Raw genomic sequence first — 279327 nt, 5'->3', positions numbered from 1 at the left:
GTCACACGCAGAACTGGAGAGTGAAATCATGGCTGTTTAAAGCCAAAGCCCATGCTGCTTTCTGCCACCCTGACCTTGCTGAGGTCATTCCCTCTTCTGCCTTTTACCTACCTCCTCTACCTATCCTTTCTAAAAGAGTATAAAATCCACCCCTCCAGAATAAAAGGGGCTCTCTCTAAACTCTTATGTGCTTATGACTCATGTGAGACAAAGGCGAATTTTCCTAATATGTAAAGAGTTTCTACAAATCAACAAGAATAGGACCACTCACACCAAGTTTAAAGTTGGCAAGGGGTATGGGCTGATGATTCCAGAGAGAACATAAACAGCTCCACATCTAAGAAAACCTGCCCCACCTCATTCACAGTAAAAGAAATGCAAATTAAAACCAAACAAGGAGCCGCTTTTTCACCTTACAAGACCGGCTAACTTCAATACACCGCTGCGGAAGTTATGCAAGAACAGGCACAGGCAACAGACCACTGATCAAGGACAAACCCAGTGGTAACTCCCCAGAGAGCAATCTGGCAGCATCCATCAACACTGCGTGTGCAAATGGCCTCCGATGGACCCAGCACTTTCCTCTTCAAAAACAGTGACATATGTACAGTCATCCTCCGCGGCTTCACTCATCACAGCTAAAAAGACTAGAAGGGACCTAACCATCTGAGAGCGGGAGTACCGTGCGGTCACACGGAAGGAGGAGGAAGGAAGTACCGTCTCCAAGATGAATCTTTCAATGATCAAAGGCACAGAGCTGCCTCGTATGTTACTGCATTTGTAACAACGGGAGGGAAAGAATCGGTGCCATTCACCTTGTCGTGTGTATGTGTGTGTGTGCGCGCACGTGCAAGAAACCTCCCTCGGGGAAAGCAAGCGGCTGTGGTTCAGGAGAACGGGCTTTTCAGCAAGACCTCTGGTGGCTTTGGAGATGGGAGCCCTCTGAATGTCCTGTTTACCCGGATATGAAAATGAGAATTCTAGCAAACACTTGCCTGCCGTGTGTCCCTCTGCCTAGAGTGTGGGCTCCCCTCAGTGTGGCCTGGGTCCTAGGAGTCCACGACTGTCAGAAGACTCTCGGGAACTATCGCGGGAGCGAAGGAGCACCCTTCCCAAGCCAGCAAGACAGAGAGGCAAGGCAGGGCAGCCAGAGCGGGGAGGAGTGAGCGGGAGGAGGGGTCGCAGGGGCGAGGCTCCGACTGAGCTGGGACAGAGGCTGCTGGGATTTGTCTACCTGGGGGGCCGGCGCTGGGGAAGCCTGGCTGTCGGGGGCCTGAGGGCCGAGGCCAGCTCCTTTGGCGATGGGGGTGCTCGGGGCTGGGTCTTGGGCGGGAGGCGGGGCGCTGACTATGACCGAGGCGGGCACGGAGAGGTGGGGGCCGTCTGCGGAGAGGGGCTGCTGGCTCCTCTCCTGAAACGGGGAGCCCGCACCAGGTCAGAAGGCCACCCTGTGGACCCGCGGCCTCCCCGAGACCCCAGCCTCCTCAAGGCTCCAGAGAGCAGGGTGGCGGGAACTGGGCCGAGAGGTACCGAGAGGCTGGGCACAGAGGGCAGGGCGGCCTAGCGCCCCAGCATCCAGGCACCAGGGAGGCCACAACCCCAGCTCCTTCGGCCCGGGGCCCCGCCCATCTTCCAGCCCGCAGCCACCTGCCCCATCTGTCTGTCTGTCCTTGTCTTGCCCGTTCTCTGTGATTCTCGTGCCCTCTAGCAGGAGGACGGATGGTCAGTCTGTGAGCCAGTCGGGCCCCCTCCTTGCCTGTGTCAGTCCCTGTCACCCTGTGGCTTCCCCCAAGGGGACGCACGCACTGGGCACAGGGGTGCCACCTCAGAGATGCTCTTCCGACCCCGCCAGACCCTCCCCAGTCGCTGCCTCCACCGCACATGGTTTCAGCTCCAGCTCCGGCCCCTCTCTGCAGCACACCCCCGTCCCCTGCCCGCCCCCCTCCCCACGTCCCTGCCAGCCCATCCCCAGTTACCTGGGGCAGGAACATCTGCAGGGAGTCCTGAGTGAGGATGGCCGTGGTGGCGGCAGAGGGCGGCTGTCCCAGGACGATCTTCTCTGGGCTGGACGCCAGGCCTGGGCTGGGCTGGGGGGTGGTGGCCTGAGGCGGGGCGGCGGCCTGAGGGGTAGGGGCCTGCGGGGGCGGCGGCGGCTGCTGCTGCTGCGCTGGTGGCTGCTGGAGGCCCAAAGGCAGCGGGGTGCTGACCGCCGGGGGCGCCTGGGGGGCTGTCTGCACCGCAAGAACAGGCGTGGCCTCCCCTGTGGCGGCAGGGGTGGCCGGCTGTACCAGCCCATCAGGGGTGTTGAGCATGGCCACGGCGCTGGGGGGCAGAGTGACGCCCTGGAGGACAGTCGTGGCGGCGGGGCCGGTGGGGGCCGGCTGGCTCTGCGTGGGCAGACTGCCCGCGGCCAGCGACACGGGCATCTGGAAGAGCGCCGGCTGGCCCACCTGGATGGGGGCGGCCGAGAGGATGTGGGCGGCACTGTGGGCCCCGGAGTGGGGGGCCAGCACAGGGCCCAGGCTCAGCGGCCCCGCCAGGTTCTGGTTGGTGAGAATGGGGTTTGCGATGAGCTGTCCGCCCGCGTGGGGGGCCGCGGCTGCCAGGATCTGCCCGCCAACGTTGGTGGGCAGGGCCGAGAGCGTCTGGGGGAGCTGGACGGCAGGCGCGCCCGGCAGCAGGAACTGGTTCTGGCCTGGCAGCATGTGCTGCGCGGGGATGACGATGCTGCTGCCTTGATTCAAGAGGTGGACGCTCATGGGCTTGCTCAGGGCCCCCGGAGGCTGGGGCGGGGCGGCCCCGGTCGTGGTGGCAGGAGGCTGCTTGAAGACGTTCGCCTGCAGCGCGGGTGCGGGGAAGCCCGACAGCACCACGTTCTGGCCGGCCTTGCCTGCCGCCATGAAAGTCAGGTTCTGGGGGGCCTTGGGCTGCTGCGGGAGGCCCCCCGCCTCGCCCTGGATGGTGAGCGTGGTGCCCGCCGGGGCGAAGGGCTTGGGCGTCAGCTGGTAGAGCTTGGGGGGCAGCACGCCGGCGGGCTTGGGCTGGATGGGCGTGGGCGTGCGATGCAGGATCACGTTGGGCGCTGGGACCAGCGGTGATGTGCCAAGGCCAGGGGCCACCGCCAGCGGTTGCCCCGAGGGCGCCCCGCCGGCTGCCGCCGTGGCTGCCCCTGCCCCTCCAAACACCGAGTTCCCGTTGAGCGTGGTGGCCACGGCTGTGGGGAGGTTCTTCTGGATGACCAGGCCAGCCCCCTGGGGCGAGACGCCGGCAGACGCCAAGGTCACGGGCTCTGAGGGGCCGGCTGCCGAGGCCAGATAGCCGCTGACAGGCACCTGCTTGGCGAGGAGCTGGGAGGTGGGCGGGTTGAGTGCCATGACGGGCTGGCCCACCACCTGGATGGGGGCCAGGCCAAGTGTGGCTGCCGTGGCGCCCCCGGGGCTGCCGTTGGGCAGGCCCTGGAGGCCTGGGATGGGCTGCAGGGTCACGTTGCCCAGGCCCACGGGCTGCAGGAAGGGCTGGACGCTCAAGGCCTTGTTGACCACGTCCTGGGGTGGCACCAGGGCCTGGTGGGTCAGCACGGTGGGCGGGGCCTGCAGCCCCAGCAGGTCAGGGCCGCCTGGAAACAGGGCCTGGGGCCCAGCGGCCACGGCAGCAGCTCCTCCGGCACCGGCCGGGCCGGCTCCACCATCTGCAGGCTGGAGGGTGGGCAGCTGGAAGGGACCCAGGTCCAGCTCGGCCTCAGCCTCAAGTGTCTGCTCAGTGATGTTGGCCTCTTGGAGGCTCTGCTGGAGGATGTCACAGGGCTGGTCGGCGCCACCACCGCCCCCGCCGCCGCCCCCCGCGGCCGGCGACCCCAGGATCGCATCCTCCAGGAAATCTAGGTCCACGCTGGGGGCCGGCTGCGTGGGCTCTGGGCTCAAGTGGTTGCCAGAAGCTTCTTGCACGTGGAGCTGGAGGCCGGGTAAGATGGGAAGGGAAGAGCGGAGGTTAGCGAGGGGCTGGCTCCGGGCACAGCTGAACCAACAGGACCTGCGCTGCCCGAGCAGTATGGGCAGAGAGAATATTCCATCTGGAAGGGGCTGGACCTAGGTTCAAATCCCAGCTCCGCTGAGCCGTACAACCTGGGCTCAGTCTGGCCTGTCGCCCTGTCTGTACACATCCGTAGGACAGAATAAAGCCCATCCTTTAAAAAGCCAGAAGGGCCCGTGATACTTAATCTGCAATTCCAGAGCAATTGGAGACTTGCAAATGTCAAATTTCAAAGCAATCTGAAAACTGCAAATGTCTTCCTAACTCTTCCAGAGTAAAACCTGACCAAAAGTGACGCAGCGCTCTTGGGGAAGGCCACGATTTGTCCCCATCATGGGACTCTTTTTGACCACGGGAAGGTGAGTGAGCGTGCTACATGACATTCTGCATCACCCTCCCGGCATCTGGAAAATTCTGAATTCTGAAACGCGCCTGGCCCCAAGGGTTTCAGGTAAGAGACCACGGCTGTGTTAATGGCAGCCGCAGCTACCACCGTGAACTTGGTTTTGTGCAGGCGGCGCTGAGTTGGACCCCCACGCTGTCCCAGATCGCGATCCAGGAGGAGCACAATCAATACACGTGTGACCATTTGAGCAAATACCGCATGAGCGATAATTATGCTTAGAGCACGGGACCCTCACTGTTATCCGACCAGAGAACAGATCAAAACTTGGCAGTTTAAAAGGACGGGAGGTCAATCACACAGAGGGCTGACTGCGGTACCTGACACCCGCAGAAACCCTCACCTAACATTACGATTATGCCTTCCGTATTGTCATTGTTGGTAACAAGCTCAGTGAGGCGGGCACTACCCCATCCTCCTTTCCCAGACGGAAGGAGGGGGTCCCTACTCGGTCCCCAACCCAGAACCAGGCGGTTCTGAGTTCTTCACCATGAAATGGCCACAACCAAACCCACCTCCCAGGATGGGTGTGACATTTGCTGACCTCACATCCGGGAGAACCTGACCAAGGACTTTACAGGTGTTTATACTACGAAAAACGAACTGTTCCGCATATATTTTTAGAGTTGTGGGCACTAAATAAAAAACACCGAAAGGGACTTGGTGGCACATAGTAAGTGTTCAGTGAATCCTAGTTATGGTGACCATGAGGGAGGGGGGAGAAGAGCTGGGGGGGGCGGGGAGGCGGGAGAAAGGAGGTGGGGGGAGAGAAGGGAGAAGCAGCAGAAGGGGAGGCAGAGGGGGAAGGACAAGAGGCACAGGCAGGCATACAGTAGGTGCTTAGTTAATGTCCACTGCTGTCCCCACTCTGGGCTCGGTCATCACCCCCACCCCCGGCCTTGGTTTTCCAGATGGAGACGGAGGTCTGCATTACTTGATCCCCTTCCCCTAGGTCACACTCCACCGTGGCTAAGCAGGGACAGGCCCCCAAGCCCCCACACCCTCTGCTCCCGAGAACAGTGTCCCCCAGTGAGCCCCAGAGCTGGCACCTGTCCAACTCTGAGGACCCTCACCTCTTCCCGTGGGCAGAGCCAGACCATCCCACTGTGGCTCCCCTCTTGCCCCACACCGCTGTCAGTGACTGACTCCCCCATAACCCAACCCTCCGCCTGGCAACATGCCCCAGGGGGACAATCATAGGCCCGTCCCTCTCACCATTAGGACCTCCCTCCCTCCCTCCCACCACCACCAGGGGCAACATGAGCCATGACCAAGAGCCTGGGGCCCTCCCAGAACCCCTGGGCCACTTACCCCAGGACCTTCATAGAAGGCACTTTGGGCTTCCCCGGGGTTATCCAGGAGGTCATCACCATCAAGCTGCAACAAGACCCGCCCCCACCCAAGGTCAACGGTCAGCCAGGCAGCCCGCAGGCCTTGCTCTAGAACAAAAACCAACTTAAAGTTACACTGGACCAAAGGACAAAGACGGGGTCGGGGTGGGGGACAAAGAGTACGGGACACTGCCCCTATAGAACAGGGGCCCCAAAGAATGGGGCTTGGCAGCGTGTTCAAAACCCAAGAATCTTGCCTTCATGCCTTTGCCCAAGCCATGCCCCATCTTCCCCCTTCACTTCTCCAGCAGCAGGTCCGTCAGGACCTGTCACTGTCACCGCCTCCTCCCAAAAGCTGCCTGTCCCCCTGACTAAGTCACTCCTTCCTCTGGGCAGCCCAAGTTGCCGGCATGCCCCACCGTCTGGGCACCCAGCATGCCACGCCACACCCATCTCCGGGAGGGCAGGGACCGGGCTGATTCCCGGGGACGTCTCTAGTGCCAGAATAGGGCCTGGCGTCCACACGGATGCCCGCTGAATGTCTGTCTGTAGCGGAGCCTCCCTGGTTTCTCTCTATGTGGATGTCTCCCCAGAACCCAAGCCGGGCACGGCCAACAGCCTTCCTTGGGGAGTCCGCCCCAAACTCCCCACCTCTGGGGACCCAACCCACTCTGCAGCTCAGGCCCAAATCCAGGGGCCATCCTGACACTCTCCTCCTTGACATCTCCACCACCAAAACATCTGACTCTGCCCCCGGAGAGACTCCAGAGCCAGCGCCTGCCACCCCCTCCATGGCCTGCCCTGACCAGCCTCAGCCCACCGCACTCGCCCCCACTCCACAAATCATCGACCGCTTCTCCTTCTAAGACTCCGTTCCCCTCCCGGGGAGTGTAGGCTGGCTTGGTGACCCACTTCTAGTGAGTACAAGGTGACAAAAGCGATGGTGTGTGACTTCAGAGACGAGATCATAAGAGGCACTGAGCTTCCTCCTGGCTCTCTCCTTTGGGTCCCTCACTCTGGAGGAAGCTGCCTATCCTGTGGAGAGGCCGCTGTGGTGAGGCCCCGAGGCCTTCAGCCCGCAGCCGAGGGAAAGGACCATTGGAAAGCAAGGCCTCCAGCCCCATACGAGCCTTCAGATGACGGTGGCCCCAGCCAACATCCTGACTGCAACTTCAGGACAGACCCCGAGCCAGAGGGACCCAGCTGAAGCACTCCCTGAGTCCCAACCCTCAAAACTGGGAGAGTGCCAACAAGTTGTTATAAGTCACTGAGTGCTGGGATAATTTGTTACGCGGCCCTAGATAACTGATACACGTCCTCATGGCTCTCATGGCTCAGCACTTCCACTCTGCCCCACTTTGTTCCAGGCCCTGCGTGTCCTGTGACTTCTGTTCATGACAGTCTCACCACTACTAGTTTTCCTTCTGTCCGGCCACACAAGTTTTCTTTCCGCTCCTCGAATACAGCAAATTTTCCTGCATTTCTACCTCTTCCTCCCCTTCCCAGAGCACCATGGGGGCCTCCATCTGATCCTTCAAGGTCGCCTTCAAGGTCACCTCCCTGCCCACGCTAGCTAAAGAAGCCACCACCCCAGTCCCCCATTCATTTTGTTTTAAACCATTTCCATTGTGCGGGGGACATTCTTATCTCTTATCCTGCACGGCAGGTTCTGTCCGGGATCCCCTTGCGCAGTTACTGCTCTGTTTACTAAGGAAACGTATAGGGCGTGAGGGCAGGGATTTATCATCTCTTCTGCTCTTCCCATAACCCAAGGGCCCAGCTCCCAGAAGACATGAGGCAGATGTCTACTGAATCAGGGCACAGGTCTCTTAGTCCCCCAATTCCACAGCCCCCTAGCCCGGGGAGGCCCCTGCCTACCCCCGCACTCACCTTCTCGGATCCATGTAGGAAGTCATTGAGGGCCTGAGGGTCACTGAAAGACAAAAGGGGAGAGACACTGAGGAAGTGAGGGGTGGGGAAGCGGGGAGACAGGGAGGGCAGAGGGAGTCCGTTACTCACCAAATCACGTCTAGTAAGCATCTCCCATCCTCATCATCCATCGCCACTGAACCGGGGGCGGGGAGGGGGGCAGGAAGGGGGCAAGGGAGACAAGGTTAGATGTAGGCAGCGTGTGCCAGGACCCTCCCTTCCAGGACGGCTCCCTGGGACCAAGGTCTCTGGAAGGTCAGACTTTCTGTTCCCTTGAGCCCATGGGTGTGGCTGGGGCTGGTGACCAGCCAGAGAGCACTGCCTTTCCCCTCTTTCCCCAAGTCTTCCTCAGCATGTGATGCCCACAGTGAGGACATCCACCAAGACAGAATGAGCCCTGATCACAAGCAGGCCCGTGCAGAGTGCTTCACACACCCATAAATGGGGCCCCAGAGCCTGTCATTCAGCTCCCAGCCAGCAGGGGGCAGAGCCAGGCCTTAAACCCTGAGTCTGGGCTGCCGGGCCTCCCTGGGACTGGGTCCGGCTCAGAGCCAGAGTGTGACAGGGGTCTGCCCTGCATACCAATGGTCCTAAATGGTTCAGGTCAACTCTGAACAGTACCTTGGAGAATCTGACAAAGGCAAAAGACCCTTCTACCAAAAATGTGCAGGTGGGCCAAAACTGTGACACACACTTTCCCAAGGGCCGTGGGACACACATGCACATCCCGGGGGCCTTGGGTCAACAAGCCCAGCCTAGAACAGGCCATGCAAAGCTGGCGGAAACACCCCCCTGAACACACACACCAGTGACTCTCCCTTCCAGAGCTGCCCATGGGGACCGTCCCTGGAGGTCCTTCCCAGGCTCTGGCTGCACTTGGCAGTGGTGACAATAGGCTCTCTCTGGCTCCATATCCCAGCCCCACCTATGCTTCCTTCTTCCCGAGTCACCACCAGGTCTGTGACCTACAAGCCCTTGCTTCCCGAACAGCCCAGGGCAGGGGTGGGGTGGGAGGGGAAGGCCCAGCCAGGGGACAGAGAGGCTAGACCTGCAAAGAATCCGGAAAAAATGGGAAAATGGGGAGAAGATCCCACCTGCAGTTGGTAGGGAGGCAGGGGAATGGTCCAGATGACCCCGGGGGGCCCGAGACGGGGGGGCGGGGAGAGGGAGAGAAGAGTGTTTCTAAGCCAGGCTCTGCCAAGAAGGAGTGTTCCTTCCTCCCCTGGGGGTCACGGTGGGCCCAGGGAGGTACAAGGAGGGGCAAGTGCCCCTCCGGGCATGAACTGGGACCCTTGGCCGGTTACCTGCGCTACAAACGAATCATGAAGGGAAGGAGGGGGTGTCCACTCCAGGTCTACGCGGGGCCCCCAGCTGGGGACTTGTGGAGTGTCCTTTTGGGGGCCAGCTGTGGAGAGAATAAGAGGCTGTAAGAAAGTCCATGACCAAAAAAAAAAAAAAAAAAAAGAAAGTCCATGACAAGAAGGATGGGGGTAAGGAGGGAGTGGGGAGCCCAGGACAGAGGCTGACCAGACCACGTGTGAGGAGGTAAGAAAAGAAGGGGTCAAACTCAAGTTTAAGAGGAGGTGAGACAACACTACATGTGATCCCATGTGTGACACCCACACGCAGAGCACGGGGTAGAGCACTACACAGTCGTGTGTGCTACGGCAATGTGGGACATCCCATGACGTAATTTACTGACACCTGGACCCCATAAAACAGTCAATTCTTGTTATCTGAGGCACTTGCATTCCGCACAGTTGCCATGAGCACGTGGCCGTGGATTCTGGGCCCCTGATCCCGGGAGGGGGACACAGGTGGCCTCCTGCGAGCCTTTGCTCACATGCACATCAACGCAGCGATACACAGCCTTAGTCTACTGTGTCTCCGTTTATGGACACCTCATGTAATATAAACTGTTGGTTCGTTAACTCCGAACCCACCGCCAACAGCTCTGTGACTCAGGCCTGAAGGATGCTCCTCAAACACACGCGCTCTCTCCAGAGGGTGCATCCCGGCCTTCCCGCACTTGGGGACACCAGGGAGCACTTCAGTCCTATGCCGGAAGCTGTTTTCAGCAGCAAATCCCCACAAAGAGCACAGACGTGGAAAAACCACGGCACTCGACAATACGGGAGCTGAACCAAGACGGCAAAGCATGGCCTTGTTCCACCCCGGCGGGCCTGTGCGCTCGGGGCCACTCAAATTTTTCACAAGTCCCCGGGGACCACGGAAATGCGTCTGTATTGATATGCAAGTTACATGTGTTCTCGAGCAGGCAACTTCGCAAATACAGAATCGCTGGTAACCACCACGATGATGGTGCCCGCCCGCCACTGTTTTTTGGTTTTTGTTTTTTTTAAGATTTCATTTGAGAGAGAGTGAGCGAGCACAGAGTGAGAGAGAGAGAGAGAGAGAGAGAGAACACAAGCAGGGCTGGGGCAGAAGGAGAAGCAGGCTCCCTACTGATCAGGGAGCCTGGCATGGGGCTCAATCCCAGGATTCTGGGATCATGACCTGGGCTGAAGGCAGACGCCCAGCCACTGAGCCACCCAGGCGCCCCTCCAGCACTGGCTTTAAGCGTTCTACCTGTAGGAACCCATTTCACCTTCTCTAGATCCCTGCGAGGCAGGCACTTTGATGAGCCCTGTTCTGCAGATGGGGAAACGGAGGCTCAGAACAGCGCCCAACACGCCCAAGAGCCCTCGACTGGCAAAGGGGCCAGGCTGGGGTTTGAGCCGAGGCAGGCTTGCTCAGAGTCCCTGCCCTTAACCACTGTGCTGCGCAGGATCCTCTCATCATGCTGCTTTTCTCCAAAATCTAAAGCAAATATGGCAAAAATGTCAAGATTAGATGAAGCCGGGTGGCAGCCTTTGTTATCATTGCAAGAATGCTTGGAATAGTTCAGGTTCGAAAAAGGGAGAGGAATGGGAGCACCCAGGGATCCCCCTCTTGCTTGGCAGGCCCCGGCCCTGGAAAGATCTAGAAAGGATCCGCCACAGGACCCAGGAACACGGGATCCTGTCCCAGTTAGATCCCAGGTGCACTGCCATGGCCTGGGGGTGTCCACGAGCTCGCGAAGTGGCTTTGCCTCAGCAGCCAGCTTTGTGTGGGGTCTTCCCTCCCCCATGCACTGAGTTGCAGGTGCGGCCAGGCTCTGCAAACCTTAGGCCAGCAGAATTAGAGCCGGGAGTGGGTGCTTCCTGACCAGGACACTCCACATGGAGCCTGTGGGTGAATGTCCACTGGGAGATTCCTGACGTCTCTGTGAGAATTTTTTTATTTGTGTGCGTATATGTGTGCGTGCGTGTGTGTGCACGCGTTTTAAAGATTTCTTTATTTATTTGAGGGAGGGGACACAGAGAGAGCGAGTCCTCAGACAGACTCCCCGCTGAGTGCGGGGCCCGCCGTGGGGCCCGATCTCACGGAGATCACACCGTGAGCTGAAAGCAGGAGTCGGCGCTCAGCCACGCCACCCAGGTGACCCCATTCGTGCATTTTCATTCCACCGGGGACCAGCAGAGAAATGAAGGGGGGGGCTTTTAGGCGAGAGGGAAACGCTCTGCCTCATGATGGGGTGCCCGTTCCGTGAGGGTTTAAAATGTCACAGCTCCGATCTGCACATTTAAGTTCAAAACATTTAAATCTGATCTTAAAAAGCTCTAAAAAAACCAAATTGTCACCATCAGGTGGTAGTGGGCAGGGGAGTGGGGAGGGCCGGGTGTGGCAGGAAGTTGATCAGGGTTAAGACTGGGTGAGGGGCACCTGGGGGCTTCATGGTACCATTCTTGCCAGTCTGTACATTCTGGAGAGTTTCCACAATAAAAAGAAAACAGTATGTCAACAATCAGCAGGTCTGGTACCTTGGCCTCCCGTGTCTCCCATCAGGTTGATGCCAAGAGGTCCAGCATGAGATGACAGGGGCTGGAGAGTAGGGTTCGGGTCCCCACCCCACCAGGCATGGGCTATGGGACCCTGGGCGAGTGACTTCACCTCTCTGGGCCTCCCTGTGTCCATTGGTCAAATGAGTGGAAGTTTAGTCCACACGGCAGCTGCTGGCATCGATACCAGCCTTGACCTTGCTGTTTTGGGAGTTGGCTAGTAAGAAAAGGTCAGGGGCAGAGTGGCCCCCAGCTTCCACCCTCTGCCTCCCTGACCCTTGTCTCATCCCCCCTGCAGTGGTCTTCACACTGATTCCCAGGACCTATCCTGGATCTCAGAGGTTGGAAATTGGGAGAGGGGCCAGCGTTGCTACATTTGGAATAAATGCTTCAGATTCCAGCACAGCCGGACGCCAGCGGCTCACGGTGGGTATCAGGTGCCCCCAGACTGATGAAGGTCCTTTGTGGGATGGCGGGGTGGTATCCCAGCCACCCCAGTGCCCACCCCTGCACGGCCACCTGCTAGCTGTGTGCCCTATGACCAGTTACTCAAACCTCCCCCACCTGCCTCAGTTTCCCCATCTGGAAAATGCAGATAAAGGTACATCCCCCCACCCCCCACCATGGGATTGTTCCACAGGAACGCCATTAATCCTCACACATGGTAAGTATTTTGTGCGTCAAATATCCCGCTGTAACAACTTCAACTGCCATTGTGAACATGATCTCATGGGGCGACCCTCAAAGCTTTCTGGCCCGAGCCCAGAAAAAAGTTGGGGAAACTCGGGGAAAAAAGTCCCCAAGCTTTGGCTTTGCCACCTGCTGCCAGGTGCCCCATTGTCACCCCGAGCACCTTTGGAAGGCTTTATATACCACCTGCTTCGGCCCTGGGTTGTGCACACGGTCCTACTTAAACCGCCAGAGACCACATCTCCTCGAATCCTTCCAAGCCCGTTCTTACCCCCATTTCTCAGATGAGATAAATGAGGCTAAAGAGAACGGTTATGGAGAAGCCACGGCCAAACAGAGCCGAGGAAACATGGCCACGTGGGGCTAAGCAGGGACCCTGCAGCCCTCAGTCCAGCAGGCAAAGGGAAGCTTGAAGGACACAAATGAAGCTGAAAGAGAGAATCTGAGCGCTGTCTGGATATTTGACAATATCAAGAAACTGTGATTAAGATTCAAAGCGGACAGGGCGCCTGGGTGGCTCAGTCGGTTAGGCGGCTGCCCTTGGCTCAAGTCATGATTCCAGGGTCCTGGGACCGAGCCCCTGTGTTGGGCTCCTTGCTCAGTGGGGTGTCTGCTGCTCCCTCTCCTCCCTGCTCATGCTCTCTGCTGCTATCTCTCTTGCTATCTCTGCCTTTCTCTCTCAAATAAACAAATATATAAAATCTTTTTAAAAAATGATTCAGGGGCACCTGGGTGGCTCCATGGGTTAAGCCTCTGCCTTCAGGTCAGGTCATGATCTCAGGGTCCTGGGATCGAGCCCCGCATCGGGCTCCCTGCTTAGCGGGGAGCCTGCTTCCTCCTCTCTCTCCGCCTGCCTCTCTGCCCGCTTGTGATGTCTCTGTGTCAAATAAATAAATAAAATCTTAAAAAAAAAAACGTGAAATATTTAGGAATGAAAAGGTAAAATGTCTGAGATTTTTCCCAAAAGAACCCAGCTGTGGTTGTTCGGGGCGGGGTGGGGGCGGGCACACAGACCCACGCGCTGACCAATACAGCTGATCCCAGCCACATGTGGCTATGTAAAAATTCAGGTTAATTCAATGGAACTGGGACAGAGGACTTCAATAAGACATTTCTCCAAAGAACACAGACAGACAGACAGCCACAGGCACGTGAGAAGATGCTCAAGATGGTTCATCGTTAGGGCAATGCAGCCGGGACCGCAGACGTCAGCTCACACCCATTCCGATGGCTACTATCAAACACATACAAAGTAAAACCACCCCAGAAAACAGGCATTGCTGAGGATGTGCGGACACTGGAGCCCTCGTGCCCTGCTGCTGGGAATGCAGACTGGTGCAGCCGCTATGGAAACCAGTCCGGCGGTTCCTCCAAACAGTCAAAATACCACTGCCTCATAATCCAGCAAGTCTGCTCCTGGGTATATACCCCTGCTGCCCTCCTCCCCCACAAGAACTGAAAAAGGAGGGTCTCGGGCAGATCTCAGGGCACCCCTTGTCACAGTAGCGTGCCCCACAATCGCCAAAAGGTGACAACAGCCCGTGCATCCGCAGACAGATGCACGGAGAAGCGAGACTGTGGTGCCGACTTACAATATTATCCAGGAAGGACACCCGGACACAGACCCAACACGGATGACCCGGGAGGACATCGCGCTGCCTGCAACGAGCCAGTAGACAAAGAGACCCACGCTACACGATCCGACGTGTACCGTGCACAGAGGCAGAAAGCGGAATGGTGGCCGCCAGGGGCCAGGGAGAAGGGGGCATGGGGAGTTACTGTTTAGTGGGTGCGGACTTTCAGTTCTGCAAGGCGAAGGGTCCTGGAGGTGGACAGGGGCCACGGCTGCACAACAGGGTGAGCGTCCCAATTCCACTGAACTGTACACTGCACGGTGGCTGTAAGGTCGGGGGGTGCCCAGCTGACCCAGTGTCATGAGTTCGAGCCCCACGATGGGGGAGAGGAGACTTAGATACAACTTAAAAAAAAATGGCTAAGGTGATCAATTTTACGTTATGTGTCTTTCACCATGATTTAAAAAATAAGAAAATTTTTCAAAAGGACAATGAGGAGTATCCGAGATTTTTTTAAATTCCCAAAAGAGAGTTCAAAATGACTTTAAGATGTATCCTCAATCCTGCTCACCGCGTTTCGAGTGGCTGGGGCAGCATGGATTGGGAACATTTCCATCGTGGCAGCAAGCTCTCTCACTGGACAGAGCCGATCTGTAAGAGGGGCAGCAACTGAAAAGGGATGGAGGTGGCTGACGGACCGGAGGGGGGTCCCTGTGCAGCCGTTCTCTCTATCTGGTGCACATCTGAAATTTTCCTCAATGAAAAATGCTTATTTTTTTAAAAGAAAAAGACAATTTTTAATACTAAGTAGCGAACGTCTGTCTGATCATTTATTGTCTGTTTTGTTCTCTGCGGGACGCCCGTGCCCACATGGGAGCGGCTCCGTAAATATTTGGGGAATGAAGAAATGAACATACAGACGCTCTCAGACCAATCCGTTCATTTGTTCACAGCCTGGTGGAAAGGGCAGTTATGAAGTACGCACGGTGTGTCCAGCCTGGGGATGCTCTAATGAGCAAAAGCACACTCAATCCTTGGCCCTGGGTGGGGAGGGGAGCACGACCCGTGGTTCTCGACCAGGGGTGGCATTACATGCCCCTCTCCTCCACACACACATACCCGAAAGCTATTAAAAATAAAGGTGACTGGGGGCCACGGTTAGCGTGCAAACTGTCCACATGGGAGTGGAGCGGAAGCTTTAAGAGCTGTCTCACGGCTCTGCCTGAGTGCCACAACAAAGGGGACAGACACATGGACAGAGCCACAGCCAACCCACGAGGGCGTGACACGAGCCTTTGCCACTGAAAGCCCCGGAGGAGTGGGGCTCCCTTGTTACCGCACAAACCCAGCCAGAGCCAACCGAGGCACCCCAAAGAGTCCGCACCGCCCCACTGCTTCCCGGGGATCGGCCCTCGTGCTGACGTCACACCCCTGACCCCTCCTGGTCACATGAGGTGGGAGGGACGCTGCCTTGAGCATTACAGCTCAAGCAAGATGCAGGGACTCAGAGGGGTCAGGACACTTGCCCCAAACCACACCAGTGGCCACAGTGGTGGCAGGGGGGGGGTGGGGATATTCAAGATTCGAACTCAGACCCTGTGATTCTGAAGACCTCATTCCTCACCACCGCGCTATAAAAAGGAGGACAAGCCGGGACCGAAAACCACACGCAGCTCGCGAGAACAGCCCTGACGCAACAATGACAAAGTGTCCTTCCAGAAGATCGCGTGAGTGCCTCCTGCGCTGGTGAGGCAGTGGAGTTCTGCATTGTCATCGGGAGCCAGGCACGAGCCAGATCGCCCAGCAGGACGCGGGAGTCAGAGTCTGGACTCCAGAAACAGGCTCCTTCGAACTGCCCAGCGAGGGTTTTCAAGGAACCCCTGTGGGGGATGGACAGACAACCAACACTCAAGTCCACAGCCGTCTCCTCCGCCAATGGGGACAGATAGGAAGAGAAACCCATGTGGCAAAGCCCAAGTGTTGTTTTCCAAGCCCCACTTCCCCAGCCCTCCCCTCCCTTACTCACAGAAGCCTGAAGCCGTGCAGGGTAACACTTGCCAATTCCGAGATGTAAACAAAGCCTGCTCTGAGTCAGTCTTTTTTTTTTTTTTTTTTTTTTCCAAAGGACGGGTCACGCCTTGGAGGGTTGTGAAATCAAATGAGCAGGTTGTGACCAGGAATTTTTTTTTTCCTCTTAATTAAATAGTATGGGGCAAAACGGAACGGGACTGCATAGAAAATATTAAAAGGCACCATCCGTGGTTAAGCGTTAAATATCAGTTTGTGAGATTGGTTTCAATTATGTATGTCTGTATGTGGACGTATTTCCTACTGTGGGTTGAGGTCCAAACGGCTTGAAAATAATTAGACTACACGAGGGGCACTCTTATCCCTTGTATCATGTGTTCATTTTCCTAAGCTTCCTTGTAGCCAGGGCAGCCACGATTCTGCAACTAGGAAGAGCCAAAGGGCACAGACCTGGGGAGAGTTTTTCTTCCAGTATATAAAGACAGAGCTCCTCTAGGGAGAAAATCCTCTGCTCTCCACTTCCAGCTTCTAGTACAGTTGAGAGGACTGGAGCGGTCGTGGCCATTTTGTAACAATGAGGCAATAAACCTAGGACAGATAAGCCCACCAGCAGAGGATAGCCATTGGGAGGACAGAAGAAGGCTGGGTTCTTAACAACTCCTCATGCACTGCCTGCCTCTGGACTTAATTCTTACAACGCAAACCACTATTAGGTTTTCCATTATTTGCAGCCAGACACGACCCGACCACTTAGCTTGCATTTCTAGGTTTCTCTGCAACCCACTGCAAGAACTTTCTCTAGCTTTCACAGGTCAAGGACAGTCCTCTGTGTGGGACTAACTGTGAGGGCTCAGCAACATGGAACATGGCTGGTGGAAAGGGGATCTGTAAAAGAGATCAGTCTGATTGCAAAAGCAGCCAGACAGTCTTCTCCCTGTCCCATACTCTTTGCAGCTCCTCCCTCTAAAGGATGGGCTCTGTCACCCACCCTTAGACATCGGGCTGGCATTCTGCCTCACTTTGGCTAACAGAATGTGGCAGAAGTGATGGTGTGTCTTTCTGAGGCTACACCTCAAGAGACCCACCAGACTTCTGTTCTCTGCCCAGGTGCCGTGTGATGAAGCCTGGGCTAGCTCACCGGGTGACAAAAGTCACATGCCCATCACCTCCCATCATCCCAGTAGACATCCAGTCAGGTTCCAGAAGCAGAGCTACCTCGCTCGCCTTCAACTGACCACAGACACCAAAGCAAGACTAGAAGTACGCAGCTGTACGCAGTCCAGATTCCGACCACTGGGAGCATGGCTTTAACAGTGAGACAAGCAGACTTCCTGCTAGGTGGGAAGGCAGATGCGGGGCTCAATCCCAAGACCCTGAGATCATGACCTGAGCCAAAGGCAGACGCTCAACTGACTGACGCACTCAGGCGTCCTGTGGCTAATCTGTTAAGCAGCGATAGTTTGGGGGCTGTTTGTTGCGTAGCAGCAGCTAACTGATACAGCCCTCTCCAGAAATGAAGGACCAACCTTGACCTCACACCTGACTCCATCTGAGTCTTATCCATTCACTCACCTCCCATACCTCCCCGAGCCCTCTCCTCCTCTCCATGGCCACTATTCCTACTCACATCGAGACCCCCATCATTTTTCTTTTATTTTTTTTTTAAAGATTTTATTTATTTATTTGACAGAGAGAGATCACAAGCAGGCAGAGAGGCAGGCAGAGAGAGAGGAGGAAGCAGGCTCCCTGCTGAGCAGAGAGCCCGATGCGGGACTCGATCCCAGGACCCTGAGATCATGACCCGAGCCGAAGGCAGCAGCTTAACCCACTGAGCCACCCAAGTGCCCCCCCATCATTTTTCTTTTCATCTATTTACCCACCCAGCCTGTGCTAACATCCCGCTTGCCCACAACTGACTGCACCTGTGGTTAAAATACTCAGACACGGGGAGCCTGGGTGGCTCAGTGGGTTGAGCCTCTGCCTTCGGCTCAGGTCATGATCTCAGGGTCCTGGGATCGAGCTCCGCATCGGGCTCTCTGCTTGGCAGGGAGCCTGCTTCCTCCTTTCTCTCTGCCTGCCTCTCCGCCTACTTATAATCTCTCTCTTTGTCAAATAAATAAATAAAATCTTAAAAAAAAATATTCAGACACCTCCATTCTGAAATACCTCTAGGACCCAGCAACTGCAGTGTGACACCTGGCCCGCATGGCCACCCTCTACACCACACCAGGCACCACCTAATCTGTGCTAATGGTCTACTGCTTGTTACGAATTTTAAATTTATTTTATTTTTATTTATTTTGAGAGAGAGAGAGTGAGTGGGGGTTTGGGGCGGAGGAAGAGAGAGAGACTCTGAAATAGGCTCCACACTCAGCACAGAGCCCTATGTGGGGCTTGATCCCACAACGCCGAGATCATAACCTGAGTCAAGATTAAGGGTCAGACACTCAACCGACTGAGCTACCCGGGTGCCTTGCTTGTTACGAATTTTAGATGTTACTATATTCATTCATTCATTCATTCAGCACCTCCTATATTTCTTTCGGGCACCGAGATACTGGAGTGGGCAATGACAGCTCAAGTCCATCAGTAAAAACATCAGTCAAACCACACACAAACTTCATCACCCTTCCTGCTCCATCACCCTCTTCATCACCAAAGCCGAGGTTTGCAGAGCACTTACGAAGTGGCCGGTGCTGATCTAAGCATTCCATCTTCCTACATTTCATTCTCACGACAACTCTTGTACTAGGTTCGTGTCCATTTCACAGCTGACAAAACCGAGGCAGACAAAGGGGTTAGGTAACTTGCCCAAGGTCACTCAGTTAGCAGAATGGTAGAGCCAGGATGTGAACCCAGGCCAAAGGGCTCCCAAGCTCGTGGGAACTATGCGAGAGTGCCAGGCTGACAAGCTGCTCCCACCCCAACCTTCAGGGGAACACTCCCTGCAGTGAACTTACAGCACCCCACCTCTTATGCCTTCTTCCCCTTACGCTGTCCTGAAGCGCCATAGAAAACTCAGTTCATATCCCACACAGCTGGGTCCAACACTGAGTGATGAGTTCCTGCAGTGGACCTGACCTACCACAATGCCCAGATGCTGCCCTCTTCTGATTTTTCCCACGGCCTCTGTAGCACATTGAATAGTAGTTCACCCAAATGATAGGTCTACGACCCCAGAGCTGTGAATATGGTCTTCCCCATTTGAAAAAAAGGGTCTAGATGTATCCTGGGTATACAATATATATACACAAACCACCATGTACAGTTGCACAGGTTGTTCACTATACAAAGGAATTAAGTCATGGGGACAAGTGTGGCCTCAAATGCAGCCAAGGCTCTGCCCACACCAGGGAGACCCAGAGAAGGGCAACATCCACCTGGAGAAAGGACTCCCTTCTAGTTCACACAAAGGAGATGAAGGGACTGTGCCCTCCCAGAGAAGGCACCTCTTTCAATTCCATTGGAAAGCCCAATAAGACTGAGCTTGGCCCAGGCTATGTAGCCACTGGCATGCTGTGTCTATTTCAAAGTAAAAAAAGGAAAACAGGGAAAAAATGTTGATTCCTCGCCCACTCCCACCCCTCTGGGGAAGAGAGAGAAAAAGCAATTTGAAGAGCAATTAAAATCTACACCATCTTTATTTTCAGTGACCTTTAGAGTTCTAAAATCATTGAATTAGTTTAACAACATAAAAGCGTGCCCTATAAAACTTGGATTGCTCATAAAGCGACTGGTGTCTAGTTCCTAAAAGCCTAGTTTAACCAGGTAGTTACACACTAGAATGTTCTGCGCCTCCCCCCGCCCCCCACTTTTTACCATCCACCGCTGTTCTAAATGCAGCTATAAAGCTGCGGGCTTGCCAAGAAAACCAGGTATCTCAAAAGGTTTTACATTTTCTCCTGAACACTGTTTTATAAAAGAACAGGAAACTCCCAAGAAGGAGGGAAACAGGCAGTGGGGTGGGGGAAGGGAACAAAAGGAATAATTACACTGACCGGACACGGGGCCTCCCGTGGCACTGGGCAACCGGGAAGGCTTCGCGGTCGGGACCAAGTGGAGCTCGGAGGAGCAAAAGGGAAACAAAAACTCCAACAACACTGTGCATGCTTTAGGCCACTGGGTCCTAAACTTGAACCTGCACCAGAATCACCCGAAGGGCTTTTAAAGTAAGGACTGGGTTTTGCACTCAGAAGGGCTGGGGCAGGGCCTGGGAATGTGCATTTTGAACAACTTCCCAGGTGATGCAGATGCTGCTGGCCCAGGGACCACACCCAGGAGAATCTGTTCTAGAAGCTTCTGTCTCTTCATTTTCCTCCCAGGGCTCTTGTTCTCATACTGAACACAAGCCACTGGTTCCTAGCCAGTGACAAGGTTACCTTTCAGGGCAAGAGGCCGAAAGAGGTGGCCCATTATCCAAAGCCACTTGCAGCCTGACTTCCTGGTCAACAGAACTTGCACTTGGTTTCATTCAGTAATGTACCCACTCACGAGGATGAGTCACTACAAGCGTAGGCCTTTGCCCTTTGGTCAGAAACATCCTTCCTCAGCCTCTTTGCAGTTAAGTTGTGGACATGGGAAAGATTTTTACATTTGGATAAAGAGAGCCCTACATTGGGAAGACTATTTGCCCCTGCTCCTTCTTCCTGCTTGAAAAACTGATGTGAAGCATGATGACAATGGCTGGTGCTGTGGCAACTATTCTGTACCCTAGAGGGAGGAGGTCAAAAGAGTCAGATCCCAGCAGCCTGGCAATCCTGAGCTGCCCCAAATCCCTAGAATGGCCTACTAGACACCTTGTTCCAGAAGAGAATGAAAAACCTGGCTTAATTTAAGTGAAACATACACCTACTCTATGACCTTAGTGAAAAGAATGTGTACAAAAGCATTTCTGCAAAAAATTTTCACACCAGCCATCTTCACGAAAGCCCCAGACTGGAAACAGCACAGATGTACACTGCCTGGTAAATGAAAAAACAAACCGTGTAACAGCCCACACGGTGGACAGTAAAAGGGACTACGCCACCATTACCATGCAGAAACACAGATGAATCCCAAATGCATCCTGATGGAGCAAAGGAGGCCAGATGAGGAAGACCACCCACAGTGTGGTCCCGTCACGTGAAGTTCCGAGTCAGTGACACCCGTGGGAAGAAATCAGAGCTGTGGTGGCCTCAAGGAGGCAGGCGGAGGGACAGAAGGAGGGGGACTCTTCCCCGATGGAAATGTGCTGGATCCGGATCTGGGTAATGAATGGTTACATGAGTAAGATCTGTCAAAATTCATCACGCTGTGTACTGAAGATGTGTGCATTTGGTTGCATGTAAATTATATCCCAATAAAGCACAGCCAGGATATAAAGGAGAAAAAAAAGGCCGTACAATCGATTCTTGTTATTCATGGTAGTTATGTTCTATAAAGTTACCACGATCGCTGAATTAGGGAATCCTGAACTATCGCTCCTGGGGGAAATCAAGGGTTAGGTCCCTGTGAGCCTCTGGTCACATTTCCATCAGGCGATCAATACGTAACCTTGTTTTATGTGTGTTTCCATTTAAATACACCTTATTTAATAGATATTACTGATTTGGTCCCAAGGAACTCATGGCCCACAGCACTAGAACTCACATCTGAAAGAAGTTTGCCCTGCACATGTGTTTTCTACATGAGGCACTTTCCAACTTTCTCACCCTAGGCGTGGGGGCATTTTTAAATGGGGAAATCACCACCACCCAGTGCACTGATGTGAAAAACAGGGCGCTAAAGGTTAGACCACGAAAAGGGCACTCGTTTGCAGCGTGGGAGCTGAAACAAGAAGGGAGAGTGTTTGCTTTTTCGATCTGCACTAGGAATGGGCACACAGGGAGACTCGAAGTTCTCCCCCCACCGCTCTGCGCATGTGTGCAGACAAGCGAGACAGTGCGGGGAGAACCGATGGCTGGTTTGCAAGGATGAATACAGAGCAAGGGGATGAATTCACAAATACGGCGTCTGTAAATAACGAGGCTCTCCAGATACTGATGCATGTATCCCTTACTCACAACTGCACTTACGTACCAATCTCACTTCCGTAACCTGCAGGTACAACGTGAGGTATGCAACCTTGTAAATGTCCCCAGCTGTTGTTTATAACAGCAAGATCCTAGAAACAATCCACTGGTCATCAGTAGAAAACAGGGTGAACAAAAAACTACGGTCTATCCAAACAGGGGAAGACATTCGTTAAAAAAAAGGTTTTTGTTGTTTTTTTTTTTTTTTTAAATAGGAATATTGTTTAAGCCAGCGCCGGTCAGGTAAACTGTTACTTGCAGCCAAATGCGTACAGACCAACAGCTACTCCATGGTAAAAGGAAGCGCTGGGATTTGAACCCAGATTTCATGGACACCGTGGCCTGGATGGCTTTCTGATGCCTGTCAAAACCCCGAATGCCTGAGGATCTGCTGGCAGCGAGCTACTGTCCTCCCCTCCACCCTCCTGCAGTGAAACGCTTTTCTTCCTGGATTCGAGCACAGCTTTCTAATTGCTCATCAGAGCGGAGCTGTATTCGGGAACCAGCTAAGCCCAGTGGCTCCGAGACACCACGCTTCCTCCTGTTTCTTAATAAATCCGCCACCCTTCCCTGGGTTTTGCAACCAGCACCGTCCGTGTAGAGATGCCCGTGAGTGCTGCCTGGAGTGCTGCGGGGGAGTCGCTCACTGCCTTCCTGCTTCCTCTCCGGTTCCTTCTAAACTCGGTTCCCCACTCAGTGGCCAAAAAAATGATTCCATTTTATTTAAGGTTGTCGTTCCCAGCAGCACTGGGGAGGCAGCAGCAAAGACAACAGACGTCCCTGCTCTCCTGGAGGGGACGCTCTGCTGGCAGGAGTCAGACCACAGAACATAAGACATACAGCAGAGTGGGCAGTGGCAAGGATAGAGGAGAAAGGTGGCGGGGGAAGGGGGTAGGGAAGGAGGGGGATGCACTCTTAGAAGCGGTCAGGATAGCTTCACAGATAAGAGGAATTTGAGCATATATGGAAGAGAACAGAAGAAACATGGACACACGGGGAAAGGCATCCGAGGCAGAGGGTACAGCAGATGCAAAGGCCCTGGGGTGGAAATGCGCTGGGGTGCTTAAACAATGGTAAGGAGATGAAGAGGGGTCAAAGAGGCAAGTTCAAAGGCCAAACGATGGGGGGCCCGGTGGGCCAAGGTGAGGACCTGGACTTTTATTCTGAAGGAGCCCAAGAGATAGGAAGGCTCTCAACAATGTGGGCCATGATCTGACTAAGGTTTTCACAGGATCCCTCTGGCTGCTGAGTGGAAAATGGATTTTAGAAAGTGAGGACAGGGCAGGCAGCCCAGAGGCGAGAGGCTGGTGGTAGGGGAAGAAGTGAAAACCGGCCAGATTCTGGATCTGATTGTAAAGCACCAGAGACTACAGATCCACGGCCCGGGGTGGGGCCGGGGGAGGTGGGGGTGCAGGGAGAGAGCAGAATCCAGGGCCCTGCAGAGTTTGAGAGGGATTGGAATAAACAGGGGATAATTGAGAGCAGCCATGTAGGACGTGCAAACACAGCCTTATACAAGCTGCCTTGTTTGATCTAGCACCTTCTTCAGTGAAGACATTTCTGTCTAAGGTATTCTGATGGTCCCAAAGCTACTAATTACCTGGGTTAACGCACCCTACCCAGGACAAGGGGTGTGTGTGTGTGTGAGTGAGAGAGAGAGAGAGAGAGAGAGCACGAGCGTGTGAGCTTGGAGCCTCAGAGACAGAGGGCTGCAGGGGACACACAGGCCAGAGCTGCGCAGGGCCCCAAGCCTTCCTCTCACAGAAAAGCCTTTTGTATCTTGTTTCAGGATCTGTCCTCCACCCCAAATCTAAAGAGTTTCTAAAGAGTTTTGAATCCGTGAACTATCTTGGGGTATACGATGTGAGGTAGGGATCCAAAATCATCTCTTTCCATACGGAGGACTACTTTGTTGGCGCCAGCTCCATGTACTGTGTCTCCCCCTTCCCCACTGGTCTGGCCAGAGCCCACCGTGTCTCATGATATGCTCACACATGCCTGCCTCTCGTCTTGGGCTCTCTGTTCCATTCCATTGGTAGAACGTCAATTTCTATTTATTCCCTAACCTCGGAGATAAAACGGATTCAGCTGGACAGGTAATCGATATATAGATTGACACTGGGCAAAGGTGACAAGTGGTCAAGAGAGTGAGGTGCTCAGGGAATGGCACAGGATCCCCAAAACAGATAGCATGATGCCCCTTAGCCTGAGCATACACTCCAGACTAAGTTGACTTATATATCTTACACCATGGACTTTAATCCTCATAATAGAGATGGAAGGCACAAAAAAGGGCTCAAAAAGAGACCAAAGATTAAAAATAAAGTATAGACACAAAAGCTCACATATCATGCAATTCCATTTAAATGAAATTAGATGGAGGTGATGGTCACATAACGTGTATATATGTACTTTGTAATAAACAGATGACGGCAAAGAGCCCGGACTTTGTAAACAGACCTCTTGGGTTCAAATCCCACTTCCGCCACTTAACTGATGTGTTACCTTGGGTGAGCTACTACAACCTCCTTGTGCCTCAGTTTGCTTCTCTGTAAAATCAGGTTCCAAGTTGCGCCCACCCCAAAGAGTTGCGAGCACAGAAATGAGTCGACACGTGCAAATATATCTACACTTAGTCGAACGCTTACCATCTTCACAGCCAGGAGCAGAAAATCAAAAGTACTGTGCCCTCAGTCACAGTGATCAAGGTCAGTATCACCTGTCATAAATCAAGCTGACAGTGTGTAGTACCTTTAATATAACGTGAGGAAAAGTGTACTTCACCACTGTGGTCTTCCTTTCCCAAACCCTAACTGCCAGTCTAATCATGAGAAAAACATCAGACAAACCCCCAAGTGAGGCACAGTCTCCAAGACGATCGACCGGTACTCCTCAAAACCAACAAGGTCATCAACAGTAAGGAAAGTCTGAGAAACTGTCACCGCCAACAGGAGCCTCAGGAAACATGATGATTAAACGCAGTGTGGTTTCCTGGACGGGATCCTGGAACAGGAGCATCAGGGGAAAACTAGGCAGATCTGAGTATGTTCTCCAGTCGTGTGATGGCAACGGACGGTGCTGGTTTCACGGTAACACCGTACGATGTGAACATTAGGGAAAACCAGGCACGGGCTACACGAAAGCTCTGCACCACTTCTGCAGCTTTTCTGATCTAAAACTATTTGAAAATTAAGACTTTATTACAGAAATAAAAAACCTCAACAGTCTTCAACGAACCTGAAAGTGTTGGGGGCGCAGCTCTGGCCAACTTCCTGAGGCCTGAGCTGCACCTCTGAGGGTCCACTTGAATGAAAGTTCAGACACGCTGGGATGTGCCGGCCCCGCACAGCTCTAGAGCAAGGCAAGGCAGCCCTCGGCCTTCCTGTGTGGCCTTATCAGCTTCTGTCCCCTCTGTCCCCCTAACCCTGCCCTCTCATCCCCACATGGCAGTTAAAGGGCTCGCATCAGAACCCCAGTCAGACTGCGCCCCTCCTCTGCTCAGAGCCCTCCCGGGGCTCCTGCCTTCCCCAGTAAATCTGCCCCCACTTCCTGTTGTTGTCTCTCATCCTCTGCCCCTCATCCACGCCCCTCTGACCACACCAGTGCCCTCGCTACACTCTACCACACCAGGTGCATGCCTCCCACAGGACCTTTGCACGAGCTGCTTCCTGTCTGGTAGGCATTTGCCCTTACCTCCTTTTCTCTACTGTCATCCCATCGAGACTCAATCCAATTCTGTATACAGCTACAATCCCTACCCGCCCCTTGGGCATTTCCACCTCCTCACTTTGCTCTCCTTCACAGCGCTGATTACTATCTGACATGCTGTAAATGTGATTTATCTTATCTGCTGTCTGTCTCCACCAGGAGGGGGTGAATGCTGGGCCTGTTTTGTTCACTTTGTGTAAACTCTGACGGAATGACTGAGGGGGACCGTTCTCAGTGACCACAGCAGACGCTGAAGAGTGTAGGCGCCTGATTCATCACTGACAGGGGCTGGGGGAGGGAGCGGGGTTGGGGGGAGACCCATGCCTAGGCTGGCCAGAGACCCATGGAGCTGGGCTCAGAATGGAGGACTGGCCACTAGGATGGGAGGGAGGCCCACGGGACCCAGAAGAAACCTGTCAGTGTGAGCTGGAGAGGAGGTGAGAGGTCTTGTGGGGGGATGTCACAGCTCGGGTGACAACTGTGGGCTCCTGTGGGCTCCAATGAGCCCGATCTGTGGGGGAGGGTGGTGAGTCTGGGCTTCAGCACAGAGAGCTGCTCAGAGGAGGGGAAGTGAGCAGAAGTAAGCTGGGGTGGAGGTGCGGGAAGGAAGGGCACTCTGGAGAGACAGAGGGCGAGCGAGAGGAAGAGAGGTGGGCACAGCTCCACACGTCAGTGCAGCACACTCCACAGGACCTGTTTGCCTCACCCACCCTGCGCACCAACCCAGGAGGCAGATTACTCCAGTCACAGTCTACACCCGTGGTTCTTGCCCACTCAATGCCAGGAGCCACCACAACAAGGAGGGTGACCAGAACTCTGGGCAAATGTGCAGAATGCCCCCTAGGGGGCAAGAGCACCCCCTGTGAACCAGGTCAAACCCAAACCCACGCAGTGCCTCCCCATCTACAATGACCGCACGGGTGTCCAGCATCCAGGTACCATGAAAGAGAACAACTGTTAAGTCTGTAGACTAAGTGTGAAAGAGCTAAAACCAGCAGCAAGGACCACAACCAAGGCTTTCAGTCCTCAACGAGGAAGGATTCTAGAACACATGATGTGGGACACGCAGGCGTCAAGAAGGGAGGGGAGCCTACAGGTAAGTTCTACCTGGTGTCACACAGAGCCTGGGGCTACTCTCCGTGTAATTCCGCCCTTATGAATAACGGCAGATGGGGACCAGAGGGCACGTTCTAGAATGTTCACAGCACCCCTGAAATGGAAACAACCTAGACGTCCCACCAATGGGAGGATGTGCAAATGCCCTGTGGTATGGCCACATAATGGAATACTACCCAGCAGTGAAAAGGGAAGGACCCGTGACTGATCTACTCACACGGAAGGATCTCAAAAACACGACACGGACTGAAAGAAAACACCACCATAGGATTTGATATGTCAGGTACAAACCCAGGCAACACATATCTGTGGAATTATAATGGGGACGGAGGCTCCCGGTGAGGTGGGGGTGCGGGATGCGGAGGTCAGGGAGCAAGGTCAGTCATGCTCTGTTTCTCATCTGGGAGCCGGTTCCATGAGTGTGTCCAACCTGTGAAAATTCACCCAGCTGCACACTTAGGATGTGTGCACCTTTCTGTACAATTCAACAAAAAGATCCCCCAGAAGAGAAGAAAACACTCTCACACCCTTGTCTACTCCTGATAGGATGCAAAATGGAGCAACTGTGTGCCGTGCTGGTTGTTCATGCATGTTAAATGTACAGCTACCCCATGGCCCAGCGATCTTACTCCCGACAGACGCCCAGGAGAAGTAAGAACACACAACCGCGGACAAACCAGCAAGCGGATTTTCAGAGCAGAATGCTTCCTAACAGCCCCAAAGGTGGTCACAAACCAAGTACTCATCAACGGATGAACAGAGAAACAAACTGCGGGTTCATCCGCACAGTGGAGTATTGGCTGGCAAGGAAACAGGAATGATGTCCTGACCCATGCTACATCACAGAGGAATGGAGAAACCGCCGTGCAAAGTGAATGAAGCCAGACACGGAAGACCACCTGTTCTATGACTCCGCCCACACACGATGTCCAGAATAGACACGTCCACAGGGACAGAAACTAGATCAGCGGTTGCCAGGCGTCGGGCAGACGGGAGGGATGAGAGGACAACCAAGGGGCTCAGGGCTTCTTTTTCAAGAGGAAAATGTTCTAAAATTGACATTAGGAATGGTTACACAACCCTGCAAATGTATGAAAAAACCATAGAACTGTATGATTTACATGGATGAGTTGTATGGCATGAAAGTTTTATCTCAACAAAGCTGTTGGGTTTTTTTTTTTAAGTATCTATGGGGGAGTGCGCCTGGGTGGCTCAGTCAGTTAAGTGTCTGCCTTTGGCTCAGGTCGTGATCCCATGGCCCTGAGATCAAGTCCCACATTGGGCTCCTGGCCTGCGTCTCCCTCTGCCTGCTGCTCCCTCTGCTGTGCTCTCTTGCTTGCATGTGCTTGCTCTCTCTCTCTCTCTCAAATAAATAAAATCTTTAAAGAAATTACAAAAATAAAAGAAGTATCTATGGGGTAAGGGTGGGCAAAATGGGTGAAGGGGGTCAAGAGGTACAAATTTCCAGTTCTAGAGTAATTCACAGGGATATAACACACAGCACAGTAACTACAGGTAATAATATACTAAATATTTGCAAGTCGCTAAGACAGTAAAATCTAAAAAGTTCTCATCACAAGAAAAAAAGTTATTTCTGTATGGTGATGAATGTCCACTAGACATACAGAGGTGCTCATTTCTCAGTACACAGAAATAACGAATCAATACCTTGCACATCTGAAACTAATATTTCATGTGTCAAATATGCCTCAATATAAAAAAAGAAAAAGTAGGGGCACCTGCATGGCTCAGTCAGCTACATGACTGGATTTCGACTCTCAGGGTCATGGGATCAACCCCTGCATCAGGCTCTGCCCTGGGCATGAAGCCTGCTTAAGATCCTCTCTTTCTCCCTCTGCTTCTCCTCCCCCTCCTCCATGCATTCAGGTCTCTTTCTCTCTCTCAAAAAATAAAAATTAAAAAAAAAAAAAAAAGAAAGACAAAAAAGAGGAAAAGAAAAGAACAGAAAAAGAAAAAATAACATGTATGATAGTATTCGTGGACCCTTTATTTCACAATTCAAAAAAGGCAAAGTAGCAAATACGTACTGACCACCTCAAGGCCCCTGTTTATCCTATGTTACACAGTGAAAACTGAGCATGCCCCTGGTCACAGAACGGGTCTGCTTGGAAGCTGGGCTCCCAGCTCTCTCGTGGCTGGTTCCTTCCAAGACCCCACTCTGTGCCCAGAGGGAAGCAAGGGGGAACCAGCATGGGGGGCGGTTGTGGTGCCTGGGACAGACCTTCCGAAACTCTCCTTTGAGCTTCTGCTACAGCAAATGCCTCCTTCCGCTTCGCTGAAAGCATCCGTTCATTCACTCAAAATTCACATTACGCCTGAATTTTTTGGATGTTCTTGCCACTGGTCTCTCTGTCCCCACCCCACCAGCATCTGGTTAGAACCTGAGTCCGCTAACGTGCCTCGTCGGCTGAGAACCCTTAGGTTCCTGTCTCACTCACAGCAAAAGCAAAGTCCTTTCTGTGGCCCACAAGGCCCCATTAGATGTGCCACGGTACCCTCTGTCCTCATAACCTGCTCTCTCCCCTTGGTTTGCCCTGCTCCCACCACATGGGCCTCCTCAATATTCTTCAAACACACCAGGCACCGACCTGTCTCAGGGCCTTTGCACTGGCTCTTCCCTCTCCCTGGACTGCTCTCCCCCCAAACCTTACACAGCCTATCCCCTAACCTCCCTCAGGTCTCTACACAAACGTCAACCTCAGTGACCTCACCTTTCCTGACCACTCTATTTAAAAGTGCAAGCCCAACCCCCTACACCATGAGCCCTCTTCTCCTGCTTTACCTTTGTTAAGAACACTTACTGACATCTGATATAGTAAATATTTTACTGGTTTATCTTGTTTACTGAAGATCTCTGAAGTAGACACTTGAGAAATATTTGCTAAATATTGGGTAACTGTGCACAGTTGTGCAGGTTGTACACTGCACAACCCCACCCCCCCCCCGCCCTTCCACTCCCACCCCTCAGGGAAGCAGTCCCATCTTAGGACACTGTAGATTTGTGTATACATATGACCACAATTTTCTGGCAGATGGCAGAAAAGGGTCATGAGAAAGGGGCATCTGTTTTTAGTTCCACAAAAGCACCACATGGGCTCATGGAGGCCTGAGTTAAATAAATAGGCAAACTGCTGCTTCAGATGCAGCCAGAAAGCACCACACACTCCCAGACTCCGTGGGCTGAGATCCCCCTCTGCTATTCAAGGATCTGTCTGACCTTGGGCGAGTTACTTCTCTCTGCACCTCTGTTCTACTTTGGGTCTACGGGAACTGTAACACCCCCACGATACGGGTGTGAGGCTTAAACAAATCAATATGTACAGAGTACACGACCTGCGGCTCAGAGGACGTGCTGGAGAAGCGTGCACTATTATCACAGCAGCTATTGTTCCCAAATCCCCAGGCTCAAGCTTCAAAAAAATGCAACCCCGGGTGGGGGGTGGGGACCAATCTTAGATGCAATGCGCTTCTGCCTGGTTTGTGCTGGACTGAGCCGCCCCAGGGCGTTGGGTTCGGAGCCACCTTGAGGTGCTCTGGGGATCCAGCCCTACTCTCCGAGGTTCTGATCTCCTCCCAGGGAAAGTGGGGGACACTGGTGTCCACATAGTGGGGTGGAAACCCCAGCTCCAGGGGCACAAGCTCTCAGCAGGCATCCCTGACCCGTGATGTGCCCGCCTGGCCAGTTCCCAAAATGCCCCTAGACTGAGCTCGACCTCCCGAATGTTCCTCCTGTCTTTAGCTCTCAACACATACGTCACTCTACTCAACTGTGTAAGAATGAGCACCCCGAGGGCAAGGGGGATAAAGCAGATCGATTGGGAGGAATTATGCCAAAACTTACACTAATGAGGCTACGCTACTCCAAGTGACAGAATTACGAGTCACTTTTGTGTTCTCAGCATTTCTAGAACTTGTATATTCCAAAGTCGGCGCCCCCCTCCTTTGTGCCTTCTAATGATATTGTACTGGCTTTTTTTTTCTGTTGAGAAACTGTGTTTTGCTTTCACTTTTTATCGAAACCGCATGCCCCCCCAAACACACGCGTTGTAAGTCCCACAGATCGTCCCTGAAACATGCCAGCTGCTGGGATGGGACCAAGATGAGCTCAGGCCGGCCAAGTGTCCCTTTGACAGGAAGAACCTCAGGGTGGTCAAGAGAGCAGGTTCCGACAATCCCAAGCAGGGATCTGTAACCTGAGTGTCTGAATCTCAGGAGGAGGAACCAGAAGGCAACGGAGGTGCCTCCTGCAAGACAACTGTTCTGGATCCTTCCAAAAGGCAATGTCGCAGAACACAAAGAAAAGCTGAAAAGAGCCTCCCAACTGAAGCGAAAGAGATAAGACAGCTAAAATGCACTGTGTGATTCCAAACAGCATCCTGTGGGTGGTTGGAGGCGGGGGGGCAGCTCTTCGGGGAGTTACTAGGACAACTGACAAAACCAGAATACAAAGACTTGTAGACCAGATAAGAGTGCTGGGTCAATGTTCAACCAGGAGCACCTGATCAGTATCCTGGGCTTACGTAGGAGAATATCCTCCGTCTTCTGAAACACACATCAAAGTGTCCAGGGCCAAAAAAGCACGCGGTCCTCTTCCTAATCTCCAACAGCTTAGGAAAAGAAAGAAGAGCGTATGTGTGCTGTGTGTGTATGTGTGCAGTTCTGGTCGGACTGGCCCATGTTTCAGATGAGAGCACTGAGACTCATGGGCAAAACAACTTTTGTGCCCCTGGCCTGCAGAGCAAAAGAAGAGGAGGGTGAGGAAGGAAACATGATATAATGCTACACGCTGGTGAATCTGGAGAAAAATTTCTCTGCGTTTGTTTTTTTTTTTTTTTAAGATTTTATTTATTTGACAGACAGCGATCACAAGTAGAGAGGCAGGCAGAGAGAGAGGGGGAAAGCAGGCTCCCTGCTGAGCAGAGAACCCCGTGTGGGGCTCAATCCCAGGACCCTGAGATCATGACCTGAGCCAAAGGCAGAGGCTTTAACCCACTGAGCCACCCAGGTGCCCCTGCGTTTGTTATTTTTAAAACCTGTCTAGAGATTTGAAATTTTCTTCAAAATAGGAAGTCCAGCCGGCTCTGGGGCCACACTGCTTGGATCTGCCCCTGGCTCTGTCTTTCTAGGCTGTGCAACCTCAAGTCAGTGACTCCCCCTCTCTGTGCCCCCTCTTCTGCGTCTATAAAATGGACTTCACAGGCCAGCAGTGTTCTGCGTGAACATGCATAGTGGTATTTTACTGCCAATCTACATTCTAACGGGGCTTAAAGGGTCTCACCATCATCCCTGTGTATCCTGTGTATGGACTGTTTTAGGATTTCATGAGTCCACACACCAAAGACATCAAATGCGCAACGTTGTTACCACCAGGAGTGAACCAAGGCCACAAAAATGGATGCCTCCTTTGCTTCTCCCTTATCTCTCTGTCCATGGACACCTACCGGGGGAGGGGGAGGCTGGCCCCTGTCTGGTGCGAGGGAGCTTGGCGACAGCACTGTGGACCATGAGACAGGGCCCTGGGTCCTCGGACATGGGTGCTCCTGCAAAGCCTGGACCGAACCCCATTCAACTGTGTCAGTCTGACAGCCACTCTGACAGGACACTCTGAGAAGCCCCAGATACAGATCTGGTTTACACAGAGTCCCTCTGTGGCCAAATTTTAGAAAGCCAGAGACATGTTCTGTAAGAGACACCCAGGTTTCCAGCTCTTCTTGAAAAACTGGAATATCAGCCCTGGAACGAGAAGCGAGTGGCGCCCGAATGACCCCTTCAGACAAAGGACAGGGGTGCAGCGACACAAAGAAACTGACCACCCGATAAAGAAGATGACAAACAACCCGATTTCAGAACGAAATAAGATCAACAAGGGGCACAGAAGCCAACAGAGAGGTTCAACCTCTGTAGTCAGCAGGCAGATTTAAACTGCGACCATAATGAGACAGCACTAGGTACCCAACAGAATGTCTAAAATGAAACGGATGGACGCCAGCATGCAGTGGCTAACAATGTGGATGGAGCCACTGGAACTCTTCAGCCTTGCTGGGGGTGACTCAAACCATCACAGCCTCTTTGAAAAACAGCAGGGGCAGTTTCAACTCCCATGAAATACATCCTTATCTGCCTCAGTCCTTCTACACTGAGGTATTTACCCAAAAGAAACGATAGCATGTGTCCACACAGAGGTCACCACATGAAAGTTCATGGCAGCCACCCTGGTCAGGGCCAAATGCTGGAAACAACCCAAAGGTCCACCAACAAGGTGAGCGGATAAACAAATCATGATCTCCCGGCATGATGGGAGTCTGCTCAGCCGCGAACGGGAGCCAACGACTGACAAAGCCATCACAGATGAAACTCAGAATCACTCTGCTGAGTGGCAGAAGCCAGAAGATGGAAGAAGAGTCCATGCTGTGTGAATCCATTTATATCAAATTCTAGGAAAAGCAAATCAAATCTGTTGTCACAGAAAGCAGATTTCACTGTCTGAGCTCAGGAGGCGGGGAGCACTGACTGAGAAAAGGCAGGAGGGACTCTTTGGGAAAGGCAAATGTTGTGTCCTGACTGTGACGGTGGTTTATAGGATGGTACCATTTGTCAAAATGCAGCCGATAGTACTCTCAAAATGGATGTATCACATTGTACATAAATTATATCTCCATAAAGTTCATAAAAAAAAAAACAAAAAACCCAGACTCCGACTGGTCTCTCCGGTTTCAATCCTGGCTCCATCGCTTACTTGCTGTGACCTGGGGCAAATGTCTTCAATTCTCTGTCTCAGGGCCTTTGCACTTGCTATTCTTGTTGCTGGGAACACCCTTCCTGAAGATCACAATAGCCCTGGCCCCCTGGCTTTCAGGTCTTTGCTCCAATGAGAGCTTTCCGGGGAGGGCTAGTTAAAATGGCCACTCACACCACCAGCCCTCTCCTCTCACTTTTCCTGTTTTGTTTTTTCCCCACAGCACTCAGCACCTTCTGAGGGGTCCTAGAGTGGGTCTCCCCACCCTCCCAAGAGGCCAGCTCCCCAAAGGCAGGGAGCTTCGTCTAGTTCATGGCAGTGCCCCCTCCTAGCACACTGCCTGGCACATCGGAGCCACTCTGTAAAAAACTGTAGAAGTAAACAAAGGGATACATATTACTCCCACGTGGGGATGTGAATTGTAAACAATGATAAAGGGGCAAAGTGCACCTCAAATGGACAATCAGAGAGGTGAAGACACTGACTCCAGGTCACTCAGCGAGTAAGGCAAGGCGTGGAGCTGGGGTCCTCCCAGCCGCCCCAGGGCAGTCTGATTCCATCAAGTGCCGTCACTGGATCCTGCAGTCTGCCCCAGGGGAGGGCGTAATCGAGGATCTCCAAGAGACCCAGATTTCATCCCCTGAATAACAGGCAAGAGGGATTGGGGATTTCTGTATCAGAAGACTAGATCCTCAAGACCAGGCACTGTGAGGCTGAGAGACCAGGGCCAGATTGGAAACTGATCAGAATTCATGACACACACGGGCCCCCCCCCATGAAAAGGCGCCCTACATTATCCGCCGTCAGGGCCTCGCAAATCAAAACCATAATGAGCCACCACTTCACACCCACTGGGATGATTATAATAAAAAAGATGAAAAAATTAGAGTTCTCGTGACTTGTTGATGGAAAAATGTAAAACGGTGCAGCCGCTGGAGAAAACATCTGGTGGGTGGGTGGTTGCTCAAGAAGTCAACAGAGACTCGGCGTATGACCCAGCAATTCCACTGGCAGGCATACACATCCACGCAAGAGGGAAAACACAGGTCCACACGTGCGCTGGTGTGCGAACATTCATAGTGGCACGACCCGCAACAGCCAGAAAGCAGAAACAGCACACGTGCTCCTTGACCACTGGATGAGGACGCCATAGGAGGCAAATCCAGTGGAATATTATTCAGCCGGGAAAAGGCAGGCAAGTCCTGATCCACCGCTACAGCGCGGGAGAACCCAGAAACACCACGCTGAGTGAGGAAGGCTGGGCTAGAAAGACGGCATGTTGCAGGAATCCACTTACATGAAATCCCCAGGACAGAGGCAAATCTACAGAAATGGAAAGCAGATTCGTGGCTGCCAGCAGCTCCCAGGGGAAAAGGCAGGATTTGGGGAAATGAGGGCATCATCCAAGAGCGTGGGTTTCTCTCTGGGGTGATGGAATACTCCAGAATTCGATGTGGTGATGGCCGCACGACCCTGTGACTATACTAAAAAAACCCCACTAAACTGTGTACCTCAAAAGGATGAATTTTATGGCATGTGAATTACATCTCCATTAACAAAGTGTAAAAAGCAAAACAAAACAGAAGAAAGCACATCCCTTGATGATACCAAACAATTTTAATTTTCTCAGATTTGGTAATGTCATGGTGGCCACGGAAGAAAATGCTTATTGTTCTTTAAACACATACTAAAGTCTGTAGCATTGAAATGACAGGAGACCTGGGATTTGCTTTAAAATCCTTCAACAACAACAAAACAGAGATCAATAAAGCCAGCATGGCCAAATCTGGATATATGTGGAACTCGGGGATATAAGTAACAGGAGTTCATTACGTTGCTGTCTCCACTTTCCGGTACATGTGGAAATTTTCATCATTTTGGTTTTTTTTAATTTGCTCCCAGTGATTCTAGCTCTGGGATTTTAACTTGACAGCTCTACTTGCCTTCACGCAAATCAATGCCGCACAGTTACTCACGGCCGCCTTGTTTGTAAGAGACTGTAGCTAACCTAAGTATCCAGCAAAAGGGCACTGGTTCAGTAAGTTAGGGTCCTCCAATGGGATACGATGCAGCTGTGACAGGCCCTGAAGTCAATAAGGTAGAACCTCCAGGATATATTATTTTTTTTTAAGATTTTATTTATTTATTTGACAGATAGAGATCACAAGTAGGCAGAAAGGCAGGCAGAGAGAGAGAAAGAGAGGAGGAAGCAGGCTCCCTGCTGAGCAGAGAGCCCGATGCAGGGCTTGATCCCAGGACCCTGAGACCATGACCATGAGCCAAAGGCAGAGGCTTAACCCACTGAGCCACCCAGGCACCCCCAGGATATGTTATTAAAAGAAAAGAGCAAAGCAGTGTTTGAATACCCTGTTATTAGTGCCTTAAAAAAAAGTGTGTGTGTGTGTGTCCACACACCTGTGTGTAATGCTCATACACGCTTGGAATATCTCTTGGGAAAGACTAAAAACTATAACCATTTTACCTCCAGGAAGAGGACAGCTAGGAGTCGGAGGGAGAGAGGAAGACTTTTCACTAGAAATCTTTAAGACCATTCAAGTGTTGTACTTGAGCATTATACCCACCACTCCCAAAAATACATAATAAACACATACATTTTTTAAAAGCCCTCAAGAAAAGCTGTTTCCTAAGTGTGGCTGTGTCCCCACACATCCCCCCTGGGGTTGGATTAGAAGGATCAGGTTGTCCCTTCTGCTCCCTCCCTTGGGGCGGGCAGCGGGCACAAGGCTGGGGCCGAGGCCTCCCTCCAGGGAGAGCAGAAACAACCCGTGGGCCCACCCAGGGCTCCCCAGGAACGATTTCCAGACTCATACTCCCTTGGCTGAGGCTGGGGAGAGGAAGATACAATACAAAAAGAACTGGAGAAAAAGAAAGGAGAAGAAGGAGGAGGAGGGCGAGGGAGGAGGGGGAGGAGGAGGAGGCCTGAGCGCCTGTGAGAACAAAGCAAGGACAGGCCTGGGCAGGAAGCCACGGGCAATACCAACCCCCACCTCGGCAGAAGAAATGGCCACCAAGAAGCTTTATTCATAAGCAACAACAAACTGGAAAACAATCCAAATGTCCATCGACTGATGAATGGAGAGACGCAGGGTGGTAGGTCCATACAACGGAATGTTATTCAGCCATAAACAGGAGAGAGGCCCTGACACACACTCATAACACGAGTGAACCTGAGCACATCATACCAAGGGAAAGCAGCCAGACACAAAAGGCCACATAGTGTAGGATCCCGTGTATAGGAAATGACCAGGGCAGGCAGATCTGCAGAGATGGAAAGTAGATTACTGGCTGCCCAGGGCTGAGGGGGGGGGGGGGGGGGGACAAAAAGTGGCCTGTGGGGTCGGGCGGGGGGGGGGGGGGGGGATGGGGGAAGAAATTAGGTACAGAGTTTCCTCCTGGGTGATGAAAATGTTCTAGTACTAGATTGTGGTCACAGTTGCACAACTCTGTGAATATACTAAAAACCACCTAGTTGTCCACTTGAGAAAAAAAAAAAAGGAGACATTTATGGCAAGCAGATAGCTCAACTGTGAAGAAGAAAATGAAAAGAGAAAAACAACAACAGTGGGAATGAACTAGGGATGAGAGGCAACCGTATGGACGGACCTTAAGAACGTTCCGTTGAGTGAAAGAAGCCAGGCGCACAAAAGGCCACAGAGCGTGGTGTTCCACGAAATGTAAGCTTTACGTGAAATCTCCAGAAAGGCAAATCCACAGAGACAGAAAGCAGATTAGGGGGGTGAATGGAGCTGGAGTGGGGACAAAGAGGGAGTCATGACTTCATGACTGTGGGATTTCCTTTTGGGGTGATGAGAACGTTCCAGAAACCGGAGAGTGGTGACTATCCTAGCCAGTGGATGGTACAACTTTAAGTGGATGAGTTTTATAGTATGTGAATTATGCCTCAATAAAGCTGTTTAAAATTTTAAGCAAGGGGAGAAAAAAAAGAGAGAGAGAGAAACTGATCACGTGAACCCCTCACCACCCCAATCCATTCACTCACTCGGGGGATCTCCCATCACCATGGCCCCCAACCTCCCAACAGGCTTGGTTAAGAATGGCAGAACCGGGACTCCCACCTCCAGTCCCAGTTGTATTCCCTGGGACCCCCGTACATGATGCAGAGCCCCCTGTCCCCCCACCCCTGGAGCCATCCTGGGTTGCTTTCATTCCATACCCACAGCTGGATGGAGGCGCCACGACGGTGGGCACCAAGTTTTGGCTTCATATTCTCCTCCCCCCACCAACCCGAGCCCAAAATGGGCAAGACGACATAGAAACCACAAAGGAATGAGAAATGTGCAGGGTTTGTAGAATTTCCGAAGTGCAAAATGCTGATTTCAGAAGCACAAACGCCTTTATACAGCAACAAAACAAAACACGGACACTTTCATACTTCGCTAGAAAGTAAACACACACACAGGAAACCAGCCTTGAGGGACAAGATCAGAGGGAACCCCCCTCTCCCCACTCCCCATCTACCACCACCTGCTCTTTCTGGGGCCTCAGGAGGTTAAGTTGGTAAGAGGTAAGGTTTAGGTCTGGTATCAAGCAGGGAGAAAGGAACAACCACATTGCTTGTAAGCAGTTCTTTTTTCCAGAGCTCCTGGGAAGGGTTTTCCCAGCTCCAGTTTCTCTCCTCCCCAACGGGACCCCCCACTTTGTCCTTCCAGCGCAATACTCGCGCTTTCCCACTTTGGGGAAAACACCTTTGACTCATTCCCTCCACAACACATACTTAGTGAGCACCCACTGTGCCCTGGGAGACCCGTCCAGTAAAGAGGAGCACCATACCTTCGTAAACAAACTGATCTATAACCTAATCTCCGCTGGCGGTGAATGGCTAGGAGGCGATCATAATACAGGAGGAGGGAATGATGGGGAAGGGGAGGTTTCTATTTTAAAATAGGGTCCTGGACAGAGGTGACATTGAAGCAGAGACTGGAATGAAGTAAGGAGAGAGCCATGCAAATACGTGGGGCAAAGCACCTCGGAGGGCTGAGGGAATGGTGCAAAGGCCCTGAGGCAGAACAGTGCCCAACAAGATCACTGTGTGGTGAGGACAGAGCATCAGTAATGATGTTAGAGAGGGAGCTGGGGAGGGGAAGAGGCATGGGAGGGCCTGTGGATTTTGTTCTAAATGCTCTCAAACTGGGGTTGGGACCCATGGGGCATCGAGGTGGTCCTCTCAGGAACCCAGAAGTTGCCCATGCAGTTCAAGTCAAACAGCTAATCCAGATGCCTCATCTGCTAGTACTGAGTCCTTCCCATCCAGTCCACTGGCTACGCTAGAATCAACAAAAACACACCCACTGGGTGAAGGCTGTTGCATGTTCCCCCAAAACCAGGTTTTCCTCCTAGGTACACTGTGGGACTACATTTCCCAGCACCCCTTGTAGCTGGCTGTGGTCACATGATTACACTCCGCCCACAGGAAAGCAGGCGGAAGCAACATGGGCGCTTTCCAGGTCTGGCACATGATCTATTCTGCCATACTTCCTTATCCACGGTGCACCCCAAAGACTCAGGAGAGGGCAGAACCACAAGAGGGAAGGTGTCTGATTCTTCAGTGCCTCACAAGAGGCTGGCCGACCAGAAACACCCTCGCTGGTCTTTAACGTGCAAGAAGAAAACCTTCATGCGAATAAGGGCTAGTTGTCACAGCAGCTAGCAGGACCCCCGCTGACTCACACACCCACCTAACAAAGGCTGGTCAACTTGGCAGCCTGCTCGAATAAGGAACCTCTTGCAGAAGTTCCAGAAAGAGAAGAAAGGAGGGGGGAAACTGAGTCTCTACGTGCCTTGGGGTCTAAGAGGTGTGCCCAACTCAGAAGAGACTAGAGCAAAAGTTCAGGGCCGCACCCAGGGCCCAAGAGTTTGTGTCCCCAAAATGCTCTCGGTCACGTCAAGTTCATATTTGGAAAAGAAATGCCAGCTCCACGGTCAAGGCTCAGCCTCCATCCCAGCCTGACACCACATCAAGGATGAGAGCCCCAATTTATAAATCACAAGGACCATTCCCAAGGTGCCAGGCCACCCCAACACCCTGCACAGTAGCTCCCTTTATCCCACAGATGAGGAAAGCTGACACCCACAGCCGCTAACCCAGCAACCGGAAGTGCAGGCCTCCAAGAGGTGGGAGCCTAGGATAGAAGCACCTCAGTGATGCCAAGGACAGTGCCTGGCACACAGGAGGTGTGTAGGGAATACCTGTTGAATAAATGAACAAACACTTCTTATTTTCCCTTTTTCCAGATGAGGCAACGAGGCTCAGAGAGGGCATGTCACTGACTTGAGGTCACCCAGCAAATGGGTGAGGGCACCAGGTTATGGGTCAAGATCCAACCCCAAGCACTCACCCTCCCTACTCTGCCAGCCTGCTCCTAATGCCCCTCGCCCCCAACCCAGAGCCTGAACCGGACCAGCTAAAAGCCTCAGGGCCTTTTCTCAACTGTTCTCAACTCCCCCACCACCCCCGCCCCTAGTACATTTTCCTCCAGCTCATTCACATCCTCCAAGTTCCTTGCTCACTAAGTATTCATCCATTCAGCAATTAAGGATGAAGACGCATGCGTGCCAGGCTCTGTTCTGGAAAACGTGGGGGGCGAGTGAAGGGGGAGGACAGCCATGAACAAAACAAAAATCCCTGTTTACCCAAAGCTTATGCTTTTGACCAGGGTTAGGGCAGAGACACAAAAGGACAATGTAACCTATCATACTACGTATTTACGAATTAAATTTCCACGTATTTCATTTCTATCTATTAAATAAAAATGTAGGGTGCCTCGGTGGCTCAGCGGGTTGAGGCCTCTGTTTCGGCTCGGGTCGTGAACCCAGCGTCCTGGCATCAAGCCCCGTGTAGGGCTCTCTGCTCAGCGGGGAGCCTGTTTCCCCGTCTCTTGTCTGCCTTTCTGCCTACTTGTGATCTCTGTCTGTCAAATAAATAAATAAAATCTTTTTTAAAAAAATGCAACATGCACTCTAAATTATATCTATAAATGTTAAAATAGAAATGCCATGTTATGTACGGAATTAGTTCTATTAAAACCGTTTACAAATATTGTCAAATATTGATATATATAAAAACAGTAAAATATCAAATAGATGGTAAGTCAGAAGTTGCTAAGTGCTATGGAGGAAAAGCAGAGAGACAGAAGGACCAGGGGTTTGGATAGTTTTAAATAGGGTGATGAAGGCAGGCAGGTGTGAGGAGGAGGGAACCAAAGAACAGGGGGACAAGCAAGTGCAAAGGCCCTGATGTGGACAAATCAGGACATACTGCCTGACTTGAAGAAGGAGGCCAGTGTCACTGAAGCAGAGTGAGCGAGGGTGAGTAGTTAGTGGAAGATGAGGTTAGATTGTAAGCCAGGGACCAGACTGCGTATAATAACAGCCAAACTTGCGTATGAAACAACCCCAGTGCCCATCCATAAAAGAATGGATGAACAAAACGTGCTTGATGGAATACTACTCAAGACTCAAAAAAGAATGGAATTCTGATCCGGGCTGCAAAGCTGATGAACCATGAAAACATGAGGCCAGGTGAAATAAGCCAGACACAGAAGGACAAACACTATAGGGTTCCACTTAAATGAGGTGCCTACAACAGGCAAATTCACGGAGACAGAAAGGAGATTAGAGGTTACCAGGGGCTGGTGGGAGGGGGAATGGGGAGTTCCTGAGTAATGGGTACAGAGTTTCTGTTTGGAATGATGAGAACATTCTGGAAATGGACAGGGATGATAATCGCACAACACCGTGAAGGTGCTTAGTGCCACTGGACTGTATACTTAAAAAAGGTGAAAATGGTTAAATTTTATGTTAGGCATAATTTACCGTAATCACAAAGCAGCTGACACTGTACTCACACTGGGTTGGCTATATTGGGCAATGCTCTAAAAGCTGTATGGATCTTAATTCATTTGCTACCCCAATGACTCTTTTAGAGAGGAACCTTCTAGACCAGGGCTGCCCGAGAGAAATATGATGCGAGTCACATACGTCATCGAACATTTTCTAGTGAAAAGAGCATGTGAGTTTCAATATGTTAATTTAATTTAATTTAACCAGGGGGAGGGGGCGAGGGAGGGAGAGAATCTTAAGCAGGCTCCATGCTGCCCGGCACGGGGCCTGACACAGGGCCTGATCTCACCATCCTGAGATCCAGACCTGAGCCGAAATCAAGAGTCAGAGGCTCAAATGACTGAGCTACCCAGACACCCCTGAATATGTTAATTTTAATAATATAGTTTATATACCTGAAATTTAAAACCATGATCATTCATATGTCATCAATATAAAAACATTAGTGAGGTCATTTATCCCCCTTCATGCTAAGACTTTGAAATCTAGGGTATATTTCACACTCGGCTCAGCTAGTGTTCAAGGGCACATGTGGCCCGTGGCCACTGCACCGGACAGAGAAACTCAGGGCCACTGTAAGGACTCTGGCTTCCCCTGGGAGTGACGGGAGCCACAGGAGCGACGTGAGCAGCCTCAGGTTATAGCAGGGTCCCTCTGGCCGTCTGCGGGGGGGTTGGGGTGGTGGGAACACCAGGAGGAAGAGAAGCAGTGGTGCAGGTGGGAGGTGACAGGGGCTGGACCAGGCTGGGGGCAGTGGAGGTGGGGGTAGACGAGGCCAGATGCTAGAGACATTCTGCAGGCAGAGTTCCCAGGCCAAGCTGTGGGACTGACCAGGGACAGAAGACAGAAGAAGAAACCACCAATTCGACAACGTGAATATACTTAACACTACTGAATGGTACAGTTCAAAAGGTTTAAGATGGTAAGTTTTATGTTATGTGTTGTTTCCTAGAATTTAAAAAAAAAATTCAATTTAGGGGTGCCAGGGGGGCTATGTTGGTTAAGTGTCTGCCTTCGGCTCAGGTCATGATCCCAGGGTCCTGGGATTGAGCCCCAGATCTGGCTCCCTGAGCAGCGGGGAGCCTGCTTCTCCCTCTCTCTCTGCTGCTTCCCCTGCTTGCATGCGTTCTCTCTCTCTCTCTCTCTCTCTCTCTCAAATAAATATATAAATAAAATCTTTTTAAAAATAGATTTAAATTTAAAAGAGAGAGAGAAGAGGTGTCAGAGATGCTGCGAAAGTACAGAGCTCGGGCCACTGGGAGCCTCGTGCTGCCACTGAGAGATGGGTGACAGCCGGGAGGGAACAGGCTTGGTTTCAGTTTTGGTTTTGGGATGGGTGGGAGGTGGGGAGCTTGGTGCTGAGGACATTATATCTGGGGTGCCTAGTAAACAAGCCGGGGGGGGAGTTCTGCAGAGGGGTACAGGATGGACACACAGTGCCAGAAACCGAGGGGACAGGGAGGAAGGTCCCCGCCCTGGCGTGCCCGCCCTTCATCCCCGCTCCCTGACATTTACGGGACTTGGCCTCTCTCGCCCAGTTCCCACAGATCTGGCCCCGCAGGGAGCATCGACCTCAAGGGCAGGCTCCCATCCTCTGGCCCATCACTCTATCTCCCACCCTGCCTTCCTCCCCCAACGCCAGCCGCAGCCCGACACAGACTCCAGGCTCGGCAGGCTTTCGGAGAACGGGTTTCCAGAAGCCTCACCACCCACTCGTGCCGCCCACCCTGCTTCCTCGCCTGCAGACCCCGTCAAGGCTTGACACGCCTGCTCATTAGATCGTCTAGCAACGAGCAGAGGAACGCAAGTAGTAAATATAATCCAGCAGACGGCCGGAAGACGCCGAGCTTTCCGTGCACTGTGTGACCCCCACACGTGGTTGGGTGGCTCCCGATCGCTCCTTCCAAACCCGTGGGGTGAGATGTGCCCTGAAATGCAGCTTTTTGGCCGCCTCTGCAGGTGAACAGCGCGCAAACGCATCTCTCCTCAAACACCCTCGGCTCCTCGGGGGCACCCTGGGATCAAACACTGATCCTTCTGCCGCCAAACGCGTGAGCAGTCCCAAGCGGCATGACAAAGACGACCAGGAACAGCCCGGCTTCAGGTCAGGTCCCGCTGCCCACCGGGTGCTGTGGGGGTGCCACCGTGGGCGTCGCTGAGCTTGGGGTTGGCGCGTGGATGGCACATGGATGGCTCACCAGCTGTCCTAAGTGGGGAGGCATCTTCGTGTGCCAACCGGGGAGGCTCCCCAAAGGCCCAGAAGGAGGCAGCCCATGGTTTCTGGGTCGGACAAACCCAATTTCAAATTCCCGCTCTGCCATGCTCTTGACCCCTGGCAAGCGGCCTCATTTCCTGGGGGTCTCGGTCCTGGGGGACAAGGAAGGATCTGGCTGGTGCCCTACAGGCCTTGAATGAATGCTGGCGACAGTGCCGATGAAAGCAAGAGTAAAAGGGGCTCAGCTTTACCAAGCCTGACTGTGGCCCTGGCATGAACCGTGCTCTGGGCTGATAGCATCTCAGTGTCGAGGACCCTCTCGTCACGCTCCTAGGAGGCAGGCAGCGTTTACTTCTAGCTTTTTTTTTTTTTTTTTTCTGAGAGAGAGAGAGAGAGAGCAAGTGGGGAGGGGCAGAGGGAGAGAGAGAATCCCCGGCAGTCTCCAAGTACAGCGCGGAGCCTGATGCGGGCCTAGATCTCAGAACTCCAACCAAGGTCACGACTTGAGCCAAAGTCAAGAGGGGGATGCCCAGCCAACTGGGCCACCCAGGCGCCCCTACTTTTATCCTCTTTTAACAGAGATCTGGAGTAACCTGCCCGAGGAAGGAGCAAGCTGGGACCCCAAGCCCAGGTTTATCTGACATGGGCCTTAAACATTGTCCAAAACTTGGGTCAAGCCCGTTGGGTCCACCTGTTCTGATGCTGATCTCTCCCCTACTCTGCTAACAAGCTAGTCAAACACCAACGCGTGTACTCTCTGCCCTCCCATGAAATCCTCCCAAACAAAGCTCCACAAGGGAGGTACTATTATTTTACCCGTCAAGAGCACCCCCAGTGAGGCCCCGCACTGTTGGGGAGCCCACACATGGAGTCCCCAGACCGCTACAGGACGTCTCCTGGTCCAGCTAGCTCGAAGGCCACCTGGGACGTGTCAGACCTCCTCCACCATCTAGACTATCTTCAGGCCTCTCCTCTCCTTTTTTGGTTCCTGTGAAAGCTTCTCCTTCCTTTGAGCTCAGAGGCAGTTCCAGAAGCTGGCCTGGGATTCAAGGACTGAGAATAATGTAAGCAACAGGACCCGGGCCGTTTCTCACCAGTGTCCCTAGGGCCCGGCATGGGCCCTGCATGGGCCTGGCACCAAGCAGCCACTCAATAAATCCCGGCTGCTGTTTGCAAGGGGTGCGAATGGTAAAGCCTTTCTGGAATGCAATTTGGCAGGACTCGCCCAAGTCTAAATGCATACTTCCCCCTGCCTTAGCAATTCCTCTTCCAGGAATCTGGCTGGTAGAAACACTCTAACACAAGTGACTGCAGAGGGAGATACAAAAATGTTCGGTCGGGTCACTCCCCAGCTCAAAAGCCTCCCATGGCTCCCACCTTAGTAAGAATTGAAGCCCACACGGTAGTCCAAGGCACAGAATGAACACTCTAGAGCAACAAAGAGGTAGCATGAATCAGCTAATAATGGAGAAAAGACGGGAGACTAAAACACTCATTTAATCTAACAGCAGCAGGGGATGAGAAGAAAAGGCACCAAAACACATAGGCAATAAACAGAAAACAAACGGCAGGACAGGATATTTAAATCCAGCCGCGTCAGTAAGGACAATAAACAGAAGTGGTCTGAAGGGGGCTGATCGCGCCGAGCAGGTTCCCGTGACGGCTGAGCACGTGACATGTACCTAGTCCAAACAGAGAGGCACCATGTGTAAAATACACACTGGAGGGGCGCCTGGGCGGCTCAGTCCGTACAGTACGCAACTCCTGACCGCAGGGTCATGAGTTCAAGCCCCACACTGGGTGTGGAGTCTACTTAAAAAAAAAAAAAAAAGAAAAAGAAATTGGAATCCTCGTGCATTGCTGGTGGGAACAAGAAATGGTGCAGCCACTGTGAAAACCAGCAGTACTTCCAAGTTCAACACAGAAATCCCACAGGATGCAGCGGTTCCACGCCCAGGTGTACGTCCAAAAGGACCCAAAGCAGGGACTCGGATGTACATCAACGTTCACAGCAGAGTACTCGCCACAGCCAACGGCTGGACACAACCCAAACGGCCACTGAAGCATGAACGGAGGAAAAATGGGGTGTATACAGACAACGGACTATTATTCAGCCTTAAAAGGGAAATAACACCGATCCAGGCTGTAGCACGGACAAGCCTTGAGGACATGACGCCGAGTGAGAGAAGCCAGACACAGAAGGATGACTACTGTATGATTACTCTTCTGTCAGGTGCCGAGGGAAGGCAAATTCATGGGGACAGAAAGGAGAACAGAGGTTCCGAGCAGGTGGGGGGAGAGGGCGTATTTAATGGGTAGAGAGCTTCTGTTTGGAACGAAGAACAAGTTCTGGAATGGACAGTGATGATAGTTTCACAACTCTACAGACAGACATGCCACTGAACTGCAGACTTAAAAAAACAGTTTTTTTTAACTGGGGGGGTTGTGTGTGGGTGGCTCAGCTGGTTAAGCATCTGCCTTCAGCTCAGGTCGTGATCCCAGGGTCCTGGGATCAATCCCCGAGAAGTACGCTCTCGCTCTCATAAATAAATAAAATCTTTAAAAATATACTTAAAATGGTAAATTGTATGTTCCATGTATTTTACCACAATAAAAAGACTATAAATATCTCAGTGACTTCTACATTGATCCCATGTCAGTATAAAAGTATTTGGGATATATTAGATTATATAAAATATACTCCCTTTAGTTTTCCGTCTCTTTCTACCATAGCTACTAGAAAATTTAAAATAACACGTAAGGGGCGCCTGGGTGGCTCAGTGGGTTAAGTCTCCAACTCCTAATTTCGGCTCAGGTCACCATATCAGGCTCATGAGATCAAGTGGGGGTGGAACCTGCTTAGGATTCTCTCTCTCTCTGTCCCGCCCCCCACCAAGCACCCTCTAAGTAAATAATTTAGTAATTAAAATACAAGAAAATAATGTGTAAGTGGCTAGCATTTCATTTCTACTGGACACCGTTGGTCTCAACATTGCAACCATCCAATGGACATTGTTAGACTGCAATGGTATCTCCAAGAGACACACTTTCAATGTAAAGATACCTATAGGCTCAGAGCAAAAACTGGAACTTAACTATAAAGGGCATCCTCAGAGCAGAGGTTAAATAATTTAGGGAAGGTTTCTCAGCTGCTGAAAGAATGAGATTCTAGACCACAGACACGGAACCAACTCTAAGACGTCTGTTCAATTTAGAAAGTAAGATGTAGGGGAATGGGGGGGCAGACGAAATAAAAATGATTATAATATGGTAACTACACTTCCTGTAGTGGTCCCTAATGCGCAGAACTGTCAAATTGCTACATTGTACTAATACAGGTTGAAACTCCTAGGATATTGCAGGCCGACCATACTCCAAGTGGAGAAAGAGGTTCAGATCAATGAACACATAAAAATAGGGTGTGGAGGAATCCACATAGTCTGTGCGATTAAAGGGACAAGAAACGTATACACGGAGAAGAGCAGCGGATGAACCCCAAATTCCTCGCAGAGTCTCCTGTGGAGGGGGAAGGAAGAAGGGGCGGGGACAAGACAATCCACTAAGCAGTGTTGTTACTTACATGCCTTTCTTCCTTGTGTAATAATTCATACACGGCCGCCCTCAAAACCCCAAAAGCTAAGAGTTAAGGAATCCCATTTTAGCCTTGGGGCCCCGCATGTCCCTCCCATTTGCAAGCGCCCTGGAAGCAAGTCAGATACGGTCCGGTCTGATATCTGCCAGGCACCATGCTGCTCAAGTGTGTGGTTCCCCCTGCCCCAAACCCGGGTCGTCCCCTCCTCACCACCAACCCCCCCGCCCCCCGGAGCAGCAGTGGCCTCAATAGGGAGCTTGTCAAAAACCAGTTCAGGTTTGAGAAACTGGATCTCTGGCATGTCCCAAGCTGCCTGCACCAGCAGGTCCAGACTAAAGGCTGGCTGGTGACAGTCACAGCCCAGAGCAGGGACAGCAACAGCCAGCAGAACTTACAACGGGCTTAGGAGGCACCTGACCGCACATGAGCTCAATCCGACTCCACAGAGGGTTCGCCCCCCCCAAGTTATTTCCCACCTCTGACCCCAGATCTCAGGTTCCAACCTTCAGAGGTCTCTGACAACCATCCTTCTCCTTTCTTCCTGACTCCCTTGGGGGTACCGCCAGGCGGCCGGGGGTGTTTCACGTTACCCGGTGTGGGCTCCCGTCTGAAATAGTCAGCATTTCCAAACACCCACCATGCCTACCCGGCACTGCCATGAACGTGGGGCTGCTGCCGACGGTGAGGTCACCGAGCCGGAGGGCTTGCTGACTGATGGGGAAACTGAGGCTCAGAGAACTGGTGGGGCCGGGGGCGGGGAGCTCTGGTTCCCCAACCCCATGGGTGGCTCCAGGCCAGCGCTGCCTGCAGTCCTGACCCTCCAGCCCTCCAGGGCCCGGCTGACTCACACCAGCTCACAAGCAAGCTCACACACACATCCCCCATCTGGAGGAAGCTGGGCGGCTGCCTCGCTTATGTTAATGAAGACACCACAGAGGGTAAAAAGGGAAAGAGGAGGGAGGGATGGAGCCCCGCTGAGCCCGGGCTCCCGAAGGCTCAGCTGAGGCCCAAGCTGGATCTCAGGGCAAACCCGGGGAAGGTTGAGGGTAGTGGTGGGGGGGGAAGGGCAGCTTCCGGGATTGTGGCTTACTCATGGGGGGGGGGAGGCTGTAACCAGGAAGTGGCAAGGTTCATGGCTAAAGACCTGGGCTGCAGTTGGGGGGGGGGTACAAACCACCGGTGGGGAGAATACCCACTCTGCCCGTTAGCAGCTGTGTGACTGGGCAAGTCACTTCACCACTCTAGGCCTTGGCTTTCTCATCTGTAAAATGGGGACACTCACTCACTTGCCTCTGCAGGTTCTCTTGTGCAGTGAGTCAGTCCTGGTAAGGGGCCTGGACTGGTGCCTGGCACAGTGCTGCTTGTTAGGCCTGTTGCTACACGGACAACCTGGGCAAAGCTCCTAACTGGGTCCACATCCCCCGAAATCTTTGGCCCGATGCTGCGATGTGATGTCAAGTGTGCGGTTCTCTGGGGAAAGGTCTGCGGTAAAAGGTGACTCTCCTGTAATGAGTGGCGAGCAGGAAGGCTTGCCCCCAGCCACCAGCTGGCAGTACTGTGGGGGCACCCCGCACCTGACCCCGGCCACCTCTGTTCCTGTCCCCAGGCAGCCCCACACTGCACGGACCCCCACCCCCAAACTCCTTCCCAACTGTACCACCTTTCTTCTGCCTTTACACCCTGCTCCTCACCTTCTGACCTTCAAGAAAAGGTCACTCCTGAGCCCCACCCAGTACCACCCCGCTCCTGCTCTTCTAGAATCTTCCTTGGCTCCTTTCCTTTCCTCTCCTGAGACTGAGCCTGCTCAGCTCCTAAAAAGAAGATCCAATGTGCTCGTCCCAAGACCCACAGGAAGGTCGCCTGACCCTCATTAGTTCAAGAAACCCTGATCACAGGCTTATTCTCAGTCAGGTGCTGGGGAGGAATCCTAACCCGGGAACGAGCTCAGTGAAGTGAAGGCAATGGGCCGGGGTTGACAAGGAAGGCTTCCTGGAGAAGGGGGGATGTAAGCAGAGGCCTGCTGGACCCAGGAAGGAGTTGGGGAGGTGGAGGGCACAGCAAGGGCAAAGCTGGGGAGGCAGGAACAAGCTGGGGCACGAAGAAGGCAAGGGGAAAAGGTCAGGGAAATTCAGGCCACCAGACCAGGTTTTTGTCAGAAGAGGGAAGGGGCAGACCTACCTGAGGGCACTAGGGAGCCAAAGAGTGCAGTAAGATTTTATTTTTTTAAAGGTCTGGCTGCTAGGAGCTCTCGTCTTCCTTCCATCCATCCATCCATCCATCCATCCATCCATCATCCATTCATCCATCCATGACACCATCCTTCCCCTTCCTCTGGCTCTCCACCCTATTCCTGTCTGGGTTCTGCCCCTACCTATTTCTCAGACCCAGGAAGCCCCCCTCAAGTCCATTTAAGCTAAGACCTTTCTGGAAGCTCTCCCTTTGCTCCTGAGACGGGATGGTGCCTGATCCCAGCCCTCCTCTTCTCATCCTCTGTTTTGGCCACAAAAGTTCCACCAATACACAGTGGAGCTGATTCTCCATTCACTCCTGTCCTCTCCCTGGGGAACTGTCCCCATCCCAGGGACTGATCACTCAACATCACTGTCTCTCACTCGTGACCCCAACAGCTCATCCATTCTGCATCTCTCTCCCCTCTGCATCCCTCCACCCTCCAAGAGGGTGTTAAAGCAGTTCTCCTGGGGTCTGGGAATAGCCTTGAGCCCAAAGCCTGCCCTCAGAAACCCCCTCCTCCAGGAAGCCTGGCCTGATGCCTCCTCCTGACCTTCCCAAGCTAAGGAGCATCCCTGAGAGGAATCTCACCTTGCAGGGAGGATGGATGAGTTTGTGGCTTCCCTGGAAATAATGCCCCCCTGCTTCGGAAAGGTCTAAATGAGACAGGACCATGGAAGGGAAATCACAAAGGGCTGGCCATGGTCCAAATGTGCCCCACGGGCTCCGACTCCTGCTGGAGAGCACACAGGGACCGCAGATAGGGCCGTGGGGAGGCAGCAATGGCAGGATAGACAATGTGCATGGAAAGGGCACCCGGGGTGGCTGGAAGACCCATGGCTCCCCGTCCCAGGGGGGGGGGACTGCAGGCTGAGCCCTGCGACTCTGAGAGGTGGACTTCCTGAGCAAACTGGGGCCCTGAGATGAGCATTTTTCATAAACACCTCTGGTGATTTGGAAGCAGGTGGGTCACTGCTGGAGAACCAGCATACGGATCCCAAACACAGGCTCTGACCTCCCCTTTCTCTACCCCTGTGATACGTCCACCATTCAGCCAGTCAGTCAACAAACATTGGGGCTCAAGTGCATGCCAGGACAGAACACAGAGCACACTGTTTTTCTCCTACTGCAGTTTAGAGTCTAGGGAAAAAGCCAGGCCTGACGAAGAGCTCACAGGAGACCTACTACATCCCAAGCGTGTTATAGCGCGGCGGTGGGGGGGGCTGGTCAGTGAACTAGGAGGGCGTCCCCAGACCAGCGTGCTGGGGGCCCAGGAAGGGTAGCCAGAGGAGGGGTGTTCGGAGGCTGAGACTTCCTGAGGGAAGGGGGGTAGGGTCTCTCTCTGCTGAGAGAAAGAAGGTGACAACCTTCCCGTGCATTCCTGCTCTGTGAGCAAAGGGAAGGCCCATGACACGGCTGAATCTGAAAGCCATGCCATCGGGCCAGAGACGCTTAGCGCAAAGGACCTCACACCACAGTGTGTAAAATTCGAGTAGAGGCCACATGGATCCATCTCGATGGACACAGGCCAGAGCCAACGAGCAGTTGTGGGCAGGGGAGGGCAGCAAGGGGACTCCTGGCCTATGCTGAAAACATTCTGGATCTTGACAGGCGTGTGGGTGACACAGGAGACCACGTATGCTGAGACGCACTTTGACTCCACATCTGATCACATGTAAATTATCCTTCAATGATGGGACGGGGCGGGGGACATCACTCATACATATGTACGCATCTTTCCCTAAACACAGGAGGGAGGTCACTGGGCACATTCTGGGGACAAGTGAGGGCCTTGTGGCAAGAGCTTGCCAGGGGAGGGTAAGGAGCTTAGAAGGCCCCTCACCCAGCCTGGGGGGTTGGGCACAGTGTTCGAAGGATGGGTAAGGTCCTACAAAGGACAGGAGGGAGGTGTCAGTGCAGCAAAATGTCACAACCCCTTTGTAAGGCAGGAGCTGGGGGCATCTGCCTGCCCAGCAGGGGACAAGAGGCAGCATCCATCCTCTGGAAAGGGGGCTCCTGGGAGCTACCACTGCAGGTGTCCTGGGGGGATGGGCAACCCTTTGCCTCCAGGTTGCAAAGCACTAGGGGCTCCCTCCAGGGCCACAGGGGTCATGAATGAGGATCTGGGAGCCACAGACAGACCTTTTCCTCTCTCTCTGCTTCCAAGCCGGCCTGGGGCCTAGGGGACCCAGGCTGGTAAGGAAGGAGGTCACCTGGAAGTCAGCAGCCCCCTCTAGCTCCTCCAAATATAAGAAGCACTCCAAAGGGGACGTACAGAGAGACGGAGGGGTCAAGAGGAGGGGACCAAGGCGGCTGAGCCTGGCCAGGGCTCCAAGGACACTTCCCCTGACTCTCTTTACCCTAGAAAGAGCATTTGGTTACCCACAGTCCAAGTACACACAGAATGACTAATGACAGTGACTGTGACAATGACCGCCACCAGCTGCTGAGCCCGTCCTCTGAGCAAGGGACTGGTAAAACGCTTTCCCATGCGCCATTCACAAAACGGATGCCAAGGCTCTCAGAAGAAGTTTCTCGTATTATTATGTGCTCCTGATGCTCCAACCTGGGTTTAGAGATAGGAAATAACTTGCCCCAAGTCACAAGGTTGGAAGGGGCAGCAAGAGGACTCAAACCGGGACAGCCGACCCAGTTACCCTCACCTCCGGGGTCACCCTGTCCATCACCCTGCCACTGGCCGAACTTCTCCGACTCGCCCGTTACAGGGACATTTCTGCGCGGAACGGTGGCCCACACTGGACATACTTGCGACAAATCCCAAACCCGAGTCATCGGAAACACCCCCAGGGTCCAAGCCCCAGGGCAGCCAAGACCAGGCCCTCACCAAGGTCCCAAAGAAGGGAAAGCAGAGAAAAGACAACCTGCCAAAGCCCATTCCCCGCCACCTCAGTGTTCCCAACCTGGGAAATGGGCTTCATGCCTCCTCCCTCACAGAACAGGACAGATCCTGGAGGTGCTGGAATAGATTCTGGACCCCAGAAACAGCAGTACCATCAGTAATATAATTGAAATGATATAAAGTCTGGAATTTGCTTAAAAGTATCTAGCAGAAGAGAACAACAAAAAAAAATGCACAGTAGGGGGTAGGGTAACAGACAAAAAGAAAGATCAGCAAAAATCTGCTGAAGCTGGTGATGGGCACAGAGGGGCCAATTATGCTCGCCACTTTTGATGGGTGCTTTAAAGGGGCGCCTGGGTGGCTCAGTTGGTAGGGCATCTGAGTCTTGATTTTGGCTCGGGTCATGATCTCAGGGTCATGGGATCGAGCCCTGCATGGGGAAAGGGGCGGCCCACGCTCAGCAGGGAATCTGCTAGAGATTCTCTCTCCTGCTGCCCCTTCTCCCTGCCTCGCTCTCTCTCTTTCAAATAAATAAATAAATCTTTAAAATGCCAATATCAATTACCTGCGGTTTAGGGGGGAAGCAGTATGAACCTGGGTATCAGATCTCATGGGAGACTTTCCTACTTCTCTTAGTCACCATCATCATCATATTTTTTTAAAGCAGGCTCCATGCCAGGTGTGGGACTTGACCTCACGACCCAGAGATCAAGAGTCACATACTCCCACCAGCTGAGCCAGCCAGGCCCCCCAGCGCTAACATTTTTTGAGCCCCTACCATGTGCCAGGCACTGTGTTCAGCACCGAACGTCCATGAGAAGCCAGAGGCAGGTCTCCTGTCATTCATAGTCTTTCCGTTGGGGAAACTGAGGCACAGAACAGGGAAACCCAATCCGTTCCTAGGGTCACGCTGCCACGCCTCATGCCGGAGCAGTGTGCTCTGTGCCCTCTGCTGCCATGCGGCTACTATGCCAACACTGTTCCCCATGTGCCTTCAGGGAAGACAAGGAAGACCTTTCAGAGCCCGGAAGTCAGCCCGGGTCCCGCAGCAGAACAGTCATCCCAGTGAATATAAAGGCAATGTTGGTTGCTGGTTTCTGAAGCCTATGCCTGCCCAGCTCGGGGGAGCACGGCCCCCATTCAGCCCTCATGGCAACCCTACAAGGGAGCCATCGTGGGCCCATTTTACAGAGATGGCAACCAAGACTCAGAAGAGGGATCATTTGGCCTGGGTCCCACTATAATTAAGTGGAAACGCAAGCCTTCCCTCCCCTGCCTGCCAGTTAGGGTTCACAGCCAAGAATCTGGCAGGTCCCCACCCCAGGAGAAAGAACTCCTGAACAAGGACAGTTAACACCACCGAGGACTGATAAGGCTACCTATGCACTCTATGCATGTTGTGTGTGTAACCCTCAGAACCTTCTGAAAGTTGGCACTGAGATGAACCCATTTAGTAGAGGGGAACATGGAGGCCCAGAACCAGCAAGCTCCTCGCCTGCAGCCATCTGACCAGCAAGAAGTAGGAGCGAGGATTCGAACCCACAGACGGCTGGCTTCCGGAGTTCATGCCCTTGACCTCCATACCAAGTGGCAAGCACACAACACCGGCCACGGGCGGAAAGGAAGACGCCAGGAGGTGACAAGAGGCCAAAACACCCAAGCAGGAGAGGAACGACTTTGTCCAAGCACAGCTGCAAAGGTTACCTCCAAGGAAAAACTAAATGACAAACCGCAGACTCTTAATCCAGGGACCCCCACCTCCAGGAGTACATCACACGGGAATACCCAACTCCCACGAAGACACGGGGATGCTTGCTTCCAGCCCTGTGCGCTGGAAAACGCTTCCGCATCCATGTTAAGGACACGAGGGTCCACCCACACCACAGAATACCGCGCAGCAAAGAAAAAGATGGACGAAATCCTCCCTCTGCTGTGCAGCCAGGGAAGTAAAGTGAGAAAAAGCAACGTACAGGGCAATGGGGAAAGCATGTGAAGGATATCTTTTTTTTTTTTTTTAAAGATTTTATTTATTTATTTAAGAGAAAGAGAGAGCATGAGCGGAGAGAGGGGCAGAGGGAGAGGGAGAAGCGGGCTCCCCGCTGATCATGGAGCCCAATGCGGGACTTGATCCCAGGACCCTGGGATTGTGAGCTGAGCTGAAGGCAGACACGCAACCAACTGAGCCACCCAGGCACCCCAAGGAATATTCTCGAAGACATACACACGATTATAAATGTGTGTGCACAGCACATCAGGACTGGGGAGCTGCCTCGGGGTGGGGAGGGAGAAGGGAAAGACTTACTATGTATTTTGAATGTCTCTCCTGTGCCACTTGATGGGCGGTGGAGGGGGGAGAGACAGAATGAAGCTGCTTCCTCCTTGGAGTCTTCGCAGACCACCCAGACAGAATTACTCAAATCCCATAGCCGTGAACCCAGCCCTGGAGACAACACTTGCCTCCAGCCTCCTCCTGGATGGGGTCCCTGGCACATAGTAGGCCCTCAGGAAGCTTAACTGGAAACCATTAAACGAACAAAAGCATTCTCCCCTGTCTCTCGTGCCCACAGATCCCACGCCACCATGAAGCCACAAACTTGGACACGAAACTAATTGTCACCAAACGAGAAATGTCTGAGAAAACTCTCTCCACTGGGGGACTCTTGCGTGTCACCGAGACACAAAGGCTTCAGCCGATGGGGACAAAACCATAATGCCTGGTACGCGAGGCAGGGGAGGATTCGGAAGGAACGAGTGAGGAGGGACTCCTTGGGGACAATTCAGCCAAACATCTCCCATGGGTCTCTGGGTGAAGCATCCTACTCTGGAAAGCCAACGCCAGCAGCCCCTTCGTGTTCCAACAGGGGAACAAAACTCAGATATGAAGAGGGAATTACTGGGGAGCAATTCATTCTGATGGTGGGGGAACCGTTTCCCTCCCGGACGTAGCTCAGGTCAGTTGTTTCCGTGGAGCAGGTGCCTGGCAGGGGAAGGACCCAAAAGAGACCAGAGCAAGATAACTATGCCCCCTACCCCTCTCCCGGCTGGGCGGGGCTGGGAAAAAGGCAGCCCCTCACTGCTTTCCAAGCCCAGGCCCGCTGGAAAGGAATGCCATGTCTTCCTGTTTCCAATTAACTTCCCCCCCCACCACCACCACCAGCGGCCCTGTGCATTCTTGAGACCAAGAGTCAAGACAGCCACAGGGGAGAGCTGGGAGTCCTGGCGGGAACTCCACTGGTGGCTGGGCCTAGGGCTAAAAGACAGCCCCCCAGAACCTGGGGAACCCCACCCCCATCCCAGAACCTTCCTACCAGGCCTCAGTGCTTGCCGCTGACCCCTTCCACAGCTCTTGGGGGTGGGAGGGGAAGACCCCAGATCCCGAGGGAAGGCTGGGGAAGGCCCCAGAGGCCTCTGGGAAGGAAGTGGGGGGGCGGAGCCCAGGCCTGTCCCTCTAGGGCCTTACTCATGCTCCTCCACTCAAAAAAAAAAAAAAAAAAAAAAAAAAAAAAAAATCAGTTCCTATTTTCAGGAAACACTCAGGCTCGAGGGACCAACCTGGATGTTTCCCACAGCCCCTCTCCTCCTGCCCCAAAGGAATTATTATGCCTCAGGAAGGAAGATATTTACACATCAAGGACGGGACAGTCAGATAAGGGACCAGGGCTCTCTCCAAGCATGGTCTCCCCGAGCTCTGCTGGCACATGGGGAACCCCTCTCCCACTCTCTTCTAGTCCCTGCAGTCTGGGTTGGGGTCCCCTCCCAGCCAAGGAACGTGCTTTCCCCGGGCTCAGTTTTCTCATCTGTAAAATGGTGAGATCATCCACGTTACCCTCTTCACTGGGCAAGGGGGGGGGGCCTCCCCAGCCCCTCTCTCTCAGCAACGTCCCCCCCCCCATGTTTATTCAGCCCCAGTCTGTCCTGAAGGGGAAGAGTCCTGTTCAGAGAGCTGGCAGGGGCAATGTCACTGATTTTCAGATGGCCCTCACCGCTCCCCCTCCCCACTCCACCCCCAGAGCCACAAAGACCTCCAGGCCTTTTGCTACTGTCCCAACATCCCTCCCCATCCCCTACAGGCACGCCTATCCTGTGCGCTGAATGACAAAAATAACACGTTTGGATAATTCCTTCACCCACCTCAAGGTCATCTAAGGGAACTGTAATTATCATCACCTGCAGATGAAGAAACTGAGGACGAGGGACTCAAGGGACCCGCCTAAGGCCACACAGTGGTACAGGGCGTGTGCCACCAGCCCCGGGGAGGATGAGAGAGAAGGTTCTCTGCCAGGGCGCCACGGAAGGTGGCAGCAGAATGACCACAAAGGTCCCCAACAGCAGCTCAGCTTGCCTGCTGGTGGGGCTAAGTCCCAGCTCAGCAGGTAGAGGAAGAGAAGGATGACGGTGGGGCCAGCTCCCAGGCGCCCCCCGGGGCCCCCCACCCAGCCAGGCCTGCGGCACCCCTTCCCAACCCACACACCCCCAAGTCTCAGTTCTTCCCAGTAAGCGCTCTGCTTCTAGCCACGTGTGAAATGATTCTGCTCTCAGCCCGACTGCCAGGTGTCTTTACCCCTTCCCAAAAACCAGCAAGGAGCGGAGGTGAGGGGGGAGACACCGCGCGAACAGACACACACACACAAACACACACACACACACACACACACACACACACACAGAGAGACAACAGTTCCTTCCAGGTTATTATTACATTTGAGACCCAAGTCAAGTGAAATCAACAGTACAAAGTCCCAAAGAGGGGTACAGGAGAACTTAACAGTCTTGAGCTCAGTTGGAGAAACCGGAAATGGTTGCAAATTGGCACTGTGTGACCCTGGGCAAGTCACTGAACCTCTCCGAGCCTCCATTAGCCTATGTGCAAAATGGGAATAATCATTGCCCCTATTTTCTTCGGGGGCTGTGGCCAGTGTGTAGCAGAAGCCAATCCATAAGGCTCCCTGAGGTAGAGAGATGTTATTTCCGGCTTCTAGGAGAGGGGGATCTACAGGGGAGGGCACGGTAGGTAAGTCCCACCAGACATATCAGCACAAGAGAAGGGGATCATTCCTGAACTGTCCAACTCCCCCTGTTCTCACACCACCCCACAGGTCTGAGTTGTCCGAGCCCCTTATGCCCACCCCAGGTGAAAGTGCACAGAGAGAGCGGCGAACTATGTCCCCGCCACAGGCGCCGGCAGAAAGGAGGTGCAAAGGAAACGCAAACACTCAGTCCATCCCCAGATGGTTATTATTCTATCCGAGGGCCGTGTGACAAAAGGGGCTGATTGTCCGGACTTGAGGCTGGGCTCGGACTGCAGCCTACAGCCTGGGAACACCAGAGAGCTGGGACCTGTCACCCCAGCTTCCCTGGGAGAGCTGACACGGCGGCCTCTGACCCCACCTCCCAGGAAGTTCAGCTGCTCAGAACCACAAAGCAAAACAAAGGGGCGCGGAGAGGAAGGAGCCACCGTACCTTCCGATCAACCGCTGGCCCCAGAGCCCCGAGCCCCAAGCACGGAGCCAGAGCCCGAGCAGGAGACCCAGCGCGGCTGCTCGCCCGGCTCTCCGCTGGCCGCAGACTAAGGCCCGGGCAGCCCGTGGTCCCTTGTCTCCCCGCGGCCGCCCGTGACAGGAGCCGGGGAAGCAGCCGAGGGGCAGCCAGGGATGGGAAAACCAGATGGCTCCATCCCTCCTCCCTCCTCCTCCATCCCTCCCTCCGGGTGCCCGCGGGCCTGGCCGCCCTCCGCAGGGGCCCGGGGAGGCCGCGGGCCCGGCTCGTCCGGGCTCACCCCAGGGAAAGGGTTGCCTTTGTCTAAAGGTCACCACCCGAGCGCGGTGCCCGGGCTGGGCCTGGTGCCTCCCATTCCCAGGCCGAGGGGGTGGAGATGGGGGGCCGCCCCAAATCTCGGGAGGTGACAGGGGTAAGGCTCCCCTCCCTCCCCTCCCCCTCCCCGTAACGGCCCCCTCCGGGACCAGCCAGCTAGCGGGGGAGGGGGTCAACTCCCTTCCTCGCTGGGGGTTGGGGGACCAAGTCAACTCCTTTCATTGTTTAGGGGCGGTGGGGAGGGGGAGACCCAACGGCCTCCTTCCGCATCCATCCCTCCCCAGCCTGCCGGAGGCCCCGTTTCTTCGCGGCACCCCCGGCAGGGATTTGGGGAGGGGGCGCAGAGGACGGCGAGAGGGGGAGATGAAGGCTCGCCACCTCCGGCCGGGAGAGCACCAACCGCTGCCCCATTGCCCTCTTCTTCTCCGAAAGGCGGGGAGCAGGGTAAGGGGAGGGGGCCCCTGGGCCGGGGGAGGGGGGTCTCCCCGCCCCTCCCCCCGTGGAACGTTAGGTCTCGTTTTTCCGCCGCTCCATTGTATCCCCGGCAGCCGGCGGGAGGGCCGGGGAGGCACCGGGCGCCGGGTTTGGCCAGGGGAGCCCGGGGTGTGGGGGGGGGGTCCCCGCAGGATCGGGGCGGCGGTGATGGTGGGAGAGACGCGGGGGGTGGGGGGACTGCCGGGGGTGGTGGGCGCCGAGCAGAAAAAGAGGCAGCGGGCGCTGCGCCCCGGTTGGGGGGCTGAGTGTGTGAGTGTCGGGGGGGGTGGGTTCGGCCCCGGCTCCGGCTCCCCCCACACACACCCTCGCCGCCAACCCCCACTCCCCCCTCGCTTTTGCGCCCTGTCACAGCCCCGACTCGCAGGTAGAGAGAGTTAAGAGATTTAAAGAGAAATTGCTACATTGTGAGAAACTCACCCTGATGTTTGAGCAGCCGTCGGCGCGGGGTCTCCGAGACGGCCCCGCACGGGCTGCAAAGGGAGGACCCAGAAGGGGCCGACCGGCCGGGCCGGTCAGCGCACTGCCTGATCGCATGGCGGCCGCCCGGCAGCCTCCTCCAGGGCCCTGCCGCCGCCCCGCGCCGCGGCCCGGGCGCCCCGGACCCGCGCGCGCTCCGGGGAGGACCCCTCGGGTTTGGGGGAAAAAAAAAAAAAAATTAATTAAATGCAAAAGAAAAAAAAAAACCTTGCAGGTTTTGTGTCCGCCCCCCCCTTCCTCCTCCTCCTCCTCCTCCTCCCTCCGCCCTCGCCGGGGGACGGGCTTGGGGGAGGCCCCGCCCCGCGCTCCGCACACCCGCCCCGGCTCGGGACGCCGAGCGGCGGGCCCGGGAGCGAATGGGAGGCCGAGGACGCCCCGGGGGGGGAGGGGGGGTGCCTTCCGCGCCAGCGCCGCCCCCTCCCCGGCCCCTGTCTCGGGGGTTTGGGGTCGCGCCTTCCCAGGCTCTGGTAGAGTCGGCCGACTGCGGCGCACGGCGCTCCGGGTTGGGGGAAACGGCTGAAGGGATTCGCGCTCCCAGACCCCGGGCGCCGAGCCCGCTGGGGAAAGGGGTGCCGTACTCCCGGGGCGCGCGCCGGACGCGGGGGACAGTCGCCGGGCGGGAGGACGCGCCCAGGGCGGGTGCCGAAGTTTCGAAAAGGTAGCGGGAGTAGAGGATAAAGAGGGGGCGCCTCGCCGGGAACCGGAGCGAAGAGGGTGGAAGGCGGCGGGCAAGGGGGGTGTTTGGGGTGACCGGCCGGGACCCCGGGCATGGCTTGATCATTCGCCTCAATCGGTCTTTGCTGACCTGCGACGGCCCCGGGGTGGGGGGCGCCAGGAACGCGGGGTCCAACTTCAGAGCTTCCTCGAGGCCTCCCGGCCCGCGCCGATGGGATTCCCAGAAGCCCCAGGACGTCTCGGTGGTGTTGGGTCCGTTTCCGCCCCACCAGCCCGTGAACGCCTTGCGGGCGGGACACTTAGATTCCCGCGTTCGTTCAGGGAATGCTCGATGGGCGCCTACTGTGTGTCCTGTGCGGTGCTGGGGGCCCAGCGGGGACCCAGATGGCCCGGACCGGCCTGCCCTTAAGGGGTGCACAGGCCTGGGAGACCTCTCTATAGGTCTTTTATTACCTTCGGTCTCCTCAGTGCCCTAAAAAGCTCCGTGCACACAGAAGCTGCTTAATAAATGTGTGTTGAATGAATTAATGATGGAGAACTGTGTTTTAAGTTTTAGTATTTATCCTAGTATCTTGGTGGTACCCTTCATATTTTTTAAGATACCACAGAGGTTAAGGGCCCTGACTCAAACCTGTGAAGCCCGCGGTTCCCGTTCTGCCTTTGCCGCGTCCTTGCTGTGTGTCCTTGGGCGAGTGACTTAACGTCTCTGTACCTCCATTACCTCATCTCAATCATAGGTCTCACTTCACAAGGTCGTTAGGACCAGATACGCCCTTGTGGAGATCTGCACTTGGTAGGAAGTGCCAGAAAGTAAACTTAATCAGCTTTGGGTTACCCCAAAGTGAATAATCCATAATAATAATAAGTTACGAAATAATCCATAACTTATATTGGGATCATACTGGAAGTATGAGACCCTTTGGAGAAGGGCCATATACACTTGGACTTGTGCAGCTTGCTCTTCTATTTGCTGCGATTGAGCTCTAGGGCCAAGCACAATGTTTTCAGACCTCAGTAGCGCCCACTAGGAAGAGACCTCTAGCCACCACCATCTAGAAACCTTGAATCCCAGTTTACAGCGTAGAGAAGTAAACTGGCTTTGAGAGGGGAAGTATTTCAGGCCAGTGTCACACAACAAGGAAGTAGGACCTGATTTGAGCCGGGTGGACCTTGGGTCTGTCAAAGCTGTCAGCCCCCACTGGGAGAGCTCAGCACTTGAAGACTGGTTAAAAGTTAGTAGACTGCAAAAAAAGACCTAACTTCACTTACCCCTGCATTGCACGGCAGGGGGACACTGGTATCTGCACACCCCCCCCCCCCCAAGAACACTGCCTGGTTCTTCATGCTCAAGAAAGTTCTTTGGAACAAAGAGAGAATACCCAACCTCCCACAGACACACCTGACCTCTTTGGAAGACAGTCTTGAGGCCATGCCACTTGGAATGGGCCTGGCTAGATGTGAAGGAAGCCAAGAAAAAGTCAACCCCAAACCTAGCCATGGCTGGCCAAGCCCTGGGGGGATCAAATGTCCAAGGCCAGTGTAGGGGTCATTATCGGCCCAAACGAGAAGTGACCTGCTGTCTTTTGGGGATGGTACCCATCATCCCTTTGAGAATCCCACACAAGTCAGGAGTTCTAGGTTAAGGGCTAAGTTGGTGGTGAGACCCAGATAGGTTCAGCTCCTTGTGGGGGCCAAGCCAGGATACCCTGGTGTTTGTTCTGTCACCAACTGGCTCTGAGTCATCAGATGAACTTGGGGTGAGTCACTTTTCTTCCAGCTCCTCCACTTTCTCCTCAGTCCAATGGGAGTGTTATAGTCAGACACCGAGAACCGCCCCCCACCCCAGCATTTTATCATGAAAATTTTCACACGTGGGAAAGTGGTGAACACCTAATTATCCGCCACTGAGATCGGACCGTCAGTGTGTCACTCCGCTGACTTTATCACACATCTGCATCTGTCCTTCCATCAAATCCGTCTTATTGGTCCATGTGTTACAGACATGTGTTACCTCCCCCTTAACTCAGTTAACCAGGTAATGCTAACTCCCCACTCTGATCAATGCTCTGATGAGCGGAGTAACCCTCTGGGCCACGTGCTGGCTCTCTTTTAAACCTCAATTCTATTCTCTATTTTTGTGAAGGAGAAACAGATTCAGAGAGGGTAAGACACCAGATCAAGGTCACAGAGCTCGGGATTCAAACCCAGCTCCGTGTCCCCTGGGTACGAACTTTGTATGAGGATCACAGAGAGGCTGAAACGAAACAAGGATCCCGAAGGTCATAGGGACAAAGCAGTGTACAGATGTGAAAGATGAGGACCAGACCTATCCTCAACCAGCAAATAGGCTACATCTCTGTGTTCTGCTGCCCTTCCCCACCCCTCTCCTCCCCTCTCCCCACCTCAGGATCCTTGCCTCCCAAGTTGGGACTTAATCCCATATGGGTCACAGTATCTCCTCTTTCCTAACATAAGGCTGAGCAGGTGACAGACACCTCATAAACGTTTGCTGAATGAATAAGGGGGTCCAAACAAGTTTTCTGTAAGGAAAATAGCCTCTGTAGGTGCTTGTGGCCCTCTCAACAATAAGCAAAGCCCTAGACATTGGACCCGAGCTTATTAAAACGCCACAGCCCCAACACAAACTTGGATTTCTGCCCTTCATCTCAACACTTAATGGGACTGTTTTCATTATAACCGAGCAGCTGAAAAGGAACAGCAGGAAACCCACTATTGGCTATGGAAGGGTCCAGTACATTGGAGGACTAAGCCGCCCTAACCCAGGGGTTTTTTTCCACTTCAAGCCCACTGGCTGCAAGTCCTCTTTGCGTTCCCAATCCTCCAGCCAGGACAGCTCTCCCCGCCCCCCAACGCCCTCTTGCCCAAGTATCACAGCATTTTCTGTCCCATCCAGTCCCACTGCTAGTCCTTCCTCGCCCCACCCTCAGCTCTGCCAACCGGATCGCAATCCCCTTTACCTCTAACTGAGGCCTGCCCCTCCTACCAGACCTGCAGTCCAGCTCCCACCTTGCAGGACCCTCACCAACGTCTGGCCTGATGGCCATCTCCCTACAGAGAAGGGGTGGGTTTTCTTGGGTTTGTCCCTCTGAAAGTCAAAACCCAGCCCGTTGCGGCCCGTTGCGGCCCTTCCCTCGCACGGGCCGCTGCAAAGTTGAAAACTTCGCCAACCCAAGTTCTGTTTATTGATCTGGGAGGTTGCTGGTGTTAATGGGTATTCTTGGTTTTCGTTTCAGCCTCACACTTAACGATTCGTGCACTTTTCTGTATGTATGGAACACTTCAGTAACAAGAGGGAACAAAACAAGAAGCCTTGCCCGATTCTAAAACACCCTGCGGTCCCTTCAGGTTTCGTTTCAATGGGGTTTGAGGAGAGAAAGTTTCCATCAAGGACCTCTCCAAGGACCCGGGTTTTAGCCGCGAGGCGAGGAAAGAAGGGGGAATCAGAGGGCACTAACTCCCACCTCTGCCCTCTGACCGCGCCCTTTAAATATGGCTCGTACAGGGGGAGTGCGCTGCCCCAGCTCCCGGCCCTACTGGTCCGCTCGGAAGGCAGACGCCGAGAGGGACAACGAAATCAGGCAGCTGCGAGCCCAACCTGGACTCGGGTCCTCAGCGCGGCAAGTGCGGGGGGCGGGGTCTGATCGCCCATTGGCCCACGCCTGGGGCGGGGCCACCTCTCTGTCCCACCCCCAACCATTACCGGGTTCATTGGGCTTCGCGCCGGCTCGGGGAATTATTCATCGAGGGGCGGGGCCTGGGTTTGTTTACACGCTGCCATTGGCTGGATTTGAATCGGCCCGACTGCGGGCCGGCCGCGGGGCGGGGCTTCGGAGGGCCGGGGCCCGCGCCTGACAGCTAGGACCTGCGCTGAACGCGCCGCGGGTGCAGTGGGGTTCGGGCTGTGGGGGTACCCTGGGCAGATGCGGGTAGTGGCGGTGGGCAAGTTGGAGCTTCCGCTCATTTCTCGACAAATGCTAATCAAGGATCGGGTTGGGGAGCATGGGTTTCGTTTTTATAAAAACGCCTGAGAGGTGGGAAAAAAAACACAGAACAACACACGAACCAGGAAACAACCTAACTGTCCATGGATGGGGGACTCGTTAAATAAACTGTGGCCTGACCCATAATGGGATACGAAGTAACCCTAAAATGAGGAAGTCATACCCGAATCGACACAGCACAAGCTATGTATCCGGTCAAGAAAAAAAAAAAAAAAAAAGCCAAAGAGGGGAGCAGAGTGTATAATGATTCAAAAATGGGGGCGTGGGTGAAGAGAAATACAAGCTTTTGCTTCTCAAAGGCACAGAATATCTTTGAAAGCGAAAACAAACTGGTAACAGCATTTGTCCCTGGAGAGGAAGACAGGGTGGGGGAGGGTAGATCTTTCTGTACTTTTGCACAAAATTTCGAACCTTGTATCATCCATTCAAAGAAATACGTACACTGTCAACAAAAATACTGAGTTCTGAGAACTCTCCCTTTGCACCCTCCCACCTTGCCCCTACTGCCCCTGGAGAAACTCTTGACTTGGCTATAGAGGCTGTGGGCCCCAGACCTGCACCCCCTGTACCCCTACAATGGCCTTGGGGGTTGGGGAGGGCCTGACTGAGAATGAATGTCTTCAATAACTCCTGTACCACCGCATAGCCAGACCCAACGAAGAGAGTGCCTTTGTTGCTTTAAGCAATTTAGTAATCACCCCAGGGATTTAACATCCTAAGGGGCTGCCTTAGCTGTGCTTGGGGGACCATGAGGAGAAACAAACCTAACCAAGCCCTTCTAGGAAAGAAGCATAAGACAAATCTAGGAGAGGCCCTTTAAGAAGGGTAGTCAGCCTCACTGATAAACCCCTTCTGAGGTTGTAGGGATCCACAGACTGAATGAGCAGAGGGTAGCCCTGTCCTTGGTTTTGACTTGCATGAAAACTCCCGTGTTCTGGGAGATCTGGAGAAGAGGATGAGAACAGCTTCCGGCAGCTAGTGAGTTTGGGACCGTTACGGTTCTTACTTGCGAAGATTTCCTCTGTATAAATGTCGATGATCTGGGGTTTGTGAAACATTTAGTTTGCCATGAAAGTCGCCCAAGCCTAGAGTGAAAATTTGCCCATCTACAAGATGTAGTTATGGCCAGTCCTGGTGTTTAAAGTCAGTGAATGCCTGATCAAGTCTTAGCAGATCGGACAGTCTAATATCATCCCTGGTGTACACACATGGAAACTGAGTCACAGAGAGGTTACAAAATTGCCAAGATCAGGCTGCGTGGGGACTCGAACCCAGGCAGCCCTGCTCCAAACCTCATACTTTTAACTGCTTTATTACACTTGCCCCTTAAAACTGTTCTGTCCTCATGGAGGTGAACTGTTTTGCATCTATCTTCTGTAGTAGAGAGTTTTTTTGTTTTTGTTTTTAAAGCTTTATTAATTTATTAGAGAGAGAGCATGGGGTGGGGCGGGGGGAGGGACAGAGCATCATCACCATCACGGGGGCCGGATCCCACCAGGACCATGAAATCATGACCTGAGCCAAAATCAAGAGTCGGATGCTTAACCTAATGATCCACCCAGGCACTCCTGTTTTGTTTTTAATAAAAGAATTCCAGGCGGTTCTTTCTAAAATTCTACTCTAGGGCAAAAAATTTTTAAGCACCGTTCACAGAGAAAATGTTTTGCCCTTGGCCCTTTTACCCATTAAACATTTATCTATTGCTTACTATGTGCCAGGCACAGTTCTGTGCCTTTCATACACATCAGCTCACTGAATCATTGCAACAGCCCAGAAGTCAAAAGTGTTACCACTCTCCTTTCATGGATGGAGAAACTGACACACAGAGAAGTGAAATAAACTGGCCCACGTCCCCACATCTCCCTGCAGAAAAGAGAAAAAGAAGAGCAAGGAGAATGGGCAGGACATGGCTGGAGAAAGAGGAAGGTGTCCAAAGTTGCTAAGAGAGAGGAAAAAGTGGGGGCTGACAGGTTGTGATGTCAGGGATCCTGGCATTGAAGCCCACATTGGGCTCCATGCTCAGTGGGGAGACTGCTTGAAGAGCCTCTCCCTCTGCCCCTCACCCCCTCAAATCAATAAATAAATCTTAAAAAAGAAAAAAAGAATGGGAGCTGAGATAAACCTTTGGATTGGCAAACGTGAAGAAAATGGCTTTTAGGGGAGGTGGAATGGGGCGGGGGACGGGAGCTGTGGGTAGTTTGCAAAAGGTGCCCAAAGTCAGCAGTCACCAGGGAGATGCAAATCAAAACCACAGTAAGACACTCTTCCACGCTCAGTAGAATGGCCATGATGAGAAAAGGGGACAAGAACAAGTGTTAGCAAGGATGCACTAAAATCAGAACTGCCATACACTGCTGCTCGGTAAAATGGTCTAGCCAAGAGTTTGGTGTTTCCCTCTGTAACCGGCACATAGAATCACCATAGACCCACTTCCAGTTATACACCCCCAAATAATTGAAACCACATGTTCAAACAATAATTTGGACAAGACTGTTCACAGTGGCACTACTCACAATAGCCAAAAGGTGAAAAACCCATGCATCCATCAGTAGATAAATGAATAAACAAAATGTGGTGAACCCATGCAATAGAGTAGTATATGGCCCCAAAAAGGAACCAAGGGCTGACACCCGATATAACGTGGATGCACGCCCGATGAAAGTATCAGGCTGGGCTCCTGGATGGCTCAGTCGGTTAAGCTTCTGCCTCCAGCTCGGGTCATGATCTTGGAGTCTGGGGATCGAGCCCCGCGTCCAGCTCCCTGCTCAGCAGGAAGCCTGCTTCTCCCTCTCCCACTCCCCCTACTGGTGTCCCCTCTGTCGCTGGGTCTCTCTCTGCCAAATAAACAAATAAAATCTTCGAAAAAAATTAAAAGGTTAAAAATTGTAAAATGCAGCTAAGAAGGAAAGCAGTGGTGTTGAGCACAGACGGCTTTAAAAGTAATTCACGTGGCCGTGTATTCAAGGAGAGGAGCCAGAAATAGCTAGAGAGGGGCCAGGTGGAGGGAAAGAAGGGGGACATCGGGGGAGGTGGAAGGGAAGTGGGGTCCAGTCAGTGCACCTGCTCTGGAGGGATTAGAGAGAGCCCAGGGCAGACTTCATAAAGCTCTCCCAGGTCTATGGAGGATACAGACCCATCCCCAGTGTCGTCAGGGCTGGTATGGGGGACGAAGGGGGATCTGGGAGCCCGGAGCAGCTGCCTGCCCCAGCCTGGGGTTCAGAAAATCTTCCTGGCAGAGGAGAATTGATAAAGAAGAGTTTGATAGGAAAACATAGTGCGGGGAGGAGTGTTGATTTTCTGGGCCCAGAGTGGAGAGAGAGCCCAGAGTTCCTAAAGCACAGATGAGACTTGACATTCCCAATGGAAACGGTGCTAGGGCTCCCTAGTGCCCTTGGCAGAAGGGCTCCACACCCTGAGGCAACTCAGCACTGTTCTTTCAACACAGGTTCCCGTGCCCCACCCTGTGCAGGCGATGCTGGGAATACCGGTGATGGTGACAGGCCCAGCCCTGCCCGACCCCCAGCAGGGGAGGGGTGGGAAGGGGGGAACAGACATAAAGCAAACTATTCCCCAAGTGATAGCTATTAATTAGCCTGGTGGCTGCTGTGGAAGGTCAGGCAGAGTTAAGCCGGCCCCTGGGGACTTCTCAACTTCTGGGATTCCCAAAGGACTATTTCACAATTTGTGCAGAATACCTCATTTACTGTTTATATTTTTAATTTGTTCTTTCAACCAGCTTGGTTTTTTTTCTTCCTCAAATGGGTTCCCATGGGGCTACCTTAGGCTCATCCTAAGCACCAATAGTCATGAAATCGCAGGTGTGTTGGACTGGTTCCTTCCTCCCCCCCACGGCCCCGCCTCCTGGGCATGCATTAAAATAAACGCATGATCATGAAAATAAGTCACCTGGAAATGATCTCAAATGCTACTTTGGGAGCCCAGGACCTGATCTCCAGGGATTAAGGGTGACCTTCCTGCAGGAAGTCAGTTGTAAGCTAAAACTCCAAGGTGACAGAGTTTGTCCAACGAGGGTGGAAGGGAAGAGCAGGTACAAAGGTCCAGAGGCAGCACTGGCAGGGTTAGAAGTCAGGTCAGGCTGCTGGAGTGTTGGAAGCTTAGCTGAGCGAGGCCAAAGGACTCTGTGTAGGTATACCATGGATTTGCGGTCTGATCCCAAAGACGATACACAGTCATTGAAAGGCTTGCTGTCAGCATCGTTACTTTTAGTCACTATGCAATTCACATGCCATCAAACTCAGTCGTTTTAAGTGTACAATTCACTTTTTTTGTGAATTCACATTCACAGGGGGCAACCATCTCCCCTACCTAGTTCCAGAACATTCCATCACCCAACAAGAAACCCTATACCCAGCAGCAGTCACTCCCCATTTCCCTTCTCCACCAACCTTAGGCAACCACCAATCTGCTTTCTGTCTCTAGGGATCTGTCTGTTATGGACATTACACATAAATAGAATCAATCATACAAAGGGGGCCTCGTGTGGCTGGCTTCTGTTACTTAGCATAATGTTTTCCAAGTTCACCCATGTAGCTGGGAGCAGTAGGTCATTCCTTTTTCTGGCTAAGTAATATTCTGCTGACTTGGTACACCACATCTGGTTCCCCCATTCAGGTAATGGTCATTGGGGCTGTTTCCACTTTTTGGGTATTGGGAATAACGCTGCTTGAAACATCTATGTACAAGTTTTTGTGACAACACAGGTTTTCACTTCTCTTGGGTATTGACCAAGGAGCGGAATGAATGTTTTTGTTCTTGTTTTTGTTTTTATTTATTTACTTATGTGTTTTTCTTATGGGTTTACTTATGGGTTTTTCGTTTAGATGTTATTTATTTATCTGAGAGAGGGACAGAGAGAGCATGAGCAGGGGAGAGGAGCAGAGGGACAAGCCGACCCTCCACTGAGTGCAGAGCCGGACATGGGGCTCAATCCCAGGACCTGAGATCATAACCTGAGCCAAAGGCAGACGCTTAACGGACTGAGCCACTCAGGCGTCCCCTGTGTGGTTTTGTTTTGTTTTGTTTTTTAAAATAGACTCTGCACTGTGCTCAGAGTTTGAACTCTTGCCCCTGAGATCAAGGCCTGAGCTGAGATCAAGAGTCCGACACTTAACCAGCTGAGCCACCCAGGCGCCCCCTGTTGTCTTATTTTTCACCTGAAATAAGATCGAACTATAGAAAACTAGCAGGAAGGGTAAAAACTCTTCCCTCGATTCATTAGTCAATCACATTTTGCCACATTTGCTTTATGTCACACCTTTCCGAACATTTGAGGCGACTGTGCACCCTGTGTCCCTCGATCCCCATAAACGCCTTGGCATGGAGCTACAGAACAAAAAGAGATTCTCTTCCGCAACCACAGGACCATTACTGAAATCAGGAAATGGAACCCTGCCACACTGTTTAATCCACAAATTCAAATCTTTCCATTCATGTCTGTAATGTCTCTTACAGCAGCGTGCTGCCTGGTCCAGGATCTCGCCCCAGACCCTGCACTGTTCAGGGTCACATCTCTGAAGGGTCTTAGGAAACGGGAGCCTTGATCAGCTTCCCCCCTTTGACTGTCATGAGGGGAGGAGATTGGAGCAGGGAGAGAAGAGGAAGCAGGAGGAGAGTGAGAAGGCGGTGCTCACAGTCAGAAAGAGAAATTGAGGAACCAGATGGATCTCGGTTCAAACCGTGACCCAGTGATTCAATGACGGTGGCCCTGGGCAAGTGACTGAACCTCAGTTGTCTCATCAGAAGAATGGGACCAACCCATAGGCTCGCTGTGAGAGCAGAGCCCTGGCACCTTGGAGCGAGCCAGCCCCCGGCGCTTCCTGTCATCCCCATTCTTTCCCTCAATTACCAGGACTCGGAACAATCCCAGGTGCCCCGGATCTTCAGCGTCCTCTTTGGCTCCTCACAAAAAACAACGGGCTAGAAGCAGGTATTACCATCATCCCCGCATTACAGAGGAGATGTGTTCGTTCTTTCCGGCCGCTCTAGCAGAACACCCCAGACTGGGTGACTTCCAACCAGCTGGAGTCTCTTCCTCACAGTTCTGAAGGCAGGTACGTCCAAGGTCAAGGCTCAGGCAGACTCGGCCTCCAGTGAGGACCCACTTCCTGCTTCATAGACAGTCAGCGTCTTCCTGTGTCCTCCCGTGGCAGAAATGGGTCTCCTGTATGGGGTCATTAACTTCATTCAATAGACCCTCATGACCCTACCACCTTTCCACCCCAAAGGCCCAGCCTGCAAATACCATCATTTTGGGGAGGTGGGGAGGTTTTACCCTATGGATTTGGGTGGGGGGGGGGGGACACAAACATTCGGTCTACAGCCGGAGGAAACTGAGGCACAGAGAGGCCACCCAACTAGTCAGCAGCAGAATCAGTATTAACAAGCAGACCCACACACACCCCACACCCATACGTGTGGTTGTTGCCAGTCTAGGCAAGAGAAGATGGCGGCCTGGCCCAGGATGGAGATGTGGGGATGGAAACAGAGGACTGACCCCCCGCCCAGGAAAAACAGTGACTGACTGGGGAGGGTCTGAGAAAGCAGAAGTCTAGGCCGAACCGCTCCCGAGCACTGGAGGAGAAATACCTTCTTGAGGGAGATGGAAGGAAACGAGAAAAGGTTGGGAAACCAGAGGAAGCCCAGTCCTGAAGTATGTCCTGGGGCCTTCAGCGTCCAGGGATGGGTGGAGGTGTGGTTGGGGGCTTGGGGAGTGAGGAATGAGACAGAGTCCAGAGGATATCCAAGGGACTCACAGGACAAATTAGAGAACAGAGTGAAGCCGGAAAGCAAGGAGTGTTGGGCAAAGGGTCTGTGGCAAATGGGACTCAGGCCTTAGCAAGCTCAGAGGAAAGAAACCAAGTCAGAAAAAGCAAATCTCTGTCTCCCCTACTCCCAGGCCACCCTTATGCACCCCTCCCCAGTGCAAGCCCTTTGCTACAGGACTTTGTGGCTCCTCCCACAAGAGGTGAGCTCTACCTCTCCATGCCCTGACCTGGAACCCGCAGCTCGCTCCAGCCAGCGGAATGCCCCAGAGCAACAGACATGGGTCCCAAGATGAGGCCCCAAGATGTCTGAGAGTTGCTCCTCTCTCTCTTGCTCCTTTGCCTTCGCTGCCAGAACGTGCCTGGGCTAGCCTGCTGGATGGATGTGAGGGGGATGTAGAGAAGAACTGAGTCATCCCCGCCAAAGTCATTCCAAACCAGCCAGCCTCTAGCTAACCTGCGGGAGGACGGCAGATGCAGGAGCGAGCCCCACCCAGCTCAGCCGAGCCTGGCCTGGATCAGCAGAATGGTCCACGTGAACCAGATATACGTGAGAAAAAAAAAAAAAAAACAGTCATTGTCTTAAGCCACTATGTTTTGAGATGGTTTGTTAGACAGCTGTAGCTGACTGATACAAGGGACAGACTAAGAGCTGAGATAAAGGTGTGGGCATCCCCAAGACCCAGTACTTTAGGCTTTATTGAATGACAAAGGAAATCCAAGATTCTCTCTTTCCTTCAAACTTCCCCTCCAAATTCTTATTCCAATATGCAGGTCTCCTCTTTCCTCTAATAATACAGTGTATGCCCCTTCTAGAGATGCTAGATTAACACTTTGAGAGACAACTGTCAGAGAATGATGGCTTTGGAGCTCATGCCATCTATGAACTGAGAGCTATCATGACCACTTAAGTAAAGGACCAGTGGGTCTTGCTGAATTTTGGGCAATGAGCTGATAGGTCCTGGTGGAAGGGAGGCCAGCACCAAACTCAGCCACCCGTGTCCCCCGTACGAAGATGGCCTTAACCCGTGTCTCCTTGGATGCGTCCTCTTTTCGGTGGGGAGTTTGCTTCTCCCTCTCCATCTCTCAAATAAATAAATAAAATCTTAAAAAAAAAAAGTTCATTCTGCAAGGCATCTGATGACATTGACTGTCATCAAACAAAACAGAAAACAGAGCAACCCCTCCTCACTTAAAGGATTGTAAGGGGAGGGAGCCGAAATGACCCACAACACGTCTCCTCCCACGTGCGCCCCCCCCCCATTAATCAAAGATATTCATGGAGGCTTCTTCTGACAACAGTCTAGTGTTGAAGAGGGCAGGCTCTGGAAGGAGGCCTCTGCCTTTGTTTCCCACCTCTGTCACCTACTGGCTGTGTGCCTAGGGTAAGTCACCCACCTCTCTGTGCCTCAGTCTCCCCATTTGTAACAACTGTCCTCTCAGGACGGAGTGGATGTGAAGGGCTTGGGGACAGTGCCTGGAGCTTTTGTGTCATTCCTAGTGATAAGCCCCGTCCGGTAGGGGACACAGGAACCAAGATAAGCCTGGGCCCTCTCCTCATGAAACAAGCAGAGGAGACACATTTAGTGTGTAGTTACATGGCGAGTGATTACAGTTAAAACCAGAATCTGAGCACCTTTCCCCATCACTGTCCCTACTGAGTCCAGGCCGCTGTTACTGCCTATATGGCTGGTTGCGATGGAATGTTGCTCCGGGCGAGGCTCACGCAGCGTGTGATGTTAAAATCACTGGAGAAACTTTGGTGGGGAGCTGGGTGTTCACAGTCTCGAGGCATCCCCTCTCAACTACGGGCTACAGAGGAGAGGCTCCTTGGAAGTTGAAATCCGTCTGTGATTTTCGGGTCCCCCTTCTGACCAGGGTGGAGACGTTCTCATCCGCCTTTTTTTTTTTTCTTTAAGATTTTATTTATTTATCTGACAGAGAGAAATCATAAGCAGGCAGACAGAGAGAGAGGAGGAAGCAGGCTCCCCACCGAGCAGAGAGCCTGACGCGGGGCCCAATCCCAGGTCCCCGAGACCATGACCTGAGCCGAAGGCAGAGGCCCAACCCACTGAGCCACCCAGGCACACCCCCCCATCGGCCTTTTAGAAAGGACCGCGCAGCAGGTGGAGGTGAGGCCGGACTGTCCTGGGAAGTGGAGGTGAGGGAGAAAGACAGGGAGACGATGGAGAAGCTGATGTCAAATAGGGAGAGAAGTGGAAGGAAAGGGAAGAAGAGAGGAGGGAAGGGAGAATGGGGATAACTTTGATCCAGAGGGGACAGAAGCCGGGGGTTGGGGGTTGAAAGGGAGGGGGGCACAGAAGGGGAAGAAGATGAGGGGCTTGTGCACTGAGGATGGGCAACAAGAGAATCCGGCCTCATGACTTTAGTTTGCCCGCAGGGAAGTGTGGGACAGGGTCATCAGCTGGAGGGCAGGTGGAGGAGTATGGGAGGACTGCAAGGACATCTTCCTCTTTTGAGCAAGCAGGCACCAGAGCCTATGGCGAGGATGCCCCGTGCCTGTGTGAGGTCTGTGATTTCTCCCGTTCAGGTCAAACCCGTTGGGCTGGCTGGGTGGTTTCTTCCCGCCGCGTTCAGCTGGCAGAGAAGACAGATGGCTGGTGTTTGGCCAGGTGTGTACTGCCGAAGAAGAGGGGGCGAGGAGTGTGGAGGTGCTTAAAGGAAGTGAGTCAAACATGAAGAAAGGGGAGGAGGGCTGAGTCAAGCAAAGATGTGAAGAAAGGGTGACGGAGAGGAGAAACCAGGGGTCAGGGTGGACCCCTCACTCCTTCTGGAAAGGCTCTTTTTCCTTGGCTTCACTGGGTTTCCTTCCACTTCTCTGCTTCTCCCCTGCAGTGTCCTCACTGACTGACCGCTCCAATGCCCTACACTTTTCCAAGTGCAAGTCAGCCACCTCGCCTCCCCTTTCCTGTGCCTTCCAAGGGTTCGGTGACCACAGATAACTTTGATCCCAGAGTGAGAAGCACTGTCCCAACCTGTTGGAAAGGTGGTCTGCAGGCAGGTGGGGGAGTGGTGGGAGGTGAAAGGACCATGGGGGCAAGCCTGTCCACCAATACCCCAGAGAGAGCACAGGGAGGGTCTGACTCCAGAGACGGGGAGGTTTCCTGTGGTCATTGCAGCGACTTCCAAACCTGGCTATACACCAGAGTTGCCCGGGCAGCTTAAAAACCAAAAAATGCTGGGGTGTCTGGGTGGCTCAGTCAGTTAAACGTCTGCCTTTGGCTTGGGTCATGATCTTGGGGTCCTGGGATCGAGTCCCGCATTGGGCTCCCTGCTCAGCGGGGAGTCTACTTCTCCCTCTGCCCCTCCCCCTGCTTGTGCTCTCTCTCTCTCAAATAAATAAATAAGAAATCTTAAAAAACAAAACAAAACAATGCCCAGGTCCACACCTGCTCAATTAATTCACTATCTCTGGGCCTGAGACTGGGCTGGCCCTCAGACAGTGCACTTGCCTCTTCTGCCATTCTGTTTGGGGTTGGTTGTGCAAAATTTGGTCACACCAGGGAAGAAGCTATTGGAAGGTGGTGATTTTCCCTCCCCTCCCAGATTCTCCTCTGCGATTATGTATAATCAACCTCGGGACAGCTCTTATTATCACCCAGCATATTATTAATATTAATATTTTAAAAAATATTTAATTTATTTATTTTAGAGAGGAGGGGAGGAGCTGAGGGAGAAGGAGAGAGAGAATTCCAAGCACACTCTGAAGTCCAACATGGGCTCAGTCCTAGGACCCGAGACCACGACCTGAGCCGAAATCAAGAGCCACACATCCAGTGGACTGAGCCAACTGGGCTCCCCTCAATATGAATATTTTTTTTAAAGATTTTATTTATTTGTCAGAGAGAGAGGGAGAGAGAGCAATCACAGGCAGACAGAATGGCAGGCAGAGGCAGAGGGAGAAGCAGGCTCCCCGCCGAGCAAGGAGCCCGATATGGGACTCGATCCCAGGACGCTGGGATCATGACCTGAGCCAAAGGCAGCTGCTTAAGCAACTGAGCCACCCAGGCGTCCCTCAATATGAATATTTTTAAGGTGAGATATTCAGAGGACAATTGAGGAAATCTGAATGTGGACAATATATTAGATAGAAATCACTGAATGAGTCTTAATATGCTCATTTATCTTCCGGTCAAGCCTGACCCAGAACCATACATGGAAGGAAAGTACGAGAAACGGGGCTCCAACAGAGCTAAGCTTCACGGTATGAAGCCACAGCAGACACAGAGGGGCATTTTTGTAAATGTCAATCAGATTGTGCCCCACCCCCCATGTGGCCCTTCCGTGGATGTGGTGTGAGCTATCCGAACCCCTTCCCAAGGCCCAGCAGGGGCCATCACCTGCCTCCCTAGACTCAGCCAGTACCCCTGACCTGTTTGCCCGAACCACCCCAGCAGGCTTGGAACTCCTCAGACCTCTTCCTGGTGTCATGACCTTTGGACCTTTGGACTTGACGTTCCCTTTGCCTGGACTTTGTGCTCTGCACGCTGCATGACTCTTTCAACCTCTGGGTCTCAATTCACATGCCACCTCCTCCGAGAAGCCTTCATGGGTCGCACTCCCTAAAGCAGCATCTCTCAGCCTTCAAGGTGAACATGAATCCCATGGGAATCTTTCTAAAATAAAATGCAAGGCCTCCTAAATCAGGGGGTCTGGGATGGGGCTAAACTTGTGCCTTTCTAGCAAGCAGCCGCTGCTGCTGGTGTGCACACCCTGGTTTGAGGAGTGAATGATCTAAAGCTGTGTGTTTCTTCCTTTTACAGCTCTCACTGTACCCTGGAGTTAACTTGTTTCTTTTCTTGCTGATTTACTCCTACGACACAAGAACCTGAACCCAGGAGGCCACAGAGAGGGTCTGCTTGTTCACAGCAGCGTCCTGGCACCAGGGACTCAAGGATACAAAGAGAGGGTCCCCGACCAGAGGATACTGAAGGGTAAACTCATACTTAGAGTGAGATAACGGAGGTGTGGCAGAGCACCGGGAAGGCTTACCAACAGGTCCTATTTCTTCTTAATTATTTTTTTAAGTAAATCTCTACATCCAACACGGGCCTCAGACTCAGGGCGCTGAGATCAAGGGTCACATGCTTCACCAACTGAGCCTGCCAGGCACCCTGAGGAGGGTTATTTTTAAAGAAGGCTAATCTTAACTTTGATACTTATTCTTTATTATTTTATCTCTCTCTCTCTCTCTCTCTCTCTCTCTCTTGTTTTTAAGATTTTATTTATTTATTTGAGAGAGAGACAGCGTGAGCAGAGGGGAGGGGTAGAAGGAGAGGGAGAAACAGTCTTCCCCGTTAAGCAGGGAGCCTGATGCAGGGCTCAAACCACCCTGAGACCATGAGCTAAGCCGAAGGCAGATGCCCAACTGACTGAGCCACCCAGGCGCCCCTCTATGTCTCTTTTTCTCTCTGAAGTCTCTCAGTCATAAAGTTGGAAAGGGTTGTCTTAGCTCATTTGGGCTACCAGAGCAAAAAATATCATAATCTGGGTAGCTTACAAACAATAAACATGTACTTCTCACAGTTCTGGAGGCTGGGAAGTCCAAGGTTACGGTGCTGGCAGAGTTGGTAGCTTTTCCACTATTATCTCCTGTGGCAGAAGGGGTGAAGGAGCTCTCTGGTGTCTCTTAAAGGGGCCCTAATCTCACCTGGTGTCTCTTAAAAGGGCCCTAATCTCATCAGTGAAGGCTCAGCCTCCTGCTCTAATCATGCCCCGGGTCCCACATCCTGATACCATCATACTGCCGGAGCAGGTTTCAGCAAAAGAATGGGGGGGTACAAACATTCAGCCCAGAGCAGGGTGGGTCCTTTTCTCTCATCTCCTATGAGGTTAGCACATTACTGGAGGCATAACTGGACACTTAGTAAATACGTGCTCGAATCATGTTTATTCATTAAGATGGCTGAAGGTCAAACTTGAAAAAAATTTAATAGCAAGTGATGGTTGAGCATTGTCAAAGGCAAATACCACATGATCCTCTTTTAGTGCAATATGGTTGGTTTCCCCTCTCCCCTGTCCTCAACCATCCAGTTCATACAAACTCCCAGATGCCCCCATGCACAAATCCTGGGGGAGAGGGAAAAGCCTTGGGTCCAGGAGTCAGAACAGATGCACCTGGCTCTGTTTCTACCGCGGACTTGCTGTGTGACTTGGGGCAAGTCGCTTGCCCTCTCTGGGCCTCTGTTTCCAGATCTGTGCACATTAAAAATGTTGGACCCAAATGGCCTCTCTGCTCCTTTCCAGTTCTATGTCCTATTCCATTTTCCTAAACTGAAGTAAGTTTTCTCTGGCAGTTTTAGGGGAATTCTGAGGCTGTGCCTGGGAGAAGAGGACATGTCCTCAGGGTGGGAAGGACCCTGGCCTGAGGAGCTGACCCCCCAGAGTCATGCTGCCAGCCAGCACTACGAGAGGAGATCAGTGACATACATTCAATACGATTCACTGAGGGCTTTCTACCAGTCTTCCCATTTCCTTGAGACCTCCTACTTGAATGGATCGCTGTCCTCAGTCTCTGGGGCAGAAACTGAGGTTTGCCTGAGGCCCATAGAGCCTGTGGGTCAGGGCCTGGGTTCAAATCCAGACCTTTGCAGCCCGACTCATCCATTTACTAAGTTCAACTTTCTGGGCCTCAGTTTATGCATCTGGAAAATGGGGATAATAATAGTTTCCGCTTCAGAGGGTGTGTATAAGGACTCAATGAGTTAATATATGTAAAGCATTTCAAAGATAGAGCACGGGTGATCCCAGATCTCACGCCCCTTCTACCAGGCATCCAGTCTCTGGTGGGAGGCTGTTCTTCCCCTACCCTCTAAGCCCGAGTTCAGTCCTACCGCCTCACTCACCCCTCTGATCACCCCCTGTGCACCAGGCACTACATTTGGTATCTTCACATACGTGTTGCAAGACTTCTCTTGATTACAAGGGGATCATAACCATGGACCACAATCACTGGAAAACATTACTTCCTTTAATGCTTTAAAATTTCATTTAACTTAGCTTTTTATTTTTATATTTACTCTATTTTAATTTAAATACTAATAAGGTTTAATCCAACGGCTGAATAGTAAGTTCACTTTCATGAGCACATTTTCATTTCATTTCAATCAATATTTCCAATTTAATTTTAATCAATGCACCTAAATTAATACACTTTAATTTAACTTGACAGTATGATTTGATGTAATTGTAATTAACAAGTTTTCATTTATTAATAGGTTTTTGCCTAATTATTAAGTGTTAATGTAACTTTAGTATGTTTTAATCATTATTCATATATGTTAGTGTAATTAATGCATTTTGGTTTCATTTAGTACATTTTATTTAAAATTTTAAAATTTTGTAGAAAATTGAAATCCTTACTGATTATGCTGACGTCCTCCTCCATCCATCTCCCATCCCAGTCCCCTCCTCGGAAGGAACCACCATCATTTCTCGGTCCTCTGACAGCCTTGTATGCATTCGCAAGCATCTAGCCCCCCCTCCACCATCCCCTCATACCCCTGCCAGAGCAAAAACAGTATCTTCAGTCATAGTGGTGACAGGTGCTGCTGGCTGCCCACCCCAGGGCCATCCCCGCCTCGTCTTTGCTTACAGAACTTCAGTTTTGTTTGGGGGCAGTAATCTCAGGACATTGATCCTGATTGGCCCAAGCCAATCAGCTCTGTCCCATTCCTCTTGCTTTCTCAGCCTCCATGCCCCTGTGTTTGGATATATGACCATTCTTCCACCACCCACCTCTACCTTCTCACTCCCCAACCACCTCCCTGCTCTGTCCAAGACCGCTTGGAGGATTTCCGAAAAATGCGAATCAGTTATCTACAGCCACTGTAATGCTGCGTGAAAAACCACCACCCAACCTCAGTGGAATGTAATATTAAGCATCGATTGCTCATGCCTCCGGAGTCGGCTGGGAATAAGCTAGGTGGTTCTGCTGATCACCGCAGGGCTCATGCGCATGTCTGGTGGCCAGTGGATGCTGAGCAGTGGACGCTGGATCAGGCGCCTAAGCAACTTGACTGTGCTCCACGTGCCTCTCCTTCTCATCTTCTAGCAAGCTAGCCTGGGCATGTTCTCCTGGTGATGGCAGACGTTCGACAATGCAATCTCACATGCCCAGTTCAAACTTCTGTTGGTGTCACATCTGCTAATATCCCATTGGCCAGGGCAAGTTCCATGGCGAAGGGCAGAGTGGGAGGGCACTACAAAGTCCACAGCAAGTGCACGGGGAGAGGAGGAGAATAGGGCAGTAGTTGTAATCTGCCCCAGCAAATCTTCCCGCCTAAAAATATTGAGTCTCTTAAGAAGACAACTGTTTGCTTTTGCTCTTTGTCCTTCCCACTTGGGACAACGGAGTGAATATGTGACGTGGAGAGCTACAGCAGCCACCTTGTGACCATGAGGCAACAACAAGGAGGATCAAAACCGCTGGTACTCTGAGAACAGCACACAGCAGAAGGATATGCAAATCTGTGAGGATACGCCCGAGCTGTGGAACCAGGTCACCTACATCCAGTAACTAGTAGTTGAATATTCTTTCTTCTTACAGATGAACTCATCCTAATGGAAATAGTTTGATTCCCGAGCTCTGAGCATGTCCCTTATCAAGAAACACCTACCTCTACCCCGCCTCTACCTCAACACTTGACATTCATATTTTCCAAATATAACCACAACACCATCTACCATCCTACACTCTTACAATCTCTGACAATGTGACTTTTGCTTGCTTCCTATTAACAGTCAGGTTTGTATGTTCCTCCCCTTTGGATCTGGGAAGGTTTAGGACTATAGCAGAAGTGATGTGTTATCCGTTGAATTATATCCCCTCCCAAATTTCTCCACTGAAGTCTCAACCCCCAGCATCTCAGAACAAAACTTTACTTAGAAATAGAGTTAGGGTGTGGTGATACTGGAGGAGGGGGGGGCCTCTAATCCAACATGACAGGTGTCCTTATGAAGAGGAAATATTTGGACACAGGCATGCACAAAGGGAGGCTACTATGTTAAGGTGAAGGCAGAGGTCAGGATGATGAATAAACAAGGAGCACCAGGGATGTCGGCAAACCCCCAGAAGCTGGGAGACACACAGGGACAGATCATCCCTTCCTCTTGAGGGTTACCCTACCAACACCTTGGTCTACCCTCTCAACATCTTGATCTTGGACTTCAAGCCTCTGGAATTTATAAGACAATGAGCACATTTTTGTGGCTTAAGCCACACTCTTTGTGGTCCTTCCTTACACCAGCCCTAGAAAACTAATACATGGATCCACGGGACTTTTGGGGAGTGGTCATAAAAAGGCAAATAATATTTGTTTAGCTCTCTTGGGATGTGGCCTTTGGAGCCCTGAGCTGCCATGTACGAGGTTCCAGTGTCCTGGGGCCGCCATGTTGGGAAGAAGCCAGACCACATGGAGAGGAAGTGTTGGTGTTCTGGGCCAACAGCCTCAGCGGGTCCTGGTCAATGCCAGCATCAAAGACCAGACAGCAGTGATTAAGCCTTGGAGACAACTCCCGCCCACCCACCATCTGACTGGAACTGCATGAGAGGCCCCGAGCCTGAATCCAGCCAACGCCCCCCACCAACAAGACTTGTGAACAAAATAAATGATTGTCATTATTTAAGCCACTGGTTTGGGCAGTTTTGTAATTCGGTAATAAATAATTAGAACATTGGCTAGCTCCTAGACTTCCTTTAAATGTCACTCAAATATCCCTGGCTAAGAAAACCTTTCTTGACCCTCCAGTCTTGACCAGATTCTCAAGGCACACCCTCTCCCTCTCATGGGCGCTCAGTTTCTCCTTTGTAGCACTTGTCACCATCGTGATCAGCTGCGTGATTATTTGTTTAATGTCTGTCTCCTCTGGGGGCTGTGTGGGCAGAGTCTGACAGACCTAGTTATTTACAACTCCAGGACCCAGCTCATTGGGTCCAAACATGTCCAAAACTGAGCTCATGGCTGTCCCCCACTCTGCCATCTGTTCCCCACCTCCCGCTAGCACTCCCCTCTCTGTGGCTGGCACTACTCCTCATTCACCCAATTGCTTGGCTCGAAAATTCTGGAATCAGCATTGACTCATCTCATTCTCTGTCCTCAGCAAATCCTCTACCTTCAAAAGCAGCCCTCCCCTAGAAGTTAGAAGCAGAACTTCCATGGGACCTGGCAGTTCCACTCCTGGGTGTATGCCCAAGAGAATGAGGACAGGTTTTCAAACAAACACTTGTACGTGAATGTTCATAGCTTTGCTCTTCCTAGTCAAAAAGGCAGAACCAACCCATTGTTTTGAAGGCTCATCCATGTTGTAGCACATATCAAGCCTTCGTTCCTTCCTATTACCAATTAATACCCCACTGTATGGTTCCATTGTGTTTGTTATTCACTTATCAGCTGATGGCCATTGGGTTGTTTCCACCATTTGGCCTGGTTGAAAAACGCTGCCATAAACATCTGTGTACAGATATCTGTATGGACATTACTAGGGGTTCTTAAATAGGCAGGAGTGACAACATCAGGCCATGTTCTTAGATGAGAGGAGATGATGGATCTCGAAAGAACTTTCAGTGGCAGGCGCCATAGCTAATCAACTTTGAAATTCCAGGTCCCAGCACCGCGGTGACTGGGGGTACTCTGTGTATGATGGCGGAGGGCACTGAAGTCCAGAGAGGGGTGCACGAGCCTATAAATGACTTCAGAACCATAGACTATTTGCATATCCGAACTCCTTCTGGGAGCCGAGCATCTCGCAGGCTACCCCTCCCCCCCAGTGGAAAAGTTGTGGGGGGCTGAGCTAATCTGACGTCACCATAGGTGTCGAGACTGGTGAACAAGGAAAGGATGTTTGTGTTGTTGCTGTGGGTTCAAATTGTACTTTGGACCTATTCACACAGGCATGGGGCTGGAGAGGAAGGAGCCTGGATTAGAAGACCAGAAAACAGGCTCCAAACCTTGCTCTGTTCTTGTATGGCATAGACTTAACTCGGTAGCCTGGGATATCGCACACTGTACAGGGCAAAGGGGGATTTAGCCCCTGTCCCTGGCTCCTAGGAGGTAAAACCTTTAAGCCCTTGGTCTGTCTGGCCTCAACCAGAGGGTTTTTGTTCACCCGCGGTCTTAGCTCACCTGGAGGTAGCTTGACCTCTGGAGGAGCTGGAGACTGAGGTCAGGCATCCAGGAACGCTGCACGCTGAGGCTCAGGGGAGCCTTCCTGGTTGGCAATAGCTCATGCCTGTTATCTCACGTCGTGCTTGGGAGAAGTAAGCCCTGTCTGCTCCATTGCGAGGGACAGCTGGGAGCTTGTGCCTGGTGTCGCTTGGACCCGAGCTCCTTTTACTTTTTGCCTCTCCCTTCTACTGTCCCATGGTAACCATGGGTACAACAGGCTTGCTGGGTTCTGCCATCCTTCCAGCCAACCGTTAAGCCTGAGGGTAGCCTTGGGGACCCCTGGAGTCCAGTCCAGTCCTTAACCTTCTGTGTCATCCCTTCCCATTCACGTCTGCCCATCCCACAGCCTCCCCATCCCCAAGGCCTGTGAGAAAGCTCGGAGTGATTTTTTCCCCCCCTCGGAGGACACTTGGCAAGGTCTGGAGGCAATATGCTTGTCACACTGTGGGGAGAAGGTGCTCCTGGCCTCTAGCAGGGAAAGTCCAGAGATGTGTTTCAAACATTCTACCATACACAAGACAGTCCCCAAAACGAAGAAGGACCTGACATCCCCCCCAAATGACAGCATCACTGAGGTTAAGCGCTCTGCTCAGGGAACTCCCCATGGCCTACGGAACATGGTCTGCAACTCCTCCACCCGTCGCTTTCCGTGCAAAGTCTCCCCTTCCATGAAACAAGGGGAGTCATGGTACTTACATCTCGGGCTTGGTGGGAGGATGAAGTGAGATTTGCATATTAGAACGTCGAGAGGAAGGCTTGGTCCATGACACGCACTGTTGAAATGTTTCTTGTTAGGATTGCTGCTGTGGTTACTATTTATTATTATTACTATCGTTGTTATTGTTATTATTATACCTTCAGTCTTGGAGCATCAGTTTGCTGCTACCAGATCTAAGTCTGGCCAGTCTTTGAATTTCCCAGCCTCATTTTCCCTTTCTTCCCCTTTGTCCAGGGAGATTTTCCCTTTTCCCCCAACCACACATCCTCCGCGGACATGTTTCAGCCAGCTGTCTGGTACATGGGAAGCAACTGATAGTTACTGGGCCCACTGATTCCATAATCCACTGGTCCTTTAAGATGCAGATTAGGTCTGGAACTTTTTTCCCATTGGCTTCAGTCCTCATAACATTGTCTTTCCTCCTACAGCCCGTGGAAGCTCAGCTCCTCTGTTAGCAGTTAAGCAAATGCCGCTGGTGTTCTTTCAATGTTCTGAGCGGCGCCCGATGTCACATTGGTTTACGACAGGCGGGCGTGCCCAGCCCTGCATGGTTACAGAGATACAAAGATGAATAAGAGTGTCTTCACTCTTCAACTAGATTTTATGGTCAAGTATGAAGGTGCTAAGGATTCTCGATTTATCCTCTCAGTTGACAAATACTAAACACCTGTGGTGGTAAAAAGGATGGTTTATTCCTGCGTCTGCCTCTTCCTAGCTGTGAAGACTCGAGCAAATTATTTAACCTCTCTGAGCCCATTTCCTCATCTGGAAAATAGGGATGATACTAATATTCCCATGTTGTGAGGGTTGAGTTAATACAAGCAGAGCTTGATAAATGCTTTCTATTTATATTATTCATTATAATTTGGGGGACCAATGGTCAAGCAATTTCCAGTTTGCTTGGAATTGAGGAGCTTCGGGAGGACATGGGGTTTTCAGGGCTAAAATCAGGAAAGTTCTGGGCACCTGGGGTTGAGTTGGTCATCCTGATAGAATCCTGTATTTTTGATAATAGTATTTATTATTATAGATGATAATGTCTAAAATAGCTTATCTTTATTATTACAGATGATAAATGTCTGCTGAGTGATGCCAGACCACACTTTCAAAGAGCATATAGTCTGGGAGGAGATGCAAAAGAATGACAAAAATAACACAAAATATTTAGTAACACGTGAAAAAGCTAGAAAGTTTACTCAAATAAAAATATCTACCCTAGGAGGCGCCCCAAAGAGTGTTTCCTCGAGCAGAGAGTCGAAAAGTATTTGTTGAATGACTTGCAAGATGGTCGAGCACAAATGGAGGGCTCCGTATTTATCGGGTCAAAGAAGCTGTTCTAGTCCCCTCCCCCCTTTTTCTAAAGCCAGAGGAATGGTGTTCTATTCCCATGGACTTGGATTTCCATGGCTAAATATTAAGAAGAGGATGTTTGCTTGCTTTTTTTTTCCCCCTCTCTTGGCATTAGGGTTGTTCAAGTCCTCATTTCAGTGAGAAACATCTCGCCAGTATCCCCAGGTACTGTGTTTCAGGGTAGGGGAAAGCCACTCATTTTGATCCTGCAACAGCCCTCCCGCTGATTCATTCTCTCCCCAAAGGTGAATGTGCATTGCGTTCAGAGAGCGGCCACCCTTCCCTTGAAAGTGTCTAACAGAGCACCCCACAGTGTTAGTAGATTCTTGGTACAAAAATAGTGATTCTCCAAGTGTGGCCTCCCACCCAGTAGCAGCCACATCACTGGAGAACTCATTAGAAATTCGCATTCTCAGGTCCCACATCAGACCTCCTGCGTCAGCCCTCCAGGCTCACTTTTGAGAAACACTGCGCCAGACAGAGGAAGCCAAAGGAAGTCTTCTGTAAAAGAGATGTAGGGGTGCTTTTTTACTCTCTAAAGCTTAAAATACTGAGAGGTTCAGTTTTTATTTAATGACTTTTTAAAAAAAGATTTTATTTATTGATTTATTTGACAGAGACAGGGAGAGAGGGAACACAAGCAGGGGAGTGGGAAAGGGAGAAGCAGGCTCCCCGTGGAGCAGGGAGCCCGATGTGGGGCTCGATCCCAGGATCATGACCTGAGGCGAAGGCAGAGGCTTAACCTACTGAGCCACCCAAGCACCCCAGTGTGTTCACCTGTTTTAATGTTAAACCTATTTCTTATGAACGAGTTAAGTTATAGGGTTAAGCACTTCACTCCTTGTATGGCTGGATCTTATTCCACTACTTGGATCTACCACGTTTAGCTTATCCGTTCATTGGTCGTTGGACATCTGGTTGTTTCCACCTTTTGGCTATCCTGATGAGTGCCCACAGGGGCTTTTTAAGGCATCTTTATCTGGGAGGGTCATCTTAACAGGAAATGCTCTTCCACACACAAACCATAAACATAAGTCTCCACTAGAAAATAGGGACAAAAGGCCATCCGTCCAGATGCCAGCCTCTCCCCCAGAGAGAAGACAGCCATTCTGAGACAGGCTCTAAAGACCTTACTCACTTTAAAAAAAAAAAAAAAAAAAAAAGATTTGATAGAGACACAGTGAGAGAGGGAACACAAGCAGAATGAGTGGGAGAGGGGGAAGCAGGCTCCCCGCCAAGCAGGGAGCCTGATGCAGGGCTCGATCCCAAGACCCTGAGATCATGACCTGAGACAAAGGTAGAGGCTTAACCCACTGAGCCACCCAGATACCTCACTTTAACTGTTTGTGAAAAAAATGAAACGTCTGTCCTAAATTGAAAGCAGGTGTTTAATTCCTGTCTTTGCATATGGATCCACATCTTCCTGCCTCAGGGCCTTTGCACTTGCTCTTCCCCCAAATATTTTTATAGATTCCTTTCCTCACTTCCTTCAGGTCTTTGCTCAGTGTAACTTCACCAGAGAGACCTTCACAGACCTGTATCAAATAGTACCCTCTGACGATCTCCATCCTCTTTCCTTATTTTTTCTTTCCACACTGCATTCTAAATGTATTTGCCTGTCCCCAGTTAGAGGTATGCTGTTTAGTACCAGAGCCACTAGCTACCTGTGGCCAACCTTGAAATGCAACGGGTCTGGAACGAAATGTCCAGGGTTTTAAAAAAAAGGGGGGGGGAGGCAACTTACTAAAAATTTTGCATTGGTTACATACTGAAATAACCTTTTGGGTTAAATTGTATTATTAAAGTTAATTTCACGTTTTTGTATTGTTTCATTAGGACAGCGCTACTCCAGAACATAAGCTAGAGCAGGGTTGTCTGTCTGACTCAGACGCAGCTCTAGCTCGGAAAGAAGCTCAATAAATATTTGCTGGACAAAGGACTCCAAAAGTAGAATGCCGGTCTTTTTCTTCTCCTCTCTGTTCTGTCTACCCCAGGGATCCATTTTCGAAATCAACTAAACTTTACTGAGGTATCATTTATGCAAACGTCACCCATTTTAAGTGCACCATCCAAGAATTTCTAGTACATCCACCCTGTTGCACAACCATCGCCGTAACTCACTTTTAGAATCTTCCCATCACCCCAGTCCGATCCCCTCGTGCTCAGGTACGGCGGATCCCCAGTCCCAAAACCCAGGCAACCGCAAAGCTATTTTGTGTCCTAGGATGTTCAGCGTTCACTTTCTAGGGTATGAATTCCCGTCTCCGCTATTCCAAGGTTCAAACTCCTGGACCCGTCAGCGCCCTCCAGACACTGCTCACCCCGTTTCCACCCCTCCCTCAACATGGCCCAGCACCGAGCCGGACTCACAGACGGCCGGGAGCCGCCACGTCGAAGCGGGGCAGCCCCGCATCGTCCCAGCCCACTGAAGGGCTGGTCTCCGTGTCTCCCGCTCGCGCAGCGGCTGCCTCGGGAACACAAGAGGCTGCCTCGCTGGGCTCCACAACCCGGCCAGGGCGGCCCCCGCCTCGGAGCTCCCACCGCCGGCCACCGCCGCTCGGAGCGGCCGCAGGGAGCCCGAGTACCCCGCCGCTGCGTTCTAAAGCCGCCCTCCAGGAACAATGGCCGGGGCTGCCGGCCTCCCGACCTCCCGGCCTCGGTGTGGGTGCGGGTGTTGGGGGGCCGGCCCCTCCCCCCGCCGCCCCTTCCCGGGCTCCGCCTTGACACTCTCCCGCCCTCAACGGCCCTCCTCGCAAAATGGCGACCAACCGCCTCCTTTCCCGCCCGCCGCTGGTCACCTGACCGCACCAAAGCCCCGCCCCGCGCGTGGCCCCGCCCCTCGGCGGAGGCCCAATAGCTGCGGAGACTTCGCCGCCGGGCGGCACGCGCCGGGAGCCCGGGCGGCGCGAGGGGCGCGCGAGGCCGCCCTGGGCGCCGTGAGGCGACCCGCAGCCACGCACGCGCGCCCGCGCCGCGGGTGAGCCGGCCGCTCCGGGGGGCCGGCCGGGGTGCGCGTGCGCGCCCGGCCGGCGGGCAGCGCGAGGGAGGCAGGGGGCCGCTGGGAGGCCCGCCAGGCGCGAGGCTCGAGGCCGGCGCGCGAGCCCCCGGGGGCGGGTAAAACCCGGTTGCTGCTGCCCTTGCCCCTTCCCTTTCCTCCCTACCCCCCCTTCCCGCCCCTCCTCACTTTTCAACCCCTCCCCCCCTTTTAAAATCTAATTCGTTTATATATTTGTTTTTTAGGGGGTCCATCTCCTTTTCGAGGAGCGCACCAGGCGCCGCGGGCGCCCCTCACCCCGCGTCACGCACGCACCTTCTGCACCCCAACAGCTCCGGGCCCCGCTGCACCCCCGCAGCCACTTCCCCCTTGGAGAAGACTCTCCTCCGGGGTCCCTGGTCCGCTGCATCCCCTTTCTTTCCTCCCCCGCCCCGCAGGCCCCAACTGCCCCCTCACAGCTCCCCAGCTCGCGCCTTGGGGCCCTACCGACCTCCGCACTTTCTGCACCGAGGCCTTGCATTCACCCTAGCTTCCAGGCCTTCTGCTAAAAATCCCCTTTTTTTCTGAATAGGGGACCAAGATTTGTTTATTTTTAGGATCTTCCAGCAAAAACAAAAATCTCTCCTCTCTTCTTTGATTATACCCCTCGCCCTCCTTTTAGGAACTTCCTCTAGCAAAAAAAAAAAAAAAAAAAAAAAAAAAAATATATATATATATATATATATACACACACACATATATGTATGTGTATATATATATATATATATATATACACACACACACACATACATATATATACATGTATTTTTCATTTCCAGATTCTTCCTCCATTAAGGATCACTTTTCAACAAAAATTGTTTCTTTCCACCAAGAGTCCCTCTTTTTGTAGTCTCTTTCCGCTGATAACAGACCAACTCGGTGCTTCCAATATCTCATGTGATATTTGTTTTTCCAACCCTTTTCAGCAAAAATCCTTTTTCATCACCAGTTCTACCCCAATTAGGCTTTTCCCAGCAAAACCCTCCAGGTCCCTTACCAAGGAAGAACAATAAGGAAAGGAAGAAAAAAATAGATTTCCCTTAACAACAAAGCCCCTGTACCATCTAGATTGCCCCGATTTAGTATTGCTTTCTTCCTTCTTCCAAATATTGCCCATCTTTCCCAATTTCACACCTGTGTGCTTGCTTCTTTGGGGACCCAAGTTCTGAATGCCTCTTCCTTTCCACCACCTGCTTTCAGGGCAAAAGAAGTTGGATGAGTGTCCTGAATTTACTACCCAGAATTCCAGGAGGAAATAGCCAGTGGTCTGCCGCTCACCTGAATCCCCTCTCTGAGGGGCTTAACCTGGGCCCTCCTGTTCCTTGGAGATTTGCTCGTTTGCTCTTCTCCTGGTGAGTTTTCTTCTTTTGTCCTTGTCCAAAGATTGTCAGATGGATTCCTTTCTTTCTCAGAAGGGTTTCTAATCGATCCAAGAGTCTCTGCAGGGATGGTGAAACAATTACAAGTTGCTGCTTTGGGAAGTCAGATAAGGAAAAGGTTTTTTGTAGTGCAAGCTGACTTCTCTGGAGGAATGTAGACATTTCTTAAACTGATGTATGTTTCATTGTTGATTGCAAAAATGCTACCCCCCACCCCACTGCCATGGCTCAGGGTAGCAAGTTAGATACCTCCAGGGACAGGCAGGTGAAGGCCTGCAGTGTGGTATGTCAGACTGTGTGCCCCATCTAAGGGATACCTACCAGTCAGTGGAAATGCCGGGACACTGTTGCCAGAACTTAATTTTGTTTTTTGTTGTGGTGGTGGTTTTTTGTTTTTGTTTTTGTTTTTTTTAAGACATCTATTTATTTATTTGACAGAGAAAGAGAGATCACAAGTAAGCAGAGAAGCAGGCAGAGAGAGAGGATGAAGCAGGCTCCCCGCCGAGCAGAGAGCTGATGTGGGGCTCAACCCCAGGACCCCGAGACCATGACCTGAGCCAAAGGCAGAGGCCCTAACCCACTGAGCCAGCCAGGCGCCCCTGATTTTTTGTTTTGAGACGAGACCAGAACATTTTCTTTATTTGAAGCCTTAAATGGTGATCATGAATTTCAAAGGCATTTAAAGAGCGTGAAGCCCTTACAAAACATGCCACTGGCCATCACTATGGAATATTTGCTTTAGGGTTTCTTTCTGTGTTCGCCACGTGTGCACATGCAGGACTTTTCCTTTTTAGAGCTGCAGTTCTCAAACTTTTTGGTCTTAGGAGCCCCTTATACTTAAAAATCATTGAAGACTCCAGAGAGGTTGTGCGTACAAACTATATATGCTGATATTTGGTGCATTGGAAGTTTAGTGAGTTTTTAAAATATTTATTCATTTAAAAATAACATTAATAAACTCATTGTATATTAACAAAGTTGATTATTTAAAAAAATTTTTTTTCAGAAGACTGTATTTTAGAACACGAAAAATCTGGTGAGAATAGTGGCATTGTTTTATGCTTTTAGAATCATCTGGAATCTCATATCTGCTTCTGCATTCACCCTTTTGAGGTATTCCCTGTAGCTTCTGGAAAGTTTCACTGAGAATGAAAAAGGCAGATAATGTCTGAATTTTATTATGAAAGTAGTTGTGACCTCGAAGACTCGCTGGAAGGCTCTTGAGGACCCCAGGGCTCCCCACCCCCTCCCACCTCCCTTTAAAAACTGCTCTTCTAGATGTTAATGCTTTTTTGCATTTTATGCTAAGATCAGCTTTTGGAATGAGAAGCTCTGAGGTCTCTTTTCCTCCCTTAGTTAATTCTCTGTAAAAAATTTTCCTGGAAAGCATAGTCTTTGCCTTCTGATTCCTCCATGTCTTCTTTCTCTCTCCTGATGTAAGGTGTAAATCTGCTCTTTTATTTTTATTCTAAGATTTTATTTATTTATTTGACAGAGATCACAACTAGGCAGAGAGAGAGGAGGAAGCAGGCTTCCCGCTGAGCAGAAGCCCGATGCGGGACTCAATCCTAGGACTCTGGGATCATGACCTGAGCTGAAGGCAGAGAGGCCTTAACCCACTGAGCCACCCAGGCGCCCCTAAATCTGCTCTTTTAATGAGCGATCAGAGGAGAAGAGTTAACCCTCTTGTCAGAATTATTTTGGTTCCATGGCCAGGGGGAGGGAGTGTCCTTTGGTTGTTCAGCTTAAGAAACTAGCTACAGAATGTAGGGCAGGAGTCCCAGGCTCAGGGACGGAATCCTCGCATACAAAGTGGTTACCTGGCAGGGCTTTGACGTCAGATTCCCCCAGGGAGTCAAAAACCTTGATTTTGAAAACAAAACAAACAAAACAAAAACAAAACCCCAAAACCTTGATTTTGGGCAAGTTACTTTACTTCTCTGCACTTTATTTTCCTCATCTGTAAAATAAGGTTAAAAAGAGAGGATGTGCCTGAAAGGGGCATTGTGGGGATCCGATGATCCATAAGTGATTCGAGGAGGGCCTGGCGCATGGCAAAGCCGGAGAAGTGTCTGCTGCTATTGCTGGGATTTATGATGATGATGATGATGACAGGGGCCAAGCAGGAAGAAAGTGAGGACTGTGGCAATGTTGTTAGGAGGAGGCAGTTGTCCCTCGCTTCTCTCCTACAGAGAACTCTCAGGAAATACAAAATCTAACAATTTTCAAGAGAAGCCAGACATTAATATATTTAGTTGAAATCTCCCCGTTAAGAAAAATGTTGGTGACGAACCCAATTGCAAAAAAGAAAACACCACATAGGCTGAGCACAACAGGCCTATAGTGGCGATAATGTTTGGGGTGGGAAAACAGGAAAAGAATTTGCACCCCCGGGGTAAAAGCTGCAAGTCGCCATTATTTCCCAGCTTCGGATGTGACCACTCTCTTCGTGGTAACACTGATGCAGAGAGGGAAAGGAGAAAATGGTGCTTGGGGGGGAAAAAAAGGAAGGAAGGAAGGAAGGAAGGAAGGCAGGCAGGCAGGCAGGCAGAATAGCAGGTTGGAGCTTTTCAAAAAGGAATGGGATCTTGTCACTCATCTGCGAAAGGAAAGCAGAAAGCTTTCTTTGACCAGAATTAGTTCCGTGCCAGGCAAGATGTTGTTGAAGGGTTTCATTTGGTAAAGCTACTCAGAGAGAGGTTGGTCCTAAGGAAATCAGGTCCTGAGGAAATCAGGGTCCTAAGGAAAGAGTTCTCCAGGGGCCTGGCAGGGCATAGAAATGAGTGAGGTGGGAGAGGGTGAGAGATTAGGTGTTGGTGGGGACCCCGGCAAACCGGACAGTGTCTGCTCTGTCCAGAGCAGCTGCCCTTCTCAGCTCCAGCTGTGGCTTCCTTGCAACGGCAAAGCTTCTCTTGAAAGTTATTGCAATGGACAGAGCCTCAGGGGTTTTTTTTGGTTTTGTTTTTTTGGGTTTTTTTTTTTTAGCATTAAGACTTATTCATTTATTTATAGTAAGCTCTATGCCCAACATGGGGCTTGAAACTCACAGCCAGGAAATCAAGAGTCACGGTCCCCAAACTGAGCCACCCAGGCGCCCCCCCTTCCAAGATTTTGAAATAGAAGTCGGAAAGCTTGCCTCCAATAAGAAATCTGCAGATCAGCCAGCGTCCAGGGTGGTAGCTGCCAGGGACTTGTAGCTGTATACACTAGCATTTAATGACACTTCAATAAAATACATAATGTAGCTGCTCGGTTGCAGCTCCTGCATTTCTAGGTGCCCATCAGCAGCTTGTGGCTGGCGGCTGTCCTCGCACAGCGCCAGTGTAGACAGTTTCCATCAGCACACAGAATTCTTTAGGACAGCGAGGCTCTGTCCAAAAGAAGTCTACAGATTTTTCGACTTGACAACAAATAGAAAAATATTCAGATTAATTCTGGGTGAAATAAAACCCCTTCATACAAGCGGTAAGTGTTTAGATCATTCCCTCCTTTCCATCCAAACGATGCCTCAGTAAATGTTCCTTACCAGAGTGTGTACCTGTTGCTGCAGGCTAGAACGTATGGCAGAGTAATTTCCCAAGAGGCTTTAGCTTTTCACAGGAGAATCCCTGTCTCCTCCCGCTCCCACCAGTCATAGAATGACAGGCCTTTTTTAAAAGAAAAACATTAAAATTGCTTCACATCCCTAGCGTTGGCTTAAGTTGTTTTTTTAAACTATTAAACAAGGCATAAATGATGATAAAACAAGGCATATGTTCCTAAAGCTTACAGTTCTTGTGGCACCATAAAGCCAGAATCAATTTGCAAATTAAATGTAAAACAAAGCAACCAAACCAATGTAATTCATATTACAAACATCAGTTTAGTGGGAGGGGTGCTATTTTGCTAAAACCGAAGAGCTTTCTTGAAACAAACATCTTGTGGAAGGCTGCACTGGGCCACTGTGGATTTAGCAGACCCCGTGATGTCTCAGGTCTCCTGTCCTTTTCCTCAGTTCAAACTGCCGCAAGACCTCCATTTGTACCCTGATGTCTGTTGGCTTTTAGGTGACCCCAAAGTCCTTGTTATGAGCTAAATCCACCTCTGTCCCCTTCTCATTAGCCTGTGGCAATGAAAATCATCCCCTTTGGCATTCGTGCATTTATAAACATACCCCGGGTGTGGGAATCACATGGTAGTACTGGGTTATAAGGTAGTAAACCAGTAATTCTCATAGACTGATTTTCTTTTCTTAGGTGGTTCTCTGAAGGAAAGCACTAAATTATAAAATTCTTGGAAAGAATTGGGAATGTGTGCGAGGTTCCAGGGGACCACAAACCCTGCCCCACAAGGATTAGCAGGGAGCCCTGTATCTAGAAGGTGCTAAAACTTGTTGGATTGAATTTATCTGTTGACAGAACAAGAACAAGTTCAATATTGGCTGAGGAGGGGTTTGCTTCACTAACTGGAAAAAGATGTAAATATCAAAACATGGCCTTTGGACTTTAGGCATGCCTGCCCCAAGTGGTAATGAGACCAGTTTGTCCTGTGGATGATGGGAGTATGCTGGAAAGCACATGACTCGGCCTGTGGGGAATTCTGCCCCTATCCAGAACCTTTTGTGCTTTCTCTATTAATTGGTGTAGCGCAGTGTAAATTTATTTATGGTGAATTAGTATTGTGTAGTGGGTAAGAACACAAGCTATAAAGTCAGAATATCTGGGTTTAAGGTTCGGCTCAACACCTCATTAGACATGTTACTTTGGACAAATTACTCAGCATCTCAGAGTCCACCAGGTCCTTTCCTTCTTTGTAAAATGGAAGTGATACAGCTCCAGCCTCCAGGTTGGAGAGAGAAGAGAGTGAACTCATGCATGGAAATCTCTGAGAAGGAGAAAAATGCTTCATGTTATTTTATTAAACATGGCTTCATGTTTATTTTAAACAACGTTTTCTGTTTTCTTTTATTAGCTTGTTTTTATTATTGGAACCTGAAAAGAAGAGATGGCTTCTTTCCTCTTTGCAGTGCTGAAGAAATTCGTTTTGCCTCAGAATATAAATTTCTATGGCCCACACTCCCTTCTCTGCAATTTAGAAACCAGAAAAATTCTGACAATGCCACAGGGTCGCAGACCTATTGGGTGGGCAAACCTGAACTCACAGGTTACCTTTTGTAGTATTTATTCCGCTCACTCGGAGTCCTCACAGATGTTGATGCGGAAATAGTGATTTGGTTACCAGGCGCTACCCCAGGCCCACTGAAGTTTACTTAAGATACAGTGTTTTTCATTGATTCACCCATATTCTGAATTCTAGAACTCACTTGGGTCTCAGAGTTGTACTCTTGTGGGCCTGTGTTCCCCTTTTGAGCTCCCCCAATAGGCTCCACACCCAGACATGCAAGTAGCTGCATGACATGAAATGCAGGTGCTCTGGGCACAGCTGTTCGACTGCATTTCAACCTGGAAAGTTTAAAAACAGTAGAAACCAACAGCCTAGGAGTCTAGACCCGAACTCCGGTTACTCTAGGATCCAACAGATTTGTTACCAGTGAGTCATCAAGGATTTACTGAATGTTTGGGCGAGGATGGAATTATTCATAATAGCCCAAAATGGAAACAGCCCAGATACGCATCAACAGATGAATGGATGAAGAAAATGTGCCATATGCAGACGATGGAAAATTGTCTGTCCGTAAAGTCATGAAGTAATAGTGCGCGCTGCAGTGTGATTTACCTTGAGAATGCTATTCTTCCCAAAAGCACCAGACGTAAAAGGCCGATACTGTTTGATTCCATCGTTTGTATGAAACAGTTGGCCCTCTCATTGAGCCATACTTTGTTTGCCCGCCTCGTAATTATTTTTGTTGAGAAAGTGGACATTTTTAATACTGTAATGTGGTGACTCTTGGAATCAGATTCTCCTTCCCCCTACCCCAAGGTTTGTTGCTGGCCACCGCTTATGAGTTATAATGTTTGGCTAGTGACTTTTGTAGACGCTCGCTGTAGACTGTATTCTTTGTCGTGCGTGGTCAGCAAAGTCTCTGTTCTGTTAGTCTGCGGTCAGCTGCGATTTGGCATAGATTCCCTTAAGTGCCTGGAGTCAAAACACATCTCCTGGTCATTGCAGTGGGGCTCTATGTTGAGTGTTGGGACACAACTTCTGCGCTCAGCAGGAGTTCACAGACCCAAAGTCAGCCAGAAGTGAGAGCTTAGTGCCTTCACAAGTGTTTTCTGACATGTGCCTGCCCTGGACACATGGCCTTCTTGATTCCTTGAAACATGTGGATGGTTTTTTTTTTGTTGTTTGGTTTTTGGTTTTTTTAAAGATTTTATTTATTTATTTATTTGACAGACGGAGAACACAAGTAGGCAGAGAAGCAGGCAGAGAGAGAGGGGGAAGCAGGTTCCCCGCTGAGCAGAGATCCTGATGTGGGACTCGATCCCAGGACCCTGAGATCATGACCTGAGCCGAAGGCAGAGGCTTTAACCCACTGAGCCACCCAGGCGCCCTGATGTGGATGGTTTTTATTTTTAAAGTTTATTTTATTCTTAGTTAACTAGAGTCCGTAGTTTACATGAGGATTCACTCTTTGTGTTGTGCAGTTCTGTGGGTTTTGGCTAATGTATAATGTCTTGTACCTACTATTACGTGAATCACACAGAGTAATTTCACTTCCCTCAAAGTCCCACCTGTGCTTTACCTATTCATCCCTCCGCCCTCCCCTCAAACCCTGGCAACCACCAGTCTCTGAGTATCTCTATAGTTTTGCCTTTTTCAAAATGCCATATGGTTGGAATCATATAATATGTAGTCTTTTCAGACCAGCTTTCTTCACTTAGCAACATGCATTTAAGTTTCCTTCATGTGTTTTTGTGGCTTGACAGCTCCTTGGCTTTTTTTTTTTTTAAGATTTTATTTATTGAGAGATAGTGTGAGCAAGCACAAGCTGGGGGGAGGGGGAGAAGGGCAGAGGGAGAAGGAGAAGTAGGCTACCCACCAAGCAGAGAGCCCAGTACATGGCTTAATCCCAGGACCTGAACTGAAGACAGATGCTTAACCGACTGAGCCACCCAGGTGCCCCTAGCTCCTTGGTTTTCATTGCCGAATTACATTCCATTGTACACAGGTGCCAGAGTTTGGTTATCCGTTCTCCTATTGGGAGATATCTTGGTTGCTTCTAGTTGTTTGCAGTTACAGATAAAGCTCCTATAAACATTTGAGTGCAGGTTTTGTGTTGACATAAGTTTCCAGCTCACAGGTAGATACGGAGGAGTGTGATGACTGGATTGTACAGTGAAACCATGTTTAGTTTTCTAAGAAACTGCCAGCATAGAAGCTTTTCAGAGCCCTGACTCTTCAAAGCCTCTCACTGTCCAGCTCTCCCTCCCTGACTTTCAGTGGCAAATTTGTTGTTGGCCCCAATTAATATCCTTTGCCCTGGGCTGCAGCATCTGCCGCATTGTTTTTATTTTTTATTTTCTGAGCATTTTTTTGTTGACGTATAATTAATATACACTTATATTAATTTTGAGTGTACAATGTGGCCTTTAATGTTTTCAACAAATGCCATCCTCATGGCTGTTCTCTGCCGAGAAATTCCAAGTTAGGCAAAATCAAGGCAAGACCTCCGTGTTAGACCTCCATCTGACAGGTCAAGACAGACAAGCTCAGATGTGAGAACAAGATCTTCTCTGCTGCCTTCTGCACTAGGAGCCCACACCAGAATGTGGCTTCTGTCTTCAAAACCACAGCTGGTAGGGGGAGGAAGAGGGAATGAGACAGGAGTAAGTTAAAATGCCACAGGACCATGTCTCATTCACCTTTGTCTTGCTAAGTGTTGGTTTGTTTGCAGTAAACCATTGGCTGTTTTCCAGAGTTCCAATAAAGCTGACTTTTTTCATTGTTTCTGCAGTGACATGGGTAGGAAGTTTTTAAGTTACTAACTTAATCTTTTTCCTTCTTACAGAGCTATGCAGATAGTCTCTTTCCTCTTGGGTCGTTTTGGTGATTTGTGTCTTTTTAGAATCTGTCCATTTTTCTCCAAGTTACCTTCTTTGTTGGCATGCAGTTGTTCATAGTAATCTTTTATAGTCTTTTCTGGTTTTGTTTCTGCTTTAATTGCAAATTTTAGTCATTTGAGTCTTTTTTCTCTTTTGGGGGGTGGGTTAAATTCTACCAGTTCAGATGTTATATAGTTTATTCCTTTTCTTTTGGTAGTTACACTTGGATTCTTTTAGCATGGGTAAAGTATAAAGTTAAACCTTGTCTTTTCTTTCCCAAATGGTTCAAAACCTGTATTAGCCTTTGAGCCAAGGTCTATGTGCAACCTCTTATGCCTTGTCTGAAAACGTCTTTGTTGCACACCCTTAATACTAGTTTCCCTGCGTGTTGAGTTCTGAGCTGGCTCTCACCCTGCCTTCATCCGCTGGCGGTGCTATTCCTGGTCTCCTAGCCTTTGCTCTTTTGAGATGTTTGCCAGCAGGCTAGCCATCATCCCTTTGTAAACTATCTGCCTCTCCTTTCTGGTCCTTTGTAGGGTTTTCTCTCTTTCTTTAGTGGTCGGCAGTTCTACTGTTGTGGGTTGAGGAGTGAATTCACTTTTACTTATCCTGCTTGGCTTTGCCCCACTTGGTATTAACCAGTCATCTTCAGGAATTATGAGCTTAATTCCGGTGTCCCTGCAATTCTGGAAACTTCTCCACCAGTATCTCTTTAAGATGTCATTTTTCCTGGCGTGCCTGGCTGGCTCAGTCAGTGGAGCCTGCCACTCTTCATCCTGGAGTTGTGAGTTCGAGCCCCACACTGGGTATAGAGATCACTTAAATATAAAATCTTTAAAAAAAAATATGTCATGTGTTCTGTGTTCTCTCCTCTTTGTGGGGGGGGGGACGCCTGTCAGACACTGTTAGTCTTTTGCATTTGTTTCTCTGTTTGTACTCTCTCAGCTTCCCATTCGTGTTTTCCATTTCTTTCTCTCTCTCTGCTGGATCCTGGGGGTACTTCCTCAGATTGCTCTTTCAATTCCTTATTTCTCTCTTCAGCCCTGTTTCTTCTGCTGCTTAGCCCTTCTAAGTGAGCTCTTGATTTAAATGTCTTCATGAATGTTTCACTTGTCTCTTTTTTAAAATGTTTGGTCTTGCCCTGTACTGACTTACTCTTTTCTCATGCTGGGTTTTATTGTCTCCCATTGCCCGTTTTCTTCCTGATTCTTGGGGGTACACTCTGGCTTGTGTGCAGAGTTTTTCTTCTTTTCTTTTATTTTTTTAAGATTTTATTTATTTATTTGAGAGGGAGAAGCACGCTGAGCAGAATGCCTGACATGGGACTCGATCCCAGGACTCTGGGATCATGGCCTAAGCCAAAAGCAAGATGCTTAACCAACTGAGCTACCCAGGTGCCCCATGTGCAGAGTTTTTCTTTTTCTTTTTTTTTTTTTTAAGATTTTATTTATTTATTTGACAGAGAGAGATCACAAGTAGGCAGAGAGGCAGGCAGAGAGAGGAGGAAGCAGGCTTCCCACTGAGCAGAGAGCCCGACACGGGGCTCAATCCCAGGACCCTGAGATCATGACCTGAGCCGAAGGCAGAGGCTTTAACCTACTAAGCCACCCAGGCGCCCCCAGAGTTTTTCCTTTTGATTGTGTAGTTTTCCCATGCATGGCTGGGCTCTTCCAAGGTCCCAGATCTCTACTTCCTGCAAGCTCAGGACCCTGTTTCCTTTTCACCTGTGTCAGTTATGGCCCTGGGTTCCAGCTTCCTGGATAATGCTCTTTAATAGGAATATAATATGAATCGTATATATAAAGTTTTTTTATTGAAAAACTAAATAGAGGAAGATGAGATTCATCTTAATAACATATCTCACCCGCTGTATCCAAGACATTATCATTTTAACATGTAGTAATATTAAAACATACTAAACTTATTTTTTTTTAATATTAAGTTTTGGGGTGCCTGGGTGGCTCAGTGGGTTGGGCCTCTGCCTTTGGCTCGGGTCATGGTCTCAGGGTCCTGGGATCGAGCCCTGCATCGGGCTCTCTGCTCAGCGGGGAGCCTGCTTCCCCCCTCTCTCTGCCTGCCTCTCTGCCTACTTGTGATCTCTGTCAAATGAATAAAATCCTTAAAAAAAAAATACTAAGTCTTCCAAATCCAGTGTGTGGGTTAGACTCATGGCATGTTTCAGTTTGGGCCAGTCCCATGTCATGTGCTTCACAGCCATGTATGACCAGTTGCTGCCATATTGGACAAGAGGCTCAGTATCAGAGTCTGACTTTGCCCTCTGGCTGACTTGAGCCTACACCTCTGAGTTTCCTTTGTATTTTCTCCTTGTTGCTGGCACATGGGGTTTTGCCTCTCTCTTGAGCTTGGCTACGTATTAAAATTTTTCTTTTGTCATATTTCTCTGTGTTTATAGCTGGAGAAAGAGGTCAGTTCTGTCCACCATGTTGCTGGAAATTCTTCTATTTATTCCCTACAACAACCTTATGATGGAGTTTCTCTTATGCCCAGTTTACAGATGAGGAAACTGGGGCTCGTGGAGCTTAAGTGAATTGCCCAAGTTCCCATGGCTGTTAAGTGGCAGAGAACAGACCCAAACACAGGTCTGTTTGAACTCCAAGTCCATGCTCCACCTGCCATGCTGCATTGCCATCTCATAATTTTGACTCCTCCTCATTCATTTTCAGGAATTAGACAGCACCAAGAGCTTTTCCTCCCTGACTCCTTACACGGCCTTGCTTGTCTGGAGAGTAGCTCTTGGCCAAGACCTGGCAGTGGAGAGCCATGGACCAGTACAGCCTCGGGGACGAGGGTGCCCTCCCTCCAGAGATGCATCTCCCTTCGTTTTCCGAGAGCCTCAATTGCAGCGACACCCTCAACCGGGATCTGGGTCCCAGCACACGAGACCTGCTCTATGCTGGCCTGAGTGGTTTGGACCTGGACCCCAGCCTCCCAACGCCCGACATGGCCAGTGAGGTGCTGGAGGACAACTTAGACACCCTGTCCCTGTACTCAGGGAAGGACAGTGACTCTGTGAAGCTGCTGGAGGAGTTCGCAGACCCGGAATCTCAGGCTTCCTTACAAGGTGAGGCTGTCCACCTGGGTCTGAGGGCCCCGAGGGCTGTGCAAAAGCTCCTGTGGCCGGCTCGGGGTTGCTTCTGCATGGACTGGATAGGAAAATTTGTGTCCTCCACAGATGACTAGGAAACAGGGGACAGTCACTTTCTTTTTTAACTTGGGAATTATTTCCAACTTCCTAGTCAAGGAAACTAAACACTGATCTGGAGGAATAATGTTGAGAAAATGGCCATTCGTGGATGTCCTGATCTTGTGTGTTGTGTGGGCAGACATTTGAGTTCACAGGAGATTTTCCTACTGATCACATCTCAAAGGCCCTTTTCATGATTACAGAGTGACCTGGGATCCCATCTGTCACTTGGTTGGCTAAGCTTCCCCAGCCTCAGTGTCTCATCCGTGAAGTGGGGGGATGATAGTGTCCACTCTGCTTCCCTGCAGAGTATCAGCAGTCAGAAGCAAGGGAAGAAAGGACTGGAAAAGCACTGCACAGGCTGTAGAGCACGAGACAGATAGCAGTCATTTCCATCAGTGTCAGTAGAGCTCATCTCAGACTCAGACAAGTCTTTCTCTCCAACAGCAGAGGAGCACAAGGAGAAAGGATGCAATAGTTAAATGGCTCGGTGCAATTTCTGTTGGGTTTTTTGGTTTGCTTTCAGTCTTCCCCAACAAGATAAATCCAATTTTTAAAACTTTTTTAAAAGATGTATTTGTTTCTTTGAGAGAGGGCATGTGTGGGGAGGGTCAGGGAGAGAGAGAATCTCAGGCGACTCCCCGCTGAGCACAAAGCCCACCTCGGAGACTCGATCTCACGACCCCGAGTTCAAGACCCGAGCCCAGACCAGGAGTCGGGTGCTCAAGTGAATGAGCCACCCAGGTGCCCCAAATTCAGTTTCTGCTAACTCTTTTCACAGGTTCATGGGTCAGTTGCTCAGATGGGTTGACTGAGCTAGAGCCTTTTGGTGGTTCCGTTCACACCACATGCATGGAAGGCCACGTCCATGATAGCTCTGCTGAGCAGGGGTTCAGTGAACGTCTGCTCCAGGAGCAGCTCTGGGAAGGTCCTGAAGACTTGCCAAAGTGAGAAAGTCCCAAAGCCCCTCTCCACACAAGACACAGTAGACAAGGGCTCAGCCTTGTCCCCTTGTTGGAACGATGGCCAAGGTAGACTCCTAGAATCATGGGACAGGTGCAGTGCTATAAGCACGGGGCCAGGCCTGGGGATGATGGAGGAATTAGGGTTCTCGACTCCGGCCACAGAAACCACCTAAAGAATGCTTGTAGTGTGAATATGTGTGCATTTTGCTGGGCAGAGAACTGGCAGCCTTCGCCAGGTTTTCACGGGGGGGTCCTCATCCCTCCCTGCAAAGTGTGTTACCAATCATTAACCTTGAAGACCAATCGAAAGAGCAGGAATTTCTCCCACAGTTGGTCCATCCACCAGATGACTGTGGAAGTGCCCGTGAGTGTGTCGGGAGGGAATTCTAGGCACTGGAGACGGCAGGAGCCCACAGTGTCCTTGCATCCATCACACCTGTGTTTCTGGTGATTTGAAATCTGCTTCTCTTCAGTCGGACACAACCAAACCTAATCTCTGTCCCTTGGAGCAGGACAGAAGCAGGCTCTTTCCTCCCCACATGCTGCCCCTTGAGATGCTGTCCCACCCCTCTCTCGCCTGAGCATTCCCTGTCCCTTCCTGGGTCCTCGGGTGAATGGTTTGTAAACATTTTACCCAAAGGGATACAGAAAACACAGAAATGTAGTCAGATACACGAGAAAAGGAAAACAGAAGTGGCCCAGAGTCCTCCCAGTCAATGCTGTTCTCTCAGCTTGTTTTCTGTTCAAATTGTTTTGTCTCTCTCTGTTCTATAATGGGCCGCTCTTCTCTCACTGAGTGGCATGGTATGAATATCCATTCATGTTGTCAGATATTTCCCCCCAGTTTTATCTTAAATGCTGTGTCCTAGACCATTGAGAGCGTCCTGCGGTCCCCTGCGTGCCCTTTCATCAGATGCTAGGAGGTTTCTTAACAGGAAAGGCAGTGCTCCGTTAACTGCTTTACCAGCTACGTTTTCGTACAAATCCATGTTTGTTTCTTTAACATCCCAGAAGTGGAATTGGCTGCCAGGAAGGATCTGTGCTTTGCTGAGGTCTTGGACTCTATTTTTCTGGCTTGGCCTTCTGAGAGCACCACGGATGCTCTAGCCATAAATCCTAGCCCAGGGTGGTCACCTTGTCCCAGAAGTGCTTCAGATATCGCCGCCACCATCCCTCCGAGTGCCATCCCGGGGGTCCCTTCTCCCCCCTTCCTTCTCTCTGTGCGCAAAGCTGCTGTAGTTGGACGACACAGACGTGGTCCCTCTGCCCCAGCAGGCTGCAGCCCCGAGACTCACTGAGAGCCTCAGCCGTGCCCTCTGACTTCCCCACACGTCTGTAACCTGCGCTCTCTCCCTTTGTTTAGACCTCGGGCTCGGCGCCCTCAAAGTGCCTAAGGAGGCTGATGAAGGAGGCAGGGCCACCTGTGGGAGCGCCAGGAAAGGCAAGCGGCAGCACGCTTCCCCCCAGAACCCGCTCCTGGACTGCAGCCTCTGCGGGAAGGTGTTCAGCAGCGCCAGCTCCCTGAGCAAGCACTACCTGACGCACAGCCAGGAGAGGAAGCACGTCTGCAAGATCTGCGGCAAGGCCTTCAAGCGCCAGGACCACCTGTATGTCGGAGTGTGGTCAGGGGGCTGGCGGGGAATGGGCGAGCTGCTCCTGGGTCTCCCTCACCCCATCCCAGGCCCCCCAGCCGGCCGTCCAGCTCCCCGGATGGCTGGGAGCTGTGCACGGACGCCCCTCTGTTCTTCTCACACTGCCCGCTGTGGAGCGCGGGGCTCACACAGCCCGGGACAGGTCCCTCCACCCAGCCGGCATGTTCCCACCAGGACGGAAACCGCTGCCTTGACTGCAGGCGGGACCCTTGTGGGTTTCAAGACACATACGGGTTCGCTCCAAGGCAATTTTGTCATGCAGGGAATTGGGCTAACTACATAGAGAAATGCTCAGAGTCCCCAGCAGGTGTCCAAGGAGGACAGATCTGCGTCTCGTGAGGCATGTGTGTGGGAATAATTCAGGGGCATGAGAGATTCCGAAATGCCTGTTTCTAGAATATGGCAACGGAGCATTGTTTTTTCTTACTCCTTAAAAAAAAAAAACAAAAAAAAAACCTCTTGATTTTAAAAAAAATAAAGCCCGTTGTAAGAGTTAGGAGCCAGAATTCCCTTTGTTCTAAGTATCTTGGAAATGATGAGCCTTTCTTGCTAGCAAGACAGGATAGACTTTTTTCAAACCCAGAGACTTGACCGTGGGAGATGGCAAGCCCTTGCATTTTTAGGAGGCTCCTAAACTCCTTCTCTTCAGGTTCCCTCAGAAGGGTTTCGGGGTGGGGGGCTTCTAGAGATAACCCCATGTGCCATGCAGTTACTGTCTAGGGTAGGGCTGTTGGGAACCTAGGGCAGGACTGACTGACTTACTTGTTTATGCTTGTGATATGCTAACATAGCCAGAAGTAGGATGCAAATGTACAGATTCATATTCATTCATAATTGCAGAAATTACAGGAGGCACATTTGGTTGTTTGCTAGAAAGTTTTTACCAATGGGGCATCTGTAATTTTTTCCCGCAGGGAGTAGGCTCCAGGTAAGGGTCTCCTTGGAGGAGTGCTAGGAGAAAGCAAAGACTCTTGGGCTAAAGGAAGGGTTGTGGGGAAGTAAGCATCTTCTTGAGCGTATCCTGCAGAACCTTAGTCCTCAGGGACACTACGAGGGGCTATTTGAATAAACACCTCTGTGGACAAATAAGTCCAAGAGACATGGGAGCTGAAAGAGGGGTTTGTCTCCCTACTGCGTGGCTTTTAAATTTGCTGCTCTGATCCTCCAAGGAGCAAATAGTGTTTGTTCAAAACTTGCTTGCCAGCTGAGCCCACCTCCTCAGGGAGCCACTCTGGAGGACTGGTGTTCCTTGGGAACTCACTTTGGGGAATGCCAGTCTGCCTTTCATTGATTTTTTTTTTTTTTTCCCTCCGACGAGGGGTTTGCTTAAAGGTGAGGGACAGGAGTGCACCTTGCATTTGGCCATCAGCAGCTGCTTGGGTCTCTCCTCATGGGGGGGAGGGGGCGGAGCATGTATAGCTTCTGATATGGCCGCACCACTGCCCCTTGGGGACACCCTTGGGGTCCCCCGAGGAGCGGCAGCTGAGGCAGCCGCTGACTCCCTCCCCCCGTGTGGCCACAGGACCGGGCACATGCTCACCCACCAGAAGACCAAGCCGTTCGTGTGCATGGAGCAGGGCTGCAGCAAGAGCTACTGCGACTACCGCTCCCTGCGCCGCCACTACGAGGTGCAGCACGGCCTGTGCATCCTGAAGGAGGCCCCCCCAGAAGAGGAGGCCTGCGGGGACTCCCCGCACGCCCACGCCCACGAGGCAGGCAGTCAGCCTGCGCCCACCGGCCTGCGCGCCCCGGCACCCCCGGAAGCCCGGTCCCCCGGCTCCCTCTTGCCCAGCCGAGACCTCCTGCGCCGCATCGTCAGCAGCATCGTCCACCAGATTCCCTCGCCCGTCCCGGCCGCCGCGGGGCCCGCAGATGGCGGAGAGGGCAGGACTGTGGCCTGTCTCTGTGCACCCTCTTCTGGACCCTCCTCCTGCACCTCAGCAGGCATCCCGGCAGCTCCTGGGAACCTGGGCACGGACGTTTCCGAGGAGCCTCGCCCCCTGCGGAAGGAGCCTGCCGCTGCCATGTTCACGGCCGTGCACTCGAGAGGCTCGGAGAATGGCGGCTCTGACTCCGCCGAGTCCGAACCGGTGCTCCCTCTGCCGCCCAGCCTGGAGGGCTGGCCCGAGGGCGGCCCCCTGCCTGCCTGCCTGCCTCTCTTTCGAGGCCAGACTGTCCCTGCCAGTTCCCAGCCAGCTGGCCACAACTTCCAGTGGCTCCGGAACCTGCCTGGCTGCGCCAAGAGCAAAGGGAACAACATGTTCATGGTCCACAAGACCCCGTCGATGCCGTCCCGGGAGGGTGGCGAGTCGGGCCCGGGGCCCAGCAGCATCTCCCCCACAGGGGAGCCCTCGCCCAGCCCAGGGACCGTCAATCTGGAGGACACGTTGCCCTTCCCTGCCACACTCTTGAAGGCGCCTGGGGAGGCCTCCGGTGACCCTAGATACGCCTGCGGGGAAGACGACGCCTGGGTTTCCAAGAAGAGCAAGTTTGACTGTGATTCCTTCTCGTGGCAAAACCCCGGGGAGCCAGGTCTTCAGGATGCCCAGAAGCCGAGCGGGCTCCCGTCGGACGGCACACCACTCTTCCGGCAGCTGTTCCTGAAGTCCCAGGAGTCTCTGGTGAGCCACGAGCAGATGCAGGTGTTCCAGATGATTGCCAAGTCCCAGCGGATCTTCTCCCAGCTCCCCGGGCCCGAGGGCAAGCAGGCCGCCCTGAAGCCCCTGCCGGGGCCCTGGCCACAGCAGCCAACGCCGCCGGCACCCCCCGTCGACTCTCTCCATGCTGGCCCTGGAAACCCGGAGCCAGAGGGGTCCCCAGCCCGCAGGAGGAAAATCACGCCTGTGTTCCCCAGGGAGGCCTCCCCGGCCAGCACCAGACGGGACTCAAAGGGAGGACCCAAAGGGGCCACCGCTCCACCGTCCCTCACGGCCTCATCGTTGGACACCACCAGCAATCCAGACATCTCCTCTCTGGCCAAGCAGCTGAGATCCACAAAAGGGACCTTGGACCTGGGGGACATCTTCTCCCCCGGGGGCACACGGCAGACCCAGTTAGGTGGGGAGGAGCCCCTCGGAGCCCCGCTCCCAGGGAAGCAGGCCCAGGCGGAGAACGGCACGGCATTGGGGGTCACAAAAGGGGAAAAGAGCCAGGCCTGCGCCCGGGGCGGAGGCTACAGGCTCTTCTCCGGCAACCCCAGGTCCCAGCGCTTCTCGGGCTTCCGGAAGGAGAAGGTGAAAATGGATATGTGCTGCACAGCCTCCCCGAGCCAGGTAGCCATGGCCTCCTTCTCATCGGCCGGGCCCCCAGCAGAGCCACCCCAGGACTCCAAGTCCAAGCTGACCATATTCAACAGAATCCAGGTACCTGGGCTCTCCCTCACGAGACCCAAAACCTGCCTGTGCTCCAGGCCGGAGTCTCATTCCTGAGTTGCTCCCGCATTTACTGGTTGGTCAGGCATCATGTTTCATCTCGGGGGTTCCTCTAGGGCAGGTTTAGAGAGGCAGAAAGGAAGGTTTGTGGAGACTGTGGTCCCTCCTGCCCCGCCCCCCAAAGAGCTGAGAACAAGGTCTTTCGAGTTGTCAGACGCTTTCTCCCCCAAAGCTTTTCCTGCTTGCTTGCTGTTTGCTTTTCACTTCCTTTTGGATTGGCCTCCTTCAGTTCTTCAGAGGATATAAAGGTAGAGATCCTGCCCCCGTAAATATTTCCGCGTGCAATACCGTCTCTCTCCTGGTGGGAGTCACGGTCACGACCCCAGCTGGCCCTGCCCAGCAGTAGTATCCCGGTTCTTGCCTGTCCTTGCAGATGGCATGGGTCTGGGCACGGAGAGGGGGGCCGCTCTGTCTTACCCCGGCCCGAGGTGCAGCACCCTTCCCGCCACCCCACAGCTGCCTTTTTTTTTTTTTTTAACAGCCTGTATCATTTACTCACCATTTTAAAGTGTACCCTCCAGTGGCGTTCAGTATTTTCACGAGGTTGGGTGTCTGTTACCGCTCTTCACCAGAACGTTTTCGTCACCCCCAAAAGAGGCCCTGGACCCTTCGTTGTCCCGCCCAATCTCTCCATCCCTCCCGGCCCCTGGCAACCAGGAACCTACCTTCTGTGTCTGCGGATTTGCCCCTTCTGGGCCTTTCGTGTCGTTGGAGTAGTTGAAATCACACACTGCGTGGCCTTCTGTGCCTGCTTCTCACGCTTAGGGTGGTGTTTTCAAGGCTTGTCACGCTGTGGCTCCTCTTGGTGCTTTGCTCCTTTTCGCGGCTGAGTGAAGCTCCCCGTACGGCTGGGTCACGTTTTGTGAACGTGTCTGTCAGCTGTCGGGCGTTGTTCCCGCAGCTCAGACTGCTGTGAACGTTCGCGTACAAGGTCCGCGTGCACGTAGGTTTCCCTCTCTCGGGAAACACCGAAGCGGGGCATTGCTGGGTCATATGGCGACTCAGTCCGAGGGACTGTGGGACTTTTCCAGAGGGGCCACACCACTCAGCGTCCCCACCCACAGTACAGGAGGGCGCCAGCCTCACGGCCTCAGCAGCCCCGCTTGCGCTCCAGGCTTGCTTGCCCAGCTGTGCTCGCGGCTGTGACTCGGCACCTCGGTGCCACTTGCCCCGGCGACTGAAACTGCCCAGCACCTTTTCATGTGCTTAGTGGCCATTTGGAAAGCCTCTTGGGTTCCGTGTCTTCCAGATCCTTTGCTCATTTTCAAGTTGCGGTGTCGGGCTTTTCCTCGCTGAGCTATGTAGGAGTTCTTTATGTGTTATGAGCACAAGTCCCTTGTCAGGTCGTGACCTGCAGCGATTTGCTCCCATTCCGGGGCCGTCTTCTCCCTCTCTTGTTGGGTCCTTTGACGCACGGCAGTTCGGACTTTTGATGAAGTTGAATTGTCAGTTCTGTCTTTCCGGTTCAGTGCCCCCCGCCCCGGGGCACCGGGTCCTCCTCCGAGGTCACGGAGAATTACACCTGGGCTTTTGTCTCAGAGTCTGACCGTTGGAGGTCTCGTAGGCCTCCTTTCCAACATGGTGGCTCAGATGTGTTTTCATCTTCAGGGTGGAAATATCTACCGGCTCCCCCATCCGCTGAAGGAGGAGAACGTGGCAGGTGGATGGTAAGTTCAGAGGACACACCCCGCCCGGCCCGGGGGAGCTCAGACCCTCCGATTCCTCTGGTGGCTCTTGTGTGCTGGGCCTGAGTCACCAAGTTCTGGATGCTTGAGTCCTGAAGAGGTATGCGTCCGGCCATGAAGATCGGGGCGCCCTCTCTCCACTTCCCAGGGTTCATCAAGCGTTAGCAGGGGATCAGACTTAAATAAACAAAGAGAAATTAGTGATGGGGACCGAGTCTCTTTCTCCCATGCTTCCCTCCTGCCGTGTTTCCCCACAGTAACCAGCAAAATGGGGGCCCTGCAGACTGGGCAGAGCCAAGGAGCACTTATGTCTGCAAGAATTGCAGCCAGATGTTTTATACGGACAAAGGGCTGAGCAGCCACATGTGTTTCCACAGCGACCAGTGGCCGTCACCTCGAGGGAAGCAGGAGCAGCAGGTGAAGGGTTGCGCAGTCAGCTCTGTGCTGCCGGGGCTTCCGGGAGGTTTTCGGGGGGTAGGCGACCGGACGTCACTTATCTCAGGTTGGAGGCGTGCCCCTTGGGGGAGCCTGGGCGGGGGGCCAGGAGTCAGGGCTGGGCTGCTCCGGAGCGGCCTGGCCGGAGCCGCTCTTCTGTCCTGCCCACCGGTGAAGCTTACAGAGCCGTCGATTCTCTGCACTCAGGTGTTTGGCACGGAGTTTTGCAAGCCACTGCGACAGGTGCCGCGGCCAGAGGGGGACGGGCAGTGTCCTCTAGGAGCTAAGAAGTCCTTGGACAGCCCGGCCGCGGCCCCTCCGGGGATCCCTGTGCCCGTAGCTCCAGGGAACCGACCCGCCGGGAGCACCGCCAAGGTGGGTGCTGGTGAGGCCGCTCTCTTCCTGCTGCTTCCCCGCCTGCTGGCCAAGGTGGTCGAGGGGAAAGCCCGGCCAAATGTCCAAAAACGCTCCGAGTCTCGGAGCGAGCTCGTTCAGTCACTAACATCCTCTGCTCCGCGGTGTCCGCCTATGGGAGCAGCGCTGCGGACTCTGGTGACTGCGCCCCCCCGGGCCTGTCGGTCCAGTAGTCAGCAGACCTGTCCCCAGACCGGGGTGCCCCAGCGTGGGCCGGGCTGTGAGGGGGACCGGAGGGAGCGGAGAGCATCCCGAGGGGGTACCAGGGACTCAACCTAAGGAGGTTGGGGGGTCTTCCCATACGAGGTGTGGGAGCAGAGACCTGGAGGAGAGGAGGCGTGACACTGGCAGAGAGGAGCGGAGATGGCATGGAGGTGACAGAGAGCATTGCAAGTTCACGTGCCCGGTCTCTTCAGCCCATACTGGAGGATCCCGCCGGACAAGCCCGGGGGGCACAGGGACGGGTCGCATGGATGTCTTTGCTCGTCTTGCAGGACCTGTTGCTGTTTTTCATTTGCTCAAGCTGTGGCCCTTTCTGCCCCCCACTCTCTAAGGGCCAGGCATTTTGACAACTGATACTGGCCTCACCTATTTTCAGATTCCCCTGAGTCAAGGCCTCTCCTTGAGGGCATGGGTGCGTGGAGGAATCCAGTGGCTTAGTTAGGGTCTGGGGTCTGGCTCAGGTGCAGAGGCCCTGCTCTGCTCCCTATTCTGAGGGCCCCAGGCATGGACATGCTGGGTTGCAGGTCGTGTGTCCCTCTGTCTCGGGAGTCCGTCCTCTTTTCCCTCTTGCCCGCTATCCTGAAGACGTCTGTGTGGCGGGGTGCCTCAGGAGATCCCCTGAGTTCTGAACTCTCTTCTTCCGCAGGGACCAGAGAAAGATGGGGAAGAGAGAGACAGCAAGGATGGCAGCCAACACCGGAAGCGGAAGAAGCGCCCCCAGTCCAAGGCATTGTTCATCCCTCCTCCACCCTCGTCCTTTGGGGAGCCGGGCCTGGCGGGATGCCACCAGAGCTGTCTGCGGTCTCCGGTGTTCCTGGTGGACCGCCTCCTCAAGGGACTGTTCCAGTGCTCCCCTTACACACCGCCCCCCATGCTCAGCCCCATCCGGGAGGGCTCAGGGCTATACTTCAACACCCTCTGTTCCACCTCTGCTCACGGCGGTCCCGACAAACTCATCAGCAACATGCGTGGTGAGTGACGCCGGGCACGACTGTGGTCTCTGCTCCGGGTGGGGAGGGCCTGCGGGGGGCTGGGTCCCCTTCCTCCCACAGCGCCAGGCCTGCTATGTGAGCCCCACGGCTGTTCGGGAGAAGCCCAGCAACCTCTGGGACTGGCAGCCTTCTAGGTGCGAGAATTTTACAGCCAGAGAGAAAACGCAGGGAATGTTGACCCTGGCCACTGTCCTGCCCGCCCTTTGAGTAATTTTACCAGTTTGGGCCAGAACAGAATTCACACACCATACAAATCACCCATTGGAAGCAGACAGTGTTTCTTTAGTATTCTCACAGCCGTCTAATTCTAGGGCAGTTTTGTCACCCCCAGAAGAAGACCCAGATCCACGCAGTCACACGCACCCTGCCCCCCCCCGCCCTGAGCAACCACTCCTCTTTCTCTCTCCAGAGCTGCCCGTTCTGGACATTGTGTATAACTGGGCTCATACCGTGGGGGACGTTTTGTCTAGCTTCCTCCCTCAGCCTCCACGGCGTCCATGTGACAGTGCACGCCACGGCCGCACGCCTATTTAAGGCCCAATGACATCCCGTGGTCTGGACATGGCATGTTCTGCGTACCCGTCCCTCACTTGATGGCCATTTGGGGCATTTCTGTCCTCCGGCTGCTGGGAGTTATGTGCTCCTGAACACCGTGTGCAGGGTTTGTGGGACATGTTTCCTTTTCTCCCGCGTATGTTCCAAGGAGTTCCTATGCTGGGTCATAGGGTAGCTCTGAGTTTAACCACTTCCGTCGCTACCAGACCGTTTTCCAAAATGACGGACACGTTTTAAATTCCCGCCAGCGTCATATGAAAGTTCCAGCTTCTCCACATCCTTGTCAGCCGTCATGATCTTTCTTCTCATGTGACCATCCTGCTGTGTGTAAGGTGGTTTCGAGCTGCATTTACCTGATGGTTCCTGAGACTGAGGGTCATTCTGTGTGCTCACTGTCCGTCTGTAATCTTTTCAGATCCTTTGCCCAGATTTTGAATTGCGTTGTTATCTTTTTATTATTCAATTGTAAAAGCTTCTTCTCTATTCTGGAAGGAAGGCCTTTATCAGGTACATGGGTTTGCAGACTCTCTCCCATTTGGGGCATTGCCTTTTCATTTTATTTGTGGTCTTGTTTGTAGGACTAAAGTTTTTAATTTTGATGAAGTCCAATTTATTTTTTGTCACTTGTACTTTCCTCGTTGTATCTAAAGTTTTGCCTGAGCAAAGATTGCAAAGATTTGCCTCTCCGTCTTCTTGTAAGAGTTGTACCATTTTAAGTCTTAAATTTATGTCTGATCTATTTTGACTTTTAGGTATTGTGTAAGGTGGGAGTCCCAACTCGTACTTTTGCATGTGGCTGTACATTGTTCCAGTGCCACTTACTGACAATGCTGCTCCCGGGGCGCCTGGGTGGCTCAGTGGGTTAAGCCTCTGCCTTCAGCTCAGGTCATGATCTCAGGGTCCTGGGATCAAGTCCTACATCGGGCTCTCTGCTCAGCGGGGAACCTGCTTCCCTCTCTCTCTCTCTGCCTGCCTGTCTGCCTACATGTGATCTCTCTCTCTGTCAAATAAGTAAGTAAAATGTTAAAAAGAAAAGAAAAGAAAAGAAAAAGAAAAAAAGAGAATGCTGTTTGTTTCCTCTTGAATTGGCTCGGCACCTTGTGGAAAGCCGATTGACCATAAATGACTTGAGATTCTTTTTCTGTTTTTTTTTTTTAATATTTTATTTATTTATTTGACAGACAGAGATCACAGGTAGGCAGAGAGCAGAGAGGCAGCCAGAGAGAGAGGAAGGGAAGCAGGCTCCCTGCTGAGCAGAGAGCCTGATGCGGGGCTCAATCCCAGGACCTGGGAACATGACCTGAGCCGAAGGCAGATGCTTTAACCCACTGAGCCACCAGGCGCCCCTCTTTTTCTGTTTTAATGCAGACATTTACAGCTATGAATTTCTCTCACAGCACTGCTTTAGCTGCATTTCACAAGTTTCAGCATGTTGTATTCTTATTTTCATGTATCTCAAAGCATGTTCTGATTTCTTTTATGTCTTTTTAAAAAATTTTATTTGAGAGAGAGCATGAGTGGGGGTGGGGTGCGGCAGAGAGAAAGGGGGAAGCAGACTCCCTGCTGAGCAGGGAGCCTGATGAGGGGCTCCATCCCAGGACCCCGGAATCATGACCTAAGCCAAAGACAGACACTTAACTGACTGAGCCACCCAGGCGCCCCTGGTTTCGTTTTTGATACAGTGATTATTAAGGAGTGTGTTGTTTAATTTCTGCCTCTTTGTGAATTTTCCAAGTTGCCTTTTTTTTTTAAAGATTTTACTTATTTATTTCTTAGAGTGAGCACAGGCAGACAGAGTGGCAGGCAGAGGCAGAGGGAGAAGCAGGCTCCCCGCTGAACAAGGAGCCCGATGCGGGACTCGATCCCAGGATGCTGGGATCATGACCTGAGCCGAAGGCAGCCGCTTAACCAACTGAGCCACCCAGGTGTCCCCCAAGTTGCCTTTTTAAAATTGATTTTTAATTCTGTTGTGGTCAGAGAATATACTTTGTATTAGTTCAGTGCTTTTACTTTTTTCAAGGCACTTTTATGGGCTAGAATACATTCTGTCATGGAGAATGTTCCGTGTGTACTGGAGAAGAATGTATTCTCCCGATGATGGGCTGAAAACACTGTAGATGTCCGTTATGTGCCGTTAGTCCAAGTATTCTACTTCCTGTTGGCCTTCTGCCTGGTTGTCCTGTGCATTATTTAAAGTATTTAAGTATTTAAGCTATTTTTTTTAAGATTTATTTATTTGAGAGAGAGAGAAAGCACATGTGCATGCATGGCGGGAAGGGGCAGAAGGAGTGGGACAGAGAGTCCCAAGCACACTCCGCATCAGGCACAGAGGCTGACTTGGGGCTCGATTCCACAACCTCGAGATCACTCCCCGAGCCGAAACCAAGAATCATCCAGTCAACCGACTGCACCACCCAAGCACCCCTCCAACTATTATCTTTGAATTGTTCATTTTATTCTTCAATTCTATCAATTGTTGCTTTATGTATTTATGAAATCTGTTTTAGGTGCATTATTTTTATATAATTGCCATATTTTCCTGATGGCTTGACCTTTTATCATTATGATAGGATATCACTTATCATTATTACAAGAATTTTGTCATTTTCTTGAGTAATATTTTTTGTTTTAAAGTCCCAGTTTGCAGGGGCACCTGGGTGGCACAGTCAGTTAAGCATCCGACTCTGGATTTCGGCTGAGGTGGTGAACTCTGGGTGATAAGGTCACCCTGCGTTGGCTCCACACTCAGCAAGGAATCTGCCGGAAACTCTCCTCCTCCCCTCCCCCACCCTACTCCCTCACTCTTTCTCTGTCTTGCAAATAAATCTTAAAAAATAATAAAGTCTAATTTTCCTGACATTAGCCATTCCAGGGCTTTTAATGATTATTTTTCACTTGGTCTGATTTTACCTGTTCTTTTACCTTCACCCTGTGTCTTTGAGAATAACGCGTGTCTCCCACAGACAGCATCGGTTGGATCATATTTTTTTTTTATATCCAGTCTATCTAGGGATAGATTGATTGGTTTGTTTAAGCATTCTCTTTTGTGGGCCAGTGATGCAGTTAGATTTATATCTGCCATTTTGCCTTTTATTTTCTATAGGTCTCATGTCATTTTCTCCTTCTGTTCCCCCTTTTCTGCTTTCTTTTGCATTACATGAATATTTTCTTGTATGACACATCGGTTCCTTTAATTTTTCACTTTTTCTTAGTCATTTCCTGGGAGCTGCTGTAGGACTTAAAACATACATCTTAATTTATCAGAGTATGCTCAGTTGTGTATTAATTTAATAAAGTATAGAAACATTGCTATCTAATTCCATTTCTTCTAACCCTTCTGCTATTATTGTTGTATGGATATATATAATATTATATGTATATACACACATATATTAGAAACCCAGAAATATGTTGTTGTAATTATTACTTTATATAATACTGTGTTATAATAAAGAAGAAAATAAAGGGAAACAGGGATTATTTATAGAGTTTGTTTTATTGCCCTTCTCATTTACCATCACTGATAACTTCATTTATTCCTGTGGATTCAAGTCACTGTCTGGGGTATCCTTTCTTTACTGCAGTGCAACTCCTTTTTATTGCCACACACAGTGTATTTCTATATTTTATAGGCCCACAATACATACTGTTTTATGCAATTGCTTTTCAAGTCAATTAAAAAAAATATGTGATTATAATCTTAGAATTACCCATATCATTACCTTTATCAGCACCCTTTGTTTTTTTGTTTTGGTTCACTTACTATCTCGTGTCGTTTGCTTTAAGTCTAAGGAACTTTCTTAGGTGTCTATTATCAGTATGGAGATACAATTTACATAAAATTTATTCCTTTAAAGCATGTAATACGGTGGGTTTTATTACATTCACAGACCTGTGCAACCATTGCTACCATCAAGTTTCAGAGATAGTCAGCACTCCCAAAAGAAGCCCCACACTCCTTAGCAGCCACTCCTGTCCCTGCCCCCCACCCCCAGCTGTAGGTAACCTCTAGTTTACTCTCTGTCTCTGTAAATTTGGTGAATCGGGACATTCTATATACTTGGAATCTTGCAGTATGTGGTGTTCTGTGACTGTTTCCTAGCATAATGTTTTCAGGTTCCACCTGTGTTGCCGGGTGTGTCAGTATTCCATTCCCTTTTATGACTGAATGATATTCCACCTTTCTTTTTTTTTTTTTTTTTAGATTTATAGAGGGTGGGGGACAGGGCAAAGGGAGAGGGAGAGAGAGACTCTCAAGCAGACTCCCCATTGATCATGGAGCCCAACTACGGGGCTCAATCCCATGACCCTGAGATCATGACCTGAACTGAAACCAAGACTCAAGACACTGAACCGACGGGGCCCCCCCAGGCAGCCCTCCCCCTTTACTATTTCTTATAAGACAGATCTGATAGCAATAAATCTCAGTTTTTATTTATCTGAGAATGACTTTATTTCACAGTTATTTTTGAAAAGTAAGTTGATGGATATGATTCCTGGTTGATGGTTTTTTATTTTCAACGACTTGAATATGTTATCCTTCTGCCTTCGGACCTCCGTTGCTTCTGACAAGAAGTCAGCTGTTAACCCTACCGGGGTGCTCTTGCGTGAAGCAAGTTGTTTTTCTCCTTTTACTTTCAAGATCTCTTTCTTTGGCCTTCAGCATTTTGCCTGTGATGGATGTGTCCAGACATAGAGCCCTTTGTGTTTATTCTCCTTGGTGTTTATAGTTTCCTGGGTGTATATATTGGGTTTTTGTTTTTGTTGTTTACCAAATTTGGGCAGATTTCAGCTGTTGTATCAATGTCATGATACTTCTCATGTTTTGTCGTCCCTTCCTTGTCTTTCTCCGGTACTCTGATTACACGTATTTTGCGGCACTTAGTGATGACCCCCGTTTCTCTGAGGCTCACTCCATTTTTCTCCATTCTTTTTTCCCTTCTTCAGATTACATCATCTCCAGTGATCTAGCTTCGGATTTGCTGATGATTTCTCCTGACAGCTGAAACCTGCTGTTGAGCCTAATTTTGGTTATTGTGCTTCTTTTTTTCCTGAAGATTTCTTTCTTTTTGAGAGTTGGGGAAAGGGCAGAGGGAGAGAAGGAATCTCAAGCAGACTCCCCACTGAGCACAGAGCCCGATCTCATGACCTTGAGATCACGACCTGAGCCAAAATCAAGAGTCAGACACTTAAGTGACTGAGCCACTCAAGCACCCTTGTTATTGTACTTTTTTAATCCCCAAATTTCCACTTGGTTCTTTTAAAAATCTTCTGTCTCTTTATAGTATTCTCTCTTTGATAAGAAATCATCATACCTCCCTGTAATTCTTTACGCGTGGATGCTGCTGGGAGAAGAAGTCCCTCTCCTTGGGTGCACCTGCCTAGGGTGAGGCACTCCAGGTAGAGCTTCTGTTAATGGAGCTTGGCCTCTGGTGGGGAAGTGATAGGCAGATGCCACAGACTCTCACTGTTCTTACCAATATGTGGCTATTTTCTTAAATGAGTATTTCCTAAAATGCTGTATGCTTTTAGGACAGCTTCCAGAGACTTTAGCTTCCTGTTCTATAAAATAATTTTTAATCAGTTAATTTGTCATCTTGCTGAGTTCCTCTGCCTCTTCCATGCAATGTTTTTTTTTTTTTTAATTGTGTGTTATCAGGGCACCTGGGTGGCATGGTCGGTTGAGTCACCACCTCTTGGTTTCACTCAGGTCATGATCTCAGAGTTGTGAGATTGGGCCTCGTGTCAGGTCCGTGCTCAGCCCCGAGTCTGCTTAGGTTACTCTCTCCCTCTCCGTCTGCTCCTCTCCCCTGCCTCTCTCTCTGATGTAAATAAATCTTTCTTTAAAAATTGTGTTTTATGATGATAAGAAGTTAACATGAGTCTCCCTTAAGCGAATAAGTGCTCAGAACATCATTGTTGATTACAGGGACCACGCTGCACTGTGGACCTTACTCATCTGGCTTACCCAACACTTTATGCTCATTGATCAGTAAATACCCACTTCCCACTCCCCCAGCCCCTGGCAACCACCATCCCATTTTTGATTATATGAACTGGACTATTTTTTAAGGATTTTCTTATTTATTTAGAAAGAGCATGAGCTTGCATGCGGGTGGGGGGAGGGGCAGAGAGAGAAGGAGAGGGAGAGAATCTCTAGCAGGCCCCTTGCCGAGGGCAGAGCTTGATGTGGGGCTCGACCCCAGGACCCCAAGATCATGACCCAAGCCAAACCCCAGAGTTGGACACTCAGCCAACTGAGCCACCCAGGTGCCCCTGAATTGGATTATTCTGGATACTTACATAAGCAAAGTCATGCAGTATTTCCTTCTCTGTGCCTGGCATGATGTTCTCAAGGTTTATTCGTGTTGTTGCCTATTGGAGGTTCCTCTCAAAAAAAAGGTTGACTTGTATTCCATCGTATGTAAATACCACATTCGCTTCACCCACTCCTCTGCCAAAGGACATCAGATTGTTCCCAATTGGCTGTTGTGAATAGTGCTGAGTAAACGTGGAAGTGCAGTTATCACTGAGATACTGGTTCGAGTTCTTTTGGATAAATACCCAGGGTGGGGGTGGGGCGCCGCCTGGGTGGCTCAGTCAGTTAAGCATCTGCTTCTGGCTCAGGTCATGATCCCGGGGTCCTGGGATCGAGCCCCACATCGGGTGCCCTGCTCAGTGGGGAGTCAGCTTCTCCCTCTCCCTCTGCCATTCCCCCTGCTTGTGCTCTCTGGCTCCCTCTCTCTGTCAAATAAATAAATAAAATCTTGGAAAAAATACCCAGAAGTGGGATTGCTGGATCTTACAGTAGTTCTCCTTTTAATTTTTCAAAGACTCTCCCTACCACGCAGCTGTAAAGAGCCGGTTTTTAGCTGCGCCACGAAGGCAGGCAGAAGGGCCTTATGGTCAGTCTTCCTGAGGCTTTTGTTCTTGTTGCGTGTTTTCTAGATCAAGCGGACAGCTCTTTCGGCATTTGCATGGTAAAGGATGACACCAAGATCAGCATTGAACCGTAAGTTGGAACAGACTTAGCACCTGAGGGTGCGTCCTTCCAAGGTGCACTGCCCTCCGGGCCTGTGTCAGTTTTCCCGGGGCTCCTTCGTCACAGGAGATCAGGTCTCGCTACGGAGCCTCCCTAAGAGAGAAGTGGTGCGCTTCTGTGGGTATAGGTGGGAAGCTCCCCTAGTATTCTTTCTGTCTAGACATACCATAGCTGGGCCCCCGGGGACAGAATGCCCAGGACCCTGGGGTTCTAGGTGGAATTGGTGGTGGTTTGGTCCATACTTTTGAGTGTCCATGGAGTGTGGCTGGATAGTATGGCCGTGGGTGTAGAAGCACGAGAGCTATCAGCATGTACTCGCCTGTCCTGGACCCGCAGCAACACCTAAGGCCAGAGATATGGCAATAAGGAAAATGAAAGGAGGGAAGGAAGTACCCCTTTGAGGGGTTTCTGGAATGCCTGTACGTATCTGTCAGGGATGATGGACACTGAGCACGTCTGGCAGATGGCACAGGGTTTGCATCGGGCAAGGCTGTGGCCTGAGAGAAGGGAACACCGCCCGTATCTGTTTCATTTCCCGTCTTAGTCACGGGTGTCTTTCCCACGTGTCTGTGTGTGCGGCCTCGTTTCAGACACATCAACATAGGAAGCCGGTTTCAGGCTGAGATCCCAGAGCTCCAGGAGAGAGCGCTGGCTGCTGCTGACGAGCACGTCGCTTCTCTGGTCTGGAAGCCGTGGGGAGATGTGACGACCAACCCAGAAACGCAGGACAGAGGTGGCTGAATCTTTGGGGCCAAATTCCAGCGGGCCCTGCCCCTAGCCGCCCCCTCCATGTCTGAGGACATCTCCTCCCAGTTCTCCCCTCGGCCCAGAAGCAGTACCCGGGGTGAGGAGTCGGGAGGGCTCCCCTTGTGCTGCGAGGCTTCTCCGCAGCTGCAGTCTTCGGGGCAGGGTTTGTGCCTGTCCCTCTTGTCCCTCCCTTCCCTCCTCCTGCTTTCAGCTGAGACGTGAGGGGGCCGGTGACAAGGAGCCCGCCCCCTGTGCTGTCGGGGAAGTCTCCCTGGCACTTGCTGACTCCCCGTCTCCTCTCTCACACTCTGCTGGGATCGCTACAGTCACTGAGCTCTGCAACGTGGCCTGCTCCAGCGTGATGCCGGGAGGGGGCACCAACCTGGAGCTCGCTCTGCACTGCCTGCACGAGGCCCGGGGCAGTGTTCAGGTGAAGTGGAGGCAGGGTGAGGGGCAGCGGCCGGGGGTGCCTGGGGGAGCCGGAGCGGCAGGCACATGCCCTGTGCGGTCTGCTTGGGCAGGCCCACTGTCCTTCTTCCTGGTGGCTTTGGGATTGGTGTGGTCCTCATGAGCTGCAGGGGTGGGCTCTGTCTGGTGTGACAGCAGTGCCGGGCTCCGCCCCATCTCTGGGGTGCTGGGGAGCCGGTGCCCAGCAGACCCAACTCGGGGTCCTGTGCTCATCAGGTTTCTTACTGAGCTTTCTCTCTTCGATTAAAAACCCATGTATGAACACTTCTGGTGCATTAGAATTGCCTGTGTCTCCTCCGAGGACCCTCCTCAGTTTGCTGAGTAGTGGGAGGGGAAGAGGCCCATCACCAAGCCAGTGCCACAGTCCTGCTCTTTCTTGAGCTGAGAGGCAGCGGCTGGCACATAGTAGGTGCTCAACAGAGCAGGCAACCCACCTTTCTGGGGTTCCGCTGAGGGCTTGGTAATGTGATATGGGGGCCGGGGCCAGCTTGGGGACCCCAGTATTGGTTTCATGCTCATGTTGTCATCTTGAAATCCTTAGTAAGTTTTGAACAAGGGTTTTCATTTTGTGCTGGGTCCCACAGATGCCACGGCGGGCCTGATGGGTTACTCTGGGAAGCAGGACAAAGTCCCTTTCTTTATGGGCTTACATTTGAGAAGAGCCAAAACAGCAAATACGTTCTGGAAGGTGGCTGGATAGCAATTAGCGCCATGAAGGAAACAAAGGGGGCGGTGGGCAAGGGCAGGGCTGTTGCAAATGCTGGTCCCTGATGGCAAGGAACGTGCACCACAGGAGCAAACTCACACAGTCACTGTCTCCTGGTCGGGAGCACCTTCCCGGCAGAGTCCACGGCAGCTGCGCTTAGCGGTCACAGGTGTGGGCTGCTCCGAGGACCCACTGCACTGAGTATAGGGCTGGGGAGAGCCTTCGGGAGAGCCGGCGGTGGCTTCGGAAGGAAGGAACGGAGGCGAGACTCTTCCTCCCCTCTCTGTGTAAAGTAGCCTGCGGCCCCTCTTGTTCCAGGTCGCCCTGGAGACCCTCTTACTGCGCGGGCCCCAGAAGCCGCACACTCACCCACTGGCCGACTACCGCTACGCAGGTGACTGGGTGGGGCTGTGGGCATGGTTTCTGCCCGGCTGAGACCCTGTGAAAGCAGTCCTGACCGCATGCTTTGCCTGTGCCTTTTGGGAGTTCTCTTGGGGCCTTCACCTGCCTTTCCAGAAAGGCCTTCCCTCTCCCTGGGGTGGTTGGGGGTGGGGGGATGGGACTCCATGGGCATGATTTCTGCTAGTTGCATCCTACCTTCCCCTTTTTCTGTTGATTCCCTGGGGGGGCCGTGCCCAGCCAGGAAGGGGATGCCCCCGGGCTGGGGAGGGGAGGAGGCAGACTGAGCTTCAGGGGTGAGAGCGGATGCGCCAGCCCTGGAGTCAGGCAGTCTGGACCCTCACCCAGTGCAGGCCTCCATGGCTGCCTCGGTAAAGCACAGATCGTGAGGGCCCTACCTGCTGAGGTTTTGTGAGGTCTGTAGCTGATGAAGCAAGTAAGGGGCTTAGCAGAATGTTTGACACATGATCATGCTTAGTGATGGCAGCTTTGGGAAGGAGGGTGGTCTGCACGCCAGCCCCGTCCTGTCCCCATGCTTGGCTCTTTCTCTGATAGGTTCTGACATCTGGACCCCCATGGAGAAGAGGCTTTTTAAGAAGGCATTCTGTGCCCACAAGAAGGACTTCTACTTGATACACAAGACGGTAAGGTGAACGCGGGTGCGCTGGAGTAGACAGGGCCTCCCCTTGCACAGCTGAGCCCAGCTGGAGCAGAAGGCCCTGCCAAGGAGACCCTCTGCTGGTCTCAACCACAGTTCATCATTTTTAAAAGGACATTGTTGTGAACACCTCCAAAGAGTACAGAAATGTGTCAGTGCTCAAATAAACGAATGCTCCCATTCTCAGCTTGAGGAATGCTCTGGTAAAGGCCTCCGTGTCCTCCGCAGAGCCTCCTCCCGGCAGCTAACCTTGGCCTGTCTGCTCGTGAGCCTCAGGCTTGGTGCTGTCCGCATGGCTCTCTTGCTCGCCCATGCGCGTCCTTACGAAGGCCACGATCCTTCTACACCAGATGTCCTGTGGGGTTGTTCTTTCGTTAACCTGATGACCACTGATCGGCCCGTGATCCAAGTGTAACCTTGGATGTTTTCGTGGACTTACGCCCACACAAGACCATCACCACGGCCAAGATCACATCCGTTCCCGCCCCCCGACGTTTCCCACACCCCTTGGTCCTCTTTCATGCCACCCCTGTCCCTAGTCAACTCCTTGTCTCCTTTCTGTCCCTGTAAATCGGTTTGCATTTTCCAGAGTTTTCTTTGAGTGGAATCGTCGTATGACACGTGCTTCTGCTTTGGCTCCTCATGCTCAGCATCCCCAAGCTCCATCCGGGAGGCCGAGTAGCAGTTACTCACCCCCGTTCATTGCCGGGGACCGTGTCGCTGTGTGGGTGTACCACCGGCGATTCAGTCTGTCGCCTGTGGACGTCTGGGTGGTTTCCAAACACCGGCGCTTAGCGATGAAGCTGCCGTGAGCCCTGAGGTGTGCGGCAGGCTCTGTCAGCGCTGTTTCCCTGCGAGGTGAACGCCTAGCGGGGGGAGGAGAGCACCGTAGGGTGAGGGTCACGTTTCACTTTGAAGGAAGCTGCCAAACGGTCATCCAAAGCCATCGTGGCACTTCACATGCCCATGGGCGGCTCAGGAGACTTCTAGGGGCCCCACACCCTCCCCAGCGCGCCCCCCGGCCAGGCCTCCTCTCATCGCCGTTCTGAGCTCACGGCCTTCGCTCCCTGTGCTTCCGAGGGACGGACGATGCCGGGCATCTTTCAGCCGGCCTGCGTGCCACCCTGCGCCTCACGTGCGGAGCTGTGTGCTCCCAATCTTTTGCTTATGTTTTTTGGGGGGATGGGTGTTTGTGTTTTTATTAAACCGTGGGAGTTCTTCGTTCCGAGCCAAAGCTCTTCTTCCAGACACCTGCCCTGCACGTATTTGCTCCTGGTCTCTGACTTCTCAGTGTCTTTTCAGAAAAAGTTTCAGACGCTGAGTAAGCTCAGTTCATTAATTTTTCTCTTAGGGACCCTGGTTCTGGTGGCGTCTCTAAGGAAGTTTTGCCTACCCAAAGTCACCAAGATTTTCCCCTATGTTTTCTTTATAAGCTTTATGGTTTTCAGTTGTACGTTTAGATTTATGACCTGTTCTGGGTTGACCTGCCGTGCAAGGTACAGAATGGGGTTCATTTTCCGCACACGCACGTTTAATCCTTCTAGTACCTTTTGTTGAAAAGACTGCATTTTCTGCAGCCAACGGCCTTGGTACCTCGGTCAAACATCAGTTGGCCATATACATACGTGTTTGTTTCTGGGCTGACCATTTTGTTCAGTTGGCCTGTTAAGCTGTTACCATGCTCTTTATTGCTGTTGATTTATAATAAGTCATGAAAGCAGAAAACGTTTGTTCTTTAACCCTGTTATTCTTTTTCAAAGTGTTTTCTATCCTGGGTCCTTTGCATTTCCATGTGAATTTTAGAATTAGCTTGTCAATTTCTTTTTTTTTTTTTAAAGATTTTATTTATTTATTTGACAGACAGAGATCACAAGTAGGCAGAGAGTCAGGCAGAGAGAGAGAGGAGGAAGCAGGCTCCCTGCCAAGCAGAGAGCCCGATGCAGGACTCGATCCCAGGACTCTGGGATCATGACCTGAGCTGAAGGCAGGGGCTTTAACCCACTGAGCCACCCAGGCGCCCAGCTTGTCAATTTCTTTAAGAAAATTTTGAGAGGCTCTTGTCTGGTACGGCATTGACTCTCCAGGTCAATTGCAGACAATGGATATCTTAACAGTATTTAGTCTTCCGACCAGTGAACGAAGTGTATTTTTTTATTTAAGTTGTCAATCTCTCTCCATGGTGTTTTAAAGGTTTGGGTGTATAGGTGTTACATCCTATTTATTCCTAAGTATTTCTACTTTTTATGCTGTTATGGAAGGCTCTTTTTAATTCTGTTTTCCAATGGTTTCTTGCTAGTATATATAGAAATAAAATTGAAGTAATATTGATCTTGTGTTCTGCAGTCTTGCTAAACTCATTTATTCGTTTTTGTAGCTTTTTTGCAGATTCTGTTGGATTTTCTACATAGACAATCATATCATCTACAAATAAAAACACTTATTTCTTCCTTGCCTTTCATCTCTTCTTGCCTCACTGCACTGTGGAACCTCCAGTAACTTGTTGAGTAGAAATGGTGAGAGAGGACCTTCTAGACTTGTTCATGATCTTAGCGGGAAACCAGCCCCTCTTTTCCCTCCTAAGTATGACATTAGCTGTGGGGTCTTTCCAGATGTTGCTTATCAGGTTGAAGAAGTTCCTTTTATTCCCAGTTTGCTGAGAGTTTGTTTCGGTGAAGGATATGAGGTTGTATTGATAGTGCTTCCTTGGCGCCTGTGGAGATGCTCATATGGTTATTGTTTTTCATTTTAGCATGACCAGCTACACCGATTTGAGATCGTTAAATCAGCCTCACATTTCTGGGATGAGCTCCACTTGGTCCTGATGTCTTGTCCTTTGTATATATATTGTTGGATTCTATTTATTAAAACTTTGTGTAGAAGTTTTCGTCTGTGTTCAGGAGGGATATTGGTCTGTAGCCTTTTCTACTTGTAGCGTCTTTGGCTTTTGTATCAGGGCAACGTGGCCCTTACTGAACGAGTTGGGAAATATTCCCTCCTCTTCGGTTTTTTGGAAGAGCTTGTTTAGAATCAGCTTTATTTATTCCTTAAATATTTGGTGGTGAAGTCACCTCAGCCTGGAGTTTTCTTTGTGGGAAGGTTCTGAAATGCAAATTCAGGTGTTTCATACATGTAAAGTGATTCGCATTGTCACATCTTCCTGAGTGAACTTTCGTAGTTTTTCTTTTGAGAAATTCGTTCATTTCTTCTAAGCTGTCTGATATATTAGCAAAAATTGCTCATAATAGTCTCATATTGTCCTTTTTATATTCATTGACTATAGGGATGTCACCTCTCTCATTCCTGATACTGGTAATTTGTCTTTTTTTAAATTTTTTCCCTGACCAGTCTGGCTAGAGATCTATCAAATTTATTGATTTTATTGATTTTTCCTCAAAAAGGAGCTTTGGCTTGTTGATATTTTTTCTGTTTAATTGATTTCTGCTCTGCTGTTTATTATTTCATTTTTTCTGCCTGCTTTGAGTTTAATTTGTTCTTCTTTTTCTAGTTTCAGAAAGTGGAAAATGAGATCATTGTTATGAAACCTTTCTTCTTCCCTAATATAGGTATTTGGTGCTATAAGTTTTCTTCAGAGTACTGCTTTGATACATCTTGGTATGTTGGGTTTTCATTTTTACTCAGTTCAAAGCTTTCACTTCCCTTTTGATTTCTTTTTTTGAGTAAGTTATTTATTTATTTTAAATTTTATTTATTTATTTATTTATTTGGCACAGAGAGAGAGAGATCACAAGTAGGCAGAGAGGCAGGTAGGCGGGGGGGAAGCAGGCTCCCCGCCGAGCAGAGAGCCTGACAGAGGGCTCCATCCCAGGACCCTGAGATCATGACCTGAGCCGAAGGCAGAGGCTTAACCCACTGAGCCACCCAGGCACCCCTGACCTATGAGTTATTTAGAAGTGTGTTATTGAGTCTCCAGATATTTTAGGATTTTCCAGAGTTCTTCTGTTACTGACTTTTAATTTAATGTCACTGTGGTCAGAGAAATACTTTATGTGACTCAAATCCTTTTAAATTTTTTGATCCTTGTTTATTGCCCAGAATATGGTCTAATCTTAGTACGGGTCCCAAGTACTCTTGAAGAAGGTGCATTCTGCCGCTGTTGGCTGGAGCTCTAGAAATACCAGTTCAAGATGGTCGATAATGTGGTTTGGGTCTCCCATACCTTTACCATCTCCTTGTTCTAGCCATTATTGGGAAGGGGTTATTAAAATATTTGGCTGTAACTGTGGATCTATTTTTCACTGTAGTTCTCTCAAGTTTTTCTTTGTGTATTTGAGGCTCTGAGTTAAGTGCGTAAACATTTAGGATTCTTATGTCCTCTTGATCAGTTGTCCTTTCTATGCCTGGTATTATTCATTGCTCTGAAGCCTATTTTTCTGGTATTACATTATTATATATATTATATTATATAAGAAAGCCAACTATTCCAGCTTTCTTATAATGGGTGTTTGCCTGGTATATCTTTTTTCATCTTCTTACTCTTAACCTATTTGTGTTTTTATATGGAAAGTGTGTTCTTATAAGTAGCATGTGTTGGATGGTGCTTTTTAATTTGTTTTAATTGAAGTATAATTAATATACAGTGTTATATTGATTTCAGGTGGATGATATAGTAATTCAACACTTCTGTACATTGCTCAGAGCTCATCAAAATAAGTGTGCTCTTATCCCTGTCACCTATTTCCCCCATCCCCCCACTCACCCTCCATCTGAGAACCACCAGTTTGTTCTCTGTGTTTAAGAATCTGTCTTTGGGGTGCCTGGGTGTCTCAGTGGGTTAAAGCCTCTGCCTTCGGCTCAGTTCATGATCCCAGGGTCCTGGGATCAAGCCCCACATTGGGCTCTCTGCTCGGCAGGGAGCCTGCTTCCCTTCCTCTCTCTCTCTCTCTCTGCCTACTTGTGATCTCTGTCTGTCAAATAAATAAAATTTTAAAAGTCTTAAAAAAAAAAACCAATCTGTCTTAACTGTCTTTTTTCTTTTTTTGTTTGTTTTGGTTTCTTAAATTCCACACACGAGTAAACTCATATGGTGTTTGTCTTTCTCTGACTTATTTCGCTTGGCATTATACTCTCCAGACCCATCCATGTTGTCATAAATGGCCAGATTTCATTCCTTTTTAGAGTTGAGTAATATTCTGTTATACACTTTAAAAAAAAATATCCAGCTTTGGGGCGCCTGAGTGGCTCAGTTGGTTAACCTTCTGCCTTCTGCTCAGGTCGTGATCCCAGGGTTCTGGGATCGAGTCCCACATCAGGCTCCCTGCTCCATGGGGAGCCTGCTTCTCCCTCTCCCTCTGTGATCTCTCTCACTTTCACATTCTCTCAAATAAATACATCAAATCTTTAAAAAAAAAAATCCATTCTTTTAATGAGGGCGTTTAGACCATTCACATCTAACGTGATTACCGGGCTGGTGAGCTTTAAGTCCGTCGCCTTGCTGTGTGTTTGCTGTTTGACTCATCTGTTCTTTGTTTCTCCTTTCTGCAGTTTTTCTGCTGCCTCTTGGATTAATGTAGTAAAGTTTAGGATTCCATTTTATCTCCTTTGCTGGCTTATTGACTACAACTATTAGTTTGGTGGTTGCTTTAGGTTTTATACTGTGGGTTGTTAACTTATCAGGGTAGAACCTGCAAGTGATTTGATAGAACTCCATGTGCAGCGTGAGACCCACAGAGTAGCGGCTTCGTCTCTCCTCCTGACCTTTATACTCTTACTGCTATGCCTTCTCTATACGTTATTAACTGCGCAATACCTTGTTACTGTTTTTGTTTGAACAGCCAACTATGTTTAGAGAGATTTAAGATACAAAGCCTTATATTTTTACCCACATAGTTACCATTTTTACTGCCTTACATCACTGTGTATAGAGCAGAAACAACTTGATCCTTTTGGATATTGCTTTTAGGTTTTTAATGGCGGTACCAGAACAGCTTTTTTTTTTTTTAAAGATTTTTTATTTAACTCTTTGACAGAGAGAGAGAGAGAGATCACAAGTAGGCAGAGCAGCAGGCAGAGAAAGGGGGATGCAGGCTCCCGCTGAGCAGGGAGCCCGATGCAGGGCTCGATCCCAGGACCCCGAGATCATGACCTGAGCCGAAGGTAGAAGCCCAACCCACTGAGCCACCCAGGCACCCAGAACAGCTTTTCTTCTAGGGCTAATTATTTCTCATTTCTGAGGCAAAATCCTTCTCATTCCTCTACCAATGCCACACAAATTAGGAGGTTTTCCACCCCCAGCTGATGGGGGCAGGCACTGTTTCTGGCCCCTGAGAGCCACAGGCGGCTTTCCCTCCGATCCTTTATGATGGGTCTTTACCTAGCATTGGGTTCTCTTCACACACACGGCTCTGAATCCCTGAGGGGAACCCTGTCTAGATCTCTGGCGTTTTTCTCCATGCTGCTGTCTCCTCTACTGTCCTTTGTCCTGTGGACTCTTGCCACCTCGGTCTCCCCAGGCACTCAGCTCGCTCTCAGCTCAGGAGTCTGCTGGGCTCTGCCTGGGTCCCTCCCCCTTGGCCGTGGCCTGGAAACCATCCCAAGGTAGTGGTGTATTTTCTGCCTCTTTGGGAGCTGTTTTCAGACCGATGCCTGGTGTCTTACCAACCACTGTTTCCTGTGTCTTCTTGTTTCAGCTGGGAGGGAGACCCAGCTCCTCCTGTTATTCTGTCTTGTTTGGAAGCACAAGTTCAGCTTCTTGGCTTTTTTTTTTTTTTTTTAAACTTAGTGCCATTTCCTAGAAGGACAGGGGATGTGCTATTTTGACTCTTACTTTGTGAAGACCCCCCACAGCTCAAAAAAACTCAGAGAATGTTCTGAAGTGAGCTCCAGATACTAAATGGCCAGTTGCATTTACCTGAGAAACGTTGTCTCTGGGGCAATGAAACTTTTCCATCCTGTTTTGTTTTCACAGAAGGTAATGTGAACGGGATCACTTCTTAGTGGAGGGAGGAGCACATGGTGGGGGTCTGCACGGCCAGGATCCAGCCCTGCCTTCAGAGCCCCTTCCTTCTCTCGTGGGCCACTTCCTCTGGACCCCACGGCCCTGTGTCACTGTGTGGCCCCTATTGCCCAGGGCATTCTGCTGTCATTGGTCCCAGCTGGCAAGCGTGAGGCTCCTAGGCGTGATTTCGCTGTGAACACCCTAGTAGTATGCCTTCCAATGCACCTTCCCACAGGGGAGGATCCCTGGGATGGACTTGCCCCCTGGCGTGTGCAATGCTGACCCGTGCTGGTGGCGGTGGCTGCAGTCTGAGCCGCTCATCACCTGCGAGGACTTGTGATTCTCTGCTCCTTGCACCAAAGGGGCACGCCAGGCCATGCAGAGAGACATTTCAGGAAGGCTTTCCAAAAGTGGGGAAGGGATTTCCCCATGGGGGAATTCGGGGCGTCATGGCAACACTCGAGGCTGCTCATGGGGTGTTGTCCATAGCCACCTTCCATTTTCCCTTGCTAGATCCAGACAAAGACTGTAGCCCAGTGTGTTGAGTATTATTACATCTGGAAAAAAATGATCAAGTTTGATTGTGGTCGAGCCCCAGGACTGGAAAAGAGGGTCAAGAGAGAGCCAGATGAGGCAGACAGGACAGAAGCAAAGGTAGAAGGTCCGGGGGGAGGTGGGGCTGGAGTTCGGCCCAGATCGGGATGCCGCTGCCCGTCCAAGTCAGGGAAGGGGGAAGGGCGCCCCCTGGGAAGGGCTTCCCTGCCAGGCCACGCGGCTCCCTGAGAAGCGTGGAGGGTTGGCACCCTTCCATCGTCGTTTCTGCCCCTCTGCAGGTCACTTGCAGCCCTCGGGAGAGACCCAGCCACCGTCCTACTCCTGAGTTCAAGATAAAGACCAAGAGTTACAGGAGGGAGTCCATTCTCAACTCCAGCCCGAATGCCGGCCCCAAGCGGACCCCGGAGCCGCCGGGGAGCGTGGAGGGCCAGGGTGTCTTTCCCTGCAGAGAATGTGAGAGGTGCTAGCCCTGTCCCTGGATGCGCCCACACCACCTCCTTTCTCCCCCCGGCCCCACCCACCCCCGGCAGCTGCCCTTGGGCCACCCGCCCCCCACCCCCCACCCCGCTCTGACCGGTGTCTTTCTGGTGACTCCTCAGGGTGTTCGACAAAATCAAGAGTCGAAATGCCCACATGAAGCGCCACCGGCTTCAGGATCACGTGGAGCCCGTTGTCAGGGTGAAGTGGCCCGTGAAGCCCTTCCAGCTGAAGGAGGAAGAGGAGGAGGAAGAGGAGATAGGGGCTGACATCGGCCCCCTGCAGTGGTGATTGGGGCAGGGGCGGGGGGGCGAGGCCGCAAGCCTGGATGGGGGCCTCCAGCCTCGTCACCTATGCCCTCAGACCTCTCCAGGTTGGGGGCACCCCTCTGCCTCCCCCCATCCTTACTGTCCCTCCCTGGCCAGCCCGGCTTGGAAACATGGTGGGGATTTGGCTAGAAGTCGGCAAGAGGAGCTCCCAGTCGTCACACTACTGTCGGCTGGTGCCAGAGGCTCTGTTCTCTTTAGGTTTTAATTAGTCTCTCCCCTTCTTTCAGTTCCACTCCTTGGAGAGCAGGGAGGCTTGGGGAGGGAACGAGGTAGATCTGGGTAGCTCTTAAATCTTCGCCTCAGTTTTGGGGTTTGGTTACATTTGTTCGATAAGGCCAAGACGTAGAGAATCAGTGGGAAGATACTTTCAGATCTCCAACATGTGGGGCCTCCTCACCAGGGGAGTCTCTCTGCGTTCCAGATTCAGTCCATAGTCTTGCAATGACTTGTACATTGTTAGGTTTTTTTTGTACGTGTCGACTTGTAAATCTTATTAAATTGGGTTCTTGAGCAGCTGTCTTCTGGCTTCCCTGGCCTATTGATCCGACAAAGGCGTTTGAGCCCCTGCTACTTGCTGGAGCCACGGAGATGAGTCAGCAGAACCCCCATTCCGAAGGAGAAAAGCCAGGGGCCCCATGCGCTCAGCCAGCATTTAGCAAGCACCAACCATAGAGTGTAAGCCCCACGGAGCCTAATCTGTACAGTGGGGCTACAGGGACGCAGGAGGAACAGAGCCCCTCTCCTCGCAGAGCTTCCTTCGTCAGAGTGGGAGAGTCGCGGAGATAAAGGAATGGAAAGGGGATTTGGGATATGCAGGGACACGCAGGCTCTGGTGCAGGGATGCGTGGTGGTCCCCCTGGGGCTCAGCTGTGAGGTCAGGAGCACCCGTAGGGGGCCTGCCAAAGCCTCAGCAATCACCTCTTTCTACTCCAACACCCAGACCTCCGGAGGCTCTGGGGTAAGAGAGCACGGCCCTCCCTGTCCCTTCCTCCTATCCCTTCGGAAGAGCCAGGAGAGCTGTCCTGCTGGCTGACTGTAGCCCCTGCCCTTTCTCCACTGATCCCTGACAGCTGGAAGAAAGACAGCCACGGTTGTCCCGGACACTCCGGCTGTGTCTCCAGGAACCGGGGGGAACCCAGTGTTATCCTTCAAGTTTGTTGCCACCAGGTCAAAACTGGAATTTGGTTTGCCAGAAAAAGAAGGGGACGCAGAGAGGGCTACTGGGCAGGGAGACAGTGTGTCTACCACAAGGTGACATGAAGAAAATAAAGCGGGGGGCCAAGTCCTAGGCCGTGTCTGGAAAGTGGCAGACGGTGGCCAGCCAGGGAAGGCCACACCGAGGAGGCTGCTGAGGCCATGGTCTGGGTTCCAGGCTGTAGCACAGCTGAGCGCCCTGGCGCAGGGGCGAGTGGAGGATGGTCTAAGGGCCTCCTGCTGCTCTGTGGAGCTTGTAGGAGGCAAGAGGGCAAGCCTAGACAGTAGACACGGTGATGAGAAGGTGAGACGGTGGCCTGGGCTGAAGAGGGACAGAAACTTGGGGAGTAGGGAAGCATCTTGGGGGTAGACTCCTTGCTGGCGGGTCCCCTCCCAGGGAGAGGTGGTAAGGGAGAGGTCAGGGCCGGCGTGGCAGCTCTGGGGTTTGGTGCCTGAGTGGATGTCAGTAAGTCAGGGAAGAGCAGGGATTCCTCAGAAGACTGATCGCCTCGAGGTGCGATTGTGTCTGTCAGAGCGGGTACTGCATTCTGAGGGACTGAGGGATGGGGTGGGGGGCGGTGCGGGCCGAGGGCGGTGTCTGGAGCCATCCCAGGGGGCCACATTGTGGCTAAATAAATCTTGAAGCCAGGACAGGAGTGGGAGCAGAGGAGCAAGTTGAGTTTAAAGCACTGAGGACCCTTGTGGTTAAGGGACAGGGCTCAGGCTCAGGCGTCCTTGGAGCCGGAATTTACAGCCCGACTCTTCTTTCTTTGTGACCTTGAACAAGTCACTTTCCCTGTTTCAGCCTCCATGTTCTCAAGTCTGTACAATGGGATGGAAAGTACCTTCCCCCACGTCCTGGTTCAATGAGAAGAGGTAAACAATGCTTTCTGCAGGGTGCGCCACGGGAACTGGGCAGCGGCTGTTTAAAGCGCCCTCCTGCTCTCACTGTTTACATCCTGCCCAGGAGGACAAGCTCAGCTGCTGGAAATGAAAGACCCTGACCTGACGGGTGGGTGATGGTCTGTTAGTTCTCTGGTGCTGCATAACAAATCGCCCTGAAATTAACAGTGTTAAACAAACTGGAGCTTTTATAATAGCCCCGCTCAGACCGACAAGGAACCGAAAATGCCTGTGGCGATCCAGACACCCCCCCCCCACCATCCCCGCCTGATCTGCGGTCAGAATACAGCAGCCACCGCAAGAAGTTGTTCCAAGAGAGTCTCCGAATGTCAGAGCCAAGGTTTCTTGTGAACTACTCCCCCTCAGCTAAACCCCACCCTCACCCCCAAACAACAGCATTGTCTGAGTCATCTGGGAGCCCTGTAAGAAAATGCGTATTCCTGGATCTGCCACCGACTTTCACAATTGGAATTGCTCTGGATAGGGGGTAGGGCTCTGGAACTTGAATTTTTTTAAAGAAGATTTCATAGTAGAATCATTTTTAGATTCTCAGAAAGATTGTGAAAATGGTACTGAGAATTCTCATATACCCCACACCCAGGTCCCCCTATTTTATTTATTTATTTATTTATGACAGAGCGAGAGAGGAAACACAAGCACAGGGGAGCTGGAGAGGGAAAAGCAGGCTCCCCACCCAGCAGGGAACCCAATAGGGGGCTCAATCCCAGGACGCAGGGATCATGACCTGAGCTGAAGGCAGACGCTTAACGACTGAGCCACCCAGGTGCCCCTCCCCCCATTATTTTTTTAAAGATTTATTTATGTGAAAGAGAGTGAACTTGAGCAGGGGGAGGGGCAGAGGGAGAGGGAGAGAACTCTTCATGAAGACTCCTTGCTGAGTGCAGAGCCCAACTGGGGCTAGATCACAGGACCCTGAGATCATGACCTGAGCTGAAACCAAGAGTCAGACGCTTAACTGACTGAGCCACCCAGACGTCCCCTATTAATATTTTAGATGAGTATGGTACCTCTGTTACAATTACCGAACCAACATTGACATGTTATTAATAACTAAAGCCCATACTTTATTCACATTTCCTTAGTCTTTACCTAACATTCATCTTCGGTTTCAGGTTCCCACCCAGGACACCAGATTACATACAGTGGGCACGTCTCCATAGAATCTCCTTAGCGATGACAGTATCTCTGATTTTCCTTGTTTTTAAATGATTTGTCAGTGTTGAGACATCCTGGTGAAGTGTTTCAAAGAATGTGCCTCAGTTGGGGTTTGTCTGATGTTTGTGATTCAATGGGGAGAGGGCGGTGTCAGGAGCCATCCTTCACCGACGTGATGTGCCACTCATGTCACAGTATTGAGAGCACATTCTATCAGTGTGATTCACCACTGTCGATGGTAACCCCAGCCACTTGGCTGACCGGGTTTCTCAGGTTTCTGCACTGGAAACAGTCCCGCAATCCCCGTCCCATACCACACTCTGGATGAAGGTGCTGGGGGCCTCCACACGCAGGAGTGAGGAGCCAAGCTCCACGTTCTGGAGGGAGGAGTCTACACGAACTAGGCAGAGCTCTTCTGCATGAAATGTTTGTTAATTCTCCCCGTCTATTCCTTCCTTCGTTCATTTATACCGCGTGGGCTCAGGGACGTTTTATACAGTGGACGATAATCCCGGACTAGTTTAATGTGTTGCTGAAATTCTTCAAGCTTTGGCCATTGGGAGCTCTTCCAGTTGGCTCCTGTGTCTCTGACATATCCTACCACTTGTGTGTGTGTCTCTCTCACACACACAAGACACTTCCTTTTTGGCACTACAAGATGCTCCAGGCTCATCCTGTGTAATTTCCTGCCCAAGACTCAAAGCAGCCACTTATCAAGGAGTCCTGGTTCCTTTTATTGGGGAATGGTATTAAAGATCTGGGCTCTGAGTGTCCGAGTTTTTGACACGCTCTCTCCAGCCTTTTTTTTTTTTTTTTTTTTTTAAGAATGCAGAGAGCCCTCGCTCAGTTTTGTTTCCCCGTCTGGGTACTTTACTGGCCTTCCCAAACCAGTTCCAGTATCCGTCAGCAGAGGGCGCAAGAAAAGGCAGAGCGCTTTCCTGACCGCTGACGCCTCTCCTAGTGAAGAGCCGCGCGAGAAGAGGGGCGGAGGCGGGGACTGAGCGCGCGCTGGACACCTGTCAAACCCGAAGGAAGGCGGGGCGTATCTTCCGGCCGGGGCCGGGAGCTGTCACGTGAGGGTCAGTGGTCAGCTGACGGGGGCGCAAGTTCCGCGGGGAGGGACGGACCGACCCAGGAGATGCTGGTGATTGGTGGAGCAGGAGCTAGAAAAAAAGCACCTCAGACAGGGTCTTGGACGGTGGGGACTACGATTGGCTTAGACGAGTCACGTGGGATTTCGCGGCGCGCACCAGGAAGAGTGGGGAGTTTTACGCGGAAGTACGCGCAAGCGTTGAAGTATCGCGTCGCTCATTGGCGGCCTTGAGTCACGGGGAGGTGTGCGGCTGCGGGCGAGGGCGTGGCCGGCGGGGCTCGCGCCTCCCTAGCGGACCGCTGGTTGGCCGGCGCCCGTCACATGGTGCCGAGCTGCGGGCGGCGCGCACCGGTGCGACGTCAACGCAGCCGTCTAAGCTTCCCCGACCTGTCTACCGCGGCGGGGCCTCGGCTGAGTCCCCCGTGGGCCCGGGTCGGGCCTTTTGCTGAGTACCTTTGGGGCCGTCATGGACAACTCCGGGAAAGAGGCGGAGGCGATGGCGCTGCTGGCCGAGGCAGAGCGCAAAGTGAAGAACTCGCAGTCCTTCTTCTCGGGCCTCTTTGGGTGAGAACCGCGCGGAGGGGTCGGCTGGGACCTACGCTGAGAGGACGAAGGAGTCAGGGCCTGAAGCGGCGGGGTAGAGTCGCACGGCTCGAGCCTAGAGAGCGGAAGGCATTCCGGGGAGGAGGTAGTAACAGAGGCGACGCAGGCTAAGGACAGCTGACCCCGGCAGTGGCAACACGGTTGGAGGAGAGACGGTCTGTGGTGTTGGGAGGGCCCCGGGCGGAGGGCACCCAAACCGAGGCCACACCGTCTGGAGGCGGTAAGGGGACCCGGGCTGAAGATGGGCCAAGAGGCGGGAGGAGAACCTGCGCGGAGCCAACACGGTCTGAGGCCCTCAAGGGGACCGGCCTGGGAGTGCAGCCAGGTCAAGGAGTCTTTGGACTTCTAGGAGAACCTGTCTGAAGGCTCCCTGATGGGCACGGTGGGGCCCGGGACGGACACCTTCCCAAGGCGCATCGCAGTGGGTTTCAGTGAACTCTGGACGATGGGGGTCAGCGGGGTCAGGGCTAAGGGGATCCTGGGAGCGATGAGCCGAAGTCTGAGGTGTGTTAAGGCGCCTGAGAGAAAGCTGCATGAACTGGAGAAAGGGCGTGGACTCGAGGTGCTGGAGAACGTTGAGGATTTTAATGGGGGGTCGTCTTACTCTGGGCCTCTATGACAAAGTACCCTAGAACGGGTAATTTATCTCTGACAGAAATTTATTTCTGACAGTTTGGAGGCCGGAAGTCCAGGATCGGGGTGCTGGCAGATTTCGTGTCTGATGGGAGCCTGCTTTCTCATAGGGAACTTGTCCCTGCCCTCTCATTGTGGAAGGGGTGACGGAAGGGATGAACTGGCGTCCTGGAGTCTCCCATAAAGGCGTTCATCCCAGTCGGGAGGGCTTTGCCTCATGACCTAATCACTTCCCAAGGGCGCCCATCTCCTAACGCCGTCGTCTTGGAGGTTGGGTTCTTGACACATGAGTCTTGAGAGGACACATTCCGTCCAGAACAGGGCCACTCTGGGAGGGCTCTCATTGGCCTTTTAGAAAGGACTGCAGCAGCTGGTGTGGGGGAGAGCGAAGGCCGTGACGGTCATAATGCTCGATTAGATTTGTTAAGTTCTCTGATTCTGAGTCAGACCTGGGCCAGGCACTTCACCTGTGTCCTTGCGTTGCATCCTCACAACATCCCTGTGGAGGTGGACAGATTTACTTGCCTTGGTCCCCAGTGAGTGGGAGACCTGGGCCTGTCTGATCCCAGAGCTGTCTTGCGGCCACACACATTTCTCCCCGAGGCTTGTGCCCATTTCTGGACCCTACACTTAGGGAGGATGTTGACAGACTTTTCAGTGTCTGAGGGGGCTCTCACCCCGTAACTCTCCCTCCTTCCCGGCCTCCCATGGCAGTTTTCTCCAAACGTTCGAGAGAGCCGGTGTATTTTCCCAGTCCTTCCAGCGCCAGAAGTGGTTGAGATGGTGCTGAGAGGGGAGCGGGCAGGGCGGGAGCAGAGAGCAGAGGGACTGACCAGAGCCTGTCTGAGAGCGACAGGTCAGCCCAGACACTCCTCTCGGCCAGCAACCACTCTTGGCACCTCCTCCCCTCTGGAGCTGGGGTTTCGTGTGTTCAGCATTTCACAGCTGCCTTTTCTTGTGGCTTCGGGGACCACGGGAGGAGTGTTGGGGCTCAGCTCGTCCCTCGTGCTTTTCCTTCCCCTTTCAGAAACCTCAGTGGTACCATTCCAGACTGAGAAGCCTCTGGTCACATCAGAGGGCCAAGTGGGATAGTGCCCACCCGGGATTCAGGGCCAGCCCCGTATCCTTGGATGTCAGGGACTTCTTTGTTCTTCCTGTTTCTGGGCTCCTGGACACTAGAGGGCTTTGGGGCATCAGCAGCCCACGAGGGAGGAGGGAGGCGGTACCAGTTAGTTAGCAGATCCAGTTAGCAGATCGGAGCTCCTTGTGCCCCTTCCCTCTGGCTCCCTCCTCCCTCAGGCCCCCACCCAGAGCGCAGGCACCTGGGGCGCACCTGGGACGGGGAGCTGTGAGGAATGAGAAGGGGGCAACCCAGATGGCTCTCTGGAAGCAAAAAGATGGAGAGTTCCTGAGTAAAGCATGGTGAAACCGCCGGAAAGGGGTGGGGAGGCACGCTTTCTCCTCCTTCCCACTCCGAGGCTTCAGATGGGTCCAGAAACTTCCCCACGGTGCCCCCTCAGGAGTGCTACAAGCTCTAAATGTTGGTTGTGTTCCCTGGGGCTTGTCCTCATCCCTGACACCTCCACCCTCGTCCCCCATCTCCCACCGACTGAAATCCAAGACAAAAACTTCTTTTCCGTTGGGATACCAATGTTGATAGGAAGTTTCTCTGTCTGTGAATGGAAAATCATAGTAATACCTACTTCATGTGATGGTCCTAAACAGTAACTGGGAACATGCCCGCGACATGGTGAGCACACGACGCCTGGCCCTGGTGAGTGTTTAAGTACTCGCTGTTATTATTAATACTGTTACTGCAAGTTGGGCAGGAGGCGTCAGGGAAATAGGGATGGTAGCAGATTGGGTAGACCGAGAGCAGGTTCCTTAGAGTGAGGACCAGTCAGTTCCTGTTTAAACTGCCTGTAGGCACCAGCACGCCCCAGGAGCCCTGGAGGCTGGCTTGTGTAGAGGAGGAGTGGGTGCCCAGGTCAGGTGGGTGGGCCCTTAGCCCAGCCCAGTGTGGGAACCTCAGCTTCTGGCCACGCCTTGGACAGCTTTCTGCCTGTAGAGCCTGTCCACGTCCCGGCCTGCCTGTGTCCATCGGGCACTGTGGTGACAGAGCTCCCTGCCAGATGCTGGGCTCCACGGCCAAAAACCTGGGGGTCCCTCGCCCAGTCTCAGAGTGGAGTCCTTCCCGAGGGGATGCAGGGTCTGGGGTTCCCCGGCCGTCATTTTGCGGTAGTCCCAGGGTTCTGCCTGTCAAGACGGAGGGGACCTTGCCACCTGGCTGTACAGAACTTCAGTGCTCCTGTTTGGGACAGGACAGCTGAGAGGCCGAGGACTTTCGGAAACGTCTGTTAAGGCAAGGAAATACGTTCAGTTCCTGGGCCACGGTGAAGTCATCTTGTCGGGGTGCAGAGGCATCCGTAGCAGAGCTAGAGGAGTACCCATCCCGCTGTGCACGGGCTTGACCCCCGCCACCGAGCTTACGGTCAGGAAGGTGGTGGCCCAGAAACAAGCCTCGTCAGCAGGATGTAGGAAGGAGGGGTGGGGAGGTTGGAGGCCTCGGGGCTCTGTGGAAATCAGAGGCGGGTGCCCCTTTGCCAACCTGGGGGCAGAGGAGTTTAAGCTCACGCTGAGATTGGAAATAGGTAAACATTTCTAGAACACGCCCTCTCTGCCAGCGCCGATAAGAGCCAGGCTGAGCACCTGCCATGTGGCGGGCACTCTCCCAGGTACTGCCCGCGAGATTGCAAGAGCCTCCAGCAGCCCCATCAGGTACAGTGTCTCCCACCTCCACCCCCCCACCAGGGTCACAGAAGGTCCTGCGTTTGCGTCCAGGCCTTGCTGCAGTCCTTGATTTTTTCTACCACCCCCACGTGACTCTAGAATTCCCCTTGCCAGGTGGCTGGCAGCCCTCAGAGCGCGTTTCTCCTCCTTCACAGAATAGCAGCCGTTTGAGCACCTGCACTAGCTCTGCCCTTTGTGCCAGGCTGGGTGCTTCTGTTCTCTCTGATCTGCTTCTCAGATCGGGTTCCTTGCCTCCGTTCTACAGATGAAGCAACTGAGGCTCCGCTGTTGCTAACCCAAGGTCACGCCGTTATCACAGTGCCTGAAACTGGGCTCAGCCCAGGTCCCTCGGCCCCCAAGTCCATTCTGTTTCTGTTTGTTGCCCATTACAGACATGTCACAAGAGCAACCTGAGGTGGTTGCGGACTGCAGCGGTTAGCACGCAACAACTTTATCCTTTCGTTGTTGCCGGGGCCTGTGTGTGCACTCTGGGGGCCCAGGCCCTGCCCATGCGGTAGGCGGGGGGTACACACTGCAGAGCCTGGCAGGGGCGTTGGGAGTGGTGGCAGTGAAGGGCTTGCTTAGCCTCACAAAGGGGGGCGGGAGGAGATGCCCAGGGATCCCGCAGCTCTGCTCTGACAGCTCAGTGTCGTCAGCAGAGGAACAGGGCTGGTGGCTACCCACTCACTGTGCCAGGTGGTCCTTCATGTTCTCTGCTGTTCCTTCCACTTGCAGCCCTGATGGGGGCCCCTGTGGGGGGTGCTGGTTACCGCCTCCCTCCCTTGCCTAGAGGCAGCTCCGTGTGGCTCCAGCAGAGAGCAGCGTCTGCCCGTCGGGTGAGGGAGATTGGCCCAGTGTTGGCTGTTTACTCTGGAGCAGGTGGGGACCGTGGTCCCCTTCTCATTTTCCAGAAGACCCTTGGATGTGGGGAAGGAAGCCTCCAGATCACTGAGTAAGAAGCAAGGCAGGACTTGATCTCCAGGCCTGGGTCCTAGTTCTGGGCCTTGCCACTTTCTGGCAGTGTGAGTGTGAGCTGGCCCCCTAACTCCTCCAAGACCCAGCTTCCTCCTCAGTGGAGCAGAGGTGACAGCCAGGGCTTCGCTGTCAGGAACTCGGCACTCCTAGCAAGCAGTTCTGGTCACGTGATAGGGGTGTATAAACTGTGAGACACAGTAAGGGCGGGATGGGTCCTGCGGTCCCTTCTTCCCCACCCAGGACACTGCCCAGAGAAGCAGAGCCAACTGAGGACAAGGACAGGACCGAGGGGCAGTGGCTGTGGCCCTCTGGATGCACAGGAGGCCCAGGGCGGCCCGAGGACCTGCAGTGGGAGTTACTCCATCTGGCCTGCCCTTTGCAGCCCTTGGGAGAGTGCCGGTGGGCCGGGTGGCATGTTTCTGGGAGCCAGGAAGTGCCCAGGGGGTAGAGGAAGGAGTGAGGAAGGCTGCGGCTCTGCCCCGCAGACCCCCCTCCACCAGGCCTGGGGCCCACCGGACCGTCTGTGCATCACTGGCACCGCACGCGCCTCTCCATATGGCAGTCGCCGGAGGTTGGTGGCTGTGCCTGGGAGCCCTGAGGCTGCTTCCTCCGCCCGGGGAGGGGGCAGAAAGCAGAGCTGAGTGGGTAATTATAGACAGCCCTGCCGCAGGCCGGCCCAAACCAGTTCCCTCTATTCCCGGCGTGACTCGGAGCCCGAGCTGCGGGATGGGCAGAGCCAAGCAGAGGCAGCTCGGGGGAGGTCTGTGGGGGAGGGACTGTCAGCTGTCACTGGTGCGGCCACTGGGCTCTTCAGGAGGGGCAGGCCCAACTAGCTTTTCTGGATCTCCTGCAGGAGGCACTGGAGGAGGGCTGGTTTCTTCCCAGAAGGGAGTTTGCCACGCTTCATGGGTGCTCCGAGAGCTACCCTGACCTGGGGGAGAAGTCCTGTAGTCACCTGTAGCTTTATCCTGCAGGGCGACCCCTTGGTAGAGTGCTTGTGCTCGGACTTCTTCCTTCTGGTCACTCTCCTTGCCAGAAACCTCCTTGTCATGTCATATAATAGGGCCTCAGCCCTTCCCCCGGCCTCCTGTATGGGGGTTCCCCACCTGCCTCTCCGCCCTCCCTGCACCGTGGCCAGCCTGGCCCCGCTGCTGTTCCTGGAACTGGCTGCGCCTGTTTCTGTCCTAGGGCCTTTGCACATGCTGTGACCGCTCTCTGGAATGGTCTTCCCTCTTTCTGTTGGTAGCTCCTTAGTCATCTCTGGAGACTGAGCTTGATCTTCCCGTCCTCACAGCAGTGGCCATGATCTGCCCGTGCATGGAGGTCCCCTCCTCCCGCAGTCCCTCCAGGGCTTATTCAGTCTGAAATCGTCTTGCTGAAATCCTTGTGGGAAGGGCTTCTGTTTCAGGATCTGCCAGTGACCCGAGGCAAGTCATTTGTCCCCTCTGGGAATTCCACTTCCGTCTCTTAAAGAAGATGATGGAATCCCAGAGATTCCCCTGTCATCGCCTGGCATGGAAATGGCCAGGACCCAAGTCCTGAGAGGAGGGAGGAGGCAGGCCTGAGCACACGTTAATCCCTCTGGTCTTCCCCCTCCTCGGTTAGTTAGAATCATTGACCTGGTGCAGGGCTGGCCCGTGGCCACAGAAATCTCAGCCTGGCGGCTGCCTGCCTTTACACACTGCTGTTCTCTCTGCCCCGCTGAGCTGAGACACACCAGCTGGGGCTGACCCTGTCCGTCGTTGGTCACCCCTCTTTGGGCCCCTCAGTGGGTCGAGCCATTTCTGCTCATGGAGCCTGAGTGTTTTTCAGAGACTGGCTGAATCTGGATAGGGCTTCATTGTTCTCACAAAGAAGGGAAGGAGGAGCTCGGCACGGGGAGACCCGATTTCGGTCTGTGAGCGCATCCATCTCCTTTAAGTCAGAGAACGTTCTAGAGAAGGTCCCCCAGAGGATTTTGTAGCCAGGCCCCAAAGGTCCCGTACTGCCGGTGCAAGTTCCTCTTCTCTCCAAGGCCAGTAGTGGGTTCTACAGAAGTCACTCCAAGCAGGAGCCCCGAGCCCAAGGTGTGTCGGCCCAGCTGGGGTGAAGCTGGCTGGGGAAGACCGTGGGACCCAGCAGAGTGAGCACAGGCATGCATTACCCCGCGGGGCTGCTTCCTGTGGAACAGCAGAGGCTAGGGGAGACGGCATCAACATAGCCCTGGAAGGTAGACATTTTTCATCCAAAGAAGAACTTTACCTTCTGGGATATAGATCCTGGAGGCCGGGATTCCAGTCCTCGCCAGCCAGCTAGCCTGCCCTGGGAGGGGGGGGCATATTACCAACGGAAACAGCCTGACTCCCAGAGAGAAGAGTGAGCCATGGGTGTAGATCAGCTTTTTCCTCCCGAACTCACCTGAGCTCTCCGAATCCCCTGGGCCCATTGTGTAAAAAAGCCTGACTCCAGGCCCCACCCAGACCTACTGAGTGAAATCTTCCCAGAAGGTGGCTAGGGGGGCCTGGTGTGATCGTGGTAACCAGCCGCTCCTGTGATGCAAAGGAAGGGACGGAAGGAAGGAGCCCTGTGAACACAACTTCCAGAATTACCCCGGAGGCCCTCCATAACCATAGCGGGGGGCTGGCTGGTTTCCAGGGCCAGTGAACACGGGTGTTGAGGGGAGGACAGGAAGGCTGATTTGTGTGACTTTCTGTTAGAAAATACCTCTCTTTTCTCTTCATTTAACACAAAACGTTGATGTCAGCGAAGAGAATCTGAAATCCATTTGGTGGAACTCGGCATGTGGGGTGTTTTCTACTGGTGGATTTGGGCATGGGAATTTGGACAGTTGCAGAGACCACAAACCTCATGAGCCAAGGCGGGGTTGCATTCTTGGAGGTGGACAGAAACATGGCGGGGACTCACAGGGTACACATGAAGGGCGCCCCCAGTTCCGGACAAACTTCCGACGCACGGCTTGGAGATCAGGAGGGCGGTTACTCCGCTGCCCCAGCGGAGTGCTCTTCGTTTGATTTTTTTTTTTCAAATGTACCTCTGTATATCTCTTAGACCCCTGCTCTGGCACGAGAAGGTCTTCGAAGGTGGTTTTGTCATTTTAAATAATTCTGCACTGAACATCCTTGCACCTTCTCTGATTAGTTTTTGGGGTAGAGTGCTAGAAATGTAACTCATTGCTGGACCACAGAACCAAATGTAAATCCTGATATTTAAAACGATTTATATATATCTTTTCTATGTTCTATATAAATACGTTTTAGCAGATAAAATAGGCAGAAGATAAGAAAATTCAAGCAGTACAAAGGAGGAGCGTGTGAAATCTTGTCTCTTGCACCTGGCCCCCCCAGTTCTGTAGACCCCACCTTAGAGAGGAAAGGCAGTGACTGGTTTTCTGTGTGTTATCTACTCCTACCTGAAATAGTAACGGCACACGCGTAGGGTTGGGAGGTCTTCCAGAACACCTGCGGCGAGCAACGCATGGGCTTGAGGCATTGGGGGATGGACAAGGTGTCCAGAGCTGGGCTCCTCCCCCAGAATGCTTTGCGATGTGTTGGTGGGGTGGGGGGCATAGTTTGCGTAGAGCCTGGGAACCAGCGTTCACTGAACAGAAGTGGAAGAGGCCATCAGAGGCTGGGCTCATAGGAAGGCTGGGAAGTCTTCCCCCTCCCCAGCCTACCCCTGCCGTGTGGGGATGACCTCGGCTCCCCTGGCTGCCCACGCACCTGCAGTGAGTGTGCCTTTGTACAGGGGGAGTGGGGACCACAGGCTCGGTCTCCCCTAAGCCCTCAGTAGAGGCCTGGGCTGCAGAGGGCTTCACAGGGGCCTTATGGGGGTAGGGAGTGCAGGTACCCACCGTCCCCAGGACAGAATGTGGGCTGCTGCTCACTGCCCGACTCGTGCGTCTCATCTCCTTTTCCTTCTTTCCCTAGAGGCTCATCCAAAATAGAGGAAGCATGCGAGATCTACACCAGAGCAGCGAACATGTTCAAAATGGCCAAAAACTGGAGTGGTATGTGATCTCTGCAGAACCCTTCATGCTCCTTTCTCCTCCTTTCCCTCAGCTTCCAGTCCTGAGGGCCTGGCTCCAGAGCTCAACCCTCACCGCCCCCCCCCATCTCTCTCTGCCATCTGTGGCACCAGGAATCCATCGGCCTACCTTCGGGTCACTTTGAGCCCCCGGGTTCTTTTACTTGGGCCACGGGGCCTTGGTAAGAGGACTGTAGGGACAAATACATTATTGAATCCGGGTAGCTCTTGGAGGGCTTTCTCCTTAAACCCAGAATGTCCATTTTGCCCCAGAACCTCCTCCCTAGTGTTTTCATCAAGTCTGAGTTCTAGGCCTGAGGGAACATTCTAGTGGTTCCAGTAGTCACCTTAACCATCGGCCGTTTATCGAGGGCGCCCCTAGGTGTCGAGCGTGCGCATTGAATGGAACTGGCAGGGCAGCTCTGTGAGGGGTGCTGCTGCTAACATCCCCGTGGTGGGAAACCAAGGCTTGACTCAGCCCCAGGGCCTCAGGCGCCGCCCCTAGTGAGGGACTGAGAGCCAGAATTCAGAAGGCAGAGCTCCGATTCTGGAGTGCGGTGCTCGGCCTGCCTCTGTGTGGCTTCAGGACCTCCGCAGCTGGAGGGACTGAGGTTTGTGGCACAGCTGGAGCCGGCCGTGTGACCCAGGGCAGCATCTGTCGAGGCTGCGAGCACTGCCCCCGCCCCGCCTTGGGGTGGAAGCTGAAGTGCTCACAGGACTCTGGTCCTCAGATTAGCAAACTTCCGGAGCGTCCGCGAGGTGCCCTGCACAGCCTCCCGTGTGCTCTTGCTCCTACTGGGGGAGGACACACGGTGACAGTGTCGCACACTGCTGCAAGGGCCTCCATCCTTGGGGGGAGGGTGTCCCAGCTCCCGCACCTCTGGGGATGCTCACGACCTGTGTTGGCAGGCGGAGCAAGCCCAGAGTTACGACTCCTCTGACTTGGCTGCGGGGCTGTGGTCCGGCTCCGGCAGGGCTGGCTCTTGGCGGGTTCCGCAGAGCCGAGGTGGGGCGGGCAGGCAGGCAGGGGCTCCTAGAGGTGGGAGAGACTGGGAAAGATGGCCAGGAGCCGCCTGAGGGCCTGGAGGAGAGCTTGGAGAATCTGGCATGGCGTGGAGCTCATCGGGCCAGTTCCGGGATGCGGCCTCCAGCCCCAGCAAGACTGAATCCAGGAAATTGGGCAAAGGCAGGTTTGGGACCCTGGGAGGAACTTTCTGACCAGAAGGAGACACAGCCTGGCATGGGACCCTGGAGGCAGAATGTGGAGGCCTGGGGTGAGACGGAGTCGCCTCATTTCCTGAGCACACCTTTGGATTCCTGGAAACGAGAAGGGTTTTTCCTGAGCTTTCACCAGATGTATTGTGCACAGAGCCCCCCGCCCTGTATAGTTTCATGCGCCCAAGCTAACGAGGTGCCATCAGAGAAGGAATATTTACTTCTCGATCGCATAGGTGTCGCTTTGCCCCTAAAACGTGTTGCTTCTTCCCCACCCCCAACTAGTCAAACAAAAATCCTGGGCTCTGTTTCATTTTTCTCCCTATGATACTGCTTTTCTGGAAATTTTGCACTCATGTTTGAGCCTTTAAAGATAATACGTCCTACGTGATGGGAACTGGGCCACTTTTGTCTTTCCTGCTGCTCTGATGTCCCAGGATGGGTCAGGCCCTCCGGTCCCCTTCCCGCTCTGGAAGTCTGTGATTCCGATGTGGCCAGAGGAAGACAGCAGTGGGCATTGGAGCTTCCCGTCAGGACACTCCCACCCCCCACCCCTGCCCTCCAGCCCCATAGGAGAAGCGATGCCATTGTTTCCGGCAGGCAGCTTAGGAGACACGGGTGACTGCAGCGGCTTGGGAGCAGCGCAGGAAGACCGCATGCAGCCAGGGACAAGACAGACTGGGCCTCCGATGGGGTCTGCACCGCCCTCTGCCCCGGGAGCACTTGTCCCCTGCACCTGATTTCCCACTGTCCCCTGGGGCCACTGCTGGGGTCAGCTGGGGATAGTTTTTGTATCCTGCGTAGCTCTCAGCCCCATTGGCCTTCTCCTCAGATCTTTAGAACCAGGTGGCCCTGGAAATACTGCCAGAGGCTGGGATTCAGGCTGTGGGATCATAGCCGGCCCCCATCTGGCTCTCTCTCTGTATACACAGGGCTCAGGGGCCGCCCCTAGGGGGCCGCTTCCTCCTCCCTCCATGTCCACGTCAGGGCCTTCAGGAGCCTCAGCCCCGGCCGGGGTCAGGAAGCCTGAGGTCAAGGCCTTCACCTCCACTCCCCCGGGGCAAGTCTGGAGCCCCCCTCCTCCCAGGGGGATAGGGTTTTGGGGGGCATCGTCAGGGCGGCTTCTGATGGGCAGAGCCCCACTCAGGCTGCACCCGCTCTTTCCCGTTCCAGCTGCCGGAAATGCTTTCTGCCAGGCAGCCCAGCTGCACCTGCAGCTCCAGAGCAAACACGACGCGGCCACCTGCTTCGTGGATGCCGGCAACGCGTTCAAGAAGGCCGACCCCCAAGGTGAGCCTCCGCAGGTCCCTCGGGCCCAGCGAAGTCCTCTCCCAAGAAGTCCTCAGGTGTCCGGCCCTGGGCCAGCAGGGAGATACTTGCGCTTGAACTTCACGATTGGCTCCCTTCCGGCTGGCATTTGCATCCCGCTCCAAGCCTCCGCCTCCCCCTGCTGCTTTGTGCACGCAGCTGATGCTTCCCTCCCGGAGCCTGGAGCATTTGGGAGTGGGAGTTACACCACAGACCCACCGCATGCCAAGGAGAGAGGAAAATCTGTTCTGGTGTCAGAATTAACATGCAGAAGGGGGGTGGGAGGGGGCTCTGAGACCAGCCAGGTAGGAGTTGCTGCCGAAAAAGGAGCGGAAATTATCCTAACCTGGCTTCCCTACCCCCTGGCGGGGAAATCAGAGCAGAGCCCAAGATGGGAGTTGCCAGAGAACAAGTTACTTAAAACGAGGGCGTGCTGGGGAGAGAAGCCCGCTTTGGGACTGACTCACGGCAAGAAAACCACTTGTCCCACTGGGTTCGTCCCGACGCAGGAGCACAGCCCAGTGGGGACCAGAATTTTGGGTCTCGGGAAGCTGGAATTTTAATTTCTGTTTTTCATCTCAGTGCCAGACACAGGTTGCTAACTTTTTAATTTTAGCGAGCCAAGATGCTTTTTTTGGGTGACCATCTATTGCTACTGTTCTCTCAGAAGAGAATAGGGAATACGTGAATGTTTTAAGGGAAGGAAAAAAAAAGATGCCTCTTCTTGGAACAAAGACCAGCCCTTCCCAGGAGAGAGCAGTTTGCAGCCAGGCATCGAGGTGCCTGTGAGGCTCAGTGAGCGCTGGTTCCTGCCCCTGTGCGGGGGACTTGCTGGCTGATCCACTACTGCCACCAGGGACCTGTCGGTTCCAGGTGGGGATCGGGTGTCTCGGTAGACCAAGTAGGGTCTCTGTGTCCCCAGACTTGACCAGTCCCTGCTGTGTGGCTGGGGGTCTCCCAGAGGTTGGCCTGAGGGGTCACACGGTGGACCCAGGCTCGGCAAGGACCGGAGGGAAGGCCTTGTGGCGGGGTTGAGCCAGGGCAGGCCGTGTGGGTGATGTGAGGAGGACCCAGGACAGCCTTGAATCACCCAGGGACGTCTGTCCCATTCCCTGCCCCGCCCCTCGCCATCACTGTCAGCCTTCCCTCTGCTCCCTGAGGAACTGGTCTTCCTGGAGCTGCCACCCTAGCCTCTGTGATGTTCAGCTGCTGCTCCAGAGTGACCGGAAGGACGGGTCTCTGGGGCAGGAGTCAAGTGCAAACAAACACCAGCGCTTCCCTGGGACGGGCCCCCACCCGGTTCCGCAGTGTTGCGTCTGTGATGTTGCGTCTTTGGGCCTCAGGTGGCTTTTGATCTGAGCTTTTCCAGCCAGAGGCAGCACTCTGCAAAGGGTGGGCTGGGTGCTGGGGCCCAGGCCAGGGTTAGCGCTCCACCTCAGGAGCTGTGCTGCAAGAGTGGGAGGGCAGCAGTTGTTGCGTGTGCTGATGTGGCCATCGTGGGGCCCAGAGGCCGACTTGGTTTCTCCAGGGATCAGCAAGTACAGTTTGCTGCCTGGGAGCTGAGTGCGGTGGTGAGGCAGAGGTGGGTTTGGGGTGGGAAGAACCTTTCAGGCAGCAAGAGGAGCAGTGACGAAGAGGGGAGCCTCATCTGGGCACGGCCCGGAGCGGGTGCCTTGGCCAGAGCGCCAGGTTCTTGGTGCTGAGCAGGGAGGGTCCGCGGAGTAGTGACCCTGCACCGCAGCCTCGCTGACTCCTCGTCCAAGTAATGGCTCATGCGACGTGGGGCTCGGCGTGCTCCCGAGTCTGGACCCAGCCCCTTTCCCTGTGACCTCAGGCAGGCAGTCACCTCATCTTTTGGGCCTCCGTTTCCTTGTCTGGCAAGGCAGAGGCCACGTGTGAGAAGCACAGGCTCAGCCAGCCCAGCACCTGGCGTGTGACAGATGTCTGGTGAGGGGTGGCCCTTGGCTCCCATCAGAGGCCCGGCCTCCCCCGGCCTCTTCCCCGTGGCCACGTGGCTTGTAAAACAGAGCCAGAGGGCCTGCTCAGATCCCCACTGGGCTGCCCCAAGCAGGTGGCCAGCTCCCTGGGGCCTTGCTGGTCCCCTTGGCCACCCTGAAGGCTTCTGTCCTGTGTCAGCACCTCCTCCAGGAGTCCTGGAGGCCCACTCCCACCGCCCCCGCGAGAGGCCGCTGGCACCTGGCCCGCACAGAAGGCCTGCCAGAGCTGGCCGGGATGGAGGGAGCGGACTTGGCGGCTGACAGCACGCGCTGTCTCTGCCAGTCTGCCTGGAATGGTAGACCCGGGCTGCCTGCTGCCCCCTGGGTGGCCAGGGGTGAGGCCGCGATGCCCCTGGCTGTGGGTGCTTCCCGGGGGTCCCAGCCTCTGCCCACTACGCTGGAGGGACTCAGGCCAGGGAGGTCTCTAACCCCAGCCACCCGAGAGCCAGGCCTGGGGCTGCGTGTGCACACTACTGGGTGCCTCCTGCGAACCAGACATGGCCACAGCTCACTTTAACCCAGGCCACTTCCTTGGGGGCCTTTGCCATCTGCCCCCATTGTACCCAGGAGGGCTGAGTCCCAGGCTTGATGTGGGAACCAGCAGCCAGACCCAGAGGCTGCTGGAGCCCAGCGGGTAGGGCAACCCCCCCACCCTGGGCTGGATCTCATCCAGGGGTGCTCTAGCCGCTCCTCGGGGGCCTGGTACCTGGAGATAAGCCGGTTATGTTCCGGGTGCCAGCGCTCCCCGGGGTGTTCGCTGGCAGCTTGCCGCTTGTCCCCGAGCCGAGCCGGGAGCAGGAGTGAGGGGGCCTTAACCCCATGAATCCATGTTGCTGCTGGGGGTGGGGGGGGTTGATTTTCTGCCCCCGGCTGCTGCTCCAAGGGCCGTGCCTTGCTGACAGCCCTGTAGCACCAGAACAGCCACTGAGAGAGCCTGTCCTCCGGAGGAACTCGCAGCCTCTCCCTGTCCCCGAACTCCTTGTAGCAGGACCAGGCACAGGTGTGGGGTGGGCCTCCCCCCACCACGCTGTTCCAGAAGGGGGAGCTGGTGAGAGGCGCCCCCCTGTAGCCCAACCAGCCAGCTCTTCCGCGGCCTCAGCACCGGGTTGCAAGCAGCCCCTTGCTGGTCACCCGGCTCAGAAATGCTGTTGCAAAACAGGTGTGTGTGTTCAAGCGAGACCGTTTCTGGCTGTAACTTGGGTCCTGTGTTCTCTCTCCCTGCCTTCTCTTTATCTCATTTTCTTTTTCTCTGGTGCCCCGAGCTTCCAGTGGTCAGCCTCAGAACCCCAACCGAATGCTGTACGTTCTCTGAATGTTTCTGGCATCTCGGGAGATCTCTGGCATCCAATTTCAGAATTGGACCAAACCTACAGGCCCTCCCTCCCCCAGAGCAGTGCTCACAGACACCCACCTTTTGCATGTAAATTTAGGGGGCTTGTGGACTCCCTGAAGGCCCAGCCACAGGTCTGAGGCAGAGAACCTCTCTTCACATACCCCCCCACCCCGCCCCACCCAGGTAGTGAGACCTTGGGCCTTGTGAGAACAGGTACCAGCTTCGGCCCTTCTCCGTGGCCTCTCCACCCAGCAGACCTGGCTGACTTGGGGTGGGGGGATAGGGTAGCCCTGGAGGCAGACCAGGAGCCTGCAGGGTGCCTGGGACGTCAGGATGAACTTCCAGCCCCAGCCCAGCTTAGAGCCTGTGTCCTCGGTCTGTCCAGGCTCTCTGTCCTTCCCCCCCCACCTCCCCCAACACCTTTTCCTTGGAGATGCGTTTTAAAAGAAAAGCCACCCCGAGAGCTCATCTCTGTCTGCTAGAAAATGCCTCCCACTCATGCTGCTCGCTCTCCTCCAAATAACGTGTCAAAAAAAAAACAAAAAAAAACCCATACCCGAATTTCAGGTCTTGGAAGAGGTAGTACCACAAAGGTAGCCGATTTCTTTCCTCGTGGGCCTTTCTGGTGTTTGCTGCGTGGTTTCAGGAGTGGGCGGGTGGCAGGGGGAGGGACGAGAGTGGAGGGCTCTGCTGAATGCCGACACGTGTGCATGAGACGGTGACAGAGGTCACAGCCCCAGGGGCCTGGGTGTGCTGACGTCCGGCTCCCCTCATGTTATTGACAGAGGCTGGACAAGTGCAGGGGATGTGGGGCAGTGTAAAGGTTCCAGGGCCCTGGTGGAACCTGGGGGTCCCTCATATGTCAGGCCTGGCTGCCTCTCGTCCCCCTTGCCAGCCCCTCTTGTCACGGCAGGTGGGGCCCTTGCTGGCCTGGCTCCAAACCCCCGTGGGAGGCTGGCTGTCGGCCTGTGTTCCGTGCCTGGGGTTGCCGAGATGACAGCCCTCAGCAGGTCACGGTCTGCACCATCCATGGCTCTGAGCACATTCCCTGGGGCTCGGGGATCCCTTCAGCCCCCCGGACCAGCCACAGGAACGCAGCCCTGGCAGCTGCACGAGCCCAGTGTTCTCCACAGGCCACTGAGCGCCTGCGCGGCCTCCCGCTACTCTCCTGGCTTCTGCCTAGATGACTTATTTTTCTCATTTCTGTTCCTCACTTCCCTTCTTCTCTCCCCAGAGGCCATTAACTGTTTGATGAGAGCCATCGAGATCTACACAGACATGGTAAGGGTCGCTGCCCGTCCTATCTCTTCTTGTCCCACCCTATTGCTCCAGCCTGCTGTCCCCAACCCCAGCACCAAGAGCAGGTGCGAGGGGCAGTGGGAGTGAGGGGAGTGTGGTCGTCTGGGCCAGCCATTGCCCCTGCCCCAGGGAGCCACCCCCATGATAGGTGAGGCCCAGAGGTGGCTCCGCCAGGGACCTGGAACCCAGGACCTAGACATGCTATGTGTGTCTTTGGGGGAAGATGGGCATTGGCCTCCGTGGCCACACTGGGGGCCCAGGGAGGCCAAGAGGGGCTGTCCTGTCCGCAGTGGGAATGGTCAGAGCAGCAGCCTGGTTTCTCCAGAGCTCTCACCAGGCAGTTCTAGGCTGGTCCTTCCACCTCTGTGGGCCATCTGTCAAACATTTCCCCGGGCCAGGCCCTCTACCGGGTACCCATGCCACCATTACCTCTGGCATCGCCTTGTCTGCCCATGTCCCTGTGGACAGGATGGACACGGAGGCTAAATGTAGAGGGACATGCACAGGGCACCCCGTCGGGGCAGCACCCAGACCCACGCCTCGGCGAAGCCTCCTCTTGAAGGCCTGTGCCCTTCTGGCTCAGTGCTGTGGCTGAGGGGCAGGGACTCACCATCTTTAGGGACCTGGAAGGGTGAGGAGGGGCTGAGGTGAGGCGCTGGGGCCATCACTCGTCACAGAGAGCTCCTTCCCGTGTCCTGCCCAGGGCCGATTCACGATCGCGGCCAAGCACCACATCTCCATTGCCGAGATCTACGAGACGGAGCTGGTGGACATCGAGAAGGTGAGGGGCGGTCAGCGGCCATGCCTGGCCAGTGGTGGGGGAGGACCGCGGTGGCCGGTCCCTTTGGACTGGGGCTCATCTCACTGCTGTGTGCACTTGGGGAGTCCCCTGATGTCTGAGTACTGGAAGAGGGCATGGGGCTTGGGCTGAGCTTGTGTAACGGGCCCAGGGCCCGGCCTGTGATGGGCAAGGGCTGCACTGCTACCCCCTTTCCCTCTGCACCTGCCCCGTGTCTCCCCAGGCCATCGCCCACTATGAGCAGTCTGCAGACTACTACAAAGGGGAGGAATCCAACAGGTATGGGGCAGCGGGCTCCCCTCCCCAGCCCCCAGTAAGCCCTTAGGCCACTACTGACCTCTGTCTTCCCTGCCGACCCCACACAGCTCAGCCAACAAGTGTCTGCTGAAGGTGGCTGGCTATGCGGCACAGCTAGAGCAGTATCAGAAGGCCATTGACATCTACGAGCAGGTGGGGGCTGGTGGGGCTCTGAGCCCTGCTCTCTGGGAGGGCCCTGCACCCGTGCCTTCCTCTCCGCCTCCCTGCATCACCTCCCTGGCGCTCTGTCCTGGCCTCACTGGCTAAACCTTTCTCCACCCATGACCCACACGGTGTCACCGTCTTCTCCCTGTACGCTTCTCACAGGGAGCTTTCTGGGAGGCCTAGGGCCCCGGAGGGAGTGGGTAGAATCACTGAGGCCTGGGGGGAGCCTGAGGTGGCCAAGGGGCCTCCAGGAAGGCGGCCAGGTGGGAGGGATGGGGAGGGAGCGTCCCTTGGGTGCGCAGGCTCCCCTGGGGTGTGTGGGGAGGGCTGGGCGGGCCAGGCTGTCCTGGTGGGTTCGGTTTGGCCAAGAGAATGGCAGGCAGCTGGCCTCGGAGGAGAAGGGGGGCGGGCACCACCTCTCATGTTCCCTCAGCCTGCCGCCCCTCTGCCCACCACGAGCCAGCCTCCCGTGGGGCCTGACAGTGGAGCCGCCTCCTCCCCAGTGTCTTGGGCACCTCGGGGGGGGGCCACGGACACCTGGCTTCAGCCCTGTGGCAACACCCACCCCCTGTCAAACCCTGGGCCTTGGCTGCCTGTGCACCACTGGCTGACTTCCCTGGGGCTGGTCCTTGGCCTCCCTGCCCTTGGGGTCCCGGGTTAGAAGGGCCTCACCTAGGATACAGGTGCGGCTCCCCGCTGGCCCCCGGGTGCCTGCCCATGACCCTGACCCTCTGGCCGCCTGCTGCAAGCTCATGGCACCGCCTCCGCATGCCCACAGGTGGGAACCAACGCCATGGACAGTCCCCTCCTCAAGTACAGCGCCAAGGACTACTTCTTCAAGGCAGCCCTCTGCCACTTCTGTATTGACATGCTCAATGCCAAGGTGAGCCGGAGCCCCACCGGCCTGCCCAGGGCTTCCCCTGCCTCCCCTTGACCACCTCAGAGCATCAGGGCTGTCACCGAGCTAGGTCGCTGCCTGACCCCTTAGTGGGGGGCGAGCCCCGCCCTCGCGTCCGGCCCCCCGACAGTCAGCTGCGTGTTGTCACTGCTGTGTGGCCATCCCTGGCATCCCATGCCCAGTCTCTGCCGCTTTTGAGTTTATCCAGCTCCTGGTTCACGCAGTGCCTGCTGTTGTCTTCAGCGAGGGCACATTTTGAGTCCTTCCTGCCTCCCTTGAGGTCAGCGTCACTGTCCCCGTCCTACAGATGAGGATGCTGAGGCCGAGACTAGAGACCCTTATTCAGGGCCTCATGGCCGGAGTCCAGATCTTTCTGGCTCCCATTGTCATGATCTGAACCACAGCGTGTGCGCCCCCCGTCATCGGTTTGCAGGGCTTCTCGGCCATAGAGGGGTCAGTGCTGGGCGAGGGGGCAGGGAACGGTGGGGGGAGGAGCTGGAGTCTCGCGGGGCCTCCAGCCGCCCTGTCCTCCGCCCTGCCCTTCGCCACACGGGGTGTCTGAGCGCCACTGCCTCCCTGCTTCCACTGGGGTAAGAGCCCGGGCTCTGGTGTCGGGCCGGCTCGCATCCCCGCCCCCACGCCCTCTGTGCCCTGAGCAGGTCATCATGCGTTTCCGGCTTTCAGAATGGGGGTCACTATCATTCGACCCTCTCCGGGTCCACGTGATGGTCAAATGTGAGACGAACCCAGCACTAGTCCCCGCACGTAGGAAGGACTCACAGGAGGCAGCGGTCATTTGCACCCTACCCTGCTCACCAGCCTGGCATTTGCCCCCTACCCTGCACGCCGGCATGGGAGACCTTCTCCCTCCCACCCCAGCTTTGTTCCCCACAAGCTGTCTCTGCGGCCAGGGTTGGCCGGGCACTGTCCCACAGAGGTGCCTGCTGGGCACAGAGCCAGGTGACACTGGAGGCTGGCGGAAGGGCACAGAGCGCTGACTTGGGGCCAGGTGGCTCAGATCCCCTTGGCTGCCAGGACGGTGGCTCCCATGTCCCATCTTCATTAGCCTGTCCCCTTCCTTCCTTCCTTCTTTCCACGCTGGTGATGTCCAGCTTGCTGTCCAGAAGTACGAGGAGCTGTTCCCCGCCTTCTCTGGTTCCCGGGAGTGCACGCTGATGAAAGTGAGTGCCAGCCGCCCCGCTGCCCTCTCCCTGCCTCTGGGCCTGGAGGGCTCAGCCAGGACCCCGGTTGGGAGGCGGGATCCAGAGGCTGGGACTTTGGGTATTACTGTCACTGTCACCATCACCGTCACTGTCAACTGTCACCGAGGTTTGTACAGCGGTTCTTCAGGGTCTTTTGTTTGTGTGTTGTTTTTCCTCTTCTGTCTGGGCCTCCATTTTCTCGATGCGAGAAGTAAGGCTCAGGTGGTGGTGGAGGCGGGAGCAGAGCCAGGAGGCTGCGTGATCTCTTGTACGAACACGTACACACATGCACACGTACACACGTGCACATACACGCACGTGCACACACGCACCAGGCAGAGGTGGAACTAGCTCCTTCCTCTCTCCCTGCATGGGACCCCCCCACACCCAACCTACAACCCCCAGATGGAGTAGGTGTGTGTCTTATCAGGCCTCAGTGATAGGGCTCTGGTGTCAGGCCTCAGGCCAGTCTTGGCCCCTGACCCCTGCCTGTCTGCTGTCTTCTTACAGAAACTATTAGATGCCCACGAGGAGCAGAACATTGACAGCTACACTGAGGCGGTGAGTGGCTGGGGCGGAGGCGGGGGGCGCCCCTCTCAGACATGCTGTCCCGAGAATCCCACCCTTTGTCCAGGCCCAGCCCTGGCTGTGAATTCCTTTCTCCAGTCACCCCAGAATTCTCACGGGGAGCCCCAGAGGTATAGGAGGTGTTCCCCCCACACCAGAGATGATGACATGGGGGTGAGGTGAGGAGACTCATCCTCGGCCTCTTGGGGGCAGAGTGGGGAGGCAGACCCACGTCTGTCTGTTGCCCAGGCCAAGGTCTTTGCACCAATGAGTGCCCCCCGTGAGCAGTGGGGACAGGGAGGGAGGGAGACGAGTCATGAAAGGGCCTCCCCTTCCAGCACCACCTTCCCTGGTAGAAGCACCCCACAGAGGTGTTTCTCCCTTTTCTTACTCTCTGGAACAATCTGGAACTCGGTTGGGCTCAGTTCCAGTCCTAATGCAGTCGTGTAGACTGCGTCTGTCCAGTGGTATCTCCTGGGAGCCCCTCAGGAATCCTCCACCATCAACGATGACAGATACTGAAGTCCCTCTGGTCCCTCCTGCATGGGACGATGGGCAGGACGTTAGGAAGCTTCAGCGAGGAGAAGGGAGGAGTGGGGCTGCAGCCGGGCAACAGGGCACTGGTTCTCCCTCTGGCCCCCGTCCCTGTGAACAGGCCTTCACATCTCCAGGCCTGTTTCCCACCCATAAAACAAGGAAGCTGGAGCATTTTTACGCTGCGACACCTTTTCCTCTTCCCAAGGCAGCCTGAGAGGGAACCCCCTCCCTTTGCTCCTCTCTGGGAAGCAGGCTGGGACACACATAGAGAATTTGGGGACCAGAGACTGTGGCACTGGGGACAAGGAGGGAATCAGGGCCAGGGCCAGCTGTGGGACCAGCCCCTCAGACACCCCCTGCGCCCCATGTGTCCCAGGTGAAGGAGTACGATGCCATCTCCCGGCTGGACCAGTGGCTCACCACCATGCTGCTCCGCATCAAGAAGACGATCCAGGGGGACGAGGAGGACCTGCGCTAAGCCCCGCGCAGCCCCCTGGCACCTGTCTTCCTGCCCCGTCTTCTCTCCCCCGCGCCCCTCCAGCGCGTGAGCCCAGAGAGAAAGGCGGGGCCGAGACCTTGGCTGTGAGACCTTCCCTCCCTTCCCGCAGAGGAGTCTCCCGAAGCCAGAGTGTGGGTTTCAGCCCTGCTTCGGAGCCCCCGAGGCGGGGCCTGCTGGCCGGACAGTCGCCCTCTGTTCTCGCTGCACCCCTCGCCTCCTGCCCGTTTATTTAAGCCCCCCAAAGGTCCCCTTCTCTGCCCCAAAACACAGACTCTTTGACACAGACCTGTTTGCTGTGGGTACCGCCAGGGGTGGGGATCAGTGTCTGGTCCCCCATCTCCTGACCAGCTGAGGCGTGAGGCTGGTTTCTGCTGTTCCCACTTGTCCTCCAGCCGAGCTCTGAGCACATGTAGCTGCTGAGATTTGCTCTCACCTCGGGGGTGGGCCCCTCCCCCTCCAGTGCCAGGAACCACCCCCCACTAAGCCTCCTGCAGCCCTGACCTCTCAGGATAGACCGCAGGCCCTGGAGTCAGGGTCATCCCTGCATTCCCCCCTACAGCTCCTCCTTCCTTAGTGCTTTGAGGTTTTATGGTCAGAAGCTGCAGCTGGCCTAAGAAAGAAAATAAAGAAGAGTACTTTGCATGAGTCTCTCTTCCTCCTCCTCACCTCTGCTGCCCCCTTCTCCCTTCAGGGCTGGTGTCCCGTCTCCCTGCCCCTCCTGGTCCCCGGCTTGGGCTCTGGACACACTGGGTGGGAAAGAGGGCAGGTGTGACCAGGAGACGGGGCTGGGGTCAGAGGTCCCCGGGGAGGCCTAGGAGTGGGTGGGCTCAGGAGTCTAGGAGTACCCAGCTTAATCCTATGGCCTCTGAGTTTTCTGTGGGCCTCCGTTTCCTCGGCTGGGTGGCAGTCCCAGCCCTCAGCTGGCTGGAGAATGGAGAATAAGGACAGCGGTGGTAAGGAGGCTGAAAGAGAGGCCCCTTGTGCCCACGTCTCCCTGGAAGGAGGGTTGAAAGCCCCACTGCCATTTGTTCCAGGCGTCCCAGGACAAGGGGAAAAACAGCTTAGGTGGGCAGTGCATGAAGACCAAGCGGGCATGGCAATGGAGGAGGCGATGGCAGGAGCCCTCTGCCCGGGGAAGGTGGGCAAGAACCACCAGCCTCCGCCACACGCCACAGTGGAGGCCTGTGTGGAGGCGAGCATTCTGATGTGCACGGGCAGTGCCTGGCCCTGGGCTGTGGGGGGCTGAGCTGGAGGAGGCTCAGTGCCCAGAAAGCACAGTTGCTATGGGTTGGGATGTCAGGAAGTGAACTGGCGGGTGGGAGTGGGGCAGATGCAGAGGAGGGGCTGCCTGGGAGACCAGGTCAGGCCCCTCAAAGAGGTGCTCCAGGCCAGAACCCAGAAGGAGTCCAAGAGAGGTTCAGGTTCAGTGTCCAGTCCATTCTCTATGGACTACAGCAGGAGGCCCTGCTCCTGTCCCTTTCAGCTCCCCCCGCAGCTCAGATGGTTTGATTGATGATGGCTGCCTAGGGCTCAGTTAAGACTCCTGAGACCTGAGATCGATTACCGATGTCTGCCACGGGCACAGGCTGAAGGATATATAGTGTCAGAATGTTTCTGCCACCCTGACTTCGGTAGTGAGTCTTGACCCTGGCTGTGCTTAAAATCATTTAAAGTACGCAAGCTTGGGTCACAGCGTGATAAACTGTGATTTGGGTAGAGCTCCCCACCCTTTTGGGGGGTTTTGGTTTTTTCCTGGAAATTCCACAGCTGAGTCACATGTGCCATAAGAGGCGAAAATCACTGAGCAGGACAGGTCTTTCCTTCCCAACATATAACTTCATTTATTCACTTAACAGATGTTAAGTGAACATAGTTCAGAGGTTACCACGTGAGGGAGAAGCAGCCTGAAGAAAACATTCTTGAGAAGCAGAATTAGACCCCACGTTCAACTGACACAGTGAGTATCTACTAAGCACCTACTGTATGCCATGCCTGGTCTAGGCCCTGGGAATACAGCATGAAACCACACAGCCAGACCCTGCCCTCCAGGATTTGGTCACCAAATCCCAAGGTCGAGAAGGGACACAAACTCCCCTTCACCACCCTCCAGATCCCATGTGCCTTCGAGAAGTTTCCCCGTGTGTCTCTTACGTAACGTCCCTGGTGCTTGGCAAAGGGGCTGGCAGAGTCTTCGGATTTCCAACACCTATTTACTGAATGCTTAACTTTGTGTCCAGCCTTGTGGTCCAGGACTGGGGATCTGACTGTGACCAAGGGACATCTAGTCACTACCTTCATGGATCCCGCTGTCCTTGTTTATTGTGTGCACGCACGTAAGCTTTCTACCTTGTGTGTGTGTGTGTGTGTGTGTGTGTGACAGATCACTCAAGGTGGCAGGACAGTTGGCCAAGTCATGTCTTCTGGAAATGATGTACAGATGGATACAGAGTCCTTAAACTCCTGATGCCTTTATAGGTCCAAAAAAAAAAAAGCACATACATGAACCCCTTAAGACCCCAGAGTCAGAAACACTGGGTTAACACCCAGTCTCCACCACTTTTGAATCCTATCAGAGCCACAATTTCATCCTCTGTAAATTGGGATAATGAAGACCTTTGCAGAGTTGGAAGGGTTCGTTGAGAATGATGCATAAAGGCTGACCAGGCACACAGGACAATAAATGCTGAGTAAATGAATGCAGAGTAACCACAGCCGGGTGGTTGTCAGCATTCCGTGACAATCGGGGCCAACGTGCCGGCACCAAGTAGGTATTCAGTGAAGGAGGTGGTTATTTGCCGGGACAGACAGCCAGATCCTTCTTCGTTGAGTAGGAATCCATTTAACCACTTTAAAGGGAACGTGATGAAGACAACAGACTGTGAACTATCTTGTTTGGATTCCACTACTGCTGCTTACCAGCGGTGCGATCAGACGCAGATTACCTCTGGAGCCTCGATTCCTTCGTAAAACCTAGTAATTGCCTCAGCCTGCTTCTGAGTTTGAAATAAATGAATAGATGGAAAGCGCTTAGAACACCTCCTGGTACGTAAGGACGATACGGAGTTTTAGGATTACTACTCTACCTTCCACACTGCACAATGAGACCGCCCCCCAATTCAGGCCACAACCGGCCAGCGGCAGCCCAGCCCCTCGACTCAGAAAAGGAGCGGAGAGGAGCGCGCACGCGCAGTGGGGCAGTCTTATGGGAAGAAAGCCCGGGCAGCCCGGCGGGTGGCCATCTTGGTAAAGGGCAGCGACGGCAGCTTCTTGACGTCATCAGTCTGCGCGACGTGCGGGCAGCCGGCGGTTTGGGTCGCATCGGGAGCTGTGGGTAGGTAGGGAGGGTGGGCGGCGGCGCCGGGCGCTGTCGGGGGTGAGTGGTTGAGGGGCGTGATGGGGGAGGCGGCCGTGGCCGCAGGGCCGTGCCCGCTGCGCGAGGATAGCTTCACGCGCTTCTCGTCGCAGAGCAATGTGTACGGGCTGGCGGGCGGCGCGGGCGGGCGCGGGGAGCTGCTGGCCGCCACCCTTAAAGGCAAGGTACTGGGCTTCCGCTACCAAGACCTCCGACAGAAAATCCGTCCCGTGGCCAAGGAGCTGCAGTTCAACTACATTCCCGGTGCGTGGCGCCATGGGGTTGGGGGGTGGGGGCCTCGAACTTGGTGTTGAGAAGGTTTCTGAGGCTCTAAGCTGGGTCACTGCGGTGAGAGAATGGGATCAGTGTGACTGAAAGGGATCAAGGCTGATAATCGGGAGGCATCTTGTCAATGGTTAGGGTTCAGGATTCCTCAGATCCGGAGGTTAGGATCCCTCGTACCACGGCTGCGATCAGGATTCACAGGGACCGGGAGATGATGGTAATTGCCATGGTCAGAGATTAGTGAGTCCTAGAGATCACGGGTCACCATGATTGCATATATAGGGTTCTGCCTGACGTGCACTTTGTCCCCTCCCAGTGGATGCAGAGATTGTCTCCATCGACACCTTCAACAAGTCACCCCCAAAGCGGGGCCTGGTGGTGGGGATCACGTTCATCAAGGTATCCAGGCCCCCTCCATCCACCCATTCCCTCCTACAGTCCCTGTAAGTCTGACCCAAATCCCTCTCACTGCCCCTGCTCTCCCCTGAGGCCAGTTTCCTACCTCAGGATTCAGGGGACAAGGGCAGCCCCTTCCTTAACATTTACTGCGACTACGAGCCTGGCTCTGAGTACAACCTTGACTCCATTGCGCGTAAGTGTGGCCTCAAGGGAAGGAGGGATGGGGAAGATGGGAGGGGGCACCTGTCGGGTGCCCAGTCCCCATCTGCGTGTGCTCCCCTTACAGAGAGCTGCCTGAACCTGGAGCTCCAGTTCACTCCTTTCCAGCTGTGCCATGCAGAGTATGTAAGCTGCAGGTGTCATACAACAGAGAGTGTGTGTGTGTGTGTGTGTGTGTGTGCGCGCGCGTGCACACATGCACGCGCGTGTACACACAGCGGAGGCTCCTGCCAACAAGGCAACAAACCTGCCTGTAGACAGTCAGACTCCAGTTTTGTTTTTTAGAACATTGTGCTTTTAAAGTGGCTGTGGACCAGCCTCAGCCCCGAGCTAGCTAATCTGAGAGCTGATTGAGCACCTGTGTTCTGGACATCTAGAATCTTGGGTTCCGGTGTGCTAGATTTGGATCTTGTAAGATCCAGAGATACTGAGATTTCTAGAGTCACAAGTTCTGAGATCCCAAGATTTTAAAATTCTTCAGTTTGGTAATTCTGAGATTCTTTAGTGATAAAGTTGTTCTCCTATTTTGTATTCTCATATTTCAAGGAGACGGAATACAGACCGTCTAGAACGTGAGGTTTCTAGAATCCCAAAGTGTGAAAATTCACTCGAGCTCTGAATTCCATTTTAGAACACCAGTGGTCTAGCACAGTGAGTAGCCAAGTTTTTCTGTTAAGGGCTAGATCCTCTATCTTTCTCTCTTTTTTTAATAGAGAGAGAGATCACAAGTAGGCAGAGAGGCAAGCAGAGAGAGAGGGGGAACGGGCTCCCCACTGAGCAGAGAGCCCGATGCAGGGCTTGATCCCAGGACCCTGAGATCATGACCTGAGCTGAAGGCAGAGGCTTAACCCACTGAGCCACCCAGGCACCCCTAGATCCTCTCTCTTATAACTACTCAGCTGTGCCACTGTAGCAAGAAATTGATACTTTGTAAGTAATTGGTGTAGCTGTGTTTCAATAAAACTTTATTTATAGCAACAGGGGGTAAGTTGGATTTGGTCTGTAGGTCATAGTTTGCCAGCCTCTGGTTTAGCAGGTGAGAATTCTAGAAGCTGATGTTCTGGATTCTAGGATTTGGATGTTCTGCTCTTTTATGGTGGCAGTTTCTAGAAGTTCAATTATTTCAAAGGAGGTGGAAAACAGAACTTCTGGAACACCGAAGTTCTAGATTAAAGAGGTTCTGGTATTCTAGAACACGGGAGTCCCATGTTCCGTGCCTGAATTCACAGTCAGAATGAGGGTTCTAGCAGGTGAGGGCTCTAGAAACAGAAGGTTTCTGCGATTCTGAGATCAGAAAGTTCTGCCACACTGGGGCTTTAGATTTCTCTGCTTTCAGGGTCCAGGTCGGGAATCAACTGGAGACAGTGTTTCTCCTGAGTGGGAATGACCCAGCCATTCATCTGTACAAGGAGGTGAGGCAGAGGGAGGCACGGTGGGCAGGGCCCTGCCCGGGCTGCCACGGGCTGGTGCTGGGTGTGAGGCTGGCCACTGACTCCCAGGTCGGGGGTTGGGTGGGGGTTGGTCTTGGTTCCCCCAGAATGAGGGGCTGCATCAGTTTGAAGAACAGCCCGTGGAAAACCTCTTCCCAGAGCTCACGAACCTGACCAGTAGGTAAGAGAGCCCCTGGAAAGCGAGGCCCATGGGGGTGGGAGCAGGGAGCCTCAGAGGAATCAGGGACAGCGGGGATAGAGATGACCTCAGAGAAATTGGGCAGGGGAGGGGACTTCAGCAAACTCAGGCCACTTGGGAGAAGCTGGTCAATGGTGGTGTTCACAGAGAAAACACAAAACAGACTCAGGGAGATCTAAGAAGGCGGGTGGTAGGGGTAACCTCAGAGAAATCAGACTCCCCAGCAGGGTCCCAGGGCTACAGGAAGGGGGTGGATGCTCCTTGAGGGGCAGAACATGGGGCCAGGACCCAGTGATGCCCTCCGGCCATACTGTCCGCCCACCCGCCCACCAGTGTCCTCTGGCTTGACGTCCACAACCTCCCTGGCACATCCCGGCGACTCTCCGCCCTTGGCTGTCAGAGCGGTTATGTCCGAGTTGCCCACGTGGACCAGCGAAGCCAAGGTGACGGCTGGGATGGGGGCCGGGCAGGGGGCTAGGGGCTGGGGACAGAGCCCTGAGTTCCCCCCTTCCCCCACAGAGGTCCTGCAGACTTGGACGATCCTGCAGGACGGCCCCATCTCCCGGGTGATTGTGTTCAGCCTCTCGGCCCCCAGGGGTGAGCTTCGGGCCTGTGGGGGGTGGGCAACTCCACAGGCTCGGCCCCCCTACCCCAGATTCATGCCCTTTTCCCAAAGTGTCCGACCCCTCCGCACCTCCCCCATCCCTCCCTGGCCCACTCCCTCCCCTTCGTGCTCTCCAACTGTACTTCAGTGACTTAGTGCCCCCCATGGTCTAATCGAGACCTAACCTGGTGTTGAACTTCTGCCTTTCCCTTGGTGGTCTAACTCACAACCTGCAGACTTCCTCTGTTCCTACACCTCCCCCCCCCCCCCCCCCCCCCCCCCCCCCCCCCCCCCCCCCCCCCCCGCCTCGTCACCTGTCTCTTGCTGCAATCTAAGCCTGAGCTCCTCTCCCAGCCCCACCCCCAACCCCAGGGACTCCACGCTGCCCTCCTCCTCCTCCCCCGGCTCCCCTTTACCCGCACCTGTTGCTCCGTTCCTGTTGCTGGGCCCTTCCCTGGCGTCTCCCCTCCCTGACCTCTAGTGATCTGACCTCGATGCATCCCTCCCTAGCACAACTTCGGATCTCTGCCTTCACACAGAGTAGGGGGGTGTGAGGAGCCTGGAGCCTGTCCCCTCAGTGCCCCCCATCCATGTCCCTTCTCCAGAGACCAAGGACCCCACACAGCGGGAAGAGTACAGCTTGCTCGTGGCCAGCATGTTGGAGCCGGCAGTGGTGTATAGGTGAGGGCTTGTTCCAGGTGGGGCGGGTCAAGCGGTTGTGCCCCGGGGAGGGGAGCGTCAGTGTTTGGGTCTGGAACTGGTCGGGGCTACGTTGAGGCCTTGGGATGAGAACCGAGATGCCCACTACCCCCAGACAAGTGTGTGGGCAAGAGCTTTTGAGCCGACTCGGCGCATAAGAAAGCCTTGATTCAGAGGGTTGGCCAGTTTCTGGGGCGTACCTCTTCCCACCATGGTGGGTTTCAAGTCAGCTGGCAAAATTTCTGGAAAATGTCGCAGTCTGCTCTCAGGAACCAGAGCCAGCCAGCTATGGCTCTCCTGGTGGGCAGCACAGGTGTCCAAGTGGGGTCCGAGCCCCCCACGCCAGCCTCCCAGAGGCCTTGTGCATGTCCAGACTGGAGGCAAGGGTGTTGCCAGAAAGGGCAACAGGGTCCTCTGTGCAGGGGTGAGACGGCCCCGCCTCTAGGGGGCAGTGTGGGTGGGTGTCCCTTCTGGGCAACAGTGAACAGTCTGAGGGAATGATTTGGGTTCCCCTTGGTGGATGTGCAGACGGCCAGGCTGGAGACGAGGGGGTCTGGGTGTCGGGAGGAACAGCGTGGCCCAGACCCGGGAAGGGGAAGCCCTGTGGGCGCCCCCAGGCCCGGCCTGCCGCCTAGAGGGGGCAGGCACTGTGGTGTGACTTTGGTCTCCTTGCCACCTCTGGGGACCCTCAGGGACCTGCTGAGCCGGGGCCTCGAGGACCAGCTTCTCCTGCCCGGCAGTGACCAGTTTGACAGTGTCCTCTGTGGCTTGGTCACCGACGTGGATCTGGACGGGAGGCCTGAAGTCCTGGTGGCCACCTACGGGCAGGTGAGGCTGAGGGATGGGACCACCGCCGCGTGTCCCCTCCCACTGCCCTGCATCCCCGTGTGACCCTCGCACCCGCCCCCAACCCCCTGCAGGAGCTGCTCTGTTACAAGTACTTTGGCCCGGAGTGCGGGCTGCCCCAGGCCGAGCACGGATTTCGCCTGCTGTGGCAACGGGGCTTCTCCAGCCCGCTGCTGGCCATGGCGCACGTGGACCTGACCGGGGATGGGCTGCAGGAGCTCGCCGTGGTCTCCCTGAAGGGCGTGCACATCCTGCAGGTAGCCGGGCTCCCCACCTTGGGTTCACCTCGCTGAGCCTGACCTTGGGGTGGGGGTGGGGGGATCAGTGCACCCCTGTTCTGTCAAGGAAACACAGAAGGGGACGGGGAGACGCCCCACGAGGAGGTGCATTCAGGGGCCCGACCGCACAGGAGCTCGGCAAGCCTGAGCCCACCTTCAGCGGGGGGACCGTGGGCCACTGGCTCCCACCCCCGGAGGAAGGAGTAACTGTTTCCAGGAGGCAGTTCCTGTTGGCCAAGGACAAGTCCCGAGAGACGGGGCAGACGGGGCAGCCAATCGGGAGGGGACCGTCCTGCCAAAGGGAACCCACCCGGGCAGCTGTCAGCCCCCAGCCACCCTCAGCCTCCCCACCTTCAGTCCTTGGCTCCGCGCCCTTTGTCTGACTCTCTCCCTTTGCCCTCCCTGCAACCCCTACCCCCTTCCCTGTGCCCTGACCTCAGTCCTTCCTCTGGGGTCTAACCTCTGCCCTCCACAGCAGGCGGGGACTTACCCTCCCTGTAGTCCAACCTCCAGCCCTCCCGCAACCAGTCTCCGGCTTTCCCCTGGCATCTAACTAACCTTGAACCTTCCCGCTTTGGCCTGACCCCTGAACCTCCCGTAGTGAACCAGCCCTTGAGCCGCGGGCTCTGCCTTCTGCCGCACGTAGACCCCCTCACTCCTACCGCATAGCAGCCCAACTGCCATAACCCCCGCTGGGGTCTAGTACCCAACCGCTCCAGTGGTCCAGGGTCTAACCCTAATCCCCACTGCAGCTCATCCATTCTGACCTCTGACCTTTCCCCTGTGGCCAGCCGCCACCTCTCAGGCTGTGCTCTACTTTTGTTTCCTGGCATGTTGTTTGCCTTCTGCTTGCCTCTGGTGTACCTCCAAGGCCCTGTCTCTAGGGTCTAGCCTGGGTGCTTTCTCTCAGAGGTCAAGCATACTGGCTCCTCTGCAGGCTTTGCCTGGGTCTTTTCCTACGTTCTGTACCTCAATGGAATGGGCGAGGTTAGACCTCAGCAGAAAGGAGAAAGGCTGGACCCCAGTGGAAAGGTCTGAGGTTAGAGCCTAAACCGAAAGGACATAGGTTAGATCCCAGTGGAAGAGGCTGGGGTCCAACCGTGGGACAGAGGACTTCCCTTTACTGTGGTCGAACCATCCCCTCGACCCTCTGCCCTCATTCAAGCCATGTCACTGTAATCTCTTCTGTCCCTTCTATTGGGGTCCAGCCTGAGGCCCTCCAACCAGGGACTCACTCTGTCCCTCACGTGGTGCCACATTCTTCCCTTTTTCACTTTGCTGGTTTCCTCCTGCCCCTTATTAGCCTGTCCTTTGTCATCAAGGTCTCACCTTTGTCTCCCCCACTATGGTCTAACTTCAGCCTCACTACCGTACAATGTATGTCTCTCCCGTGTTTCGGTCCTTCCCTGTCCCTTCTGAGTTCAAACCTCACACCCGCACATTTCGGCCAAGGCTCTGTCCCTCCCACTGGAAATTCACCGAAGGCCGTCCTCCTGGGTCTAACCTTCACTCCATCACAGAGACCCACTCCCACCCCACACGCTGGTCCACTCTCTGACCTCCCGCCGCCGAGCTCCCGTGTGGTCTAACCTGTGCCCCTCCTGATCTTTCTCAGCACCCGCCCCCTCTTGTTCCCCACAGCACAGCCTGGTCCAGGCATCAGAGCTGGTTCTGACCCGGCTTCGGCATGAAGTGCAGCAGAAGAAACATCAGTCACAGAGGCCTGGGGACAGGGCGGGTCCGGGGCCCACTGAGACCCCAGCCTCCTGAGCTCCCACCCACTGCCCGTCCCAGGCCCAGGGGCAGTCACTGGAGTAATCGCCTCTAGCCGTTCACAGTGGGGAAGCCTCCTGAAGGAACGGAGGGTCTCCCCAGGCCCCCCAGGATGGTGGAACTGGAAGTCAGTGCTGACTCTGACCCCTTGTGCCCTGCAGGCCTGGCTGACGCACTCCTGTCTCTGTACCTCAGTGTCCCCGTTTGAAAAATGGGACAATCTCACCCCCCCCCCCCCCCCGTCACCCCCATGGAGACTTGGTCAACCTGTGATTATTTATATGTCCAGAGGAAGCAAACTTGAGTTGTCTTCATTCTTTTGTTCTGGCAAGTGTTTGACAACTGCCGTGGGCCAGGCTCATTGTTGGGTGCTGGATTCTCCCAGAAGAATAGGAGAGAGGGGCACATGGGGAGAGAAAAATCCAAAGTTCAACCTAGAAGTGGGACTGAGGTGAGATCCTAGCGTAAACCTTAGAGGACAGAAATGAGGACCTGCCATAAAGGCTGAAATGAAACCAACGTGGAAGAGATTACAAAAGCCAAGGAAAAGGACTGAGGTTAGACCCCCACGGGGAAAGTACAGAAATTAAGCCTCAGAGGAAAGATATAGGTGAGAAGGGCTGTTGTGGGAAACTGTGGTCAAATTGCAACAAAGGGTTTGAGGCTAGACCCCACCACCACCACCATGAGTAATGCTGAGGTTGGACCCCCAACAAACTACTGTGGTTAGACTTTGTGCCAAGGGCCCCGGTCAGACCCCAGCAGAAAGCAACTGAGTTTAGATCCCAGTTGAGGCATTTGAGATGGAACCCAGGCGGGAAAGACCCCTGGTGAGCCATGCTGAAAGGCCCAGGATTAGACCTGATTGGACTGGAAAAGACTGGAAAGCCCAGGGGATCCAGGAACCAGGGAGTCTGAGACAGGGCTGATTTCCCTGGCCCAAGGCTGGGAGGCCTTTAGAAATTGCTCCCTCCTGTGGCCCTGTCTAAGGCAAGGGAGAAGGAAGCAAAGGCCTGTATTTGCAGGACCAGTGGAGGGCAGGAATCAGAACTCTCGCCCTCCCCCCACAGGCCAGGAATAGCTTCTGTGGGTGGGGGGATTGTTGGGGAAGAAATTCCTGAGCGGGATCCAGGCTGGTGGGGAGGGTGGGCTTTTTCGTCCGTGGGACAGGTCTTGGGTGGGACTCCTGCTTCCCAGGGCAGAGGGGGCAGATCCCCCAGTCATCCTGGCCATCTGTCTACCTCCTACCAAGGAAGTCCACCCCATGGTCTGATCACCCACACTGACCATAAAGACCAAGCCACCAGGTGGGTTTTTAGGGAGGCAGGAGCCCACCAATCCTTGGCCACCCTTGTCAGCTCCCAGAACCCTGGACCCAAGCGTGGGAAATTGCAGGGAGCTGAACAGCCTCCCTTTTGCTGGCAGCCCGCCCAAGGCTGTCCAGCATGGACCGGCCTTGGGCACAGTGGCGGGGGCGGGGTCTCCTCCCTCCTGCCACCGGCCTCAGCTGCGTCCCCTCCCGTCCTGGGTGGGAGTGGGACTCCGGCGTGGGATTTCGGTGAGTTTAGTCAGTGATGGTGTGAGTCTGAAGCGTGTGTCCCCTTCAGGGCTCGGGATTGTGTGTTCTCAGGACTCGGCCCCTCGCCCGGCTGTTGGCAGTTCGCCGCTGACCACTCGTCACTCGCACCCGCATGTGGGACCACGCATGCCGTGGAGTGGTTAAGGGTGTGGAGGCCAAAGCTCCGCTTGGCCACTCTGTGCCTCGATTTCCCCATCTGTAAAATGAGGCTAATAATGTTATCTCACAGGGTTGTTCGGAGGGCTAGCTGTGTCAACACCTGTCAGTCACTTACCAAAAAAAAAAATGTTTAACACCGCCTGGCACGTGGTAATGGGGTGTGAGTGGTAACTGTTGTTACTATTATTAATGGGTACCTTTGTGGTTGTTTCGGGCCCGCTGGGCGAGGTTCTGTCTGGAGGCACAGCATGTGAATTTGGATCTGACTCTGGTTAAACATTCTTGCCCTCCTCCTGGTTCTGTGAGCCTGTAACTATTTGTAGCTGTTCGTGCCTCTCTGGCCCTTGTATGGATCAGAGTCTGTGTGTGCTGGGGAGGAGGAGGGATGCCTCTGAATGACCCCCAATCCCTCCCAACACGCACCCACCAAGCACCCTCCGCCGCTGTCCCCTGTCTCTGGTGCTGAACCTGAAGGGTGGGTGGGAAGGTCCGGCTCCCCCCAGCCTCCTCTCTCCAGGCCCCTCCCCTAGCCTCCCCCGCCCCGCGGCTGCCTCCCCTCTCCCCGCCTCCTCCTCCTCCCCTCGGTCTATGGCTCCTCCTCCTCCCTCCCAGCACTCTCCCCCGTCCCTCCTCCTCCCTCTCTCCCGACTCCCCCTCCCCCGTGTCCCTCCCCCCTCTTCCTCTCCTCCCTCTATCCCCTCTCCCTCCCCTCCTCCCTGGCTCTCCCTCTCAGTCTCCAGCTTCTCTCTCTCTCTCTCTCTCTCTCTCTCTCTCTGTCGGGAGGAGTCGCCCACCACTGCCAGCCCAGTGCTAGGGGGACCTGCTCCAGGCTGCAGCTGCAGGTAAGAGACCCTCGTTGGGGAGGAGGGGCGGTGTGGGAGAAGGATGGTGTTGCCTGGGCGGGCTGGTAGAGGGGGACATTTCAGGAGCCAGGAGCGGCTTTTCCCTGAGCTCATTTATGGAGGTTGGGGGGGGGCTGCATATCCCGGGTGGGGATACCAGGTTCCTTCCGTGGGTTGGGGGCGCCACCAGCAGCCAACATCCTCAGCTCCTCCTGTGTTCTAGGGAGCATGGCCGGCTGGGGAGGGGGTGCCTCCTGGGCACTGAGGGGGCACTGAGGCACCATCTGGGGCAGTCCCCCTTCGCCTTCTCTCCCTCTACCCCCGCCTTCCTGCGTCTGGGTCTCTTCTGTCTGTCTTTCCACATCTCTTGGGGGTCCTGTCCTGCAGAGTGTGGCCGCCTCTCTGAGTCCCTTTGCCTGTGTCCCTGTCTCTCAGTCCCTCACTCTCGCCTCTGCCCCTCTGGTTCCCTCTGTGCCTGGGTCTGTTCTGTGTCTTTTCAGGGTTCTGTCTCTGAGTCCCTGGTTTCTTTCTGCCTTCCTCTTTCGCCATCTGTGTGTGTTGTGTCCCTGTCTCTCTCCTGTCTCTCCTCTCTTGTGTCTCTATCTCTTCTGTCTCTGTGGGTGTCTCCCTCTCTCTTCCCTGCCCCTCTCCCTCCTTCTCTCCATCTCCGTCTGTAGGTATGAGGTCTCTGTTTCTCTGTCTCTGTCTTCCCTGGTAGCTGGTTAACTCTCCTCCCACACACCTTTGTCCCCGCCTCTGGCAAGGGGGAGACCTGGAGGAAGAAGACTCCCCCTCCCGCAGAGTGGGCTCCCCCAGAAGGTGCGGAGTCCCCCTAAGTCCTCTCCCTTCTTCAGCCGAGCCCCCGCCCATCCTCCTGGCTGGTTTGTGCCCCATCCCCTCCCTGAGGACAGAGCTCCTCTCCTCTCCCCTGCCTTGTATCTGGCATCCGGAGGCCAGTCCTTCTTGCAATCTACCCTCTACCCTTTGTGGTGGAGACTGCACCAGTCCTCCCATCTTGCCTTCCCATTCCTCCTCGTAGAGACTAGACCGGTCCTTCCTACAGTCTGACTGCTACGCCTCTCACCCTTTGTCCATTGCTTGCTTCACTCATGTGTTCCTTGGACGATTACTGAGCACCTTGCCTACTCCAGGCACAGCACTAGGCACCGGGGTGGGTCAGGCCAGTCCTTTCTGCAGCCTTACTTCCATCCCTCTCGTGGCATGCCAGCCTCAGGCCTCTCAGTGGGGGTGGCTCTCCAAAGCGACTCCACCATCCCCTGGGGGCTCCAAGAGGGCCCCTCTGAGTCTGGAGTTCCCTGGCCAGTACATCATCTTCTTTCCTGGGGGAAGTGGACCCTAGAGAAGCTGGGTAAGAGTTAGTGGCCAGGGGAAAGGGGAGAGCCTACCCTGTAGCCCTGGCTGGGATGGGGTGAGGTCCTCAAGTATCCACGTGGGGCCCAGCTGGGTTTGGAAGATCACCAGCCCAGGAGTCCCATGCCTTGCGTTTCCATCCTCCCCTGCCCCTGCTCCTGATTTGAAGCTGCTTCACCTGGCCAAGCTTTTTACCCCCTCTGGACCTCAGTTTACCCATCAGGGTGTCCTGGCTCTGAACAGTGAGACTATGTGTGACCCCCTCCACCCCCACCCCAGGCCAGGATGTGGTGTGGTGCTGGGAGAGCCTGGCTCACCACCGGAGCAATAAGTGGGTGTGTTTAGAAGCCTGTGTCCCCACCTCGAAATCCCTCCGAGGGGTGGCGGGCAACACTTGCTCCCACCAGAGCACAACCAGGAACCGCCACCTCCCTTGCCAAGGTGAGGGAGAGGAGGGAGGGAAGAGGTCCCACCTGCCGTGCCAGACTAGCCCCCCCCCACTTACACCTACAGTCCCACTCTAGGCAGAAGGTCTCCAAGACCCCCAGGTGAGGCAGACCTGGGATTCTCGCCACTGACCCAGCTGGCTGCCTGCCCACGAGAGTGGGGAGAAAGGGAGAGATGCCACCGTCGGCCCTCCTACCCTGGCCTCAACCCGATCCTTTTGCCCCTGGGTTCTAAACTCAGATTAGGTTTCAGGGCTGCTGGCGGACGGACGGAGAGAGGCAGAGGCGGGTGCGTCTAGCAGAGGAAGCCCAGCTGTCCCCCGGCAACAGGACTCAGAGCTCTTGGTTCTTCATTTCACAAATATTTATCTCGCACTTTCTCTGTCTGACCCCTCCTCCCCTAAGGCCTCAGTGAAAGAAAACCAGGTTTTACAGAAAAAGGATTAAGGCAGGCTTCTTTGCCCAGCCCCTGAGCAAGGAGGGCAGGCGTGAGGTCACCCTTTGCCAGACTCTGGTCTCCCTAGAGGACCTCACCGGGAGGGACGGGTGGTTGGACTTGAGGGGGCACTTTCCAGGCCAGGGCCCTCCCGTGATAGAGGGAGTTTGATGCTTGAGATGAATCCTTGACTCCCAGGTGGCCCTCCTCACTCCTGAAAGCCAGGGAGAAGGGAAGGAGAAGAGAGTGAGTCTTTGCTTTGGATCCTGGTGGGTTTGTAATTATGCCTAAGTTGTTGCTAATTAGGGGGCTGCTAATTGGATGTATCATTAGGCGCCTTGCTGAGGGGGCTAATTGTGTGGTGGCCCTTTAAGAATCCCCCTCACCCCCCCACACACACACTCCTCAGGGAAGTTCTGCCAACATTCTGCCTCCCTCCCCCAGGAGCCAGCTCCCTGCCCGTGAGTACGTGGGCGTGTTTTGGGGGCAGGCTGTGGGTTAGACTCAGAGAAGAACTTTCAGACATGATACCCGGTACCCGGAGGCACTGGCCAAGACTGGATCAGGGAGTTGTGGGCTCAGAGGACTGTCTTCTCTCAGTCCCCCCCTTTTTTTAATAGGCTACTGGGTTACCAAGGCAGTGCAAGAGTGGGGCAGAGGAACTGGGAGTTCGGGCCACTCTTGGAGAGAGAAATGGAACCAGAGTTGGTGCTGGGGGGCTTTGAATGAGCTTTTGACCTTTGAGCTTGGCCCCCTCCACTGAAGAACCAGCTAGGGACACCCCGAAGTGGGGTGGTGTCATTTGTGATCGAGAGCTCAGGAAGGTGATGTCTGAGTGAAGAACCGGAGAGGAGAGGGTGGATATGTGGGGAAGAGCATCCCAGGAAGGGGAAGTAGCAGGTGCAAAGGCCTGGAGGCAAGAACTTGTCTGGTATGTGAGGAGCCTTGAGGTGGCAGGGGCCAAGCAAGCAAGGGGGACAGGGGGAGACGAAGCCGGAGAGGGAATAAGGGGAGCAGATCCTGTGAGACCTCATGAGCCAGGGCGAGGACTGTGGTACTCTAGCTGAGACTGAGTTGGGAGCCATGGAGGGTTCTGAGCAGAGGGAGGAGGTGAACTGACTTGCGTTTTTTTTTTGTTTTGTTTTTTGTTTAAGATTTCATTTATTTATTTGAGAGAGGGAGAGCATGAGCTGGGGAGAAGGGCAGAGGGAGAGGGAGAAGCAGCCTCTACAGAGCTCAGAGCCCCACGTGGGGCTCGAACCCAGGACCCTAACATCGTGACCTGAGCCAAAGGCAGATGCCCAACAAACTGAGCCACCCCAGGCGCCTCCTAGTTTGCATTTTTAAAGGGAACTGAGGCAAGACACAGAGATAGCCACTCAGAGCCAGGATCGGAGGCTGGAGGAGAAATATTGAAACCAGAGAGACCCCACAACCCACAAATGAGACCAAAAGCCCAACACAGGGCCTCATGTCACAGCTGCTGGAGACCCGGGCACCTCACCAAGACCTGGGGGCTCCTGGAGAGAGACACCTGCCACGGTTGCAGGGAATGATGTGAGTGCGAGACCCTCCAGCACCCCCTCCCCAGCCCCTCTCAGACAGACAGACAGACAGACAGACAGACGTCCCAGACTCTGAGCAGGAGCCCTCTGGGGGCCAAGTCGGAAACCGTGAGACTTACCTCATGAATTGAGGGCCTCCAGCCCCTCGCCTCACCCACTAAATTATTCACTCTGTGTTCTCTGGGGCCTGGCTTCATTCCTCCCTTGTCTGTGGGATTCGTCTGTGTGGCTGGGCAGGCCAACAGCCTGTTCTCTTTCCAGGGCCCTATAACATTCCTCGGTGTGAGTGCTCCGTGCTGGGCTTCTCCATTTACTGCTGAGAGGCATCTGGGTTGTTTCAAGACGGGAGCTGTTAAGACATTCTCGGATGTGTCTTTTGGCAGACGCATGACCTAGGGCTCCCGGGTGCGTATGTACCTGGGAGTGGGGACAGCTGAGTCCTAGGACACGGCATATTCAGCTGTAGTTCCCCAAAGTGGAGAGACCAACATACACTCCACCAGCAGCGTGTGACGCTCCTCTGTCTTTATCTTTCTCCCCTGGTCTCTGTCTGGCCCTCTCTGTCTCTCTGCATCTCCCTCTGTCCCCATCCTCCCTCTGTCAGCCCTCTGCTTGTCCCCCATGCCCCACTCCCAACAAGCCTTGGTTCCTGTGCAAATGGGAGGGGTCCATGCTCCTCACCCACATTCTTCCTCCTCCCCCACAGGACCCAACACCCTCCATGGCTCCCCTGGTCTTAGTGGGGTTTGCACTCCTCCTGGGGACAACCCCCTGCTCGGCGGCGGCCACCCCAACCCCCTCACTGCCGCCTCCCCCAGCCAATGACAGTGACGCCAGCGCAGGGGGCTGCCAGGGCTCCAACCGCTGCCAGCCAGGGGTCCTGCTGCCCGTTTGGGAGCCCGATGACCCGTCCCTGGGGGACAAGGCGGCACGAGCTGTGGTCTACTTCGTGGCCATGGTTTACATGTTCCTGGGCGTGTCCATCATCGCTGACCGCTTCATGGCATCCATCGAGGTCATCACGTCAAAGGAGAAGGAGATCACCATCACCAAGGCCAACGGTGAGACCAGCGTGGGCACCGTCCGCATCTGGAATGAGACGGTGTCCAACCTCACGCTCATGGCCCTGGGCTCCTCAGCCCCTGAGATCCTGCTGTCCGTCATTGAGGTCTGCGGCCACAACTTCCAGGCGGGCGAGTTGGGCCCAGGCACCATTGTGGGCAGTGCTGCCTTCAACATGTTTGTGGTCATTGCCGTGTGCATCTATGTCATCCCAGCCGGTGAGAGCCGCAAGATCAAGCACTTGAGAGTCTTCTTTGTCACTGCCTCTTGGAGTATCTTCGCCTACGTCTGGCTTTATCTCATCCTGGCTGTCTTTTCCCCGGGTGTGGTCCAGGTGAGCAAGGACCCATGGACACCTCCTTGGTGCATGTATGTCTGCAAAAGGGAGACCTGATTCATGTATTTGCAGAAATGCATGCTTACATCTGGGAGGGCCTCCCGGTATGGTTGTGTAGGTTGTACACTGCACGAGGGCATTGGGATATTAAAGGCAAGTTGGGGCTAGAGTCCATCGAGTGTGCCCAAGCCATGTCTGGATGGCTCTGCAGGCCCTGGAAAGGGCTCATCCACCCAGAGGGGGGTGACATTTTACACTATACCCATTTGGAAGGGACCGCTTTAGCTCTCACTTTGGTGCCATATGTGTTAACAGAGTCCTTGTGATCTGTGTAATGCATACCGCACCCACTTCATGTTCTAGCCAGGTATTTGCCAGGTAGGTTCACATGTTTTCTTACCCTCCCTGTCTTTTGCATAATTTATTCCTGTCTTTATAATAAGACCACCTTCATTTGCATAATTCATGCCACAGTTGCATAATCCAGCCTTGTATTTTCTGACAGTGCTAATCAACTTGGGTAACCTGGTACAATTTGCATAATGTATCCATGGGCCTGAATAGACGTAGGCCCACATCTGTGTAATCTAGCTCTGTATTGGCCAGATATGCAATTGTGATTTGCATAATTCATTTATTATTCATAATTGATTGCTGATGGTAGGGTAATTTATGCCACATCACTGTAATTTATACGCAATCCAGTCCAATGTAGGTATAAGCCCAGTCCACTGCAAAGGCCACTTTCCATAATTTATTCCAACAAAATTTAGCCCCACCGCTCCATAATTTACACCCACTTTCCCATAATCATTTGCCTCTCGTTTGTCCAGTGTCTTAACCACATTCTGCTTAGTCTTCCTTTAAAACATGTGCCTAATTCATTTCCCACAACCCCAGGACTGCCATCTACATTTGCATAATTTATTTATGGGCCTGGCCTAATTCGTTCACACACATGCATAATTTATTCGAGGCTACCCAGAATTCCTTCACACATGTGTATAATCTCTCTGCGCAAATCTATCTGGTTCTGCCAATTCTAGTCTCTTTCCAGGAAGCAGCTGAAGTTAGAAGTATAAAAATTCTTTGCAGGTGATGTAAATGCAGAGGGAGGGACCAGAAACCACAGGTGAGCTAAGGGGGAGACGGTAACACCAGGAGACAGGGATGGGAGAGGGAGAGAGACGTTTACTGTAGCTGAATAATGATTAGAATGCTGAGTCTCCTGGCAGTCATGGTGAAAAGTAGAGAAGGTTGTGTCACACGGTTCTCTTGCACTTATAGAAAGGATGGTATACTGGCTTGGGTTTTCAAAATGGTCTTTGATGAGGATTCACAGCAAAACTATGAAGAGAATTTTAGATACCATGAGCGACAAGTGGGTAGGGATGGGGGTGGAGGAGAGAGCCAGGCTCAGACTCAGAAAACAAGCTTGAAAATATCACAGCTCTGGGTGGAGAAGTCGCCATGGGGGATCCCTTTGGGAGTAACGTGGAGGCCAGGCTTATGGGACATTTTCATGAAATAATGGAAGGAACTGGCATGAGATCAAGATAGTGCCACTTCCTCCTCAACGTAGAGAACTGGAGCAGCAAGATGGGTCTGGCTCTGAGTTTTCTCCCGAAGTGCTGTGTGACCTCAGGCAAAGGCCCCTCTCGGGGCCTCAGTTTTCATATCTGAACCATGGAAGGCTTAGACCGGATCCTTGGTTCTTGACCCTTCATACCGAGTGCTCCCTTTTTCTAGCAAATGCTTTGTTACCCTTTACTTGAACGTGAAATTCTTAGATGAGAGGAGAGAGGCCTTCTCCCCCAGTAGCCAAGTGCATGGACACTGGACCCAGACACACTGGGTTCAAACTCCACTTCTTCTGCTCCCCAGCTGTTCCTTGGGCAAGTTCCTCACCTTGTCTGTGCCTCAGTTTCCTCAGCTGTCACCTGGGCGTCAGCATAGCACTGACTCCAGAGGGTGGTGTGGGGTTCAAACAAATTACACATGGAAGAGCTCAGAACAGCAAGCCTAGGACAGAGTAAATGTGAGTGATTCCTCCCATTACTGAACTGGCCTGTGCTGTTGGCTATCCGAAAGTCTGTATAATGGCCAAACTGATATAAGGGAAAGCGATGTCTGACGGAGCCATGTGCATTTCCACATGGAAATGCTTCAGCACAGCTACGTTAAAAGTCATGGTGTGGGTACCAGATGCCAGCACCTACTTTTACCAAATAAGTTTGGGTTTAAGAGAAAGAAAAAGATCAGGAAACGTTCCATGCAAGGAGCTGAGCAGAGGAGTGGGTTGCCACAAGATTAAAAATAAGCGCATTCAGCATATATTAGAGCATCAGGAAAATACTTCATATACATGTAACAGAGCTGAGTTCTAGACTCCAATTATTAGAAGCAGGTTTTTTTTGCCACTGCACATGTCCAGCAGGAGGTTCTGAGGTCAGGCAGGACGTGGGGCAGGTGTGTATTGTGTGGGACTGCTCCATGAGTCGCTGGACCAGATATCGCCCCCCCCAGTCGTGGTGGCAGCTCACAAAGGACCCCAGATTGGAGACGCCCCCTCTTGGGGGTGTTTCTGTCCACTGAAGCTGTCTCACTTCCCTTCCAGGGTGGGCAAGTCAACATGCCCATTTGCAGTAGGTGCCCTGGAAGGAAGATATGAGTCTCCTAGATTCGCCTTTTATCTACCTGCGAGGGGTGGGGTGGGGGGAGAGCAAATCTTAGAGGTTGGAGGCTGTCTGGGAGAATCCTGTTGCGATATACACAGTGACCAGTGCAATGAACACAAGGCCAGAGTTCATTTTACAGCTTGTGTAGAAAATTCAGCTGCTTTTCACAGACCTGCCTGGTGGCCTTGTGAGGCTCTGTTTCCAAGTCCTGCCCTTCTCTCTGAGCCATCAGTAAACACAGTGACAAGGTGTGTGGGCATTGGATCAGAAAAGATATTTTCCCTTTTGGGCCCATTTTAAAGACACCTCTGGGGGCCCTCTGATGGTAAATAACCTTTAATGGTTCCTTCCTTATCTTTTTTTTTTTTTAAGATTTTATTTATTTATTTGACAGAGAGAGATCACAAGTAGGCAGAGAGGCAGGCAGAGAGAGAGAGGGGGAAGCAGGCTCCCCGCTGAGCAAAGAGCCAGATGTGGGGCTCGATCCCAGGACCCCGAGATCATGACCTGAGCTGAAGGCAGAGGCTTTAACCCACTGAGCCACCCAGGCACCCCTCCTTCCTTATCTTTAATGAGAAAGGTAACTACTTGCAGACTGAGTCCTGGACCTCAGTGAGTGCTAGTATAATAATGGTAATGTTAATTTCACATTCTGAGTCTTTTCCACATGTCAGGAACCGACAGTGCTAAGTGTTAGGGGTACATAAGCTCATTCAGTCTTGGGGACGCCCCCACCTTACAGGAAAGAGGCTGAGCCAGACCTCCCTCTTCTAGAACCAGGATCTGGACTCAGCCTTGCCTTGTTTCTCTGGGGAGGTAGCATATAAACATGGGAACTTGCTGTATGAGGCTGTAAGGGGAGCCAACTTTTGCTTCTTTTAGAGTCAAAGTCCCGTCCCTAAGGGCCAGATTCTAAGGAGAATCTGGCAAAGGCTGTAGTCACTGGTCCAGGGAGGGAGGGCGGGAGAGGGGAGGGGAGAGGGAATCAGGGAGCTTTAGTAGGAGGTGGAGTGGAGAGCAGGCTCTGGGTGATGGGTGGGGTGTGGACAAGTCAGGGGCATCCCAGGTGAGGAGGGGTGGAGGGGAAGTGGAGCAGGGAGAAAAAAAATGGAAGGAAAGAGAGGCAGGAAGGGATTCAGGCTCTGCCCCTTGAGGGGAGCTGGGTTCCCGGCACTGGGGCAGGTGGGCGTGGTTCTCAACGTGATAAAAGGCGTATGGATGGATGGATGGACGGGTGGACGGGTGAGCGGATGGAGGCATGCATGCATCAGGCGACCAGGAAAGAGGCGGGGGGAGGGGGAGAAACTGCGAAGCATCTCACAAGGGAGAGAGATGTGTATCTGCAAAAGATACAAAAGGCGGACAAGGAGACAGAGGCAACAAGACAGGAAAACAGATTCAAAAACCGAACGGCGCCGAATGGGACGGAGGCAGGGAGAGAAAGAGGGAAGCAGAGAAGGGACGAAGCGGGGCAAGGACCGAGATGCGGGGAGATGCAGAGCGGAGGCGCTGACGGGGGGCGCCAGGCGACCACCGGGAGGGAGACGCTGGGGGCGGCGGGCTGGCGGGGCGGCGAGCGCGCCCCCTGGCGGCGCGGCGGTCCTGACCCACGCGGCCACCCGCAGGTGTGGGAGGCGCTGCTGACCCTCGTCTTCTTCCCGGTGTGCGTGGTGTTCGCCTGGATGGCCGACAAGCGGCTGCTCTTCTACAAGTACGTGTACAAGCGCTACCGCACCGACCCGCGCAGCGGCATCATCATTGGCGCCGAGGGCGACCCCCCCAAGAGCATTGAGCTGGACGGCACGTTCGTGGGCGCTGAGGTGCCGGGCGAGGTGGGCGGCCTGGGCCCGAGCCCCGCCGAGGCCCGCGAGCTGGACGCCAGCCGCCGCGAGGTCATCCAGATCCTCAAGGACCTCAAGCAGAAGCACCCGGACAAGGACCTGGAGCAGCTGGTGGGCATCGCCAACTACTACGCGCTGCTGCACCAGCAGAAGAGCCGCGCCTTCTACCGCATCCAGGCCACACGGCTGATGACCGGCGCGGGCAACGTGCTGCGGCGACACGCGGTGGACGCGTCGCGCAGGGCCTCCCCGTCCGAGGGCCCCGGCGAGGACGAGGACGACGGCGCCAGCCGCATCTTCTTCGAGCCGAGCCTCTACCACTGCCTGGAGAACTGTGGCTCCGTGCTGCTGTCGGTCACCTGCCAAGGCGGGGAGGGCAACAGCACCTTCTACGTGGACTACCGCACCGAGGACGGCTCCGCCAAGGCCGGCTCCGACTACGAGTACAGGTGGGTTGGCGGCTCTCAGGCAGGAGGTCCGCCCCACCCCCCACCCCCGCCCCGCGGCCTCCGCGATCGCCGGGCTCAGGGGCTGCCTCCAGCGCCCATCCATCCGCGGCGTTCATTCATGGTTCGTTCATTCATTCCCGCTGAGAGCCTTCTTGGCACCGCACGTTCTTCTAGCGCTTGCCAGACAGCGCGGCTGTCCCGCCTCCCCGGCATACCGGCTACCTGCGGGTTCTTGCGCTTGACGCCACCCCGCGTTCATGATTACAGCTCATTCTATGTCGTGTTACCGGGTAGGACAAGTCCCTCCCCGACCCCAACACACCATGACTAAAGTAAAAATGTTTATTGAGCAGCTACTGTATACCTGGGGGTGTACCGTGGTGAACAAGACAGCTAAGGCCCCTATCCTCAAGTTGCAATAAAGCAATGAACTATTAAATAGATTAAGAATATCAAGGGATTTTAAGTGCTAGGTGGGAAAATTAAATGGGATAAGAGGGAAGAGGCGGGACCCAAATTATCCCCAGGTTTTTGGTGGCACCTTAAAGAAGCCCCCCCTTTGTACCCTCCTGTATCTCTCTGTCCCCCCGCCCCCATCCCTCTCCTCACCCCTCTTTGAGGAGATCTGTAATCTTCCCTCCTTCAGCAGTTCCTACTGAATACCTACTATGTGTCGGGTACAACCTTCAGATGCAGAACAGTTAGGGCGCCTGGGTGGCTCAGTGGGCTTAAGCCTGGGACTCTTGATTTTGGCTCAGGTCATGATCTCAGGGTGGTGAGACAGAGCCCTGTCTGGCTGCGCACTGGGCGCGGAGGCTGCTTAAGATTCTCCCTCTCCCTCTGCCCCTCCCCACCTTAAAACAACAACAACAACAAAACACAGAACAGTAAATAAACAAGATAACTTCTCTATCCTCACGTGACCCACAAAAGTCTTTATCTGTTTGTAGTTCTTCTGTCCATACCACACTCTTTCAAGAACGATAGTTTTACAGTGTAGTTTGTTGACCGATGTGCAGTCTGTCGTAGTTCTCTATAATAATACCAACGTTTATCACGGTCTACTATGTACCAGAAACGGATCTGGGCCTTGAAGACCAGCAGTGAATGAAATACGTCAGGCGTCTGCCCAAAAGCAGCTGACATTCTCGTGGGAAAGACAGGCCATCAGGGAGTAGACACTGAAGACAGAAAAATGTCAGCTGTGAAGAAATTAAGGCAGAAGACGGGAGAGAGTGTTGATGACTGAGCTTCTCCCCGGTTCCACCTGCCAAGTAGTCTGCCATACCTCCCTTTCATCCTCTTCCCTGGGTAAAGCTAAGGCGGACCTAATTGTAGATCTTCAGTTCTGCTCGCCCTCGTCCCTTTAACTCTTCTCTCGCTGGGGCTGAGTTTCTGGGTTTCACAAATCTTCAGCTCCACCACTCTGCCCCAGCCTCCCCCTGCCTCTGCCGAGGCATTTCCAATCTTCCAATATTTTGGCGGCTTCAGGCATTTGTAGATCATTCCCTCCACCTCGGGTCAGTCCAAGGTCCTTTGGTCTGCCCATCCCCATTCATTTCTCCCACCCTCCCGCCTCCCCCTCCATTCTGCTTCCCCTGAGTGGGGCTCAGGATCTTTGTCCTGTCATCCTGTAACATGGGATCCCTTTGGTCACCCATGACCAAACGCCCCCTCTCCCTACCATCCTCCATCTCCCAGCTTCCTTAGACTAAAGAAGAAGCATTCACCATACTGGGGCCTGCTGTCACTCAACTTCTTCACCGTTCCACTCCTACCCACCCCCCTAGTCTGCAGCTGCCCCCACCAAAGGTTTTGCAGGAGAAAGTGAGGACGGGTGTCACCTGCTGGGATCAGAGGCGCCTCTCTCGCCTGCAAATGACCTCAGTACTGAGATGTCTGAAGTGTAGGAGTAAATGCCGCTCAGTGGTGGAACCAAAGAGCTAGGCAAAGTTGACACCTTCCTCTTGTCCCTGCTCTCCTATCCCAGGTGACGGTCACAGGCCTGGCATCATTTATCAGTGCAGCTTAGGTCCAGGACTGGGAGGAAGGACAACTGAGTTCCAGTCCAAGTCCTGGAACCTGTTTCTTGAGCAAGTTCCTGCTTCAGTGTGGGCATTCAGGGATGTCATGTACAGTTATTAAGGTTGTGCACTGCCTAAGAGTACCACATCTAAGAAAGCTCTATTCACATAGTGGACATTGTAGATTTGTATGTCTATTATGACAATGTCCTGATTCATGGAAATAGAGTCTTGAGGGAGGGAAGCCATTTTCTCATTTGCCCACAGAGATCTTATGGATTAGGATCCATGGGCCTCAGTTTCTCCAAATTTAATATGATCTCCGAGGCACCAGAAGAGCACACCTGTTCCAAGATTCTGAGATTTAAGCACCAAGAATCCTAGCATGCTAAGGGTCTAAAGTTTTAAGATTCTAGGATTCCCACATTTGGGTATTCTACTCCACACCTAACCAGTCTCCCATGTGCTGGTTCTCACATTTTCATCTTTTCAGAATTTGTGCATCCAGTGTTGAAACACAAGTCCTTCTCCTATATTTCTATCCTACCTGGTTTCTAAAATCCCCATGTTCTTTGTCTTTCCGACCTTTGATTTTGGAAAAAATTCACGCCCACAGAAGGGCTGCGGAAATGGTTTGGTGAACCCTCGTATCAACTTTGCCCAGAGTCACCAACTGTTCATTTGCTGTCCTGTTTGCCCTCACTCACCCTCCCTAATATATACTAGTATTAATCATTGTGGAGCTAGATGGGAACGGCTTGCAAACAGCATGACCACTCACCTATAAATACTTGAGTGTGCCCCTGCTAAGATTTATGACAGCCAGTCACAATCTGACTGCCACACTCAGGAAATGTAATACTGAATTAATATTATTGCCCAGGCTGCGGTCCCTGTTTGTATCTCCCCCCACACCCCGCCCGTCGTCCCTGTAACATCTTGTGACTGTGTTTTACCTCCCTTCCTCTCTTCCAGTCTGATCCAGACCCAAATGTTGCATTTCGTTGTCATGTCTCTTTAGAGTTCTTCGGTCTGGGTCCATCCCTCCGCTTCTCTAGGACTTTCATGCCCCTGACACTTTTGAAGACAGGCTACTTAGTAGAACGACCCTCAGTTTGGGTTTGTCCGATGTGTCCTCATGATTAGACTCAGGCGGTGCACTTTTGGCCAGAATTCATGCAAGCGATGCAATGTTCTCCTCAGTCCATTATACCAGGAGGCCCATGACTCCCACCTGTCCCACTACCAGTGATGTCCTTTAACCATTTGGTAAAGTTGGTGCTAAAATCCCCACCTAAGCTAACATTTCTAACATCCCATAACTGTAGGATTCTAAGATTCTAATCTTTTTTTTTAAAGATTTTATTTATTTATTTGAGAAAGAGAGAGAGCATGTGGTGGGAAAAACAGAGGGAGAGGGACAAGCAGACTCTGAGCGAGGATCCCGACATGGGGCTCGATCTCACAGCCCTGAGATCATGACCTGAGCTGAAACCAAGAGTGAGACACTTAACCCACTGAGCCACCCAGGCGCCCCTAAGATTCTAATCCGAATATGCAAATATCCCTAGCTGACTTGTGCTGAGTGCTTTTCTTGTCTTATAACTCAGTCCTTGTAACACCGCCCGCCACGAGGTAGACACTGTTATTAGTTCCACTTTACAGAAGAGGAACCTGAGGTTCAGAGGGCTGCAGATCCTAACCACCGAGATCACACAAGCCAAGAGAGCCGTGAGACTTTGCTCAGAGCTGGTGGGCTCACCGGGCTGGGTGCCTCGGCTACCATGGACAGCAGCTCCAGGGAGGAAGGCTACAGCCATAGGGAACTCCTTACCTGTCTCCTCCCAGTCTTATCATCTGGTTCTACCTCTTTGCCAGAACCTTGGGGTCTCTCTGACCCCCCCTCCAACACACACACACACAGAGCTGAAGTTTTTTGGGAGAACTGGAGCCCAGGACCTGTTTCTTACCAAATTGATCACAGTAATGACAGAGAACACTCATGGATCATATAACACCTTTCAGAAATGGGGTCACTGGCGCATGCTGGGATGGATTGGGAGGAGAAAATGTAGATTTTCAAGGTGCATTTACATCCCAGGGTCACTTTGATGCCTACAGCCCTGCCAGGAGCCCATCATTCCCTGTCCCCGCAAAGTTTCACTCTGACTACTCTGCCATCATTATCTCATTTCTTCCCCTGCCCCATTATAGAGCATCTCACATATGTTCAGAGACTTACACAACTGATGCTCATTTAGGCCTAAGCCAGCTCATATCCTTCCCCTCCTCAGAGGCCCGCCATGCTTCCCACCCTACTTGGAATAAGCACCAGATTCCCAGCTGGGGCCCCTGACATCTGCCCTTTTTCCTCTGTGATGTCATCTGCCTCATCTCCTACACCCCACCCTTGCTCCCTCCACTGGAGCCACACTTGCCTCCTCAAATACTCCAAGCTGCTCCTGCCTCAGGACATTAGCACTGGCTGTTCCCTTTGCCAGGGATACTTTTCCCCAGATATCCTCCATATGGCTCCCTTCCCTACCTCCCTCAAGTCTCTGCTCAAACGTCACCCCTCAGAAAAGCTTTCTCTGACATTCTAATACAACATCTCACTCCCTACCCTCTTTCCTGTTTTCCTCTATTTTTCTCCATAACACCATCACTACCTGACATTTTATTATATGTTTGTTGTTTATCCATCTCTTTTTAAAAAATCTATTTATTTGAGAGAGTGAGAAAGAGAGAGCATGAGAGGGCGAGTGGGAGAGCAAGAAGCAGGCTTCCCACTGAGCAGGGAGCCCATGCGGGGCTCTATCCCGGGACCCTGGGATCATGACCTGAGCCGAAGGCAGACGCTCAACTGACTGAGCCACCCAGGCGCCCCTCTGATCTGGTTTTGCTGCTGTTTCCCCAACACTAAGAATAGTGCCTAGCACACAACAGCTGTTCAGTAAATATTTGTTGAATGAATGGACCATAATTAAATTATTAAATGTGTAATTGTCACCACGATACGGCTCTCCCACGGGCCTGTGAATGTGATGAGCCCTGTGAAGACAGGGCCTCGTCACCCTCTGTTCCCAGCACCACCCAGAACAGGGCACAGAGAAGATGCTCAGGGAGTCTTTGTTGAATGAATGAATAAATGACCCCAAGTTAAGGAGTGTGGACGTTCTCTTGCGAGTACTCAGGAGGACTCAAAGGTTTTCATCAGAAGTGTGAATAAGGTCAGCTCTGGGCCCCACATCCCTGCTACTCCCAAGTGTGGCCCCTGTATCCTTCATGAGAGAGTCCACATCTGTGGGAGTGACTTAGAAATGCAGTCTTGAAACCCAGAGCCGCTGAACCAGATCTGCATTTTAGCAAGACCTCCCAGGGGATCTGTGTGCCCATTAAGGTTGGAGAAGTGTGTTTATGGAATACTGCAGGCTCTCTCCACTCTGGGATTTTGCATGTGCTGTTCCCTCTGCCTGGAGCATTGCTGTCCACTAGAAACCCCCCCAGGAAGCCGGCACCGATCTCATCTTCAACATTATTTAATGCTGGCGTTCCTAATCCTCATGGGTTCCATGAGGGAGGGACCGACTCTGTCTTATTCCCCCTTTGCAGCCCCTTCCCTCCCACCCTCCGAAGCCCACCCTGATTGATCCTCAGTATTATTTACGTAATGCCTGTCCATCCTCATACTCGGGAGTTTTCGGTGGCGCTTTTCCCTTCTCCGGGAAGCATGCCCTGACTCCCCTCCTTCCCACAGAGGGGACCCACATACACCCCTTTCTTTCTCCCCCTCCCACCCCTCCCGCCGCAGTGAGGGCACGCTGGTGTTCAAGCCGGGCGAGACACAGAAGGAGTTGCGCATCGGCATCATCGACGACGACATCTTTGAGGAGGACGAACACTTCTTCGTGCGGCTGCTGAACCTGCGCGTGGGCGACGCGCAGGGCATGTTCGAGCCCGACGGCGGTGGGCGGCCCAAGGGACGGCTGGTGGCGCCACTGCTGGCCACGGTCACCATCCTGGACGACGACCACGCGGGCATCTTCTCCTTTCAGGACCGCCTGCTGCACGTGAGCGAGTGCATGGGCACCGTGGACGTGCGCGTCGTGCGCAGCTCGGGCGCGCGGGGAACCGTGCGCCTCCCGTACCGCACGGTGGACGGCACGGCGCGCGGCGGCGGCGTGCACTACGAGGACGCGTGCGGCGAGCTCGAGTTCGGCGACGACGAGACCATGTGAGCGCGCGGGGTCGGGGAGAGTGTGGGACTCGGCGGAGAGATGGGGCGGGGCCGGAGACGTGGGCGCGGCCGACCAGTGGGCGAGACGCAGGTGTGGGCGGGGTCGCGGGACGAGGGCCGGGCCTTGGCGGAGTGGGGGGGCGTGTCTCGCGGTGGGCGGGGCCTGAGTGGTGAGGCGGGGCACGGCTCAGAGAGGGGGCGGGAGAGGGGCGAGGGGGGAGTGACGGGGCGGGGCTAAGAGGAAGAGGGACTGGGCGCGGGAAAGAGCCTGGTTTGAGGAGAGGAAGCTGGACCCGGGGAAGTAGGGCCAGGTGAGGAGAGAGAGGAGAAGAAGGAGGACAGAGGCCTGGGGAGAGGAGTGTAGAGGATTTAATTGTGGCTAGTGGGGATGAAATGTGGCCTGAGGAGAGGGGCCTCGTGGACAAGAGGGGAGGTTCCAATCGAGGGGGGGCGGCGCCTGTGGAAATGTAGAAGCAGCAAGGCCTAAGCCGATGGATGGGGTCTGGGAAGGGACCCAAGGAGTTGGACAAGGAAGGCGGAAGAAAGCGGGATCTAAGGGGAGAGGGCGGAGCTTGGGGCGGGACTAGGGAAAGGATGGAGCTTGTGGGTAGGAGGACACTTGAACCTGGGGAAATGGCCGGACACTTAAGGGGAATGTGGGCTAGGCTTTGGGAAGAGACCGAGTAGGACTGTGGGGGCCTGGGAAGGTAAGCGCAGGGCCAGAGAAGACACTGAAGACACTGGAAGACGATTTGCGGAAGGTGGCGTGGGGTCCGGGGAAGTGCGCTGGATACAGACACACCCAACACACACGCTGGCACATGCGGAATCACTAAGCCACAGACACGCTCGCTAAAACACGGTGTCAGGGCTGGTCTCACGCCCAGACACCCGGCCACCCCCTTACACAGATGCCCGAGTCTCCCCACTGTGTGCCTGCAGCCTCACGTCCCCCGCTGCCTGCCTGGGAGGCAGACGGCGCCTCCCCCCTTTGCCTGAGCCCTTCCGCCCCCGCACGCCCGTCTGTCTCCCTCTCCTGCCGCCCACGCTCCTCCCACCGAGCACAGCCCCCACCGCACTCCCTTTCCCCTCCTCCTCCTTGCCTCTGTACCTTGGCCTCTGCTCAGCTTCTCACTGCTCTCCCCGCCTCTCCATCCCTTCCTTCACGTCTCGCTCCTGGCAGTCTATCTCTGGGTCTCTGTTAATCTCTAGATCTAGGTCTTCAGTGTCTAGCTCTCTGACTCGGGTTAGGTTTCAGTTACGGACTCTCCGTGCCTTTCCATCTCTTCTGTGTCTGGCTTGAGCTGAGAACTTGGGCTGAGGGCTGAGGGCACCATCCCAGACCCCATCTATCACATTCAAGAGGCAGAGGCACTGGGGAAAGTTGTCTTTCTGCTCATTCTGGTCCTTCCTGTAGTCTAACCCGTTTCCCTCCTGCTGCTGCGACCCACAGGCCCTCTCCTGCCCCACACGGCTTCCCCAGGCTGGGACGCCCTCTGCTCACGCCCCCACCCACGTCCCCGCCCAAGCTTCCAGCTGTGGCTTCAGATGACAGAGAACAGGAGGCTAATTAGCGTTTAGGGAAACACATCCTTCCTCTCAGGGGCAGGCGCTAATTAGAGGTGCTTGGAAGCAGCCCGGCTGGAGGGGCGGCCCCAGGCAGGATCAACACCGAGGTGGAGGAGAGCCGCCCAGAGACGGGGTGGTGGGGAGAGAATGGGGGAGAGAGAGACAGAGACAAGAAGATGAGAGATAGAGATGGAGAGACAGAGACAGAGTTAGAGAGAGAAAGACAGAAACTTTGATACAAAGGGAGAAGGAAACTGAAAAATTTGGGGAGAGAGGGCTCCAGGGAGATTGAAAGGCTACAATCCAGGAAGCCTGAAGGGAAGTGAGATGTGGGGAAGAAAGAGAGACCTTCTTCCTGAGAGAAACTCAGTGGGACTCAGGGAAGAAGAGGTCTTCTTGATGCGACAGAGAGAAAAGAGTTTGGGTCAGAGAGAAGCACAAGAGACAGGATACAAAGGAGACTGGTTCAAGATCAGTGGCTGCAGAGGGTGGGAGAGCGGGGTTTCCAGGAAACGGGAGGCAGGCATGAGGGTAACAGAGTGACAGACTGGGGAGAAAGACTGCTTCCTTTGATCTCAGGAAGTCCTGCCTTTGTCTAGCTCGAGTCCCTCTTGCTGTCCCCTGCCAGCTGGGTTTCTCTTCCCTGGGTCCCCTGAGGGCATGCCTGTCAGGGCGCCCGTTGGCACGCGCACTGCATGTCAGTCACCGCATGTCAGCGGATCACGGCGTGTCTGCGAGAGTGTGAGCGTCGGAGGTGTGTGTGTGTATCACCCTGTCTGTCAGCGTGCCACCGGGTCTGCAGCTGTCTGCATGTCACAATGTGTGAGGAGAATGTCTCAAGAGACCCTGCTTCTTGCCACGGCGTTCCAGCACCTTGGACAGCTCCCAGACCGCTCCTGAGGTTGGGGGCGGCCATTTCTTTTCACCCACAGAAAATTTAAAATATCCTGAGACCAGGAGGGGATGAGGGTGGAGGTGGGCATATGTCCCCACATGACTGTCTTGTGTTCATCTGTCTCGGCATGGGTGTCGCTGTGTCCTGTGCCTCCGTTTGTTGAGATGGGTCCACTGAGAGACTGTATGATTGAGAGCCCCTTGCTTGAGTTGTGTTGACTTTGGCAATTCCATCCTATGGACATGGAGAGACAGAGATGGGGAGAAAAGAACACAGATAAAGAAAGGCAGAGAGCTGGGGGAGAGCCTGAGACAGAGAGGGTCAGAGATGGAAAAAGAGAGAGACTGAAGGGAATAAAAATAAACAGACACCAAAAGGCAGAATGAGGGAGATATAAGGAAGGAGAGTCTACATGGTACCACAGTGGCGCTCTGCAGGTTGGCGAAGTCGCGAGGCTGTGGTGGGGGTGTTGTGCTAACAGGCATCTGGTCTGTGCGATTTTGCCACTGCATAGGGAATGGCTGCGGGGTGCGATGGTGTGTGGGTGTGGGCGGTGTGATTGGCTGAGCTTCCTCTGCCGGGTGACTGTGTGGGCTGGGTGTTTGTGTTTCTGGGTTCTGGGGCCGGGCCTCGAGGTTCCTACAGCTGAAAGAGCTGTTAGTGGCAGGGCTGTGGGCCTTCTGGGGTTAGAGGGTCTTTGTGAGGGAGGGGGGGTGGTTTATGTGCCTGGAGGGCACAAATAACTTCTGGCTGTTTCTCCCTAGTCACCCCTGGGTTACCATAGCAGTGGGGATGCTGAAAAAATCAGTTAGCACTCAGTTAACCCTCAGAAGTGGTCAGGACAGAGGACAGGAAGCAGAGTTTCTCCTTAGCTGAAGGATTAGAGTTAACAAATGTTTCTGGAAGACACACTATGTGCCGGGCACTGTTCTAGGTATTGGAGATACAGAAAAGAATGTAAAGGAACAAGGGTCACTGCCCCGGTGGAACTTACATCTTAATGTGAAGAAGCAAATGGCAAACCATAAACAAACAAACAAACAAACAAAAACCACACACACACATTAGGTGGTTTGTTAGAAGGTGATACAGAACAAAGAAGACATAGAGCAGAGTAAGGGGGTCGGTGTGCTGGGGTCCGGGCAGGGCTGGATTTCAAAATTAAAGAAGGTGGTGGGAGGGAGCTTCAATGAGAAATTAATTTGAACAGAGATCCAGAGAAACTGAGGGAATGAGCCCGGGGAAGAGTGTTCTGGGTGGCCAGAACAGTCAGTGCAAAGGCCCTGAGGCACAAGCAGGCCTGGCATATTCAAAGAACAGTGAGGAGGCCAGTGTAGCTGGAGTGGGTGAGTAAGGGGGCGTGGGGCAGGGGGCCAGAAAGAGCTACGTTGCATGGGGCCTTGTGGGCCACTGTAATGATTTTGGTTTTTATTTTGGCTAAGAGAGGAGCCATGTGAACATTTTGAGCAGAGGAGGGACCTACTCTAACTTTGGTTTTACCAGGATCCTTCAGGGTGTATTTAATAAACCTCAGCTTCCTTAGTTGTTTCCAGGCTTGTTTCTGTCAAGCAGGAATAATAGAGAGCCTTCCTGTGGGGGCAGTTGTGAGGATTAACTGAGATTAGGGACCCCGGGATGGAGGGCCGCTCAAAAATTGGGCCAGTGGGTGAGTTATCTGGGAACTTGGGGAGGGGGCTTATGCTGGGTGCTCTTCCTCCCCCCCTCAGGAAAACTCTTCAGGTAAAGATAGTTGATGACGAGGAATATGAGAAAAAGGATAATTTCTTCATCGAGCTGGGCCAGCCGCAGTGGCTTAAGCGAGGGATTTCAGGTGAGGGGTGATGGGTGGGCTGTGGGAGAGGTAAGGGGTTCAGGGTGGGAGGACCCTTGGAGGCTCCATTAGTGGGTATTCCTTCAGGCTCATGGATCTGAGCTTCCCAGGGAAGCAATCTCACCTTCTCTCTGTCCTCTCTCTCTCCCCAGCTCTGCTGCTCAATCAAGGTGAGTGGTTACCTCTGAGCTTTGATTGGAGGGGGGACACAGAAGGGAGGTCTCAGGGGAGGGTTCCAGTAGCTGGAGGCTACTCCTACAGGTCGCATTTGAGGCAAGTTAGAAGTGAGATAAGGGCAGATTCAGGGCTGGGTGAGAGTTGGAACTGACCTCAGAGTTGGTAAGACCTTTTGAATTTGGAGTTACAATGGGGGGTTTGGAGGCCAAGATCATGGTTTTGCTTTGTTTTTGAGAGAGAGAGAGAGAGAGTATATGTTGGTAGGAGGGTCAGAGGGAAAGGGTGAGAGAGAATCTTGGGCAGGCTCCATGCCCAGTGCAGAGCTCAGTGTGGGGCTTGATCTCATGACCCTGAGATCATGACCTGAGCTGAAATCAAGAGTCAGACACTCAACCGACTGAGCCACTAGGTGCCCCAAGATCGTGTTTTGTTTGTAGATAAGGTTGGGAGAATGGTAAGGCAGGATCCCATCTGGGTTTACAGTGGGGTCAGATTAGAATTGGGGTCAGATTTAGGTCAAAGCCTAGGTTGGGGTTTAAGGTGACTTTGGGGGACTTACGGTTCACACTGGGGCCAGAGTCAGAGATTGGGGTAGGAGTGGAGGCAGTGGGTTGAAGATAAGAGACAGAGCAGTTTTGGAGCTGAGATCAGAATCAGGGTTTGGGGTTAGGACTCAGGTCAGACTAAAGATCGTTTTAGGGTAAGTAGTAGGGGCTTCCATAACGAGTAGGCCCCAAATCCCAGCAGCTTAACACAGTAAAAGTTATTGCTGGCAGAGTTTTATGAGAGTGTTCCTGGTGGAGGTGACTTTCCACTGAGAATTAGGGTTAAGTTGGTACTGGGCTTGGACCAAAGGACCAACATGCTTTGGGGAGATGAGCTGCGGCTGGGTCTGGGTCCAAGATCTGTACCAAAATTGGGAATCCCTTCTTTCCTCACCACCTCAGACACACTCAAGGATGTTTTTCAGAGCTTGGGTGATGATAATGATGACAGTGGTGATTTTAACAAAGGAAATACCCTTTGGGATTATTTATTGTGTAGCAGGTACTGTGTTAAGCACCACACATGAATAAACTTCTTTAACCCTCACAAGCACCCATGAGGTAGCTACCGTCTTTGTGCCTGTTTTACTGATACGAACGCTGAGGCACAGAGAGTCCAAGGCATTGCCCAAGGTCACACAGCTTCTTCCATATGAAGCTCAGAGCCCACCAGCTGAACTTCATGGACCAACTGGGTCTTAGGCTGGGGAAGATGGTGGTCAGATGGGACACTGGGGCAGGCTGGGGGCGTACCACCAGGGAGGCTTCCCAGAGGACAGCAGACAGAGTTTTCTTTCTCAGTGGGAACAGGTAGCAAGGGCATCATGGGCCCAGTGAGGTGGGCCGCCCTGGAGTCTAACCCCCATCCTTCATGCTGCAGGAGATGGAGACAGGAAGTTGACAGCTGAGGAAGAAGAGGCTCGGAGGATAGCGGAGATGGGCAAGCCAGTTCTTGGGGAAAACTGCCGGCTGGAGGTCATCATTGAGGAGTCATATGACTTTAAGGTGACTTTCTGGGGCCCCAGCTTCCTCGAGTCATTTTCTTGAGGAGGGTCCAGGAGGAATCAACTGTTGGGGTCACAAGGGAGGGGTGGCCAGGGGTCCAAGACCATCCTCCCATCCTTCTGTTAGCACCATGGACAGCAACACTCCCTTTCCCCTTCTTGCTATGAACCGGGCTGTGGGGGGTTGGGGACCCCTGAGCATGGGCTGTGAGCCTCAACCCCAGTGTTCTACAGGAAGCCTCAGGGTTGCCCTGAGGTGGCCATGGGCAATGATCTCTTCCCCATCCCTTCATCCTCAGAACACGGTGGATAAACTCATCAAGAAAACCAACTTGGCTTTGGTGATTGGGACCCATTCCTGGAGGGAACAGTTTTTAGAGGCCGTTACGGTGAGCGCAGGTAAGTGGGGAGGGAGGAAAAAGGAGAGGGAGAGAGGGATGGAGAGACAGGGGGACGGGGAGGGAAACAGAAAGAGGGATGAGAAGGACAACACGATAGAGAAGAGAAAAAACAAGAAAGAAAGAGATAGGGAAAGACAGAGGAAAAGATAAGGAATGGATACAAACAAGAGAGATGGACACACAAAGAGAGATGCACAGAGAACCACGGAGAAAGACAGAGACGTGGAGAGAGCACGAGAGATGTAGAGCAAAGTGCCTAAACTGCAGAAGGCCAGAGACAGAGAGACGGAGAGACATGCAGACAAAGATCTCAGGAGGGGTGGAGAGGGGGAGAGCTTCGGGCAGGAGCCGTCTGGCAAGGCTTTCATCAGACAGCCCCAGGGTGGGACCAGGTTACAAGTCTTGGCCTCCCCGGACAGCCTGGATTCCTCTGTTGCCATGGAGATGGTCACCAGGGCGCCCAGCTCTCTCCCACCTGCGCTGGTTTCCCTCCTTAGGTCTCGGGCGGGCCCACACTGCCCCCCTGTGGCCAGAGACACCATGACACTTGGATTCACAGACAATCCCGGAGACCAACACGGGCCCTTTGTGATACGTATTGGGGAAACTGAGGCCCAGAGGCAGAGGAGGGACTGGCCTGAAATCCCACAAGGAATTCAGAAAGAGCTGAGATGGAGCTCAAGGCTTCTATCCCTTATACAACATCAGATTTCCTCCAGGGAGGCCTAACTGGTAGGAATTGAAAATATACCAGTAATTGTGGTTGTTCGGTGGGATCAAAAGAAACCAGGCTTTGGAGATGGAAAAGTACCAGGTAGCAGAGCTGTAGACACCAGCTCAGAGGCCTAATAGAATCGAAGTGGTGTCTCTCTCTGAAGCCACATTCTTTCAGTATCTGTTTCAGAGAGATCTTCTGGATTCAGCCCTGTGTAGGACAGTGCTGGGGACAAAGAGATAACCATGACAGTTTGGGCCTTGTTCTCACAGAGCTCACAGTCCAGCAGGGGAGACAGTGACAACCCAGAGTGGGTGGGGCTGGGACAGGGGATCCAATGTGGCTGTGGGAGCCCAGATAGGGTGCTGACCCAGCCTGAAGGTCAGGGAGGGCTCCCTGCAGGAGGAGGCTTCTGAGCTGAGTCTTCAAATTGGAATAGGAGTTAGCCAGGAGGAGGGAGGAGACAGGGAGGTGTTCTAGGCAGAGGGAAACCGAGAGTCTGGAAGTCAGCCGGGTCATGGTGCAGTTTGCAGGGGAAAGTGGGGTGACTAATTTCAGGCACAAAGAAGCAGCAAGGGATGAGGCTGGCGGTGGGCAGAGTCTGGACTGTGCAGGTCCTCATGGGCCACAGTAGGGAGCTTGGGGAGAGTCACAGTCATTTCAGGGTATGGGGGCCCACGGAGCATTCTCAGTGGGGGAAGCTCTGGGTATCTGTGGAAGGAAGAAGGAGAGGCTGGTGTGGGGCATGACAATGTGGTGAGGAACTGAACCTCCCATCCAAAAAAGCTGGGAGTCGCAGCCCTCCCTCCGGGCTTAGTGAAGAGGAGAAGGCGTGAGATGGTGGTCATGGAGAGCCAACGTGAGTCACCCAGTGGGTCTGTAGAAAGCAACAGATGAGATCAGAGGAAAGAGTGGGGGGAAGGGGAAACCAGACCAGTAATAAGTAATCATCCTGATGGTGACAGCGATGACGAGGACCATGGAGTGCCCGGCAGCTGGGAAGTCCATTTCCTGTATGACCTCATTTAACCGATGTTTCCCAAGTATCTGGCTTGGTGTTTGATCATTTTACACTTTGTTCAACAAATGCCTTTCGATCCTTGAGGCTCTGCGGAGAAGGGCAGTTCTCACCTCCTTGGAGGATGAATCGTATTCCGTCTGGCACATAGAAGTGCTTCTGTCTTACATCCTTTCCGTCCCTGCCTGAACTGTAAGCTCTTTGCAGGACAGCCTTGGTTTGCAGCATCTGTGACTCTCCCCAGGCACTAGAAGGGGCTTTCAACATTAACCATCACACTGGAGGTGGGCCAGGCTCCATGCAGAGTTCTTTCTGGGGCCCTCCTCCAGAGGCTCAGAGAGGTTAGAACCCTGATTCAAGATCACACAGCAGCTTCAGGGTTTGACACCAGAGAGGTAGCCCCAGAGCCACAGACATAACCACGAGGCTCCCTCCACGAGAAAGGCTGAAGAAAATGGGAAAGGCCAGAGAAGTAAGCAGAGCCTGCACATTCTCGGATGCCAAGCACAGGAGTGTGGGCCTGGGTATAAGGGCAGTAGGAAACCAAGGCAGGATCTGAAGCAGGGCAGGAAAAGCCCCCAAGAGATGCAATGATAGCAGCCCCTTCCCTCCCCTCCCAAGAGTGTGTTCTCCCCACTCTGACTTTGGCCACTTCTCACTGTAGCCAATTAGAAATGCATTCAGCGGCAAACACCAGAAAACTCAACCACGGTGGCTTGTGCACGCTAGAGTTTCTTTTTCTCACAGAACAAAGAAATCTGGAGGAGGCGATAAAGAGTTGGCAGCTCAGTAACATCCTTAAATGCCCAGGCTCCTTCTTTATTTCTCTCTCCCACTTTCAGCAGTTTGCCCTCATGATTGCAAGATGGCTGCCACACCTCCAGGTGTCAAGTTCACATTCCAGGCAGGCAGAAAGAGGAAGCAGGGAAGCAAAGAGGGTTACACTCTTCCTTATCGGCATCCTTCCATCTGTAGTGCTTGGCCACTCGAGTCGCTCACTACTGCTCATTCACCGTTTTATGCTTCTCAGTTTAGGGCAAAGTAGACAAAACATAGCATCTGTGCTTTCCTGTTACAAATCGAAAGCAGGTGAAATTCCATCACAGTGCATGACACACACAACTGTAACAGTGAGTGAGGCATCCTGGACGAGGTTCAGCCAAACAGATCCGTAACACTGTGCCCGTGTCAGGAAAGCTGGAGCCTTCCAGAAACCCTCTGTTTAGGTCTCATTGCCAGACTGGGTCATATGGCCCCTGCTGCAAGGGATTGTGGGAAAGCAAGTATTCAGCTGAGGACAGGACTGCCACTAGCTGCAAGGAGTTCCGGGAAAGCGAGTATTTTATCTGAGGACCCAGCTGTTGCTAGTCTGAGTGGATTCTGGGAACGTGAATAATGTTAGCTGGGTGTCTGGCGTGCTCTAGCTGCAAAGGATTCTGGGACAGCAAGTACCATTAGCTGAGTATGCGGCTACGGTTAAATGCAGTGAATCAGAGGAAGTCATTATTTGTAGCTACAGAAATGCCTATCTGTAGATGGTAGCTGAAAAGCCTTCTGAGAAAAAGACTCTTTTTTTAGCTAGGGAAGTGGCCACCTCTAGCAGCAAGGGATCCTAGCAAACCTGATATTTTTAGTCTGGCGCACAGCCTCTAGCTTCAAGGGATTCTGGAAAAGTGAGTATTTTTTTTCTGGGCCCGTGTATTCTCCTAGCTGCAAGGGATTCTGTGAAAGCGGTTAGTTTCGTGGAATTCACTGCCTGGAATTTGCCCCAAATGGGAGGGGTCTGCAGGCCAGAAAGAAGGAGGCATGGGTGTGTGCCCCAGCTGGGTCGTGTGCCCACAGGGGACGAGGAGGAGGAGGAGGACGGGTCCCGGGAGGAACGGCTGCCTTCCTGCTTTGACTACGTCATGCACTTCCTGACGGTGTTCTGGAAGGTGCTATTTGCCTGTGTACCCCCCACTGAGTACTGCCACGGCTGGGCCTGCTTCGGCGTCTGCATCTTGGTCATCGGTCTGCTCACCGCGCTCATCGGGGACCTGGCCTCCCACTTTGGCTGCACCGTTGGCCTCAAGGACTCTGTCAACGCTGTAGTCTTCGTGGCCCTGGGCACCTCCATCCCCGGTAACCCCCTGGGAAACTGTGTGTCCGGGGAGAGTCTCAGAGACGTCAGACAATAGAACCTAAAAGAAAGGTTCTGCAGATATCAGGGGGTGGGATGGAGCCCATCACACGGAACCCATATGGTGAGCCCCACAGTGATGGTGGGTTCCATAGAAAGGAGGAGGCGGGGCATTGTAGGGAAAGGTAAGAGAGGGGTCCCACAGAAATAAGGTGGGGACTTCATAGGTACCATTCAGTGGGTACCATAGAAACAAAATGTTAATTACCTTCCCCTGGAGAAACCACGTGGAAGATTCTATCCAACCATATTGGTGGGCATGACAGGAACAAGGCCAATGAGTGTCAAAGCTTTAACTAAGATGAGAGGGTAGAGTCACAACCAGACATTGGAGGCAGGGGTGCATGGAAATAAGACAGTGGAGCCTCAAAGACTGTAGTGTGTGTCCCATGGAAACACAATGGCCATGAGCCCCTCTTCCCAAATAAACCTGAGGGAGGGTCTCTTAGAAACCGGGTGGCCCAGACAGAAATTCTTAGAGGAGTGGGAAGACCAGATGTGGGGAACCCGCCTCCTTTATTTTTTTTCCCCACGTGGATATGTTCACCCGTCAGGTGGTGGCGCTGTAGGCCTAGAAAGCAGGTGGCGGGTCCCGCAGACTATAGTGAATGGTTCTCCGATGCCCGCATTACCCCAGGGTCGGGGTGGGGGGGTTGACAGCAACAGCGTCGCGTGCGGATGGAACCTGACACTTATTTTGTCCAGCCTGATGGCAGTGGGATGATTGGGCCAACAGAAAGTAGGCGGTGGATTCATAAGATGCAGAGAGTGATTCCTATGGAAAGCAGCGCGTCCCATTGAAAATGCGCAGCAGGCCCCATAGAATGCAGAGAGGGGGTCCCCTCCCCCCAAATCAGACAATGAGTCCATAGAAAGCAGGCAGCGGATGGCATGGAATGTAGGTAGCGGATACCACTGAATGCAGTCAAGCCCCCTCTAAAGCGGGCAGCGAGTTCCCTAGAAAGCAGGCAGCTGCTTCCGCGGAGAGCAAGTGTAGGGAAGGTGACCTACTTGGCCTCCTGGGTGGGGGTGTCAAGGTCGCAGGGGCCGAGCTGCAGCCGTGGGAGGCGGGTACGGCCCACCGCGCGGTCTGGCTCCTCGGGGCACAGGGATGGCGTCGGGTCTTAGGGAAAGCAGGCAGCGGGGACCGGCCGAGCCCCACTGACCACTGTGCCTCTGCCCCCCCACCCCCCGCAGACACGTTCGCCAGCAAGGTGGCGGCGCTGCAGGACCAGTGCGCGGACGCGTCCATCGGCAACGTGACGGGCTCCAACGCCGTGAACGTGTTCCTGGGCCTGGGGGTGGCCTGGTCCGTGGCCGCCGTGTACTGGGCGGTGCAGGGCCGCCCGTTCGAGGTGCGCACCGGCACGCTGGCCTTCTCCGTCACGCTTTTCACCGTCTTCGCCTTCGTGGGCATCGCCGTGCTGCTGTACCGCCGCCGGCCGCACATCGGCGGCGAGCTGGGCGGCCCGCGCGGCCCCAAGCTCGCCACCACCGCGCTCTTCCTGGGCCTCTGGTTCCTCTACATCCTCTTCGCCAGCCTCGAGGCTTACTGCCACATCCGGGGCTTCTAGGGTACCCCCCCCCCGCCCCGCCCTAGAGACTCGGCTGCCCCCGCTCCGGACCCGCGTCTCCTTCGCCCTCCAGAGACTCAGCCTCCTCTCCTGGGACTCAGCCTCCCTTCCTCCTGGGAACTGATATCCCCTTCCTCTGTCCCCATTTACACCCTCCTTCTCCCTTCCCCTTCAGGAGTCACCCGGAGGGACCCGCAACTGCGGGCCATCCCTGTTAGTCACTGTCCACACCCCTGGGCACAGTGCCACCTCGAGGCCCAGCCCCAGAGAACCGCTCCCTACCCAGTGACCTTCTGGAGAATCTACCATCGGTCTCCCTAGACACCAAGGCTTTCCCTATCCCTTACGACCCCCTTCCCCTAGTGAACCCCCCACCCCCCGCCATCACTACCACCCTGTGCTCCAGGGCCTCAGAACCCAGCCCCCCCAGGGGGGCCTTTGAAGGAGGCTGACCCATCCCAGGATGTCCCCGATCTCGGTCCTTCTCCCCAACCCTCAGGGAGCTCTGTTCAGCCCCTCGGGGATGGGGCGGAGGAACAGGTAGGTGCGTGCATAAGGGGGCCACACCTTCCCTGATTTCTCCACTCAGGCCCTTGGGAGGACACTAATTCTCGAGGCTTGGAGAAGGGAGGGGAGAAGTTTGGGGTTTCAGAGCTGGAGGAGGCACATTTGAACCTGCAGCTTCTCACATTCCAGCGCCCCCATTCGCCTCCACTACCTCTGAGAGCCCAGCCACACCTTGGAAGGAGGGGAGGGGGCGTGTGTATATATAGTGTGTTTGGGGGAGGGAGGACGTGGGAGGGTGCATGTCTTGGGGAAAGGGGGTGACAGACTTTCCTTTTGTGAGGGCAGCAGACTCCCCCAGCCATGAGAATTGGCTTTGGGGAAGAGGCCAGGAATCAAAGGGAGTCCAGCCATCTCCCCTGACAATCTCGAAGGCTCATTTTGCCCTCAGTGCCAGCCAATCCGGGCAGGACCCTCGAAGAGGAGACCGAGGGTCCCAGAGGACCAATGCTACAAGCCAGCAAATGCTGCCACATCTCTGCCTGATGGGGAGCAGGGGTGGGTGGGAGGGTGGGACTGGGGCCAGGGGGTCTGGGTGGGCATTTTTAACTTTGGAGGCCACCCGTCTGTTGGTAGGCCATCTGTATTTTCTTACTATTGTTTCCTGCCCAAAGGACACACTTGGGCTGTGCGATGTGCTGCCCACTGCTTGGGACCCTGAGGATCACCCTGCAACTCCCGTAACACCCTGCTTCCCACAGGTTTTTAGCGTTCTGTCGTCCTGTTGCGCATCACCCCAACATCCCAGACCTGTTACCCACTCCCTTTTCTCTACTCCTAGCTCATCAGCACCAGTCGCTGTCTCTTCTCTGTGATTTCTGTAAAAGTTGCCATAAAAATTTGAAATTCTGCCTGAAAAACAGCCTGCCCGTGAGAAGTTGGGATTCTAGAGGAGGGAGCTAATGAGGTCTCTGGCTGAGACTTGGGCAACTGTGGAACAAACCAGGTACTCTGGGTTTTTCCATGCCCCGGGTTCTCTGAAAGGACACCCACATGCACCAGCCATACTGAAAGTCCACACTTGCTTCCCGTATCCACACCCCCCTTCACCACCCAGTTTTCCCTAGCTACGCGCCCGAACGCGGTGCCCGGGAGCTTTTACCCACGCCCCCGCTGGCCACCCGGTACTCCCTAGCCACGCCCCCACGCCTCACTCGGGAGCTTTTCTAGCCACGCCCCCATCCCACCAGCCACAAACTATTCCTTTTCACTGGCCATCCTGGGAGCACTAAAGAGGATCCAGATTTGTCTGATCAGAGGAGCTGGGGTTGATGGGAGTTTCCTGAATAAAGCAAGTGATTTTTCTCAGAATCCTGAAATAGGAGAAGGGGTGTGGGTGTGTGTGTGTGTGTGCGCACGTGTGGAAAAGGGCGCAGCCTACGTAAAGATGTGCAGACTTGTGAGTTACTGGCTCTTTCATACTCCTGCCAGTGGTTAGCATGAATGGGGGCGGGGAGTGGAGAGATCTCAGGAGACCTTATCAGCCACTCTAAGGAGCTTGGAATTTATCTCAAAAGCAAAGGGGAGCTTTGGAAAGGTGTTAAAGAGGGGGCAGGCAGTTGATGTCTGATTTACATTTTCAAACTTTCCTTCTGGCAGTAGGGAGATCGCGGTGTGAAGGGGACGGTTTAGAAGATAATGGATCAGGCTGGATGAGGGGGTTCAGGGAGAGCCTGCAGGGAGGGCCCTGGCGGGAAAGAAGTTGTGGGAGCAAATGAAGTAGCCAGGGAAAGTTTAAGGAAAAGCTGTTAAGGGATTAAGGGGCGGGCAAGGTCAAGGGAAACAAGCCTGGGGGAAGGCGCAATCCCCAGGGGCCAGCATTAGAGGGAGCAGTTACCACCCCGGGCTTGAAGGTGGCAGTACCTGAAGCTGTTGAACCTTGAAGCTGTAGGTTTAGTGAAGGCCAGGAGTGTAGGCACCCACGTCCCACACTGAAGAGAGAAGGGGTCTGGAAAGTGAACACCCCCTGGCTCTCCTCCCACCCACCAGGCTCCTGCTGGCGCCTCCCATTGGCTGAACTCAACAGGAAGCCCGGGGTTAATATTTGGGAGCATATAGATCAGCCTCCCCGGGGGAGATGGGTGGAGGGTGGAGACCGGGAGGGAGTCAGTGTGGAGACTATCTTGCAGAAGCAGTGAGGTCTCTCCGGGGTTTGGGGAATGAAGGTGGGGATAACTAGGGGCGCCAGGTTTAGAGAACATGCCGGATTCAGGTGCGTACATGCTAAGGGTGATGCCTCCGGGACATTCAGAGAGATGTCAGGGAGGGGAGACATCCAGGGGACATCTGGGACAGAGATTTGGGGATCTGCTGGCAATGCCTTATCACCAAGCCACGGAGGGGGTGGGGCACAAGGAACATGGGAGACCTGCAGATGGAGAAGGACATGCCAGAAAGGTAGGTGGGAAACCAGGAGACTAGGACACCTGAAGCCCAGAGAAGAGTTTCCAGAATGAGGGTGCGGTTGACAGGGCTGAAAGGTGGAGGAAGGTGAGCAGCAGAAATGGGCCTCGGGATTTAGGACTCAACAAGAGCAATTTGGAGAAGGATGTGGGGGAGGGGTCAGGCTGGTCTAGAGAGAGGAGGGAGCGGGAGGCGGCCAAATGGCGGCAGAACATGCAGTCCCCTCCTAGGGCTCACCCCCCTTCTACAGGTGTGGAAACAGGCTCAGAGAGGGGAAGCAACTGGCCCAAAGTCTCATAGCTTGGAAGGCGGGGATGGAAGAGGATGAGGTCCAGAGCACCAGATGGGACAAGGACACCTGTCTTAGCAGGCTGAACAAAGAAAGTGGGGTAGAGGCAAGGAAATGGGTGAGCCTGGGCTGGGGACGATGAGTAAGATCTCAGCTTTCCAGAGAGCATATCCAGAGCTTGGGACGTGGATGAGACGAGGTCCGTCCCATCCCAAAGTCATGATTCTTCCCCCATGCTAAGAGTTCCGAGAGAGTCAGCTGGGGAGTGATTTCAATTACTTGTCATGGCAGGAAGCAATAGCACAATGATTTCCTTTCTTCGTGCCTCAGTTCCCTCATCTGGAAAATGGGGACAGGAACAATAATGATGGGGACTAGTGGTGCAGGGTTCTATTGAATTATATATATATATATATATATTTTAGGATAACACCAAGCACATAGAGCGCAACAGATGGAAAGGTTATACTTTCTAGATATTTCCAGCTTGCCCACTTTTATAATTTATATTCTCTCTCTCTCCACCTCCTCTCTCCCTCCCCTCCTCAATGGCACGCACGCACTCACACGCAACAGGGTGGCCATCCTAGAACAGCCCCGGAAGGGCAGAGAAATGCAGACCCCATATACACCTGCTTTGCCACCTGAGACTTTGTTCCTAAAAACCCAACCCCGGGGAGACAAAATGGGGACTATCCCTTCCTCTCTCTCTAGCCCCCAGATTCTTTAATCCCGTATATCCAGTGCAGGCCCGCTCTGTGCCTGGCCCTCTGCTGGGGCTACTGCAGTGACCACAATATCCCTGGGACGTGCTCTCGCCCAGCTTGCAGGGCAGTGGGGGACACATGCCAAACAGGGTGCAGGAGGGGGTGGTCAGGTTGGGACCTGTGAGTGGAAGGACTCTAGCAGGACACAGATGGCAGGGAACTGGGAGACTGGGGACGCTCTAAGCCAGCAGGGTGTAGGGAAATGGACAAAGGTAGATGCAGGCCTCTGGGGCTGGCAGAGCTGAGAGCTAGTAACACCCCAAGCCTGAGGGACAAGGTGTGGGGACAGTGACTTCCAGAAGCTGGAAAGGATGGCCACATGGAGAGGGCTACCCCCACAAGAGCCGTGGCTCTAGTATGGGCATGCCAGCGGACCCACACCCATGGGGCGGGGCCGGGCAGGTGGGAGGTGCGAGGGTGAGTGCCCAGACCTCACTCCAGGGCTCTAGGAGTCCATAGGACAGAACCCTTGGATGCATTCCATGAAGCCACGTGGTGGTAGGCTGAATAACAGCCCCCCCAGCAGGTCCCCTTGTTAACCCTCAGAACCTGTGGATAGGTTCCTTTCCACAGCCAGAGGGACGTCACCAATATGATCAAGGCCGACATCTTACGAGGCGGACATGACACTGGCTTATCTGCGTGGGCCCTAAGTGCAACCACAAGGGTCTTCCGAAAGGGGGAGGGGGTGGCCAACAGCAGGACCTGTGTTGGGGGAGCAGAGGTTGGAGTTCCTGGGGAAAGGCTCAGGCACTTCTGGAAACTGAAGAAGACAAGGGACCAGCTTCTCCCCTAGAGCCTCCGGAATGAGGGTCCATCACCTTGATATTCGACCTCTGGCCTCCTAGAACTGTAAGGAGAAGAAGTGTGTGTCATTCGAGGCCCCTGAGCTGGAGGTCATGGGTTATAAGAGCAGCAGGAAATGAGTACAGAGGCTTGCCGAAGCCTCCTACTGCCAACTCCCATCTCTCTCTGGACCTCAGTAACGTGAGCACACAGTGGAAACGTCTTGTATTTCTGGCTCCTAAATGCACTCACTATGCGCGGGGACGTTTCCAGCCTGGGAAGTTCGTATCCACCAGAAAGGAGCCATGGAACTCACCTTCCCAGCCTCCTTCACAGTTAGGACTCAGAGCGTTACTTCGGTGCCCCCAGACTCGCCAGCAGGAGTCCTCAACTCCAAAGGTGCGCCTGGCAAAAGGAGACTCCGTAGGGGGTCCATGGAGCTGGTGAGGCTGGTGTGGCAGCAGCCCCCTCTGGCTTGCTAGTTGCAAGAAGGGGCACAGACACAGAGGGAGCATCTGTGCTGGGGGGCAGGCGCGGTTATGTCCTGGACCCTGCAGCAGGGCAAACTGGGATGACGCCCAAGACCCAGATCTGCCAGGGGCCACAGAGGTGGTTTCCCTGTTGGGTCTGTCCTGGGCATGGTTTGGGGCTCTTTTCTGGAGCCTTAGCCTCAGGACCAGCTCTCCAGGCCACTCAGTGCTTCTGGGAGCCCCTCATACCTTTTTTCTTAAGTTCCGTATAGTCAATTGTATTAGCATTTGCTAAATTCTGTTTGCCTTCCCTGTGGGAAGACTGTGCATTCCCAGGCCTTTGAACTCAGTAGTGACCAGGTGACTTGCTGCAGCTAAAGAAAGAAGGCAGGAGTGACAGGAGGCCCTTCTGGGTGGAAGCTTCCAATGCCGGTATGTGCTCTACCATGTCTCTTTTTCTTGAGTCATGATGAGCTATAATGTACGTAGCGACCGCTCTAACAGCCTGGGGTCCTAGAGTGAAAGTGTTATGTACCCTACTTGCTGTGGGCTTGTAGCTGGATCAAGAAATAAGTCTGGGAGGCCTGGTTGGCTCGGTCAGTAGAGAACGCCAACTCTTGATGTTGGAGTTGTGATTCAAGCTCCATGTTGGACATAGAGATAGGAAGGAAGGAAGGAAGGAAAGAAAGGGAAAGAGAGGGAGGGAGGGAGAGAAGAGAAGAGAAGAGAAAGAGAGAGAGAGAGAGAAAAGAAAAGGAAGGAAGAGAGAGAGAGGGAAAGAAAAGAAAGAGGAAGGAAGGAAGGAGGAAGGAAGGAAGGGAAGGGAAGGGAAAGGGAAGGTCAGGTCTTTATTTCGTTCAACTGAGATTTGAGGGATGTTTGTTACTGCATCACCCAACCTAAGCTGACACAGACACTTGGCTTCTGTGAGATCAGTCAGTCACCTTCCGCTGTGCGCACCCAAGACCATAGACAGGTGCTGAGGCAATAGACTGCATGAGGATTCTCAAGCTGGAGTCCACATGTACTTAGACTGGTGGACAGCTTTCCGGAACTTTCTGAGCTCGTGTGCAAACCGCACGTGTGGGAGCCTCTTCCCAGGAGAGGGCCTGTAACATTCACTGGACTTTCAGATCAGTTAAAGACTTAAAAGACTCAAATACGTTGGTCCTCGAGTAAGAGGACCTGGGTTCCAATCCCAGCTCTACCACTCACTGGCTGTACCCCCTTGACCAAGTCACTTAACCTCTCTGGGCTTGTTTCTTCACCTGTAAAAGTGAAAAGAAATTGGAATAGCGCCTGACATGTATTAAGCCCTTGTAAAAGCTAACTGGTAATATTTTCACTGATAGTAGGTAGATGTGGGTTTAGATGTGAATAATGGGGATCCAAAAAAATAATGGGTTAAATAAGGTAAGAGCTTATCTCACTCTCGTGTGACAGTCGCATCTGGAATAGTAAAACTATTTCACTGGGGCAATAAAATCTCAGGTTTCTTCTGTCTCGTTTCTCTGGCATAGCCAGAGTGTGGCCCTCATCGGTTTAGCTCAGGATGGGCTCATGTCCATGGTATCAGCCCAACCAGAAGGCTGGGGCAGGGAGGAGCGGTCTGGGATCCACCACTCCCTGTAAGGCTATGCCCCAAGAATGATACCTATCACTTCCTTCTGCATCTCGGTGGCCAGACTTGACTCACGTGGCCATGTCCTGCTGTGAGAGGAGCTGGAAAAAAAAAAAAATGTAGTTTTTGTCCTGAGTCATCCTGCTTAAAATCTCCAAAGATGTTTCAGGAAAAGTGGGAGAACGGATGTTGAGGGAAAATGAACAATGTCTTCTGCAGAAACGTTTGAAGGAGCGTGCGGCGTGGATGCTGAGAAACTCAAAGCCGTCAGAGTAGGGGTGTGGGATGAAACCGACATCAACACCAGAGGGTCCCGGACCCTTTGCATCATCTGTTCAGAGATCAAGGTCCACAGCCAGACCCAGTCCAGACCCTCCAAATGGCCCCAAACTCGAAACCCCTATTTCCCCAACCTCATCTTCCCAAACCATTCCCCAAGTCCTTATCCTGTGTCTCCCAATTAAATCTTCCACCTAAGACCCTGCCCCCAACTTCCCTGTGTCCCACTCCTCACCCACACTTGTCCCTGACCCTCCAAGCTCCCTGATCTGGATGTGTGTGGCCACAGAGCAAACCACCCCAAGACTTAGTGGCTGAAAATGACGAGTCCGTATCTTCTCCCACGGTTCCGTGGGTGGTTTGGCTCCCGGGGCTCTATGGGTTGACCTGGGGCATCTTTGCTTGGGGTCTGTCCCGTGACCACAGTCAGAAGTCCGCTGAGGCTCCAGCGATCTGAAGGCTCAGCCCGGCTGGGCTGGTGTCTCAGGTAACGCACTCATGGGGCTGACGGCTGGTGCTGGCTGGGGGGCTGAAAGCCTGCCTGGGGCCTCGAGCCTCTGACTCTCCTGATAACTTCTCTGCCTCTTGTCTCTCCACTGTTGTCTCTCCCCGCTCTCTGTCTCCAAATTTCTCTTTTAAGCCTTGGCTTCTCCACCTCTCTTGTCTCTGTCTGCTTTGCTTTCTTGATCTGTATCTTCCCTCCCTCTCTGTTTATCTGTTTCCAAATGTTGGCCCCCACCCGAAAGAGTGTGTGTGTGTGTGTGTGTGTGTGTGTGTGTGTGTGTTTCATCAGTCACCTATTGCGGAGTAAGAAGCCACCTGGAATTTGGTGGCTTGAAACAACGCTGCATTATTTCTCACATTTCTGTGCATTGACATTGGCTCCTCTGGTCCACCTCGCGTTGGCCGAGGTCATCACACGGCTGTATTCATTCGGGAGCTCGGATGGGGCTGGAATATGCGAGATGCCCTCCCTCGTGGCTGGCAGTGGGCGCTGCCTGTGGGTTGGGCCACTTTACTTCTCCACGCGGCCCCCCTCCTCCCTAGTTGGTTGGACCAACTTCTCCACCAGGTTGCAAGGGAGCCTCTATAGAAGCTGCGGGGCCTTGGGTCATGTCTACCGCAAGCCATTTGCAGGATTTCAGCAGGCAGGGAAGTCCACACCGCCTCTTTGACCGTGGAGCGCGAGCCTAGAGGGCGGGGAAGAATTGTTGGCAGCCATTCGTGGCAGGCTGAATACTAGCGCCCCCGAAGATATCCATGCCCTCATCCACAGCACCTGATGAATGTTACCTTGTAGGACATTCAGGTGGGATTTTGCAGGTGGGATTAAACAAAGGGTCTTGAGATGGGCCGATCACGCTGGATGACCCTGGTCAGCCCTAAATGTGGTCTTAGGCATCTTTAAAAGAAGGAGGCAGAGGGAGAGGATATTAGACACAGAATGGGGGGGCGGGTGTGTGAGCACGAGGCACAGAGATGTGAGGATGCTGGCCTTTCGAGACAAGCGTCACGTGGCCACAAGCCGCCGGAAGCTGGACCACAAGCCGCCGGAAGTTGGACCACAAGCCGCCGGAAGCTGGACCACAAGCCGCCGGAAGTTGGACCACAGGCCGCCGGAAGCTGGAAGCGACAAAGAACGGATTCTTCCCTGGAGCCTCCAGCGGGAGCGCAGCCGTTGCAGACACCTTGATGTGGGCTCAGTGACTGGTTTCGGAACGCTGGCTTCCACAGCTGTGAGAAGATAAACCTGAGTTGGTGGTAACTTGTAATGGCAGCTTCGGAAAGTTAAAGGTAATAAATAAGCTGTCTTTAGAGCTTACTCTCCATTGCCTCTTGTCCCCTATCTTCTGGGTGTCTCTACATCTTGAACCCCTTGCTTCCTTTTTTTTTTTTAAATGAGGGGGCAAGGGCAGAGGAAGAGAGAGAGAGAGCCCAAGCGGGGGCAGGCAGGCCCGGGGAGAAGCAGGCTCCCTGCCGAGCAGGGAGCCCAGTGTGGGGATGGATCCCAGGACCCTGGCTGGGATCATGACCTGAGACGAAGGCAGACGCTTAAGGACGGAGCCACCCAGGGGCCCCTAGATAGATTTATTTTAAAGAATTAGCTCATGCAACTGTGAGAGCTGGAGAGTTCAAAGTGTGCAGGGCAGGCCAGCTGGCTGGAGACCCAAGGAGGCGGTGATGTTGCAGCTCAAGCTGGAAGGCAGTCTGGAAGTAGATTTCCAGCCTTCTCGGGGGACATCTGTCTTTTTCTCTAAAGGCCTTCAACTGCTTGGGTGAGGCCCACCCACTCTACATAGGATTATCAACTCTACATAGGATTATCAGAGTCAGCTGATTTAAATATTAATCTCATCTAAAAAACACCTTCACAAGCAACATCTAAGCTGGCCACCACCATAGCCTAGCCACAAGGACAGATCTGATTCTCAGGGGATCTCTCCTCCCCTTACCCACTTTCAGTGCCTATCCACCTCGTCCCTTGCCTGGCCACCATCTGAGGCTGGGCTCTGCAAAAGCTGGCCCAAAGCAAGGATGGGAGGCAAGTGGCTTATCTGGGAAGCGATTCCAGGAGACCCCCGGGGTGGGGGTGGGGGAAGGAAAGCATTAAGGATGTGTTGATTGGCAAGTCACCCCCTTCGGGCAACAGGGTCTCAACCCTGCTGGGACCACTCAGGGATGGTGCAGAGTCCTCTTTAGGGTGCCCGACCTCAGAGTGAAGAAATTGGGGTGTTTATCCACTACATCCAGACTGCTGATGAGCAGGACTTCCAGGGCTTGGCTCCCAGCACTTCTGGTGGGTGCAGGTGCCAGTGTGGGAGCTGATGGTGGGTCACAGGGGCATGAATGGGGCACCTTTGCCCCACACGGCCCTACCCTCTCCCTCATCCAATGGGAAAGTGCATGGGCACTGAGAAGGGAGGACCGGCTGTCCCTCCAGGGGACAAGGAAGGGCTGGCTCCTGGCTGTCCCCCTAAGGATTGAAGTCAGGGAGACCTTCCCAGCACTGAAGACTGGGGGAGAGAAGGGGTGGGATTCCCAGGTCTCAGTGTCTCCTCAGGCCCTGGCCCTCTTGCCCTCCCCGCCCACTATAGTTGGCCTCCCTGCCCCCCTGCCCTCTGCCTGCAATTTTCTCCCCAGGAGATGGAGAGAAGGAAATGTCAAGGATGATGGATTGAAAGGGGCAGTTGGGGTCAGTAGAGGAGGGGGCCACAGAACAAAGCAGAGACAAAGACCAAGGAGAGATGGGAAAATTAGACGGGGAGAGGGGAGGGCAGAGACTTTAAAATGCGGTGTGGAAGCAGATGGGAGAGAGAGGGCGGAGATGGTACGAATGGGGCGGAGATAGTACTAGAGGGTCAGAGCCCCTTAAAGGCACGGGGTGCCAGAGAGCTGTGGACCAGGGAGCAGACAGAGGGGGACCAGAGCAGGGCCAGGTGGGGGTGAGGAAGATGTGGGGGGATACACAGAGACCGGGGAGAGTGAGGGTGAGAGACAGATCATCCAGACAGAGAGACAGAGAGAAAGGAAAAGATGGGGAGAGAGAGACAAGAGACAAATGGACAGACAGACACACTCAAGACAAGGAGGCATATGGTGAGCGAGAGAGAGAGAGAGAGAGAGACCAGAGGGACTGAGAGGGAGAGGAGGAGGGGGAAGAAGGCGAGGAGGGAGGGGGAGGGGAAGAGGGCGAGGAGGAGGAGAAGGAGGGGAGAGAAGAGAAGAGCAGAGATGAGACCCAGAAAGCAGACACTAAGGCGGGGAGCGAGGCTGGCAGAAGAAAGCCGATTGGAAGAAAAAGGAGGGAAGGGACAGGAAGACAGGAGTGGGGTCGGGGGTGGGAGTCCTGGCCAGCGCCCCTCCCCCGCCTGGGTCAGGCCAGTCCTGGTGGCCTCTGCTGAGCCATGGCTAATGGTATGATTGCTTGGTGGGGCAGCAGGCGGCAGTGACAAATGAGCTGCCTGGGTCTTGGGCTCTGGTGATGGATGGGCCCAGGAGGCGGGCAGAGGGGTGGGGGCGGGGGGCTCCTCCCCTCAACAAGATAAATGTTTCCCTCTCCTGGAGCCAGACAGGAGAGGCACTGGGGATTGGGGTGATGCATCTGTGAAGGGCCTGGGCAGAGGGTGGGGGATGAGGGAGAGATACAAGAAGGCAGAAACCCAGGGCCACGGGGTGGGGGGGTGGTAGAGGGGGGGAGGGCAGGGGGCGAAGAAGGAGAGGAAAAGGGGGGGGACACAAAGGCGGAGAGACAGCAGTCCCCAGAGACAGAGATGAGCTAGGGGGAGGGGGAGACAGAGAGACCATCCAGAGAAAAGGAGACACAGAGACAGATGACAAGATGGAGGGAGAGACAGGTGAGATAGACCGATGGACACATACCCAAGACAGAAAGAGACACAGAGGACCCTCTTTTAGGATCCCTTCATCCCTACCCCTGAGCAAAGATACAGATCCTTGCAGAGAGGCTAGGATGAGGAAGGAGAGAGAGAGATGGAAAGACAAACCCCGCGCTGTTGACAGAGGGGAAACTGAGACAGAGAGCTTGTAGGACCATGACAGAAGACAGGGGACCCCTGAGCAGCTCCTTGCTCACTCCATCCATTTAGAGCGGACCGTGGGGGATGCCCCCAGGTTCCTGGGAAATCACAGCCGCCTGGTGGGCAAAGCCCCAGAGAGGACAGAGCTGAGGGAGAAGGTCCTCCCGAGCGGCCATGGAGAGGTTGTCAGCCAAGTGGGGTAATCTGCATTGCAAGGACCTGGAGGTCCCCCAGGGCTACTCATAGAGGACTTGATGGATCAGGGCTAGAGGGTGAGACCACCTCCTGTGCTCAGGGCTCACCTGGGGGGGTCTGTGTCCATGCTGAGCCACACACACTCCCCATACCTGTACCCAGGGGTCCAAACACCTCTGTGTCCAAACACAGAGAAGCGGCCACACCAGGGTCAGTGAGCATGACCCCCTCCCGCCCCCGTCTGCCAGGATCCAGACCTGGACCCTACCTGCTCCCTCCCCTGGGACACAAGGCAGCTCAGCTCCGCAGAGGAGGCCGGAAGTCAGAGAGAAAGAGGTGGGAGACTGGGGTGCGAGTGTGTCTGTCTGTCTGTCTGTCTGTGAGAGAGAGATTCAGACAGACAGGCTGGGGGGGGGGAGGGCAGTGAGAAAATTGCAGACCTCCTTCCTTCCCCTCCCTCCATCAGTTTTCCAGACACTCCTACTTTCCCCTTGCCAACATCTCGCTCCTCTCTTTAATTAAAAAGATTTATCCCCAAGAGTCAGAGGCCCTCCTCCTTGTTTGGGGGGCTGGGGCGTCCTCTGAGCTCAGAGCAATGGCAGAGATGACTCTTGTCTCTGTCTCCCTCTCTCTCCCCCCTCACCCCCCCCACCCCGTCTGTAACTCAGTCTGCCCCCAGCCCTTCCCTGGCTCTCTCCAGGGCTGCTTTTGCCTGGTTCTCATTCACAACCCCCCATTGGCCTCCCTGGGATGCCCCACCCCAGCGAAGAGGTTGCCTCTCTCCCTCTGTCCACGCACTCCCCACTGGGACTGTCACATCAGGCCACACGTCTTGTTTTCAGAGTCAGCTTGGGAAGCGGACCTCAGCATACCGCCCCAAGATGTAAGGCGAGCCTGGGCGTCCACATCCCAGGCCCTCCCACCCTGAACCTCAGCTGAAGGCAGTTGTGGGGGGCAGACAGAAGAGCTTTGCATCTTTAATTAAAAAGTGATTTAAATTAATTTTCTGCTCCAAAACCCCTATCTAGGAGGCGGGGTGTGTGGCAGTGATGAAAGGCTCTCCCGGCCCCCTTACCCTCCCTTCCTCCTTCCTTAAAGGGCCAGCGTCACCCCAGGGACAGTTGCTCCCAAGAGCCTCAGTGGCAGTGCCCACTGGCACAGGGGACCCCAGAGTCAGCCAAGGCTCTCCGGGTCCTGGCACTCTCTGCTTTAACCATGTCCCCTCCCCCCCCAGGCCCCTTGCCCATCCTGCCCATGGGGAGACAGGCTGAGAGGAGGGGCCAAGGTGGGTCTGGACCCCGGGTTCCTGGAGGACACCCAGAGATGGCCAGGCTGGAGGGCTGGTGGTGGAGTCAGGGCCAGAGAGACAGGGCCTGAGGTCCCGTGTGAGACAGAGTGAGGCAGTAGGAGAAGGTGGCCCAGTGAGAGAGACAGAGGAGGGAGGGTTCTGGGATGACACCGGCTGAGCCTGGGATGGGAGAGGAGGGGACCTTCCCAGGAGTGACAGAGACCAGGGTCATCGTCCTGTCCTTGCCCTCCTCACAGCCCTCTGCTCCCTAGCCCTCTCCCACTGGGAAGTGCTGCTGCTCTCCTAACCTCAATCCCTCCAGCTTTAGCTGCCGTGGTCTCACTGCTGCCCTGGGTGGTTTTGTTTCGCTTCCACATGATGGGAGGGTGGAGAAGCAGATCACCGCAGAGGAGAGCTGTTTATGAGGGTCATAAAAATATCCTTAGTCAGCCCAGCAGGGGTGGGCACACTGCCTCCGCCCCTCTCTCACTGCCAGCCCCACCCCGTCCCTTTCTTTCTGGAACTCTGTCCCCCCTCCTTCTGGATCTCTGTCCCCCTCTTTCTGGATCTCTGTTGCTGTCTCCCTTCTGTCTGGATCTCTGTCTCACTTCTCTCTGGCACACTCTCTCAGGAGTGATGGTTGGGTAACTTTGGGGGATCCAGTATCCCTTTATGACAATAGGATGAAAACAAGGGGCCATTTCCCTGGGAAAGGAGCACATGGGCACCCAGCCCACCATTTGCAATTTCACAGCGTTCACAGGCCTCCAGGATGTGCATCAGCACATCCTCTCAGGAATTTGAGGGCACCAGAAGATAAAGACCCCTAATGTAGAAAAAGCCAGAGACGATGAATCCGAGGTGTCTGTCTCTCTTCTCCTACCTGCCCTCTGCCGTGGTCACCCTTGCTGACCTCCTTACTGTTTGTCCAATGCACCAGACACATTCCTGCCCCAGGGCCTTTGCACTTGCTGTTCCTATGCTTCTGGGTTCAGAAGTCCACATGGCTCCTTCCCTCACCTTCTTCAGGTCCCTGCTCAGATATCACCTCCTCTGAGGGCTTTCCACATCCCCTTATATCATCTCCTCTGTCCTTGTTCTGCTTTGCTTCAGAACACTTGTCAACTCCAGGAATTATTTTTACACTGATGCACTTACTTACTGGTCTGCTCTTTCCCCAGACCTCCCCAAGAGAACTCAAGTGCCAGGGGGCCAAGAAGTTTATCTTTTCTCCCTGCTGTGTCTCCAGGACACTCCCCCCACCCGGCCGCATACACAGTTGGAGCTCAATATTAATTTTTTTAAAGATTTTATTTATTTGACCCACAGAGACAGAGAGGTCACAAGTAGATGGGGTGGGAGAGCAGGCTCCCTGCTGAGCAGAGAGCCCGATGTGGGGCTCCATCCCAGGACCCTGAGATCATGACATGAGCCAAAGGCAGGTCTTAACCCTCTGAGCCCCCCAGGCGCCCCTCAATATTAATTTTTGTTGCAGAAACCTCCTGTGTCTCATTAGGACCCTAGTTGCACAGGCTCTCTGGGTCCCAGATCCTCCAGGAGCCAGATAAAAGCTCCAGACCTGCTCTGAGCAGGCCCATGGTTTACCCTCAACTTTGCACATTCCACAAACTGCCCAAACCCAGGGTGGGGGAGACCCTTGTGAAAGGCCTGGGTCAGAACTGGGCAGAGAGACACAGGAACACCTCCAAGCCTGCACACGTGTGCAAACCCCCATGTGCACACACACACGCCCCCCCCCCTCCAAGTCAGGGGCTTCCACACCACTGTCTGAGGCCTGACGCTGAACCGAGGAAGACACACACCCCAATAGGCACCATATTCAGAGACAGTAATAACCTCGCATCTTCCCACAACCAGACACATAAACACACACACACACACACACACACACAGCCTCAGACACAGGCCCATGAGCATCCTTGGCTCCCAGAGGAGGGAAGTTAGGGGACCCGGAGCAAGAACAGAAACTAAAATATGGGGTTTGGTTACTTACAGCCTCTGGTTCTCTTCTCTGTCTGCTCATCCGTCTCCTAGAGACAGACAGACGGACAGAGACAAAGAGAGAGAGACAAAGAGACAGAGAGGCCAAAGAGAGGCGCACCGGAGAGAAAGGGAGCCGGGGAGCAGGGGCCGGGCAGGGCGGACAGAGACCTGTGGCGGCCGCGGGGCGGGAGGCCGAGGAGGCCCGGGCCGGGTGCGGGGAGAGGGCGGCGCGGACGGGGGCGGCCCGGGTGGGGACCCGGGGAGACCCCGACACAAAGGCCGCCCCGAGGGCGGTGGCGCGGGAGGAAGAGGGGGAGAGGGGGTAGGTGGGGGAGGGGCCGCCCGCCCCGCCCGCGGCCCAGCCACCGGCGGACAGCGGGTTAAGCATCTCGATGTGGAACTTCCGGATGTGACCACAGAGAGAGGGAGAGACCGGGAGAGACCGGGAGAGACCGGGAGGCGGGGAGACACCGAGCCACCCAGCCGCCGGCAGCCCTCCAGCCCGCTGCCGCCAGGACCCCCCGCCGCCCCCGCCCCCCTCCCTTTGCCCGCCCGCGCCCTCTCCCAGTCTCTCCACCACCACCACCCCAGTCTCCCCAGTCTCCGGGTCCGTCGGCCGCGGGCCGCCCCGATCCTCCCGGGACCCCGGGGGCGGGGGGGGAAGGACTGGGGGCCTGCCCCCCCGCTCACCCCTGCCCCCGCCGTCATGATCCCCTCGCCCTGACCCCCGCGGGGGGAGGGCGCCGGGGGTCCATGCGCGCAGCCTCCGCGCTGCCCGGCGCCGGCCACTGACGGCGGCGGGGGTGGGGGGGCCGGACTCCCGGTCTCCTGCCCCACCCCCTGGCGTCCGCACCGCGGCCCGTCGGGGGCCGCTGCCCCGGGCTGCGCCCGCCCTGCCGGCCAGGCCCTGGAGGGACCCGGGAGCTGCCGCCGGCATCAGCCCATGGCCCGGAGGGTAGGTCTGAGGGTAGACACCCCGCGTCCCAGCCGGGCCGCGCACCCTGTCCCTCCGTCGCCCCCACTCCTGCTCTCTGGCCCCCATCAACCCGTCCCGCCCTCTCCACCTCTTTCTCTGCCTCCCGTCTCTGCCCCTAGTCTCTCCGTCTCTGCTCCGGGTCTCCTCCTCTCTCTATCCCCGGATCTCCTCTATCTCTGCTCCGGGTGTCCCCCTCTCTCCACCCCCTGGATCTCCTCCTCTGTTCCCCCCCCCCCCCCCCGTCTCCTCTGTCTCTGCCCCGGGTCTCCCCCCTCTTTCCACCCCTGAGTCTCCTGCTCCATCTCAGGTCCTTTCTCCTACCCCCTCCTTCCTCTTCTGCCCTCCCCACTCCTCCTCCCCGGTCTACTTTTGTTCCAAGTCCTCCTAAGGATTAGGGGTGGGGACAGTACTGGGGAGGGGGTTCTCACCAGGCCGGGCAGAGGGATTCTCTCTTCTGTGGTCCTGGGGATGGGGCAGTCTGAGGGGATCAGGCGAGGAGGTGAGTACGCACCTTTGGGGGTGGAGGGGGTGGGAACATGGCAGGCTGTGAGGACCCCCTTGCACATCTTAGGAACAGTTGGATTCAACTTCGGGGCTCAGGAGAAGTTAGGAGAGGAGGAAGAGAAAGAGATGGCGAGAGGGACATACACACACAGGGCCCTCGGCACACACCCGCCAGGGGCAGGGGCCAGGGCTACCCAGGGAAGGAAGTCTGCATCCTTCTGTTTGAGTCTCTTTGATTCTTTGAGTCTGTTTCCTCAAGTCCAAGGAGAGGGTTTGGCCCTGTGGATTAAGGCCCCTCTGGCCTCCCCAGGGTGCGTGCTTTTGTGATGACAGTGGTTCGCTTTGGGGCGGATCGCACAAGTGGGTTGTGCGGTTGTGCGGTTGTGCGGGCTTACACTTCGGTTCAACAAGTGTTTATGAAATGTGTGCCAGGTGCCGTGCTGTATGCCTCATTCATTCATTCATTCACGCATGCGCTAAATACCTCTCGGCCATTCACGCATGCGCTGAATGCCTCATTCATTCATTCACCCACTCATTCCTTCGTTGCTGTGTCTGGTGTTTAGTTCTTGGGGGGGAGGGGGCGGACTCACATGGTGAGTGGGGTGTGACAGGTTGTTAAGGCAGAGTCAGATGTGCCTATTTGACAACTGTGGGATGAAATTGACAGGGGGGGTACAGTGTAGACATACATTTATGCATAAATGACGTGCTGTGCTGCTTTTATGGGAAGTCTCCCGTGAGTGAGTATCTCTTTCCTGTATTTTCTCTCCTCCATCCCGCTCTTTCCTCCTCTCTGTCTGTCGCTTGTTATCTGTATCTCGTTCCTAGTCTCTCTCTGAATCTCTCCATGGCTAATCTCTCCATGGCTCTCTCCCCTCCTTGCTCCGGGAGGAGCTGGGAGTTACCATCAGCTGATCCCTGACCCCCACCCTGACCCTCAGACCTGAGACCCGGGTCAGTCTCTCTCCTCTGGACCCTCCTGCCCACACATCAAGAATCCCTGATGGAATATTTTTCATAGGCCAGGGGTATAAGAGAAGACCATGGCTTGGGGCTCTCAGACCCACCCAGACAGCTCCATGGGACATCCACGGTCTAAAGGTGGCAGAACTCAGACCCAGGGAGCAAAAGGGCTGGTTTGGGGAGGCAAGGAGCGACATCTCCTGGGTGCCAGGGTAGGGAGGTTTCCTGATGCCTCCCTGGTGCTCTCCCCCTCTCACCTCCCCCCAGTACGATGAGCTGCCCCACTACCCAGGCATCGTGGACAGCACTGCAGCCCTGGCTGGCTTCTCAGAGGCAGTGCCCTCGGCACCGAGAGCCCCGGGGCCCTATGGCCCCCACCGGCCTCCCCAACCCCAGCCCCTGGGCTTGGACAGTGATGGCCTGAGGAGGGAGAAGGATGAGATCTACGGGTGAGTGGGGACAGGACTGAAGGCTCTGTGGGGTCTTGGGATGTGGGCCCCTTTCTTTGAGTCTCAGACTCTCGTGCTCTGTCTTGGTCTTTCCATCTCTTCCCTGGGTCTTCTGTCCCCTCCCAGGTGCTTCCATCTTCCACTCGTCCCCTGCTCTCCCCTCATGAACTTTCTGTCCTGCCTCCCCCAGACACCCGCTCTTCCCGCTGCTGGCCCTGGTCTTTGAGAAATGTGAATTGGCCACGTGCTCGCCCCGGGATGGGGCCGGGACTGGGCTGGGGACACCTCCAGGTGGTGACGTATGCTCCTCTGATTCCTTCAACGAGGACATTGCTGCCTTTGCCAAGCAGGTGGGCATCCCCATCTGCTGTGCGCCAGGAGAACCAGCGAGGAGGGGTGGGCAGGAGACAGGACGCACCCTCCCTGGTCTCTCTCTTCCTCCCAGGTCCGCTCTGAGAGGCCCCTCTTCTCCTCCAACCCGGAGCTGGACAATCTGGTGAGATCTCTGCCCTCCTCCCAATGCTCCTTCCTCCGCAGGGGTCTCCTCTCCCACCCTCCATAGCCCTGGGGTTGGTTATGGGAGCAGACAGGAGGTCATCAGACCCACTTTCTCAAACAATTGTAATTATTGCCATTTTACAATGAGTATAGATAGCCTAGAGTTTGAGAACTGGGACTGATGGCCTGAGTTCAAATTGGAGCTCTGCCACTCACTAGTTCTGTGAACCAGGACAAGGAGCTGAATCTCCCTGTGCCTCGGTTTCCTCATCTGCAGCTAGTAGCTATTCCTATCTCCTAGGGCTGTTGTGAGAATATGAGCTAACAAGAGTTGAGCACTTAGAACAGTGCCTGGCACAGAACAGAGACCAAATAGGCATTAGCTCTTCTATCAGCCAGGACAACACAGCCCATGCCGAGATGAGTGCAGGGACTCGGCTGCCAAGGGCAAAGGAGAGAAGAGAGGGAGAGAGGAGGAGAAATACCCTGGCTTCTCCCTTTTTTTTTTTTTTTTTGCTTTCCACCTCCGGCCAGGGCTTCCTATGGGGTGACCCCTTTGGCAAAGGGGTCTGGGAAATGTAGTTTACAGTCAGAGGGTGGGAAATGGAGCAAGGGGCAAGCAGGCAAAAGATGGGGTATTTTTATTACAGCAGACAGTCATTCACTTCTCTTGTGATGGATCCTTTCCCGTCTCGCCCACCTCTTGCTTCTCTTTCTCTGTCTCTGACTCTCGGGCATTTCATCTTTCCTTAATTCTGGGTCTCTGTCTCTGCTCCCCGTCACTCTCTGACCCTGTGGTTCTGTCCCTCTCTGCCTGTCCTCTGTCTTGGTCATTCTATCTCACTCTTTCTGTTCTTCTCTCTCTCCTTTTCTCCCCTTTCTCCTCCCTCCTCCTCCTTCTTTTCCTCCTCCTCCTCTGGTCCTTCTCCCTCTTTCTCTCTCTCTCTTCCCCTCCCCCGCCCCTCCTTCCATCCCTCCCTCTCTCCCCTGCTCTGTCTCTTCCTGTCTCCGTTTTCAGATGATACAGGCCATTCAGGTGCTCCGTTTCCACCTGCTGGAGCTGGAGAAGGTGAGTGCTTCTCACTTCCCCTCACACCCTCACTTCCCCCCCAACCCTCCCCTTCTCACCCCTTCCACCCCTCCTCAGGCCCTCTGCCCACTGGAGTTGGAGCAGAATGCTGCCCCATCCCTGTACACCCCAGCCCTGGCTCCCGGGTGGCCCCCCCCAGTACCCCGGTGCCCCCTCAGGTCCACGACCTGTGCGACAACTTCTGTCACCGCTACATCACCTGCCTCAAGGGAAAGATGCCCATCGACCTGGTCATCGAGGATCGGGATGGCGGCTGCAGGGAGGACCTCGAGGACTACCCGGCCTCCTGCCCCAGCCTCCCGGATCAGGTGGGCCGGGGATGGGGCACCAGGCATCACCCCGCAACCATAGCGGTGAGCGGACACAGCCAGGTTACAGCGTGAGGGCGCCCCCACCCCCCAGCCTCAGCCCGCTATGCCTGACCACCGGGCATGCGCCCACGACGCAAGAGCGGCTGCGCAGACCAGGACACACCCGGATGGCAGCGCATGCGCACAGATGCACACACGCATACACGTAGACTCCGTTGTACCCACACAGCCTCAGACACAGCCACGCAAACTCAGTCCCCGCCGTTCTCACTCGCGGCTAGATGAGCACATATGCCACCTACTCAAACACACGCGTCCCAGCCGCAGAGCAGCGTCATACGCTGCACACCCCGAGCGAGACCCGCACTTCTAGAGCAACAGCCATTACGACAGACGGAGCCAAACGGTCCCAGATCCTGCCACCCAGACTCGGACACCGCCGCACTTAGACCCAGCGCGGCGCGAGTGCAGGGCCTGCGCACACGCAGACACGTGCCACCTTCACCGCATGACAGCCGGACCGCAGCAGGTACCCACATTCCGTGCCGCGCCGGGTGCCGATGGACAGTCACGTAAGAGCAGCGCAGAGCCCGACCCGGACCACCCCCGCAAGGGGGTCACACCTGCCCCCAGATACAGGCTCATGGCCGTGCCCCGGCACAGACTCGGGCAGGCTGCCCACAGCAGTCACAGACGGGCCTCGAGGACCCTCTGCCACACAACCCACGGTCTGCACATGCGCAGCGAGAACCCCACTCAGAGGCCTGGTGGTATTCCGCGTTTTCGCGGCGTCGCCAATACACACCCGTGGCAGTCATGCGGCCCGGTGTAGTCACGAAGCCACGCGTGCAGTAACCACACACACCATCTCACAGAGAAGACAACCCACCTCTTGAACAACAGACGCAAACTTAGGACACCGAGGCCTCGTGATCTCAGGAAGGTACACAAGGTCATCTCAGAGAGGGACGCAGGCGTGAGCGCACTGACCCGGGCCACACCATAGTCTCAAGGCAGCTTCAGGCACACCGCTCTGGACACGCACCCATGGCGTCCCATCAGACCCAGCGCTGGAGAGCCCCAGGAGCCTCTGCAGCCAAGATCAAAAGCCTTCGGACTGATGATGCCACAGTTTGCACACCCGTCCATCATGCACTCAAATACACCATTCCACACAGACATGCCACACCCGGGGTAACCTTCTCCGAGCTGTGACATCTCCAGCCTGGCCCCCCCAGGATACAGATGAGACACCCGTGGTGGGCCATGGCAGGCTGCGGGGTGGGGGGGGGGATGGGGAGATGGGGGTAGGAGTGGGGGTGCTGCTTACAAAGCAACTGGCAGGGTCCAGGGCAATCAGGACAGGTGGGGTACCCTGGGATTCAACAAGAGCTGTAACCCACCCAGTCGGCCTCCCAGCAATCGAGCTGAACCTTAAACTGAATGACAAAGAGGGTTTGACACAGTGTGTGCGGGTAGGTCAGGCGCTGGGACACAGAGCGGGCCAAGGGCTGAGCTAATGCATTGTCCAGTTCTTCAAAGTGTGTCAGAGTCTAGATAAAGCACAGCCTGAACCCTCCCCCCCATCTGCAATTCAGAGACACCTCCCCACCCCATCTCTGAAAAATAGAAGTTGTTTTTTATACCCCTTAAGTTTAGTGCAAACTCATTTGGCAGTGAAGTCTGACCTGAACTAATGAGAGGCTATTTATAGACTTTATTTATTCCACTTAGTTAAATATTCATCCATTTTGCTGCAGAAATGTTAATGAGTCTGATGAGGAGGTTAAGCCCCAGACCCTGCTGGGGGTGTCATGAAATACACAGTGTGTGGGCAGATTTAGTGTCTACAAAGGGGAACCGTTCTAGGGGCACCCGGCTGGCTCAGGCAGTAGAGCCGCGACTCTGGATCTTGGGGTCTTGAGTTGGAGGTTACTTTTAAAAATAAATTTTTAAAAAATTAAAATGTGGAAAGTTCTAAATTCTGAAACACTGCTGGCCCTCTAGGATTTCAGCTAAGCTGCTGTGGATCTATGTAAGCTCATGTTTATGGGGCGACTGCTGTGTGTCTCTACACGAATGAAATCACCGAGTCCTTTCCACGCTCTGTGAGGTGGGGACCGTTGTTGTCTTCTATTTTCCAGTTAAGGAAACAGAGGCACAGAGAAGTGAAGCAACTCGCCCAAGGCCACACAGCCAGGAAAGAGGCAGGGACAGGATTTACATTCAGGTGTCCCAGCTCCAGAGCCCATCATCTCAGTCACTGTGCTATAGGGCACCCAAGCCTTGGCACTGACCTTTAGCTCTTGTTTTCCAGAATAATACATGGATTAGAGACCATGAGGACAGCGGGTCTGTACATTTGGGGACCCCGGGTCCATCCAGTGGGGGCCTAGCCTCCCAGAGTGGGGACAACTCCAGTGACCAAGGTAAGAAGCCTGGGAGGTGGAGGGGAAATGTGGGAGTCGGCCTGAGGATTTAAGTTAGACAGCAAGTAGGACTTCCAGAAGTGCAAGGACAATAGGGGTGTGGAGTGGTCTCTCGGGTGAGGGTTCTGGGTCCCTCTGATCTCCCTGCTCACTGCCCACCAACACAGCTTGCCTGTCCTCCCTCAGGAGATGGACTAGACACAAGTGTGGCCTCTCCCAGTTCCGGGGGAGAGGACGAGGAGCTGGACCAGGAGCGGCGGCGGAATAAGAAGAGGGGGATCTTCCCCAAGGTGGCTACTAACATCATGAGAGCCTGGCTGTTCCAGCACCTCTCGGTGAGAGCCCTGGGGCCCGGGTGCAGGGTGGGCATAGAGAGAGAAGGAGAAAGACGGCCGCACAGAGACTGAGGCCCCAAGAGATACCCAGAGATGGGAGACTGAGACTCGGGAGAGATACAGAGGGCGAATCTCAAGGGGAGGGGCCTGACTCGAGCAAGCATCCTTGAGCGCGGGCTGCCTGCCAGGTGCCACTAGGGCTCAGTCCTGCCCCCAACCCACGGGCCATTCACATCCCGCCCAGCAATCACCAAACAGAGCCTATGAGGATGGGGCTGGGAGGTTCCATTCTGCAAGCGAGGAGCCCCGAGGTCTCCTAGCCAGACATGGGTTCAGATCCGGGCAGTTTGGGCTTCTCCAGTGCAACATGCTGCCTTGTGGAGGGAGCCGGGAAAATACAGGAATGAGAGTCAGGGAGAGACTAAGTCCCAGAGGGACTGAGACCGGGACAGCAAGAGACGTGCACTGAGAGACATGCACTGGGACCCTGATAGAGGCTCAGACAGGGCCCGTGCTGGGCTTTGCCTCCCTTCTGGTGTTGGAGCCCCCACCCTGAGCTTTGGTCTCCCTAATGAGAGCTGGCCAATTAGCCTCTAATTGCTAGAAGAGGCGGGGGCGCCCGCAAGCATAATTGCCCAAAGCTTGGCTCCGCTTCCCTCCACTGGCCCCTGGGGAAGCCTGGAGCCGCTTAGACAAGCTGAGTCTCTGGGTCCTGCCCCAGCCTGGGCTCACCATCCCCACGGGGCCAGGCCCTGGAGGTCAGATGGCAGCTGGGCAGGCAGGGTGACTCTCTGCTGGTGGTCACAGCACCCATACCCCTCGGAGGAGCAGAAGAAGCAGCTGGCGCAGGACACAGGGCTCACGATCCTGCAAGTCAACAACTGGTGAGTGACCCAGGAGGCTCATGTGAGTCCCTGGGCCAGCCTGGGTGGGAGGCCGGGCGCTGTCCACGGTGCTGAAGGAGGCCCCGAAGCCCCCGTGAGCCTCTCCTCTCCCCTCCTCTATCCCGTCCTCTTTCCAGCTCTGTCTCCGTGTCATTTCGACCTCTCTCCTACTCCCTCTTTACACCCTCCTCGGTTTCCACAACCCCCTCCCAGGTTCATCAACGCCCGGAGACGCATCGTGCAACCAATGATCGATCAATCCAACCGCACAGGTACAGGGAGAAAACGCGGAGAGAGGGCCTAATGTTCCCCGGGGAGTATCAAAGCTGGGACCTGCATATCCCGGGGCTCAGCCTGCACCCCTCAACCTCCTTCCCAGGGCAGAGTGCAGCCTTCAGCCCAGAGGGCCAGCCCATGGGGGGCTACACGGAAGCTCAGCCACACATGACTGTCAGGCCTCCAGGTAAGTCCCTGCCCCTTAACTAACCCTGCCCCCAGCACACCAGGCCCCTCCTCTCAATGAAGATGCCCCACCTTCTGGGATTCAGTTCATGAATAATGCAGTACTTCATTTGCATAACAGTGGAGCTGGAGGGACCATCACAGATTTCCTGGAGCCCACTTCTTAGCTGAGCTTGTTTCTTCCAGGCTCCGCCCATCCACTGGAAGGTTTTACTTAAAGGACTAGTACCTTTTTTAAAAAGATTTTATTTATTTATTTTATTTGAGAGAGAGAGAGAGAGCGTGCACACGCATTCATGTGTATACACACACACACACACAAACGCTCGCACGCAGGGTGGGGGTGGGGTAGGCGTGGAGCACCAGAGGAAGAGGGACAGATGGACCCTGTGAGGAGCACAGAGCCCACCATGGGGCTTGATCTCACAACCCTGAGATCAGGACCTGAGCTGAAACCAAGAATCAGAGGCTCAGCGGACTGAGCCACCCAGGCGGACTGAGCCACCCAGGCGTCCCAGGTCTAGTACTTTCTTAAATGATGACTCAGTCTGTCTTGATAGAGGGATCCCCTGGGGAGGGAGACGGTGGGAGGAATTTGGGGCATATGGGAAAGTCGGGGGAAGACTCACAGCCCTCCTCTTTTCTCTTCCAGGTTCGATGGGAATGAGTTTGAACTTAGAAGGAGAGTGGCATTATCTATAGATTCAGGACAAGTGTGAGTGTCCGATGTCTCGGGGTTCTGGGTTGGGGGTTGTGTACATCTCAAAGCTCGGTAAGGCCTCCAGATTCCAATACTGCGCCCACCTGGAGGGGGTCCACCTGGGTGTGCAGGGCTCAGTGGGAAGATGGTTTATCCACCCACCCGCTCATTCATTCATCTGTACGTGTGTCCACCCATCAGTTATCCACCTACCCGCTCTCCATGTAAACACACATCCACTCAATCTGTAGTCATCTGTCCGCCCACCCACCTGGTCAGCCATCCACCTCCGCACCGACCCAGCCGCCCACCTGTGAGCCGCCCATGCCTCCGTCCACCACCGGTCCTCCAACCAGCAAATACAACAACCCAGGCTTCCACCCCCATCCACACTGATCTGCCCCCTCCAAAGCTTCACCTGCCCATCTGCCCACCCAGTCATCCGCACACCCGTCCGTTCACACACCTCCGGCAGACATGAAACCCTCTTCCGGATCCTGACCAGTCTCAGACAGGGTCCTGCTCTTGAGAAAATTTGAGCTTTGGTGGAAGTGAACATCAGAAAGGAATGACGGCCCAGAGCAACAGGTGGAGCAATACAGAGCTTGCTCGGAGGAGGGAGACGTCACCTGTCCCTGAGATAGCAGGAAAGACTTCAGAGAGGAAGTAACTTCTGGGTAGGGCTTTGAAGGATGAATAGGAGTCCACTGGGGAGAAGAGGGAGGGGCAAGGGAGTTGGGTACATTCTTTCACTCTCCCGGGTCTTAAGACGTCAGAGCATCTTCCCACTTAGTCTTCATAAAAACCCTCCAAGAGGGAGAAATTATTATTTTTGTGTTACAGATGAGAAAAATTGATGCTCAGGAAGAAAACTTCACATGTACAGGTTCACTGAGCTCAGAAAAGTAGAGGGAATAGTGTGTGCAAAGGCCCAGGGTTCAGGGGCTGCCTGAAATTTCTACAACACGAATCAGACCTTGACTGACTCCGAGTTAAAACTCTTCTGTGGCTCCCTAGTGCCCTCTGGTGAAGTCCAGAATCTTCAGTTCAGCACCTCTACACTCCCTCATTTAATGCACATTCCCTGAGTACTTGTGTGCCTGGCCCTGGGCTGGGTAGTGCTGGGGACATAGCAGTGACCACGACAGCCCAGCCCTGCCCTCACCGGGCTCATTGTCCATTGGGGGAGACACACCAGTCTTCAGACAGTGATGCCCAAAGTGGACAGGGCTGGTATGAGGGAACCCAGGAACTGGAGGAGCCCAAAGGGAGTATCAGACCCAGGCTGGGAGGCTTCAGGGAAGACTTCCCGGAAGAGGGGACTTGGGAGCTGAGACCAGGAGAACTGAAGGTTCTCCCATTGCACTTAGCAAACTCAAGGCTATGAGACAGCCCTGTGCCCCCATCACCACTGCCTCCAGACCGATGAGGGGAAGGAGGACTGGCCTGGGCTGGCACCAGCAGGCTGGCTGGCGAGTAGTGAACTTGGGGCCAACAGAAAGGCTGGGTGATGGGAGTGGAGACCTAAGAGAGCTTAGGCATGGAGCCTGGGAAGGAGAGGTGGACATTTGTCCAGGGCCTGGCAGGTCGGTAGGGGTCTCAGCTCTGCCCCGACCAACCAAGGGTGGGTGTGGCCTGGTCTGAGTGTCACGGGACCTCAAAAGAGGTGGAGGGGGTTCCCAGTCTCTCTCCTTGTCTTCTTTTCTCTTTCTTGGTCTTAAGGGTCTTGTCTCTTTTTTCATTTCTCTCTCTGTTGCCTCTATTTCTATTCCTTGTCCTTCCCTCCCTCCCTCCCTCTGCATTCCTCTCACTGTGGGGCTGATGTGGGACCAAATGCCTCCCCACTTCCTGACTTGGCCTCTCATCCCCTCTCCACAGACCCCAGCCTCCGGACTGTGACCACTAAGCTCACACCTGGTTCCGGTCCCCGCCTGGCCCCCTGACTTCAGGACCCCACCTCCTAAGGTCCCCAACGCAATGCCTACCTCCCTGGGGCCCCACCGGGACATGGGGGCCTGAGCGCCCACTCGAGGGTCTCTCAAGGACAAAGACAAGGCCCCTAGGCCCTGCACCCCACTTCTGCCATCACCTCTGCCTGGAGCCCAAGCTGAGATCCCAGGCCCAGGTCTTCAGAAGATGGTGACTGGGGGGGTCCCCCGCCTCCAGGCTAGAGAAGGGACTGGCAGTGGGCTGCGGAGGTCAGGGAAGGAGGGTCAGCCGGATCCGACATTTGGAAGAGGTCCCCTCGTCCTGCCAGCCTACTCCCCGCCCCTTCTCTCCCCTACCTCCCTTCACTGACGTCTTCTACTTTTTTTTTAATGATAAAATCTTTAAAAACAAAAAGCCGCCAGTCTGTGTTCTTGTGTCTCTTTCGAGATTCAAATTCTCATCAATTTGAAGCTCATGAACCACCAATTATAATAATTGATACTCTTTTCTTTAAAAGATTTTATTTGTCAGAGTGAGAAAACAAGCAGGGGGAATGGCAGAGGGAGAGGCAGACTCCCCGCTGAGCCGGGAGCCCGATGTGAGGCTCGATCCCAGAACCCCGAGATCATGACCTGAGTCAAAGGCAGACACTTCACTGACTGAGCCACCCAGGTGTCCTAATAATTGATACTTTTTTTTTTAAGATTTTATGTATTTATTTGACAGAGAGATCACAAGTAGGGGGAGAGGCCGGCAGAGAGAGAGGAGGAAGCAGGCTCCCTGCTGAGCAGAGAGCCCAATGTGGGGCTCGATCCCAGGACCCTGGGATCATGACCTGAGCCAAAGGCAGAGGCTTTAACCCACTGAGACACCCAGGCGCCCCAATAATTGATACTCTTTATCCCCACTCTCCCGAGGCACTCTGTATCAATTAGCTATTGCTGTGTAACAGACCATCCCGAAGCTTTGTGGTTCACAAGGCCAACTCTTTTAGCTCGTTATGCTATGGGTTGGCATAACTAGGCTCTGCTGGGCAGTTCATGTGACTTCAACAGGGCTCTGCTGTGTATCTGTGGCCAGAGATGGGTCAGCAAGAGGGCTCTGCTGGCTGGCAGCAGGGGCAACAGGAGGTTGTCCCGTTCATTCACACACAGGCTCAGCTGGCCCTCAAGAAGGAACAGAAGGGCCCAAGACCTCCTGAGGCCCCAGCTCAGGTCTGACTCCTGGTTCTCTCAGCTGCATCCTCTTGGCCACAAATCTCAAGGCCAGCCAGATTCAAGGGAGGAGACAGGGACTCCACCCCTTACAGGGCGGGGATGGGGGCCTGCAAACTCACAGCACAAGAGATGGGGACACGGGGAGGGACGAAGAAAAATGGCCCCTTTTGCATCAGTCTCCCACACTGTGGCTCCAAGATGACTTTTTTCGTCTGTCCCATGGGACACAAACACAGTTACCCTGGGGTGTCCTTGGAAACACTCATGCGTGGCCAACAGACCACCAGGCTGCACAGCAGGGAGGTCGTGAACCCAGACTCTATCCCCAACCTGCCTGGGTTCAAATCCCCATTTTCTCCATGATACTCGTTCTCAGGACTGAACAGACCTGAGCTTGGAAGGGTGAGACCCCCAGAGCCCACCTCCAAACACCACTCACTCACATACTCTTCTTTTTTTTCAAAATTTTATTATATAGAGAGAGCATGCGTGTGAGGGAGAGTTAGGGGCGGGGCAGAGGGAGAGGGACAAGCAGACTCCAGCAGCGAGACTGCGAGACTGCGTGGGGTTTCTGACCTGAGCTAAATCAGGAGTTCGGGGCTCCACCTACAGGGCCACCCAGGAGCCCCTCATATAGGCACCTCCTAATACAGCAGCCCCTGGAACCTCCTAATGCAAACACGGAAACTGAGGCCCTGTGAGGCCTGTGATCCACAGATGCCCTCATCCTCCGGAATAAGGTGCACGTGGCTCAGATCTCACTCACGGGTCAGCCGCCAACTCCAGGAGCTGCCAATCCTGCTGTTTTGTTCCCGAGCTGCCGTGGAGCTCAGTGCAAACTGTAAGTTGCTTGGGTTTGGGCCCTTGTCTGTGGCAAATAGCTCAGTCCCCCTTCCGCGCCTCTGTCCTAGGCGCTCCCTTTGCCCTGGATCACCTTCCCCTGCTCAGAGTCCCCTCGGCAAAGATTCAGGAGCAGCCAAACCCAGGCACCCGACTACCTGCCGCTCCTTCCTCATCCCATCCCTTTTCCTCCTCACGTCCCCTCCCTGGAATTCTCTCCGTCACTAATTCGCCTGTTTCATTATTGGCTTGAACCTCAGCCCTGGCAGCCCCGGGCGTGCCACAAGTGCCCAGGGGACAAGAGGCGGAGGGCAGAGGAAGCGAGGCAGCTAAGCCTCATTCACTCGGGCCCCCGGCCCTGGGTGTCTCTGAGGTCCGCAGTCCGCGCTCTGGGCACGTCTGTGAGCAAGGCCAAGACCTCCTGTCCTCAGGAGCTGGCGTCCTAGTATGGGGGGCCCCCACAAAGGGCCGAGCAAATGAGCACTTGGTTTAGACTGCGAGGTGACAGGAGGTCGTAAGTAGAGCAGAGTCGGGGTGGAAGTTAGCTGCTGCGCGCTGGGGGCCAGGCTCCGAGGGGCTCCACACCAACCCACCTGGTTCACCCTTAGGACTAGGGTAGTGCGCTGTCCCCATTTCCCGGATGAGGAGACTGAGGCCCAGAGTGGTGAACTTGCGCCGGCCCAGAGTCACACAGCTGGAGAGTGTGGGTCTCCATTCAGACCGGTGTCCTGAAGCCTGTGGGCTAACCACTCCGCCCGCGCGGCCTCTTATTAAAAAAAAAAAAAAAAAGAATTCTAAGAGTCTGTGATTTTGAAAGGACCTAGCATGATCTATTCTCTGTGTTAGATATGATTTTGGTGACTCCGAATCGTGTTTATCTCCCGCCAGCTCCGCGGAACTGAAGTCGGTTGGACGGGGGCTAGAAAGCAGGAAGGACGTCCCGGCCCCACTTTGAGGGCAGGTGCGGGGTGCAGGGAGGGGGCGGGGCCGGACGGAGGCCTGTTGTCGGCCTCCGGGAAAGCGGGCGCTGCCTGTAGGGGTGGGGGCGGAGGAATGGGGGAACCCGGGACTTGGGCGAGGGGGGGAAGGGGCAGTTCCCCTACCCCTTCCCCACCTGCTCGGCGACTGGAAATGCCTCTCGCTGAATCCTCTCTAATTAAACCAATTGGATGTGCCACCGGGGAGGAGAGAAATTGGGCGGGAGGTTAATTGTAACTAAAAATACCTCCCCCGTTTCCTAGGGTGAGGAAGCCGCGGCCGCCCGGGGTTCGGGGCCGGGGGAGGTGGGGAACCCGCCGGATCTCCGGGGAGCCCGCGGGGGGCGGGGAGGGGTTGCGAGTGGCGGGGCCCGGCTGGCTCGGGCCTGTGCGGCTGGGGGTGGGCACCGGCGGCTGAGCCTGTCCCTGCGCGGCGCGCGTGTGTCCCCCACCAATGCCCGGGTCCCGGGTTGCGTCTGTCACGCCGTGCCTCGGTCCAGCTCGTGTGTTTGCGATTACGAGACTCGGGGCGTCACTACCTGAGTCTGGGGGGGGGGATTGTGTGGCGAAGCGGGTCTCCTTCATAACTGGGGGCCTCCTTGAATGAGTCCACGGCTGTGTCTCTGCGTGTGGCTTTGTAGGGTCCTGGGAGCTCTGTTTGCAGGACAGCGAGACAGCGCGGCTCCGGGTCATTCCAGCTTCGGTGCCGGTGAATGTGGGGCAGGCAATGAGCCTGGGCTCCCTCCAGAGGGCGCTGAGGAGCCGTGGAAGGCGGTTTGTCTGCAACCGCTTCATGGAGATGTAATTGACTAACCTTAAAACCGTCCCATTTAAAGCGTGCGGTTGGATGGCTCTCGTCTAGTGACAGAGCTGTGCAGCCGTCACCATAATCAACTGCACGACATTTTCATTACCCCTAAGAAAGAAACCTTCCACCCTTCAACAGCTGCTCCCCCGCCACCCCAACTCCCAAACCGGGGCAGCTACTAATCCACTTTTCTGGCTCTGTGGATTTGCCCGTTCTGGGCATTTCATAGAAATGAAATCTACAGGGTCTTTTCTTTTTTAAAAGATTTATTTACTTTAGGGAGGGGGAGGGGCAGCGGGGGAGAGAGTCTCAAGCTGACTCCACACTGAGTGCCATCCCCCCTGTAGATCCATCCCAAAACTCTGAGATCAGAGCCTGAACAAAACGCCACCCTCCCACCCCACCCCCACCCCCCCACACACACCGTGTGGTCTTTTGTGTCTGGCTTCTTTCACTCAGCACAGAGCTTTCAAGGTTCCTTCATGTTGTTGCCTGTCTCGGTGCTTTGTTCCTTTTTATGGTAGGAAGTTATTCCATTGTCTTGGAAGGATTTTGAGCAGAAAAAGGACAGAGTCGGGTTTGTGCTTTGTGTGAAGCTGCCGTGCAGAGGGTAGATTGGGGGGGCGGGGAGGCAGTGATATGAGTTGGGTTGTGTCCCCCAAAAAGATATACTCAAGTCCTAATTCCAGGACCTATGAATGTGACCTTACCTTATTTGGAGATGCGATCTTGACAGATGACCCAGGTAAAATGAGGTCATAGGGTGGAAGAAATTGAAAAACCAGGTATTGACTTGGGGGAAATATTCACTACACGCATGACATGTATATTCTATAAAGGACTATATATATTATATAAATACATAAACCATGTATTTTTTTAAATTTTATTATTTTATTTATTTATTTATTATTTTATTACTAAGTAAACTCTACACCCAAGCTGGGGCTCAAACTCCCAATCCCAAGATCAAGACTCTACCTACTGAGCCATCAGGCTCCCTGTAAACTATATACATAATAAAAAGAACTCCTTCATATCAGTAAGATAATTCCTTCATGAGAGTCAAAATATTGGATATAAATGACAAAAAGTAGGGGCACCCAGGTGGCTCAGTGGGTTAAAGCCACTGTCTTTGGCTCCGGCATGATCCCAGGGTTCTGGGATCGAGCCCCACATCAGGCTCTCTGCTCTGCAGGGAGCCTGCTTCCTCCTCTCTCTCTCTCTGCCTGCCTCTCTCCCTACTCCTAATCTCTATCTGTCAAATAAATAAATAAAATCTTTAAAAAAAATGATCAAAAGTAGATAAACAAATGGCCAATAAGCCCATGAAAAGATACTTGACACCAAGAGCCATTGTGGAAAATGCAAGTACAATGCAGTAAATACACAATAAATGTCATCTGCGTAGCTAATGGGAGGTCTCCCCCATGGCTAGTAGGAGCACACACTGGTATAACGACTTTGGAGGACAACTGCAAAAAATCTACCATCACTGAACCCATGTGTGTCCCGTGACCCTGCGACGCCTCTCCTGGGTGCGAACTCTGCAGTAGGGCACAGATGGGCTCACCCAAAGCCACAGGGACTGTGTGTTCGCAGCGGCATTAACCCGGCCAGCCGCCCATCAACAAAAGAACAGATTAAACAAAGTGTGATGAATTCCCACGACAGAATGAGTAAACCACACAGCTCCATGCACCAGGATATCAGCCAAAGAAGCCAGACACTAGAGAGAACATTCTTACGAGGTTCTAGAAGGGGCAGGGCTAGGCGACAGTGTGCGGGCTCAGGGTGCTGGCGGCCCGCGGGGGCCTGGGCTGGCCCTGGTTGGTTTGTCAGGATGCTGGTGGCCTGGGCGTGTTTCGTGTTCTGTGGAAATTCACAAAGCCATTCCCTTACCATCTGTGCCCTTTTCTGTGTGTTACGCTTCAAGGGAAAGTTTTAAAAGGTTGTTGAGCGATGTGTACGCACTTTGCATCTTGAAAGCTGCTGTGAAATTCAAGTACGAAGTCCCCTCGGGGCGAATGGAGGTGCCCCTTTCCCCAAGCCCTTGCCCCAGGGGAGCCTTATCGATCTTTTTTAACTTGGGCCAGTCTGATGGGTGAAAAGTGAGGTGTCGGGGAGCCTTATTTCCTGCTGTTGTGAGACTGGCCAGGCTACAGCCCCACCTGGAGCTTCTGCGCACATTTTGGAGCAGACGTAGTGCCCTGGGTGACCGGCAGGTAATAAGAACTTCTCAATTTGGACAAATGCCCTGGAGGACGTATCTGGGTGTTGAGTTTTCTCCCTTCCTTGGGCAGGGTCCTTCAGACTCACCTCCTAGAGTGGTTTTAGAGGGTCAGAGCCCAGGGGCTGTTTGGATCTTTTTGGCAGATGCTGGATAGCTTCCATTTTAGCACCTCCCTACCCGCGCGCATGCGCGCACACAAATAAAAACTGTTTCTTGCCAGTGGGACATTCATTTATGTTTTAACATGAAAAAGAAGACTTGTCAGGAACAGTCCTGACAAGCCATAATGTTCTAAGGAGACGTGGCTGAGCGGTGGGTGGGAGCAGCTCTGAGTTATTTTCTCCCATAAACCAGTTATTTCCCTATTCTTTTTAAAAGATTTTATTTACTTATTTGACAGAGATCACAAGTAGGCAGAGAGGCAGGCAGAGAGAGGGGGAAGCAGGCTCCCCGCTGAGCAGAGAGCCCGATGCGGGGCTCGATCCCAGGACCCTGAAATCATGACCTGAGCTGAAGGCAGAGGCTTTAACCCACTGAGCCACCCAGGCATCCCCTTATTTCTCTATTTTTAATGCCTTGGATCAGGGAAGGCATTTTCAGGGATCATAATGGGAGAGAGCTTTGACCACCAAAAAAAATTTCAAAATGTTGAGTAAAGCCACCAAAAACAAAGCCAAAAGAAAGCAGCAAAGTGAGAGAAATATTCCTAACATCTATGATGCTTAAGATCCAGAACATATAAAGAGCTACCAGAGACCAATAACAAAATGACAAAGAGTCTAGGATTTGAGCCAACAGAAGAGGAAATACAAAAGGTACAGAACATGCAGTGATACTTGGGCTTGCTGGCAATTAGGGGAAATAAAAATAATATTAAGTCACTACAGCCTGTAGGAAGGACAGATAGGAAGGAGAATCCATCAAATGACCTATTAAAATGTACCTTTCCTTGGACCAGTGATTGTACCCCCAGGGATTTAGCCTATACACACATATCTAGAAATGACCCACGTGCAAGGATATTCATGCCAGCTTTGTTGGTGGGAGCAAAAGATTGGAAACAGCTTAAATGTCTCTCTCTACGGGCCTAGCTAAGAAAACGTTCGGCCCGTCCATGTGATGACCCAGCTCTGTATCGGTATACAAGATCTCCCAGCACTGTGCCCCGCACACAGCAGGCACCATCGAGGGTTTGCTACTATATCGAAACGCATGCAATTCCACTTGTAAGTTGGACAGAAACGCGGATGGTTAAAAAAGAGGAGAAATTGGCCATCATGTGCCGAAGATTCCGCGGAAATGCTTTGTGGGTGGGTGTGTGTAAGTGTAACATGTTCCTTTTTTGCTCCGCGGTGGCAGGTTAGCTTGGGGCATACAATGTAGTGTGCTCATCGCGACAAGTGCGCTCCGTCAGAGCGTGCGATGGAATATTACTCAGCCTTATAAAAAGGAGTGAAATGGTGTCCTTTGCAAGAACGTATTTGGAGCTAGAGGGTATAATGCTTAGCGAGATGAGCCAGTCAGAGAAAAGACAGATACCATAGGATCTCACTCACGGGTGGAATCGAAGAAACAAAATTAACGAGCAAAGAGCAGGGAAGAGAGAAACCGGGAACAGACTCTTCTAGAGAACGCACCGAGGGTTGCGGGGGCCGGTGGTGAGACGGAATGGGGAGGACGCTCTTACCTTTTGACCCACTAATTGCTCTCTCGGGAAGGCCCTAAGGAAGCAGCCGGAAGCTGGGGGAGAGGCCCCGTGAGAAGGGGTTGGGGGGGGGTGCAGAGCGTGGTACAGAATGGAAGGAAGCGGCTTATGGCTCCAGGCGGGCCCTGCCACCGACCGAGGGGACCGAGGGGGCAGACACGCAGGTGATAAGCGGCCTCTGTGTCTGTGCAGATGCTTTGTGCAAATAAGTTGACAGGATCCAAACCCCCTGGTGCCCAGGGTCTCTCGGGGTGGATTCCGGGGGATTCTTTCCCCTTCTATTTCCAGTCTTCCTGAACTATCCATAATGGGCAAAGCCTTTTTAAAAGGAGGAATTCAGAAGCAGACAGAGAGCCCCTGATGCAAACAAAGGTGTCCGCTGTTGCACTGTTTGGGAAATTAACAGAGAAACAGTCCAGACACGCAAGGGCAGGACACGGGTATTTACGAGTGGGGTGTCTACACTTGGGCCATTGCTCCGCCATTCGTGAAGAGTCCACTTTCAGACAAAGTGCAACGAGCTGCGGAAACACTTAGGATCTGTCTCCCAGAACTGTTCAAGGGGCCAAGAGCACCGCAGGACCTTGACCAGTTTGTATCTGTCTGGAAACGCGTGCGCGGAGGAGGATGCTGGAGGCTGTGCCCCGCAGCCAGATCACGGGGGTGGGGGAGGGGGTTCTTCCTCCTTCTGTCATGTTCCTGCACCTCCTCAGCTTCCTCCTGTGTTGCCCATGGCAGGGGCGCCGGGTGGGCCCGCCTGACCCCCTCCCCTCTGGCGGCAGAGCCAGACTCTGGCCACGGAGCAGGTGCCAGCAGGCGGACCCCCTCCAGACACAGGAAGACAGAAGACACCCAGGGTCACGGCCGGGGCCGGGCGTGTTTGCGCCCAGCACTCCCGGCGGCAGTGGCCTCGGGGTCCTGTCGTCCTGGGGGTCACTCCTGAGGGCCTGACCGGAGCCCACAGCTACAGCCTCCCAGGCTCTTGTCGGCCCCCCCATCCCTCTATTAACCCCCTTCCTGTTTAATACCCCTGCAGCGCCTTCATTTAGTCTCTGATCACGGCCCCGACACAACCATGCGTCGCTCTCCTACTCAGGAAAACAAAATTCGAGAGCTTTCCTGGATTTCCAGATGCACATGAAGCTTCTGAGGCAGATGGTGGGGCTGTGTTCATCGGTCAGAGAGAGAAAGGACGGAGCAGAGCGGAGAGGCTGAGGGTCTCCCCAGGGCCACGGGGCGTTGCAGTTGTCTGATGCGCTTAAGTTTTTAATATTAGAATCCCGCGGGCTGGTCTTCAAATGTTAAGCCAACGCTGTTCCTAGAATAAGGCCCCCCAGGCCATGACGCACTTGCTGTCCTTTCTGTAGACCCCCGACTGGGGCCGGCGGGAACCTTAGTGAGGGCTCCGTGCCTGTGTCCATGCAGGCCGGCAGGGGACTTTACCGCTGCTCCGGTCCCGCGGGGACCACACTCACGCCACAGCCCTCCCTCCCTCCTCTGCAGCGAGCTTTGGTCGCCTGCATCTTTCGCTTTTCTCTTTCACCTGAGCCGTGGAATTTGCCAGCATCGAGGTTCACGGCGTCTCCCTCTGGTTCTCAGGCGTGCGGGAAGGGCCCCGGGCACCGCGGCAGACGTGGGCCCACCCCGACCCCCTGCCCCGTTCTCAAAGCGGATCGTACGGATGGACAACAATGCAGGTCTCCCCCATCTGAGGAAAAGCAGGGCCCGTGAGGACAGACTTGCAGGGGGGTGGGGGTGGATCAGGGTCCTCTGCGTGGGAGCTGAAGGCCCTGCTGTCTCCCTGGGCCCTGGGGCACCTCGGATCAGCAGGCGGGATGAGAGCAGGGGCGCGGGAGGACCGACGAGGGGCAGCAGGAGGCCGCACAAGAGACTTTATTCGCATGTTCACACTCCCCCCCATGCCAGGCCGGCCCGACCAGAGCACTGAGCCCAGGCTGCGGTTCGGGCAGGAATCTCGGTGCCCGGTGGGGGTGAGAGAGTGACAGGTGGGGCTCCTGGCCCCGCTCACACGTGCTGCCTCCGGTGGCGCAGCACCTCTGTGGGCGTGAACAGAAAGTCCTTCTGGCAGGCCTCGCAGTGGTAGGGCCTCTGCAGGGCAGATGTCTTCTGGACGGGTTCGGGGGCGGCTTCCTCTGCCCCTACAAGACAGGTGGGCTGTCGGGGGTGGGAGTCACCCCTGCGTGTTCCCACCCTCCCCCCCCAAGTCCCAGGCACCCAGAGGGCTTAGGCCACCTCCCAGTCTCTGGGGCCTCTGGTTTCACCTCCTCAGGGAAGCCTTCCTTGATTAACACACACACACAGGCAAGTCTCTGCTCTGTGTGTCTCGTTGTGTCTGTCTCTGTCACCCCCTGGGACACAGAGACTGAGGAAGAGCGCATCCTGGCATGGGGACCATGGGGTCCCACTGCCACCTCCCAGACCAGCCCCGGCCACTGTGGTGGGATCTGCCTGCTGTGGCACCCCTCGGGAGACAAAGGGGCAGGGTGGCTGAGCCAGAGACAGCAGCCGGACAGAGAAAAGAACGAGACACACAGCAATAGAACCAGAGGCAGACCAAAGTCAGCCCCACATGGAGCCCAGAGAGACAGACACAAAAGAATGAGGAAGAGGTGATGTTCTGGGCCCTCCCATCCCTGGTTCCCAGTCTCTGTGACAAAACCCGATGTGGCACCAACCAGAGCCAGAGGGCTGAGGTCCTCAGTCCCCAGACGGGGAGCGGATGAAGGCCCAGCCTTGCAGTAAAGCCCCACAGGAGGGGCGGGTGGACACAGCTGCCCCGGCCTCCCCCACGTCCCTACCTGGGGGGCCGTCCTGCGGGGCCTCGGGGCACGTGTTCTCATGGGCGATGCGTTCCAAGGGCGTCAGGGGCAGGTGCAGGCCGCAGTGGGGGCAGGTCCAAAAGGTGCGGAGACAGTCACTGTACAGGTCCGTGTCACTCTGGGGCAGGAAGGCTGCATCAGGACGTGCCCCTGCCCCACTCACCAGCCCCCCCGCCTGCGACCTGTGCTAGCACCCCTCGGGGCTGGCGGGCCCCACGCCAAAACCACCTCCTGCCCTAAGTTGGGATGTGGCTTGTCGGGGGGGAGGCCGGGACTGCCTCCGTTTAGGGTTGGGGGTGGTGTGATGGGCCGAGGTGGGGTCCATGCTTACCGCAAGGCAGTTGTAGGTGAGAAAGTCAGTGACTGCGTAGCCCCCTTTGGTGGGGTGGGGGGAGAGGGTAGAGCTGCCAAAGAGGCCCGGGAGACTGGGGGCAGCGGTGACGGTCTGGGGTCCCACATATAGGTTCTGGACTTCCAGCCCTGTGAGCCGCCGGAGGCTGTAGGGAACCTGGGGAAGGAAAGAGAGACAGACTCAAGGAAACATTGTTAGGGCACCTGGATCCAGCTGTGCCTGAAATCGGACCCAGGACAGGGCCAACTGCTCAAGTCAGTCACAGCACGGTCTCAGGCACTGGCTACAAGAGGCTGGTCTAGCATCCGCGCCAGTGCCCCTTTTCTGCTCCCTGTTACCTGTGGGACCACAACCCAACCCGCCATCACCCAGCACGCCGGTCCCTTCCCCTTGCCCTGGCTCCCCGGGCCTGCAGCTCTGGGAAGTCACCCTGGTGCACACCCTTCTCTCTACCCCATCTGCACGCAGACCTGGGAGCGACTCCCAGCTGCCCACTTACGAGGCGGGGAACTGACCTCACACCTGCCCCGCCCAGTTCCTCCCTGCGCCCTCTGTGAACAGACCGCTTCTTACAGCTTCCCTCTCTGGCCTGCATGAGAGCACCTCACACAGCACGTGCAGTGGTGCTCAATAAATGCACACAGAACTGTGGGGGCTGGGGGAAGGGGCCCCACAGGGGCTAATGGCTCGGCCTCTGCCGCTGGGTGCCTGGAGTCCAATGCAAACCCCAAAGCACGACCAGGGAAGGAGGGGAAGACAGGCCTTCTGGCCTGTGAACGTGGGCACAGCCACGCAGGCGGCACGGACCTCAGATGCCACAAACCGCAGCAGGTCCCGGCTCAGGTCTGCCACCTCCCTGCGGTCCCCCGGAGCCGCCGTGTCCTCCCCTTTGTCCACCTCTGGCCGCCTCCTCTGGGCCTGATGGGCCAGCTGCCGGTCCAGGGCGCTTTCCCATTGGGTCCGGAGCCGCACAGAAGCTGCCAGAAGCCGGAGCGCGCTCTCGCCGTCCGCAAGCTGGAGCTCCAGCCAGCCGTCAGCCACCACGCGCGAGCAGTCGCCGTTGGTGTCCAGGGACCGGCTGAAGAGCAGGAGGGACTGGAAGGGAGGGGACAGGAGGCAGACGGTGGGGTGCGGGGCAGGACACCAGCTTCAAGAGACACTATCCACCCCTCATTCCCCCCACTTGTCCGTCCACCCGCACCACCCACCACAGCCCCCTGCGTGCCAGGCCCCTTCCCGCCTTGGCTGCAAGTGAGGGTCCCCACCCCCACGGCACGGACACTGTACTTGGACAAACAGACCAACCAAGGTCAAAGCATCAACTGCACTACGTTCTAGGAAGTCTGGGTCCTCATCCAGTCTTGCCACCGGGCAGCAGTGACCTCGCGGAGGCCTCTGTCAAAGCCGCCTCAGACAGGGCCCCTCCCATTTGAACAGTCACTACCTATGCCTTCCCCCAGCCTCGCTCCTCTGTAGAGCGGGAAGGGAGGGTGGGCCTCGGCGGGCAGGGTGGTGTGCGGAACTCAGGAGGCGGCGCAGCTAACGCTGGCAGGACTCTCCCTTCTTGGCTACAGACACATACACCAACCTATCCACAACCCACACGTGTCCTCGGCCCCCACCCTCTCCTGCCAGGATGACTACAGTCGCCTCCTCGCTGGGTTCCTGACACTGCCCTGCATCAGACCCTGTTCCAGCCCTATTCAAACCCTCCCAGGAGAGGGGGAGACGTCCCAGCCTCTCGGACCTCCTCTCTCTGACCCCAGCTCCAGCCACTTTCCCCTTCACTACCTCTGGTCCAGCTGTTCTCTGGGCACAGTGGGCATGCATGTGCCTCAGGGCCTTTGCACTTGCTGTTCCAAGACACTCTTCTCCCTAAGTATCCTGGTGGCTCCTTTCTTCATTCCACTGCATCTTCTCAGCGAGGCCCACCCTGATCACCTTCCTATTACAACCTGCTCCCTACCCTCACCCCACCCTAACCCCTTTACCCTATTCTTTTCATCTTCCCCAAGTCGTCCTCACCCGCTAGCATGTCTGTCATTACTGCCATCCTCCCCAGCTGCATGTGACCCCTTCGCCAGCAGGGACCGGGGCTGGTCTTACTGCCTGCTGGGCTGTCGGTGCCTAGGCCAGTCCCCGGCACCCAGCAGGCGCTCAGCCAAGTGCTTACTGGATGGATACTCGAAGGCAGAGACAGCAGCCAGCTGGGGGAAGGCGGCTCTTCCGCCCAGCCCGGCCTCCTGCCCCAGGGACACGGTCAGGCTGCGCGGCGGCTGGGACACACCTGCAGAGCGGGGACACGGACGCAGTTCACCAGGTAGGGCTTGTTGGTCTCCAGCAGCGAGACGAAGGCGAGGAGCTGGTGCTTGCTGCTCACCTTGTCCTTGTCATCTGCAACGGTCCGGAGGGCAGCTCAGGGTCCCCCCGCCACCTGATCTCCTGCCCACAGCAGCCCCCGCTGGTCCGTCCCCCCAGGGCCATTTCCATGCAGTAGGAAATACTGCTGATTTCACCAGGCATCACAGCAGCGAAAACACCAGTCCTTGTTTTACACTTCTCAGCGACAGGCCTGAGATCGGATCCCAGCAAAAAGGAGCAAAACGTGAGGTGACAGAAGACACAGGGTGGCAGGAAGCTGGGTGAGGCTACCGAGGGCTCGTCCCATTCTTTCCCAGGAAGGGGTCTGGGACTTTTCAAAATGAAAAAATAAAGGAGGAAAACAATGTAACAGGAAGAGAGCGGACTGCCTAGAAATTTACAGCAGTTAAAGATTTGAGGGGAAAGTTTCAAATTCTACCTTCACCGTTTAAAATTATAAACCTTAGGGGCGCCTGGGTGGCTCAGTGGGTTAAAGCCTCTGCCTTCGGCTCAGGTCATGATCTCAGTGTCCTGGGATCGAGGCCCACATCAGGCTCTCTGCTCAGCAGGAAGCCTGCTTCCCTTCCTCTCTCTGCCTGCCTCTCTACTTGTTATCTCTGTCAAAAAAATCTTTTTAAAAAATGAAAATTACAAACCTTACCTTTTGGAGTTAATGTTCACATTTTACCACGGTTACTTTGTATATAAACAAAGACAGAGAGCAGCTGTCCCAGAACTCACACAGGGGGCATCCTGGCCAGGCCCCTGCCTGGCCCAGCGCTTGGATGCTGCGTTCCGGGCCCCAGCGGCCAGGGGTGCCCTGGGGCAGGACCAAGCTAGGGCGCTCATAGAGCCCCTGGGACAGGTCCCCCCTACTTGCTAAAAGCTCTGGCCTAGGGTGTGGCCACAGCGCCCCACTAGTCACCATGGGGAGGTGGGGCTCAGCGTGGGAGTGAGTCCCCAAGAGAGTCCCCGAGAGGTCTGGCTCTTGGGACCCCAACACCCCGACACCAGCCGGTCCCATGTCGGCAAAGTGTGGGCAGGAGCCAGGAGGCAAGCCCAGATGGTGAGGGGCCCCCTGACGTTATCGTCCCCTCCCGCCCCCCCCCCCCCCCCCGAGGGGGTTTTCTCTCCCTGCCTAGACTCCCGGTACCTCGGCTGGCTTCGCCGCCCCTGGCCGCCTGCTCCTGCGTGTGCAGTACCTCCGGGCTGTTGGCAAAGATGCAGGTGGGGTGCAGCACGGTCCCCTGCTTGGACTGCGTGTGGAAGATCTGCAGAGGCAGACACCAAGTGACAGAGGCCCTCAGACCTACTCCTCCGCTGCCCACAACCCTTTTTCTCCACTCTCTTGGCCAGATTCCCCATCCACGTCTCCACTCAGGAGTCACCTCCTCCAGGAAGCCTTCCCTGACACCCCCGCCCTCTGCCCCGGTGCACTGGAGCCCCATGAGGGCAAGGCCAGGACTGTTCCCGTGTCCTTAGCACCGAGCACAGCAGGGAAGGCATGCCGAGGGGCAAAGCGTCCAGAGGAAGCCCACCTGGTCCGAGTCCTTGCGGCTGCTGTTGAACGGGTCCGGGACGGCAAGCTGCGGGTAGAGGCCCCGGCCCAGCACCAGCTTGAGCAGCGCCATCTGGTCCCGTGTCAGGTCTTGGGCCGAGCTGGTGGCCGCCTGTAGCTGATCCAGGCTATGCCGCAGCTGAAACTTCACATCCTGCGAGGGGAAGGTGGGGGGAAGGCAGGTTCCTGGGGGGGGGCCAGCCTGGTACCTGAGGGGCTGCCACTAGGACCCCAGGGAGCCACAGAGTACGGGGGCCAGGTCCTGTCCATGCCCCCCGCCGCCCCGGCACCCACCTGGATGTCCACGCCATCACCGGCCCCCCGGTCCTCGTCGCTGGAGCCGCCGTCCATGCCCTCCTGCAGCCGCAGCACCTTGCGCCGCCGCCCCCCGCCCTCCTCATGCTGGCGTTTCAGGCGGTACAGCTCCCTGCGTTCCCGGCGCTCCTGCAGCCGGCGCGAGCTGTCGCCTGGTGTTGCGGCCTGTGCCCGGGCCAGCAGCCCGTGGTCCTCCAACAGCTCCTGGGGATAGGTGGAGCCCGGGTGAGGGACACAGGGCAGGCTGAGTCTGGGGCTCCGGTCCTGGGCCTGCCACTCGCCGGCCCCTACCGTTTCAGAGGACTTGGGATGTCTTGTGCGACACAGAGAGAGGAGCCCCTGCCTTTCACCACCCTCTCGGACTCTGCAAGCCAACCAAAGCCAAAGCAAGGTCCTGGAAAGCCAGAGATGCCGAGAACAGTCCAAGCATCTGCGGTCTCCGACAGGGGGTGGGGTGGGGAGGTCTCCTAAAATTGCACAGTAGGCCGTGGTCGGGTGACCGCCCCCTCTGGGCCCCCCAGTGTGGTCATGCGCAACCACGGGCAGCCATGCCACAGGGGACTTACCCTGTTCTAAAGGCTCTTTCGTCTATTAACTTTTTTTTTTTTTTAGATTTTATTTATTTGACAGAGAGAGATCACAAGCAGGCAGAGAGGCAGGTAGAGAGGAGGGGAGGCAGGCTCCTTGCTGAGCAGAGAGCCCAATGTGGGGCTCGATCCCAGGACCCTGAGATCATGACCCGAGCTGAAGGCAGAGGCTTAACCCACTGAGCGACCCAGGTGCCCCTCGTCTATTAACTCATTTAATCTTCACAGGATGGCACAGAGGCCAAGGCCCAGGGCCTTGCAGGAACTTGCCCAGGGCCACACTGCTAGCAAATGACAGAGCTGGAACTTGCCACTGGGACATTCGCTCGGATCTGGTGTGCCAGCCGTCGGCCCCTGCTGCCTCCCAGAGCTCAGCACCCTGCTCCAGATGGCAAGGTTCTTTGTGAGGATATAACGTGACCATTGACCCTGTCCACTTCTCCAGGAAGCCCTCCTGGATTTCCACCCATGACTCACCCAGGCCACCCCACATCTGAGTGTCTGATGGCTGTGGGGGTGGGTGTAGGGTGGGACTCTGACTGCTCCATCAGAGAAGGAAAGGGGTGGGTGCCCCCGCACTCGCTCTCCCACCCCCACCCGGCCCCCTCCCCTGGTCCTGAGCCTCACCTTGAACTGGCGCCGCAGGTTGGCCATCTCGTACAGCCGGTGCTCCTCTACGCCCTGGCGGCGGCACCACTTGCGTGAGTTTCTGCTCCGCTCAGATTTCACCTGGGTGGGGTACCAGACGCCGGAGGGTCAGGGCCTGGTCGGTTAGGGAAGGGTGCAGCGGCTGACCCAGCACCCAGATACCCCCAGCCGCCACCAGAATGGGCCCAAACAGCAGTCCCTAGAAAAGGAGGCAGGAACACACATGTTCTCCTTCTTCTCCCAAGTCTCGGTGTCACTGCTTCCTCCTACAGGAAGCCTTCCAGACTACACTGGGTCAGACATCCCCTATGGGCACACCCAGTCCCTTGGACTGCCATCACAGCCCATTCTGGGAGGTCACAGCCCAGGGACAGGTCTGCCTCCCTGCACAGGACTGTGTGACCCTGGAGGGCAGGGCCAAGGGCTTTCAGTCACCACCGGGTCCCTGGGACTGCATGGCCAGAGCACATGCTGGACACTAAGTGCCATCCTAGGAGCGTGGGCCCTTCCTCTGGGCGGCAGTGGTCTTACTTGGTGCTTTGGAATCACTCCCCTCCCCTCGACACTGGGCCCCAGCGTCCCATGGCCACGGGAGCAGATAGTGGAGACAGGGGCCCTCTAGTCCGCAGAGGGCTCGGGGTCCTCACCAGGGTAGCGGGCCACCTCTTGTCCCACTCGCAATGTCACAGACAGGAGCCCCACCGCTGGCCTCACCTGCACCCAGGCGTTGAAGACGTTGAAGAGCGTGAAGGGGTCCCCGTGGTCACTCTCCAGGGGCCGCCGTGCCGCCGCACACTCCGGGTGGCTCTGGGCGCTGCGGGTGAAGGGTGACTGGACGCTGAGGGCAGCCGCGATGGTGAGCACGGGCTCCGCCAGGTGGAACATGGAGCCCAGGATCAGCATCTTCCCTGGCGGGTCGGGGAGACGCCGAGCTGAGCCTCTTGGGGACTGGGACCGCCGCCCTCCCCGCCCCCCCCCCTCCCAGCCGGCCCCCCGCCCCCTCCACCTTATCCGCAAAGGGCCCTGGGAGCTACAATGACAGAACTGAGTCCACACTCTGCCTCCCAGGCATGCGAGCTTGGGCAAGGCCTCAGTTTCCCATCTGTAGGTCGGGGCTGACCACAATCTTGCCCCAAGGCACCAGGTGGGCTCGGTCGGAGGGCTGGTCTGAGCATTGCCCCTGCCCGCCTGGCTCTCCGCTCTACACCCGGCGCCCCCTCCTGGCTTGGCTCTCCTTCCCCGCATGCCCCCCTCCCTCTAGAAGGAAACTCCACCAGAGCCCTGACGGCCTGGCCTGACACACCACAGACTCCTGTGCCTGCCTCCGGACGGTTCCTCTCCTGCACTTTGTGTAATTCAAGGTGGAGGCGGCGGATGCAGGGGCCGATGGGGGGGGGGGGCGTGAAGCAGGAGAAGGGAAGATGGGGAGACATTGAAGCAGCAGGTCCCTGGTCTGGACCCCCAGGCCCTCGCCTGTCTGTCCCGTGGTCAGCAGCCTGCGTAACACGTGTTTGACTCATCCTTACCGGTCCCTTTGGCCGCCTTTCTGGAAAGTTCCTGTTACACATCTAACCTTATAAAACATGGCAAGAAAACGAGGCTGTCCCAGGGCTCTCTAGCTCTGTCCTTTGGGCAAGTCCCTCCCTTCTCCTGCGCTTCTGTTTCCCCGTCAGTGAAATGAGCCAACAGCAGCATCTGGCTGCTGGGAGAACGGGAAAGCACTCGACGCCCCACCTGGCACAGGGGAGGCAGGACTGAGCCATCTGGGCCCGGAACCTCCCGGCACTGAGTCAGCTGTGCCGCCTGCCCCGCGGGGCTTGGGGACCGACAGTGTGCGCCTGGCTGTGGGTGCCTCCCAACTCTGCCCACGGCGTGACCCTGGGCAAGTGACAGCCTTTCTCAGAGGCTGCAGTGAGTCACTCCCCTGTCACACCAGGTCCAGCCCAGGCCCTGTTGCCCGCCCGCTCCGGGCCCTGGGGTGCAGGTCCTTGTCCCCGGCCAAGCTTCAACTTTCTCACCTATACAGAAGGGGTGACCAAATGCCCTTCCGTCACCAGGTGAGAGTGAAATGACACAAGGCCCACAAAGCCTTTCATTGACACACAGCCAAGGCTCACAGAACGTTCTTTTTCACTTCGGATCAGATTCCCCTGGCTCTGGCCCTGTGTTCTTCTAAAACAAACAGAACCGTCTTCATAACCATGAGAGGCCCTCGGGGTCGGTGGTCCCCAGTCTCCTGTCCCCCCTGAAGCTCAGGGTGGTGCCCTGAGGGGACGTGAATGATGGGAACACGGCCGGAAGGTTCTGCGGAGCGTCAAGCCTGGCCAACAGTGCCACAGCGAGTCCTGCTCGCCTGGGAATATTGTGCAGGCCACAGAGCATCTAGCTCGTCACGAGTCACAAGAATCAGAGCAGGACACACGTCGGTCAGCGAGCTTCTCAGAAGGGCCCGGATGACTCAAGGATGAGCAGGAGGAAGAAGCGGGCTGTGTTGACATCCTTACGACACCGAGAGAGGGGCCAGCAGGGCGGAGCTGGGAACAGGGTGTGCGGAGGAGACAGGGGCCTGTTGGTTTACTCGCACACCCCAGCGCCCAGAACGGTCTGGCACGAGGAACTTGTGACTGATCGGACGGGGCCCAGAGAAAGTACAGGCTGACCGACGAGTCACACAGGGCATGAACGGTCCCCACGGCCACTCCCAGCTCCCTGGGTGATCACCCTGGAGGACGTCCTCACCAATCACGACGTCCACAGGCAGCTGGGCCAGCAGGGATCCGATGGGGGTGAGGGCCTCGGAGCTGTCCAGGGCCCCCTGGTCCCGGAGGTAGAGGATGGCCGTTTCGAGGCTGGCTGGTGGCGGAGGCTCAATGAAAGGGAAGGTTCGCGGGTCCCCCATGCTCATGCTTTTCATCTGGAATGACAATTGACCCCCCAGGAATGGGGGACACGGGAGCTACTATGCAGCACTGGCCAGGGGCTCACAGATCACAAACTCATGCTACCTTAAATCTCCCAATGTCAAGGCCACTGTACAGAGGCAGGGGAGAAGGGCCACTGGCTGTCTGTCCAGCACCTCTTCTCCCAGACCAAGGATAGCAGCAGAAGTCCTTAGTCATTCCTAAGCCAGACCACCCCCCCCACAACGGATGCACAGCCTTGTGAAATCCTCTCTTTGGCTTGGTAGTTTGAGGTGGGCCGGCCTCCCCACTGCCGCCCGGAAGGACGCCCTGTACTCATGAAAAAACCTTTACGTTAGAAGCTCTGGGTGTGGGGCAAAGGCCAGATTTTTTATTTCAGCTCTCGAGGTGATTCCGGTGAGTGGCTGCAGCCGGAGGTCCCCTCTCTGAGCTACTCAGCCAAGGCCACGGCCCCGGGCAGTTCCAAGTCCACCAGGAGACACCAGTGACCCAGTGCTGCCAATGAGATGGGGTGGGGGCTCGGCCGGGGGCCTTCAGGGAAAGGTTCCCGGGGCCTTAAAAATGAGGCCCTGAGGGGTGGCACTTTCATCTGCCTCTAGATGGTAGAGAGGGAGGCGGTGAGGCCACGGCTATCTGAGCCAGGTGGCACGTACGAGGCCGGCTCCGGAACCTGACAGCTTCAGAGGGAATCCCGCTGGGACACCTGGGGCAACTTAAATCACCTCTCTGTTCGACTGGTTCCTCATCCAGAAATCGGAACGATAAGACTACCTGCCTCCCAGTATTTGCGGGATCCAAACAGTTCTAGACACACAACACCAGGAAGGGCACCCGGCCCATAGTGAGCTCGAGGTAAGCGCACCGTCACCGCCTCCATTGCTACGCTTGGCAGAGCCACTGATGGTTAGAAGACAGAAAAGGCTAGAATAAGGGGCACCTGGGTGGCTCAGTGGGTTGAGCCTCTGCCTTCGGCTCAGGTCATGATCCCAGGGTCCTGGGAGTCCTGCAACGAGCTTCTTGCTGGGCAGGGAGCCTGCTTCCTCCTCTCTCTCTCTCTGCCTGCCTCTCTACTTGTGATCTCTGCTGTCAAATTTTTTTAAAAAGGCTAGAACAAGCCCGAGCCCTAGAGGACATCACTGACCCACTTCAATAACCAAGCCTTCTGCTTCCCTGTCTGGGGACCGCGCCTCACATGAAACGGCCCATCGTCCAGATCGGGCAGGCCGCGTGGGTCAGGAACGCACACAGTGGATCCCGAGCGGCATTTTTGAAAAACAAAATCTGACAGAAACCCTCGGGGTGCACCACCTGCAGGAAGGGGGCTGGTTTGTGCCCCGAGCCACTCCGCCTGGGGGGAGGCTGCTGCTGTGGAAAGCCCCTCCCCGCCCCCCTTGGCTGTCCTCTGCCCAGGCACAGAGCCCAGGGCCACGCTCCGTGGGGAGGGGTGGGCCCGGGAGTGAGCACTAACAGGGCAGGGTGAGTGCGGGGGGCCTGGCCCTCAGGCCCTCCCACGCTCCTCTGCAGGCCGCACCGGGAAGGGGCCTGGGTCTCCCCATGAAAGAAACTGCCCAGCACCCGGATGATTAAAGTCCTGCGTGTCGGCCGCTCCGCGAGGGGCCCCCGCGACCCAGCAGCCCAACTGCAGCAGAGCTGCCTAGAAGCCAGGACCAGACTGTCCCGAGAAGTCCCGGTTTCAAGAGCCGCTTTGGGGTGGGCTGGCTGTCGCTGCTGAAAGCATTCCGATGGGGCCGCCTGAGCTCGGGGACCCGGGGACAACCCTGCCCTTGCCAGGGGAGCAGACGTTTGGAAGCGCCGCGCTCCCCTGCCCCGCCCGCCCGCAGGGCACGGAGGGTCCCGCCGGAGGCCTCACCTGCAGCACCAGTGCGTCCAGCGCCACCCTCCGAATCTCGGGGACCGGGTAGGGGGCGAAGGCCTCGTAGTCGGACTCAGCATAGAGCCGGAAGCAGACGCCAGGGCCCGTGCGGCCGGCCCGGCCCTTGCGCTGCTCGGCACTGGCCTGACTGATCCAGAACTCCTGCAGCCGGTGCAGCTTGGCCTGCGGGTCGTAGCCCATCTCCTTCACCTTCCCTGCGCGGGGACGGGACAGCCGGTGCAGTAGCCGCGGGGCCCCCCACCTCGGGCTTGGCCCCTGCAGCCCCTGCTGCCTCCTCTCTCCCAGTAACACGGCCCTGACCCTGACATCTCCTTGACTCGGCCTTTCGCCCTTCATTCACACGTCTCGGATTTGCGTTTTCGGAAGCCCGGTTATCCAACGGTTCTTATTAGGCCCCTGCTGTATGCCAGGCTCTGTATGGGGCGCAGCTGTAAACACTGTCCCCAGCCTCACGGGGCTGAGCGGAACAGAGGTCATCGGCGCTAAGACCAACTCTGGCCACTTTCATCGCCTCTGAAAATGGGACGCACCCCAGAAGCAACGACATATCCATATTTCATGGCCAGCATTTTAAAATTTCGATGGTATGCAGAATTATGGGATATTTTATCATGGACGGTCCCCAGATTCGGTGAGGTCACTGCTAACACAGAGGGCTCTCTCTGTGCCGGGTACCACCCAAAATACCCAGGGGAACGAATTCACTCGCTGAAGCCTTCCAGCCCAAAGGAGGCTCTGCTATTATTGTCGCTTTACAAATGAGCGAACGGACACACACAGTCTCAGGGACGCCACCTCGCTCACACAGCCAGGCTGGCCCCAGTGTCTCCCAACCGCTACGCTACACTGACTTCCCAGAGAACAGTCCAGCTGGGAAGACAGAAAAGAAATAGACCAACAGATATAAAATATAAGGCCCATACTCTGAGGAACGATGGGTCTCTTAAGGGAAGCTACAGCGGGAAGAGGAAGGGGAAATCACCAAAGCAGACAAGGTGAGCCTCTCTGATGGGGACACGTTTATGCAGGCCCTGAAATGAGATGAGGGGGTGAGGCTTGTGGATATCTGGAAAAAGATGGCTCTCAGCAGGGACACCAGTAAGTGCAAAGGCCCTGAGGCAGGAGCAAGCTTGGAATGTCTGACAAGATGCTGCCACTGCTCCACGGCCCTAAAAACCACCTACTCCCTGCTTTGGTCTGGAGTCCCCTCACTGCATTTGCACATCTCCAGACCCCACACTTCTCTCTAGGACCTGAGGGGTGGCAGGCAGCAGCCCTTACCAGAATCGACGACAAAGCGGATCCCATCAATGGTGACAGAGGTCTCGGCGATGTTGGTGGAGAGGATGCATTTCCGAACTCCAGGGGGAGCCACATCGAATACCTGGGGGGCGGGTGGGTAGGGAGGAGGTGACATCCGGGACTAACAGACCCTTGCTGACCCATGTCCAGTGGCCTCCCTGACGTGTCCTGGATGGCCCACAGGCATTTCACACTCACCTACAGTATCTCAAATAGCCTCAGCACCTCCCACTGAACGCTTTCCTCCTCCCCGAGTTCCCATCTCAGAGATGGTTCATCACACACGTGCGCCACAAATCGGGGCTGTCCTGACTCCCCTGCCCCTCCCCACTCCAGCCACACCTGCATGTTTTAAATGTTTCCGAATTCATTCCATTCTCCTCAAACCCACAGCCCTGTCCTGGTCCAGGCCCTCCCTTCCCACCCAGGTCCTGCCCCAGCCTCCTTCCTGGCCTCTGGCCTCCCACCCGTGATCACACACAGCAGAGGGATCTGCTAAAGGACAAACAGGCGCCACTCCCCACCTTGCTAGAACCCTCCCGTGGCTCCAGGAGCACTTGGGACAAAGGCCAAGCACCACAATGGGTCTTCGAGGCCACGCAGCTTAGGTCTGCCCACCTCTCACTAGCACCCAGCCTGCCTTCCCCATCACAGACCCCAGACGCCCTGCAGGTAGTCTCCCAGGGGCCCCCACCTTTCTCTCACCACAGGCCCTTTGCACAAGCTCTTCTTTTGGGCCCAGGAGACAAACACAGTGGGCGAGAGTGGAGGGTCTGCAACTAGGCCTGGGGGCCAGATCCAGCCTCCTGTCTGTTTTTGTGAATCAAGTTTTAACCCAGCACAGCCTCACCTGTGTCTGTCTGTGCCTGCCTTCCTACTGTGAGTGGAATAGTTGTGCTAGATGTGAAATGGCTCACAAAACCCACAACTTTGGGGTCACCTGAGTGACCCAGCTGGCTAAGCTTCTGACTTTAGTTTGGGTCATGATCTTGAGGTCCTGATCAAGCCCTGCATCAGGCCCCCCTCTGAGCGGGGAGTCTGCTTCTCTCCCTGCTTACGCTCTGTGTCTGTCTCTCTCAAATAAACAGATGAACAAACCTACGACTTTGTGCTCCCTGGCCCTTTACAGGAAGTTGGTAACCTCTGGTTAACAGCGTAGGCTCTGGTGCCAAACTACCACATTCCAAAGCCTGGCTCAGCCACTTATGTGAGTTCGCACAAGTGCCTGACCCACTGTGTCTGTGTCTGTCCTGGGTAACAGCGGCCCCTGGCAGACAGGGCTGCTGGAAGGTCTCAACGAGGCAAGGCGCACACACAGCTGGCCGCTCTGGCCGGCTCCACACACATTAGCCGAGACACCCTTCTCCCTGCCCCCTTCCTAGGCTGGGGCTTTCTCAGGTCTCAGTTTTGAAAGTTTCTTCCTCCAGGAAGCCTTCCCTGAATCCACCACAACTGTGCTCTGCTCTCCCGTTTCCAGAACTTTTCTTTTCCATTTGTAAATTATCATGGCTTGCCATCTCCCTCCACAGACCGGCAGCTACGTGAGGGGAAGGACCGTATCTTGGCTCCCAGCGTGTCCCAAAGAGCCCCCTCGGCACGAGGGGAAGCACTGAGGAGGTGGTCTCTTCAATCAATGACTGAGGGTGACCTGAAGGGCCTCCTCCCCAGGGGACTGCGGTAGTCACCCTCCACAAAGGCCTCGATGCGGCTCGCCTCCTCGGATCCACACCCTCACCCACTACCTTCCCCCTGACCAGAGCAGCCCAGGTCAGCTAACGGACCCTGCAGACATGACGGCTGGGTTGTCCAAGGCCAGGCCGTGAAAGATGTTGTGGCTTCTGCTTGGTTCTCTTGGGGAGAGCCAGCCACCAAGCTGGGATGACACTCAAACAGCCCACATGGAGGGAAACTGAGGCCCTCGGCCAACAGCCTGCCACGAACTGAGCCATCTTACAGGAAGGCCCTCCGGCCCTGGGCCAGCCTTCGGATGGCAGCAGCCCCAGCCGACCCCTCAGCCGCACCCTGCCAAGACAGCCTGGGCCAGAGGCATGCCCCCACCCCTCCAAGCCTCTTGCAAATTCCCGACCTGCAGGAGCCATGGGAAAAGAGAACAGTACGCATTCGCCAGCTGCCAGGTTTTGGGGCTCCATGACAAGGCAACAGACAACTACCAGGGTAACCCGAAGGCCTCTCTGCCAGCCCCTCCCGCTCCGGCAGGGCAGCCTCTCGACCCTTCCCCACCCCTGGCTCGCAGACTCCTACCTCCACACCAGAGCTCGAGGCCTCCTGCACCCACACCCCGACGCCCTCCCTCGACTACTCCAAGTCCTCCTTGTCCCGCAAAGCTCCACTCAGATGCCCCCAGCTCACCAGGAAGCTCACCCTGGAAATACTCCCTCCACCGCCTACAGCCCCCTCCTCCCTGCCCACCCCACCTGGCCTGGCCGCACGGGCCATGCGTGGTACCTTGTCCTGGTCGGCCACGGAGAGGGCGCTGTGCAGCGGCAGCACCACCCAGCGCTGGGTGCGGCCGGCGTACGCCTGGGCGGCCTCCAGGACCGAGCTGATCTCCGCCATGCCACTGAGGAAGACGAGGACGTCGCCCCGCTCCTCGGGGGGGTACTTGTTGTCAATGGCCTCCAGCACCCTGAGGAAAGGCCGGGGGTCCAGCTTCTCGGACTTGGACGCTGGTGGCTCGGCCTCCTGTGGCTGGTACACGACCTGCGGGGAGATGGCAGGGGCGCGCCTGTCACCTGAGGCGGGGGGGGGGTGGGGGCAGCAGGGACAGCGCAGGGAGATGGCGCAGGCCCATCAAGCGGGTTAACGAGAGGAGGAGGTTCTAAAAGGACCGCATATCGGGGTAACCGGAAGGCTCCTGGGGACGTGTGAGTTTCGCATCTGGCTGTTGGCCGCACACAGGCATTGATGCGTGAAAACTGGCTGAGCTCCACGCGCGACACGTGCTCTCTCTCGGGTCAGGAGGGGAACTTCAGCAACCACAGAATTTTAAAGGGTGAGGCCAGGACCAAAAGCCTAAAAAAATCACTTCTCAGATAGCATGCTCCCCCCTTTGTATTTTTTTACGGCTGCCCGGAAGACAGAAGGACGGGTATTTGGAACCCAAAACCACAGGGACCGACTGGTGCGGTTCCTGGTGCTGGGAACTCCGGGGCTTCTACCAACTCCCGCTGCAAGAGGAAGGAGCGGCTTTCAAAACACAGAGCTGAGAGCGGGGGCAGACCGGCATGGAGGGCCACTGGGAAGCCACATGGGAGGGGTCCACGAGTGCCACCCAGGGTGGGAGGGTGGACACATACGGGGGTGGGGGTGCAAAAGGGGATCCAAAAGAGCAGAGAGAGGCTGCCGGGCCCAGGCGGTGTCTGCGAGCAGGATTCCAGGCCCCACTCTGCTGCTCTGCGCCTCCCAGCCTCCGTCTTACCCCCAGGGGCGAAAATCCCTGGCACAGGGCGCCCACGGCTGTGGTGGGGCCCCCATGAGCTTTCACTCTGCTTTCTGACAAGACCACCAAGCTAGCCCCAGCAAAGAGGCCCGAGCGAAGGGGTTAAAGTTCAGGGCAAAAGTTTCCAGAGAACCTGAAGACCTGGGAAGGGAGGTCAAGGACGTGTGTGGAGTCAGGCCTGGGCAGGCCCGCTGTGGGGACAGGGTGAGGTTGTGGGGGGGCACAGTGTATCGAGTGGAGTGGGAGACCCACAGCGGCCCCAGAGACTCAGCCCCTTACTTCCTGGGCACGCCACCCCCTAGCAAGAGAAAGAACCTTCTGGCCCCCTCACCTCGCAGCGGGGTGGGGTGCAGAGAGAATGAGACAGCTGCAAGGTCATGTCCAACTTAAAGACAAACGGGCCTTTCGCTGGACTGGGGCTCTCTCCCTCTTCCTGAAAGCTTTGACCTGACAGACCTGGTCGGCTCCCTAGGACAGCGGTGCTGGGCCGGGGTGGGGGGCACCCCCAGGGGCATTTGGTAACATCAGGAGACATCCTGGGCCGTCACTCCTGGGGAAGGAGAACGCTGCTGGCAGCTGGTGAGGAGAAGCCAGGGAGGCTGCTGAACCGCCTACAACAGGCAGGGCAGCCCCCACAGAAGAAGAATTATCCAAAAGGTCAAGAGTGTGGAGACTGAGCAGCCCCACCCCGTGAGACGGGAGAAGAGAAGAGCCCGGGTCCCTGAAGGACCACATACAACAGAGCTGCGCACCGGCCTGGACCAGCAGGACTGTTACGTAAGAGGAATATAAACTCGCAGCTTCCCAAGGCTGGGTCTCCTCCGCCGGAGACACTGAGCACCCGCCCGGCACAGCGCACACTCAGGAACAGCAGCTTTAAAAGAGCGCGCGCGAGCGAGATCGCCCTTCACGGAAAGATGGGAATCTGAGCCGGAGGGAAGGGATAGGTCTGGGCTGGCCAGAGAGTGGGTGGGAGGACTGGGGGACGTGGGGGCAGCACTGACCGTGATGGGGAACAGCCTCCCGGGCACCTGCACCACCGGGGCGCTGCCGAAGTAGCTGGAGAAGAGCGAGATGTTGATGGTGGCTGACATGAGGATGACCTTGAGGTCCGGCCGCTGGGGCAGCAGGCGCCGGAGGACACCCAGGAGGAAGTCGTTGTGGAGGTGCCGTTCGTGGACTTCATCCACTATGAGGGCCTGGTACCGCGGCAGGCTGGGCTCCCGCTGGATCTGCCGCAGGAGCAGCCCCACTGTCAGGAACACGATCTTGGTGGCTGCCGTCCGCGTGCTCTCAAAGCGGATCTGGTAGCCAACCTGAGTCGGGGAGGGGGTGGGGGGTCAGGGGAGGCGCCTGGACCTCAGCGCCAGCCCTCACCCGCCCACACTGAACATTCCAGCAATCGCCCCCGCTCCCCGGCCCCCTCAGACTCGGGAGTCCAACAGGTGTGGACCCCACCTCTGCCGCTTAGTGCCGCTGACCCTGGGCGAGCACTTCCGTACCCCAGAGACATTTTCACCCCTAAATGCTGGGAGAAGGGGCGCCTGGGTGGCTCAGTGGGATAAAGCCTCTACCTTCAGCTCAGGTCATGATTCCATGGTCCTGGGATCGAGCCCCGCATCGGGCTCTCTGCTCAGCGGGGAGCCTGCTTCCCCCTCCCTCTCTGCCTGCCTCTCTGCCCACTTGTGATCTCTCTGTCTCTTTCTCTCACTGTTAAATAAATAAATAAAATATTAAATGCTGGGAGAATGGGACGTGTTCATGCACATAAAGTGTCTGGCACAGAGCCCGGTGTCTATGCTAATTAATGATCATGGAGATAGTTCACCTCTCTTTGAGTCGCTACTCTAACCACTGAAATGGGCGCCACCCACTCATTTCATCCTCACAGCCACCGTGAGAAGAACCACTACTCTCACCTCACCGATGGGGAAGCCGAGGTCCCTCATCCAAGGCAAAACACAGTTCGAAAGTGGTTGGGAGGAAATGATCTCTTTTTTAAAAATTTTATTGATTTGAGAGAGAGAGAAAGCACAGTGGGGAGGGGCAGAGGGAGAAGAAGAGAGAGAATCCCAAGCAGCCCCAGATGGGGTTCGATCCCACAACCCTGAGATCGTGACCTGAGCCGAAACCAAGAAGAGTCAGACATTTGACCAGCTGCAGCGCTACCCAGGCACCCTGTGAGGAAATGATCTTAACCCCTACCTCACATCACACACACATCAATTCCTGACAAATTATAATTTTTTTTTGTAAAGATTTTATTTATTTATTTGACAGACAGAGATCACAGGTAAGCAGAGAGGCAGGCAGAGAGAGAGGAAGGGGCTCGATCCCAGGACCCTGGGATCATGACCTGAGCTGAAGGCAGAGGCTTTAACCCACTGAGCCACCCAGGCGCCCCGACAAATTATAATTTTAAAGGTAAATATCTTTAGGAAAAAAACACAGGATGCATTTATGTCAAGGTAGGGAGATACTCCTTAAACAGAACCCGGAGTGCCAACCACAGAAAGAAAAACGACAGACTGGACCACGCTTAAATAAAGAAACGCCGTCATCAAAAGAAGCCTTCAGAAAATGGAAGACAGCTCACAGAGTAGGAGACAAGATCTGCCATACAGAAACCCTACAAAGGATCTATTTCACTCATCTTTAAAACCCCAAACGTCAAGAACAAAAAGACAACACAGAAGACAAACAGGGAAAAAAACCTGAACAGACACTTAAGAGGATTTCCAGTTGGCCAACAAACGCGTTCAACCCTCAGTTGTCAGACTAAGGCAAATGAAAACGTGCTACTGCGACCCACCCACCCAGAAAAGCCACAACAGGAAAGAGTAACTGTGACAGGGCCAGTTGGGAGTGTGGACGGGTGCGGCCCCTTCGCAAAGCATTTTGGCAGCATCTGCTGAAGCCAGACGTCCCTGCAGATCTGACGAGCGGGCAGGCACCCTCCTAGCTACATCCCCGATGGAAATATGTACCGACAGACACCTAATGGCATGTTCTAGAATGCTGACCGCAGCACCCGCACACAAGAGGCGCAAACTGGAAATGCCCCGAGCTCCGGTCAATAGCGGAAGGGACAGATACCTTGTGGTGTCGTGGTGTCTTCACAGGGGACACTGAACAGCCGCGAGAGAGCACTGTGCACCCACACGCTCTACCGCAGACATGACTCACAAGACTAGTACCGAGCGACAGAGGCCGGGCACCAAAGAGAACACGCTTTTTGATTCCACTTATAAAAAGTAAATAAAAGAGGCAAAGTTGGTCTGTGGGATTTCCTCTTTAACTCAGTTATCATCACCTAAGACGATAATGTATCACTCAGAACAGTGACAACTCTTGGGGGCTCAGGGCAGTAACTGGGGCGGGGGGCGGGGAGACAGAGGGTTTCTGGGGTGTTTACATAAATGAACTCAATTTGTGAAAATTCACTGAGCTACATAAGATAAGCACATTCTTCCGTTTAGGGTATTAGAATTTTAATAACGATTTGTAAGTGGTAGAGCCTGGATTAGAACCCTCGAAACCATTAGTAAAGAAGTGTCCTCACTCTCTTTCTTACGGCTGCTAAAAACCAAATGATCCCTGGGACATTTCCAATGTTTTGCTGTTAAAAATGTTACATGGGGGGCACCTGGGTGGCTCAGGGGGTTAAGCCTCTGCCTTCGGCTCAGGTCATGATCTCAGGGTCCTGGGATCAAGTTCCGTATCAGGCTCTCTGCTCAGTGGGGAGCCTGCTTCCCCCCATGCCCTGCCTGCCTCTCTGCCTACTCGTGATCTCTCTCTCTCAAATAAATAAATAAAATCTTTAAAAAAAAAAAAAGTTACATGGGGGGTGGGGGGGGCGCCTGGGTGGCTCAGTCGGTTAAGTATCTGATTCTGGATTTCGGCTCAGGTTGTGACCTCAGGATCACGCCCCACGTCGGTCTCTACGTACAGCCTGTTTGAGAGTCTCTTTCTCTCCTGCTCCCCACGCTCACGCTCTCAAAAATAAAACTTTAAGAAAGGGTTATGGGTAATGCTAGTGCCCTAAACCCAGAAAGCCGGCGCGGCCCACTCACCTGCGAGCCGTACTGACTGAGGCTCTCGAAGCTGACTCGCTTGGCCAGGGAGATGCAGGCGATCCGCCGTGGCTGGGTACATGCCACGTGACTGAAGCCGGCGGCCAGCAGGTACTGGGGCACCTGGGTGGACTTGCCACAGCCCGTGTCCCCGGCCACGACCACCACCTGGTGCTCCTTCAGCGTCTGCAGGACGCGGTTCCCGTACTGGGCGATGGGAAGCGCCGCCCGCTCCCGCTGCAGTTTGGCCAACCTGCCGAACGCCTGCTTCTGGCCGAAGTCCAGGTAGTGCAGCAGGGCTCGGCGGAACTCGGCCACTCTCTCCGGGGGCTGCCTGGCCAGCCCCCGGGAGTCCCGGGTGTCGGGGCCCAGGATCGAGAGGTTGATGCGGTAGCGTGGGTCGTAAGTGCGAGGTAGGTCAGCCAGGGCTGGGATGCTGTGCTGGGGACGCGCGGGGGCCTTCTCCCCCTTACTGGTGGCCTTGAGATTCTGGAATCTCCGCAAGCGTTCGAAGAAGGCCCAGAACTTCTGGCACTCCTCCGAACCCTGGAGTATATGATCCTCGTCACGGAAAAAGGCATCCTCGAAAATGCGTCGTGTCTCTGGACAATTCCAGTCCCATTTCTCGAGGGCCTCCTCCTTGCTGGGATCCCCGCCCTCCTTCGTTCTGGGAGGCGGCATGCTGTGGTTATCACAGCTCTGTCCTAAAGTCGAGGGGGAGAACCACTCCCTCTTCAAAGAGACAATCTCCCTCCTCGTCGATGGTCCAGGATGACCACGGGCAATGACAGAGAAGGTGCCCAGGGACTGGTTCAAACTGGTGACACCCAGGGCCCCTCACGACTCCTGCAGTGATCTCTGGGACAGACACCAGTCCATCCTGGGTTTTCAGGCCCGGAAAGCCTGGAGGAGAGAAAAGAAGATACTTATTCGTTTTTAGAAACATTTCCTGAAAGCCTGCTGTTTTGTAGGCACTGGACTATGCCACCCTGAGCCTTCATATGTGGTCATGGTCATAGGCAAGAGACAGACAATCCTGTGATGGGACCATGGGAGCCCACAGAAGCTGCCTGACCATGCTTGGTAATCTAGAAAAAGATGCTCAGAGATGTTTGACCTGAAACCTGAAGGAGGGCGGGTCACGGGGACAATCAACAGCAGAACCTTGCCATGAGACAGTAACACAAGAGGGGTGCGGTACAAAGAAAAGAGTAAGGCAAGGGTTTCTGGGGTCTCTGAGCTTCAGGACGCCTAGGAACGCTTTGAAATCGAGTGCACAATTTTGCAAGTGTCAGATTATCCTCTGTCTTTGCTTGCCTGGCACATCCCTTCCTTTTCTGGTAACAGGACCCACTGGCTCCCCTGCCCTGTGAACAGCAGCCCTTCCTGGATTCCACCCAGCTCTGCCGGTCTTGAAGTCAGGAAACCGGATTGGGCAAGTGACAAAGGCCTGGCTGATTCATGCTCCCCAAATCCTCCTCCTTCAACCAGTGATTGGTGCGAGAAGGGGACACATGACCCACAGGGGACCAATCATGGCCTTTCTCTGGAATTTCCACTAGGTTGTCAGGACAGAAAAGCCCTTATCGTTTCTGCTGTGGTCACAGGGCTGACGTATAAACCTGGAGCTGTCCGTAGTAGCTCATGAACCTGAGTCTTCCCTAGAAATCCATCCTAGAGAAAAGCCTGCTCTTGGACACAGGGCAGGACGTGCCAGGACAACCACTGAGCAACTAGGAGAAGTGGAAGAGAGAGGGAAGAAGCTTGGCTTGGTCCACTCCGACCCTCATGTCCCAGCGACACAAGAAAATATCTTCTTGGGCAAAGTTGGTTTTCTCTCAGCTGCCTAAGTCCGAACGAATCATACAAGAGCATATCCTCGTAGGTACAATTTTCTGGAGTGAAGCGCCTCACTCAAGGATTCTTAAAGTTTATGACCTTAAGAGGATTCAGAGCCTTCCTTCGTATAGGTCTTGGAGTCAGGGAGATCTGGGTTTCAATCTCTGAACCTCTGAATCTTCATCATTTGTTAGATGTGTGGCCACCTGCAAATTTTTTAAGATTTTATTTATTTGACAGACAGAGATCACAAGTAGGCAGAGAGGCAGACAGAGAGAGAGGAGGAGGCAGGCTCCCTGCTGAGCAGAGAGCCCGATGCGGGGCTCGATCCCAGGACCCTAGGATCATGACCTGAGCTAAAGGCAGAGGCTTAACCCACTGAGCCACCCAGGCGCCCCTGGCCACCTGCAAATTTAAAATGGGGATAATATCTCCTTCCAAACACTGCAATGCTTAGCACCTAGCCTGGCACAGAGGAGCTAAACAGTAACCAGAATTCAAGTCCACTCTTCCTCCCGGTGATGACTAACATGCGGAAATCAGTGAGAGAAACCAAAGCATAAAGCCTGGAAAATTACACTCAAAAGGCCACCATTTGGGGCTCCTGGGGGGGCTCATTTGGTTTAAGCGACCGACTCTTGATTTTGGCTCAGGTCATGATCTCAGGGTCATGGGATCAAGCCCCACACCCGGCTCTATGATCAGCGGGGTGTCTGCTTGAAATCCTCTCTCTAGAATAAATCTTAAAAACAAAAAAGGCCACAATTCACCTTTGAGAGCAATGATTTCACCTACTTTCCCTTCAGTCTCTCGGCGTCATTTTCCAGCAAACACCTGGGCTGGATGACGCTAGAGTGGCTTCATAGGGAACTCCTGTTGCAGGGGAGGCAGCAGGTGGTTGTTGATACTGAGCCTGGGATCCCGAGAAAAGGATCGGGAATGAAATGAAGAGCATTCCTCCCAGCTGCAAGCTGCCTAGGAGCACGTGGGCCCAACTGGGCAAGTACCATGGGTCTCAAAAGAGTCTCTTCTCGTAGGCAACCATGTCGATTTCCTGGGTCCCCTTGGTTCTCTGTCACAGTGTCTTTGACCATCTCTGGGTCTCGTGGCAGTGGCCTGCAGAGGTTTTCTTTGCTTCCCGAGCTCTCTCCCACTCTGGCTGTCCATCCTCAAGTCTCAGCCTGTCTTTTTCAGCTCACCGTGCCCAGCCCTCTTTCCTTTGATAGTCTGATCCTGTCTCTCCTCGTTTCTCTTATCTTCAGGTCTGATGGTCTCTCCAACAAGCCTTCTCCACCTGACCCTCTCCACTCCTCGTCGGTGCTCCATCTGACTTCCTCATTTGCTCATTCAGTTGTTTTTTTCGGACGCTCCATTTTTGTCTCTCTCCAATTCCCAGTCTCTGTTACCGCCTCTCCCACCACTGTGACCATTTACCTCCATCTCTCCACCTAACATTTTGTCTCCCAGTTCTGCTGCTTTAAAGCTAACAGTGCTCCCCACGGATCAGGTACTATTCTACATCATGCACGTATATCTGTGTGCACAACTACATACATACACACATCTACACTTTTCTCGTGTTAAGAAGGTGCTACTCTCGGGGCGCCTGGGTGGCTCAGTGGGTTAAGCCTCTGCCTTCGGCTCAGGTCATCTCAGGGTCCTGGGATCGAGCCCCACATCAGGCTCTCTGCTCAGCAGGGAGCCCGCTTCCCACCCCCCGCCTACTTGTGATCTTTCTGTGTCAAATAAATAAAATCTTAAAAAAGAAAAAGACGGCAAAAAAAAAAAAAAAAATAAAAAGGTGCTCCTCTCTGGGGCACCTGGGTGGTACAGCCAGTTAAGTGTCTCTTGGTTTCAATTAAGGTCATGATCTGAGGGTCGTGAAATCAAGCTCCACGTTACTGGAGGCTCTCTCTCCCTCTCCCTCTGCTCTTCCCCCCCCTTCTCTAAATCTTTAAAAAAAAAAAAAGGTGCTATTATCACTCCTTGTCGTTGAGCCAACGACAGGTTAAGTACACAGTGTGACAAGGATTTCAAATCTAGGGAATCAGGCTCCCATTTATTCCTCTTCATCTTAGCGTGAGTCTCCATGGTCTGGCTTTATCTCCCCATTTTTAAACTTGACACTGTCTTTTCAGTTCTCTTTGCTCTCCAAGCTTACCAAATGCACTCGCTCTCCCTTGAGCCCCATGTCTCCACACTCCGGACGGCTCTCTTCATCGGTCTGCCCAAATCACCCAGCTCCCATCCATCTCACTCACTTCCCACATCCGGCTTCCTCTCCAAGTCTCTTTCCTTCGGGGGCTCTTCCCCTTCCTCAGTCCCCCCATCAGCTTTTGCCAGGTTCTCCCTATTCCACTGCCTCCGTCTCTCTGCATCTGTCAGTCTCCATTAACAAAGAGAAATCTCACTAAGATGGAGCTAGGAGGCTGGAAGGATGAGAGCTCTAGGAGGGCAGCACCTGAGGTCAGTACTGGAACTGTCAATTAGAGGCTCCAAAAGAACTACCAGCAGGAAAGAATCATCAATTACAGGTGCCAACAGGGAAGGAGGTACAGCCTCTGTCGCCCTGGTATTCCCGGGGCGCTCAGGCTCAATCTCCATCCGCGTTTCCCGAGCCCCTTGTCTCCTCCAACTCACGTCCTCATGGTGGAACTTTCCTCCTCATTCCTGGGCCCGCTCCCAGCTACCAAACCCGGTCCGACACCCGCCGTCCCCGCCGCCACTGCCCCCCTCAGCCGCCCCGCCCCGCCCCCTCACCTCACTAACCGCCGGGATCGCTCCAACTTCCGGTCCCCAGCGCCCCTCACGCGCACGAAGCCGGTTCTGCGCCTGCGCACGCCACCCTCACGGCCAGGCCCCACCCCGCCGCAAGCTAAGGAGCCTGGGCGCTACGGAGAGCGGCCAAAACCCATTCTGCGCCTGCGCACAACATGCTTCAGCGCTTCCTCTCTCCAAGCTGAGCCACGGATGACGCTGCGCCCTCTAGAGGTCTACGGTAGCGCTGCAGCGGAGACTTGCAAGCGCCTCCCCCTTGCCCCTCCTCGGCCCCCACTGCACCGCGCGCTCTGCGCTCCCCCAAACTTTCTTTGCACTGGATCGTCCCAACGCCAGAGAGAAAGCTGGTCGGAACCGTATTAAACACTAGGGCTATTAAAGTGCTCCTGTGATTCATTCACTATAATTCATAATTATGATTCAGCTCAACTCTCCAGCCTCCTGAAGGCAGGGGCAACTCTTGTCTTGGAGGTCCCGTGTTGTCCAGCGTCCACCATTAGGATCAGAGAGTCAGTCAATGTTTGTTGAATGCATGATTAAACAAATGAGAAATTAGAGTCCTCTCTACTCCTAGGGGCTCCAGTCATTGTGGGTCTGAGCCTCAGTTTCCCTATTTACAACATGAAGATAATATCTGCTTTTCAAGATCGTTGGGGAAAGTAAGCGAAAACTGTGCACATAAGGTCCTTAATTGCTTTTTTACTACTGTGCACCATAGGCACTCAATAAATGTTAGATCTTTCCTTCTCCTTACAGTCTCCCATCATTCTCCTTTCTCCTTAAAAGAATGCTGCCGTTGAGAAGGTAAAGCCTTCAGTTCCCGAGCCAGTTCTAGGCACCGAGAATTCAGCAATGAACAAAACAGATGAAGCCCGGCTCCCAGGGAGTTCGGTTTTAGTAGGAGAAACTGACATTTAAATATTTTTATTTAAATAAAAATAAAAAGAATGTCAAGCAGTACCGCCAGGCTCTGTGCAGAAGAACAAAGCAGGAAAGGGGCAAGGAGTCATGGTATTTTAAGTAGCCTGGTTAGAGAGGACAGTTCTGAGGAAGTAGTAGTATTGGAGCAGAAATAAGTGAGGCAGCAAGCCATGGAGCACACCAGAGCTGGAGGAAATCACAAGTGCAGATCACCATGGCAACATCGTTGGTGGGTTCAGAGGTCAGCAAGCTGGCTTGTGTGGAGGGGGTAAAAGAGGGGGAAATAACAGGAAATGAGGTGAGGAAAGGAGGAGAGTAGACCAGGCACACTAAGGTGAGGATTCTGGCTTCTCATCTGAGTGAGGTGGGAGCCATGGGAGGAGTTTGAGCAGAGGAGGGACCTCTGACCTTGCGAGATTCTGTTTCCCTTGGTGGGAAACGGACTATAGGGAACCAAGAAGAGGAAAGAGGCCCCGGGAAGCGGCTGATGCAGTAAGGGGGGAACAGGATGATGGCTGAGAAGGTGGTGAGAAGTGGAATGGTTCTGCGCATACTTTAAGGCAGAGCCCGGAGGCGTTGGCTAACAGATTGGCCATTGAATGTGAGAGAAAGAGAGGCGTCAAGGATGAGCCCAACTTTTTTGGCCTCAGTGCCTGGAAATACAGAGTTGCTGTATTTTCCTGATCAACTGAGATCAGGAAAATAGAGGAGGGCTAAGAGAGAAAATCCAGAGTTCCATTTTGAATGTATTCAAGTTTGAGTTATGTGTTGGACATTGAGTTAAGATGTCAAGATGAAAGTTGGATGCAATTATTAAACCTTTGGAAAACAATCTGAACATAGAGAAGCCAATTCATATGTCATGATCCAAAAGAAGAAGGGGAAGAAATTGACCAAGCATTGCTTGAACTTTCCAAAAGAGAACTCCAATTTCTTTTTAAAGAAAAATGGGAGGAAGTAAACAACGGATACGACTTCGCAATGTATGTCGCAAACTACCAACCCTAGGATTGAGTAGCAAACTTGAAATTCGTTCTTAGAAAAATATTAAGACCTGGTGCTTTGGAAACAAGGAAATCAATACGTTCAAAAACCAAATGAAATTAAGAGCAGAAAAGGGGAAGTTACAACAAACAAAAAGCAAGATTATTTTGAATGACCAAGTCCACAGAAACACATTTGAGGGGCACCTGGGTGGCTCAGTCGGTTAAGTGGCTGCCTTCAGCCAGGGTCCTGGGATCGAGGCCTACATCGGTCAGTCTCCTTACCCAGATGGGAGTCTGCTTCTCCCTCTGCCTGCCACTCCCCCGGCTTGTGCTTGCTCTCCAGCCCCCACATCCACTGTGTCAAATAAATAAAAAATCTTTTTAAAAAAATCGTAAAGGGGCACCTGGGTGGCTCAGTGGGTTGGGCCTCTGCCTTCGGCTGGGGTCATGGTCTCGGGGTCCTGGAATCAAGCCCCGTGTCAGGCTCTCTGCTTGGCAGGGAACCTGCTTCCCCCTCTCTCTCTGCCTACGTCTCTGCCTACTTGTGATCTCTCTCTCTTTCTCTCTCTCTCTCTCTGTCAAATAAATAATAAAAAAAATCTTTAAAAAAAGTTTTTAAAAAATCGTAAAGAAAAAAGATTTTCAAAAAAGAAGAAGAGATAGCAAGAAAAAGATCTTCATCATTGGGGAGCTCACAGTCTGGTTGGAAAACAGGGTGTAGACAAGTGAAGATAGTTTTGTTATTTCTCAGGCCTGGGATGGGTGGAGAAGAGATTAAAATTAAAAAGGCTCAGGTGTTGCCATGGGGAATTTACAATGTACCTGGGAACTTGTGTTTCAGAAACTCAACCCAGAGAAGACAACACTACTCCCTCCTCGGAGGGGAATGAATCAGAGAGGCCTCCCTGGAGAAAAGTGTCATTTGAGCAAGGCATGGAAGGAAGATTTCAGAGATAAGAGCATGGGCAGCAGAGTCAAGTGAACCCGGGATCAAATCTCAGTTCTACAATTTCTTTGCTGTGTGATCTTGGGCAGATGACCTCCCCTCTCTGGGCTTCCTCTTATAAAAGGAAGCATCTCCCTTTACTTCCCTGTGTTGGTGTGGGAATTACCTTAAAGGAGAAGCTCTGTGGGAGAAGCTGTCCTGTAGTCATGACCCTACATTCAGATGTCACTACTATGTGGCTTCAAAGATGTGAGCAGGAGAGATTCTCAAGTGAGATTCCCAAGCAACCCTGTCTCGGGAAACATCCTGCACTGATGGAAAGATTCCAATCTTCACTGGCCCATACGGCAGCCACCGGGGACCCCTGGGAACCCTGCTTCGAACTAGCAGCTGGGCCAACTGAGAAACTCAGTTTTTTATTTGAATTCATTTGCATCTGAGTACCACCGAGAGCTGGTGATTACCACATAGGGCACCACGGATCTGAAGGCCATTCTAGGCAGTGGCACCAACTTGAGAAAAGGCCTGGAGGCATGAAAATTATACAGCCCAGAGGATCTGTCTTTGTCTCCTGTGGCTGCTGTAAGAAGTGGCGATAAACTTAGCAACTCAGAAGAGTACAAATTTATTCCATTAAAGTTTTGGAGGTCAGGCACCTACAATCAAGGTGTCAACAGGCCCCTTCCTGCATTCCTTGGCCTATGGCCCTTTTCATCCATCACTCTGATAGCTCTTTCCTCTGTCAAATTTCCTGCTCGTGACTCTGACCCTCCTGCCTCCGTCTTAGAAGGATCCTTGGGATCGCCTTGGCCCCACCCAGATCATCTGGGATGCTCTCCCCCCGTCAAGCTCCCTAATCACACCTGTGAAGTTCCCTTTGCCATGTAAGGTCACATATTCCCCGGTTCAGGCGTTTCGGATGTGGACCCCATTAGGGGGTCCTGATTCTGTCCACTGCAGTGGTCTGAACAGCTAGAACACAAGTGCGTCCAGCGGCAGAGAGAAGCCTTGAATAGCAAACTAAGGAGCCGGGACATAGATAGCTCCTTCAAAACAGAGCCATAATCTGTCACCTTCTCCCCACCTCTGCTAGTACCCTGACCCAAGTGTGCATCTCTTCTTGTTTGGACCGTGGCAGTAGTCTCTTTGCCAAAGCAGTAGCTCATGTTCCGTCCCCCTCCCCCATAGTCTGGTCTCCACCAGCAACCAGAGGTATCCTATTAAAATCTAAGTCAGATCAAGACACGATCTGCTCCAAATCAGGTTGCCTGATTTAGGAAAAAAAAAATTTTTTTTACAGAATGCTCACTTGAATTTAAATTCAGATAAACAACAAATAATTTTTATTTTAAAGAATTTTTCGAGATTTTTTTTTCAAGACTTTCCTTATTTATTGGAAAGAGAGAACGAGCAGTGGGGAGGAGCAGGGGGAAAGGGAGAGAGAGTCTTAAGCAGACTCCACGCTGACCATAGAGCCTGGCTCGGGGCTCCATCCTGATCACAACTTGAGCCGAAACCAAGAGTCAGACGCTTAACTGACTGCGCCACCCAGACACCAGTAAATATTTTATTTTTAAGTCATCTCTACACCCAATGTGGGGCTTGAACTCACAACCCCAAAATTAAGAGTCACATGCTCCACTGACTGAGCCAGCCATGCACCCCCAACAACAAATACTTTCTTTAAGATTTTATTTATTTATTTATTTATTTATTTATTTGTCAGAGAGAGAGAGAGAGAGCACAAGCAGGGGGAGCAGCAGGCAGAGGGAGAACAGACTCCCTGCTGAGCAAGGAGCCAGATGTGGAACTCAGTCCCAGGATCCTGAGATCATGACCTGAGCTGAAGGCAGAGGCTTAACTGACTGAGCCACCCAGACGTCCGAACAAATAATTTTTTTTTAAGTATGTCTCAAATGTTGCATGGGACATACTCATGCTAAACAAACAAACAAACAACTTTTTTGCTGTTTATCTGAAACTCAAATTTAATTTGGTGTATATTTTATCTGATAACTGCAGCTCAGAACACTGCCATGGCTCTCCAAACACTTACTATGGCCTGGAAGGCTTTCAAATCCAGCCCCCCACTACCTCTCTCCCTCTGTCTCACCTTACTTTCCCTCTTGCTGCCTCTGCTTCATCCACATTGGCTTCTTTGCTCTTCCTGAAATATGCCGAGCATATTGTGCCTCAGGGCCTTTGTACTTGCTGCTCCCAGTGCTTGACATGATTTCCTGCCAGATTTAATCATGACTCCTCCCTCCCTTCCTCAGGTTTGGGCTCAAATATCACCTTATTCAATGGGCCTTGCCTAGCTTACTTATATCCCTGCCCCACTCAGTCCTCTTTGTCCCCTTTAGGTTAGCCCTTGCCACGACTTGTTATATTGCATATCTTCTCCTTTGCTTATTTCCTGTCTTCCTCCAGTAAAATGCCAGCTCCCTGAGCGCAGGGATTTGTGTCTCTTGGTCACTGCTATTTCCTCAGTGCCTATAACAGGGCCTTACACATAGTAGGTGCTTAATGAATGTTTGTTGAATGAATAAAGAAATAAATGATATCATTGAGCCACTGGATCCAGCTATGCCTGAAGCTAGCTTGCGAAATCCGAGGGCCGCACACAGTCCAGTTTCCTTCCAGCCTACACCGCCATCTCCGAGACTAGATCATGGCTGGTGGATTTCTGGCCGACAGCATTTTCATCCTTGCTCTGTGACTCCTTTAGGGCCCGTCGACAGGCAGCTGGTAGTGATCTGCGCAGTTGAGTCCTCCCAAAATACAAGAAGAGCACAGGATTGAGACAGCTGTGAGCCAGAGCAAGGCCGTTGACCAGCGGCTCAGACCGAAGGGCCCGGGCCAGGAGCGTGGAGTGTGGGGCAGCCGCGGTGATGACCAGCCCCAGCAGGTGGTAGGGGGCCCAGCAGACAAAGAAACCCACCACTACGGCCATGCCCAGGGGCCAGCGGTGTCCGGCTGCGCGGCACAGAAGGGCACCGTGGCAGCTGGCCACGACCACCAGCGGCCCCAGGAAGCCAAAAATAAAGCGGGTGGCGGTCACCGTGCTCTCCAGTACTGCAGAGCCGCCGTAGTCCACCACGCACTCCAGCCGGTGAGGGAAATGCTCCCGGTGCAACCGGCGGTAGATGGCCGAGGGCACAGTGAGCAGCAAGGCCACAGTCCAGGCGACCCCGCAGGCTACCTGCACCCTGCGCGCCCGCCCCGCCGCAGCCCCCCAGCTGGGCCTGAAGGCCAGCAGGCAGAGGTCCACGCTGAGGGCGGCCAGAAGGAGCACGCTGGCGTACATGGACAGCAGGATGATCGAGGGCAGCGCCTGACACCCCGCCGCCCCGTACGGCCAGTGGCCCTCGCGCGCTAGGGGCACCGCCAGGAGGGGCAGAGACGCACAGCAGAGCAGATCGGCCACAGCCACATGTAGGAACCAGGTGGCCCCGACCCTCCGGCGAGCCTCTTTCCATGTCACCCAGGCCACCATCGCGTTGCCAGGCACCCCCACCAGGAAGACGGCGGCGTACAGCAGAAACACGGCGGTGCGCAGTGGGTAGGCGGAGATGCAGGTACCGTCCATGCAATCCACGGGGAAATCCGGAACCCCGTCGTAATCCCCATACTCGTAGCTGAGAGAAGTATTCTCCATCCAGGTCCCAGACACCTGAACGGGAGAGAAATCATGGAAGCTCCTTGACAAACCCCTCAGGGTGTGGGAAACCCCCCCCCAGCCACTTGGAAGCAGGACTAGGACAGCGTCAGAACTCCAGTGCGTCCTAATATTGGAATTATAGAAGACTAACATCTTAGAACTCGCTGGAGAGCATCCTGGAATTTGAGAATAGGGCCCCATCAGAACCCCAGCAGGTCAGGAGACTGGAATTCTAGAATACCAGAGGTTGAGGACACTAACCCATGAGCATCCTGGAATTCTAGAGCATGGCAGTGCTAGAACCTGATCGTGATAAAGAAAATATTTTGGAATCCCAAAATAGTATATTAGAACCCCGGGGTGGCCCAGTAGGTTAAGCCTCTGCCTTCAGCTCAGGTCATGATCTCAGGGTCCTGGGATCGAGCCCCCCATCAGGCTCTCTGCTCAGCAGGGAGCCTGCCTCCTCCTCTCTCTCTGCCTGCCTCTCTATCTACTTGTGATCTCTCTCTCTGTCAAATAAATTTAAAAAAAAAGAAAAAGAAAAAGAACGCCAGCCAATTATTATTTGGAATTCTAGAACAGCACTGTGTGACTCAACATTGGTGTTAATGGAAATGTTCTTTTCTTTTTTTTTTTTTAAGATTTTATTTATTTATTTGAAAGAGGGAGAGAGCCCAAGCTGGGTGAGAGGGGCAGAGGGAGAAGCTGACTCCCCACTGAGCAGGGAGCCTGATTCGGGACTCAATCCCATGACCCTGGGATCATGACCTGAGCCGAAAGCAGACACTGAACTAACTAAGAACTCAGGCACCCCTAGAATTTAAAATATTGGGATCCGAATATCCATCAAGAGGGGGAAAGGTTAATACATATTGACAGCAAAAGTACTTCTTCTTCATTGGTGTTTTTGAGTCTTGGTGCCATGAAAAATGTCTCTCTGGAGCAATTATGTCATTTTGTTTTTTACATAAACTCGATCATAAACCCAGACCACAAAGTGCACACATCACGTAGCGCCAGCTCTCGGGTTTCACAACCTTATCACAGCCAGGAGACGGGCACTCAGACCAAGAAACAGAACTTTCTAGAATCCTACTACAAGCAGTTTCTGAAAATCATGATGGCATTAGGAAAACAAGAAAAATAAAATGTTGAATTCTCTGCCCAGGAGATTCATTCATTCATTCATTCATTCATTCCAGAAAGTTCCTAAGTACCTTCTCTCTTCCAGGCACTGCTGCACACCAGGGGATATGACAAACAAAAGAAAAAATTCTTTCTCTTGGAGTTGACACTCTAGCAGGAGGAGTCAGATAAGGAAGAAATAAGTCAAAAAAGGAATAAATAAGCGAAATACAGTGTCTTAGAAGGTGATAAATGCTAGAGCAAAAAAAAAAATCACACAGGGGATTTTAAGTGAGTGGTCAAGGAGGGCCTTTCTGAGGAGGTGACCCTTGAGCAAAGCCATAAAGGAAGTGAGGGACGAGCCATGTGGGGATCTGAGAGAAGAGAGTTCCAGGCAGAGGGAATAGCCAGTGCAAAGGCCCTGAGGTGAGAACATGGTCTTGTTCAAGGAACAGTGAGGATGCCAGTGTGGCTGGAGTGGAGTAGGTAAGGCAGAGAAGGGGAAGGTAAGAACAGAAAGATATCATGGACCATGGAAGGCTTTGTGAAGACATTTATCTTTTATGTCCTGTGAGATTGGGGCCATAGGAGGATGCTAAGCAGTGAGGTGACACAATCTATCATAGCAATAATAATAATAATAATAATAATAATATAATATTGCTATTACTGTCATAATAGTAGAATATATAGTAATAGAATATATAATATATAATAATGTTATTAGTGATATTAATATATTAACATTATATAATAGTAATATACTAATATATACTAGTATTATATATCAAATATATTAAATATTATATATTAGTATGTTATATATAAATATATAATATACTGTGACTATATTATATAATATATAAAAATATATACTATCTATAATATGCTATTTACTTACTATATATTATATATAACATAATATATTATATAAAAATATATAATTAGTAATAGATTACTATATATCCATATAATACATATTATAAATTATTATTACTATGATAGTAATAAAATATATAATATAATAACATATTACTATTACTTACCACTATATAATTATTATTATTATTATTATTATTAGAAGCCGTCCTCCATTGAGCCCACTGTGTTATGTGTTGAGCATTGCTCAGGAACCTTTAAATCTTAAATCATTTGATCCTGTAACAACCCTCTGATTCTTTTTTTTTAACTAATTTTTTAAAAGATTTTTTATTTATTCATTTGACAGGCAGAGATCACAAGTAGGCAGAGAGGCAGGCAGAGAGAGAGGGGGGAAGCAGGCTCCCTGCTGAGCAGAGAGCCCGATGTGGGGTTCGATCCCAGGACCCTGAGATCATGACCTGAGCTGAAGACAGAGGCTTAACCCACTGAGCCACACAGGCACCCCAACCCTCTGATTCTAATACTATCCTTTTACGCAGGCTATTATTATACCCATTCTGCAGACAAGAAAACTGGGGCCCAGAGAAGTAACTTACCTAAGATCATTCAGGTAAGCAAGTAACAGAGTTGAGTTTTGAACCGTGTCAGGCCCACTCTGGAACTCTGGGCCCCAGAACACATTCACCGAAAAACCTTAGATTCAGAAGACAGCAGGTGGCACAGCCGGTGGCCCTGAGCAGACCCGGGCTCCATAACTCGGTTTCACTTGGCTCTCTCTCTTGGTTTCCTCACTGAGAAGTGAGTCACAGAGGTGAACCTACCTCACCAGTTTGGGGGAGGCGACGTGTGATAAAGCTCGTGGCACAGGGAAAGGGCTCAGGCGGATGGTAGGTCATCCCCCCTATATCAGAATGGCCTGACCCTGAGGCTCCCTGCTGGCTCTCATGGGCGAGCCGGCACTACCCAGGGCTCTAGCTGGCATTGATGCAACAGGAAAAGCAGAGGGGAAGTGGAGTGTTGCCCTGTCCCCTCCTTCCTGCCAAGTAATTGCCAAGAGGCCCAGCCACTTTGTGTGTGTGTGTGTGTGTGTGCACGTGCGTGTGTGTTTGGAGTTTGGCATGCTGCTTTCGTAGTATTTTCATCACTAGAATAAGAGGTGTGCAGCCTTTAAAAATTCAGACCCTCCGGACGCCTGGGTGGCTCAGGTGGTTAAGCGGCTGCCTTCGGCTCAGGTCATGATCCCAGCGTCTTGGGATCGAGTCCCACATCGGGCTCCTTGCTTGGCAGGGAGCCTGCTTCTCCCTCTGCCTCTGCCTACTACTCTGTCTGCCTGTGCTCGCTCGCTCACTCTCTCTCTCTAACAAATAAATAAATAAAATCTTAAAAAAATAAAAATTCAGACCCTCACCAGCTGTGTGATCTTGGGCAAGTCACTTAACCTCTCTTTTCTTCAGCATCCTCGTCTGTAAAATGAGAATAATACTATGCCTACCTTAGAGGCGATTCAGCAGGTGAATCGGAGTGGAGAGCTGGACACAGTGCCTGGATCCAGAGAGCATTAGTCGTGTGGAAGTTGCTGGTACCTACTGGTATGCAGGCACACCCTCTCTCCCAACCCTCAGACCCCGCCCTGCCCAGCTTTTACTGGTCAAAATCCAGGAACTCTAATGTTGGCAGCTCAACCAACTATGGTATTTCCCTTTGAATATCTCTAACAGAAATGCAACATCCAACAGCTACTGTGTTATCTCCTAATCTTTTCCACATAACGAGTGTGTTTTCCATCCACTGCCCTATCTGCACACACATCAGCCCTTTCCGGCAGCCGCTGGAGTGTCAGCCCACGTGCTGTATGGGCCGGGCTTATGAACCAGCATCGGACTGTAAATAAAGGACGTTTACGTCACGAAGAGCCTTATTATTTTATCATCATTTTGTACAGTAAATTAGATTCATGTCTACATAGAAAACACAATTACCATTATTATAATAATTATCATTTTATAATGGTTACAATAGCCGATGACATTTACCAAGTACCTATCACAGATCAGGCCGAGCCCTTATGACAAGCACCCGAAGTTCGTATTCTTGTGACGCTCCATTTCCCAAACCGTCCGCGGCTTTGGGCTCCTCCATGTCCCTGGCATCTAGAAAACCACGCGGCACCCAGCAAGTGCTTTGTTGCTATTTAGCGAGTGAAAAAATAAAGAGGGAAACTGAGGCACAGAGCAGCAAAGGGGTCACTTAGGTTTCTCTCTCGGTTCCTTGAGCCCACAGGAACCCTTGTGCGTGCACTTGGCGTGGGTGTGTTTGTAAGTCACCCATTCTTGTTGGAACTTCTGTCTAGGGAACCGTGGGGCCAAGTCCACGGACACCTCGCCCCTCCCCCCAGAGAAGCACACACATGCTCCTCCCCCTCCCCCCAGAGAAGCACACACATGCTCATCAAAAGACCCGTGCCAGGAAAGACTTTCCTATGGGAAGTCACCCAGTTGTCACCCCCAGGGGAATGCATAAACGTACCCTGGTATGGGGGCGCCTCGGGGGCTCAGCTGGTTAAATGTCTGCCTTTGGCTCTGGTCCTGGGATCGAGTCCGCATCCGGCTCCCTGCTCGGCAGGAACCTGCTTCTCCCTCTCCCTCTGCCCTCTGCCGCTCCCCCTGCTTTGTGCTCTCTCCTCTCTCTCTTGCTCTCAGATAAATAAATAAAATCTTAAAAAAAAAAAAAGAAGAAGAAACCATAGCATGGTGTACTCGGGCCATGGAATATTCTATAGCAGAACAAAGCGCACAGGCGAATGTGGATGGATTTCACACAGATGCTGCTGAGGGGAAGGAGGCAGACAGAGGCGCAGGGGAGGTGGCTGAGGGATACCACTCACATCAAGTTCAAAAACAAGCAGGAGAGGTCTGTGGGGGTGGGTAGTGGCGGGGTGGGGGAACGGGGGGCACATCGACACTAGGTCTGTGCTCTTCCTTGAGCCGGGAGCCCGTTCCCTGTGCACACCTGGCTCGTGGAGACACACAGAGCTTCCCAGCTCTGACGTGTGTATCTGTTATCCGTGGAACTAAAATTAAATCTTCCTTCTTAGGAAGCGGAATTGGTGAGTCGAAGGACTAGTTCACTGGACAATTGGCCGTTGGATGGGTTTTCCAGAAACTGCAAGGGCTCCTGGAGTTTGGAGAATGGCCCTTTGCCCTACACCTGAGTGTGCCAGATGTGTGGATGCTCTGACCGGAAGCATTTCTGTTGGGCCGCCCTCGAGAATTCCAAGAGCCTGGAATTCCAGTGTGGTGGTCATAAGATCCCACCTCTCCAATTCTCCATCTGATTCCAGATTCTGAGAAGTATTCGCCTACAAAGCTCAGATGACAGGGCGCATGGGTAGCTCAGAGGGTTAAGCCTCTGCCTTCGGCTCAGGTCATGATCTCAGGGTTCTGGGATCGAGCCCCACATTGGGCTCTGCTGGGGGCGGAGGAGGGAGCCTGCTTCCCCCTCTCTCTCTCCCTGCCTCTCTGCCTACGTGTGATCTCTGTCTGTCAAATAAACAAAATCTTAAAAAAAAAAAAAAAAAGCTGAGATGGCCCAATGCCATCCTCCCTCCCTCCCTCCTTCTCTCCTTCCTCCCTCCTCCCTCCTTCCCTCCATCCTCCCCTTGACCAGATGCCACTTGGAAACCCTATCTGGACTCACAGCCAGGACCTGGGAGGTCTGGGGTCTTTCCCAGCGTCCGGCAGCTGGTGGATTCCTGTAAGTCCATCCCCCTTGCCGGAGCTCCTATGGGACGCTGAGCACTGCCACTTCCCGGGCCCCAGCAAATCTTCATAACCAGGGGAAAATGGGAGTGGCCTTTTCCTACTCCAAGGGTGTGTTTGTCCTGTATTCTTCCCATGACTCACACATCCCAAAATTACTGGGCAGCAAATGAAACTGGAGAGAACTCAGGTGGGTGGAGTGTTGACCCAGGGTCACCAACCCTGGCAGCAAGGCCACCAGTTCCTGGAAGCTGGACCTGCATGCGGTCTGACCTCGAAGGCCTGGGGCCTTGGCTGGAACTCACTCCCCCAGGGGGCCCTCTGAGGTCATCCTCAGAGAGCACCCACGCACAGCCCGCTACCCTCCTCCCAGCCTCCAGCTGTGTACCAGCCCCCCTCTCTTTGCCCTCTGCAGAGCCTTGAAGACAGATAAATATTCCTCTGGCCTTCCATGTACTGAGGGAGACAGCTCAGGGTCACATTCCCGACAAAAAGGCCAAGGCCACCAACCACAGGGCAGACAGAACACAAACAAATCCCCTCCATCCTGTTCCCCCCAGCTTCCTGTCTCTGAAATGGGAACATGTTGACCATCGTGGTCCCTAACCTCCCTCCCAGCACAGGTGCAGGGGCTGAGAACGTGAACTTGAGGGCCAGAATGATGAGATTCATAGTCCAGGTCCACTGTGGGTGAGACCGGGGGCCTCGGCCTCTCTGGGCCTCAACTCCCTCCTCTGTGCAATGGCCGTTCTGCCACGAGCAACAAATGGGTAAAGAGATTTCAAGCACTTCGGTGGGTTCCCGGCACATGGGCGCATCAGCTATGCCTACCGAGGACGTTACTGACGTGTTGAATTAACAAGGACGAAAAGAATACAATGGAAGTTAAAATTTCCATTTCAAGAAGGCTTAGCAGGAGGAAGTGGTTCTCCAGTTTAAGAACCCTTAGTCCGCTGTTCTGTGTGTGGGGGTGTACGTCGTCGCTCTGTGCGTGCCTTGGGGTCGAGGGGATAGGTTTACACATTTCCTTTGATGTTGTTTAGGGAATAAAATCGTGTTGTTTGAGGAAGTTGTTCTGAGTCAACAAACGAGCTCACTGTGTGACCTGTGACGCGTCTCATCCTCTCCTATGGTGACCCCGTCTTGGCAGAGCCTTGTCCTGGCCCCAGACCCTCCCGATGAGATGACGACAGCAGAAGCGCAGGGTGGGGACTGTCCTTCATCAGCCCAAACTTTCCCTGATCTCAAGTTCACAGGGGGGTGTCTCTTAGATAAGTAGGGTTTCATAAACACCCTGGCCGCTGAGCCTTGGGGCGCACGTTTCTCATGTTTCTCAGATTCGGGGGTGGGGGGTGAGGTTTTCTGCCTGAGCAGAAAGTCAGATGCGAAGTCGCATGCAGGGCCCAATCCTAGGACCCTGAGATCGTGACCTGAGCGGAAGGCAGAGGCTTAACCCACTGAGCCATCCAGGCACCCCCCGGGGACACAGCTTTAATAGAAAAGAAGGGTCTGCTCTGGGGGTGGGATTTCTTTTTATAGCCACTCCAAAAGATCCAAGTACCAGCCCCTCAACATGGGGGTAGCTAGAAGAAGATCTGAGACAGTGACGTTGACATGGGAAATTGCCATGTTGTGGGTCAAAAAGTGTTGTGGAGCACCTGGGTGGCTCAGTCCCTTAAGCCTCTGCCTCTGGCTCAGGTCATGATCCCAGGGTCCTGGGATTGAGTCCCCCATCGGGCTCCCTGCTCTGCGGGGAACCTGCTTCCTCCTCTCTCTCTGCTGCTCCCCCAGCTTGTGCTCTCTCTCTCTCTCTCTCACACACACACACACACAAATAAAGAAATAAAATCTTTTATTTATTTATTTATTTGACAGAGAGAGATCACAAGTAGGCAGAGAGGCAGGCAGAGAAAGGGGGAAGCAGGCTCCCTGCTGAGCAGAGAGCCCCGATGCAGAGCTCGATCCCAGGACCCTGGGGTCATGACCTGAGCCAAAGGCAGAGGCATAACCCACTAAGCCACCCAGGAGCCCCAAGAAATAAAATCTTAAAAAAAAAAAAAAGAGTTGCATTCCAGCAAATCTGTAATGAGAAAACAATTCAGCAGTTGCCAGGGGCTGGAGGGTGGATGGGGTTTTTTGGGGTGATGCAAAAGTTCCAGAATGAGAGAATGGTAACAGTTGCACCCACCGGCAATGTACTAAATGCCACGAATGGTGAATCTTATGTGACTTGTATTTTATAATTTTTTAAGTAATAAATAATAAGTCGTTACACCCCTTCACCCCAAAAATGGGATGAAGTTTGGCAGTTTCTTAGAGTTCAACCTAACCTAATTTTTAAATTAATTTTTTTTTTTTTAGAAATTTTCTTTTTAAGTAATCACTACGCACAAAGTGGGGTTCAAACCTATGACCCTGAGATCAAGAGTCAAACTCCACCGACTGAGCCGGCCAGGGGACCCCGACCTGACACAATTACAGAAATCTGAAAGGGTAAATGAATGCCTAATATGGGGAAACAAGTCCCTTTTGAACAATGTATATTATTACGTGATATTTGATGCACAGAAAAGAGTGTAGGTAACATCCGTGTGAGCTGTCAAGATCAACTGTCAAACAAGCAATCGTAAAAACCACCGTCGGTCTTCGAGTCTTTGAATCTCAACATCAAGGCTCAGTAAACTTTTTCAGTAAAATAACAAGGAGTAAATATTTGGGGTTTCGTTGGCCAAGAGGTCCCTCGTGGTCTCTGCCACAGTGACTCAATCTGCTGCGGTGGCATGAAAGTGGCCACAGACTGAATGGCAATAGCCGTGTTTCGATAAAACTTTATTTCAAAAACAAGCAGGGGGCCACATTTGGCCCCCAGGCTGGAGTTTGCTGACTCCTGATCTAGGTCAAAGACTCTGAAATCTTGAAATTACAGGCTCGTAGAACATTGGAACCCTAGGCTATTGGATCCAAGGGATCCAACAGTGTGAGTTGCAGACTATTTGAATCATGGGATTCTAGAACGTCACACCAGAGCTCGGGAGTGTTAGACAGATAGTGCTCCAGCTGCTGGATGTTAGAATTTTGTAGATGGTCTGGACATTAGTGAAGGCGTTCTCTCAAGCCCTCTGCTGTCCAGTATGGTAGCCACTGGCCCCAGGAGGCTCCCAGGCATTTGGAATGTGAGGGCCTCTGAGATGCTGTGAGTGGAAAATACACCCCAGACTTCAAAGATGGGTAAGACAAAACAATGTGAGGGGCACCTGGGTGGCTCAGTGGGTTAAGCCACTGCCTTTGGCTCAGGTCATGATCTCAAGGTCCTGGGATCGAGCCCCACATCGGGCTCTCTGCTCACCAGGGAGCCTGCTTCCCCCTCTCTCTCTGCCTGCCTCTCTGCCTACTGTCTCTCTCTCTGTCAAATAAATAAATAAAATCTTTAAAAAAAAAAAAAGCAATGTGAGATCTCTTGATAACCTTTTCTGTTGATCTCCGATTAAAATGATAATACTTTAAATATATTTGGTTTAATAAAATATATCACCCAAAAAATAAAATATATCACCCAAACGAATGTTATCTGATTCTTTTGGTTGCTCTTTGCTTATCTCTCTTTGCTTAGCTGCTGGAAAAACGCAAGCTCCCTTTTGTGGCTCACATCGTGTATTAGCGTGAAACCTGGAGGGACCCGCTCCTGGAGGTCAGCGGTGTGGGGCCTGGGGAAGGTCACGTGACACAGATGCAGGGGAGAAGGCTCTGATCCAGGCCCTGGAGAGCCTGGTCCGAGGCATAGGTGGGTGGATGGGTGACAGGGGACTTGGTGGTAGGAGTGGGGGTGTGGCTGGGGACAGACACAGACAACTCAGCCAAACCCAATTATCCACTTCCTTTCCCACCACTTCCTCTTGGGGACTTGTTGATGCAGCAGATCCCCCAAGCCCCAGATGTGGCAATGGCCTGGCCCTTCAGCCTACTTCCCTCCTGGGCAGGGCTGATCAACATCTCAGAGAAGCCACCTGGATCCACACTGGCTGGCCTCCAAGTGTTTCTAGAAGACCACTGTGGGGTCTGGCTCTAGGAACAGTATCTCCTTCCCAGATCAGAGCGAGGGAAAGACCTCACTGCCTATGGCGCCCCCTCCCCAAACCAGGAAAGCTAACGTCTGGCCAGGAGCAGAGATGGAGAGAGGGTGTGGGGGCAATGGGGGGTAGAAGAGGAAGTCAAGAAGGACTTCCTGGAGGAGACTTCATCCTGAAAGAAGGTAGAATAGGGACAGTGCCTGAGTGGCTCAGTGGCTTAAGCGTCTGCCTTTGGCTCAGGTCATGATCCCATGGTCCTGGGAGTGAGTTCCGCATCAGGTTTCCTGATCAATGGGGAGCCTCCTTCTCCCTTTCCCTCTGCCTGCTGCTCCCCCTGCTTGCTTGTGTTCTGTCAAATAAATAAAATCTTTTTTTTTAAGATTTTATTTATTTATTTGGCAGACAGAGATCACAAGTAGGCAGAGAGGCAGGCGGGGGTGGGGGGGGGAAGCAGGCTCCCTGCTGAGCAGAGATCCCCATGCGGGGCTCGATCCCAGAACCCTGGGATCACAACCTGAGCTGAAGGCAGAGGCTTAACCCACTGAGCCACCCAGGCACCCCAAATAAATAAAATCTTAAAAAAAAAAAAAAGAATAGGGACAGGGATGATCTTTTAAAAACAGGCCGGCCGCCGGAAGACCAGACAGGAAGTGAGGCAGAGACCCAAGTCTGGGAAGATGGGGGAGCTTCGACCTGGAAGGGTGTTGGGTGGGAAGGCGGTGGCCTCCAGCCTGGGTCCCAGGCACAGGCTTGGTAACTTTGTGGACTGTAGAGGCTTCCCTGGGATGGGGATTTGAAGGGAGGGGAAGGCTTTCGGGAACGTGCCAAGGTCAACTGGAGCAAGGTCAGGGGTTGCAGAGGCACATCATGAAGAGAGAGCCGAGAAGATATCAGTGAAGCTGTAACTGTGGGAAGCATGTTGGAGACAGAGAACCCCAGAACGCCAGGCTTTAAGGGCCGAGGAAGAAACTCTGCCAATTGGAGGCAGCAAGAGAGGGTCTCAGAGAGAGGACACCCAGCTGTGGGAAGAGGGCGGGAGGGATGTTGGCTGTCTAGCTAGAAGGGACATCCAAGGGGCGCCTGGGTGGCTCAGTCATTAAGCCTCTGCCTTCAGCTCAGGTTATGATCCTGGGGTCCTGGGATGGAGCCCTGCTTCTCCCTCTCCTGCTCCCCCTGCTCGTGCTCCCTCTCTCGCTGTGTCTCTCTCTGTCAAATAAATAAAATCTTAAAAAAAAAAAAAAAAGGAAGAAGAAGAAGGGACATCCAAGATCACAGGGACTCTTGGGGTGGTACCGGATGCCTCCCCCCAGACCTGAGGCTTCGTTCTCCGCCAACGACCGTGGTGCCTGGAGATCTGCACATGTCCTGACATTTATTACCACACACACAGCACCTTCTAGAAACCCAACAGAGCACCTGTCCTACATGCTCAGAGAGTGTCTTCATTTTTTTTTAAATGTATTTACTTATTTGAAAGAGAGGGCACACGTGCGCACACACACACACACACACACACACACACAAACGGGGCGGTGGGGAGGGGCAGAGGGAGAGAGAGAGAATCTCAAACAGGTTCACTCCCTGCTCAGCAGGGAGCCTGACACTGGGCTGGATCCCTGACCCTGAGATCATGACCTGAGCCAAAATCAAGAGTCTGACGCTCAACTGATTGAGCCACCCAAGCGCCCGCAAGGCATTGCCTTTAAATGAAAGTTGTTCCCTGGGCAGATAGGACAATACTGCCCTAGCAGGATCCAAAAGCATTTGGCCCGAGTCACGCAAGATCCCAGCCCAGCCCTAAGGGCTGTTCCCTGGGCTCAACCTGCTGTTCCAAAGAGGGAGGACGAGGCTATACCCACGTTGTCCGCTTTGGAAAGGCCACCAGCCCCATATGGCTGTGCAACTGAAATGGGCCAGTCCGAATTGAGACATGCTGATGTGTGACCCATACCCAAAATTTTGAAGACTTGGGGGCACCTGGGTAGCTCAGTTAGTTAAGCATCAGACCTGATTTTGGCCCAGGTCATGATCTCAGTGTTGTGAGATCGAGCCCTATGATGGGCTCCCTGCCCAGCGGGAAGTCTGCCTGGGATTCTCTCTCTCTCCCTCTGCCCCACCCCCCTACCCCCCACCCCCGCTCACTCACTCTCTCTCTCTCTCTCTAAAATAAGTAAATAAAATCTTTTTTTGTTAAAGATTTTATTTATTTATTTGACAGAGATCACAAGTAGGCAGAGAGGCAGGCAGAGAGAGAGGAGGAAGCAGGCTCCCTGCAGAGCAGAGAGCTCTATGCGGGGCTCGATCCCGGGACCCCAAGAACATGACCTGAGGCGAAGGCTGAGGCTTTAACCCACTGAGCCACCCAGGCACCCCAGTAAATAAAATCTTTAAAAATATATTTTGGATATATTGTGTTAGGGAATATATAGCATGACTGTAATAATATTTTATATATTAAGTATTATTATACAATAAAATATATTAGTAGCATTATTATTACAATACTATATTCATATAGTGTTACTATGTTAATATACATTTTCTATATCATGTAATGCAATTATGTTTTATATTATCTAATCATAAATATAATTTTGTATAACAATTATGTAATATTGTTATTCATAAAATACATAATATATAATATTCATATAATTAATATATCAGTATAATTGTTGACATATAATTATATCATAAAATACATTATTATTTAATCTCTTTTTAATTTTTGTTTAAGATTTTATTTATTTATGTGAGAGAGAGCATGAGAGGTGAGAAGGTCAGAGGGAGAAGCAGACTCCTTGCTGAGCAGGGAGCCCGACGCAGGACTCGATCCTGGGACTCCAGGATCATGACCTGAGCCGAAGGCAGTCACTTAACCAACTGAGCTGCCCAGGCGTCCCTCTTCTTAATATTTTTAAGTTAATGTATTTATTTAAGTCATCTCCACACCCAACGTGGGGCTCAGGCTCACAACCTTGAGATCTAAAGGCTCACCCTCCCCTGAGTCAGCCGGGCGCCCCTGGTTCTCCTTAATTTTTTAGAGTGACAACTAGTAAATTGAAAACTACTGGGGGACTCACATCATATTTCTGTCGGACGGTGCTGGTCTGTACAATATTTCTAACGAATCCACACACAAGCACACACACACACAAAACACCAGAGAGAAATGTTTTAAAGTTATTTATAAATAACATGACATTAAGATGTTGTTGGTTTTTTTAATTTTCATTATTCAAGTGCTGCAGACTAGTTTTTTCTTCTTTAAGAAGAAAAGCAGGGGGAGGAGCAGCAGGGGTGTGGGGTGGAGAGAATCTAGGCAGACTCCCCACTGAGCTCAGACAGCACCTCCTCCCAAAGCGGGGCTTGATCCCAGGACCCCAGATCATGAGCTGCCAAAATCAGGGGTCAGACGCTTAACCCACTGAGCCACCCAGGCGCCCCCAGGCTTTTTTTTTTTTTTAAGATTAAGATTTAAGGGGCACCTGGGTGGCTCAGTGGGTTAAAGCCTCTGCCTTCAGCTCAGGCTCTCTGCTCGGCAGGGAGCCTGCTTCCTCCTCTCTCTCTGCCTGCCTCTCTGCCTACTTGTGATCTCTGTCAAATAAATAAATAAAATCTTTAACAAAAAAAGATTAAGATTTAAGATTATTTATTTATTTGACAGACAGAGATCACAAGCAGGCAGAGAGGCAGGCAGAGAGAGGAGGGAAACAAGCTCCCTGCTGAGCAGAGAGCCGGATGCAGGACTCGATCCCAGGACCTTGAGATCATGACCTGAGCCGAAGGCAGAGGCTTTAACCCACTGAGCCACCAGATGCCCCCCCAGACTTTTTTTTTTTTTTAAGTGGAAATGTTACATGATTGATAGAGCATTCCTTGAAAGGGCAAATGTGGAGAGCGGAATCATGGTTGTCTAGGGTCCGGGATAGGGCTGGGAGGCTGGAGGGACATGGGGGGGCGGCTGACAAAGGGCATAAAAGGGATGCCAATGGTGATGAACATGTCCTGCCCCTCGAGGGTATCAATGTCAACATCCTAGTAATGATCTTTTTTTTTTAAGATTATTTATTTATTTATTTGACAGACAGAGATCACAAGTAGGCAGAGAGGCAGGCAGAGAGAGAGGAGGAAGCAGGCTCCCCGCTGAGCACAGAGCCCGATGCGGGGCTCCATCCCAGGACCCTGGGATCATGACCCGAGCAGAAGGCAGAGGCTTTAACCCACTGAGCCACCCAGGCGCCCTAACATCCTAGTAATGATCTTGTAACATCATTTTGCAATAGCTTCCCGTAGTGAAGCAGGTCAAGGGCACACAAGATCCCCTGTATCATTTCTTACAACTGCATGGGAATTCACAGCAAGAGCAAAATTCAAAGTTTCTCCATGTCTAAAGAAAAGTTTCTTTTCTTTCTTTTTGAGAAGTGCACACAAAACAGCAGTTCATGAAGTAAAAAGTCAAATTTCCCTGTGACCATCTTACCCCGAGATCCCCAGCCAAGGTTTCCCAACCTCTCCTTCACATCTGCTTTCCACCAGAACCATGTAACATCTCTTGACTTCATGCATTTTCTCAAAACCCAATTACGTAACAGTTTAACTTGCTGCTTGTCCTTAAACCAATTCTCTGAGAAAAGCTTAGCCAGTGAGTTGCCTTGTCCTTGACCAGAATATGTTCTGAGAGGGTCCTTACAGTTTTTTTTCCCCGTGTATTTATAAAATAAATACATCACTATTGTTTAAAGGTTGGAATGTTTCCATGTGTCTGTTTTCTCTGTGTCCAATGTGTTCTATTCACTACCTGCCCTTGCGCACAGACAGACAGAGGGGACACCCGTTGGGGGAGCTGCCAGTAATACTGCTTCCTGCTTGTTTTCCAAAGCCCTTGGATGGAAAGAAAAGTCGAGGGTCCCTAGAGGGACCCCTTCATCCTGCAAGCGCAGGAGGACCCGTCTGGGAAAGATGGAAAGGAATGGGGGAACGTTCACTCAAACATCAGCACCTCACCAAGGGCTGGGGGCAAGAGAGGCAGAGAGAGAAGGGACAGGCGGGAAAGGGGGGCGAGCGCTGAGCAGATGGGAGGGAGGCTGGGAGGCCCTCTCCTCACACCTACTGGCTCTTCACGGCTACGGTGTCCACCGTGGAGAGGGTGAAGGACTTGCTGTCCCTGCCCAGGGACTCCTCAGTCAGCACCTGCCGCAGCCTGGCCGGGAGGGACTTGAGGAAGCGGCTGTGGAATCCCTGGGCAGCCACCACGTAGATGATGGGGTTTATACAGCAGTTGATGTAAGCAAAGGCCACACACAGGGAGTCCAGGCTGGACACAAAGGCAAAGTTCTCCGAGTTCCTGGGGAACACCGCCAGCATCAGCCCCGTCACCTGGTAGGGCAGCCAGAAGATGAAGAAGCTGGTCACCACAGCCACCACCACCTTGAGTGTCTTGGTGGAGCGCGTGGCCCTGCGGCTCCAGGTCCGGAACAGGAGGAAGGTGTAACAGATGGTCAGCGTCACCAGCGGCCACAGGAAACCCACGATCAGCCGGAGGAGAGCCACACCTCTCTCCACCAGGACCCCATTAGGGCCATAGTCCACACCGCAGGTTGTCCGCAAGGGAAAGTGTTCGGTGCGCACCCGGCGGAAGAGGAAGGAGGGGATGGTGAGCAGCAGGGCCACGATCCAGGCCACGCCGCAGGTCCCCCAAGCCAGCCGCGCGCCCCGGTAGTTCTGGCACCAGATGGGGTTAAACACCAGCAGAAAGCGGTCGGCGCTGATGGCGGCCAGGAGCAAGATGCTGGCATACATGTTGAGCAGGATAAGTGAGGGCAGGATGCTGCAGGCGGCGTCACCGAAGGGCCAGTGGCCGTGCTGTATGGTGGCAGCAAACAGGATGGGCAGTGCCAGGCAGGATAGGAGATCGGCCACCGCCAGGTTGAGAAACCAGATGGCGTTGATGGTCCGCTGGAACTCATACCTGGTCACCCAGACCACTAGGGAGTTGCCCGGCACCCCTATCAGGAAGACGACAGAGAAGAGCACCAGGGCGATGATGTCGGGAAAGAACAGCCTGCGGGTGCTGGGAGACTGGTCCACAGGCATGTTGGGGTCCAGGGTCGCAGTGCCATAGTCGTACTCAGGGGTGCTGTACTCCACAGACGCCTGGGGGGAGTCAGAGAGGCAAAGGAAGGGTGAGTCTGCGGACCGGCGCCGGACACCCGGCGGAGCTCCGCAGCTCCCAGGAAAATGGGGGTGTTGAGGGCTGAGAGACTGCGAGGGTGTCAGACCACTTATAAGAGTGGGAAACCCTTCCACGCTGATGAGTCCCCCTGCTGCGCTCTCGCTGCGTGCTGAAGTCTCTGGATGTCCTGTGATCCAGCAACCGAATGGTTAAAATCCAGTCCTGATTGGTCAGTACTGTAACACAGGGCTTCTTAGCTATTTTTAAGGTCACCAACAAGCGGAGATGAAAGTACTGGGTAGATACCCCATGGGCACCCACCATGGCCACCGTCAGCCCCTTTTGCTGCCTTCTGCTCACTGAGGCAGCTCCCCAGAGAAGGCAGTGGCTCCGCAGGGCTTCATAGACTCGGCAGAGCATTTAAGGGAGGGGAAAGGGAGAACCAAAAACACTCAGGGGCGCCTGGGTGGCTCAGTGGGTTAAGCATCTGCCTTCGGCTCAGGTCATGATCTCAGGGTCCTGGGATTGAGCCCCATGTCAGTCTCCCTGCTCAGCAGGGAGTCTGCTTCTCCCTCTCACTCTCCCTCTGTGTGCTCTCTCTCTCTCTCTGTGTCAAATAAATAAATAAAATTTTTAAAAAAGAGAGAATGATAGAGACATGTCAAAAGGACACAAAGAGAGCCTGGGAGAGACCCCTAGTTGAAGATGAGCCAATTTGAGTAAAGGAGAAGGAAGAAGAGGAGAAGGAGAAGAAGGAGAAA

General features: G+C 53.8%; 9 protein-coding genes across 17 annotated transcripts in view; 5 read left to right on the top strand and 4 right to left on the bottom strand.

The window, feature by feature from the left end:
* Positions 1-9098, bottom strand: part of BICRA (BRD4 interacting chromatin remodeling complex associated protein) — a 22967-nt gene extending 13869 nt beyond the window's left edge. Inside the window, 6 exon segments of the mRNA XM_032839339.1 lie at positions 1235-1411; positions 1977-3950; positions 5744-5809; positions 7654-7696; positions 7783-7828; positions 8997-9098. Coding sequence (XP_032695230.1) covers positions 1235-1411; positions 1977-3950; positions 5744-5809; positions 7654-7696; positions 7783-7823 — 2301 coding nt within the window. The 5' untranslated portion in view covers positions 7824-7828; positions 8997-9098.
* A 77588-nt stretch (positions 9099-86686) lies between these two features.
* On the top strand, positions 86687-128050 carry ZNF541 (zinc finger protein 541). 4 transcript variants are annotated; one of them, XM_032839308.1, is made up of 18 exons: positions 86687-86766; positions 87030-87182; positions 88024-88175; positions 98869-99266; positions 101718-101961; positions 103529-105368; positions 107046-107104; positions 107380-107539; positions 107765-107932; positions 108840-109164; positions 116689-116752; positions 117373-117515; positions 117856-117959; positions 119022-119097; positions 119658-119746; positions 127229-127369; positions 127549-127730; positions 127870-128050. In XM_032839308.1, the coding sequence occupies exons 4-18, from the start codon at positions 98966-98968 to the stop codon at positions 128036-128038; spliced, it is 4065 nt and encodes a 1354-aa protein (XP_032695199.1). In that variant the 5' UTR covers positions 86687-86766; positions 87030-87182; positions 88024-88175; positions 98869-98965; the 3' UTR covers positions 128039-128050. The 4 variants fall into 4 exon arrangements, with proteins under 4 accessions (XP_032695199.1, XP_032695202.1, XP_032695201.1 ...); XM_032839309.1 differs by lacking the exon at positions 86687-86766 and adding an exon at positions 86844-86903; XM_032839311.1 differs by lacking the exon at positions 87030-87182 and having other exon boundaries at positions 86689-86766.
* A 4722-nt stretch (positions 128051-132772) lies between these two features.
* NAPA (NSF attachment protein alpha) lies at positions 132773-154004 on the top strand. The gene is made up of 11 exons (XM_032838975.1): positions 132773-133006; positions 141370-141449; positions 143855-143971; positions 148554-148600; positions 149322-149399; positions 149641-149696; positions 149783-149867; positions 150658-150762; positions 151890-151958; positions 152490-152540; positions 153460-154004. Exons 1-11 carry the CDS (start codon positions 132909-132911, stop codon positions 153559-153561), a joined length of 888 nt encoding a protein of 295 aa, XP_032694866.1. The 5' UTR covers positions 132773-132908; the 3' UTR covers positions 153562-154004.
* Positions 154005-156911: 2907 nt separating this feature from the next.
* On the top strand, positions 156912-163896 carry KPTN (kaptin, actin binding protein). 2 transcript variants are annotated; one of them, XM_032839232.1, is made up of 12 exons: positions 156912-157198; positions 157536-157618; positions 157727-157811; positions 157905-157959; positions 159174-159249; positions 159375-159448; positions 159800-159909; positions 159986-160063; positions 160676-160751; positions 161462-161597; positions 161690-161872; positions 163535-163896. In XM_032839232.1, the coding sequence occupies exons 1-12, from the start codon at positions 156976-156978 to the stop codon at positions 163661-163663; spliced, it is 1308 nt and encodes a 435-aa protein (XP_032695123.1). In that variant the 5' UTR covers positions 156912-156975; the 3' UTR covers positions 163664-163896. The 2 variants fall into 2 exon arrangements, with proteins under 2 accessions (XP_032695123.1, XP_032695124.1); XM_032839233.1 differs by having other exon boundaries at positions 156922-157198; positions 157714-157811.
* Positions 163897-166105: 2209 nt separating this feature from the next.
* SLC8A2 (solute carrier family 8 member A2) lies at positions 166106-194967 on the top strand. Its single transcript, XM_032839204.1, has 10 exons — positions 166106-166246; positions 170771-171460; positions 175767-176431; positions 182267-182689; positions 186884-186987; positions 187140-187157; positions 188590-188714; positions 189013-189112; positions 192690-192968; positions 194224-194967. The coding sequence occupies exons 2-10, from the start codon at positions 170786-170788 to the stop codon at positions 194598-194600; spliced, it is 2766 nt and encodes a 921-aa protein (XP_032695095.1). The 5' UTR covers positions 166106-166246; positions 170771-170785; the 3' UTR covers positions 194601-194967.
* A 15408-nt stretch (positions 194968-210375) lies between these two features.
* Positions 210376-221745, top strand: MEIS3 (Meis homeobox 3). Of its 2 annotated transcripts, none has more exons than XM_032839259.1 (13): positions 210376-210759; positions 212518-212699; positions 212890-213049; positions 213145-213195; positions 214216-214266; positions 214497-214595; positions 216916-217027; positions 217214-217362; positions 218170-218246; positions 218460-218518; positions 218626-218709; positions 219361-219423; positions 221287-221745. In XM_032839259.1, exons 1-12 carry the CDS (start codon positions 210748-210750, stop codon positions 219408-219410), a joined length of 1086 nt encoding a protein of 361 aa, XP_032695150.1. In that variant the 5' UTR covers positions 210376-210747; the 3' UTR covers positions 219411-219423; positions 221287-221745. The 2 variants fall into 2 exon arrangements, with proteins under 2 accessions (XP_032695150.1, XP_032695149.1); XM_032839258.1 differs by having other exon boundaries at positions 214446-214595.
* A 9365-nt stretch (positions 221746-231110) lies between these two features.
* On the bottom strand, positions 231111-252327 carry DHX34 (DExH-box helicase 34). 2 transcript variants are annotated; one of them, XM_032839442.1, is made up of 16 exons: positions 251429-252327; positions 248360-248671; positions 246362-246616; positions 243875-243977; positions 242570-242787; positions 240518-240692; positions 238493-238686; positions 237758-237859; positions 236523-236747; positions 236209-236382; positions 235824-235926; positions 234597-234703; positions 233117-233404; positions 232289-232465; positions 231937-232075; positions 231111-231276 (listed from the first exon to the last, which is right to left on the bottom strand). In XM_032839442.1, the coding sequence occupies exons 1-16, from the start codon at positions 252107-252109 to the stop codon at positions 231143-231145; spliced, it is 3387 nt and encodes a 1128-aa protein (XP_032695333.1). In that variant the 5' UTR covers positions 252110-252327; the 3' UTR covers positions 231111-231142. The 2 variants fall into 2 exon arrangements, with proteins under 2 accessions (XP_032695333.1, XP_032695332.1); XM_032839441.1 differs by having other exon boundaries at positions 235824-235941; positions 251429-252325.
* An 8407-nt stretch (positions 252328-260734) lies between these two features.
* Positions 260735-266087, bottom strand: C5AR2 (complement component 5a receptor 2). 3 transcript variants are annotated; one of them, XM_032839446.1, is made up of 2 exons: positions 266059-266087; positions 260735-262571 (listed from the first exon to the last, which is right to left on the bottom strand). In XM_032839446.1, the coding sequence occupies exon 2, from the start codon at positions 262554-262556 to the stop codon at positions 261543-261545; it is 1014 nt and encodes a 337-aa protein (XP_032695337.1). In that variant the 5' UTR covers positions 262557-262571; positions 266059-266087; the 3' UTR covers positions 260735-261542. The 3 variants fall into 3 exon arrangements, with proteins under 3 accessions (XP_032695337.1, XP_032695335.1, XP_032695336.1); XM_032839444.1 differs by lacking the exon at positions 266059-266087 and adding an exon at positions 265163-265407; XM_032839445.1 differs by lacking the exon at positions 266059-266087 and adding an exon at positions 265388-265407.
* A 10478-nt stretch (positions 266088-276565) lies between these two features.
* The window catches only part of C5AR1 (complement C5a receptor 1), an 11806-nt gene continuing 9044 nt past the window's right edge, over positions 276566-279327 (bottom strand). The window contains exon 2 of the mRNA XM_032839443.1: positions 276566-278547. Within this exon, the coding sequence (XP_032695334.1) occupies positions 277501-278547 (1047 nt within the window). The 3' untranslated portion in view covers positions 276566-277500. The remainder of the gene's footprint in view (positions 278548-279327) is intronic.

Source organism: Lontra canadensis, unplaced genomic scaffold (assembly GCF_010015895.1).
Source record: "Lontra canadensis isolate GAN:19392208 unplaced genomic scaffold, GSC_riverotter_1.0 scaffold107, whole genome shotgun sequence".
NCBI lineage: Eukaryota > Metazoa > Chordata > Mammalia > Carnivora > Mustelidae > Lontra > Lontra canadensis.
This window is presented reverse-complemented; position numbering and strand designations above follow the sequence as displayed.

Excerpts from the sequence above, each read along its gene's own strand:
- MEIS3 (XM_032839258.1), top strand. Across the intron at positions 213,196-214,215 it reads ACCCGGAGCTGGACAATCTG|ATGATACAGGCCATTCAGGT; the intron begins GTGAGATCTCTG and ends CTCCGTTTTCAG. Across the intron at positions 218,710-219,360 it reads CATGACTGTCAGGCCTCCAG|GTTCGATGGGAATGAGTTTG; the intron begins GTAAGTCCCTGC and ends TTTCTCTTCCAG.
- C5AR2 (XM_032839446.1), bottom strand. The coding sequence starts at position 262,556 with ATGGAGAATACTTCTCTCAGCTACGAGTATGGGGATTACGACGGGGTT.
- KPTN (XM_032839232.1), top strand. The coding sequence starts at position 156,976 with ATGGGGGAGGCGGCCGTGGCCGCAGGGCCGTGCCCGCTGCGCGAGGAT. Across the intron at positions 157,199-157,535 it reads GCAGTTCAACTACATTCCCG|TGGATGCAGAGATTGTCTCC; the intron begins GTGCGTGGCGCC and ends GTCCCCTCCCAG. Across the intron at positions 157,960-159,173 it reads TTCCAGCTGTGCCATGCAGA|GGTCCAGGTCGGGAATCAAC; the intron begins GTATGTAAGCTG and ends CTCTGCTTTCAG.
- DHX34 (XM_032839441.1), bottom strand. The coding sequence starts at position 252,109 with ATGCCGCCTCCCAGAACGAAGGAGGGCGGGGATCCCAGCAAGGAGGAG. Across the intron at positions 240,693-242,569 it reads TGGACGCACTGGTGCTGCAG|ATGAAAAGCATGAGCATGGG; the intron begins GTGAGGCCTCCG and ends TTGTCATTCCAG. Across the intron at positions 232,466-233,116 it reads TGCGGTTTGTGGCATCTGAG|GTTCCCTACAGCCTCCGGCG; the intron begins GTCCGTGCCGCC and ends TTCCTTCCCCAG.
- ZNF541 (XM_032839308.1), top strand. The coding sequence starts at position 98,966 with ATGGACCAGTACAGCCTCGGGGACGAGGGTGCCCTCCCTCCAGAGATG. Across the intron at positions 116,753-117,372 it reads ACCAAGATCAGCATTGAACC|ACACATCAACATAGGAAGCC; the intron begins GTAAGTTGGAAC and ends GCCTCGTTTCAG. Across the intron at positions 127,370-127,548 it reads CAGACAGGACAGAAGCAAAG|GTCACTTGCAGCCCTCGGGA; the intron begins GTAGAAGGTCCG and ends GCCCCTCTGCAG.
- SLC8A2 (XM_032839204.1), top strand. The coding sequence starts at position 170,786 with ATGGCTCCCCTGGTCTTAGTGGGGTTTGCACTCCTCCTGGGGACAACC. Across the intron at positions 176,432-182,266 it reads GGCTCCGACTACGAGTACAG|TGAGGGCACGCTGGTGTTCA; the intron begins GTGGGTTGGCGG and ends CTCCCGCCGCAG. Across the intron at positions 182,690-186,883 it reads TTCGGCGACGACGAGACCAT|GAAAACTCTTCAGGTAAAGA; the intron begins GTGAGCGCGCGG and ends TCCCCCCCTCAG.
- NAPA (XM_032838975.1), top strand. The coding sequence starts at position 132,909 with ATGGACAACTCCGGGAAAGAGGCGGAGGCGATGGCGCTGCTGGCCGAG. Across the intron at positions 141,450-143,854 it reads AATGGCCAAAAACTGGAGTG|CTGCCGGAAATGCTTTCTGC; the intron begins GTATGTGATCTC and ends TTCCCGTTCCAG. Across the intron at positions 150,763-151,889 it reads TTGACATGCTCAATGCCAAG|CTTGCTGTCCAGAAGTACGA; the intron begins GTGAGCCGGAGC and ends GGTGATGTCCAG.